Consider the following 288,358-nt stretch of genomic DNA (forward strand, 5'->3'; position numbering starts at 1 on the left):
TTGAGAGAGGGGCGTGTGTGTTTATGCGGGCCATTGCTAACCTTTTACCCTGCCATCTGGCCTGGTAATTGATATTGAGTTTGCGTAGAGACGGAGGTTGGTAGAAAAAACCCAAAGGGACCGGTCTTAGACGATCCCTACACGAAATTTTTGAGCCGTCCCAAAAGAGTCTGTCAGCCACGTCCGCCCTGCAGAAGTTAACGACCACACAGTCGCCATACGTTGATTTGGGTTGTTTCCCAATCCATCCCACCCTTCTTGCGTGGATGATCAACTCCGCTATGTTCTCACCACTGCATGTGTTACCACTCCAGTTCTTAACTTTGGTGATCAGATCCTCCGTAGATTCCCTATCTCCTTCTCCAAGTGGGTCTACTCCAATAAACACTGCAACCAAAGGTGATGCTTCTGGTGGGAGGTGGAGTTTATATGTACTTGGCACTGCCTTTTTTCTGCTTGGTTGGCTGTTATCTGATGGGGCTAGTGTGGCTGAGGCCCCGCTTGGGTTGCTCATCAGTGCTGACTGGGGGGGTATATTGTATTCACATGTCCTGTTGTCGTTGGTTAGATTACCGCCTGCATGGTCCGTCAGCGCTATTTGCCCCTCAGTGACCCTGATTGTGCTCGTCTGTTCAGGACTACCCCCATTCCTTGGAATGTGGTTAGTGGGAAGTGCTTGCATAATTCTGTCCAGAAGTGAACATTTCTTCAGGAGACCTTCCAGACAGGTATTGAGAGTTTCGACAATGTCCTTTGCGATCCCCACCAGCAAGGGTTCAATCCTCGCCACAAATAATTCTTCTAGTTTATCCTCCAGCATAGTTGATCTGTCTTCAGGGGGGGGCAGACTATTTACTTTTTTCCCTCTTTTGCGTGAGCTAGGTCTGGTGGCTAGCTGGTTTAAAGCACTGGGAGATGGGACAGATGGGTCCAGTTGAGAATCCAAGGATGGTTGTACACTGGGAGGGCAGTTAGCTATTACCACTTGCGGTTCTAGTGGAACGCTGGCAGGGGCGCCGGGAGAGTGGGCTGTTACAACCTCTGCCAGCGAGGTGGGTGAAGTGTTCGGAGCAATTAATGCGGTGGCCAGCTCTTGCTCCACATCCGCTATCTCCTTTGTTAGAGCCCCCACAGCTGAGGAGAGGTATGACATAATGGTGTTGGAGTGCTTAGGAATTTTGGCATTTTTACCCCCCTCCTCCGCATTCGTCTGTTTCTTTCTCTTACCCATCTTGGCTGGTGGATGTTAGCGACGTGGCCCTGCCCGGCCTCCTTCGGCCCCGGACGGCCACAGACGGCCCGCCCTCTGCCCGGCCTCCTTCGGCCCCGGACGGCCACAGACGGCCCGCCCTCTGCCCGGGCTCCGCCCGGCGTCGCCCGCGCGCGTCCCGTGACGCGGAGGGAGCGTCTGCTGTTTTGTAGCGCCACCAGGCGCGCTTGCTCCGTGTACCCAGAAGTTGGCGCTATGCTCGCTGGGAGCTGTAGTCTCCAGCCGCTTGATGGCGCTGAGGCGGCGAGAGTGCAGCGTTCCCAACCCAGGAGCTGGCGCGGTGACCGGTGTTGGTTCTGGCGGTGGTGAGGTAAGCTCCTCACTGTCCTTGGCCCCATGTCAGTCAGTCAGTCAAATTAACTTTATTCGATTTGATAAAATCATACAAAGTACATAAAAACAGTATTATTTACAGTTAAAAAAGAATTAAACAATTTCATTTATCAGCAAGTTAATTTGGTTGAATAAATGCGTTTGTGTCATTACAGGCGAGACATCTCGCAGTGCTGCAGAGGGGAGCAGAGCAAAGACAGCCAGGCCAGAGGGGAGGCAACATGAGGAAGAAAGCATGCCTTCAGGGACCACAAGCTCCACGCAACAACCACCACCATCACAGGCATCACCACAGCGCCAGGGAACACCGCCATCCCTTCATACCCAGTCCCCACTGCGACGATCACCAACACCACCACCACCACCACAGTCAGGCAGGAGGTATGCCGTGGCCACCCTTCAGCAGATGGAGGAGTCTGAGGAGGAGGGCACAGGGGGCAAACAGTCTCCAGTCCATGAGAGGGGCAACAGGGAGAGGGCTGGTACTCCATCTGAGGGCGCCCACAGTTCATCCAGACGCTGCAGGGCAAGGTCGGACAGTCCTGAAGCATCCGAACAGGGTGAAAGTGTGTTTGCTGGACTGGAAGGCAACATGCTGAAGGTCTAGCGCCTGCAATGGAGGGAGATGAGATCACTGCACAGGGAGGTGGCACACATCAACAAACACATGCACAGGATGGAAAAGGGCATCAGTGCAATGGGAGACAACATGTGTGAGGGAATGCAGATAGTTGCAACCTCTGTGGACAACCTCTGCAGCCAGTTGGAGCAGGACCGTCTAGGCAGGCGCAGGGAGAGGCAGAGGCTCCAGGCCTATACCAAGGCAGTGAACCGGCTGGCCACTGCAACCTCACTGATGTGTCGCAGGTCCATCGCCATGCAGGAGGAGATGGCGCATTGTAGCAGGGATGTGGCCAGAGGCATGGTTTCAATGACCTCGGCATTAGAGCTCCTGCAGAATGCGAAGGTGGCCACAATGGTAGGGGGGGACAGTGAGGAGGCTACCAGCCATGGTAGCATAACACCCTCTGCCACCGAGGGCAGGAGGCGCAGCGAACGCCACAGCGATGCGCAGGAACAGTCTGACACTATAGACAGTGTTGGCAGGGAACGTGCACATGCAGCGCGTGGACGCAGGAAGTAGGAACCACTGCCAATTGCCAAACATTAGATGGGTGATGTAACCCATGTCCAAATGGACACTGCTTACAATACTGGTGGTGTGCTTATTAAACACCATTACAAAAAACTGTTACTGGCTCTGTCTCGTTACTCATTCAGAAATAGTTTGACGTTATCTCTGCCCGTCTCCGTCTCCCATCATGTTCAACTGCAACCCCAGCTGCGCAGGGCTCTGGCTGAGGGTTGTCCTCGTCCTCATCCTCAGAGTCAGTTAGTTCCACTGCTGTTCCTTTTTTTGTGGCCAGATTGTGTAGCATTGCACATGTAGCAATAATTTAGCAACATTTGATGGGGCTGTACTGACGTGCACCTCCACTTTTGTGAAAGCAACGGAATCTGCTTTTAAACAGTCCAAAGGTGCGCTCCACCACGTTGCGTGTGCTCTTATGTGCCACATTGTATCTCCTCTCCTTTGGGGTGGTTGGGTTGAGATATGGTGTGAGTAGGTAAGGCTGGACGGCATATGCGCTGTCACCTAAATACAAAAGAAAGTGCCATTAATTTGTGTGACCAATAGCTTGAGCCAAGGTGTACATCAGGGTGTGTCACATTGATTTACCTAGTAGGTATCCTCCAGCAGCCAGACGTGTATGGATACCACTCTTCGGGAATATGTACGAGTCGTGGGTACTCCCTGGGAATATGGCCACAATGACAGTTATGATGAACTTGGCATCACACATCACCTGCAAATGGAGTGGTGGATTTGCGGTTGCGGTAAATGTATTCTGTTGCTGCAGGTGGGCAGATTGGTATATGGGTCCCATCGACGCAGCCAATGACGTGTGGGAACTGCGCCAGTTGGTAGAAATCCAGCTTGGTCCTCTGCAGCTCCGCCTGTGTACTGGGGAAGGTAATATAATGTCCTATTCTGTCCATCATGGCATCCAGGAAGGTGTTGAAAAAACGGGATAGACAGCTCTGTGACACCCCACTTACTGCGGCTATCACACCCTGGTAACTTCCTGATGCCAGGAGGTGCAGGCAACAGAGTACCTGGACATGGGTAGGTATTGCGTACGCCCTTGGTGTCTGATGCTCAAGATGGGGTTTGAGGTCCCGTATTAGGTCAAGGATGCTGTGTGGGTGCAGCCTGTACCTTTCATGGATTTCTGGTTCCGTCAGTTGAAACAATGTGATGCGCAGTCTGTACACCTACTCTTCCCGCCTCCAGATCCTCACTCCTGCTGCTCTCAAGCGTAGCCGCCTTGCTATGAGGTAGAGGCCCGCCATTGTGTTCACACTGTTGCATTTTGGGGCTGTTTTTATGCACTGCACCTGATTACCACCTGCTCAGGATCAGTGGTAAATACCAAATCGTTATTACCAATTTTGGTCAAATTCGGTAATACCGATTTTTGCTACATCTCATTTTGGGATTTTTACTGATTCGTTATTTACCGATTAGGTATTCATCGTTTCGGTGTTCTCCGATCGGTAAATCTGGAATCGGTAATTATTTACTGATTCGTTATTACCGATGGCATTCGGTAATACGTACATCTCACAGGGCTAGATACCGGTCGGTAAAGCTGAAATGTACTGATTTTCGGCTTTACCGACCGGTATTTGGCCACCTACATATGGCCCTATGTCATCTATATAAGTGGTCGGATAGGTGTAATGGGCTCTTAGGACTTCATTAATCACTCTTTGGAAAGTTGCTGGGGCACCAGGAAGCCCAAAGGGCAGCACAGTGCATTGGTATAATCCCCCTAGGGTGGAAAAGGTTGTCTCCGCTCCATCTTGAGGTCTAAAGGGTACCTGCGAATACCCCTTACAGAGATCTAAGATGGTATACAGCCTTTACAACGAAACTTTTACTACGCACTACCATTACGACGCAACCATTACAACGCAAACCATTACAACGCATTGCGCTGGGGCGCACTCTAGGATAGGGAATAGATTTAATTTACTATCCAACACCTTCCCTACTATCCACGGGGACTGGAGTTGGAATAGTAAATTAAACTATTCACTATCCAGCACCCCAAAGCGCTATGCATTGTAATGGTATGCGTTGTAAAAACCGCGTTGTAAAGGCATGTGTGGTAAAAGCATGCGTTGTAACGTCATACATCCATCTAAGATACTTATATATTTGGCTTCTCTCAATCTTTCTATCATGTCATCTATGCGTTGAAGGGGGTAGGCATCGAATTTTGAAATGTTGTTGACTTCACAGAAATAATTTTAAAAGCGTATGGATCCATCCAGTTTTGGTATAAAGACTATGGGCTCTTTCTCCCTGATCATAGTGTTTATAGTGTGCTGGATAATAGAGGGGTTTCCTAGGAACAGGAAAAAGACCTCTTGGAAGGGTCACAAATGTTTGGTCAGCACTTGTTTCAAGATTTGCATAAGTGCTGGGTCGATGTATTTAGGAAACAAAGCCTCTTTTTTGCCTGGGTCCCCAAACAGGACAGGTAGGGTGTAGTACATCAAGAGATATACCTCCGCCGCCTAATATGGCTGCCAAGCAGGTCCCAGGCACATCACAAAATCACGTGCTAGTTTAGTGTGTTCACAGTGTGGTAACAGGGAGTAGTATAAAAGATGGACAAAATACTTCGGGCAGTTCGAGGGGGAATAGTCAAGTGTGTTTCAGGGCAGGGAGTGATAAGTCAAGAGTGGAAATCCCGGAGGATGCGGACAGGGGAGAGGAGGCTTTTGTATCTGGAGACCGGGATCTGGCGACTGACGGAGAGAGAGAGGACTGCAGCAGAGCAAACAGCAAGGGAGGCAGCTCTGGGAGCGATGTTTGCAAGTCCAGCAAACCCTGTGCAGGAATGGACGCTGTGACCCAAGACACCACCGCCCAGGAGGGTCGTGGTCACAGACAAGTCCAGTCGCCACACGTGGGCTTCTTTAATAGGTGATGGGTTGGCTTACAAGGGCACAGAGAGGTAAGTGTGGTGAGTCCCATGCATAGTGAGAACACCAAACACTAAGCACTGTGGTGGAGGACACATTACATTAAGCACATAAGCGGCATTAACCTCAACCCATATTGATACCCTGTGGTACTCTTATATTTTCCCTGAGGGACAGCATGCCACATCCTGAGAGGTAACCAAGAGATCAAAAGCTCGAGCTCACAGCAAAGACACTTTTAAGATGTCCCCGAGGATCAGGGAAGAATACAATGGACAAACTCTAATTTGGACAAGTTAACCTACCCCTTAAGTGTTTTAAAGCAGAAATAAAGAACCAGTATTTTTTTTTAAATAAAACTTTGAGTATGTCCTTCTGTCCCGGGTAAACAACCGCAGAGGGGTCTGTCCCATTTTTTTAAGAAGGTTTATGTGATGAATTTCGGATTCTTTCTTTGCTGCATTGGTATCAATGCAGTATGTAACAGGTCTCACCTGTTCCAAAACATTGTATGAGCATTGCCAGTGACATAGCAATTTATGATTGGAGGATTGCAACATTAACAGAACTGGCTTGCCAACTGACAACACCCTCAACTTCGCTTCTTCTTATCATACTGGTTTTTCCGTACGGTTTGGTTGTGTTCTAGGTTGTTCCTCACAATTTCTCTTATCTGGCTAAGATGGGTTTTCAGATTTGCGACGTACTCCAAGAGAGGCTTGGTGTCATCTTTTTCTTGTTCCCACTCCTTGCGGGCCATGTGAAGAAGGGGATGCGGCTGCCTGACTAAGACCAACTCGACGGGAGGATACCCAGTACTTTTCTGAACTTTACATCTGATGCCAAAATGAGATCGGTATAACATCTCCTCCCACTTCTGGGCCTCGATATCCAATAATTTTTTAAGACTACTCTTTAAAGTAGCATTATACCTCTCTATGAGGCCATCAGTCTGGGGGTTGTAGGCTGCCGTACATATTTGCTTAATGCCTAATGGTTGGTACACCTGTTTCATCAGTATAGAAACAAAAGGTGTTCCTTCCTCAGTAAACACTTCTTTAGGGAACCCTACCCTGGTTCACAATCCTATCTTAGCTTTTGCTATTTGCATTATATTGGGTTGTCTAAGGGTCACTGCTTCGGGGTAATGGGTGGCATAGTCCACCATAACCATGGCAGAGCGACACCTGCTACAGGAGGGAAGTAAGGGGACAATGATGTCCATACCAATCCTGGAGAAAGGTTGCTCTATCACCGGAAGGGGAAGCAAAGGGGCCTTTAAGGGTCGATAGAGGCTGTGCTTTTTACACACCGGACACTCCCTGCAGTATTTTTTACTTGGCTGTAGATACCGGGCAGGAGAAATTATCTTATATTATGTTCTCTTTTTTTTCAGTACTGAAATGCCCTCCTAACAAATGACTGTGGGCTAGAAAAAACAAATTTTCTCTGAGGGGGGAGGGTGCGTGGCTGGGCTTCTCCCTCCCCCTTTCAATACAGTAACCCCCCTTTAACAAAGAATTGGGGACCTACTTTCCGAGGGCCTGCGTTTTCAGTAGCTCTAATCCATGCCTTCCAGAAACAGGGTTCCTCTCTTTGATCTGTTTGGCAACTACAATCGGAACCCCACACAAATTCTTCTAAATATGCCGGTAAGGCAACTTGCATAGCGTGTCATTCTCTACTTTTCTGATCTCGACACCATGAGTCCCCTTATTTCCTTAACCAATGCTTCATTGGGTAATTTTTTTTATCTCCATGGACGCACTGGGTCTGCACCATTCCCACAAGGTTGGCTGCGGAAGAATGACACATTGATGACATTAGTTATACAATAAAGAGGAGACTGGCTCTCCATTCACCTTCATCAGACAATGATAAGCAGGGCAATTTCCCGAAGAGGCACAGTGCAGGGATCTGGCCATGCTGATGACTTCTCTTTAAAGTAGCATTATACCTCTCTATGAGGCCATCAGTCTGGGGGTTGTAGGCTGCCGTACATATTTGCTTAATGCCTAATGGTTGGTACACCTGTTTCATCAGTATAGAAACAAAATGTGTCCCTTCCTCAGTTAACACTTCTTTAGGGAACCCTACCCTGGTTGACAATCCTATCTTAGCTTTTGCTATTTGCATTATGTTGAGTTGTCTAAGGGCCACTGCTTCGGGATAATGGGTGGCATAGTCCACCATAACTAGGGCAGAGTGACACCTGCTACAGGAGGGAAGTAAGGGGACAATGATGTCCATACCAATCCTGGAGAAAGGTTCCTCTATCACCGGAAGGGGAAGCAAAGGGGCCTTTAAGGGTCGATAGAGGCTGTGCTTTTTACACACCGGACACTCCCAGCAGTATTTTTTTACTTGGCTGTAGATACCTGGCAGTAAAAATTATCTAATATTATGTTCTCCTTTTTTTTCAGCACTGAAATGCTCTCCTAACAAATGACTGTGGGCTAGAAAAAACACCTTTTCTCTGAGCGGGGTGGGTACGTGGCTGGGCTTCTCCCCCCCCCTTTCAATACAGTAACCCCCCTTTAACAAAGAATTGGGGACCTACTTTCCGAGGGCCTGCGTTTTCAGTAGCTCTAATCCATGCCTCTCAGAAAAAGGATTCCTCTCTATTTGATCTGTTTGGAAACTACAATCGGAACCCCACACAAATTCTTCTAAATATGCCGATAAGGCAACTTGCATAGCCTGTCATTCTCTCCTATTCTGATCTCGACACCATGAGTCCCCTTATTTCCTTAACCAATGCTTCATTGGGTAATTTTTTTTATCTCCATGGTCTCACTGCGTCTGCACCATTCCCACAAGGTTGGCTGCGGAAGAATGACACATTGATGACATTAGGTATACAATAAAGAGGAGACTGGCTCTCCATTCACCTTCATCAGACAATGATAAGCAGGGCAATTTCCCAAAGAGGCACAGTGCAGGGATCTGGCCATGCTAATGTCTATGGTCCTATTGTCATGTAGTTCCTATAAAACCTATACAGGATCTGCGCGTTTAGACCACATACACTGTGGGATTGGTGTCCAGAATTATTCTAGGTACCCCACTGAGTATGTTGGCTTGCATTCCAGCTAGCTCACAGTGCTATTAGAAACTCCTCTAACCAAGGAGAGAATAGTTCTTGGCAACTATCGAACATGACAACCCTGATGATTCAGGACCGTGGAAAAAGTATACTACTTTTCACTCAGTCACTTGTGCTCACGTAGGCTTAGAGAAATACACAGAATAAACGGTATGGACATTTTTCAATAAGATTTATTGAACATTTGTCATTCTAGTGTAAATAGGTGTGCTGAAATAACCATTAGATAGTAACAGATATAAATGATTAGAAGCACTAGGAAAGTAAAGGGATGGTAGATTTCTACCATTTTGTTATAACCATGAATACAGGCAAGTATATAAAATACATGACAATAAAATGCGTACTCCTACAATGCTATCCTAACTAGATGTACCTAAGTGTACCTAGCATGTATGAAGGTGTTAAGCCAAGAATCCCTCTGAGATAAAGTTAACTCCATTACCTGAAGTGAGAGACTGTGGGACCCCGTCCTGGTCTCGAGTTGGACACCTCGCCAGGGATGTTCAGACTACTGTGAGCTGGAGTATCTGCATACAGGAACCTCAGCGTCTTGGATCAGTGTGTCAGATGGAAATTGTGATCGTCCCTCCCTATCTCAGCAAGATGTGATGTTTATATACCCAAAGGTATCCCTAGAGGTTCTACCTTGCTGTGCGGACTTAAGATGCCGCCGGGAATTAACCTTGTACATCGGTATTATGCAGGAGATGGTGGTCCTGCTGAGTTTCCAAGAATCCAAAGGAGGGTTGAGTCCTTAATTTCAGCAGATTTATGTGTAACCCATTGTTTAACATCTTTTCAATCAGAGATATTTTAGAAAAAAATATTAAACTATGGGGACCATTGTTACCAAATGTTATAAGAACCACAGTGAAAGGGCCCATACCTGACTCATAGAGGACACAATTATTGTGCCTCTTTTTAAGGAGGGTGATAGATCTTCACCGTCCTGATACAAACTAATTCCCTTGATCAATTCCAGTGCCAGGATCTTGGGTTGGGTATTTCTGTCCTGTCTGGAAGCCTCAGGAAAATAACATTGTAACAGAGGTACAACATGGTTTTAGACCAGGATTTGGCACTGTAGAACAGTGTCTCAATCTCTACCTCCTGGCAGGGAAATATGTCATGGCCAAGACAGGTGCCTTACCCCTAGCCTTTATGGACCTTTCTAGCGCTTTTAACCTAGTAAACCGTTCCAAACTCTAGGTCTTAATGGAACAGATGGGGTGGAAAAGGAATTGCTTACCTTCATTAGATGCTTGCGTTATGATGCATCGGTTAAGGTCCGTTATGGTTGGCTAGGTGAGTGTACCTCCCAAATTAGTACTCGTGGTGCGACACAGGAGTGCATTTATTTTAAACACATTTTATTGAGGTTTTATTGATGGTGCAGCCTGGCTGGGGAGGCCCATACGTCAACAACAAGATACAATACAGTTCTATGCACTACAAATATTTCAGAGTTATAACAAAAGAAGAACCAAAGAAAACCCAGGCACAAACCAACTAACCCCTCCCATGGTGAATGTCGAACTATAGCACTGGGATGGCTTGAATTACGAGTTACAGGTGTGACCATGACTATATGACTGTATTTCCTACTCAATGAGAAATTCCAGGGATTCTGCAAAGGTCAGGTCTATACTTCTGTATTCCGCCCACTGTTACCATATTTTATTATGTTTCTATGGGCAGCCCGTGCCTGAAATACTGCCAGTTCCATTCCCATACATCTGTCTATAGCGCATTTCCACCCGCCCTCCGATGGTAGAGAGCTCCCCTTCCAGTGTTGGGCTATCTCTCTCTTGACCAGCGTGGGCACGGAGAGAGGAGAGGGTTTATTGGGAGCCCAGACTAGCTACACCAACAGCCCTGAAGAGTGTTTTCACAGTGTTACTGCATGCATGCACAAATGCTTTACACACTGCCTCTGAGATAAGCCCGTCTGCTCATGCCAAGCTACCAAGGGGGTGAGCAGGGGTTATTTTAGAAGTGTATCCCCATTACCATGACTAGGAATAAGGGTCCATACTTGAACAAAGGTGGAAACCATTGCCAACTAGCGATCCCCATTTCTAACAAGCATGTTTTGCTGGTTGTATTTGACGCAAGGTAGTTATGGGTCTGAATGGAAACTGAAAGGCGAACTAGCGGGAAACGTCCCACTTGTGATAACTTTGGTATAGGTGGTGATAATTAAGGCTCTCGTGTTTCTAAAAAATGAGGGGCTCAAGGAAGAGCCTTATTTAGTCAGATCTTGGGTGATATCATATTTTATTTTAAGGTCACATGAATATAACTCACAGGAAACACTAGCTGGGGGGTGGACGGACCACCCCGCACCCACTATTTTTAAAAAGTGGGGGCTACGTTCCCATTAGACCGAGGCTAAGAGGGGTCACCTTGGCCCAATCACTGCGGCTATTTGTATTTCCAAAACGTGTTTGCGTATAACCTGACCTCGGAATGGTAATAAACCTCTGTCTCACCGGCAAGAATGGCCCAGGCCAGAAGTGAGTTCTATTTCAATCTCTTACCTGAGAACCCAACACATTCCCAATTCAATTACTTAACGAACTGCATATGTGCAGAAAATTACTTTCATATTGCACTATACTAATTCACCACTAATCCTTCATGGGTTCTGGAGTAGCGTGCCGAAAAAACACTTCAAAACCTCTTATGGGGTAGCAAGTGCTATATAAATGCAAACCTTTTTCCCTCTTCTATCCCTCCACTATCATTTTCAATCCAAATAACTGACTAACATATCCACCACTCAAATTGCTTTCATATTTCATTATACTAAATCACCACTAATCCTTTATGCCTTCTGGAGTAGCGTGTTACTCGCAGAAAAAGCGATTCAACGCCTTGTCAGGGGTAGTCAGCGCTTTATAAATGCAATTACAATACAATACAAAACAATACACTACAATATTAAGATATTTTCCTATCAACAAATGGGGGAACCGTGGAGGACTATGTTTAACGGGGTCCAGTGTACAAGTCCGAACAACTAGTGACACAAGGAGGGTACAAAGTTCCCCGATAGGAATGTGAAGAACAGTGTGTGTGTAGTGTAGAGGACAGAAAAGGGGGGGAAATTCCCTTTTTGTAACTAAAACCCTCACACATACAGCAAGCTAGGTGTCATGCTTCATCATATGGGTTTTGCTCCTCGTCAGTCTGGCGCTGCAATGTCTTACGGGCTCCCTTAAAGGGGCTCTTTATCGGAGATCTTTTGTTCCAGCCATATGGTGCATGCCTGTGAGAGTGCAGGAGGAAGTGTAGTCGTGAAGTGAAGGTGGGTTAAAAAAAGGTGAGTCAGTCCACAATGAACTTTATTGGCGTGGTTGACTCCCTTGGTTTAAAAGGGTGGGAGAGGAGATATATACCGGTGAAGATTCACAGCAAAATATCTACAACCCTCAGGTCAGGTCAACATGTTTCTTGCCGTCATGGCAATTATTCAGGACCTAAGTGCTCAGTACTACACAGTGAAAAAATATATACAAGTAGTATAAATTACAACCTCATTCTGTAGGTCAGTAAATGGGCAGGCCGAATGGTCCTACTCTAGTGATGCGACCCTGGGAGGTTCCCTAAGGTGCCCCGCAGACTGCTCCCGTGGGACCGGCACAATCGGGTATGGTACCTTAGCGGCGCGCGGTCCAGGCAGTCCAAACCTACCCACACGTACAGCGCCTGGTCAGGGCGCGGAGCAGCTGGTGACACCTAGCTTGCTGGGTGTGTGAGGGTTTTAGTTCCAAAAAGGGAATTTCCCCCCCTTTTCTGTCCTTTAAGATATTTTCCTGCCATTCCTGTGCTCAGTCCCCTGTAATGGTATCAACATCCACCCACTGCAATTGCAAGTCCCTTGTCCCTTCGTAGACCCTGACGTGCAAACCCCTTTAAAGCACCTTTGAACACATAGCCACAGGAAGAGGTTCAATAGGATTTTACTCCAGTTAACTGGAATCAGTGTAGGCTTGATGACAGCTATGTTCATTATGGTCCTGAAAAACACTTCTCACCCGGCTGTTGATTACAAGAAAAATCCAGAACTACCACAGAACATGCTTACACTATGAAAGAATCATGTCAGTCCACCTAAATCAAGCAAATAGGACAAGCACCAAATGCATGAAGAGGCCTGACATATATAGGATGTATGTGAGAACTTTAACATAGTTCATCTTTATAGCCGTCCACATTCCTCACCATATTAAAATTGAAAACAGTCTATAAGACCATCAAGGTAGATCTCTGTTCTCTCTATACTATCACACAAGTCTCCCAGACTGACAACATTTATAATGTAAACAAGAAGAATCCTACTCGTTGTGGACCAGGAGGGAATGTCAACCACAGATGCGGGGACATTCAATGTTTTGTAAAATACCCCTCACACACCAACAGGCCCCTTGGTGTCATGCTTCATCATTGGGGCCTTCGCACCCCTCTAACGGGATGCGGCGTGCTGCAACCTACGACTACGTGGGAGCACTTATAGTCTGGACTATGTGTGGTGCGTGCGGTGGATGTGGTAGGGTACTTTAAGAACAATGTGAGTGGTGGGATGTGGTGAAGGTTAAAAAGTACCTGGCTCGTAGGTATTGAGAAAAAAAGTTTATTCAACCTCGGGCTGGTTCGAATTTTCTTCCCAGAGTCTGTTACCAATTTAGTAACAGCATTACCCTCTACGTTCACTTGATGCTCATGAAGCAAGAAAACCTAACACATTAGGTCATGCAACTGCATGTTCCAAAACCGCTGTAGGCACACTGTAGCCTTAGTTAAACTTTAATAACACTGTAAATAGTCCTTCACTTTTTGGTTTATTTCACACCAAAATAGAAAAACGTGAGTAAGGTGGGGAAGTTGTGCCCCCGTCCTGAAGAAGGAGCACCAGCTCTGAAACATGTCGACGCACACCAGAGGTACTGTCCATAATCACGACAGCTGATTACCTCAAACTGCACTTCTTTTACTAGTACCAGCCCGAGGTTGAATAAACTTTTTTTCTCAATACCTACGAGCCAGGTACTTTTTAACCTTCACCACATCCCACCACTCACATTGTTCTTAAAGTACCCTACCACATCCACCACACGCACCACACATAGTCCAGACTATAAGTGCTCCCACGTAGTCGTAGGTCGCAGCACGCCGCATCCCGTTAGAGGGGTGCGAAGGCCCCAATGATGAAGCATGACACCAAGGGGCCTGTTGGTGTGTGAGGGGTATTTTACAAAACATTGAATGTCCCCGCATCTGTGGATGACATTCCCTCCTGGTCCACAACGAGTAGGATTCTTCTTGTTTATGTAAACAGTGCCCGTGGAGTAAGAATCCTGACTCTTCACTCTACCTCCCTTTTGTTGTTACCTTCAACATTTATAATGTAGACAGTCATGTTGCAGTTCACAGCACCAAAGGTGGATCATAAATCTTTAGTCACGTCTGCAAAATCAACATGGGCCTGCAGAGTAAATCATAACTAGTGTATATAACCTGTATGTACTCCATCAAATATCCTTCTTCCACCCCACCTTCAAGTGCTGTGACTCAAGACACAGAGCGCCTCTACGGCCACTTACTCATGAAACAAAAATGCTTCCCCCAAAAGGACTCATAACAACTGCAACACTCTTTCAACCAAGCACTTATCCTTGGTGTAATGTACTACCCATCTGATAATGGTCCGCAAACTCGAAAATGGTGAACAAAGTTCTATGTCAATTTATAGTCTTAATAAAATGTAAACAAAAACTTAAACATTCCATTTGTATCCAGGGTCCACTGTTAGTTGCTTGCTCAGAGCGGTTTAAAAATCTCACTTCTACAGACTAGGAGGCTGATTCACAAAAAGCATTTAGGAGTAATAGTAGTACTACAGAAGCACTTCTATACATAGTTTTAAGTGCCTTTGTGAATCAGACCTGAAACACCCAACTCTCTAACATCTATGTTCCAATTGCACTTACAATTATGTTTTTTTCGGTCTGCTCTTGTCAGACAATGAAAATAAGCCAGAGGTTAGGAACCAGATACAGCACCTTTACATGAGATTTTTGATAATGACAAAGGTCCTTAAATTCCTGCCTTAAGGAATAAAGAAATGAATAAATGGAAAATAAAAAGAGTAGTCACCAGTAGCATAGTGGCATTTACTAGAGATTTTCAGAAATGCTATTGTGAGAAACATGGATATGATCCTACTATGGGATACTAATAAAAGACAATTTGTTTAAGGATGAGGAGAATAGAAACTCCTATTACTTTTTAAGTTGGTAGGAATGGACCATTGACAGAATTAGAATTATAAATGTGGTTGAAGATTGCGGTATGTTAAGATACTAGGTCTCTAATATGTTCAGTGCTGCCAAGTGTAACAATATACATATGTTGTAAAGTGGGTTATAAGTAGTGGTAAGTATGCATCTACCACTGGCAATAAGGCCGCTAACACAGTTTAGGGCTCAAAATAGGTTTCAATTAATTATTCCCATGCTCAACCCTTGGTAGCTTGGCTGCAAGCAGGTAGGCTTAACTTAAGAGACAGGTATGTAAAGCATCTAAAACATCAATTCAGTACATAATTAAGACACAACACACAATAAAAATCCAACACCAACGTATATAAACAGGAAATATATTTATCTTTAAAATGATAGCAAAAAGACAAATATTCATGTAGGGTACCGGAGATATGAAACATATAGCACCACCCTAGGACATCTGGTCCCACTGGACCGAGACAGAGTCAAAGTGTCAGGCCGACCGCAATGGAGTCCTGCTCGGATACCCCTTGAGGCAGGCCTCGGTCGAGATTTTACCTTCTGACTTTGAAACTTTTCTGCAGCTTTTTCTGCTGGAGTCCCTTGATGTTCTTCGCCTGTCCGGGTTCAGTAAGGGTTAACCGACTTGCTTTCCAGGGAGCTCCCAGTCAAAGTTTGGAAGTCAGACCTCCAGAGCTTTTCAGCTGGATGAACCACCAGACCAGGCTTTCTTGCGGCTGAAGGCCAAAGGAAAATGAATAATTTATTTAATTTTCTGTCTGCATCGTCCCTCGGAATACCCCCTTACACCGTACCACCGCTGTTACCTGTACGGACCTCGGCTTCTGGTTGGTTCTCTTTACTTAAAATAGTTAATCACAGAGATAGGAAAAGTGAGAACTGATCTCAGGTACTCATAAGACAATTCATGTGAATTTTTACAGATAGTTTAATCACAAATGGAGAGGACATTTATGACCTTAAGTACACAGCGAAGAATTTAGATTACACAGAGTGATAACGAATGATATATTAATCAAGTAAGTACACAAATATTCAGCAAAATAATTAGTTACTGATTAAAATACATATAAGCATAAGATAGTTTTGCATAAATCTATTGATTACAGTGAATGAATAATGCAGTTTCAGAAGACTCAAAATTATACATAAGGGGAAGGTGCATGAGAAGATAAAGTGTTTGCATAATGTATTTGTTTACTAAGTAAAAAGAAGGACTTAGTTAGAGTACTTTAATAATTGGATGGGGCATACAAATATCACTGCTGCAGAAGAAGAGTTGAAATCCCAGGCATAGTAGAGAATTTGTCTTTTGATAACTAATCAACGGGGTACCGCCTTTTGTCAAACAAATGCTTAGAATAAACTATTTGTATTTGTAAAAACAACTGAATAGATTTTTTTCTTTTTTTCTCATAATCTTGTTACTTAGAATTTGTACCATAGGGTAAATGTACAATGAAAAGGTTGAAAAGCCCGATTTGTATTATATAATTAGGGTACTGCTTGTTTGGTGAGCCAGTAGTGGTGTGGGCGAATTAAACATGTGATTCACATTTAGCTTTTCTTTTGTGCTTTAAGTGTTTGCCATTTGTGTATTGTACAATTGAACAGTTGAAAATGTGTAAAGAAATGCTTAATTTGTAATGTGGAGAAGTGTGGCTCAATGATTAGAGTGGCAGACCCTGATGCAGAGGTCTAGCCCGGGACCAGGGTTCAATTCCCAGCCTCGGCGGGTCTTGGGCTCAAAATTCCACGGACCTGATAATTCTCGCCTCGGAGCCTATTCCAATCATGGAGTCCCACTCTGCAACTCTGGGCAATAGCTTGCCTAATCTCCACAACGGCCTCAACAATGCTAAGGATGCCTGGCCTCCACCTTGGGGGTGCCCAGGAGTGAACGCCTCACAGGGAAAGCCAGGATGGGTTCCACAGTGGTATTCGTACAAGCGCCTTGAGACCCTTGCGGGTGAGTAGTGCGCTATACAAGTATCAATTTACATTTACATGTTTTTTTGAGTAATTATATGTATATATTTTCTGTGTCTGTAACAGCCTGCAAGGGTATTGTTTTGACTTATACTGGGTGCTCCCTTGTGTCTGGACAAAGCTAAACCTCTCTGAAGATCTGTAATGACAGTGAAACACGTGTCAGGGGTTGCTTTTATTCATTTCAGGTTGGCTTGGATGGTATTTTACCAATCCAAAGCTGTAATATTGTGCCTGGATTGGTAAATGGCTTTTGTCATTTTACAGCTCGGCGTGGGTAGCACTGTGCTAATCCTATGTTTAAAGACTTTACTGTACAAATGGCAATAGACTTTGTCCATTTCTATCTCGGCGTGGATAGCACTGTGCTAATCCTATGCTTAAAAACTTTGATAGAAAAGCAGATATTTGAGGTGAGCATATTTAGAGTGTCGCTGGTGTTAAGTGCTCTATACAGGAGCTGCCTTCCTCCTAAACTTGGGAACTACCCTGAGTTCTCTCCTTCTTTTTTGCATAATTGATGCATCACTCTATGCCTGCAAGGGTATTGTTTTGATATATATATATATGTCAAAACATATAATATATATATATTACCTACTGGCGGTCACCAGTAGGTAAGTATAGTTAGGACCTAGTTACCATAGGAAAATTGCAACATTCTATTCCCTATAACATTGGCGCCGACTGACGAATCTTCACAAAATTTTCAAAACGTATGGCCCGCTCTGGTTCGCTACTATCTTGACAGTTTCGGGGTGATTCGGCAAGCAGGGGCTGAGAAAAAAGGGGGGTCCAAAAACATGTTTTCCGCATGCAATTTCCCATAGGAAACTTTCGCCGCGGCTACAGCCCGAACTGCTGAACGGAATAACACCAAATTTGGCAAAAAGGTAGCCCTTGGTTCAGAAAGAACTCTTTTTGTTAAATGGTGTAAATCCATTCAGTAGTTGCTGAAAAAATCCAAATTAAAAAAATATCAATATCTAGAGGCGCGCAGGATCTGCACACCCTCCCGATCACGAGCTTCATGCTAATTGGCTGTTAGCACTCCAAACCAGGAAGTGTTGGCAGCGATCTTGTGCCTCCGTAGAACCAAGGTACAAAAAAACAGGAAAACTAAGGCACAAAACAAGACAAGGGGGCAGGGTGGAAACACCCTGACCCCCTAGGCCTGCTTAGGGGGTCCCACAAGGACCCCCAGGGCTAAAAAAAATATATATATTTTTTTAAATCGCAGGATGCGCGAAGGATCTGTGGACCTGGCCACAAAAAAAACAAATTAAGCGCTGGCTCCCGCGCTGTGTCATTAATTAGCCCCCGGGTGAGCCTAGTCCGGGGGCAATGTTTAGAGTGTAATGGGGGCCCAAAGGGGCCCCCCAGTCCCGGGACTGCCACCCCCGGGGCTTTTCAAAAATATTTGCGGGGGCTCATGGCCCCCCACAGCCCCAGGACCTGCTAACCCCCCGGGGCTTTTACAGTAAATGGGTGGGGGGGCTCAAAGTCCCCCCCAAGCCCCAGGGACCTCCAGCCCAAGGGGCTTTTATAAAATATTGGCGTGGGCACATGGCCCCCCGCAGCCCCGGGGACCGCCACCCTCTGGGGCTTGTTTATTTAAAACATTAACTACCTGTGTAGGGGGGCTTGAACCCCCCACACACCCCAGGGACCACCACCTTCCCGGGGCTCTAATTATTGAAATTGGGGGTCCGTCACGGACCCCCATGCCCCAGGGACCACCATCCCCTGATGCTTTGTAAATGGTGGGAGGGGGCAGCGCGGCCCCCCTCCTGGAGCCTTTGATGGCCCTGCGGACCACTACCCCCCAGGGCCAGCTCCTGCAGTGTCCCGGAGTGCCCACCCCCGGGACACTGCAGTTTGCTATAGAAGGGCAGGAGCCTCACGGCTCCCAACCTGCCATAGCATACTCTGCTTTTGTTTTTGGAAGAGAGAGCAGGAAACCTGATCTCTCTTCCAAAAACCAAAGCCTATTGCTTAATGGAGGTAACTGGTGGGCTAGTTGCACCCCAGGGACCCTCTAGGATTCAGGGGTAGTTAATCCCCCAACTTAAAACGTGTCAAGGGGCGCATTTGCACAATGGTGAAGGGAGGGGTCGGGGCCTGAGGTGACGTGTGCAAACACGCCCTGTGGCGCGTTTTAAGTTGGAGAATGAATTCCTCTTCAATCCGGCGGTCCCCTGGGGGCCAACTAGCCCACCAGGTACCTCCAGTAAGCGCCACGGAGCTGCATTGCGGAGTGTTGTAAAATGGGGCATGGCCTCTGAACACTTCTCTGTTATATGCCCCAGGTACCTCCAGTATGCCTGGGGCATACTGGAGGTACCTGGTGGGCTAGTTGGCTCGCAGGGACCCTCAGGATTGAAGAGGAATTAATTCCCCAACTTAAAACATGCCACAGGGCGTGTTTGCAGACATGTCACCTCAGGCACCGCCCCTTCCTTCACCATGGTGCACAGCACTTACCTCCAGCAAGCGCCACTGCGCTGCGTTGCAGAGTGGTGGCCCAGGCCATGCCCCTTTTTACAACACTTTGTAACATAGCTCTGTGGCGCTTACTGGAAGTAAGTGGTGGGCTAGTTGGCCCCCAGGGACCCTAAGGACGGATGTACGGCTTTACGACGCATACTTTTACACCGCGTGCCATTACAACGCAGTTTTTTCAACGCAAGTCGTTACCACGACTTGCGTTGGAGGGGGTGCGGACTTAGGAATTTTTTAATTTACCATTCCAACACCAGTCTACGTACAGTAGGGAAGGTGTTGGATAGTAAATTAAAAAATTCCTTGCCCTGCAGCGCCCTCCAGCGCAAGTCGTGGTAACGACTTGCATTGAAAAGACAGCGATGTAACGGCACGGCGGTGTAACAGCTGCGTCGTAAAGGCTGTTACTCCATAAGGACTCAAGGGGACTTAATCCCCCAATTTACAATGCATCAGGGGGTGCGTTCACACAGTGGTGCAGGGAGGGGGCGTGGCCTGATGTCACAAGTGTGCAAACGCGCCCTGTGGCACGTTTTAAGTACGGGAATTAAGTCCCCTTGAATCCTGAGGGTCCCTGGGTGCTAACTAACCCACCAGGTTCGTTCAGTAAGTGCCACAGAGTTGCATTGCAGAGAGGTGTAAAATGGGGCATGGCCTTGGACCACCACTCTGCAAGGCAGCTCTGTGGTGCTTACTGGAGGTACGTGGTAGGCTAGCTGGAACCAGGGACTCTCAGGATTCAAGGGGACTTAATCCCCCAACTTAAAATGTGCCACAGGGCGCCTTTGCACAGTAGTAAAGGGACGGAGCGGGGCCAGAGGTGACATGTTTAAACACGCCCTGTGGAGCTTTTAAGTTTGGGAATTAAGTCCCCTTCAATCCTGAGGGCCCCTGGGGGCCAACTAGGCCAACAGGTACCTCCAGTCCACACACATCCGCTCATTCATCCATACAATCACTCATACGTGCAGTCACTCATCAATACAACACTATCATTTGCACTCATACACCTATACAGACACTCACACACCACCACTCATCCATGTAGTTTCTAACACACCTAGTCAGTCATGCTAAGAATCAATCACACTCCCATATACAATTATACACACAACACCTCACTTATTCATACAGATACTAATGCATACTTACTCTCTTATGTTATCAGTGATACAAGTACACACTCATCCATACAGCCAGTCTCACAATCGCTGACTATCATGTAGAGTCATTTATATACTTCAACGCTCACATACATTGCATTTTACATATGTAGTTACTTGGACATGTACCACTGAGACATCCATTCATTCAACAACACACCTATACACACACTCACACACCCATACAGCTGTTTCCACATACACTCTTGAACCCCTACACCCAGTGAATCAACCACTCACACATCTATTTAGTCACACACCACCCACCCACCCACATACATACTCAATCTCCCAAAACTATACTCAGACGACCAATCAATAACCTATATAGACACTCATGTAGCAACTGACCAACCCATGCAGCAGCTTGCACAAAAACAGACAGACTGATACAAACTTTCAGACAGTTTAGTCACTAACCCATGCATTCAGTAAGACACATTCAATCATGCACCTACTAAATCCTCCATCCAGACACTTATACACCCACTCATTCTTCAATACACCTTGGAATATATATATAAAACATATTTCAACTTTACAGAAACACACAGTCACTGGATGATGTCATCAGTGACGTCATTTGAGATGTCATCAGTAATGTAATTAGTGATGTCACTGACCATGTCATGAATGATGCAATATGTGACGTCATGAGCAGTGTATTGCGGGTGCGCAAGTTATAGTTTGCAGAACTAACTATAACAACCGAATTTCTATGGTTTTGTAAGAGTGAAATGTCCAGCTAACTATAACGTCCCTGAAACCTATGTTTTTTTCAGTGAATATATATAGGATTAAGATTTTTAAGACTGCAGTATGCTGCAGTCCTGCCTAAATTAAATAATATTTCTATTGAATCACGTCTGTTGGGCCTGCATACATGTCACTGAGTCAGTGCATGTTTTTGTTTTGGAATATTTAAGGTGAGTGGCGCACCAAGGCAGGCCCCAACCCGAGAGTCTGGGCGTTCCTTACGCTGCTTTTCTTCTGGATATATATGAATATATTTATATATATATTCACTGAAAAAACCATAGGTTATAGTTAGGAATTAGCATTTAAAAAACCTATTAAATTCACAGAAAAAACCATAGGTTTCACACCAGTTATAGTTACCTGGAAATTTTACTGACATAAAACCATTGAAATTCCCACGTTATAGTTAGTTGGACTCACTATAACTTGCGCGTGCAATGCACTGCTGATGACGTCACATATTACATCACTCATGACATGGTCAGTGACATTTTTTGTATATTTTTTATTTTTTAATTTTTTTTGCATCGGAGTGCTCCCGGTGCGCGCCCCGGGGAGCGCAACGGAAAGCGTACTATTATGAAGCACCCCGGAGCGCGCCCCGGGGAGCGTCCCGTAAGCGCCATTTTCGCGAACGAAAACATGATCGTGACGTATCGCGTAGCCGCGTCCGCGTGATACGCACGGCGTAAGCGCACCCGGAAGCACTCGAGCGAATACGATCGCACAACGTAATCTTCCGACGCGCTTACGTGACGCGACCCGGGGCGCGTAGCGTAAGCGCGTCAGGTCATTTGACCTGAAAATAACACTTTTATTTGGTTCATAACAGTTTTGGTTTCACAATGATGAAAGCCCTGGTCATGTGACCTAAAATTAACACTTTTCAAACCTAGGGGGTCAGGGAGGGTCTACTCTGCCCCCTTATGGTCATTTCCCCCTTTGTTTTGGCCACCTTCCATGTCTCGATCCTACCGAGACACAAGATGGCGGCCGCTCCGGACTGTTTAGAATGTTTACAGACACCCGTGACCCAATCAGCTTTCCGTGCGCAAGTCGCGTGACGCGCCCGGTGCGCTCCCCGGTGCGAGTACCGGGGCGCGCTTACAGATATATATTTTTTTTTAACCTATATTACTCAAAATCCACTGGAGCACATATCTTGAGACATAGCAAAGGCACATCGGGCAACCAGTCCCTACAATTTTGCCAAGTTTGGTGGAAATCCATTCAGCCATTCGGGCTAAAAGTAAGGTCGACCGCCCTATGGAAATTAACATGGGGAAAATGCGTTTTGGGACCCCCCTTTTATCTCGGCCCCCGCTTGACGAATCTCCCCCAAACTTTCAGGGAAGGGCCGGAGCTCGAAGAGGCCATTTTGAGGAAATTTTCAGGCAGATTCGTCAACCGGCGCCAAAGTTATTCCAAATAGAATTTTGAGATTTAACATTGAAAAAAATCCTAACTATAACTACCTACTGGCGACTGCCAGTAGGTAATATATATATATATATATATATATATATATATATATATTACCTACTGGCGTTCGCCAGTAGGTATATATAGTTAGAATTTTTTCCCTATGGGACTTTTGAAAATTCTATGTCTAATAACTTTGGCGTTTGTGGATGGAATCGGCTGAAATTTTCAGGAAAATGGCACATTTTGTTTCTGAGCAGCTCCTGAAAATTTGGTGGGGTTTCGTCAAGGGGGGGCTGAGAAAAAAGGGGGGTCCCAAAACGCGTTTTTTGCATTGAGTTTTCCATAGGGCGGTTGGACTCACTTTTAGCTCGAACGGCTGAATGGATTTGCACGAAACTTGGCAAAATTGTAGGGACTGTTAGCCCGATGTGCCTTTGCTAGGTCTCAATATATGTGCTCCAGTAGTTTTTGAGAAATTAACGTTCAAACCAAGATATATATCTGTAACAGCGCTCTGGGCAGCGATCCGGTCCGCTTACTTTTCGCTTATCGGAACTTTGCGCGCAGAAAGCTGATTGGCTCTCCGGTGTCTGTCAACATTCTAAACAGTCCGGAGCGGACGCCATCTTGTCTCTCGGTAGGATCGAGAGAGAAGAAGAGGTGGAAAACGAAGGGGGAATTTAATGAAAGGGGGCAAGGTATCCCCCTCTTGACCTCCTAGGAATGTTGTTGGGGTTATTAAAGGGTCCCGTGGGGAAAATAAAAAAAAAATGATTTTTCACGGTAGAAGCGCGGCCGCGAACTGGTAGCGAAACGGGAATTCGCCATTTTGTGCTTCGTAAATTAAATTACTAGTTATAAGTGGGTACGGGAGACGTATCCTAATCCCCTATGTTTCCTGAGGGTGGGTGAGGAGGCTGATATATGTTGATACATCTCTTCCAGCGGCTGTGCGTGAGCTTTTTTTTTTTTTTTGCTGCGTGACAGTCCGGAGCGGCCGCCATCTTGTCTCTCGGTAGGATCGAGAGAGAAGAAAAGGTGAAAAACTAAGGGGGAATTTAATGAAAGGGGGCAAGGTATCCCCCTCTTGACCCCCTAGGAATGTTGTTGGGGTTATTAAAGGGTCCCGTGGGGAAAATAAAAAAAAAATGATTTTTCACGGTAGAAGCGCTTCACGGGCCGCGAACTGGGCCGCAAACTGGTAGCGAAACGGGAATTCGCCATTTTGTGCTTCGTTAATTAAAGTACTAGGTATAAGGGGGTGCGGGAGACATATCCTAATCCCCTATGTTTCCTGAGGGTGGCTGAGGAGGCTGATATATGTTGATATATCTCTTCCAGCGGCTGCGCCATCTTGCCTTTTTTCGAATGCCACAATTTTGTTGTGCACGGCAGCCATTTTAGATGCCAGGCTGGTCCCAGGCTATCACCTACCCCTGCGGATGTAGTTTATGGCCCCAGCTGTAGAGAATTCAGACATGCCAATTCTCCTGATTCAGGCGTGTGAGTACTGATTTCAGTGCTAGTCTCCCGCCTCCCGATTTCTGCAAGCAAAAACCCGGGGGCATATTACTAACAACTAGCGATAATTTTTGTCTATAACTTGTTTAGAGATAAAAATTATCGCCGCACATCGGCGATTTTTATCGCAGATAAACCTTGCTATTATCGCAGAAAAGTCAGCGATATTCATGTATTATCGACCTAATGCTCTTAGCCATGTTATCCACCTCCCATTGGATAACATGGCTAAGAACTGCTCAGGGCAGGTGTTAGCTTTTGGAGATATTCGCGCTTAGTGCAAATATCTCCAAAAGTTGGTAATAGAAGGTAGCGATGTTAGGGACTGTTTCCAGTCGCTAACATCTTGGCACGCCACTTTGCATGTCATTAGTGATAAGTATCACTGACATGCAAAGCCGGGCCCAAGATGGTCGCTATCTCCTTTTAGGTGTCACTAACTGGTGTTAGCGACAGCTTGATAATAGGGAAATAATTTTATCTCCGCTTTCATGGTTTTTAAAGCCAAAAAAAGCGGAGATAAACCCCCTTGATAATATGCCCCACGATTCCTTGGGGGTTTCAGCTGATAGGGCTTGGTATTGTGTTACATGGTAATTTTTCCATGAAACGTCAGAGGGTCGATGTAGGGGTTCTAGAAGAGGTGATAAACCATTTAAGCCTCATGAACAAGCGCATGGTCTTTTAAAGATTTCTGAAGTACTCGGGGCGGCGGTGTGTGTGTGCCCTCTTTCAGGAGCGGGCGGGGGGGCACTGCCAGCAACTTGCCAGGTCAGGTAGTGTTCAACACGTGCATCACCCTTTCTCTGCCTGCTATTGCGCTCCATGCTTCGGAAAGGTAAGAAAAAGAACGTGCATTTGAGTTTGAAATGTCCGATCCTGCAGCAGCACACTTCCAAAGCCCACACATGACAATAACCCGATTCAAGGCCCCATTCACCCGTTTTTCAAAAAATAGATAACACTCCAACAAAGTAAGGTTATAAAACTTTATTAACTTTTAACGATAATGAACAGAACAAAAACTAAAAACATTTAAACATTTATTAACACAAAAAGCAACAATGGTTAGAAGCTGTCTTTTGTGCGAATAGTCCCAAGGCAGCACAACGTGCAGAGTTCTGGACGGCACCCAGGTGATGTCGCCTGGGTGCCGCACTGGTTTAGGGATCCTACAATGCTGCTCCGAAAATTGGCGTGGGGCGTCCCGGGTGGGGCGGGGGGAGGCCTCGTCAGTAGCGGTCTGTTGTGCGAATAGTCCCAAGGCAGCACAACGTGCAGAGTTCTGGACGGCACCCAGGTGATGTCGCCTGGGTGCCGCACTGGTTTAGGGATCCTACAATGCAGCACAGAAAAACAGCGTGGGGCGTCCGGGGTGGTGCGGGGGGAGGCCTCGTCAGTAGCGGTCTGTGTCCAGTGTCACATGGCTGACACAACATGTACGACAGGCACCCAGGTGATGTCCAGTAAACTGCCGCACTGGTTTTGGTATCCTACAATGCTGCTCCGAAAATTGGCGTGCGGCGGCCCGGGGGGGGGGGGGAGGCGGCGTGAACGGGCCTCCCCAGGTGGCGGCCATTCAGCTGTTTACCGCCCGCTCTTGCGACTACAGCGTCTCGCTCACCATGTAGTTGAGTTGTTCCCACTCTTGCGGTGCAGCGATAGGCGGCTGCCACATGACTCTTAAAATGGCGGACGGCTCTTCGGTTTTGGGCCTGGTCCACTGAAATGGCCCTGGGACACCTTGGAAGTCGGATGCTTGCCTGCTAGGGCTTGGGCTCCATTCTCGAAAAGCGTCCCCTCAGCCGTGAAGATTGTATAAAAGTCTTGGGGGCTCCCGACTCCCGCAGGCTTTCGGTGGGGAGCGGCTGCCATGATTGCTCGCGGAATGACCACGACGGAGCCACGAGATGGTGGTGCTCTCATGCTGACGCCAGCTTCAGTCTGAATGATCCAGAAACAAGGTGGGGCTTTCATCGTTTGGGAAAAAAAAATGTTCTAAACCAATGAAAAGTGTTATTTTTAGGTCATATGACCAAGCCTTCCATCTTTAGGAAACCAAAAGTAAAATGAACCAATGAAAAGTTTTATAAACAAGTCACATGACCTGTTATGCGACATAGGGCTACAAAAAGCGTAGAAAATCCGTTGGCACGTGAGGCGGCGTCAGTAGCGCACCGATGTGCGAATAGGCCGAAGGCAGCACAACGCGCCGAGATCCGGATGGCACCGAGGTGGTGTCCAGCAAATTGCCGCACTGGTGTGGCCATCCTACAATGCTGCGCCGAAAGACGGCGTGTCCAGCTGAATTGCGGTCACTGTTGCGGTACAGTGACTCGAACGCGCCGAGATCCGGATGGCGCCGAGGTGGTGTCCAGCAAATTGCCGTACTGGTGTGGCCATCCTACAATGCTGCGCCGAAAGACGGCGTGTTCAGCTGAGTTCCGGTCACTCTTCCGGCACAGTGACTCGAACGCGCTGAGATCCGGATGGCACCGAGGTGGTGTCCAGCAAGTGGCTGCACTGGTGTGGCCATCCTACAATGCTGCGCCGGAAGTCGGTGTGGGGTGCCCCGTTGGCTTATGAGGTGATGTCAGTAGTGGACTGATGTGTGAATAGGTCGGAACCAGCACAAGGCGCCAAGATCCGAATGGCAAGTCCTGGATGTTGAGTGCCTCAGTTGAGATTTCTGAGCAGTGCTTGTAGAACTGTCTGAAGCTTATTTGCACCTGCTGCAGCTTCACTAGGTCCGGCGGAACTTGTTGCCTTTTCCTTTCTGCTTCTTTTCCTACAATGCGTTTCTTCTGAAGACACGACCAGGTCCCTGAATGTGTGCAGGGGGACGCTATTGAATGAATGAACGCGCCGAGATCTGGATGGCACCGAGGTGGTGTCCATCAAATTGCCGCACTGGTGTGTCCATCCTACAATGCTGCGCCGAAAGTCGGCGTGGGGTGCCCCGTTGGTTTATGAGGTGATGTCAGTAGCGGACCGATGTGTGAATAGGTCGGAACCAGCACAAGGCGCCCTGCACTGTTGAGCCTTTTTCAATGTCTGTTTTTTGTTCTTTCCCTTCCATCAAAAACAAAACAAAAATACAAGGCGCCAAGATCCGAATGGCAAGTCCTGGATGTTGAGTGCCTCAGTTGAGAGTTCTGAGCAGTGCTTGTAAGACTGTCTGAAGCTTATTTGCACCTGCTGCAGCTTCACTAGGTCCGGCGGAACTTTTTTCCTTTTCCTTTCTGCTTCTTTTCCTACAATGCGTTTCATCTGAAGACACGACCAGGTCCCTGAAGGTGTGCAGGGGGACGCTATTGATTGAATGAAAATGGCGGCTTGACACAAAGCTGACTCAAGCGTTACTGTTGGTGCTATACAGACAAAAATTGGTTTTCAGTTTGTACATTCTTCAGGTTTTTTTTTCCATCCAAGTCTGATTGAGAGTTTGTAGAAAAATGGCTTCAGATTTTCCACATACTACTCTTCAACATTCTTCCTAAATGTAACAATGTGAAACTCACTAGGAGAACGGCTGTTTCTGTTTCCTTTCAAAATGCTGCCACCAATATTTTCTGAATGGAAGACATCATCTTGTAACATAAAGGGCCGAAAGGGGTTCTGGTCTGGCCGATGGTTGGTGGAGACATTTTGACTATATCTTGGACCTGCCCGGCCTCGCCCAAAATGGCGCCGGTATAAATGGGACTCGTAACTCTTTGCCCGCAAATGTATATCTAGAAAATGTTATTGTAAGTGGCCCTGTCGTATTTTAATTACAAAATGTACGTCCACCGATACCGCAACTGTTAGACACCTTTGTTCTTGTCACCTAATGGCCCGCTCGTTACGTTCTTCTACAGTGTAAATGTCTCCTCATCATATACGATTTGAGTTTGCTCCGTGGCCGGCCCACGTGGTTATAGGCCCGTATTTGTATACTGACATTTTCACAATAAAGGTTTTTAAAACAAAACACGGTAGTAGTATTTTCATTTGTAAAGTTTTTACTTTTAGTGACTGTTTTCGAATCAGTAAAAGGCAAGTGAAATAAAGCAGTCCAATTACATGACGGATAAAAGGTATAATATGTAGGAACGCAGTAAAGATAAATGGTCAAGGGCAGTTGTGTTTTTCATGTCTGCAACATAAAGTGATCGATAAGAATCTGATAATCAGGCGTATCGGCGACTAAGACAGCAGGCCGAATCTCTTTTACTCAACGGCTCCGTCATGGAAGGAAGAAACGCCCTTTTTCTCGAAAAAGGAATATATTTTACTTGCCAGACAGTTGTAAATTTTCCGGGAAAGTACATTAGCCTGGAATATTATAACATATGTTTGAAAAAAAAATATTGTTCGAAAATAATAAAAAGCGTAATTTTTAGGTCATATGACCAAGCTTTTCATCATTAAATTAACAAAAGTAAAATGAACCAATGAAAAGTTTTATTAACAAGTCACATGACCTGTTATGCTTACGTTACGCGCTGCGCGCCGCGCCTCGGATCACTTCCGGGTGCGCTAACGCGGCGTGTCATAAAACGCATTACGCGACAACGTAGGTCAAGAATATAGTCTAAATGTCTCCACCAACCAGCGTTCAGAACACAACCCCTTTCAGCAGTCCAAAAAGTTCTGTTAAATGACAACAGAGGGGACAGGCAACAAGAACCATCAGTCAAAGAGGGGAGGGCAAGTTCTTCTCTTCCGGGTCATGTTGGGGCGCTACCGGAACTGATCGAATTGGTAGTCTACAGTGTTTCTGGATGTTTCAGACTAAAGCTGGCGTCAGCATGAGACCACTACCATCTCGTAGCTCCGTCGTGGCCATTCCACGAGCAATCATGGCAGCCGCTCCCCACCAGAAGCCTGCGGGAGTCGGAGGCCCCCAAGACTTTTGTAGAATCTTCACGGCTGAGGGGACGCTTTTCGAGAATGGGATCCAAGCCCTAGCAGACAAGCGTCCGAGTTCCAAGGTGTCCCAGGGCCATTTTAGTGGACCAGGCCCAAAACCGAAGAGCCGGCCGCCATTTTGAGAGTCCTGTGGCAGCCGCCTATCGCTGCACCGCTAGAGCGGGCGCATCTCAACTACATGGTGAGCGAGACGCTGTAGTCGCAAGAGCGGGCGGAAAACAGCTGAATGGCGGAAGAGGCACAGTGTAGCAAAAGCGGGCGGAATGGCAACTAAAACGATAAAGGGGCGCCTCACTACAGCTTGTCTTCAGGTCAAACGGATTGTGGGACAAGGTCCAGAATTGAAGAGTCATCAAAAGGCAAAAAGTACCGCCGGACCCCGGGAGCCGGCCGCCTATGTCGGGGGCGATCTCAGGCTACACCAGTGCTATAAGACTTGGGGAGGGTGTCGGAGCCAAGCGTCTTCTCCGAGTCCATGGCCATCACAGCGCCCCTCAGGGGCCTCCGTCAAGCTGTTTAGGAAGGTAACATATCATATTGTTTTCTAATGCAGTCAGGTCCACAAACGACACTCACTTACTTTGAGAATAGTGAAGCTGCAGTAGGAGGAAATAAGCTTCAGACAGTGTTACAAGCGCTGCTCAGAACTCTTAACTATGGCACCCAACATCCAGAACTTATGCTATTTGAGAATGGTAGTGACATCGAAGCATCTCGGGGACCAAAACCATTAACGTACTTTCACGTATGAAAATCTTACTTGGGGAGGGGGCAGGAGCGAAGCGCCCCCTCCCAGTCAGCGCCACCACACCGTATGTTGAAAATCTGAAGCCATCGTTCTACAAAGTCAACCAAACTTGGATTGAAAAATCTAGAAAAATGTACAAACTGAAAACCAGTTTTGGTCTGCATAGCATCAGTAACAACGCTTGAGTCAGCTTTGTGTCAAGCCGCCATTTTGATTCAACAAAGCACAGGCATTGAAAAAGGCTGAAATTCAGAACTCTAAACTATGGCACCCAACATCCAGGAGCTTGCTATCCGGATCTTGGAGCCTTGTGCTGTTTTCGATCTATTCACACATCGGTCCACTACTGACATCATCTTATAAACCAACGTTATGTAAATAGTTTTTTAATAAAATGTTTTACCCTATTTCTTTGCTGGTGTGTTGTCTATATTTTTAATATTTGCATGGGGTTTGTCGTTATTTTGTGCGGGATGGGTGATGGAGCCGAGCTGTCTTGCAGCCCTCATGGTGTGGAGCTCAGTTCATCTCACTATTTTCGTATTTCTCAAGAAGGGTTGTTCCTAATATTTCTATTTTAGCGAGGTCAAAAAGAGATCCAATTAGTGGCCTACTGATTTTGCTCGATTACTTTTATTTTTTTACACGATTTTTCACTATCTGCAAAGACTAAACAGAGTATTGCGACTTTGTGCTTGTTTGTAAATAGAGAATGATCCAAAGAGAACCAATTCTAAAACAGTAAATGCTTGGACAACAATCAATCAAATGGAGAGACAAGGAGGTACGACGGATTACAACGGGGGTAAAGGCCTGCGTTAACTACCCTTCTGTATCTGCAAAGAGAGAGTACTAACAAAGGCAAAAGAGGGGAGGGGGGGGGGCAGCGTTCAAAGCACATCAGCGTGCATAAATACGAAAATGTTTTTATCTATCACGTACTTGACATTTTAAAGCTTTTCATATTTGCTATTAAAAAACCAATGAAATTCACAGAAAAAACCATAGGTTATAGTGGATATATAGTTAGGAATTTGCATTTACAAAACCTTGAAAATTCAATGAAAAAACCATAGGTTATAGGCCATATATAGTTAGGAATTAGCATTTACAAAACCTTATTTTACTCGCATAAAACCATTGAAATTCCATATATAGTTAGCTAACTATAAGCGCTAACTATATATCGCGCACCCGCAATCCACTGCTGATGATGTCACATATTACATCATTCATGACATGGTCAGTGACATCACTGATGACATCACTGATGACATCTCAAATGACATCACTGATGACAACTCAAATGATATCAATGATGACATTTCAAATGACATCACTGATGACAACTCAAATGACATCACTGATGACATCTCATTTGTCATCACTGATCACATCACTCATGTGATAATACAATGAACCTCTTCAGACTCTAATATAACCTTACATACACTCAGTATAAACAGACACTCACAGACTGTCACTCATCCATGGACTTACTCACACACCTAGTCAGTCATGCAAAGAATCAATCACACCTCCATTTCCTCAACTATACAGTTATACACATCTTACTTATTCAAACATATAATAACACATATTTACTCTCTTATATAATCCCTGATACAAGCTCACAGTGATCGATACAGCCACTCACACATTCACTGGCTCTTATGTTCAGTTATTTATATATCTCAACTCTCACATGTATTGTGTTTTACATACGTACTTACTTGCACATGTAGCAATGAGAAATCCATTCACTCACCAACACACCCATGCACAGTCAACCGCTCATATAGCTGTTTCCACATGCACTCTTGAACTCATACTCCTAGTGAATCAACTGCTTACACATCTATGCACAGAGTCACGCACCTCCCAGCCACCCACACACACACTCAGCCTCCCATTCAAATATTTGGGCAACCAATCAATAACCCATATGGCTACTCTTATAGCTACTGATCAACACATGCAGCAGCTTACACAACAACAAACATACTGATGCACGAATTAAGACAGTTTAGTCACTAACCCATGTACTCAGTGAGACACATTTAATCACTCACTCATACAGTCAGTCATGCACCTACTAAATTCTTCATCCAGACACTTATACATCCACTCATTCTTCAATATGTGAAACATATTTTAACTTTACAGAAACATACAGTCACTGGATGTTGTAATCAGTGATGTCATCAGTGATGTCACTGACCATGTCATGAATGATGTAATATGTGACATCATCAGCAGTGGATTGCGGGTGCGCGATATATAGTTAGCGCTTATAGTTAGCTAACTATATATGGAATTTCAATGGTTTTATGCGAGTAAAATAAGGTTTTGTAAATGCTAATTCCTAACTATATATGGCCTATAACCTATGGTTTTTTCATTGAATATATATATATATATATATATACATATTATATATACATATTGTATATACACTGAAAAAAACATAGGTTTCAGGCACGTCATAGTTGGGAATTAGTATTTAAAAAACCTTAGAAATTCACTGAAAACACCAAAGGTTTCAGGGACGTTATAGTTAGCTGGACATTTCACTCATACAAAACCATTGAAATTCCCCTGTTACAGTTAGTTCAGCTGACTATAACTTGCACGCCCGCAATGCACTGCTGATGACCTCACATATTACATCACTCATGACATGGTAAGTGACATCACTGACGACATCTCAAATGGCATCACTGATGACATCATCCAGTGAATGTGTGTTTTTCTGAAAATTAAATATGTTTTATATATGTTTATGTCAAGGTCGATGGAAGAATAAATGGGTATATAAGTGTCTAAGTGGATGATTTTCTTTATAAAAATTGATTGTATAACTAACTGATTAAGTGTATCTTAGTGAATACATGGGTTAGTGAGTAATGTTTAAGTATATAAATATCTGTATCAGTCTCTCACTTTGTGTATAAGTGGTTGCATGGGTTGGTGAATAGCTACAGGAGTGTATATGGGTTATTACTTTGTTTTTCAGTAGGAGTGTCTGTATGGTTCAGTGGGGAGTATTAATTAGTGCATACATGCATGAATGAGTGAGTCACTATTTGTATGTGTTGAATACAGTATGTGTGCAGGACTGTATGCGTGGATGAGTGTGTGTATGGGTGTGTTAGTGAGTGAATGTGTCTCAGTAGTGTCTTTATAAGTAACTACATAAATTGTAGACTAGTATATGTGAGTATTGGTGTATATAAGTGAGTATATGTGAGAGTGAGAGATTGGTAGAGTTCCTGTATAAATAAGTATGTGTTTCTATAAGTGATTGTGCAAAATAGTAAGTATGTATACGTTTTTGTAGAAATAGGTGTGGTGGTGTGTGTATAACTGTATATATAACTGTAAAGCGAACTTTAGAGTGCTCCTGAGGCGGAAGCCAGGAGTTAGGCAACCCCCTCCGCTTTTTACCATTTTAATTTCACTACTGCACCGGACATTTTAAAAAATTGTGTTGTGTAACTAAATTTTAGCTAAATTGTACTTTTGCACTGACGCTGTCTGGGACAGCCGGGGGCTCATTCTTACCTGCATTAGACACACCGGGGCCCGATTTTAGGGCCACATTCGGTGGAAGAAAGGCTTCCAGAGGGCGACGAGTTTGGCCGCCATTGCTGGGGAAAAAGCACGGTCAGCGCTCTAGCGGTCGGGCGAATCACTGCCCGGGCGTATAAGAGCAGCAGGCTGAAGCCAGGTATCTAGCTGATATTGTACCTAGCGAACTTTAGAGCGCTCCTGAGGCGGAAGCCGGGAGTTAGGCAACCCCCTCCGCTTTTTACCATTTTAATTTCACTACTGCACCGGACATTTTAAAATATTGTGTTGTGTAACTAAATTTTAGCTAAATTGTACTTTTGCACTGACGCTGTCTGGGACAGCCGGGGGCTCATTCTTACCCGCATTAGACACACCGGGGGCCGATTTTAGGGCCACATTCGGTGGAAGAAAGGCTTCCAGAGGGCGACGAGTTTGGCCGCCATTGCTGGGAAAAAAGCACGGTCAGCGCTCTAGCGGTCGGGCGAATCACTGCCCGGGCGTTACTTAATGAAGTCCGTTTTCCGTCCGCGCAGCGGGCGGGCGCAGCGGGCGCGCCGGAGGCAAGCCCGTCTGGGCCCGTCCGGGCCAGAACGGGCCTAGGGCCAGTCACTATGCCCATGGTCCCTCTTAGATCCACGAGGTTTTCAAGGGAGAAACTCTTGTCACTACGGCGTTCCGCCGACCCAGGATGTCATCAGCGGGATTGGTCCATTCCCCCATTTTGTCGCTGCCCAGCCTGCCCCGTCCCCATCCTTGGGGAGACAAATAGTAAGAAGGCTGGTTGAATACTACAGATGGCACTCCTTAACTGTAGATCTCTGCCTAAGCATGCGGTCGAGATCAACCTGCTGATAGAAGATGGCAATATCGACCTGCTCTTCCTTACGGAGACATGGCTATCCCCCCATACAGATTTCGATATCATCTCTGCGCTTCCCAGTGGCTTCAATATCCAGTGTCTAAATAGGGAGAAAGGCAAGGGTGGGGGGCTCGCTATAATCCATAGGGAGTCCCTGACCTGTAGATTGCAGGAGGGTGGAATCTCAGACGCTGAAAGCGCAAGCTTTAATATTCAGCTTTCACCCACTCACTCTCTGTCAGGTCTTCTTATCTATAGACCTCCGGGGAGCCTAAAACACTTCTCTGACTCCCTACTAGAAACTACCTTAGCAGCAGCTGCCCAGGCCCCTAATTTCCTGATCCTGGGAGACCTGAATCTACATTTCGACGACCCCAAGGACAACTTAGCTGTGGATTTGATCACTAACCTTAACTCCTTTGATCTTGAGCTGGCAAGCAAGGAAGCCACCCACAACAAAGGCCACCTGTTGGACCCGATCTTTTCAAACATCCCCCAGCTTGTAGCCAAACCCCCACTGCCCCTACTATGGTCAGACCATTTTGTAGTACCATTTTCGTGGGAATTCTATACTGAAAAAATCAAGGCATCCTGTCCCCGCATACTTCAAAGGCCGTGGCCGAGGCTATCAGTAGAGAACCTGACAATTGCTCTCGAACAATCGACACCCCTGCAGAATCCGATGTCCTACAAGCAGATATAAATTTTCACGACTTGCTCACTAAGTCCTTGGACTAGGTTCTGCCCCTTAAACCTAGCACTAAAAAGAGCAATACTTTTAAATCCCCTTGGTTCTCGCCCGAACTAAGAGAACTCAGAAAAGATTGTAAAAGAGCGGAGCGCATGTGGCGGAAAGACTGGGCACCTACTAACAAAACCGCATATAAAGCCGCCCTAAGACTCTACAAATCGGCACGGCAGAAATCTAAAGCAGCTTTTTTTTGAGGAAAAAATTAGACTTTCGGCCAACTCCGCCAGAGAAACATTTAAAATTGTCAACCAGCTCCTCAAAGTCCCGGCTCCAACTTTGGTTCATAACGACCCTGTACTAAAATGCAACCAGCTAGCAGAATTTTTGGATGCTAAAATACGGAAAATCCTTGATAGCCTCCCTCAATCCTCTGCTATAGTACCCATTGAGGCTCCTTCCTCTGGCCCTACCTGCCCTCAGTTTGAGGCATTCAGCTGTATTTCCAGGGAAGACTTCTGTAACATCCTATCTAACATAAAAAGTGGTTCTCCCTCTGACCCAATCCCGATGCACATTCTAAAACAAATCACGAATACTATTGCCCCAGTAGCCACCGAGCTACTTAATACGTCACTATCTACGGGCATAGTGCCCCCGAGTTGTAAGCAGGCCAGAGTCAAAACGCTTTTTAAAAAAACGGGATTAGACACATCCGATCTGGCCAACTTTCGCCCAATCTCCCTTCTACCTGGATTGAGCAAAGTAGCCGAAAAAGTTGTGAATAGGCAGATCTTCCTGGAGTCTAACCACCTCCTAAGCGACTCCCAAACGGGCTTTCGCCCTGGTCAGGGCACAGACACCGCCCTCTTAGCGGTGACTGAAGAGGTAAGATGCATCTTGGATTCAGGGGGATCGGTAGCCCTGATCCTCCTGGATCTAAGCGCTGCATTCGATACCGTAGACCATGTAGTTCTGGCTCAACGCCTTGCCATGCTGGGCATTACAGGGTCAGCCCTTAGATGGCTGCAGTCCTTCCTGGATAATCGATCCTTCAGGATTTGGGAAAATGGGTCTATGTCCAACTCCACCCCCCTCCAGTGTGGGGTGCCGCAGGGCTCCTCCCTCAGCCCCACACTGTTTAATGTCCACATGGCCCCGTTAGAGAAGGTAGTAGCCCCATTTGGGATTAAATCCATCAGCTACGCAGACGACACTCAGCTCGTCGTCTCGCTGTCACAACAAGGGGGCCGCCCGGATGACCTCCCAGATTGCCTTACGGCCATTTCTTCCTGGATGTCTAGCTCAAAACTTAAATTGAATGGAACTAAGACCGAGATCATGTTTTTAGGCAATCAAATCACCTCCCTGCCCCCTGAGTTGTGGCCCCCATGTATGGGGGACCTTCCTCCCCCCAAGGAGCAAATTAAAAGCCTGGGGATCTGGTTCGAACCCCAACTAACCTTCAAGACCCATGCGCAGAAGGTTGCAGGAGGTTGCTTCGGTCTGTTACGAGAAGCTCGGAAGGTTCTCCCCCCCTCCTTCCTTTTCAATCCAGAAAGCTGCTAATCCAGGGCCTGATTCTGTCCAAACTGGATTATGGCAATGCCCTCTTCCTGGCTGCTCCCCGTGCTACTATCAATACTCTCCAGCGAGCTCAGAACGCTGCAGCCAGGTTGCTTATGGGGGCGCCGAGACGGGCATCAGCCAAACCACTGTTAAAGGCCCTTCACTGGCTCCCTATCCAAGAGCGGATCACTTTTAAGTCACTCTGTATTGCTCATAAAACTCTGCAGGGCAAAGGCCCTCCGGCCTTGAGAGGACTGATTCGCCCCTACAAGTCGACCAGGGCCCTCCGCTCAGATAGGGAAAATTTGGCCATCATACCTAGAGTGAGGAAGGCACGTACTGGAGGCCGCCGGTTCTCGCTGAATGCATCAAACAAATGGAACGCCCTTCCTAGAGATCTCCGGATGGAACCCGTTCACCTTAAATTCAGAAAAGCTCTCAAAACCTTTCTCTTCCCTACCACTCCCTAAATCCGTCCCTTCTTGAGTTCACTATGTTCAGGTCATTTTCAGCGCTGGGACGCCTCAGGGCAGCCATGCGCTCTATAAATCTAAATCTAATCTAATCTATATGCAAGTAAATGGATGTTTGATTCTTTATTAGCATGAGTGACTATGTGAGTGAGTAACTATGGATGAGTGGCAGTGTGTAACAGGATGTATAGGTGTATGTGTACATATGATGAGTGAGTACATGTATGAGTGACTATATAGGACTGTTGGTGAATGAGTGGATGTGTAAGTAGATCTTAGAATTACTGAATAGTTTGTTGTAACTGGTATTGGTATGTCCATTGTTTTGAGAATTTTAGTTTCTATGTGTGTATCAAAGGTTATATTATGGTGAGAGGAGGTCTGCCACTATCACAAGGATGATATCATCAGTGATGTTATTTGAGATGTCATGAGTGATGTATTATGTGACGTCATCATAAGTGCATTGCGAGCGCGCAAGTTATAGTTAGCTCAACTAACTATAACTGGGGAATTTCAATGGTTTTGTACAAGTGAAATGTCGAGCTAAATATAACGCCCCTGAAACCTTTGGTTTTTTCAATGAATTTCTAAGGTTTTTTTAAATGCTAATTCCTTACTGTAACGTGCCTGAAACCTATGTTTTTTTTCTGTGAATTTCAATGGTTTTTTTAAATACTACTTTTTTAACTATGCCTAGAGAGTTAGGACATGTGAGGAAAGAAGAAAAACGCACAGAAAGAAAAAAAAGAAATGCAGAAAGAAGCAACAGAAATCTTCAAAGACGAAGAAAAGTGCAGAAAGAAGCAAAACGTGCAGAAAAGCAAACAGAGGAGCAGGGCTTAGATGGGGGAGGATAAAATAGCTATCGGCACTTGGAATATCTGTGGCCTCAATGATGCCAAAAAGCGGGCTCTTTTCGTAAAATTGTTGATTTCATGCATGTAGATATACTTTGTATACAGGAGACACATATTCCATGGGGGAAGCGGGAATGTTTGAAGTTTCCTGGTTTTGAGTTGGTAGTCAAGTCAAGTCAAAATTTGTATAGCGCACTACATACCCAGAGGGTCTCAAGGCGCTTGAGGAAGGGGGAGGTTTACTTATCGAATATCATGATCAGAGGGGTTGCTATATATGCAAGGGGCGGCTTGTGTAAATGTAAAAGGACACTGGCCGATAAAATGGGTAGGTGGGCTATAGTGGAATTGTGCATTGGTGGGAAATTGCTAACAATCTGTAATGTGTACGGATCGAATTTAGATGATCCTGAAGTGTTTGAATACTTAGATGTTGAGTTGGCAGCATGGCCTAATCCACTACTCATTTGTGGAGATATGAACATTAATATGCCAAGTGATATGGACTTTACGAATGTTAGTAATTATGTGGGGAGAAAACCAAAAGTTTTTAAAGCTCTTCAGGCTCTTCTTCAAGAGCATGGACTTACAGACTTATGGTATCTGCATAAGAGAACAGAAGATGGTTATACGTTTTACTCCATGCCTCATAAGAAAAACGTCAGGTTAGATTTTGTTTTTCTGTCTAAACAGCTAGCAGCTGTTAGCAATATTTTTTGTTTACCACGATTTCTCTCAGACCATAATCCACTGATTGCTCAATGTCCTTGGCCTCGTGCTAGAAAACCACCTAGAGATTGGACCTTCGATAAGAAACTCCTATTTGATGAGGGGTATCGCTCACATATTAAAAAATGGGTAGTCCAATTTTTGAATATTAACAGAGGATCTGCTACAGATCAAGTGGTCTGGGACACAATGAAAGCTGGGTTACGTGGTGAGACTAAAAGTTTCTCTTCTTACAGGTGGAAAGTAGAGCAAGAACGGATGCGTAATGGCGCTAGAGAGCTTCGGAATGCTGAAATAGCACTGACTTTAAATATCAAGAGCGGAAACGATACAGCTCCCTGTTTACAAAAGATAGCGATTCTTAGGGCTGCTCTGTTGGAGCCACTTGGGCAGGATCTCGCGCTAAAATTTTTACAATATCGCACAGAAATGTTTGAGTTCGGGGAGAATTCTGGTAGGGTCCTGGCTAAGAGACTACGCCAGCGGAGCATTCAGAGCCAGGTGGTGAAAATTCAAGATGAACATGGAGTGGTACATGAATTACAGGAAAAGGTTAACGATGTCTTCTTAAGATTTTATTCTTCCTTATATAGTGAAGATACCACTCGGCTTAACACTGAGAGAGCTGCCAAAGCTTACCTAGCAGATCTTGAGACTGTCATTATTTCACCTGAACAGGCTGAGCATTTGGCCTCCCCCATTCAATGGGCGGAGGTCGAGTCTGCAGTAAAATCGTTGGCTAACGGCAAGGCCTGTGGACCAGATGCAGTGCCACTGGAGTTCTATAAGGTGTTTCTACTTGAAATTGATCAGTTCTTCTTGGAGGTATTAAGAGCAGCCCAGAGGGGTACGGTACCAGAATCTTGGCAAAATACAACCATAGTTTTGTTTAAAAAAAAAAAGGCAAACCTGAGTTATTACCATCATCATTTCGGCCTATCTCTCTAATCAATAGTGATTCCAAAATATATTCAAAAATAATGGCCGGTCGACTTGTACAGGTGATTACCCCTCTGGTCTCAGTATTTCAGCATGGATTTATACCTGGCCGAGATACTGCCGATCATGTTAGACACTCCATAACATTACTAGATTGGGCTCAGGTCACTAATTCTCCTCTCGGGTTGATCCTGTTGGACGCCGAGAAGGCGTTCAACAGGGTCTCCTGGGGGTTTCATGTGGACTGTCCTGAAGTGGAAGATATTTCCAAAAGAATTTATACAGGCAATCTATGCAATGTATATTTCTCCCAGGGCGCAACTCCGTATTTCTGGCCAGCAGACTCGTTCTTTTCCTATTACTAGAGGCACGCGACAGGGGTGTCCTTGCTCTCCCCTGTTGTTTGCTCTTTATATAGACCCCTTCCTTTCTAAGATTATGGCTAATCTGCATATAAAACCTATAAGAGTTAGCAATATGTCTTACAGTTTATTAGCGTACGCAGGTGATATAGTGGTTATAACCTCTGAAGTTTCGTCTGCTTTTAGCGAACTTAAGCAATTGGCAGGACATTTTGGGGCAGTGTCGGGCTACAAGCTCAATGTCTCAAAGACGCAGGTGGTTCAGACACCTGGTATGGCCATCCCAGATGCCCCAGTGGTTCCTGATGCCATGTATTTAGGTGTGCGTATAACCTCTGCAGTGGATAGTATACCTGATTTAAACATCTTACCGGTTATAGATGAAGCCAATAAAAAACTGGAAAGACAAGATAGCCTACATCTTTCCTTGTATGGATGATGCAGTGTCATTAAAATGCTAATACTACCTAAGTTTTTATATCTGTTTAGGACCATTCCTCTTTTGTTTTCTCAAATAAGCTTGGCAAAGGCAGATAGAGTTTGTTATAGATTTTTGTGGGGGTATAGACGCTCACGTAGAGCAGCTAAATGGATGTGCCTTCCCAGAGATCGAGGGGGTTGGGCGGTTCCAAATCTTGTTATGTATTATTGGGCTGCAATGCTGCAGGGAATCGGTGTGCTGTTATGTGGGGATAAAGTGACTATACCAATATGTAACTTTCCCACTATTTATGAGATTGGGCTCGGTTCAGCTGCAAAAGGTATTCTACTTGAAGTCCTTGAACCTAGCTACTATAAGAGAACCCGTTTTAAGGTCTTGTTAGCAGCATATACCATCTGGCGAAAGATTAGGAGGAAATTAATTATCCCAAATATGAATTTATATACACCTTTTAGAGCTACCCGAATATTTCCCAGCATCTTTCAGGATTACGTTATGTACAGATGGCAAAATAAAGGTATCTCTGGGCTTGGTGATATTGCCGAGGTTGGTGTTCTATCACATAGGGAAATAAGGGATACATTTCAGTTATCTCCACGTGATTTCTTTAAGTATCTACAGATCCAAAGTTTTATTCAAAAATATTTGAAGATAAATTCTTGCATTTTGGAGAAAGTGCCTGTTATTGAGCTGATAAAAAAGAGAAGTAGAATAGGCATTCTATATCATTATGTCTTATCAACATTTCCGGATGACTTGGCTGTTCAAAATGCCAAGTGGGAAGCAAAATTGGGTATAGCAGGTATTGATTCGGTGATAGAACTTGCTAATCAGGTTATAGTATCTGGCTCTCTAAAAACTCAAAGCTATATGGCTATGCTGGACTTATATTATACGCCTGCTAAGATTGCAAAATGGGGGGCCACAAAAGGTAATACATGTCCACGATGCGGGCTGTTGGCAGCCGATGCAACACATATGTTCCATTCCTGCTTATCGCTCTGTGCCTTTCTAGATGACATCGAGCACTTTATTAATGTTACACTTAAGATCCGATGTACAATAACACCGGCACTGGTGATTTTTGGGGTCGATGTAGGTAATATATTAGTTGGTGGTAACACCTTTAACGAATCAGCTCTTATATTTATCGCTATGTCACAGGTTCGTCTATGCATTACTTCTCAGTGGCTCTCGCCGGAAGCACCCACATTTGTACAGTGGCGGGCAAGATTGTTAGCCATACACTGTTTAGAATTTTCTGCATTTTTTTGTAAAGGGGGGAGACGGCGGCAATTTGCGACCCGAGTCTGGGCGCCTGTGGCCGAATGGATTGGATAAGTAAATAGCGTTGCTTGGACTGTATTTTAGTACTAGTATCCTTTTCATATGTTTCCGATGTGTTTTTCTCAGCCTTAACTGACTGGAATGCTTTTGTGTTATTATCTGTCTAATTTGATGAATTAATGCTTGTTTCATTTTTTATGAATTTTGTATAACCAATTCTGTAGCTTAACTGTAAATTGGCACTGTCTAAATGTTTAGTCTCTATAAAAATAATAAAAAAATGTTTTTTTAAAAGGAGCAGAAAGAAGCCTTGTTGCAAAATCATCCTGTACCCTCAACTTTTTCAGACGGGTACTGGTGGTAACTGAGTCTGACTAACCAGTCCTAGAGCCAGTGCTATGTTAAAAGACACTTAGAATACAATTAAAACACCTACATGCACCAGGGAACACTATGAGTTGGAGTATCCTTGTGATTAGCATGACCTCCTCTGTAAGCCCCTAGTATAGAATAGGGCAGGGGGATTAAAACTACCTCTTAAAACACGCCACGGGGTGCGTTTGCACACTGATGAAGGGAGGGGGGGCTGAGGTGATATGATTGCAAACACGCCTTGCAGGCGTTTTAAGTTGGGGGATAAAGTCCCCTTGAATCCTGAGGGTCCCTGGGAGCCAACGAACCCACCAGGTATGTCCACTAAGTGCCACAGAGTTGCATTGCAGAGAGGTATAAAATGGGGCATGGCCTCTGACCACCTCTCTGCAATGCAGCTCTGTGGCCCTTACTGGAAGTACCCGGTGGGCTAGTTGGCTCCCAGTGGCCCTCAGGATTAAAAGGAAATTATTTCCCCAACGTAAAACGTGCCACAGGGCGTGTTTGCACACGTCACCTCAGGCCCCATTCCCTCCCTTCACCACTGTGTAAACGCGCCCTGTGGCCATTTTAAGTTGGGAGATTAAGTCCCCTTGGATCCTGAAGGTCCCTAGGGTCCAACTAGCCCACTAGGTACCTCCAGTAAGCGCCACAGAGCTGCGTTTCAGAGAGTTGTAAAAAGGGGCACGGCCTGGACCACCTCTCTGCAATGCTGCACAGTGGCACTTACTGGAGGCACCTGGTGGGCTAGTTAGCCCCCAGGGGCCCTCAGCATTGAAGGGGAAATATTTTCCCAACTTAAAACACGCCACAGGGCGTGTTTACACACATCACCACAGGCCCCGTCCCCTCCCGTCCCCACTGTGTAAACATGCCCTGTAGCCGTTTTAAGTTGGGAGATTAAGTCCCCTTGAATCCTGAGAGTCCCTAGGGTCAAACTAGCCCACTAGGTTACTCCAGTAAGCGCTGTTGCAGAGAGGTGTAAATAGGGGCACAGCCTGGACCACCTCTCTAAAACGCAACGCAGTGGCGCTTACTGGAAGCACCTGGTGGGCTAGTTGGCCCCCAGGGGCCCTCAGGATTCAAGGGGGACTTATTTCCTCAACTTAACACACACCAGAGAGCGTGTTTGCACACGTCACCTCAGGCCCCGTCCCCTCCCTTCACCACTGTGTAAACACGCCCTGTGGACGTTTTAATTTGGGAGATTAAGTCCCCTTGAATCATGAGGGTCCCTAGGGTCAAAGTAGTCTACTAGGTACCTGCAGTAAGTGCCACAGAGCTGCGTTGCAGAGAGGTGTAAAAAGGGGCATGGCCTCTGACCACCTCTCTGCAGCACAGCTCCCTGGCGCATGCTGGTGGGCTAGTTGGCCCTCAGGGACCCTCAGTATTGAAGGGGAAATAATTCCCCAACTTACAATTCACCAGGGGGTGCGTTTGCACAGTGGTGAAGGAAGGGGCAGGGCCTGAGATCACATGTCTGCAAACACGCCCTGTGGCTTGTTTTAAGTTGGGCAATTAATTCCTCTTCAATCCTGAGGGTCTCTAGGAGTCAACTAGCCCACCAGGTACCTTCAGCATGCACCAGAGCTGCGTTGCAGAGAGGTGTACAGAGGCCACGCCCCTTTTTACAACACTCTGCAACGCAGCTTTGAGGCGCTTACTGGAGGTAGTTGGTGGACCCTGGGGGGTGGCTGTCCCCAGGGCCATGACAGGGCTCCAGCAGGGGGGGCACGCAGCCCCCTCCCAACATTACAAAAGCCCCAGGGAGGTGGTGGTCCCCGAGGCTGGGGGTCCATCACGGACCCCCCAATTATAATATTTAGAGCCCTGGGGAGGTGGCGGTCCCAGGGGCATGTGGAGGGGCTTGAGCCCCCTACACAGGTTATTTATTTATTTTTTAAAACACAAGCCCCGGGGGTGGTGGTCCCCGGGGTTGCGGGGTGCTGTGAGCCCTCCACATATATGGTCTTAAAGCCCTGGGGTGGAGGTCCCTGGGTCTTGGGTTGGCCTTTGAGCCCCCCCCACCCATTTATTTACGAAGCCCCGGTGGCTGGTGGTCCCCGGGGCTGGTGGGGCTGTGAGCCCCCCCACATATTTTTATAAAGCACCCGGGGTGGCGGTCCCTGGGGCTGGGGGTCTACAATTAAAATATTGCCTCCGGGACTTGGCCCACTCGGGGGCAAAATAGTAATGAAGCGCGTCCTTGTGGGACCCCCTAAGCAGGCCTAGGGGATTACGGTGTTTCTACCCTGCCCTCTTTTTGCGTTTTGCGCACTTGTTTGACTGATTTCTTGGCTGCCAATACTTCCTGGTTTGGAGTGTTGACAGCCAAGTAGCATAAAGCCTGTCTAAAGTTTCCTATGGGAAATTACATGGGGGAAACATGTTTTGGAACCCCCCCTTTTTTCTCGGCCCCCGCTTGCCGAGACACCCAAAAACTTTCAGGATAGGAGCGGACCGGAGCACCCCACAAGCTTTGAAAATTTTGAGAAGATTCATCAACCGGCGCCAAAGTTATTGGAAATAGAATGTTGTGAATTTCCTATGGAAAATAGGTAGGTAATATATATATATATATTACCTACCTATTTTCCATAGGAAATTCACAACATTCTATTTCCAATAACTTTGGCGCCGGTTGATGAATCTTCTCAAAATTAATATATATATATATATATGTGTGTGTGTGTGTGTGTACAAATACACACAAAGTAGTCAAAACGTCAAAACACCAAGCAATAAGATCCGTAAACCAAATTTGAAAAAACAAGAGTAAAATGTAATTAACAAAATGACACCAAACTGACATAATTCCAATAAAGGGAACAATAGACATGAATTTTTAAATTTTTGGGAGAAATAGTGTCGAAAAGGACAATGTGTCAATGATAGTCTATGGAAGATGTAAACTAGAACCTAATCACGATTTCAGGCCGACCATCATGGAGCCCTGGTCAGATACAAGTGAAGTGGTCCAGTAAAAGTATGAGAGTCAAAAAGTTAGACAAAATTCCTAAGACCCATTTCAGCAAAGGATTTTGTCACTTTTTTAAAAGAAAAGCATTAAACGTTCTTCTCAAACAACCACCAAAGTAGACTTGGGAGGCCTTGAGGACCACAGGGGAAGGAACTTAAGAGACTCTCAAGGTGTCAGACAATGCCAACAGCAGGGTCCAGTCAGATTCATCCACTTGCTAGCTGGGCACTTCAGGGTAAAGGCATCTTGCAGCTTGTTGTATCCCTGCAGCCACAGAGGGAGTTCACTTCTTTGCCCTGAATCCAAGAAGAGCAAGTCCAATCCAAAAACATGTTCCTCTTGGGTCACAGACAACAGATCCAAAGTGTTGAGGATGGTTCCTTGATGTGCCACATTTATGCCTCGCACAGCTAATAGGTGGGGGAATTCCGGGCACTCTCAAACGAATGGGTTAAAGGTTGCCAGGTGGAAACCTACCCACTTTTCCAGTGGTTCCTCTATACCCTACTGCAAACAATCCCATAGTGCCCCTTACTCTCAAAATCCAATATAGGGAACCTCTGCTCTCTTTGTACACAGCCTGTGTATCCTCCCCGAGGTTTAGCCAGGTTAATGATCAGTCCCCCTTGGCATGGTCACTCAAAACCGGTTCTGGAGCAGCTTTCCTCCCACTGGATTTGAGGCTAGCTTACGGAGAAAAAAGCTGGGGCTCTAAAGGTCACCTAAAATGTACTTGTGACAAGGCAAGCCCCTTTAAAGTAACACTCTTGGGCCCACCCCAACTGATCTTCCTGCCAAGGGAAGAAAACATCTTTCCACTCACTAGTGTACAGAGCTTTATTTCGATATGAAATATCATAAAAGCGCATGACAGTTAAAATGCAATACATTAGTAAAAACATCTGAATAAATACATAAACCAGATTACAAGAATTAAAAAATCATGAAACCAATTGAAGCTTTGGACATAAAAATAGAAACTGTCGCCATATAAAGTTATCTAAGGTCTTTCATTCTGATCAGCCATGACCAACTGAGAAATTTAGCTGCTCCACAGGTTAAAGTGGTGTTAGGATCCGTCTGTAAAATTCTAAAAGCAGTGGCATGGTTGTTCGTCTTAAGCTGACGGCAAACAGGTTTTAGCCATTTTGACCTAGGATTCTTGTAGGCACTGCATATAAAAAAAATGTGGTATGGTTTCGGGTGTGGCGGTGCAAAACGGGCAATTGGCAGATGTTTGGTGGGGGGGTTTCCACTTGGAGGTACGTTCACGCACCGGAAGAGATCCCAGTCTAAACTGGATGTACAAAGCCCTATCTCTGGGTTTCCTAATGAAATTCAGATAGGGCTCAAGACGATGAACAGTCTTGTGTAAGCGGAACTCATCTGTCAACCTGCCCAAGTTAGAGTCTCTAGACCCTTGGGCATCAACCGATAGCCAATAAGCTCTCTTAGTCTCCAATTTAGACACCGACACACCCGTCTTCCATGCAGTGTTAAAACCAGTAGCAAGTAAACGTTTCCTAACCCTAGTAAGCCAGACAATTTTATGGGACCCCTGCATGTTCGTGACTTCTCTAAGGGCGTTTGCGTAGCTAGATAGCTCAGGTGTATGCCACAAACGAGCCCAGTAAAGAAGCGGGCGCAAGGTGATGAGGTCTTTGATCAAACGGCGTCCAAAGTCATAGTGGAGGGGTTTGGTGGGGGTGCCCCTAGGTAGTGAAGCGAGCTCCCTAAAAAACTTGTTTTCAGCCATAACAAGGGGATCAACATTATTGAAGCCCCAGAGCTCTGCTCCATACAAAGCACTACCTATAGCTTTCGCGGAATAGATCTCCAGTGCCGGTGATATGGGTCTGGAAGTTGAGGCTCTATGTTCCCTCCCAATGACTCCCAAGACTCGTTTGTGATTCAGGGCCATTTTCTCAATATGTGGCTGCCACTTCAGTTGGTCCGATATCTTTATCCCTAGGTAGTCAAATACTTTAACACGCTCTAGGGGCACATCATCAAGAGTAATCGAACAGTTGTCTTTCTTCCTAGGGTTAAAATAAAGGAGCTTGGTTTTGGTTGTATTGATGACCAAGCCCCTTAAATTACAAAATTCAGAGAACCAATCTAAAAGCTTCTGGAGCCCCATAGGTGTTTTAGACACCAATAGCGTATCATCCGCAAAGAGCATAGCGGGCACTTTAACATCAGCCAGAGTCGGGGCATCAGCATCAATATCAGATAAAAAGGGAACGACCCTGTTAACAAACAGTGAGAAGAGAGTGGGCGCCAGGACACATCCCTGACGAACACCTCTGTTTACCGGGATTTTGTCCGTTTTCTGATCCTGGGTGCCCCACCGTACACAAGCATAATTACCATCGTGCATGCGAGCCAACAGATTCAAAATGGGGGGGGGACCCCATCTCCCGCAAAACTGACCACAGGCGTTCTCGAGGGACCAGGTTGAACGCCATTTTTAGATCATTAAAGGCCAGGTAAAGGCCAACCTTGCCAATAGTTACTATCTTCCAATAAAGTAACACCAGCCTAAATGCCTGGTCAATAGTGCTTGTGCACGCCATAAAACCTGCCTGGAATTGGGAAATGATATTATTCTCCTCCGCCCATGAAAGGATCCTCTCCAGTAGAACCCTGCCAACCACCTTTTGACCAGCATCAATTAGGCTGATTGGACGATAGTTGGCAGGGTCTCTTCTAGGTCCCTTTTTGTAAATCGGGATCACCTCGGCCCCTTTCCAGGAAATCGGGACCGGAGCCCCCTGTAGGAGGGCATTAATCAAAATGGAAAAGAACTTGGCCCAGTGCTCAGTGTTTGCTCGGAAAAGCTCGTCGGGGATGCCATCCTGGCCCGGTGCCTTCCCTTGGACAATTTTATTAATAGCAATCTCAACCTCTTTTTGCCCTACAGGGTCAATGGTGGACACAGTGGGTATCATAGATACCACCTCCTGTCCGGGCAGATCACTGCTATCCGGAGCCCCTACTCCTTCATATAAACTCCTAAAATGGTTGAACCACTCCCCATCAGTAATATGGTTCGGTATAGAATCTGGGTCGCCACCTCCTGCCCTTCTGACCAGAGCCCAAAACCGCTCTCCATTCTTAGCCTGACTAGCCAGCTTCAGCTCCTCCCAGTGGGAATCATCCCAAACCCTCTTTGCCACCAATATTGCTCGTCTATATTGAGATCGGGCTAAGCGCACCTCAGCAGCATCTCGGGTTTTGATGGCAGATATCAAATTAGTTTTCGCCCTCCTACAATCGTAATTATACCACTTAGCTGCTGGTTTTCTGCTCTTATTTTGGGGGGACACCCGAGTATCTATAAAAAGGGCGGCCATCCTATCAATTGTTTCAGTATAAATCACGTCCACCTGGGGGAAGCATGGATCATTAGTACAACTTGCAGAGAGCTTCTCGGTCTGGTCTCTTACAATCGGCCGAGAGTGCTTATTTTGTGGTCGTCTAGGGCAAATTTTTGCCATTTGATAAATCTTTTACAATTAGAAGGGATGATTTCCCTTGTCGCCAACCTCAGTCTATTCCTAGACTGAGGCTTCCCCCTAAACAACTGGTTCTGCATACAAAGGGATAGTGGGTTATGGTCGCTATGGATAGATGGAGTGACAATCATGTCGCTCACATGTTTCCATAATCTTTTGTCAACCAGAATGTAATCTATTCTGCTAGGGCAGGTGACTCTATTATAGGTATAAGCTCCCGCAAAATCTGATGGTGTACGCCCATTCACAGCCACTAGAGCGTGTTCCATTAGCAAGGCATTCATTTGTATGACAATCGGTGTCCATTTTTTAATTGGCGCGATTGTCAGTTGCGGTATTCCCCATCTCGCATCCTCATCGTAAAGACCTCCCGCTCCGCCCACCGCCAGCGGTTCGAAAGTACAATTAAAATCGCCGGCGACTATGGGAAGTGAATCTGTTGGACAACATATGAGTGAGTCAGCTAGTGCAGAGATAGTCAGAGATTTTGCCCCCCCTTGCAGACCTCTGGCATAAACATTAAAAAGCTCCAGAGTCACTGTAGCCGGGGGGTGACTGATCGTTAGCCTCATCAAGTCCATTGATGAGCTGTTATGATGGATTATTCTACAGTTTAATGCTATCTTTACCCAGATTAGCAGGCCGCCCGAAGGGCTACCCCGACCTGAGGGGATAGCTGGGACATGGAAGGTGGAATAGCTCGACTTGTGCATTGGTTCAAGACACCAAGTTTCCTGGAATATACACAAGTCGTATTTATCTATGAGGTTATTCCAGTCAGGAAGTAATACTTTTTTAGACAGACCCGCAACGTTCCATGAAATAATGTTGAGGTTACCATTATTACCATTGTAACCACCATCATAAACCGAGACTAACCCTGGGTCAGAGCCTGTGCAACTAATCTCAGTTGGAACCCAATGGCAGTTCTTAGCAAACACTATAGGCTCAGTTTCCCCATGTGTGCCATATCCTTTCCGAATAGCATTATCCAAAGAAATCATCCGGTCCAGAGGTGAATGTGGGGAATGAACATTGACCCTAATGTGCCCTGGTGAGTTAGTAGCCGGGGATGAAAGTGGGCTATCTATAATCTCTGGTAACCCATGAGGGCTGTTATCAGTACTTCTAATGGGGGTAGATGAGTCAGGGGGAACCCAGGAAGCCACTGCCTGTACCGGAAGTCAGTCAACAGCTTCCAATCCACTGTACCGGTTTTGGCAAGGGATGGAAGCTGAAACAAGCTGAAAGTCTGACCAACCGCCGTGATTCCAGTTACTTCCAAGATTGGGTCTCCCTGCTCCCCATTGTATCACAGTCCAACCATCAACATTGGCCCCTCCCCGACTATTGGTATTCAGTGATCTGTGGTGCTCAAGACCCATCCATCCTCTAGCATGGTTAGTGGCCCTAGTCCAGCTCCACCCATCAGGTTGTACCTCAGGTGTATGAAGTAGGATAATGGTCTAGCCACGACCATGTTGCCATTAGTCTGAGGTACCCCAGAGCAAATGTGGGTCACTGATCGTGGATCCTTAAAATTTACAACCACACAATCTCCCACGGATCTTTTTCTGTTATATCCCACCCAGGGAACCCTCCGTACCGTTAAGATGTTACTCATTGTGTTTGGTGGTAAAGGGTGGTTGATATTTAGCCAATGGGATACCTTGTTTTTCAATGCCCATGATGGTTCTGTAATTGAGGGAGCCAATTCCGGAACCCCTGTCAGGATCACCACGCAGGGGCTGGCTTCTGGAGGTAAATTAATGCTTCTGCGTTTTTGGGCTCGCTCAATTGGGGTATTGTCAGAATTAAGAGTGGTAGTTTTGGGGCTGATTGGTTTTTGGAGATTGTGTTCATTAGTTACTGGGGGTATGGCATGTGCTTTGCTAACTATGGTATTGGGGGGATTAAGCTTTGGGGTCTTAAGGATAATTTTTTGGGGAAACTGCTGGAAGTATATTCGATACCTGAGAAATACTGGCCAGTGAAACCACTGGAACAGCCTTTTTCTGCTGGTTACTGCTCAGGGATCTTATATCCTTCGGCAGTTCACTAAGCTGATTTTCTATGCCAAGGAGCCTCTTCCTCAGGGTGTCTACAAGGGACCAGTACCCATGCTGTTGGCTACACTACTATCAACCATAATGTCAGCGATGGAATCATCTATGATGGTATCATCGAAAATTCTTAAGGCTAGAGTTTCGGGCAATAACTCCTCCTGCCTTGCTTCCTGGCCAATAGTCACACTCGTGATCTCTTTGCTACCCATATTGTTACTCTGCACTGTCTTTAATAATTAGGCTTTATTACAACCTGAAGCATTAGTATTGGGTCACTTACGCTTGGGGATTGCACCCTCCCGTCTCCCTTTCATTGACCTACTATTGTTCTCATTCTCGTTCTGCATATCTACTGGTATAGTTACCGGGATGGGCTCCGGAATAGATTCCGGGGTAGTCAAAGCCTGGGGGTCGGAGGGGTTCAAATCCTGAGAATCTATTTGGGCACTAAAAGTTTTGTGCACCTCAACTTGGGTCTGTAGGAGGTTAGATCTATTTTTAGTCTTATCGGGTGTACATACAGACGCAATATGTCCCGTTAACGATCTTTTGGCCAGTGCCAGCTCTTGGGACACCCTTCTTTCCATCAAAACAATTCCTTGTTCAATTAGTGAATTTGTGCGTATAATAAAATTGTCCAAAGTGCCTAACAGCTTCGGGCCACCTAATGCAGACTTACTTCTAGTTTTGCGGGTTGACATCTCCCTATAGTACTTATGCAGCAACCACAAAACAATAAGCAAACTTTACAATTTATACATACAGTAAATGTGAGGCAAAAGAGAGGGGGCCCGGACCGGTCTTGATCGAGCTTGAACGGGCTTAAACAGGCCCGCCCTTGGCCCGGGCTTAGCCCGGCGAACGCCCGCGCGCGTCCTGCGTGCGCGTGTATAGGCGGCACTAAATAGAAGGAGGAGGGGGCGGGAAGAGGCACCAGGTGCTCGTGATCACAAAGCGCTAGTACCTCTGATCCTCGCAGTCCCGCTCCCACTGGCAGCCGGTCCGGGGCAGAAACAAACACAGGGCACCAAAAGGCAACAGTTCCCAGCAATGCAAAGATGTGGGCTCTGAGGCTACTCCGACAGCAAAGCAATCCCTGGTCACGAACGGCTCCTACGGAGCGGGGGCTGAGAGTAGTGATTTAATAGTGAGCAGGGAGGAGGGGGCGGGAAGAGGCACCAGGTGCGCGTGATCACAAAGCGCTAGTACCTCTGGTCCTCGCAGTCCCGCTCCCCCAGGCAGCTGGTCCGGGGCAGAAACAAACACAGGGCACCAAAAGGCAACAGTTCCCAGCAATGCAAAGATGTGGGCTCCGAGGTTACTCCGACAGCAAAGCAATCCCTGGTCACGAACGGCACCCGCGGAGCGGGAGCCGAGAGTAGTGATTTAATAGTCAGCAGGGAGGAAGGGGCGGGAAGAGGCACCAGGTGCGCATGATCACAAAGTGCTAGTACCTCTGGTCCTCGCAGTCCCACTCCCCCAGGCAGCCGGTCCGGGGCAGAAGCAAACACAGGGCACCAAAAGGCAACAGTTCCCAGCAATGCAAAGATGTGGGCTCCGAGGCTACCAAAGCAATCCCTGGTCACGAACGGCACCCCAACTCACTAGATCATTGCCCTGCTCTGAGGGCAGCTTTCATACGTCACTCTGCTCAGTACATGCTAGGCAATGGCTAGGGAGCTAATGCAAATTAGCCTCCAGCAGCTTCAGACAGGACAAGAGTAGCTTTCTTAAAAGTTTCATTACATTTCCTCTATATTTATTAGGAATTTGACTTCAACATTAGTTTGGATGTTGATTAAATATAAAGTAAGCCACTGAGTAAATTCTATGGCTGGTACAGGTAAAATGTAGTAAAGTGTATAAACTACTGTAAACCTTTCCTAGTGCATTTACAGCCAGACCAGTTGCAGTGGCAATGTCATTTTGGGGCAACATGCATTAAATGGCATACTTGTTCTACTCTTAAATATTACACAGCATACCTTGTGGGCAGCATGTGCTTAGGGATGACTTATTTAATATTTAAAACCAGGTTTTTCTACTTGTCAAAAGGATGATATTGACAATTCTGGGACCCACCCAAACTGGTCAAACATGTGCTGCATGGTTCAGGCTGCTGTTGCAAAGCTTCCCAGATCGGTCTGAAGCAATGATTTCCAGACCCGCTCGGTGGATAGCACAATAGATGCTGGATTTCTGAATAAGACGGATATGCCCAGACATGGGTCCCGTGCTCTCCATGCCACTGGAGCCCTGGGTGAAACTGATGGAGCAAGGTTTTACACGTACAGAAACTTGCTCGGATTCAAACCTCTCAAAATAACATGTAACAAATTAACCTACATGTTTTCTAAGTTCTAATAATTGCACCACACAACATTTCTCTTATGTAGGGTAAGCTTACCTATGTGCTTTACTAACCAGTAACCCAAGTGTTTTAATATGGCTGCTGAAAACGCGGGAACCCTTCTGCGAATGCGTCTACTACATCTACGTAGTGTGACGTACTTTTGCTTTTGGTGGGAATTCTTTGAAGTTGCGCAGTAATGCCGAAGATGGCTGCTTCAAACTTCACATGTTGATGCATGTGCTTCTGCTTATACTAAAATTTGTGTGTTCTGCTTAACTACTAATGCTATAGTTAAAATAAAATAATGGGATTAGAGTAGGAATAAGTGGTATACAGTACATTAATTTATTTCTGTATTTTAATGTGTCATTCTTTGACTTTATTAATAACTCGTATTTGGGCCTGAAGGGTGCCGCAAACTCCATATTGAAACCAGAGGGAGTGCGCATTCAAAAGCTGAAAACCTTGAAGCTGTCATTGAACTCTCGCCAATTCCCGTATTACCAGAGATGCGCATGGAAATCTAACCCAATGACCTGGAGAAAGGAAGAATAAACTGAAATATTGTTAACATTGTATATTAAAGGAAAATAATGTTGCTTGGTGGAATAAAAAGACATGGGAAAATAAAGTTATGGGCGGGTATCTAACTTAATTAAAATAAGGGAAAATGACTTCATATTGGTATGGTGTGATGAGCTCTCCCCGTCTTTCTGACCCACAAAATAACAGGGAATGCACACATTTGCAAAATTGGGGGTGGTACATGCCCTGGAAATGGTATGACTAAGGTAGGCCTAGTCAGTTAGATTGTCCGACCTGTCACGGACCCAACTTATGCTGAAGGAGAATCGAGAGCAGAAGAAGAATCAGGGTTTTGCTGAAGGAGAAGAATCGATCTACCCAGTCGGGTTCCGAGAGTAGCTCCAGAGAGGAGTATAACACTGGCGTTGCACTTAGCAGAAGTTACCTGTCCTGTCGGCTCCTGATTAAACAGGACCCCTTTCTTTCCAGCCCTTGGCCAGGAGTTGTTCCTCGCACCATTCTAGATAAATATAATCTGTGTGGTATGTCCTTGTACAGTTTCCTTTTCTCACCCTTCCCAGGTACCAATGTCTAGAAATTTTGCTAAGTCTCTAAATATTTTTACTTTGATCGTCCTTTTTCTACTTGAAAAGTCTTTTGTTGCATTGTTCTGGTACCGGACTCACAAAATATTACATAGATAAAATGTTTAAAACTTCCCAGAGTCTGTGGTTATTGTATGATAAAGGTGAATGGTCATACTACCTATTATTCTAGCATCCTGATCCAAATTTCCTAAGTGATATAAGTAATTATAAGTGACAAGGGACTAGTAAGTTATGGTTTACAGGTATAAAATATAAATCGCTGATAGGCAGGAAGGAAATAGATTACCGGTTTAAGGTGTGTACGTTTATGGGACCAGGTGAGTATGGTAATAGAAAATATCCTAAACTGGTAATCTCGAGCCATCAGTATTTCTTTGGTAGCAGAGCTATGGTTAGGTTTTAGTTAAGATAGGTAGTAATTTGTATATATTATTGATTTATGTGATTGTCCAAACCTGTTTGTATTGTTATTCGTTGTCCAGAAATCCCCGGGGATATTGAATAGTGGGTGGTAATTGAAAGCTACACTGCAGTGAGGTTACTGTCCTTGATGAAGTAAGTGCGTAAAATTAGGTAAAGTTAGGTAAAACTTGAAGCACTAGTTAGGGATTATTTCTCGTATAAAAGTGAGAGTGATTGATAACAAAGGAGTTCGCTGGTGAAACTTTGTTTTTATATCACCTAGGAATGGTAAGTCTGAAGGAGTGGCAGGTTCTTTTGGCTTGCGTGAAGAGTAGTTTTACTCGTAGTGTGTGAAGGGTAAACGGAAAAGTTTTACTCGCCGTGAAAGAAATTGTCTTTTCTTTGAATTTAGTCAATCATGGTACAGTAGCGAATGTTTTCATGTTGTTGATTAATGAATTGTGTAATTAAAATTGTGTAATTAAAATTTCAAGAAATTAAGTTGTCGTATTACCTTGCAAAGGAGGGGTCAGTCGCGGGTGCTGCACTGACGTCACAAAGAGCTGGGATTAGTTGAGACAGCCGGTGTGTAGCTGAGGTCATTTTGTAAAGGAGGGGTGAGTGCAAAGAGCAAAAAAAAACTCACGTCACAGGTAAGTCGCGCACTAATTGGTTAATGCAGGTTTTTAATTGAATGTGGATTGGTCATTAAATTAATAGACGCGCTGTTATTGGAGAAACATTTCTGAGAAGTGAATAATTGATTAAATTGCAAAAATAGAAATGTCAGCGTTAATAGATGGTGATTATATGTGGAGCTTTGATCCAACAATTATAGGTACTCGCCCAGATAGAAGACACCTAGGTTTTGCCCACGAACAGTACATTAGAGGAAAACCAAACATCATGCTCGGAGAAAAGAGAAAAATTTTATTTTTGCAGAAAATTACAAATTATTGTAAAAATGATAATTCTGTTAAAACAAGAGAAGGTATTATTATTTCCCAAAAATAGCAGATAAAAGAATTATTGTCATTACTACAGAAATGGGGGGATTTAGTTAGATGGACAAAGAAAAAGGAAGAAGCTCAGGCAAATCAACTCCTGAATATGTAATGAAAGAAACAGAAAAGGTTGAAAGGTTGTGCCCAATGAGAGAAGTTCCAGGAGGAGGGTATGTACATGTCCCATGGACCCGTCAGGATATTTTATCATTCACAAATGATTTCCCAAAGCTAAGAGAAAAAACAGTAGAATGGTACAAGCGAGTCGAAAGGTTTGTGAATGTTTCAGAAGTGCTGTTAAAAGATTTAGATGGTTTATTTGACATATTTGTTCCTGCTGACTTATGGACAGAATGTAAAATTACAGAAGAATGGCCTAATGAGGAGTACCCCAGAGATGCAAAGACAGGAGCCCCATCAGATGATGTGATGAAAAAGTATAATCAGGTAATAACTTATTTGAAAGGAAAGGTTCCCCCAAAAGAAACAGATTGGACAAAAATAGACTACCCAAAATAAAGATGAATCTGTACATGCATATTATGAATGCTTTTGCAAGTATTTAAACAATACAGTGGATTAGAAATGATTGATAATAAGGACATTACACATTTTATGTATCATTTTGTGTCTGGACTAAAACCAGAAATATCCCAAATGATTAAAGAGCATAAGTTATGCTGGCAGGCAAAGCCTATAGATGAAATCCTCAAGTATGCAAAATACTGACGGGATGAAATTGACAACAGGGGAAAGAAATTAGAAGAAAAAGTAATGTGGGCTCAAGTTAAATTAGCACTTCAGTTAAATCAATTGGCAAATAATCAAGGAAGAGGGGAAGGCCAAAGTGAGAACAGTGGGGGCAAAACTAGAAGCAGAATGAGCAAAGAGGAGGCTAAGAAAAAGTTTCCTTATCACGGTGCGAATTGGGGCATTGGAATAACGAGTGTAAACTTATACAGAATAATAATGTCCAAACTCAAAATTGAAATCCACAGACGCAGAATGAGGTGTCAATGAGACAGCCACAACGGGTAATACAGAATCAATTACATCCTGCCCCTATGCCAGATTTTGTGAGTTAAGCCAAGTACAGTGAGGACACCGGATTCCCGAAGGGAAGTGGTAAGAAAAACACGACAAATCCACAGTTTTTTTACAGGACACATTTTTTGAGGAAGGTGATTATTGCGGGTGCCCGAGAGGGGGAGAAAAGGAATGCGTACTTGGCGCATCCTTACCGGTACATCAAACAGGGCCTTTCATTGAAGGTAAAGTTGAAGGAAATGACATTACCTTCTTGCTTGACACTAGCTCTACCCGTTCTACTGTGAGAACAGCAGAAGTCCCAAAACTACCCTTCTCGGGAGAAGCGATTCAACTAGTGGGCGTTTCTAATAAACAGATTAGGACCCCTATTACCGAACCAATGGAGGTACCTATTGGCAACTTTAAGGAGATGCATAAGTTCATAGTCTGTGACTCGAGTCCTGTAAACTTGCTAGTAGGAGATTTATTGTGCAAAATGAATTGCGCAATCTTTTGCACGCCGGATGGTGTTGCAAATCAGACTCCAGATAGAGTGTACAAAATCAGGTTAGCCAGACAGGGAACTGCAGTAAACGAGAACTAAAAGAATGACCATAAATGAGAACTCCACAATACTGTAAATCCTGAAGTATGGGATTTTACGGGAAAAGAGTAGGTTTAATGACAAATATAGACCCAGTAAAAGTAACTGTAAGGGAAGGTGCAGTTTACCTAAATACACAACAATACAAAATGAGCCCAGAAATAAAAGCAGGTGATGCAGCAGAAATTGAACGTTTGGTTGAACAAGACATATTAAAAGAAATAATGAGCAGTCCATGTAGTTCACCTATAGTTGGCATAAAGAAACCAAACGGCAAGTACAGAGTAATACAGGATCTGAGAAAAATAAATAAGATTGTTGTCCCATGTTGTCCAGTAGTACCGAATACAGCTGTGATCCTATATCAGATACCTGGGAGTGCAGGATGGTTCACTGTGATTGATTTGTGCCATGCTTTTTTCTCCATGCCATTGCATCAAGACAGTCAATTTTTATTTTAGTTTAAATTTGACGAGCATGTTTACGTGTGGAATCGTGTTCCTCAAGGGTACACAGAAAGTCCATCGATTTTTAATCCGATTTTGAAAAAAATTCTTGAATCTCTGGTGCTGCCCAAAACAGTCTGTCCTGGTGCAGTACATCGACGACTTATTAGTGGAGTCTAAAACTCGAAATGACTGCATTGTTGATTCCATTGCATTACTGAATCATTTGGTTGAAGGTGAACATAAAGTGTCACCTGAAAAATTGCACTTCTGCACCAATTTGGATAAATATTTGGGACACCAACTAGAAAGAGGGGTCAGGAGAGTGACTTCAGAAAGAATAAAAATAATCAGAAACATGAAACTACCCCAACCCCAGAAAGAAATCAGGATGTTCCTCAGAGTTGTAGGATATTGCAGGCAGTGGATTGTGGGATTTGCAGTACTAGCAAAACCATTCATTCAAATGACAAAGAAACAAGGAAAAGATCCAGTCGAATGGGATGATAAAAGCAAGACAGCTTTCCTGAAATTACACAACAATCTATGCGAAGCCCCTGCATTAGGTATGCAAGATTATTCCAAAGAATTTGCATTATTTTGTGATGCAAGAGACAATTGTGCTCTTTCAGTTCTAACACAGACACATGGCCTAATGCGACATCCTGTGCATATTTTCCTGCCACTTTGGACCCAGTGGCATCTACATTACCAGGGTGCCTAAAGTCTGTAGCTGCAACTTGCATGAGTCTGGAACAAAGTGAATCCATTGTAATGGGAAACCCTGTAACAGTGTTGGGATTTTGCTGACGCAAACTCGCACACAGTACCTTACTCCTAGTCGGGTGACTAAGTATGAGGGAGTTATTTAAGGTGCAAAAAATGTGACAATAGTCAGATGTACTGTTCTGGACCCTGTAACCTTGATACCTAATTCACACTTTGAAGAGGTGAAGGAGGAAGTCGAACATGATTGTATCGACCTAACTGAATACAGTACTAAACCACGCCCAGACATACAGGAAGAACCTTTAAAAGATCCAGAACATGAGTTGCTTGTAGATGGTTCATGTATGCGTCATGAGGAAGGAGGTTTGAGTGCTGCATATGCTGTGTGTACCTTGGCTGGAATAGTTGAAGCATCCTATTTGCCAGGAGTCAAGTCTGCACAAATAGCCGAATTGATAGCCTTAATCAAAGCTTGCAAAATTGGAAAAAATTGGAAAGTAACCATTTACACTGATAGTAAGTATGGTTACGGGGCTGTGCATGACTTTGACCAACTCTGGACGCAAAGGGATTTCATGAACCCCTATTAAAATTGGACATTTTGTAAAAGAATTAATTGAAGCAATTCAATTACCAAAAGAAGTGGCTGTGGTCAAGTGTGCTGCTCACCAATCAAACGACAAAGTGACAGCTGGTAATCGTTATGCTGACCAAGTTGCCCAACATTGTGCTAAATACAAAATAGCAGTAAACAAGAAAATTGATGGATGTGGAATCAGCTGCCAAGTTATGCTATTAGGGGGTGTGAGAACATGGGAGGAGGTGAGAGATTTACAAAATGAAGCAGAACCCAAAGAGAAGGAAGATTGGGAGAAAATAGGGTGTCAGAGAAGAACTGAAGATGGTGTATAGTTTATCTAGATGGAAGACCTGTTTTACCTGACTGTATGCTTGCACCTATGGCCAGAATGTACCCCGGGGACATGCACATAGGCAGAGATGCAATGATAAGATTGTTTAGACAGGATTGGTTTAACGCAAGGTTCAGGAATGTAGCAGAGAGTCTTTGCCAGAGATGCTTAATGTGTCAGCAAATTAATCCAGGAAGGAAAACAGTAGTTTGTCCTGGAAAGATTGGAAAGGCCGAAGGTCCATTCATAAGACTCCAAATTGATTTCATTCAGTTACCCGCTTGTTGAGGATTAAAATATGTCCTTGTTATTGTCCGTTTATTTTCCAAATGGGTAGAAGCGTACCCAACCAGGAGAAATTACAGGTTTAACAGTGGCCAAACTCTTTTTGAGGGAACTCATTCCCCGATTCGGATTTTCAGTAATGATTGAATCAGATCGAGGGTCTCATTTTAATAATGAAATAATTTGATTAATTTGTGAAGCATTCAAAATTGAGTAAAAGCTGCACTGTGCATACCACCCAGAGGCTTCTGGAGTGGTAGCACTAAATAGCACAATCAAATCAAGGCTAGGAAAAGTGTGTGAATCCACCCCATTGGAGTGGCCTGATGCTTTACCTCTTGTCCTGATGGGAATCAGAAGCATACCAGACTAAAATACAGGCTTGAGTCCCCATGAGATCCTCATGGGAAGGGCAATGAAGCAAGCATGTGTATCAGGACACAAGCTGTTAAATATATCTGATGATTTGGTATTGGAGTATTGCAAAGAGTTGGCTGACCAAGTGCGTTCTATCTCTCACCAGGTTGGGGAAGACGCTGTGGCCAGACAGTCGACTCAAGCACATGATTTGAATCCAGGTGATTGGGTAGTGATAAAAGATCACACCCAAGAATCGTGCCTAGCACCAAGGTGAGGAAAACCACATCAACTCATATTGGTTACCACCACAGCTGTAAAGTGTGAAGGTTTACCTAATTGAATTCATGCCAGCCATACCAAAAGAGTGACAGAACCTGACGAAGCAGAGGCTGAAGTTTGTACAGCTGAAGGATCTCAAGTGATTGATCCTGAAGTAGCTGATGAAGAACAACCAAGCACCAGTCAGGATGAATGGATTCCAATAATCAACATACCTGAAGTAACATAAGAACAAGAACGAAACGTATTTAGACAGAGTGATGGTGGGAATGAGACATGAATAGAAGAAAACAATCACAGATCAAAGAAACAAAAGCCAATATAAAATCTGAGGAGGAACAGATAAGGAAAGAGCAATGCACTCAGACAGAAGTAGAAACAGCACTCCCGAGTCTGAGGAGGGACAGATAGGTACTAGAGAAAATGCACAGGCAAAGGACAATCAAGAAAATATAAGACCTGAGCAGGACCAGATAGGTAAAAGAAAATGAGTTCAGGAAGAAGACAGAGAACAAAGTCAAAGTCTAAGAAAATAAACCCCTGAACAGGGCAAGACTAGTGTAGAAGAATCCATCCAGGCAGAAACGGCAGAGGTAATAAGCACTGGACAAGGTCAGATAGAGAGGAAAACTGAAGACGTAAATAAAACCAGTGTGCCACAACAGAACGAAAACAAAAAAGCATTTGGAGATGAGAAAAGCACAGTGCCAGCTAAAAGACTCCCAAAAGGTGATACTTGGCCTATTGTAATCAAGAGACTAAAATATCGCCTTAAGACAATAAATGAAGAGCCCGACCAAGTAGATAAAATAAGTCAGTCTGGACCATCCACAGAGAAACCAAAAAGGAGAAGTCCATGTTTGAAAAGACTGAATAATAAATTCAAAGGTCCCAAATGGACATATATAATTCTTAAAGATTTCAGGAACTTGGGAATAAGTGGAGACAGTGATGATGAATTGATTGCTGATCAAATTGATGAATAAGTGAGACCAACTTGAAAAATAATTCACAGTATACATAGTGTGAAACTTTCAAAGAGGGGATTGTTTCTCCTTAGTCAGAAATGGCTGATAATAGAGCTACTGGAAATTCGAAAAGATATTGGATAAAAACATGTTGTAGAATATGCAAATGTAGTATATTGATAGTACTCATAGCATGGCTAGGATTGACAATAGCAATACCTTATTTAATGATAGCAAGTAAACAGAATGACACTAGTACACATGGAAAGGTGAATAACCTTAAGCAAGGTAGAATAGAATTAGAAGCACCAGTTGAGACAGATTTACACCACAGTATAAATAGAAACAAAACAGATTTAAATGTTTTCGCTAACCTGTTAGTGCATTTTGGAGAAGCAATGGAAGTTAGTGATTGCTACGTCTTTATGAAATTACCAACATCAGTAGCCGAAGGAGTGAACTACCATCATTTACCACTGACATTTGGTATTTCATGTAGTATTTTAGCTAGTTTATTCTATAGAATTGGAAAATTACAATATTATTATTCTAACATAGATGTGATTTTCTCTGAAATTCCTTTAAGCAGAAACATGAACCCTGTCCTTAGCTGTAGAGATTCTCAGTTTATGGGTGAATATTTCTTAACAATGAAAACAATAGATGTAGCTGAAGCACATAAAGACAACTTAACATGTAGGTTACATGAAGAGGGAAAAACATTTTTGAATTTAGTAGAGAAAAGGAGCCAGGATTTCCATAGAAGGGCTACTGAACCGAAACCTCAGATACCTAAATGGGCTGAGAGGGAAGATTTATTTGCAACTGGCAAGACTCATGCTGCTATGTCCCTGGATCTTGAAAAGAAGGGGGAAATTTGTCTCCATAGGTTAAAATCAGAGTATAACAATTTATTCATTGGTTCCAGTGAATGTGAACACAATTTCTTAATAATTGGGGGTTATGGGATTTAAAGGAGGAACTGATCCAGTATTTCCCGGAGTCTATTATATTTGTAGGAACAAGGCTTATTTTAAGCTGCCTGATCATTGGTATGGGAGTTGCTATTTCGGAATGGTATTCCCAAAGGTGTACCATGGTAAAAGAATCACTGGAAGCAATGACGAAAATAATGGACGAACACAACAGAAAAGAGCTAGTTTTTTAGAAATGTAGGAGATATATTTAGTGCATGGATACTTTCAGTGGGAGTAATTCTGAATACGCAAAGAATCTGTAAATGGTTTACAGTGGTTGATCGCTTATCGACCGACAATGCTGGAGGATTTTTATTGCTCAATACTGAATTAGTTGCGGTAAGATCTATGGTTTTGCAAAATCGACTTGCTCTTGACATATTATTAGTAAAAGAAGGTGGAGTCTGTAAAATGTTGAAGGCGCAACATTGTTGCACATACATACCTGACAAAAGTATTGAAATTGGGAGAAATGTCAGAAATATCACACATTTGAAAGAATTTAAACCACTGGATGTTGAAAGTGCATGGAAGAGACTAACTGATGGTCCCTCTCTGTAGGTGGTTGGTTTTCTAATGTGGGAAGAAGTATTGTGGGTAGAATATGGATACAAATAATGGGAATAGCCCTATTAGCTTTGATGAAAATGATTTGGTGCAAATGCTGCTGAAACAAAAAGTGGCATGCAGTGAATGAAAAGGGAAAGAAAAGAAAATATGATGATATTCAACTAGAAAAATTAAAGGGGGATATTTACTAAAGAATGAAAGGTTTTCAAAAGAAAAGAGAAAGAGGAAACTCTAAATAGAGGAAATTGAATTGGGAAACTGCTAAAGATGGCATCTGGTTCTAGAAATTAGTGATGGTATAGAATACCATCAAAGAGGGGATTGATGGAACAAGGTTCATACGTACAGAAACTTGCTCGGATTCAATCCTCTCGAAACAACATGTTTTGTAAGTACTAATAATTGCACCACACAACATTGTAATATGGCTGCTGAAAACGCGGGAACCCTTCTGCGAAAGCATCTAATACATCTATGTAGTGTGGCGTGCTTTTGCTTTTGGTGGGAATTCTTTGCTGTTGCGCAGTAGTAGCTAAGATGGCCACTTCAAACTTCACATGCTAATGCATATGCTTCTGTTTATACTAAACTTTGTCTGTTCTTCTGAACTACTAATTGTATAGTTGAAATAATGGGATTAGAGTAGGAATAAGTGGTATACAGTGCATTCATTTAATTCTGTATTTTAACGTGTCATTCTTTGACTTTATTAATAGCTCGTATTTGGGCCTGAGGGGTGCCGCAAACTCCATAGAGCACGTGCGCTTTCAACCACTGAAAACCTTGAAGCTCTGTCATTAAACTCTTGCCAATTCCCGTCTTACCAGAGATGTGCATGGGAATCTAGCCCCATGACCTGGGGAAAGGAAGAAGAAACTGAAATATTGTTAACATTGTATATTAAATGAAAATAATGTTGCTGGGTAGAATAAAAAGACATGGGAAAATCAAATTATGGGCAGGTATCTAGCTTAATTAAAATAAAGGAAAATTACTTCATACTGGTATGGTGTGATGACCTCTCCCAATCTTTCTGGCCAATCAAATAACAGGGAATACGCGAATTTGCAACATTGGGGGGTGGTACATACCCTGGAAATGGTATAGCTAAGGTAGGCTTAGTCAGTTAGATTGTCTGACTTGTCAATGACCTGCCACTGACCCAACGTATGCAGAAGGAGAATCAAGAGCAGAGGGCTGGTCGAGCACTCTGACAGAAGAATCAGGGTTTTGCTGAAGGAGAAGAATTGATCTACACAGCCGAGAGTAGCTGCAGAGTGGGATGTAACGTGTCCTGTCCTGTTGGCTCCGGATTAGTCAGGGGCCCTTTCTTTCCATCCCTAGGCCAGGGGTTAGTCCTCGCACCATTCTAGGTAAATATAATCTGTGTGGTATGTCCTTGAACCGTTTCCTTTTCTCACCCTTCCCAGGTACCAATATCTAGAAATTTTGCTAAGTCTCTAAATATTTTTACGTTGATCGTCATTTTTTCTACTTGAAAAGTCTTTTGTTTCATTGTTCTGGCACCTGACTCACAAAATATTACATAGATAAGGTGTTTAAAACTTACCAGAGTCTGTGGTTATTTTATGATAAAGGTGAATGGTCATACCTATTATTCTAACATCCTGATCCAAATTTCCTAAGAGATATAAGTAAGTATAAGTGACAAGGGATTGGTAAGTTATAGTATACAGGTATAAAATGTAAATCACTGATAGGCAGGAAGGAAATAGATTACCAGTTTAAGGTGCGTACGTTTATGGGCCCAGGTGAGTTTGGTAATAGAAAATATCCTGAACTGGTAATCTCGTGCCATCAAAACCCCGAAACTGGTCCTGGGATGCTTGTTTCCAGTCCTGGGAGGACCTGGCCTGGCAGTTCGGGCTGGACTGTTCCCATTGAGGACAGGGTAAAGACTGATTTGCATATGGCTGAATCCAAACTGGAATGGCATGGTGAGCAAAAAAAAATATGGATTTAGGCCCAGATCTCTGTACTGCGACGAATGTATGACATTGTTCTGCATTCTGTCCATCAACTGTTGTTTTTGGACTTGAAAGAAGGCATTTAACTTCCAGACACCGGAAAATTCTCTATACCATATAATTAGGGCTCCCGGTTTTCCGTTTTAACGGATTTTTACATATACAGACGGAAAACAATTTTTCCTTTGTCTGTATTTATATGTAAAAACGGCAAAATACTAGTAAATTTTGCCTGGCGGCCGTGCTTCAGCCTAGAGTTGCCACGCACACGGTCCTTCTGTTGCTGTCCCAGCCCTTGTTTTGAATTCGGCATGTATCTGTGGCCTCAGGGGACAGATTTATGGGGCGCAACGCCCATGGGCTCAAAGAGATTCAGACAACCCCGCCCCGTCCCCCACCCCTCGTGTGTGTCAGCCCGGCACAGACAGCTTCACTGGCACACACACAGCGGCACCCGAGTACCTCACAGGTCTTTAAAAGACCATTTATATGCTAACGAGGCTTTCTTGCGTGTTCTCACCCCTTCTTAGCATCCCTGCAGCTCCGCTCTGCATACTGCTTGGAGAATCAGCCCCTCCGCCTTCCCCCGATATGTTTAGTTTCCCCCACCCGAAATTTGGCTCGAGTTGCGCCTTGTGGTTGTGGTGTCAGGTAGTATGTGTCCCGTGCTGCTTAGATTTGAAAGCTAGCACAGTGCTTCTCGGCAGGACGCAGCGCTGTACTATCATTCCTTCTCAGTAGCAGACGCCTTATTGTAGAAGAAAAGTACTCCGAGGATCAGATGCGTCGTCTTCAGAGAGCAAAACCGAGTCACTATCATAGCATGCTTGTGTTTTATGTTTACTTCAGTACTGGCTGAACTGACAACAGGAGAGGTGATGATCCTTGACTTCCCGGAAGTCCAAAAGCATAAATGAAAAAGATGAAGCTAAAGGAGCTTGAAAGCCGGCTGCAGCAAGTGGGTTTGAGCTGACAAATATTGACCTGGTTCAGTTGGATGTATGCTGTTTACAGACTGATAAAATGTTAAATGTGGTTGATACAGACTCAGAGTCACTATCACAGCTAAGCGAAACCGAAAAGGATTAAATAGACGAACTGCAGAACTGCTTGATACGAAACTAGTTAATGAGATTTAAAAAAAACATGTTCTCATACTGGAAAGCACAACGTTTTGAAGCAAGTGCATAGGCATAAGATTGCTCCCCAAAATAAATGACGTAAAACAAAAACGTAAAATTGAAAAAGTTGGAAAGAGAACAAAGTGGTTACATTGAGATAAATATCGATGGGCTAACTAAGGTGCTAAACATTGCATACATTTTTTATTTTAACTAGGAAGCCATCAAGCACACTAGTAATTGAGGCTTAATTTTATTGGAGTGATTTAACCAGGCAAAGTAATCATGACCCTAGTCATGTAAAGTTGTATTTATTTCACCCCTATGGGACGTGAGGGACAGAATCATAGTTTGAGTTTTGTAAAAAATTGATTACATCCTCAAAATATGTCTATCAATGGATTGTCCTTTCTGCAAACTAAATCTTTGTACATTGTCTGTGATTGGTATATTTCACCAGGTCACTACTCATGTATAACAATACTCTATTTGTAGATACATTTTTGCTGGCAATATCAATGTTCTGGGTCTGCAACAGCTAGTCCTAGATCCAACTCTTTGTAGCTGGACGCACACTTAACCCCATGTCTGCCTATGGCCTGGTGGTTTGTGGTGTCCATTTTGCATTGTGATTGGTGTGCGTTGAGTTCGTTGCCATTTAGTTTGTTGTCAACTCGTCTCTTGTGTCCGTGTACAAGCAGTTGTAAAATGTGTTTTTGGGGACTGAAATAAATGTGGAAAAATACTAGCTGTAGCGTCGTCTTTTGCTTGTCGCAAAAATAAATGCAGATAAATACAGAAAAAATGCCCCAAAAATAAATATGGATAAATACAGACGGAAATGGCAAAAAAATAAATACCATAAAACCGGGAGCCCTACATATAATTACCGGCAAGTTAAATAAGTCAATTGAGGATAAGCATATGTGACCATGTTTAAAAGCATGTCCGTTAAAGGTAGGTGGATTGCGAAAGGTTGTTGCTATAAACATTTGGTTGTGGTTTTAAAATGTTTGGGAAGCACTGGTTGTTAACTACACTGCACCGCATCCCTGGCGCTATTCATCATGACTACAGAAAAACAAAAACTTTTAGGGAGCTGCCTGCATTATTTTAGAGGAGTACGCACCACAGATGGCATGCAAGCGAAGAGACAAAGCAACGTTTTTTTTTGTTTATTTAGCCATCCGAGTTATATTGGTAAACAAAAACAAAACGGGCAAACGCATAATTATTTCTAAAGTTGGTGGGGGGAAGAAAGGAACAGACAATTAGAAGCAACACAAGGAAGAAAAGTGTCACAGAAGCAACACCTGGTTATTGAAGCAACATTAGGAAGGGTGGGGGACATGGAAGCAACAAGGGGATGGTAAGAGAAGAGGAAGCAACTGGACAGTCCTCGGATGGGTGCAATATGAGAAGCATCTAGGGGAGCATGACAGGGAAGCGGCCATGCAGAAGAACACAAGGACAGGCAGCAGTAAAAAGGGGAAAAGATGAACACAAGGAAGAAATCTTGCAAACACTTGTACTCTATATAAGTGTTTACACCAAAAGGAAAAAAAAGTAGGTCCCTGACATTAAGCACGGACACCAGGCAAACAAGCACATTAGGAGGAAATTCTTCAAGGAGGTACTCACACAAGACCAGTTGGAACACGAAAAAGAAAGAGAGGGTAAATGAGTGACAAGGAAGCCCAACCAATGGTAAGCAGTGGGTGAGCTTTTAAGCCTCTCAATGTCCATGGTACACAACAAACCTCACAACAAACAGCACATGCACCTTCTAGTAGGCTACACTCAAAAATATATTTTCATAAAATTGGAACTGTTGTGTGGAATTTATCAGAAAATTAAACATACCCAGTTGGGTCATATAGTAATTTGTAAACAGCATGCTTCTCTCTCCATGAAGTAGCCTACTACCATGTAACAGAACAGCAGAAGGACTACATTCACTGAATGGTGTGATCATATGGAAAATGTGGCCACCTTTTTTTTTACACTATAAGGTAAATGTAAAGGAATATTTTACAACACGATACCCAAACAAAATTGCATTGCTATTCTGTATTATAAATGTAAACTCATGTTAAATACCATGTTTTTGCTGCATACTTAGGAAAAAATCTGCAACATTTTCTTATATTGTATGCTCTAACTGGGTCCTCACAAAAAACAATGACATGGCAGAATTAAAAACCAATAAAAATAAGTGTTACGACTTGAAATACAGATTAAAAATCAGACAACTGGGAAGCTATCACTAGGAACGTGTTTAGCTCCCACGGTTTGTTAAGAAAGGAAAGCACTATTGCCAATTTCTTTCTACATAGAAGGCATGACATTGAAACACGTTTTTATTTTTTTTAAATATGTTTTTATTGCAGATAGTCATTCACAGTTATACATCAGTCAATAACAGTGCAATCAGCGTTGGTAGCTACGAGATTATGGTATCATGGTTACACAGCCATTCAGCCCACAACCAGGAGGTCGGGCGGCAAATATCAATCCAATGTTATACGTGGGTTCTGTGCATTGCTAGTCATGACCAGTTATGAAGAACGGTTTGTGTCTGCTTTTCTTAAAGAACTTGTACCCCAACCAACCCAGCAGAACTATCCCTGAGGTCTAGCAGCAGATCATCAATCTCGGATCCTAAAGACATTTTTTTGAAGCTTGAAAGTCCTCCCTCCCCCCCCCCCCATCGGTGCGTTATTGGTATGTCAGAAAACATGAGGCAGGAAGTCTCTCTCTCAGCAGTCGGGGCAGCATGCATTATACCTGTCGTGCTACGGGGTTGTAGGCAGCTCGTTGCCTTCATTGTCTGTGTCACTTTGCGTATCGTGGTCGCGTAAAGCCTGTACCAAAGCCTCCCATGCTTGCGCAGATTGAAACACGTTTTTAGTCAGCTGTTTTGTTCTACGCGTGCAGGGGACGCTTCTCTACAAAAATACGTTTGAACTGTCCCACAAGCTGTGGCAATATTTTCTGTATGAATGGCAACACTCTGCTGCCAAACAAAAGTTGCTGATGTCGGCTAAACCATTGCGCCACAATATGGTGGACGGGAGGAAACTGTGATTGACTTTTCAACTGACCAAGCAGTGAAAATTAATTACCATAAATCCGTATGTATATTGATATTAACACCTTGGCTGCTATGGGTTTTCCCCTCCTGTGCTTCTTTGTGAGCTTTCCCATTATACATGACGAGCTCAGCTCGTCATAAGCACAGCTCAACCGTGCCTCATGACGAGCTGAGCTCGTCATGAGCTTCGAAGGGGTTAAAAAATAAAATAGCAAATGCTTTCTAAAGTTTAGATCTCTTCCTACCACTTCCCAAATATATAACAAGAATTGGCAAAGCAGACAGGTCACGCCATTGAGACCTATTAGCAAGAAAGCAAGTCCAATACATCAGCTGCACAACATGGTGATGACGCAACCCTGACTTTTTGTATATGTGCACATACTTTATTTATTGGTCTGAGATGGATGGGTTAGAAAGTAAGAAGAAGAAAAAAAGAGCTCCGGGTGTGCCGTAACATGGGCTTGTGCACACAATTATGTTGTTGTGGCAGAAGCTTGTTATGGATGTTCATGTTACCTTAACTGTGATGCAGTCTTTTAGATCTTAGTACACATCACTTCGAATGCGATTGCTCCCAGGCAAAAAAATTGAAAACCTGGCTCTTCTGTTAGTTCCATCTTCTGGCTCATTCTCCCACCCCAGGATCATCCGCATGCGCCATGAGACTCCCTTGGGATGTGATATGTTGCGCAATACACGTATCCAGACTAGACTAGGCAAGGCATTCACAGCTGAGCTGGCCTGGTGGTGGATGTGCAGATTTATGGTGGATGTAATAAAGAGAACTAAACATGATTTACTGTTTGGAGGTGTTCTCCTAACAATGGCAACAGCTGAGGCGTCCACCATTGAACACAGCCTGCGAAGGTTAATGAACTTCAAGACGTTTCTTGTGGAAAGCTCTGTGATGATTGTTGCACTGCGGAGAGACTATTTTTGGTGTTTTGGAGGTTTCATCTTTCTTTAACGACTATCTACTGCCAGTGACTGCATGCCAAGATAATGTTCCTGCGTTTCCGTCTATTAATGTACTTAACGTTTTTATGTGCGAACATTTGTTTTTAAGAAGAGCACTGTGTTATAAGTAATTCCAAGGATGACAAGAGGTAGCCATGAAGTATTATCATCTTCAACTGTCATTCCTCACATACCAACAAGCACACTCACATTCTAACCACACTGTCATCAGGCATTCCAACATTCCACGCAGACATCACATTCATTCTGGCTGAGCAACTAAGAAGAGGATGCACTAGGGAGAATTAAGTCACTACACACTGTAGGTTCAAATAATGCCAGTGTGCGGGGCCCCAATATTACCTTCACGATGGAGGGAGCCATCATCTATACGAGCGTCTTCTCAGGCAGGGGCGGATTGGCAAGGCGGGCATTCGGGAATGGGCCGAAGGGCCGGTGCCTCAGTGCCCTCTGTGGGCCGTTTTTTTTCTCCCCTGTCCCAGTCCACAGAGAGTGGACTAGGAAAGGGGAGAAAAAAAACGGCCCACAGAGTGCACGGAGACAGAGACACAGAAAATGAAAGCAGCCTTGCTGTGCGGCCAGACAGCGATTGTCAGCTGTGGCCTCTCCTTCACCCCTGCCCTGACAAGCAATCAAGCTGAGGCTGGGCTGGGGAGGGGTGATTGTTTGCAATAATCGGCCACCCTGGGGGCCAGGTGTTTCTCAGGCCTTTAGGCCATTTGCACCTCGGCCCCCCCTGGGGCCCATGCAGCCCAGAAACGGTGTTAGTCTTAGCACCTCGCCCACAGCCCTTCACATTCAGGGCATAGTGGGCGAGGAAGAATGGGTCTTGCTGTGGGGGCCTGGTGATGTTTGGAATTTTTTTGTTTTATTTATTTATTTATGCGATTTTATATAGCGCGGACTTTACCCGAAGGTGTCAGAGTGCTTCACACTAGGAACAGCAGCGTTATATGAGGAGAGAAATTACAAGTGGACAAATTACAAAAGCAAACGTTAAGTTACATGAATCAAAAGTGACAATAGTGAGCAACCAAAATACAAGAGGAGCAAACGATATATTACCGGAAGAAAAAGTGATATGTGTGCAGGATACAAAAGCGTACAAAATACAAGTAGAGGTATAATACTGCAATTAATGGCAGACACTCCAGCACAAGAACAAACGTTACGTAGGCAATGGTGGCACTTGTGCAAGTATCTAAAGCAAACAAAAATGAGAGGTAGCAAACAGTGTGTTACAAGAGATAAGTGACGTGTGCAAGTTACAAAAGGGTACCATACACAGGTACAAGGGTAATACTACAGTAAATGGTAAATACTCAAACTACCAGAACACACTGGGAAGGCACTTCCCATGCACCAGCTTCACCTCAGCCTGCCCCCTGGCTACCTGGCTACCTTGGATGATCCAGAAAGCTGTGTTTTGTGCTCCCCTGCCAGGACTTTTTCCCAAGGCCTGGGGGGTTGATTAATTTACTAATTGCAGGGGCCTTACCTCTGTTCATGTGCTCCTGAGCTGAAGGTCTGGGGAGGTCTAAGTAGGTTAGTAATATATGGAGAAGTGTGGCTCACTGGTTAGAGCAGGCAGACCATGAAGCAGAGGTCAGACCCGGGACCAGGGTTCAATTCCCGGCGCGGCAGGGTCTTGAGCTCAAATGTCCACGGACTCGATAATTCTCGCTTCGGTGCCTGACCTAATCATGGGTTCACACTCTGCAACTCTGGGCATTAAGCTTGCTTAATCTCCACAATGGCCCCCCGTGGCGGGATGCCTGGCTTTCACCTTGGGGATGCCCTGTAAGGGCTATCTCACAGGGAAAAGCCAGGACGGGTTCCCAAGGCAAGCACCGAGATGCCCCCGGGTGATTTGAGCGCTATATAAGAACATACAAAAAAAAAAGTAATAGCAGGGGCTTTGCTGATTTTCAGGTGCTCCTGCGCTGGAGGGCTGGAATAATTTTGTGACAAAAAGGGGCCTTGCTATTTTTTTTAGTTGCTCAGCATGTAGGCCATTGTCACGTTGGCCCTGTGTCCTGTGCAAGAACAGTATCCTCCCACTTTCATTCCTTGTCTGTGCAAATGGTGTTTCATGAAAGGGCACGCCCCTTAAATATGGGCCACGCCCCTTGAATGTGGGCCACTTTTTTCGTCAGTGCCCGGGCCGAATTGTGATCCCAATCCGACCCTGTTCTCAGGCTGTAATTCTCATCGGAGCATTGTCTGGACCGGGCACACTCAACATGTATTCGCTGCCAGAGCGACCAGGAAGCAGTCTGCTGGCAAGGGGGAACAGTGGTTGTTAACTAAGGCAGATTAGATAACAATCATCCTACCTGCTGAGCGGAGCAACTGCCAGACTAATTCAACACTCCATAACAAAACTAAGGCAGCCCTAAACCGTGCTAAATAAAATTGTCAAGTTGTGCTTGTAATTACAATAGTGCCATCTATTGGCCAGTCATGAGGTTTTTTTTCTTCGTGGTTTAGGAAAGTCGGTGTTCGAATAATTTGTGGTTAAGGATGTCGTTGTTGTTTAGGATTCGTTGTTCAGGTCAGTCGTTTTTAAACTTTCGTAATTAAGGCTGTTTCCCGCAGGTTCCTTCTCTCTTCATTGTGTTCCTGTCAGCAAAGTTTTGTCAGCGCATGTACACCGACGTGTCTGCAATACGAGGGCATTCAGGCAGGTGCTCACCACAATATACTGTCATAGCATATTGAAATTTGGATGAGATGTATTTTCCAGCTTAACATTTCAGCTATTTCTTTTAGATTGTTATGTTAATTATTTTGGTGACCTGTATTGATTATTCTTAGATAACATAGCAGCAGGCAATAACTCTTTGACTCTTAATAGCGATTTGAGGGGGGAACATTTTCCTCAGCAAGGAAACAAGTTGTTTTACTACAATATTTATGAGAGTTTGGATGAAAGTGCTGTGGGAAATGCAGAGGGAGACCAGAGTAATATTTTTTAAATGTCAATGTTGGAAAAACATTTTGGTTCCAGAATCTATGTGGTTATGAAAAGTCATATTTTTCACAAGACAGAAGTAGGCATTAATATAGCTTTGCTAAAATTTAGCATGCACTTGCAATTTTTGGAGAACTTAGGAAGTCTTTACCCACATGGCTGCTGGGCGTTTTCCCCCCCCAGTGCTGGAAAATGCCATTTTAGTGGCACTATGACGAGCTCAGCTCGTCATCAGCACATGACACCCGTGGGTGATGACGAGCTGAGCTCGTCATCAGCATCGAAAGGGTTACTAAGCGGCAAACTGGTGCATGGCACTAACAATGCCAGAGTGCAAGTGAAGTTACTAATTAAAATTCCCACCCTCAAAGATGCTATGAACATAGTGGAGTGTATAGAATGTACGACAGGGAGGTGGGGGGGGGGGCAAGGAAATGCGGGATAACCCCACCAGCGAGTGTTAGAGAGTGGCACACCTTGAACATAGAGGACGAGGACTATTTAACGTAGGTGCACAAAGTTAGAGCTACAAATTCCAAGGGCAGTACCATACATGTCCAGAACAAAGGAAATGTGGTCAAGGATACAAAGGATGAAACTAAGCGGGTGAATTGAAAAAATGTTAGTGCTTTAGGTGTGGTAATCCCATTCACTTGTCATACTATAAATTTTGTAGGGAGTGTGGAAAAGGGGGCATCTTGCCAAGGTATGCAAGAACACAAAGGTGCAATATGTTGTTGAGCACCAACAGGCTATACTAGGAGTTTCACAGACCCAGGCCAGTGAAGTTCATCAAATGAACAAAAGTGATGTGGGGAGTTGTGGTTTATTTGCACTTTCCTATCCAAGTAAAGTTTTCTCATTAAATGCGTCTCTATGGTTTTCCATTGATGCTGTAGATAAGTTTTATGTCATTTGGAATGTACCTATGCCTTGGAACGTGAGTAAGAAGCGGTTGGAGTTGGTTGGAGCAGAGCGCGTTTTCCTGTGCACTAGGTCATTATAAGGCACTTTAAAATAAACCTTTTATTTCCAGTATTACCGACTCCTTCGCCTTCTTGAGTTGTATCACGCTACTCTAAGTTTGCGAATCTAATTTTTTTTGGAGGGCGGGGGGGGGGGGGGGGGGGGGTTATTTGCTTCAATGTTGATTTCACCCTGCTTTTATCGTTCGTTGCATCAGAGGACGACTTTGGCCGTTCTGTCTACAGTCGTTGAGGAAGACACCAGAGTGCCAGAATCTGTTTTGTGGGTTTCATGGTCTTCGATCCGTTTAAGGTACTGTATGTTCCTTATCTTACAGTTGTGACGGTTGAGCCTCTTCCTGCGTGCCTCTCATTCCAGCACAAGAGGTATTCCTCGAGTGATTCTCCAGCCGTGCGCTGCACTGGTGACGCTGTGTTGCCCGGAGACGTCTGGTGGGCCCATCCGGATTACAGCTGCGGTCCATCTCCAGTGACAGCAGCACGCAAGACACGTTATGTGCCAGCAATCTTGGGGAAAATCCAGGAATTTGTCGTTTGGAGCTGGTCTTGCTACAGCTCAGTTGTTTCTTTCTCCCCAGTCTCATGTGTGTATTTCAGTGATGAGCACACTTTTTACAGAGCATTTCCTGGTATTCATGTGTGTATTTCACCGGTTGGAGCAACTCTTTCCTGCTGTGTATCAGTGACACACACACTTCACCAGCTATTAATGTACTTAAAGTCGTTGTGTGCACTCTGAAGGTTATTACTCTCAATCAAGTTTTTCATTTGTTTTGTGCTAATTTGAGTATATTTCTTTGCGTTTTTTTCATACAAGTCTTCTACTTATACATAATTGCTTTCTAATTTTATTTCGTTTTTAGGTACAGCAGCCATCGAACTTTTTGAGAATTGAACTCCTGTAACTGCTCCAAAAGGTCAAGGTGACAGATGGAATGTTTTCAAGGAAGCAGTTGCTAGATTGGAGAAACAGTTTGTGGATGAGCCTAATGTAATGGTTGAACAACATAGCTTTCATATAAGAAAACCGTATGCTGGTGAATCTATTGAAGAGTATGGTGCCGTACTTTGAGTGTTGGCGGCCAATTGTGAGTTTGGGGCCAACGTTGACTACTGTATAAGAGACCAATTTGTCTTCAATTGTGAGTCTAAAAAAGTCCTAGAGAGATTATTAACTTGTTGTAATCTTTGGCGGAAGTTTTGGATCTTGCAAAAGGCATTGAGAGGTCTATTCAGTCTGACAAATCCATTACGGTTGATAATGCCAAGCCTTCTCCTGTATGTGCCATTCCGTCGGTTAAGAAACGGAGTATAATGGGAACTAGGAAGAGCAGTAAACCTAGTTGCTACAGCTGTGGCTCAAAGATGCATCTTGCTAATTGTGGGGATTGTCCTGCTTTAGGAAAGAAGTGTATAAAATGCAGTAAGTATGGCCATTTTCAAAGTGCGTGCAGGGTTTCAAAAGCATCTTCAAATACATATATGAATTCCATTCCCAGCGTTCAAGATGAATTAGAAAATGTACTTACAGTGTAATATCCTTTGTCAGAGTGCATGAACAATACGTGGAGGTACCATGCAAGGCACCGTTCGGTGTTCATATTGGAGAAGGGAGTCCGGAAGTCATGGCAGACTGCAGGTCACCCATAAGTATCTTGTCTGATATTTTGGAAAATTGGTCGGATATCAACTTAAAGTACACCGATATCAACACCACAGCCTTTGGCAATTTTGATATGGGCATGTTTGGGTATTTTGAGGACAATTTGTAATTTAACCCCTTGCCCACGGCCGGAATCCCGCTCCTATGCGGCACATTCCGATCACAGGCGTGGTCATAACGGCTGAGAGCCGTCATCAGCACACGAGCAGTGTGTGCCATGACGGCTCCCGGCCGTCATCAGCATGGAAGGGGTTAAAGGACGCAATATGTTTACAAAAATGTATGTGGCCACTGATGGAAAAATTGTGGAATGGTATGATCTGGGTAAGTTGGGTAACATCTTGTGTCCAGGTACAGATTGTCACATTTGGTTGCAGGACATTTCGGTGAAATTCTGTAAATATTAGGGACTCAAGAGTGGAGTGTATTCTTGCCAAACAGTTCTGTTTTTCAGAACAAAGTAGGTCAGATAAAAGGATTCGCTCACAGGATCAAACTCATAAAAGGAGCCATCTCCGTCCAGCACAAGTGCATATGGTTCAGTTTGTGTTGTGTAAAATTTGAAGGCCCATTTGGATGCCTTGTGTGCTGAAGGCATCATCGAACCTACAGATAGTTCAGAATGGGTTTCAGCAATCGTTATACTTAAAAAGAATAAAGAATTGAGATTGTGTATGGACCGGAGGTCATTGAACAAGAATAGTGTGGTCAATACTTATCCCTTTGCCCAGAATACAAGAATTATTAGCAGCTGTCGATGGGGCCAAATATTTTTTGTAATTGAACTTAAATCTGCCTATTACCAGGTTGTCCTTGATGATTTTTCTAAAGACCTCACAGCTTTTGTTACGCGTTTGGAGTTTATAGATTTTTGAGGATGCCTTTTGGACTGGCCTCAGTGCTTTCCAGAACAACATTTTGTTTTTGTGAGAACCTGCAAGGAGCATGACAACATTTTGGATGGTGTATTAAGTGTGTTGGAGACTAAAGGTAAGACGGTGAGCAAGGATAAATGTAATGTTTTAGTCAAAGAAATTGACTATTTGGGTATTAGAATTACGAGGAGTGGCATTTTCCCCAAAGTAGATTAGGTTATCGCTTTAGACACGGCTAGCCAACCATATGGTAAGGACTCCCTGCGCTCATTTTTAGGGTTAGGTGAGTACTATACAAGGATTGTGAGAGGCTATGCTTTGATTGTGAAAACGTTGAGGCAGCTTCTTAAAAAGGGGACAGTATTTGTGTGGAATCAAGAACACAATGAGGCTTTTGTCAGGTCAAGATATTATTACGCAGGCTCCTGGTCTCAATACTTTTGATCCTAATAGAAAGACATTTGTCACTGTGGATGCCAGTGCTTTTGGCTTCGGTGTGGTTTTTACCCAGCTGGTTGAGGGTGATGAAAGAGTTATTTTATTTCTAGAGACATCAGAGGAGCAGAGAAACACTACAGTACTATTGAAAGGGAGGCCCTGGCGGTGGAAAACTTTTAAATACTTTTATGGGGGGGACAAATTTTGTTCTGGTCATAGACACCTGACATGCCATTAAGGTCGCTTGACAAACATACTCTCCTACCCGCCACCATGTGTGGCATCAAAAAGCTCCTTGCACCCTCTTTGGTAATCCACCATTCTATCCCCAACAAGCCATAGTTTACCTTTCACACTTCAACAATTTAGGGTTGATTTTGGACCCAGCCAAAAGTCCTTTCAAACTATGGAACGAAGAAACTCCACTTAAAATGTTGGGAGTGGTATGGTGCACCCACAATTTATCTCTTAAAAGTCCTCTAAAGAAAGGAAGCCACTATATGGACACTTTCTTACTACGTAGATCGAATGGGTGCATACTCAAGCACATTTTTAGTCAGCTGTTTTTTACTACTCCATGAAGAGAGGACACTTTTACAAAAATACGTTTGAACTGTCCCACAGGCCATAGTACTATTTTCTGTATGAATGGAGACACTGTGCTGCCAAAAGTTGCTGATGTTGGCTAAACCACTGCGCAACAGTAACACTGTGGTGGATGAAGAAACTGGGATTGGCTATTCAACGGACCAAGCAGTGAAGATGAATTACCAATAACACATATGTATACTCTAAATATATTAAAAAATACAACAGCAAATGCTCTGTAAAGTTCAGATCCCTCGCGTCCACTTTCCAAATATAACAAGCATTGGCAAAGCAGACAGGACTCACCTTGGAGACCTATTGCCTAAAAGCAAAACCAAAACATCAGCTGCACAACATGATTAAGCAGCCCTGACTTTGTATAGGTCAGCATTTTTGTATTTACGGATCTAAAAGTGGATGGGTTAGGAGGAAGAGGAAGGAAAAAAATTAAAAAAGTCACCAGGTATGCAATAAGATGGGCTTGTGCCACAACGTGCATACAATCGCTTCCTATTTGTTTGCAAATTGTGCTATCACAGGCACGCCAAGAGCCATGAGCAAATCTTAGTCCATTTATTTTGATTCATATGGCAGCAGATGATGACTACTACAGGCAAATCAAAAGTACACAGAACAGCAGATACGATACCGGATATTTACCTATGCATGCCTACAGGGCTGTTCATGTAGGAAGTGATGCATTTTAATACAAATGCAGAAGCAGTACAATGTACATTATTATACACATAGAAATGTAGAGCGAAATGAATTCATACATTCAGAAAATAGACTATACCATAGATACGTACTACACAATTCAATGTTCATAAAATGTCTTGGCAGCATAATGTACACTTCTGTACCATAAAGAGACCAATACAAAATAGGCATTGTTTTAGAAAAATGGTGAACAAGTCGTACAGATTAAATGGGTCAAAATACGACGAGGAAAATGATTTTTTATTAGTCATGGCATTGTACAGACGATTAAAGTGAGCAAGACTGTCTCAGTCAAACAAGTCTTCTGCTGCCGCATGAAGGGAAAAAAAGTAACTAAGATTTGCACATAACTGAGTGCAGGTGTTCGAGTTTACAAGACCTGCGGGCAATTGAGAATTAAAATATGAAATAAAGTAGAGCAATAAAAGCTTTTTAAAGCAGAAGGGCAGACAGCAGAAAGACCGACCCTCCCGTCCAAAAAACAACTAACAAAAAAACACAGTATAGGGCAATGGAGGAACATGAAACAAGAGTGGAACACAGCACACAATGTAGAGCAACACAAAGGGCTTGGGAGAACCACGCAAAGGGGTAGAGAGCTATACTAAGCATGCAGTGGGAGAAAAGGGCGAGAAAGATGGGCAGAAAGAAGTATATCGATAAATAAAAATAGCACAGGAGAAAGGGAAGCACATGAGAAAACTGAACATATACCAATAGTAAGCAGGGGTTAGGCTATACACCCATTGTAAGACGACTATAGGTCCATTTTACCCCAACAGCTCGGATGTATGGGAGGCTCAACAAGAAAGTGATTTTGAATGGAAAAACAAGGATTCGCCAACTTGAAAACTCACATGTTTACACGTGTATCCAACTGCATAGGTCAATAAAGGTAATGACATGTACACAGAAAATCAACGTGGGCAAGGCAAGCAATAAATAAACTACAGGCAAAGAGGTGAAATAGGTTTCAGCAATATTTATTTCGCCCCTGTCAGATATTTAAACGAGATGCTTCGCAGCCCTGCGTACAAGAAATTACTGGTATTTGTACGCGCTATGGACCGAACATATTCATAGACGTAACCACAAACAAACCGTACACCTAATACAAAAGCAAATAAGCAGTCTGTCACTTTGAATGCAAAAATAATGTAGCCGCCCATCAGTTTAGAAGAGAGCAATATGCCCAAATCGGATGGGAACCTCGAGTGAAATGTGGATTAAGAAACGGAATGTAGTTGGTAACCCATAAAAAAAAACTATTAAACGAAGGACCGAACTCCTTTTATGCTAGCATCCCAGTGCGTTGTTTAGCCAGTGGTGGACGGCTTCAAGCTACCGCTCTCAGAGAGAATCTTTATCACGTTGGGGATGTCGATGCCCCTGAAGGCCGGGTTAGTGGCAGCGATCTTGCGAAGAGTTGCCGAAACCTCCGCGGCGTCCATGTTCTTAATGCTTGTGAAAAACTCGATTGTGGCTTTGTTGGTCTCCTGTAGAGGTCCAAGTGAGCCCCCGGGAAAGCCCTGCGGGGCCTGAGTATTTGTTGCTGCAGGACCTACGTTCTTGGGATTCTGAGATGTTGAGACAGGAGGCATTTTGTTCGAAACTGGGATGGTAGGGGTCGGGTTAGTGCCAGCAGCTGATCGACTTGCCTCGGCGTTGTAGGGAGACACCAACATCTTCTGGGTAGGAGGGTTTTTCGGTGGGTACTCTGTATATATATTATGACCAGTAACTGGAGGGGCTTCCGTTTGTGGCTGGGCTACATTTTCTGGGGGAGCTGCTGCCACCTCTGCTTTAGCTTTGGCCTTTTCCCGATACTTTACTAAAGACTGTGTGAAACTTTGAGTGACTTTCAGGACAAATGTAGCATCGTCCTCGCAGGTGATCTGGAACTGCCTCAGGTATTCAAGCAGTTCCTTCTTGGAAGCAAAGCCATCGTCGTTTTTCTCTGGTACCTGTTGTTGCTTTTTAGTAGCCTCGGCATGAACCCTTTTCAGCTCCTGAAAGGATGGGCTTGGGCCGGGGTTAGTAGCGGGTGCCGCAGGTGGGGCTGCCGGTTCGACGCAGAAGTCGTCACTGGTAAAGTCGATTCGCTTCGACTTATATGTCCCGAGGTCCTCGTCGTCTATTCCGTACTTTCTTTTAAGCAGTTGTGCGTCTGTCACCACAGTGATCTTTTTGCGGCCGTCTGTTTCCTCCACCTGCGCGGCAAGTAGCTTAAGCTTCTTGTGCAGCTCGGAGCCGCGGCCCGTTACTTCGGCGAGTTCGGGATGGTGCTTGGTGAGATAAGCCAGTCGGTGTTTCGCACCCACAACGTGCATGAACATGTTAGTGAGGCCAGCTTCGCAGCTGCACAGTACACACTCGTAGTACATATAACTACCCTGCGAACGATACTCAAACAGGTACTCAAGTCCCACAGCAGGTTCGGTGCTACGACACCCATCCAGTTGTTCCTCCAGGGTCCGCGCAGAGCTGGAGTCCATTTCAGTAATAGCGCAATCGGGTACCTTCCCGGGGCCAGCGGGTTCAGAAGTCATCGGTTTAACAATCCCATGTGCTTTCAATGCCTTCTCGAGCATCTTGTGCTTGGAGCCCAGAAAGTGCGTCTGCAGGTTCACGGCAGAGGCGCACGCCACCTTGCAGATATTGCACCAAAAAGCGTGAACGCTGCCCGCGCTACTTTGGGCGTTATCCATGACTAACCGGGCGGTGATGCGCTGTAACAGAAAGCCCTAGCTGGCGTCAGACTCTCAAGGCTCGCGGTTCTCGCACAGAGTTCAAAATGGAGACGCACCACGACTCTCTCGAAACTCGTCAGATGTTCTCGCGCATCTAAAGCGCGTAAATGGGCGTGGTTGCCGTTAAGGTTTCTCTTCCGGGGAACGAATGTTAGACTTCTTTAAGTATATCCGTCTCTGAAAGTCCAAGGCGTGCTTTCGAAACTCTTGAGTTTTTCTATATATTGCAGCAGTTGTGACGATTACACATAATATGGTAGTCGCCACTGTCAAGTAAACATATCGTGGCAAGAAGATATTTTGGGAAACAAGGATTTTTGTTCGCGCTCTAGTGTTTCTCGATACTGTGCACGCACAAGACGCATGCGCTGCGCAAGTCAAGTGACGCAAAGGATGGGAAATGCGTGTCATTGTGCACTCTCGACGCCCTGTTGGAGCAGGTTAGCTCGGCGGCCATCACACTACGGGCGGATGTGGACGGAGTCCGCCGTTTACCGAAAGGCAGCGCGAATACGATACGTCTCTTAGGTAATGGGAGGGGATCTCTCCGTGATAGCGTCACAAACCGAGGCTTGGGCCGACGGTTGGCAGCGGTTGTACTTACCGCACGATTGTCCTTAGTGATTGCTGTCCGTATCAGGCGCTAGCAACTTGAGGTTTTTTTTTTTTTGTGTTTTTGTTTTTTTGCTTCAGAGGGAGATGCCCACTTGGGTTTTTGTCGTGATGTAGCCTTACATGTTCTCCGAAGCGAACGAATATATAGAACGAGCGAAGCATCCTGGGATGAATAAATTATGCAAATTGGTTGTGGCCCTGTTGTTTTAATCGCACTGTACCTGAAATGTTGCTCCATGCCATTAGTTTCATTGTGAACTCTGGCTCAGTTGCACCTAACCCGCGAATGGAGGGTATGAGGAACGTATTTTGCTTAAGTAATCTGCTTAGCCATTGGGACTTTTTTGTTTTTAAATGTGTTGTAATCATGAAAGACACCAAGGCTGGTAACTGTAGAAGTGCACAGGCCCCCTCCCAAATGATCACTCCGAGGCAGGTGTAAGGGGAAATACTAATTTATTAATTTAGGTAATCTCGGGGGAAGAGCGCCGGGCGTCTTGTAGGGATCGCGCTCTGCCGGGCTCTGAGCGGCGCAAACAGCCGTTCGCGCATGCGCAGCACCGCGTTCTCTGCCGGCGCGTGTTACGTCACACGCAGGCCGGCTGCCACTAGAACGCTAACACCACATATCTCCTCCTTTTACACAACGGACATTTACAGTTCAATGTTCAATGTTTTCTCACTCAAAGTCTCTGAGGTGTGAAGGTCTGACTATCACTCTCTCAGCGCGCATGCGTCTTACCGGAGTGGAGGCTTCATGGACAACCTCGGGAGCGGGGCTCCTCACCTTTTCTCTTCCTTGACCATGTCCCATTCTCCTGGGTGTCGCCTCTTCTTTTGCTGGTGTTTCCTTCACACTCGTCTCAACCAGTTCTTCACTCTCTATGCACGCATCTCTGCCTCCCTGACTTTTGTCAACTGACTCTCTTTCTTCAGTTTCTCCTTCTTGTTTTTGAACGGAAGTGCAGTTTCCTTTCTCCTCCAGCCATTGCACAATTTTGTTTATCTTCGCCATGCGATCCTGAGACCACACCTTTCCATCGCTAAGGAGGGGCTGCTCTGCTGTACACTTCCTCCACTTGTAGGGGTGGGCTGTATTTGCTTTCTCCCTTCCTCAGTACTGCTTGTTTAACTCTCACCCATTCCCCTTTTTCCAAAGTCGAGTCCTTCACTCTCTTTCTCTGATTGTAGTGGTCTGTGTACACTCTTTGGGCCTTCTCCAAGTTGTGCTGGACTACGGCAGGCGACCAATTACTGGTGACCGTTTTTTCTCTCCATACTACATTGTCTTTCGTGAACGGATGCCTGCCTCTAAGGATATGGAAGGGACTGTACCCTGTTGCAGTGGGAGTGATTCTGTACGCCCACAGCATTCTCAGAATTTCTGCCTCCCAGTCTTTTCCTTGCATAATGGCAGCTTGAATTTACCCCATAAGAACTCGGTTAAACCTTTCCACCTTTCCATTGCTAGCCGGATGATACACTGAGGTGTGTTTGGACTTTATTCTGTTCCTCTCTGTGTATCGGTGCCACTTATCGGATGTGAATTGCGGGCCATTGTCTGTCAATATAGTCCTCAGGATGCCTTCCCTTAGGAATACCGACGTGAGGAATTTTATGACTACATCCGAGTCCATTTCTTTCTGCACATGCACTTCTGGCCATTTGGAATACTTGTCCACCAGTACACACAAGTACTTGGCCGTTCCTTGTCCATCCAGTATCGGCCCTAGGATGTCAACAGCAAGATCTTCCCATGGATCACGGGGTTGTTCAAAATTACCCAACGCCGGCCTCAAAGGTTTGAGCACCTTGTCTGACTCCTGGCATTGGTTGCAGTCCCTGACATGTCTCTCGATCTGGATGTCCAGTCCTGGCAACCAGTACATCTGCTTCATCCTCGACTTGGTCTTCACGATGCCGAGGTGACCGTCATGCAGTTGGTTCAGCAATGTAGAGATTAGCTTTTCTGGTGGCACCACCTTGTCCCCGCGATACAGAAATGTTCCTGAGTCACTCATGGATAACTCCTCTCTCACTTCATACAGTTTCCTAGGCACCTCCTTTAGCCTTTTCTTTTCTGGCCACCCATTGACAAGGTACCTCTTGATCTCTTCCAAAGTCTCATCTTCTCCATATGCGCATGCCCATTCTTGTATGCTGATCGCTCTCTCCATGTCTTCCATTACCGCTACCATTTCTTCATTCTCCTCTGCAGGCGTGGGCGCTTCCTCCATGGCTGAGGCCCTGCTGAGATAGTCCGCCACTTTGTTGCGTGTCCCCGGGATGTACTCTACATCGTACGTGTACTCTAGTAGTTTGAGGGTCATCTTCGCAATCCGCGGGATGGCCGTGGCATGCCCACTCGAGGTGAGCACCTTGACTAGTGGCTTGTGGTCAGTTTGTAGGCGAAACCTCGTGCCCCACAGGAACTGCCGGACCTTTCCCATGGCCCACACAACAGCCAGCATCTCTTTCTCTAATACGCTGAACTTCTGTTCAGTGTGCGACAGTGCTCTGGACGCGAAGCTGAGTGTTTCAACCGTATTGTCGTCTCTCTGTTGAGCGAGGACTGCACCCAGACCTTTTTCGCTGGCGTCAGTGGTAAGGATGGTGACTCCCACTGGGTCATGTCAATGCAATGGTACGGCCTGGCTGATGTTCTCTTTCAGCTCCTCGAACTCTCTCTGAGCCTCGTCATCCCACTGGAATGACGCCTTGTCTCTTATCAGTTGTCGTAATCTGTGCGTTTTCGTAGCAAAATGTTGGACGAATTTGCTGTAGTACTCGGCCATTCCCAGGAATGACCGTACTTCATCCTTGTTGGTCGGGGCTCTGGCCTCGCAGATTGCTTTCACATTGTCTTTCTTGGGAGTGATCCCTTGTCTGCTTATTTCGTGCCCCAGGTAGGTGACGGATGTCATTCCGAATCTGCACTTCTCCCATTCAGCCGTGAGCCCTTTCTCCTGTAGAACGCTCAGCACTTTGTCCAGCTTGGTGTCGTTGTCTTTACGATCCTTCCCCATTACCAGGATGTCGTCCTGGAAGTACTGGATTCCTTTGACGTCTTTGAACAGGCGGTGCATGAGCTTTTGGAATACCGCCGCGGCAGACGCCAGTCCGAAGGGCATCCTGCGGAACTGATAACAACCATAGGGGGTGAAGAAAGACGTCAGTTTCCTGCTGGACGGGTGTAGATCGATCTGGTGGTATGCTGACGTGAGATCAACTGTGGAGAACCATTTCACTCCCCTGGTTCCCGCCAACATTTTTTCTATCCTAGGAAGGGGAAACTTCTCCACCACCAAGCACTTATTCAGCTCGCAGGTCCACACATAGGCGCACCTTGCCGTTGGGTTTCCTGGCGACCAGCAAGGGAGCCAACCACTCTGAGCTATCGATCGGCTTGATGATCCCTTGCTCTTCCAGTCAAGACAGTTCTTGTTGGACTGCTTCCCTCACTGCAATGGGCACATTGCGGACCTTGTGGGATACTGGCCGGGAGTCTTCTCTGAGCACGATTTTATGCATGAACTTCTCCAGTTTCCCCACTTTGCCACCGAAGACGTTGGGAAATTCTCTTCTCACCCTTTCTAGGTCTGGCCATTGCTCACTATCTGTTAGCAGCACCTGTTCTTTGCCTCCTGGGTCCAGCTTAATCCCCAAGTCTCCCTGGTCTCTCCATCCCAGAACGGAGGGGCCCCTCTCAGCTACGTACAGCTTACATGTGGCTGTTCTCCCCCTGAATTCAAACTTCAGGCTCCGGTATCCCACTATGGGAATCGGGTTGCTTGTGTACGACACTGGTCTGATGTCCGGCGGGTTTAGCTGTGGGCCCAGGCTCAGTCTGAATTCCTCTTCCCACACCGATCTCTGCACAATGGTGTACGGGGATCCAGAGTCAATCGCGATTCTGATTTTGACTCCTATTAACATGTCCGCTCTCGGTTTGTCAGAACGCTGAGTGTCGATACCCAGTACTTGCTCCTCGATGCATAACACTCTGTCGTCTTCGTCTGACTCCTCCTCGACGCCTTCTTCCTGCTGTTGGTGCGCTATGTATTTCACCATTGGTTTCTTCTCTTTCCTCCGACACACTTTTTCATAGTGGCCTACCAGGCCGCAGAACATGCACTTCGCACGAAAAGCGGGGCAGCGTTTATCGTGGGCTGCGTGGTTCGCACTTCCACACCTATAGCACATGGATTTGGTGAATGAGGGCTGTTTCCCTGCTTGCCCAGGTCTTCCTGCCCATTTGCTGGTTCCGCAGTTGTCTCCCGGCGCCATCTTGTGTCTACTCGATGGTTCCGCGCAGTGGTCGAAGTGGGGGGAAAAAAGTAGGGGAACTGTGGGTGGAGCATCAGGAGGTGGGAATAACCAGAGGATTGGGTCAGTGGGCGGAGTCAGAGGTGAGGCTAAAAAGAGCAAAACATACCGATTTTTAGTATGTTTGGTACCCACAACCAATGGATACACATTTATTTGAGGTTTAATATATTATTTAATGACATTAAAATACATTTACAATGTGGGATACGTTTTCAATCACAGAATGTCCCAAATACACTTATTAGAGGAACCAGGTGCTGTTTGCCTCCGAGCCATGCGGGTTCATCCATCAGCTCTTCTCCCTTTTCCTAACCATTTCTGAACATAACATTTTGGTTTAAATTCTATGACAGGAGGCCCCTGTGTTGGGGAGCACTGTTTAGTACATCTTTCAGTGCCCCTCGGTCAATGCAAAATTGTAGTCCTATATTTTGTATGTGCTTCATGCAACATGTAATGACGCCAGCATTAGATGCCTTTTGGTTTCCTGTTATTGTATCTAGAAATAGCACTCAAAAATGAATATATACACCTAAAACAACCCAGACCTGTTGGTTTTGCAGATGCTCTTGCATTATCAGATGAATGAGGTACAATTATTATATTAATAGTTTGTGTAATTACTACTCAAGTTAGTTAGCAATGAGAATTGCAAATGCATCAATTCTGAAATTATGAGACTCAAACAGTGGTAGATGCAGAAATAGGTAGTGGTCCTCAAATGATCTCAATCAGTTATTTTCTCCCTTGAGACTACTATCCTCTGCAATCACTATTAGACATCTTCATCCTTTGTCTCTCAAAAAGCACTGTAGGTGATACCACCCAACAAAGACTGCATGAGGAAGGTCAAACATGAATGGCAAAATAACCTAATTTGGAAATGTTTTCCACATAATTATAGCGCTGCCATATTTTCCACATAATACATTCTCGGCCGCATAATCTGATGGTTTTAATTAAAAAATTGTATGTAGCTCAAATGGATCAAAACATGTGACTTGTGTTGCTGTGAAGTAGAAAGCCCTTTACAAAGGTTGATTGGTCACCGTTCTCACTGCTGCACTTGTATGTTAAACTGCTATTATTGTGGCAAAAGCTTCGCAGAGACTGTAGGATGTGTAAAAAAGTCAAAATAATAAAGTATCAGAAAATATACTTCACATTACGCTGCAGCCTTTCTTTGCTGCATAATTTAGCCAAAACTGCAACATAATTTTGTCTTCCATTGCTGCATAATTACAGTGGCCCCAAAGCAGGCAGCTCTTGTTAAAAGTGCTTGTGCTTGTACATGAAGCAGAGATTCCTGCATGTTCCAGAGACCCGCAATCCTAAAAAAATACATAACAATAAATTAGAAAAAAAACTGTAGCCCACTTTTAACAAAGTGCAAATTGCACAGACCTTTCGCAGGCAACTACCACAAAGTTAGGAACACCCCTCTTTTGTGTGCATCAAATATCTTCTAAAACACACTGGTTCATAAACCCCTTTCTGTAGCTGCATAACATCCTTTCAGTCTGACAGCATAGGAGCCTCTGATAATTAGATCCAAGAAGCTGGTTTTACAGGAGCTCATGATTTGCAGGTGATGCTCAGTTCGTGTTATAATAGTTTAATTCTGCTTTAGTCAGTTACACCTATAATCCGGGACCCATCTGGTTATACCACTTGTGCACTTGCTTTATGTCTCGCTGACATCTGCATGTACTGCAGTGTTCACTTAACTATTGTTGTATATGCTACTTTACAGCACTGACACTGTTCCACTCAGTGCATTGTGTACTTTTCTAGGCACACATTTTGTGCAGCGATTCAAGATTAATCTTAATGTTATATCCAATCATTTAAGCCCTGCACCCAGCAACAAGGCCTAAAAGGTACTAGGGCTGAGGTGACAACACCTGGCCTCTTGGGAGGCCGCTTCTCTTACCCCCCCTGCCAGCCCACCATAGACTGAAGTGAGAGTGCACAACGGCCATAACATCACCTCTTCTTTCAGCCTCCCCATGTAGGCCCATGCCTATTCACACCCTCCCCATTGCCCCCATAAACTGAAGGCGATGGCCCGGCAGCGAATGGCACTGCTTCTGGCCAGGCCGGCCCCACGAAGCAGGGGGCCCAGACCACAATGCCCAAAGGCCAGAGCAACACCGAGTTCCCAGCCTCAAATTACAGAGGGTCAGGAGAGAGCCCGGGATGCTGGCACCTCATTACAGTGGCCTGGCGAAGACAGTAGGAATATTGTACCCGTTTACAGAGGCTTAAAAAAAAACGGCTCATAGGTGCCTCTGAAGCACCGGCCCCATGCCAAATTGCCCGCCTTCCTAATCCGATGCTGTAGCTAAATGAAGTGTAAATCACACTCTAGCCGCAGGGCCACCAAATGTTGCCGTTTTCGCGTGATGATTGATTGTTCCCACAGTGATGCTTTGCAGGCCCATCCCCGTGACACAGAGGGGAAGGGGAAGAGGTTGTGGCAACTGCAGAGGCCTTCCTTAATGTGCAACACACAGGGCTGGACAATCACGCAATATTTTTTTTAAATTCATACCATTCCTGCCGTCCTGGGACGCATTTTAAAGTACAGAAGTGGGGGAACGGACTGTGTTAAATTTATCCCGCCCACTTCTACCACTGGTTCCGAGTCATCGATCTTGTTAACCATGACCCTTTGCACACTCTCTTTTTTCGCGGCTTCTGCGCATCGCTTGGAGAGTTCAGCTTTTTTCACCATTGCAATTACTTTTTTTAGTGTTGCCTCGCCGTGAGCCCATAGCTTGTCCTGCACATTCCTGTTGGTGGTGTGCATTACTATCTGGTCCTTGATGAAGTCTTCTTCCAGTGCCCCGTACTTGCACGTGACTGCTAGTCTCCTCAGGGCTGCCACGTAGTCGTCGACTGACTCTCCGTCGCCTTTTTTTCTTTGCTGAAAGTTGAACCTATCTATGGAGACACAAACAGCCGGACGGTAATGGGCGTCTAGATCATCTAGGGCCTGTTTGAAGACATCTGCGTCAACTGCTTGTGGCGTCGTCGTCGCTATGTTCGTGAACACCCTTATGCCCTCTGGGCCCAGGTTGTGCCGCAATATCCGTTTCCATCTTGTGGAGGAGAATTCGTCAGTGGATTCATCATCCAGGGCTTCTAAGTAGTTCTTGAAGTACTCCCTCCAGTCCTCCCACTTCATCTGTGGTTCTCCTGGCTTGGGTAGAAACGGGATCGGTGCTGTGAGTGATGACGCTTGGCTGCTCATCCTGACCTGTCTCTCTGGCCCTTCTTCCTGATTCCTGGGGCTGCCAGGCGTGCTAATGTTCCCTCCCTGATTTCTGGGGCTGCCAGGTGCGTTGGCGCCTTCTGCTTGCGACGTGGTGGAGCTGGGTACGCTTCTTCCCGCTCTCTCGTGGACACCCTTTTCAGCCAGGGCCTTGGTGGGGGGTGCTTGCGTGCTCCTACCGTGCTTCTGTGCAGGTTGCCTTGCTTCTTGGCTCCCCGGCTCTTAGTGTACCGGAGTGTATCTCTGCGCCTATGCCACGCTCTTCCCGTCGGTTTTGTAGTGACTTCACGCCTCCCACCATCTTCTGCAGGTTGGTGGCGTGGGTGATCTTGTCCTGGGTTTCCCTGTGCCTCCACTTTTCTTGATCCTGCCAGGCTGCAGTTTCTTTTTTTTTTCTGAGTGGACAGATCCCACTCCTCGTCGCCACTGTAGAAGTGCACAGACCCCCTCCCAAATGATCACTCCGAGGCAGGTGTAAGGGTAAATACTCATTTATTAATTTAGGTAATCTCGGGGGAAGAGCGCCGGGTGTCTTGTAGGGATCGCGCTCTGCCGAGCTCTGAGCGGCGCGAACAGCTGTTCGTGCATGCGCAGTTCCGCATTCTCTGCCGGCGCGTGTTACGTCACACGCAGGCTGGCTGCCACTAGAACGCTAACACCACAGTAACGATTCCAGTAGGTTTATGCTTCACAGCACATAGTCGCAGCGTCCCTCACGCCTCAGCCAGCTGCAACTTGTCAAACTGCAAAGGTCGCAAGGATCACCACGTATCCATAGGACATTAGGGCAGTAAGATTTTACAGAGGCACGCGGCCGCAACACAAGAGAAATCATAACATACCCCCCTTTCTTCTACACGCAGGTAGAATCAAACACTGAAGAAAAATAGGCAAGGATAGAGAGGAAAGTGACAGAGACGGTGAAAGCGGAAGAAAAGATAGAGGTGCAGGAGAGGATTAGAAAGAGCAAGGATGAGTGGAAGCCAATAGGTGTAGAACCAGGAGAAGCAGAGAGATGGAAAGGGAATTCTAGCACAGAAAAAGAGGGTCTATCCCACCAAAAAGTCCTGCAAGTGGTGAGGAGGCCCTTTGACCCGTAAGGGTCTTTGACAACGTTGAGTGGTTTAAGAAGGATGTAAATCTTCATTTTCATCACTGTGACTCTGGCGAACACCTAAGTTCTCACAACTGGGACTGGGTGCTCTCATCTCTGCACAAGAACGAGAACTGTTCAATAATTTGTGGTCATGCGTGTTAGAAACAGGACCCTGGCCGGCCAAGACTCGCGTCGAGGTCAGTCAGGGATCACCATTTCTAAGGTCAGGGCAAGGGAGTCACACACCAAGGTAACCCCCACTCGCCCTCTAGGTAACGTGGCGCGAGCAGTTTAGGCTAAACCTGGAGGCGGTATGAGTTAAGTATTTGCGCACGCACCCCAGCAACAACACCCAAGGCCCACCACAAAGAAAGACTCCACACAAGGATATATAAAAAATAGCCTTTGTATTATAATAAACAAAACACATTAGATAACACACAAACTTTACAATGTGCCAGGGGCACGGGCAGAATTTACAAGGGGAATTATGTACAGGACAGGGCCACATGGACCACTGTCAGGGGTAGGCACTTGTCAGAAAATAATACTGGTAGGTATACACTTAGGACATAAACATTAGAATGATTAGCACCAAAATTATAAATGCAACACACATCCAGCAATCACTGGAAAAGTAAAGACCTCCTACGCAACCCTAAAACACTGTAGGTAATCACGCAGGTAACTAGGACCTTATCAGCAGGACCTAAGGAAGGAATACCAACACCTAAGCAATTCACTTTTAGCAAAGGGAAGGAAACCTAAACATAAAATGAAACATCAACAATCCTCTATGCAGGTCACATTTAGCAGAGTGGATAAACCTAAACAATCCTCTATGCAGGTCACATTTAGCAGAGTGGATAAACCTAAACAATCCTCTATGCAGGTCACATTTAGCAGAGTGGATAAACCTAAACAATCCTCTATGCAGGTCCCATTTAGCAAAGTGGATAACATCAAATGGGACATCACCAATCCTCTATGCAGGTCACATTTAGCAAAGTGGATAAACCTAAAGTGGGATGTCAACAATTGCACATGAGGTGCAGGTTAGAACATTTTGCGCAAGAATCACATAGCAAGAAATTACAATGCGTGGGGTGCACAAAGCACAACACTCACAATGTCCCTCAGGCCAACTGGCCGCGAAAGGGGCGGAATGCCCTGAGTCTCAGTGTCAGGGAGGTCTGCGTAGGCAGCACAGGACACAAAGCCTAAACGTGGCAACTGTCCACTAAGTGCTGGACAGTTGTAAATACAGATGCACAACGTTGGAGCCAGGAGGGCTCAAGAACAAAGTGAGCAAGGAGCCTCTCAGGGGCTCACAAAGCAAATGCGCAATCTAGAGCTCCAGCGCTCTCAAGATAATCAAAAATGCCCCAGAGCCTCTCTCAGGGCTCTCAATCACGATGTGGGCGTTGAGCCTCGCTGGGCTCGTGGATTGACTGTGGGCAATGAGCCTCGCCGGGCTCTCAACGAACAAATGGCCCCCAGGAGACTCGGGGCTCCAATCTCAACGCTGTGGCCACGTTGGAGTCCCTCACGGGGGACTCGAAGATAGATAATGCCCCCAAGATCGTTGGAGTCCCTCACGGGGGACTCTGGAATCAATTACTGCCCCAAGAGCCTTTCAGGCTCACAACACGCAACTTGCCCCTAGAGCCTCGGGGCTCCCAATCTTTACGAGCGCGAGGTCGCGCTACGGGGGAGGGGCGGACACCGGCAATGTGTCCCGACGCCCCTCTCCCTTTCCAGGCACTCACCGGGTGTCTGCTGGCGGGGGCGGCTCCTCGGCGGCTCTGCTGGGGCCGCAGGCGGGCTCCTCTTCCTCGTCCCGGGGCTCCTCATCACTCGTGAGCCTCGGGCAGGACACGCCGGCTGCTTCTCTGCTGCGGGGGCGGGACTTCCGGGTTTCCCGTCTCGGGCCGCGCTGCGATTGGTCAGCCGGCCCAATGCTTCCGGGTCGTCGCGGGCAGTGCGGCGGCCCGTTCCAGACAGGCAGGCGGGCTCACAGTATCCGAGGAGTGGGCTCCCTCGCGATACTTACAATATCCAACAACGGGGCAATGCCGGGTGGCACCGGCCTTCAAATGAAAAGATAAAGCGAGGTGGCACACGCTACGCCGAAAAATCGGCGAAATCGGCTCCAAGGCCGGGTGGGCACCGGCAATGTCAATAAAGCGCTCCCAAGCGCTCTGGAGCACAGGAGAAGCGCGCTCAGCGCTTCAAGGAAATAAAAGCGCGCCTAGCGCTCTAAATCAAAATCAGGGTGCCTCCAGGCACAGCAAAGCTCCAGCAGGGTCTGGAGGCAGGCAGAGGGGCAAGGCAGGGCCAGAGCCAGCACACTGGGTCTCCAGGCAGGGAGACAGCCAAGTGGCGGTCCTCTTGGCCCCTGCAGCAGCAGCAGCCCCCTCTGGCAAGGTCCAAAGCAGAACAGAGAACCACTTGTATGGGGACACAGCCCCTTCTTATACAGCAAAATCCCTTTGTCTCAGGGTGCAGGGTGGGGGAAAACCAGTCGCAGCTGGTTCTGAAGTACTCTGTTTACCTCAACCACCCTCTCTATTCACTGGCAGGGCTAGGGCCATCAGTCGCACTACAGGGGGTGGAGCCAGCATTGTCTGGGGAAAGTCCAGGCCCATCAGGGACCAGGGGAACTCCTCCCAAGCCATCAAGCATGCTAATCTCGCACTCACCACCGGGCAGACCCATCCAGCCTTCCTGGAGCCAGGCTCACCAGCCAGCTCCAGCCAATCACACTGCAGGCATATTTTACAGTAATATGCCAAGTCCTAGAAATGGCATTTCTACTCATGACACACACATGCCACATACACCATGGCAAAGCATTCATTCCCACGAACACGCACATACCAAATTCGAGCATGCACTCCCCACACATCAGGAACTACTAGGGACACAGACATTCCCCATGCATCCCTATGGGAGAGCAGGCCAGCCTAACTACATGCACGCACTTTACTCTGGGACACAGAGAAAAAGTGCGCACAGACCAGAAAATCATCCACGCATATCACAGATTAAAAGCAAAAAGATTAGGGGTGAACCTGCCTTAAGGGCCAAGTCCAACAATGCGCCAAAATATAACCTGAACAAGAATCTCTACCTACACTAGTCCTGGATGGATTGTCTCATGAGCATTACTTGGCTACTCTGCATAGATTCCACCTCTCCCCATTGGTCAAAACAACATGCCACTGAAGAACTTTGTTAACGTGGAAAAGACCACAGAACTTACAGACACCCTTGACCCAACGACCAGATCTGACTTTAACCCAAACTACCGCTTGAAGACTGGTGTGGGACATTGAGAATGAACGAGAGTGGGTGCAGAAGTGGATTTAGATGCGTCACCAACACACACACACTTCCTTTCCAATAACTCTCTGACCCAAGAGCGTACTAGCTTGGTAGAGGGTTTCCTTCCACACATGGCGACAAAAGGAATAACACCAGTAGTAATGTTTTCAGTGGTACAGTAAGCCCACACTACTTCGTTCAAGGTTTCATCAACATCCAGGTTATTGGTAAGAGCAAGACCTTTGGCACCTTTAATCATACGGTTGGCTCTCTCTACAATACCATTGGATTGGGGATTATAAAGTGCAGTGAGAGAATGTTTAATCCCACAATGGCGCAAAAATTCACACATTTCACCAGAAGTCAACTGTGTGCCATTGTCTGTTATAAGAACATTGGGATAGCCTTCCTCTTTAAAGATACAGTGCAACACTTTTATGGTGACTCTAGTGGTACATTCTGGAAGAAGGTGCACAATCAACCATTTAGAGTGCACATTTGGGAAAGTTCAGCACAAAGAATTCTGTCAGGCCTAGACAAGCACTCACTATAGTGTGTCCCTTCAGTCAACATGGCCAGTTGATTCCTTATCATCTCCTCAGCTATGGGACCAAATCTACATTTGAGGGCGAGTTCATGCAGTCTTGTAACAATGTCATCGATTGATTCTCTAACTCTCTGTGGCTGAGTATAGAATTTGTACCTCTTCATGACAACATTTGTCTCTTGCGCATACCTTTTCTACAACCTTTTTCGTGCTTCTTGATAGACGTCTTCAATAGGTTGGCCACATTCGTTAGTGATGACTGGGAGGTACTTGAAAATGTGTTGTCCCTCTTTACCAGACTGGTAAGTAGGATCGATTTTTTTCTTACTTGAGCTAAAATCCTGAGCATCCAACGCTTCCAGGTAATTGTCGAAGATGTCGATCCATTACAAAAAACACAGTTGATGGACAGAATGCAGAACGATGTCTTACATTCACCCAGTACAAAGATCTGGGCCTAAATCCATCGTTTTTTTGCACTCCACACCACCGTAGGTCAGACAATGGCTATATGCAAATCAGCCATGACCCTGTGCCTCATGGGAACAGTCCAGTCCGAACTACCTAGACAGGAATCAAGCATCCAAGGACCGGTTTCTGGCTATCAGCCTTCTTCAGCCTGGATAGCTTGACTCCAGTGATGTGGAGAGCCTGGGACTCACGTCTGAGCATACCCAGCCCACTCGGGGTGAAAATTGCAAAAAACACAGTTGATGGACAGAAGGCAGAACAATGTCTTACATTCACCCCAGTACAAAGATCTGGACCTAAATCCATCATTTTTTTGCACTCCACACCACCTTAGGTCAGACAATGGCTATATGCAATTCAGCCTTGACCCTGTGCCTTATGGGAACAGTCTAGCCCGAACTACCAAGCCATGTCTTTCCTAGACCGGAATCAAGCATCCAAGGACCGGTTTCTGGCTATCAGTCTTCTTCAGCCTGGATAGCTTGACTCCAGTGGTGTGGAGAGCCGTCAGCCCACTCGATCCACTCATCCCACTCAATGCTAGGGCTACCAGGTTGAGTGAGAAAATGTGGGGGAGAAGAGACTGCAGTGACGTCCAAAGCTGTGACTTGCATGTTTCAATGTATGATGTGAAAAGGAAATACGGGATGTAAAATACTGAGTGCACACTCTGGCAGAAAAAGTTCTGGAGGGCTGTTTTTCCAGATTTATATAAAAATGACAGTTCTTAAACGCTTGTAGACTTGCAAAAGAGGTCTGCACTGAAAATCAGCATTCTCTTTACCCTCACAGGCTGCTATGTTTGCCAAAATACGCCAAGCAAGACTAAGGAAGATGAAAATGCCAGGGAACCGACAAGGAACGTTTATTGCTTTAAGAAATTAAGCTCCTCCCACTGAGGCGTATCTCAGACAGCTGCGCCGTGATCAATTTCACATGCGTTCTTCTCAGACTAACCGCTTCAGTTGACAAGCGGCAATACATTCATTCAGGACTGCAACTGAACAATCGTTGTTGGATCCAGATTCGCCAGGTCCAAATATAGGAACTGGAAAACTACCAGAATCTGTCAGCAATAGCACCAAACTGTGCCCTCTACATTTGAACACACATAGATGCGTCGCATTGGGGTCCATCAACAAATCTTCATACCCCTCAACCAAACAAGTTTTATAAAGGTGCTAAACACATCAGCTGCGTGGAACGGCGTTCTCTGCCATGAGGTAAGAGCAAATGCTGCTCGTTGGGGGTCAATTATCTCACACTCTTACCCCACAGTATGTTCGCCTCGTCCGCAGTTCCTCAGTGTTTGATCTACGGCACATGTTGATTCTTTGCTGGTAATGCAGCGCGTTGGGGGTCACTTAAACTCGCACTCTTACCCCACAGCATAGCTGCTTTGACTGCAGTTCCACAGTTATTGTGCCACAGCACACTTAGATTCTTTGCTGCTGACTACGTGCTTCGCTGACTGAGCTCGAAATAAAGACTGGAAGTCTGAGGTGATAGAGCGTGTAACCGTCTACTGTCTCACCCCTCATTCTACCATGAAGAAAGTTCCCTTTGAGCTCTTTCGTTGGCGGAAGCCCAATACCCTGATGTTCCAAGCATGGATGAGAGACAAAAGTGAGAGTGTTGATTTGGATGTGTGTCCTACTCCAGGTCGTGGCACAGTTCCCTCTGACGTGGGTCCTGATGTAGCGTCCTGGCGAGCAGGGCAAAATTTAAAAATTGCAAAAAGGAAAGAGTATTTTGACTCAAGACACGCCGTCACTCACACCTGTGTGAAAGTAGGAGACAGGGTCCGTGTACATCTTCCGCAGAGGTGTGCTGGAGTCTCTAAATGTTTGTACACGTGTGATTATATCCCATCCTCATTGCCAAAAATATGTTGCAATCATGAAAGACACGAAGGCTGGGAACAATTCCAATAGGTTTATTCTTCACAGCACATAGTCCCAGCGTCCCTCACGCCTCCGCCAGCAGCAACTGTCAAACTGCCATGGTTGCGAGGAACACCACGTAACCATAGAACGTTAGGGCAGTAAGATTCTACAGATGCGCGTGGTCTCAACACAAGAGAAATCATAACAAAATGCAATAAATCATTGCACTGTTGAAGTACATAAGATATGAAAAGTAAACTCCTTTATTACATTGGAACATTAGTATGCGGAGCGAACACCAGGCGCAGCCTTGTCTGCTCTTTCCTTGCATCTATCGGTCCTAACTTCTGTAGGCTCTAGAACACGGCAGAGGCAGGGCCATAACCGCTAAATACAAATAATAACAAGAACATGCACATGCAAAAGCTACAAAAGAAAATGCATGCACGTTAATACACATACCAATCATAACACATCTTCCCCCTTTTAATAAATGAAAGCAGATCTAAAATAATTACACTAAAAGTCCGTCTCTCACACAAAATCAGACATCCGCCTGGGTTTAACTCGAGCGCCTGTGTTACCACTGTGGTGTGAGTCTACGGTATCTCTGCCACCACTCTTCTCCTCAACATCCTCAGACTCCACAACCTCTACACTTCCCTGATCGGACCAAAAACGTCTTCACTTCTCTGTACTTTCTCCTCAGTAACTCCTTCTTCCTTCAACTGCACATCCTCCACTCTAATCATTCCTGTAACTTGACTCCAAATCACTATTGTTCTCCTGACCTAATTCCTCATCCACCTCAAATCTTGCCCTACCACAGCCACCAGCAGTATTCCATGACTTGCAATAACTCCTTTAAAAAGCAATCCTCCTAAGGTTCCATACTTTACCATCACTTAATAACACTGCATTTCACTAAACCTTGGTAACTTGCAAAGGATCAGAAAACGGACTTACCTTTCTTTACTTTCTATGGTTTCTGGACTTTGACCAACATACCCTCTGTAATCACAACTTTTTCAGATCCTCTCTTGAGATCAAACATATGTTTGTACTTTAGCTGTTTAGCCACAATATTTCCCTTTACCTTCTCCACCAGTATGATGGAATCATCAGCCTTTATCAACCATTCAGAATTACATTTAGTCCTGGCTCCTCTTCCCCTCATAACTTAAAAAGGGGAAGCTTCCAAAGCTTATGGAAAGTGGTCTTGTACATCTCAGGGTCTTAAAAATCTGCATCTCCCAATCATCTCCATTCTTGGTAGCAAGCTGAATGGCATTCTTAAGTACTCTGCTAAATCTCTCAATCGTGCCAATCCCACTACGATTGTGCAAAGATGTGGTCCTATACTTTTACACAAATTTTACAGAAATATTCTTTAACCAATTTAGCTACAAACTGTACCCCATTATCGCTAATTATCTACACAGGTAACCCCTCATCCACAAAGAATCCCATCATTGTCACCAAATTGTAATGATGAAATCCATGAAATATGAAAAGTAAACTCCTGTATTAAGTTGGAGCACCAGAAAGTGGCAGAGGCACAGGCATAGCAGCTAAATACAAATAATAACAAGAACATGCACATTACAATGTGCAAAAGAAAATGCACATGCAGGCACGCTCATTAATACACATATTAAACATAACAGTCATCCAATAATTATCACAGTGCCATGAAAAACACTTAAGTTAGTTGGCCCTCAATTCTAAGTGCATTGCAGGACGGATATCATTTTTGACAAGAAAAGATCAAAGATAGAATTGGTTACAACATAGCATACCATGACAGAACATATTGCCAGCAGAATAGTACCAGTGCACGGTTGTATTTTGCATCTCTGCATTTGCATATTAGTGGGCAAGAAACAAGGTATTTGTGCGGGTGGGTACAGGGCAGTGTGCAAGAGTGTGTCCTGCTGTTTGCGAGATGGGGCACATATCCGTTATAGCCAACTTTAAAACAATACAATTCCAATCTGTGTAGTTTATTCAGCCCTATCCATTTGCCACCTATCAGTTGCTAGTAGCAAAGAACCGAGAGTTAGCTTTTTGATGAGCAGCATATTCTGCAAAGAGAAATCTGCATATCCCATGATGTTCCTGTCTCATTATTTTGAATGCTGCATAGTGGTTACCAAGCTGATAAAAGGTTGTCTCATTGTGACGGTAAATATTAAATTGTTGAAGAAACTTTACTGACTGAAGTCTTTGATGAACCAAGAACCGGCCCCTTTCCCTCTCCTCCACCCTCCCCCCCCCCCCCCCCCCACCCCCCCCAACCACCAGATTCCCTTTACAGTCAGTGTCCAAAGTGAGTAGGCTAGGCTGGCCAAAACTGTTAATAGTGTCTCTGAAATCTTTTAAAGAGGGTGGCTTGTGGTGAAGTAAGTAAGAGAGAGGGTGGCCGGTAGGAAGAGTGGAGGGAGGAAGATAGTAATCTGCTGAGGAAAGAGTGATCTCTGGAGTGCGGAAGACTACCTGTGGTGGAAGATTGCGCAGAAGAAGGCGAATTGCAGGTAGAGATAGTTAAGATGCCATGCATCTTAACCAGGAGGGTTACCCAGGGTTACAGGGAATTCATCACCTGTGTGGTGAAGGAGAACGTAACCTGCAGAGGAAAAGGTTTGGATGATACGATGGCCTAAATTGTGAAGAGGACAACTGACCCATGGGGGGAGTGGAGGATCTACAGAGAGAGGAAGTGAGTGGAGTTCGAGGTGAAGAGAGTTGGATATGGTGATCTACGATGGGAAGAAAGAGGGATGAGGCAGAGAGTGGCGTACAGGGGTAAGATGTGAGGAAAACGCTGGCCTGCAGGACGATAAAGTGGCAGAGAGTTACTTGTGAGGTAAGGGGAGCAAGTAAGAGGGTGAACTGCTGTTGGGACAGATAATCACATAAATCATACCATCATCGCCTCTTTTACAGGGTGACCTATAAGATAAAGACGGAGAGATTGAGATATAGGCTAGTGAAGAGCAGCGTACAAGATGTTCTTAAGACTGCAAGGGAACATGGGTTGTCTCATATCAGAGCAGAGCTTTCAGAGACACTACAGTGCCACCCTACGCATGAAGAGCACCTCATTGCTCCTTGCAATGCTTCCTCTAATATATATATATGAAGTTCAGTCAATACGAATGACTTTTAGATTAGTTACTCCTTCCCCGAATTGTTGAGAGGCAGATATGCCATCCCTGCCTGGGATACACTGATGCGACACAGCTGTTATTAGCCTGTGGCTCTTCTTCCCAGTCTACACTGTGCACGCCAGTGTCCAGTGCAACCTGTCACTTATCCTTTCACTGACTAGACCAAGGAGTGCCAGGAGCCAGCATAGCACGGACTACCCAGGCTTCAGAAAGAGACTAGCACAGCAGGCAACATCCATGTCGGTGTCGTGCAGCTCCGTGCATCACTCCAGGAACTACATATAGTGAGCGGAACAGGAACTTTGGAGAGTATACATATTTGAAGCATTCTCTGACTCCCTGTCTCTGGCCCCTTTCGTTTGTTCATAGCAATCTAAACGCTTCCCTCATAGTGTCAAAACGTAATTTTTTAAGACCTTTTGAAGAAGCCCAACATTGCTTAGAAGCTGGAGAGTTATCTGTTCTATACATCAAGCTTAAAGTTTGAGTGTGTGCTTAGAGTTTGAGTGTGTGCTCAATTCCCACCTATAATGTTTTTTTTTATATGAAAAACATCTTCATACAAGCCTCATTCTTCCAATCATCAACCATGAGGTCTCTGCTTCGTAGGCAAACGTGTCCAGCCACTGTATCATTAACTCATTATATAGTGCTTAAACACAGAAGGGCATCTAAACGCAGAAGAGAAATGATTATGGGCTTATGCAGTGGAGAGGAGTGTGGTGAATACAATAGTGTGTGTTGCATAGTGTATTCAAATATATCTTAAGCGTAAAGAATAATGGAAAAGGAACAATTGAGCTCTCTTGAATGAGAATACGTTTTAAATAGAAAATTCCCGTAGTAGCATAATACACTATACGTTTTACATAATTTAGATATCATCCATCAATGGATAATTTTAAAGGCACCCTTTCTGGGGATAGTTTGGCCCTACTTGCAACTAACTTCAATAGTTGCGAGGCTGACAAAGTCACTCCTAGGTAAGTAAGCAACCGTTACCCTAACTCAATCCAAAATTCAGTCCTCTGGTGAATTATGAGATTCAGCTCACTAAGTGTTTACGTATACATTGTAGTAATTAGCAGATTCTTTGGTGAAACTTACACTCAAACTCTTTCAGACCAATTGCTTTTGTAAAATTTACTCATTTTTTTCACAACTGCATTAATTAAAATGCAAAGTATGATCCTCTATTCAGTGGCTCATAGAAGAATCACTGCATACAGGCCTCTGTTGAGCTAAACTAATGCACACTACGTTTCTGTATATGCTTGACACATTTAAAACCAGTAAAAATTATGGTTAGTGCCACTGGTATTATGAGTTTCTGCGACTATTGGTTGCTTTTTCCACACAATCGTGGACTTGCTGCATTTGCCACATAATCCAGCACCTGCTACATAATTTTTTTACTTTACCCCTTTACCCCCCTGTAGAAAGCTGGCTCAGTATATACTATACCAAAATGGGCTATAGTGTGCACAGAGTCCAGTGGAACCCCAAAGGTAGGCAGAGGTAAAAGTAGATAGCACCTTACTCTCTATTTGTGGTAGTGTGGGGGAGCAGTAAGGCTGTATCACAGGGTAGTGTTAAGCATTTGTTGTACACATTCAATTAGCAAATTATGTCACACACTCATAGACTGAACTCAGAACAATTTTGTGTGTATCAAAAATAGTATTAACTTATTTTATTTCTAGAACCAAGCCAAGCCTGGCACAGGTAAGTGAAATAAATGCTTTGAAAATATTATGCACTTTTTTTCAAGTGACTGCAAGTTGTTTGAAATACAGGTAAGTCAATGTATTTAAATTACTGTACAGATTACTTTTTAGTTACTTTTAGATTACTTTTTAGATTACTTTTTCTACTCCGTGTGATATGCCTAGATATCACACTGGGACATTTCCTAGAGAAAAGATAAGTAAAAACAGTTTTGCGCAGTTGTACTTTTTTAGGTTTCCATACAAATCAACTCCACACAACATTTTTGGTGTGGGGTTGACAGAGCTGAACACACCTCCTGGGCCGCAAATTTTTCCAACCTGTCTTCCTGCCGAAAAGGAGGAGAGACAGGAAGGGGGCCTGCTTCTGATAGCAGGAGAGGCTGGGGGGTCGCATAACAAAGGCTGCAAGGCTTTTGAAGCTCCTCTGCCACAGATGGCTCTTCCTGGCCTGGGGGCGGTGTGACCACTTCCTTCCAGGAATGGCTTTGTTTCTGGGCGCAAGAAGCGGAGGCTCCCACCCCAGGGGTCCAGAACCAGGTCTTGTGGTGGCAGTCTGGTGTGTACCAGTCAGGGAACCCACCAGAGGCCAGTGGTTTTTAGGGGGCATCTCTAAGATGCCCTCTGAGTGCATTTTTCATTAAATCCCTGTAATGGCTGGATTTTCTGTTTAGATGGGATCAGCCCCCAGGGGCCCCTGTGACCCAGCCAAAACGTACTCACCTTCCGTCCTCAGGACTCCTCTATATCCAGGCACCTGGTACCTACCTGAGGATAGGGAACTCGCAATATACAAGCTCATATTATTAAGAACACCACTAAATCTATAGGGATACTAAGAATACTCACTGATTACTAGGGATATCCATACCCTACACTACACTTATTCACATCAGTTGGTCTCGCGGCCACCCTGACCCAGACCGTTCTACCCTAGGGCAGATCTGACACACAATCCGGCGTGTCTACACACGTGGGTCTGCAGCCCCAGTGCTCTCCTTTTCCAAATCGTTCGCGATCCTGCGAAACATCCACGACAGTGTCCCCCCTGTCGCTCTCATTTAGTCTTATACCACAATCCGGTGGCTTTACACGGCAGTATCCCTCCCGCCGTTCTCATTAACGCCGCATATCAACGACGACCACATTCCTATGAACACCTATACATATATATTGGGATATTATCTCAGCTGTCTACTCGGGATGAAACTACAATGATGACTTTGGATGTGGTTCCGGATTATATAATGTACTCTCTGCTCTTGGCATCAAAGGTTCACTCACTCCCTATTTATGTGATCACCACTCACCTGATTGGGATTACTCATCCATTCATGCATCTAGCAAACACCTAGAAGTGCCATTTACCTTTAGTGAACAAGAATAGGGATTACACACCAGTTAGTTATAAACTGGGGGAGGTTATTTATTACAGTAATATAAACATTAATGCACATCTAACAAAGACTATAGGTAGAACACACCGCTTGAAAGAGAAAAGATTACAATGTAACAGGAACACTCCGCTGAAAGGGAAAAGATTAAGTGTAGCTAATGTGATGAAAACAATATCACCTGATTAGTGTGAAGTCTTGTTCTAGCTGTCATCTGGGTTCCTCTCTCGTCTGTGCCTTGGCTCATCTCATGCTCTCTCTCCTCTCCTGCACTCTTGGGTACACCTCTGCGCTGATCGCTCTGTCTCTGGACTCCTCTCCCCCACACGAACTGTCTCTCCACCTTGCGTCTTCACTCTTAATAGTTCCTGCCGCTCTGATCACCGTTCATTCTGTCTCTCTTATTCGCTCTATCTCTGCGCCAATGTCCAATTCCATCTGCTCCCATAGGTTAATCCACGAGCTCTCCTCTATCTCTTCTAAAAGGCATTGCTTCAGACTCCAGCTACTCACACTTCCTCCTGATAAACAACTGCTTCTGACTGCTTCTTTCAGTTCCAGCTCACTATTCAACTCAGCTCTTCTCCAGATTGAACCCTCTCTCTCTCTCTGCCAATTCCACTCCACTGCTCTCCTCTCTGCTGGACTCTCCTCCTCGACTCCTTCCTGCTTGACTCCCCTCTGCTTGACTGACTGACTCCGCCTCTGCACTTCACAAATATAGAATGCTGTTTCCTCATGGAAAGTTCCATCCATCAGCCCACCGCTTACCAGGTCTCTGCATCACCTCGCATCAAGGACACACACCAGCCGGCCGGCCTTTTGTTGTGTCTTCTACACAGAGAATAATACAGCCTACCGATAAGGGCTGGCCCAGACCGGTTCTCTCCAAGTGGAAAACAGCCTTAACTATAAACTTCGCCTTTGCCCTGAAAAGCCTCTCTGCTTCCATCAAGATGGAGTCTCTCTAGCTTTAGGCCTGAAAGGGGTGAAATGCTCCTTAGCTCTGTCAGAATACCTACATGATGTCTAATATGTCAAAGCCAATAGGCAATAGACAGGTTAAAGTCAAGAATAAAGGCATATTAAGCAGCTATCCTCTTCTAGGTCTGGAAAAAGGGCTTAAAAGGGCCAACACAGGCTAAGAAGGCCTATACTAGATGCGAGCAAGAATAATGATCTATTATCACTGCTAAATAAAGCCAAAAACCCTGCCATAACAATCCCACACTGGCATCAGTATGGTTTTAATGTGCTAAGAAGTTTGATACCAAGCTTCCCAGTTTTCAGTGAAGCCATTATGGTGCTGTGGAGTTCATAATGACAAACTCCCAGCACCATATACTCTTAATGGCATTACTGCACTTATAATGTCTAGGAATTGGTGTAGACACTGTAGGGGTACAGGGCTTATGTACCTGTACCCTCACCACTGGTATATTGCACCCAGGTAGAGGGGGGCTGACCTATTCCAGGGCAATGGGTTATTATTTATTTTATTTATTTTATCGATTTTTAGAGCGTGCAAATACCCGAGGGTGTCCCGGCGCTATCGTTGCAGAACTCTCTGGCGGATAGGGGGGAATTAGGCTGGGAACAACCAGGTTTTCAGTTTATTTCTGAAGTTGAGCAAAGTTGGCGCACATTTGATGTGGAGAGGGAGTGTGTTCCACAATTTGGCTGTAGCAACAGTGAAACGTTTGTCTCCCCAGTTAACCCTTCTTGTGCGGGGAACTCTTAGCAAGTGAGCCGAGGATGAACGTAATGTTCTTGGGTGTTCAAGCGGGCGGAATAGGGGGCCGTGGTTGTGGATAGCTTTGTAAGCTATGCATAAAGCTTTAAGTTTGATGCGGCTCCTCACCGGCAGCCAGTGTAGCTGTCGGATGTAGGGGGAGACAGATGCAAATTTGGGAATGGATAACAGGGTCCTGGCTGCTGCATTTTGTACTGTCTGTAATTTGTTAAGGACCTTTTGTTGTGCGTTTAGAAGCAAGGCATTACAATAGTCAGTTTTGGAAAAAACTAATGTGCTGACTAAGGTTTTGCCTGCAGAAGATGGTAGGTACGGGATTAGTTTTTTGATCCTTTTTAAAATGTGGAAGGAGGATGAAACCACCGAGTTGGCGTGCTGCTGGAAGGACATTTTGTTATCAAAGATAACCCCTAGGTTTCTTACCTTAGATACTGGTTCTGGAGGTTGTCCCATCTGATGGGGCCACCATTGTGGAGACCAGGTTGGTTGCAGTCTCCCGAATGTCATCACTTCTGTTTTATCAGAATTTAGTTTAAGACAATTTGATGACATCCAGGAGCTTATTGCCTTCATTCCAGTTTGGAAATTAGCAGCTACAGCTGTGCCATCGTCATATACGGACAACACCAGTTGTGTGTCGTCTGCATATGTAGTGAGGGAGATTCCGTGGGATTTGATGACCCTCGCTAAGTCGGACACGTATATATTGAACAGTGTCGGGCTTAGCGAGGATCCCTGTGGTACACCACAAGGCAGGGAGAAGGTCTGGGAAGTGTATTGGCCTAGCTTCACCGTTTGTGGGCGGTTGGACAGAAATGAGGCGAGAAGCTCCTTAGCTTTGTCTTTTATTCCTATGGCCGCGACACGGTCGATCAGGGTGGCATGATCGACCGCGTCGAAGACTGCGGACAGATCTAAAAGTATCAGGATTGCGGCTCCTCCATTGTCCATTGTGGACCGTATCTCGACCGCAGCGTTTAGGAGCGCAGTCTCCGTGCCGTGTCCCTGACGGAACCCGAACTGGGTGTCATCCAGTAAGTTGTTGTTGTGAATATAGGTTGCCAACTGATGGTTCATGATTTTTTCAAAAATCTTGGCAGGGAATGGGAGGCATGCAATGGGCCTGTAGCTGGCCGGAAGGGAAGGGAAGGGTCTAGACTGGGCTTTTTGAGTAAAGGTTTGATAATAGCTTCCTTCCATACCGAGGGGTAGGTGCCGGATGTGAAAATTGCGTTGCAAATGGTAGTTAGTGACGGGGCAATAGCTTCTGAGATGAGATTGAGAACGCCTGGAGGGCACGGATCAAAAGGTGAACCAGATCTGGTTCGGACGATCAAGGGTTGGATGATTTCTTCCATGGTGTTTTCAAAGGCTGCAAATTTTGGGGCATTATCAGCGGTAGATTGCCCGATGGAGGTTAAAGAAGGGTTAGGCGAGAAAGTAGTAAAAATGGCCCTGACCTTATCTTCAAAGAATTTGGCCAGTGCGTCTGAGAGGGCCTGAGATCCTTCTGAATGGGGTGCCAGAGGATTGGACAGATATGTTACCACCTGGAATAGTTTCCCTGATGAGTTTTTGGCCTGATTGATTTGGTTGGTGTAATAGGTCGTTTTTTCAGCTGTTATGAGTTTTTTGTAGTTAGATAGGGCGTTTTTGTAGGTGATCTTGTCAGAGTTATTGAAGTGGCGACGCCACTGCCTTTCTAAGTTTCTGCAGTATTGACGCTGTATTCTGAGCGACTCAGAGAGCCAAGGGGCTGATGGGAGTTTTCTGTTCCGGTGCGAGGTTTTTGTAGGTGCTAGCTTGTTACATGCTTCATTCAGATTCTCCAGGTAAGTAGCCGAAGCTGCTGTGGGATCCTGTTCGTTTGGCAAAGGGCTGTCCTGTATAATCTGAGTGAGCTGGTCGAGATTAATGTTCTTCCAGTCTCTGAAATTAGTAGACCGAGAATTTGTCTGGGAGGGGGGGGGACAGGAATTAATGGGAACGGAGAAGCATATTGCAGAGTGATCTGTCCAAATTAGAGGGATAACCTTAGTGATAGAGATCTCAAGGTTGTTGGTGAAGAGACGGTCCAGAGTATGTCCTGCTATATGGGTGGGTAGTTTAACAATTTGTAGAAGGCCAGCTGCCTCTAGGTCACCGAGTATTGTTGCAGTATCGGGGTCTTCAAGAGATTCTAGATGAAAATTGAAATCACCCAAGATGGTGTGGGGATCCAATTGACGTCTCAATGATTTTATCTAAGAGTGAGAGAAATTTAGATCTGGATCCTGGGGGGCGGTAGATTAACATGCCTTTAAAAGTTGTTTTACTGGAGAGGCATATGGTAAAAAGGAGAGCCTCGCACTGAGAGAAGGTTGTCTCTGTTGTAGTTAGTTTAAGATGGTCTTTATGGATAATCGCTATTCCTCCGCCTTTTCTTATTGGTCTGTCTAACTTGCTTACACAGTAGTTATTAGGCGTAGCGTCTCTGAAGTCAGGGCCAGAGGATTCGTCTCCCCATGTCTCGGTGATAAATAGTATGTCTAGTTTATGTGAATCTATGAAATCAGCGATTTCGAATTTGTGTTTTGGTAGGGAACGTACATTTATGAGTGCTGCTGACACTGAAAGGGGGGGGATTGTGGGATGTGCAGGCAGAGTCTCAGTGCAAGTGGGACATTTGAGCGGTCCTATACAAGGGTTGTTATAGTTGAGGAGGGGTAAGGAGTGGGCTATCTCAGCTTTAGGTTTGATACTAAGGAGTTCAGCGAAGGAGTAGGATAGTGGCGATGAGTTGGTGATGGGCCGGGAGCATGGTGGTACAGGGGGGTGGCCCTAGGCCCGGCCGCGGCGCGGACAAGCGCAGACGAGCTTGCCTTATGCGTGCCTTCGGCGCGCAATCGTCGCGCCCGCTGCGCTCATCCGCTGCGCTTCCGGTTCCTGTACATGTAAATAGTGGTGGGATGGGGTAGCTGTGGGCGTGATCAGCTCAGATGGGCGTGGCCTGTGGCCGAAGGGCGGCGTTGCTATGGCAACCCTGTCCGCATCAGCAATCAATCTGCTGGGCGGTAGGGTGCGAGTAGCGGAGCGAGTGCCTCTGGAACAGGTAACACAGTGAATACAATTTAAAAATAGAGTGCAGGTGAGCATAAAATCTCCCGGCTTCCGCCTCAGGAGAGAGTCTGAAACAACAGCCCTAGTAAGCAGCGCGATCCTTTTTAAAGGCTGGCTGTGGGCGTGATCAGCTCAGATGGGCGTGGCCTGTGGCCGAAGGGCGGCATTGCTATGGCAACCCTGTCCGCATCAGCAATCAATCTGCTGGGCGGTAGGGTGCGAGTAGCGAAGCGAGTGCCTCTGGATCAGGTAACACAGTGAATACAATTTAAAAATAGAGTGCAAGTGAGCATAAAATCTCCCGGCTTCCGCCTCAGGAGAGAGTCTGAAACAAAGGTTGTAGGCATAGCACACAGGGATGTGTGCCATGTCGACTCTTCACTTTGTTCTGCACCAAAACACGCAGCCTGCAATGGCAGTGTGTGGGTGTAATGGTACAGGGCCTCTAAGGGTGGCACAATAAGTGCTGCAGCCCTTAGAGGGCTTCCCTGGCCACAGTGCCGTTGGTGCCTGTGGTTCCTTTTACAAGGGACTGACATGTGGCTAAGAGGTGCCAATTGGGGGTATAAGGTACAGTTTTTGGGAGAGAACCCAGGTTCTGGGAACATGATTGGCAGGGACCCAGGGCACATCATGTCAAAGTGCATCAGTAGTCTGGCAAAAAGTGTGTGTGTGTTGGCGTTACTGCAACAGAAACCCAGCTTCCTACACCCCCGAATAAAAATATTTGTTTCTTTACTAAACAAAAAGTGGTAAACGTTCTTCCATACAACGGTAGATTCTTTGGAAAGGTTAATGGATGACCATTAACCATGGCTCACCATTCAGTTGCTGCACTCAGGTGGTAAACTGGTTCTAAGGAGGCGGAGCTTTAGTATTAAAAGTTCTGCTGACTGCAGTGTAAGTCAGACGATGGCCTTGCAGTTCCAGGGCCTCTTGTAACTTCACCTCTAGGACACCCCCTACGGACATGGAGTGGTAGCCCCTGTTACCAAGTTTGAAGGACTCAACTTAGTCTGAGCATAAGGTTCGATCTCTGGAGAAGTTTCTGTTGGCTGCCGCCTCATTAAAGGCATCTGTACCAATCCAACATCTGAGCATGTGGAATTCTCAGTGTGGTAATCCTGAAAAAGCTCACGTTGCATCTTGCCCTTTTCTTTTGTGACATTTTCTTCCTCGTGGTCCAGATCACTATATGGGACACAGCATGGCTGCTGCAAGCAAATGGGATTCCGCAGTGTTACACCACCTGGATGCTTACCCGTTCCTTCCTGATGGTGCCTAGGGACCACGTTGGAAACCCAGAAGTGTGGACAAGCCAGAGAGGAAGCTGTACCAGAGGCATTCGTATGTGACATCTTTAAGAATTAATGTGTGATTTAGCTGCCTGCAAGGCACCCACATGGTGTTCTGCTAGTTAGCAGTGGGGCAGCCTTTGTCCCAGTGTCATCTCACATTTCCACAATGGTCAAATGCAAGACTGCTGGCGTTCTTGTAGTGGTTGTTGCACCATCACCTGCCAAAAGTTCCTCAGCTGACCATATGCTAGAAAGGTGCAGTGGGGGTCATCCGCAATGATATAGTCCTTACCGAAAGAAGGCTATCTATGGGCCTTTGCTTCACACCCTCTAATGAGTTGGCTAGTAGTAGCTCCTCTGCTCCGGCACCCCTTCCTGCCACTTCTATAGCTTTATCAGACTCAAGCCCGTCCTTGACAGTAGTAAATACCACTAGCTCTTGATCCCCGGTTGCTAAGCAAACTAAAGGGGAGGGGGCAATGTCTTTTGTGTAGAGGAGTCTAGCCAAAGGAGGCTCGACTTGGATATCAACTCTCACAATCTATTCCAAAGTCTCTTATGGACGATTGTTGTATAAGATTTTCAACGATTCTCCAAGCGGAACTATCTCCAATTCTGGACAGATTGAAAAGGTATTGAAATCCAGATCCAGGTCCTCCCTCCACATAATAACGCTGTTATCTCCAGGAATGTTTTATCAAGTTCGGAACCAGTCTAGTTTCTGAGGTGGGACAACATTCTGAGTCAGATGCACTTTCATCTGATGCAGGATGGTTGGAAAAAGGACTCCCCATACAAGCCATTCCCCCGCAGCCTCAGACCTTGGGGGTTGAAAGGGTCAGCCAGGGGTGACTTTTAGCACTGGCATCACTTGTTCTATGGCACCTTCATGTATAACTTGCAATGGTCAGGTTGATAGATACCAGGCAGGAGGGCCTAAATGTACATCGTCTCTTGGCAGGGGTTCTGGATCTTTCCCTAAGTTTGGTACTATAAACCTCCTGGCAGCATATCCTTATCTAATAACAGGTCTAGGTGTCCCACAAATCCTACATGGTCAATCTGAGACCGGTAAACAACTTACCAATAAGGTTCTGAACTGGTTGGTTAAACTCAAATGTTTCTCTTTGCGTGAAGCACCAGGGATTATTATGACATGCAGGGTGGATTGGATCAACGAGCCCCCAAAGAACAATGAGGGAGAATGGGCCACAGATTACTGGCTTATGATCCTGGCTGGGATCACATAGAGAGGAAGAGTGTAATGGTTATTTTTATAAACCTTAATTTGTTCTTGGCTATTTTAGTCCTTTCTTTTCCCCAGTATCAAGGAGACCTTTAGTCTCTCAGAGATGTGGTCCCTATTCCAACCAGAAGCCTGTTTCTTCAATGGGTACTTACAACAGTGCCTATTCATGGAAGTCCCTGTAGCCAATCGCAACAAGGTTTTATCCAGTTGTAACCAAATTGACTGACTACATCTTCCTTCTTCAGGGGTTGTTCTTCAGGTGAGTCTGTTACTCTCACTCCTTCTGTGTAGAGTTAAATCATTCTGGTACTGAAAGACACTTTAATGAGTCTGTGATCTCTTTTTCATTGACTAGTTGGACTATTGCCATTATCAGCCCCAAGAATGGCAACCCAGACAGGATGGCGATTATTTGCTGATTTGACATTAACCTGTTTCAAGAGACCTGGGCTATAAATCCAATATTGTGTGAGGGCTTTGCTTGCTTTTACATTGCTGCTGCTCCTTCCCATCCCGGGCAAGCTAAAGGAGGCCTCTCAATCTGTGTTAGTCTATTGCTTCAAATTTCGGTTGAATAGAATACCGATTGCTCCACCTTTCAAGCAGTGTTAGTTAAGGATTCTAACAGTTCATTTTATTTGATACATTTTTACAACAATGATTGTTCAAATGCACCTTGTGGTAATTTTGCCAAATTATTCTCCTTCTTAGAGGAGCTTAAGGATCCTTGATAAGGATCCAGCAGAATTGTATCATTTGTGGTGACTTTAGCACTAAATTAACAACAAAGACTGAAAATTTGGGGGAACTGACCACAATTGATCATGTGGAGGATTTGGATCGTAGAGGTTCCGAGCTGGGATTATATGTAGCAGCAGGCAATTTTGTCAATGTTATTCAACTCTTTGACAAGAGTGGACACCATGTGCCATTGTAGGGGCTGCTCCTCTATTATTGAATATATTTTTCCCCACATAACTTGTCCTATATTTTTTCTACGGGTTGAATGCTAGAAACAAATTCGGACGATCACAATGGATTGCTGTCAGTGGGCATCTTCTAATTCAAAAAGATGCTCACCCTAATAGGCAACTACCCCCTCCGTCTTCGTCTAATGATGGTCATAGGCTATACTGGCTTTTACCGTCTCCAGGGTCTTTTTTTGCCTCTCTCATTGTTAAACATCTTGCCATCTTTCAGGTCTGTCTGTCAAAGGATTTTGGGGGTGGGGTATTCAAATAGCCCTATTTTGAGAAGCTTAGCTATTGTATTGAAGAAAGTTTAATAAAACCCGTGAAGTTTGTCCCAGAGCAGGCCAGTTGGTGTAACACCTAGTGTTCCATAGCTAAGCGTAACCTCAGGAAGGCTCTTGCGGCAAAGCCTAGGATTCAGGACTTCGTTATAATTGCACATAAATGTTATAAGAATGTGCAATAAAAAAAAAAGAAAATAACTTCTGAGGAGGACTGAGTTTAGTTGGAGGTTGCAGATTCTCACAGGGATAGTAAAAGGTTCTGGAAGATAGTCGAGGGATTCCATCAGAAGACAGTTGCGTCAAATACTCTGCATTGCAGCATCTCTAGTAGGGAGTAGGTTTCCGATTTCCGGTCCATTTATCAATCATTGGAGGGCAGCGACTTAACATGGCTACTAGCAAGTAGGCTGGAGGGAGCCGCTTGTTTGTTGTTATCAATCCCTGCAGTTACCCTGGCTATTAAGCAAAACACGGGGGTAAGGCACCAGGGCCCACAGTATGCCTATTGATTTGATTAAGTGTAAACCTAAGATCTGGAGCCCATGGCTTACAAACGTGTTTAATATTTTCTTGAGCAATAGCCTACCTATGTCTTGGGCACTGTCAGTGATTGTACAGATTTTCATGAAAGGGGATCCAAATGCCCCTAGATTCTACAGGCCCATTAATTTACTCGATAGTACGGTAAAGATCATAGGAAGGGGTTGTGATTTTGTGATTTAGATTATGGGGTTAAGAAAATAATATAATTATCCCTGTCAGTTATGGTTTTAAGTCGGGGCTGGGTACAGTGGAGCAAAGCTTGAATTTACATCTCATTTTGGTTAAATACAATCTTGCCAAGCACTGCCCCTGCACCTTTGATTGTGGCAATCGAACAAAGTTGTGGCTGCTTTTGCTGGATTTGGGGGCTGATATTTCATTGGTCTGCTTTTCTTCACATCCTTCATGCTAATTTGGCTGCCAAAGTACTTTGGGGTGAATTGTCAGACCTTTTTGACCTTTCTCGGTGAGTACTCTCTGGCTGTATCTTGGCTGCGATATGGTTTACTCTGTACACCAATGAGCTCATTCCCAAAAATTAATGGCCTCTGATGATATCCCTATGGTGTGGGCTTCACGTGTCCTGCCTTGCTATACGTGGATGACACACTATTAATTGCCTTTATACCGAATGCCCTCCCAAAGTTTGTGGGTTCTTTCGTATTGTTTTTATGTGCATTAGACCTACACACAAACTTCAGTAAATCACACATGATGCCTGAGAAAAACTGACTTTAAAATTTTTCAAATTGGCCATGGTCAAGTTTCCCATATTTAGAAAATCGTTTTGACTCTTTGGGTACCTGGCACACCCAGGTTAGAAATGTTCGCTTGAAAATGTCTAGGTCAACAGGTGCAATATTTAACCTGCTGTATCCTCAAATGGACATGAAAATGTTGTACTGTTAATCGACAATGCCCGGTGCGTCCCTGCTGCTTTATATGGGGCAAATATGTGGTTACTCCAATCCTGCCCAACCCCAAATTGAGGGATATCGGATGTGCAGATGCCTCCTTCCTGTTCCACCTGCCAGCTCAGACTATATTTTGCATTCGGAGCTGTCATTGCAGTCTATCTCTGACTGTGCGTCTTGCTCCACTGATGCTTTGGGTATCTGTTTGAACCTATTAGGAAACAGGAATGAACAGAGAAATCAATAAAGGCTGCTTATCCTGCGAGTATGGGCGGAGATTAGCCTATGTGAAGGGCTCACTAATTAAGATAGGTCTTCCCTGAGTTCTTTGACACACCGAGTCTCTTTTTAAGAAACATAAGCAGCTGATAAGGCTCAAATTCCTAAAGTATTGTCAATCTGTGAAGCTAAGGGACAAAGTAGGGAAAAGTTCTGCCTCTGTCGCTGATTCACCTCAGGGGAACCAGCGACAGTTCTGTTGTAAGATTTCCCTTTAACTCTGTGGGAAAGGTCTCTGCTTTTCTGGTTTAGGGCGGGGCTAGTTTGGCCTTTAGTTTCGTTTTCCTCTTGGGTACGGGTTGTCCAATTTGTCCATGTGATGACGTGTCTTCTCAGTCATTATTAGATTTTATGTTTTTTGTAAATGTTTTAAACTGTATTTTACCTTACATTTAAAGCCCTTTATTTTTGGGGGATTCAGAAAGAGCCTAATATCCTTGCTTTATCTGCAACGTTTCGATAATGTTGAAGTATGTTGAAGTAGCAGCGTTTTAAAAGCAGCAGTAAGAACATAAATGGAAAGTTAATTGATTTTAATTTTCTTATGTGTTATAAATTGTCATTATTTATATTTTGCACTCTGCATTTTTGTAACTGATTTGCAGGCTGTTTCTCTTTGCACAATAGACATGCACTTTGCTATGACTTGCGGAACTCTATTTTATAATATTAATTATGATGTGCTTGTGATTGTACTTTTATGGTTTTTTCTAAAATCGAATAAAGTATTGTTTTCATTGATAGTATTAACCATTGATAAAATAACAAAATACTGTTACTACAGATTTTACTGTATTATGCCACATAGTTTGACTTTCTTGCTGCATAATTTTCACAGCCCTTCTTTATAAATCAGTCTCAGCTCCTACATAAACCCAGTGGCCCTGATTATGATGTCTGCAAGAAACCTAAACGGTGCTTTTAATTTAGTTGTGCAGCTTTCAATCCGGGGCATAAAATGTCCCCCAAAATAATACACTTTGTTTCATTGTAGTTCTCTGCAATGTGTGAATATGAAATACTTTGCATGAGACCTGAAAAATATCAACAGAGCTTTCTCCCTTCTTACTAACGTTGATGCTGCTGGAATGTCTCCCAGTGGCATGTTTAACTGGTGCACAAAATCCTTTTATATTGACATTTTGAATAGCCGACTGGTTGCCCTGTCTCTCAGAGATTTATGGTCTCATAATTACAACCACTTGTTTTCATTGAAGCACTCTCTTATACATTGGTTGGACATGTAAAATTACAAACATCTCGTTTTCTTCTAACTTGTTCTAATGAATGACTCTGTGGGATTATTTGCGTCTGAATTGATTATAAAAATATAGAATGGCAATCCAGAAAGTCAAGAACTAATTAGACTTCCCAGAGTAGTCCATCTCAACAATGAGATTTATGATGCACCTGGTCTGTACTCTTGCAACGTTTTATATATTTCTGTGCACAAAATTTACAGCGTGTATTTTGGGATGGATACGTGCGGGACCATTAAGTTTCCTTGTAGATCTTGCTAGATCTTTTTAAATGCAGCACCCAATAACCCCCAAGGAACCATGCACAACCTAAAAGAAAAGCAAAAGGACAATAACATTGTATTTTCTTGTTTCCTCTTCTTTTGCTCTCTGTTCACCAACCCACACTCTCAAACTGTCTTTCGTAATTGTCTTCAGAACTTGACTTCTTAAAACTCTCCCCAGGAGCTGCCTTCCCGAACGGGCCCCGCATCCTGTTTGGGGACCACCTGTGTTCCCTCTTTGATGGGTTAAACTAGGTATTTTCTCTAGCAGAGGCTGCAGTGTTGGTTTAAAATAAAAATAGCTAGCCAATAGACCTGTATTCATTAAAGAAGTTCCCTTGCAACATTACCAAGCATTGGTAGAGCCAGTAAGCCTCGCCTATGGGAGAGCTATTGGTTTTGCCAATGTTTTTTAACCAAGTTGTGCTGCAGCGTGTGCAATATGGCTAAAAGTAAAGTTAGAAAAAAATTACTGGCACTGCGTCATAGCTTTTTTTTCTGGGGGGGACAGGCAAGCAAGGATGGGGAAAGGGTGTGGGGTCACAGATGAGCAACTACAACTGTGGTCGGATGGGAGACAGCAGCATGGAGAAGTGGTAGATGGGAGGGAAAAGAAGCAATGCACAGAAGGGGGAGTAGGAGGGCAAGAAGAAATAGTACCTCAATCCCAGCGCAACTAGGAAATGGATGTTTTACTTAGCTTTCCTTCAGATACAATATTATTGTGTGAGCAAGACCTCTTGGAATACAACAACAGTATCTGCCTGTGTAATTTTTATCCACTTTGTACAGTATAAAAGGAGGGCTTTAACCACTACAACCTTTGGGTTCACCTTAATTTGTCAAAATGTCCTACTGTACGCACATTCAAATGGTGAATCGCTTATTCTAGGTGTCATTCTCAGCAGCAGCTCCTCCTCTATGGTGGAGGAGCATCCCCCACCCCCTAAATGACAGGAAAGGAAAAATAAAACACTTGTTTTTTCCCCTTTCCTCCCTAGTCTTGGGGCCAGGGTCTGGTAGTGACAGGCAGTGAGGGGAGTGGTAGTGCTCTCCCATCACTGCGCATGATGGTTTAGCCGGCTGTCTCAGGCCGACCAAATCACAAGGCCCATTGTAAGCTCTCTTCAACACAGCTGGGTTGGGCAGAGCAGACACATACTTACAGTTTGTCCTGGAGGGCAAATCAAGGGCGCTCAGGCCAATCCTGAAGCTGCTCTCAGGTGCGAGAGCAGCTTTAGGATTTGCCGCAGGTCATTCTGGGAGCCTGTGCCTTCCTGAAGAGGTGAAGAGGAGCCAAAAACTTAGCTGGTTGAAGGTACATTGTTTTTATCTCCCCTGACCCCTAGTGCCCCTGCCCCACCCGCCTCCCGCTCCTCCAGCATACCGGCTGCTCCTGGTAATTTTAAGTGTTATTCTAGGTGTCACTGCTATAATGCACATATACATATTTTCTTTGCGTTTAGTAAGCCACATAAATTTGCTATAATGCACGTTTGTTAAATAGGCACACACCTCTGGATAAATGTGTGACTGAAAGCACTGGTTATTGCATTTATAAAAACAAAGATGTCAACCATACTTCTCGTGGGATACCCTCTAAATTACTTAAGGTTAAACTGTTGCTAATTTCTATTTAACATAAGTCAAAAGTTTTCACATATGTGATCTGTAAAATAGAAAAATTGGTGTTTTCCTTATTCTTAATCCTATTATCCCTTCCAAGGGTGCAGATACTTAACACCACCGAAATTGTCTGTAATATATTAGGAGGAAATATATGCAGTAACCTGGTAATTTTCTATTTTTTCTATTCTGCTGCATTATGTAAAGGATTTATATCGCCCAAATATTCTCACATTTCCAAGCTCTGGGGCTCTGTTTTTATTGTGGTATTCAGTCGCATAATGCCCAAAGCACCTCGGCACGAAGGTTCATCCGAAACGTCTGATGACCACAATGGGAGTATCGAGCATATTTTGGACTTGTTAGTCAGTAAATATAGCACACACTTTCTATTATACCTTAAAAGTCGTGAATTAAATTAATTTCTTCTTAGCCTTTTTCCAATGACATTATTATCCTATATACACCACATCAGGCCTCATATAGAAGCTTGTCCCATACACTTCACAATTATAAGAATACCATCTCCTGCAACCTTTGTATTGACCTACCTAGGTAAACATTTGCTCAGCTTCTTCATTTTATCCCACAACACGAATTCCTTTCAATATCCAGCATGTGTACCACAAAAAGATTGCGATGTTTCGCTACACTCCCTAGTGCTAGGTCTATCAAAGGCAACACAGTAAAGCAATTAAGACCATTTTTCCTAATGTATGCTCCATTTTAAATCACAGGACTTGGAACAAAAAACCTCAGTTACTTATTATCAGTGTTTGGTGGAGAGATGCCTAACTAAAAGTACAACTCATGAGAAGTAATTTACCTTCACATAGATGATCCTGAGTTGGTATTTAACAAACAAAGGAGGCTTAGAATTTAGCCAGTACCGCAGTGAACTCTGTTGAGAGCTAGGGGTGACCATTACGAGAATGGGGTGGCCCTTAATGTATGGACCTGGGTAAATAGAATTATAAACAAACAATGGTCCTAGACCATTAGCGCCATTTTTAGGATGCAAGGGTGCATTTTGCACCAAGAAAATAGAGCTAAATACAGGGTTAAGCTCCTCGTGTAATTCTGCATAATCTCACTGTCATTTCACACAATAACGCTACATACAGTAAATTACGTGTGTTGTGCCCACCCCTAGCTCTCTAAATTGTAATACTTTGATCAAATCAGAAAATGAATAAATGTTCAAAACAAAAGCAACTATGATCAGTCTGCTATCTGTAACTCAAAGACTATATCTTTGAAAAGAACCTTACACCACGGTTTTAGAAAAATATATTCTTGTTTAATTTTTCTGTATTCATTTTTTCATTATTTTTGTCGATAAAAACATAGGTTGCCCCAAGACGGGAACGTGCAAAAGAAAGGATGTGATTCAGAGGGGTGAAAACAAGTGAGGTGGAGAAAAGGAATTACACAGTAGTGAATAAGAGATAATTTTATAATTTTAACAATCAATACTGGACACAAAAATTCAAAATTCACCGTATTGAGCACCTGACCAACAAAACCAATTCATTTAAATTGCGATCAACAACATTGTAGTATACACGTATAAATGTCCTCAATCTGGCACTGTCTACAATGCTGGAGAAACACTGGTCCTAGATGTATCTATTGAAAATGTCGACGTTTCGACTCGACTTATTCCCAACCGGTGATTTGGACCTGGGGATTGCGAGTCTTCATCAGGACAAAGAGCAAAAACGAGGCAACCAGGGAATATTGAGTAACCCTAAAACGAAAGGAATTTGGAATTACTATCCGTGGTGTAAAAGTGAAGCCTATCCCCCACATGGGGTGTGGCAGTTTCTCTTACCCTTTGTAGTAGAGAAAACGCTGTTGGGTGATCCGAATTCACCACATCTCAACAGGAATCCTGCAGAGACAAAATGGAATGGGATCCAGAGTGTATCTAAATAACGTGGTATGTAAATCCACCAATGGAAACTATTATTGCAAAGGTATCTTTTTACCTTGAAATCATATCTTGGTCCATGTCAGGGAGACGCTATTTCTTATGTTGACATGGCCGGTAGTACCTAAAATTAATTAAGGCAACATCAGTATATCCGGCGTGGACTGTCTAATAGTTACTAATGTATTCCCCAGCTAGAATGATGTCAATTACCTTGTTATTTGAACAATCAATGCCTCCATGTCGGTAAACTACGAGCTTCCACTCCGGAATTTAACGGACACTACAAAAATGACAATAAGTCATCGTTCATTATATGCCATTGGTACCACTTTATAGGGTTTTTACAAGATTCATTCAAGTGAACTATATAGACTTATTGAGGCTTACCTGATTTTAAAATATACTGTTTTAGGTAAGCAATAGCAACGGTACTCCAATTCACTTTCGGAGGAGCTGTATTAAGGGAGACACAAAATCAAAGATTCGGATCTCACTAGGGGTATAGGCGTGGTAGTGTCTGGATTAACAATTTTTCTGAAATATTCAACCCGGGAGGGAATCCACACCTACCCGCTGTATTCACGATCTCAGCGTATGCATCCAAGCCTCACGGTGCTTCCGGATGTCCAATCATATTAATGTAGAGAATGCTCCCACTCGATTTGGAACGCTGTATAAAGACACATATAAAGGGCTTGTTTTAATGGTCACTCGAGATAGGAAGCGTGGTGGTAGGGTAGTCAGGCGATAATTTCTAAATGCTCTCCACCTACCCGTACTTCCGTATGAAAAATCGTCTACATCCGAGCCTCACGGTGCTACAGGATGCCGTCGGTAACTGCAACTGTCCTTCCGCGTTAGTAAATACCCAGACTGCATCACGCAGTCTGCATAGAAAGAGGACTGATTTGATTTGTGTTTCGAATCTGTGGTAGCGTATTTAGAAGATTATGATTATTAGATGGAAAAACATTGAATTTAACTGAGCCAATTGCCTGATGTTTTTCGGGCAATGTGTGTGGTTCAAAAAGAATCTTATTTGGAAGAAAATGTTCGAGCAACCTCGGGGCGATATTAGGTAGAGGTAAACAAGGGACTAAACATAGTGCGTTGGACCCATGGGGAATGACACCTGGAATAAACACAGTAAACCGATATAACATCAGATAGGGTAATATACTGGTTACATTAGCGACATAGGAATAGATTCATACAGCTAATTATTACCCATAAAACAGTGACAAGTATCTTCTCATAGTTACATCATGTTAAGATATTATGCGAACATGTAATACACTTATTGAGATAGATAACATAGTACAATCATGAATTCATATTCCCAACAGTGACACTTGTCTATTCATCTCCTCTAATTCATTCAACCCCTTATTGACAGTATTGAGAGTGTGTATCCATTTACACTCTCTTCTATTTAAGGTGTTGTGCAGGTCACCTCCTCTGGGGTTAGCTGTTATCTTTTCTATAACCCACCACCGTAGGCTATTTTCATGGTGTTCAAATCTATTAAAATGGTCCACCAGAGGTGCATCCTGAACTTTACACCTTATGCGGCTCATATGTTGTAGGATCCGACATTTGATTTTTTGTGTGGTTTGACCCACATACAAAAAACCGCACGGGCATGCAACCGCATAGACCACCCATGATGTGTTGCAGTTGGTATGTTGGGTGAGTTTGTATGTTCGCTCATTGTGATCAAACTTGTTACACTCTAGAGTGAGAGGACAGGCTTTACAACTCCCACACTTTCTGTGGCTGTCTACCGGTGAAGCCCCCCAGATGGTCGGTTGGCTTGAAGATAGTTTGTGTGGTAAGAGTGCTTTCACCAGGTGGTCCCGGATATTTTTACCTTTACGAAATGCATGTAAAGGTGGCGGCATACCACCCAGTTCACTGCTGATCAAATGCCAGTGGCGATTTATACATTTTTTAATGTTGTTACTTTTCGTGTTGAACGTTGTAACACACACTAGCCTGTCTTCTTTGGGTTTCGGAGTGGTATTGAGTAGATGCTCTCGGTGGTTATGCCAGACCCTTTTTCTGGCTTTTTTAAGGAGCCTGATGGGATAACCCCGCTCACTCAGTCCTGACATCAGGGCGGCGGACTCCTCTAGGTAATCGTCCTTCCTAAAGCAATTTCGGCGCAACCTCAGGAATTGCCCGAAAGGCAAATTGTCCCTGAGGTTGCGTGGGTGGTGACTCGTATACCTGAGGAGGGTGTTTCGCTCACTGCTTTTTCTATGCAGAGTGGTGTATAATTTTCCATCCGCAGTTTTTATTTTTAAATCTAGAAAATTGATGGACATTGGATCACATTCCAAAGTGAATTGGATATTGTTGGAGAATGTGTTAATCCAATTGTGGAAATCCCTAAGATTAGAGTCACCACCGTGCCAGATCAACAGAACGTCATCAATATACCTTACCCACAATAAAATATTATTGAGGTAAGGATTATATTGATTTTGGACGAATCTGCTTTCATATTCGCTCATATAAATGATGGCAAGATTCGGAGCAAAACTTGCCCCCATCGCCACTCCAATACAATACTATACTACATCCAAACAAGTGGAGTGGCGATGGGGGCAAGTTTTGCTCCGAATCTTGCCATCATTTATATGAGCGAATATGAAAGCAGATTCGTCCAAAATCAATATAATCCTTACCTCAATATTATTTTATTGTGGGTAAGGTATATTGATGACGTTCTGTTGATCTGGCACGGTGGTGACTCTAATCTTAGGGATTTCCACAATTGGATTAACACATGCTCCAACAATATCCAATTCACTTTGGAATGTGATCCAATGTCCATCAATTTTCTAGATTTAAAAATAAAAACTGCGGATGGAAAATTATACACCACTCTGCATAGAAAAAGCAGTGAGCGAAACACCCTCCTCAGGTATACGAGTCACCACCCACGCAACCTCAGGGACAATTTGCCTTTCGGGCAATTCCTGAGGTTACGTCGAAATTGCTTTAGGAAGGACGATTACCTAGAGGAGTCCGCCGCCCTGATGTCAAGACTGAGTGAGCGGGGTTATCCCATCAGGCTCCTTAAAAAAGCCAGAAAAAAGGCCTGGCATAACCACCGAGAGCATCTACTCAATACCACTCCGAAACCCAAAGAAGACAGGCTAGTGTGTGTTACAACGTTGAACACGAAAAGTAACAACATTAAAAAATGTATAAATCGCCACTGGCATTTGATCAGCAGTGAACTGGGTGGTATGCCGCCACCTTTACATGCATTTCGTAAAGGTAAAAATATCCGGGACCACCTGGTGAAAGCACTCTTACCACACAAACTATCTTCAAGCCAACCGACCATCTGGGGGGCTTCACCGGTAGAAGGCCACAGAAAGTGTGGGAGTTGTAAAGCCTGTCCTCTCACTCTAGAGTGTAACAAGTTTGATCACAATGAGCGAACATACAAACTCACCCAACATACCAACTGCAACACATCATGGGTGGTCTATGCGGTTGCATGCCCGTGCGGTTTTTTGTATGTGGGTCAAACCACACAAAAAATCAAATGTCGGATCCTACAACATATGAGCCGCATAAGGTGTAAAGTTCAGGGTGCACCTCTGGTGGACCATTTTAATAGATTTGAACACCATGAAAATAGCCTACGGTGGTGGGTTATAGAAAAGATAACAGCTAACCCCAGAGGAGGTGACCTGCACAACACCTTAATTAGAAGAGAGTGTAAATGGATACACACTCTCAATACTGTCAATAAGGGGTTGAATGAATTAGAGAAGATGAATAGACAAGTGTCACTGTTGGGAATATGAATTCATGATTGTACTATGTTATCTATCTCAATAAGTGTATTACATGTTTGCATAATATCTTAACATGATGTAACTATGAGAAGATACTTGTCACTGTTTTATGGGTAATAATTAGCTGTATGAATCTATTCCTATGTCGCTAATGTAACCAGTATATTACCCTATCTGATGTTATATCTGTTTACTGTGTTTATTCCAGGTGTCATTCCCCATGGGTCCAACGCACTATGTTTAGTCCCTTGTTTACCTCTACCTAATATCGCCCCGAAGTTGCTCGAAAATTTTCTTCCAAATAAGATTCTTTTTGAACCACACACATTGCCCGAAAAACATCAGGCAATTGGCTCAGTTAAATTCAATGTTTTTCCATCTAATAATCATAATCTTCTAAATACGCTACCGCAGATTCGAAACACAAATCAAATCAGTCCTCTTTCTATGCAGACTGCGTGATGCAGTCTGGGTATTTACTAACGCGGAAGGACAGTTGCGGTTACCGACGGCATCCTGTAGCACCGTGAGGCTCGGATGTAGACGATTTTTCATACGGAAGTACGGGTAGGTGGAGAGCATTTAGAAATTATCGCCTGACTACCCTACCACCACGCTTCCTATCTCGAGTGACCATTAAAACAAGCCCTTTATATGTGTCTTTATACAGCGTTCCAAATCGAGTGGGAGCATTCTCTACATTAATATGATTGGACATCCGGAAGCACCGTGAGGCTCGGATGCATACGCTGAGATCGTGAATACAGCGGGTAGGTGTGGATTCCCTCCCGGGTTGAATATTTCAGATAAATTGTTAATCCAGACACTACCACGCCTATACCCCTAGTGAGATCCGAATCTTTGATTTTGTGTCTCCCTTAATACAGCTCCTCCGAAAGTGAATTGGAGTACCGTTGCTATTGCTTACCTAAAACAGTATATTTTAAAATCAGGTAAGCCTCAATAAGTCTATATAGTTCACTTGAATGAATCTTGTAAAAACCCTATAAAGTGGTACCAATGGCATCTAATGAACGATGACTTATTGTCATTTTTGTAGTGTCCGTTAAATTCCGGAGTGGAAGCTCGTATTTTACCGACGTGGAGGCATTGATTGTTCAAATAACAAGGTAATTGACATCATTCTAGCTGGGGAATACATTAGTAACTATTAGACAGTCCACGCCGGGTATACTGATGTTGCCTTAATTAATTTTAGGTACTACCGGCCATGTCAACATAAGAAATAGCGTCTCCCTGACATGGACCAAGATATGATTTCAAGGTAAAAAGATACCTTTGCAATAATAGTTTCCATTGGTGGATTTACATACCACGTTATTTAGATACACTCTGGATCCCATTCCATTTTGTCTCTGCAGGATTCCTGTTGAGATGTGGTGAATTCGGATCACCCAACAGCGTTTTCTCTACTACAAAGGGTAAGAGAAACTGCCACACCCCATGTGGGGGATAGGCTTCACTTTTACACCACGGATAGTAATTCCAAATTCCTTTCGTTTTGGGGTTACTCGATATTCCCTGGTTGCCTCGTTTTTGCTCTTTGTCCTGATGAAGACTCGCAATCCCCAGGTCCAAATCACCGGTTGGGAATAAGTCGAGTCGAAACGTCGACATTTTCAATAGATACACCTAGGACCAGTGTTTCTCCAGCATTGTAGACAGTGCCAGATTGAGGACATTTATACGTGTATACTACAATGTTGTTGATCGCAATTTAAATGAATTGGTTTTGTTGGTCAGGTGCTCAATACGGTGAATTTTGAATTTTTGTGTCCAGTATTGATTGTTAAAATTATAAAATTATCTCTTATTCACTACTGTGTAATTCCTTTTCTCCACCTCACTTGTTTTCACCCCTCTGAATCACATCCTTTCTTTTGCACGTTCCCGTCTTGGGGCAACCTATGTTTTTATCGACAAAAATAATGAAAAAATGAATACAGAAAAATTAAACAAGAATATATTTTTCTAAAACTGTGGTGTAAGGTTCTTTTCAAAGATATAGTCTTTGAGTTACAGATAGCAGACTGATCATAGTTGCTTTTGTTTTGAACATTTATTCATTTTCTGATTTGATCAAAGTATTACAATTTAGAGAGCTAGGGATGGGCACAACACACGTAATTTACTGTATGTAGCGTTATTGCGTGAAATGACAGTGAGATTATGCAGAATTACACGAGGAGCTTAACCCTGTATTTAGCTCTATTTTCTTGGTGCAAAATGCACCCTTGCATCCTAAAAATGGCGCTAAATGCAAAAGAACCGGAACAGCAGCAGATAGCAGCTGCTCATGCTCTGGGCCTGTGCTCTTGGGTAGGTATTTTTTCCCCAAAATTACGTGAACGTAATCCCATAATTTTCGTTCATTTCTCGTCACAAGAGTAACGCAAAATTACTCAAAATAATTCAGCATAATAAACATTTTGCCCTGGCCAACTGAGAACATTCTGAACCTGCAGGTCATGTGTGTGAATAACCCTTGGGTTGGGCAATAGAATTTCTTATATACAGCACTATGAAATTGCTTACATGTTTTGCGTAGCATAATTAAAATTTAAAAAAAACAGAAAGCATTATTATATGTCATTTCAAGTCCCTTGGGGCAATTTGGATTTGGTACCCTAATGAAATTCGCAATGGGAATTTCTTCTATATACTCTGACTTCTCAATTTTTCTTCTTTTCCGGACAAGACATCAGCTACCCTGCTAAGACAGTTTTTTCAGTATTTACTTGCAGATCCATTATCCATACCTGTTTGTTTATTTATATATTTGTTATGGATTTCGGTTGAGGGCTTAGTGTTGCCTTTCAGTAAATTTAGAATGCTTGAAGGTACTCCCTAATTGTTGGAAACGAATGGCAGCATCTTACCCTGGAAGCTGGAGGAAGTAACCATGTGTATCCATTGTCCCCACGATATGCTCACAACACTTTATGTATATATTTTATTTGTGTTTGTTTTTTTACATATCACAAATGCCAGCTCATGGGGGTACTACTTTAGACAGCATGGAAAACTTACCAACACAAAAAGTGGCATTATAATTTCTAGTAGTTAGGATGACAACAGCACTAAGATCAGCACACTCTTTTTTAGCAAATGTATATTTCCTTTGCTTGTGATATTTCAAAATAAAATGAGGGACGACCAGCAGGGGTTGACTGCTAGCAAAAGTGTCCCTAAGGGCTTGGCCTGCATGTAAGCACATATGTGGCTGGTCGAGCAGATGCCAACATTGCCACTTCTTTCTTCAAATCTACAAGCATCCATGCATTTAGAAAATTAGATTTTGTAGGGCTTATTAACAACCCCCTTGCGCCACTTTTGCGTCACTTTTAACACGGGAAAAGTGACGCAAAAGTGTCGCAAGGGGCTTGTAAATCTGCCCCTTAATGTCCACTGTCTCAAAGAGCTATGCTATTCCATTTACATGGCAATGCACGTTGCCAAGGAGTGCGCGTTCACCTTAACGTTTACTATCAAGTAACATTTTGAATGTTGTAAACATATTATAATGAACAATGTTTGAAATTTTCACAAAAATATTTGTTTGTGAACTGTGTACATTGTACAGTTGTGCAGCCCTGTCTGTGAGGTGTTGGAACTAGAGCTAGAAAGGTTTGAGAGTCCAAGTGCAGCTGAGGTGAGTTGTCACTTTTTTCAGCTCTGCTTCAGTGTTGCTTACTTTTTTTTAATCAAAAGATCTTTTTCTTACAAGTAAAGCAAGCACAATAACAGTGACTAAGCATTACACAATGCAGCATCAGGACATAGTCTGGTGAATTCGAGCCCCCATCAGCCTCTAAAGCTCTCCGGTTCCCCTACCCACCCTCCATCAATTCACAGGGCAGAATTATGGTCTGGGTGCTCCAGACCTACAGGATCAAAAGCAGTACTTTTAATAGCGGCACATAGCCCGCCTCAATAATCATTCAATTTCCCCATATCTTGGCCCATTTTTTGGGAGAGCTCTTGCTTCCATAAATCACTCTGTCTGCCAGCATGCACCAATCCATGTCCCTCTTCCTCTCACTCAGTTGTGGTGCTAGTTCTGCCATTCCACATCCTCGCTACTTTGCTCATGGCCACCATCATCCGCACTCTCATCCAGATCTGGCCCATACGAGTAAGATCAGTCTTCTCCCAGATACCACTTCACAGAGCCCCCATGTTGCCCACACACACATTGTTTAGTCAAGCAATGACTGACTCAATAGTGGTGGATTACAGGGCAGCTCTAAAGCATGTGGAAAAACATGTCCTCTTGGCTGCATTGCTTGAGGCACAATTCAGTTGTTACCCTGCTCATCTTCACCCTCGTAGTGCATGCATAATAGCATCTGTGTAGGATTTTTAACTGGACAAGGAGGAACCTAGATCTTATTGCAACTTCTCGTGGGGATAGGGGGCGCTAGAGGGCGCACTGCGGAATGGCCGCACTGTCGTGAGGCTCCCGCTGCCCGGAGCTATTATCCGTCTAGGTATCCTGATTACCATCTCTGCGCCCTGAACTGACCCCACGGATCGGTTGGGATATCGACTGTCCACCCGCGGTCCAACTCCTGATTCATTCGAAGGTTGCTGGCCGAAGTTACGAGGATCCCAAGTTTCTCCGACTCGCGCTCTGGAAGTCTGATGTCCTCTTGCCCGGCATCACTGCTCATGCCAGTCCGGGGCTCTGCACGTGGGGTGTAGGCCTAGCTCCGCCCTTCTCCGCCAGGCCCGTTCGCTGGTCGGGCAAGACGCTTGGCTCTTCCTTGTTGTCGGACCTATCTCTCGGCTATTCCATCTGCCTGCCCAGGTACCATTGCTTACGGAGGCGCAACGGATCTTCTCCTTGGATTCTGAGGGTTTTGCCCCTTTGGGCTGGAAGCGAAGACGGCCATTTCTCGTCGTTGGGAGTGGCGGGGCGTGCTGGCCTGCTCGTGCCCCCACGATTCGAGCTGCTTTCTACTTGGCCGGGTCCCTTGTCCGACCTCTATCCTGACTCCTATTTGCATCGGTCCCCCACTGCACCACCGCTATGGGGAAGCCGGACACTAAACAGTCCAAATTGTCCTTTGACTCTGGAGGGGCTAGGCGTGGGACGCGTTTGCTCCAGGAAGCTGGGACTTCGCGGTCCCCCCCCCCGAATGTCGCTGAGAGTGTCCCGCACCCACCACCACCGGACTTTGCCCAAATGATGCAGGAGATGAGGCAGGGGTTCGCCACTATAGTGGACAAAGTGGACAAGATATCGTCGCGCATGGATGCGGTCGTCCAGAAATTGAACGTGCATGAGGAGCGCTTGACGGCGGCGGAACAGCGCATTTCGGACCATGATGACACGGCGGCCACCCATACCACCCAACTGGCGAGAATGGACAACATCTTGCGTGTCATTGCTGCTAAGAACGAAGAGTTGGAAGCGAGGAGTAGGCGCAACAACGTGCGCATTGTAGGTGTCCCGGAGTCCACGAATGTGGGCAAAATGGAGACCTATGTGGAGAGGCTACTGGTGGGCGCCATTGGGACGGAAGTTTTCTCGTCCCAGTTCATCGTTGAGAGAGCGCATCGGACGTTGGGACCTCGCCCGGCCTCTGGGGCTGCACCGCGTCCCATCATTGCGCGCCTTTTGAATTATCGTGATCGAGACGCTGCTCTTCAGGCTGCCCGCACTAACAGGGCTCTCTCCTTCGAAGGGGTGTCTTTTACCATGTACCCCGACTTCACGCCGATGGTGCAGGACCAGCGTCGGAAGTTCTTGGGGGTGAAAAGGAAGCTTCGGGACCTCCAGGTGGACTACGCCTTGCTCTATCCTGCTAAACTTAGAGTGACGCATCAGGCTAAACAACATTTCTTCACCAACCCACAGCATGCTGAGGACTTTGCGAAGCGCCTCCAGCGCGAGCGAGCTGCTGCGGATCGGGGTGACGATCGAGATCCGGAGGGTGAACATTCGGCGGCTGAGGAGGAGGTCGCCAGATTCTGGTGACTTTGGACTTTGTCTATCTTCTTCCTGTTTTCTGGAGTACTGTGGACATGTATCTTTTGTATTGAGTCCTGCTGTCTTCCTTCTCCGTATTTGCGGCCTAGCTATCGTCCGTTGTTGTTTTTTTTGCTGATGCGTGGGTCATTTCTGTATTGTGATGAATGAGTGCGGTTTGCTATTTATTTTTGTGGGGTCGGTATGGCACCGCAGGATGGTGATATTTGGTGTTGCGCTCTGGGCACCCACCCCCCCGCGCTGTGCCTGGGGCCGCCTGATACTTGTTGGCGCGGACACTGGCGTGGCGTGAGGGAGTGGCGTCGTGCACCTCTGGAAGGTTCCCCGGAGGGTGTGCCCCATGTTTACCTTTGTTTTGGATTCTAGTCCTCTGTTGGTTGACTGGTTGTGTGTTGGGGGACGGGGGGGGGGGTATGCGTGGCCTGATGGTTGGGGTGGTGTCAAGTGGGTGGATGGGGTGGGAATGAAGCTGTCCATGTCTGTTTGCCCTGGACTTCTGGTTCGCTATGGGAGCTGCTGCTGTTGTTTGAGTGCACGGAAATGTTGTGGCGCCCGCTATCCAGGCTGTTCCACTTTTCTATCTGGCGGGATTGGCCCTGGGGTCCGTGCTCCCGTCCATTTTGGGCCCGAGTGCGGCGGCCGCCATTTTGGGCTGCCACGTGACGGGGCGCACTCTGCTAGCGTAGCATGTGTGCGAGTTGTGGGCCGCGTGGGATGGCTTGGCGGCGCGCGGCGCGCAGTATGTCCTGAGTGCTTGCTGCATGGATGGATTGGTTGGGGGGGAGTTGTTGTGTTTTTGTTTGGTTGGTTTGGAGATGACTGGGAAATGTGTGGAGTGTATGTGGGGATCGGTCCGTGCCCTGAGGCGTGGACCTATCGCTGGCTGTTACTGGTAGTTGGATGCCCTGTATTTGTCTGTCGGGTTCCATGGGGCCCTGAATCTGTGTGATGTCGACTGCTGTTGTAGACCAAATCTCGATTTTGTCCTGGAATGTACGGGGCCTTAATGATGCCAGGAAGTGTCGTAGTGTGATCCAGTATCTGGACAGGCATGCTATTCATGTTGCTTTTCTCCAGGAGACGCATCTGCGCCCCGCTCCCTCCCCCACTTTTGGCGGGAGGTGGGCTGCGGCCAGGGGGTTTGCTTCCTATTCTTCTTATGCTCGCGGGGTTGTCATCCTTGTAAAAAGATCGCTTGCATTTCAGGAACTTGGATCTGTGGGGGACCCTGAGGGGCGCTATGTGCTGCTGTGGGGACGACTTGGGCAGAACACTGTACTGTTTGTTAATTGCTATGCTCCTAATGTTGATACGCCAATCTTCTTTGTCACTCTGTGGGGTCATGTCCTTGCTGTGGATGCTACTCACCTTGTGTGGGGGGGGTGACTTTAATTTTGCATTTCAGGCCCAGTTGGACAGATCGGAGGGTAGTCCTCAGTACAATGTACAAGCTAGAGAAGTGTTGCGGGGGATAGTGGAGGAGGCTGGGATGGTTGATAGTTGGAGGTACACCCACCCTGCCACCAAGGAGGGCACTCATTACACCACGCATGCTCGCTCATGGGCGAGACTGGACTATGTGTTCCTCTCTAGAGGGTTGATGGCTGGCCTACGGGAGGCTACACATCTGGCTCGGACGTATTCTGATCACTGTCCGGTGAAGGTTGTTTTATCCGTCCCCGGGCTGCACAGGCCGCGCCCACCTTGGCGTTTGTTTCCGACTGCTTTGCTTGACCCGGTGTTCAAGGAGGAACTCGGTGTGGAGGTGGAGGCGTTCTTCCCTAGAAACAAGGGCTCTGTGGACAGCATTGAGGTCATTTGGGAGGCATTCAAGGTTACGATCCGGGGTGTCACTATTTCTAAAAGTTGTGGAGTACTCCGTCTGATTGTTCGGACCCTCGAGAGCTTGGAGGCTGATTTGCGAGACTTGGAGCGCAGGATGCAGGTTGACTCGGACCCCGCGCTTCTGGCACAGTTCCGCACTAAGCTTTCCGAGTATGAGGAGGAGGCTGCTCGAGAGGCTAAGCATAGGGGGAAATACTGGACGTTGAGGCGATACTGCGAGGGGGAGCGACCCGGTAAGGTCCTCGCTGCCCTTACTAGGCATCCTAGGCATGGGTCGGACGTGTTGGAATTGGTGTCTCCGGATGGCACTCGCTGTCAAGACACTTCGGAGATTCAGCGCACTTTTATTGATCACTATGCACACCTTTACACGACACAGCAGACGGGAGAGACTCGCTACGGCGGCTTCCTCGATGAGTTGGCGCTTTGTTGGTTATCGGATGGTCATCGTGAGTTCTTAGGCAGGCCCCTAGAGGTGGAGGAGGTCAGGAATGCCATCATGTCTCTTTCTAATGGGAAGGCCGCCGGGCTGGATGGCCTTCCTGCTGAATTTTATAAGTGTTATGTGGACACCATGGCCCCTGTGCTCCGTGAGGTGTTTGAGGAGTCTCTGGAGGAGGGACGTCTACCGGGCTCCATGCGGGAGGTCGCCATCACGTCGCTGCTCAAGCCGGGTAAGGATCCGCTGGATGTGGGCTCCTACAGGCCCCTCTCATTGCTCAACTGCGATGTTAAAATTCTTGCGAAGGTCCTGGCGGTGAGACTAGCCGAACTCATGCCCGTTATCGTGTTGCCTGATCAGTCAGGTTTTGTGCCCGGCCGTGCTACCTCTCACAATCTTCGCACTTTGTTTTCGCTTGTGTCGACCATTGATCCCACTGTCCCGGTTGCCGCTATCTTTCTTGATGCCACCAAGGCGTTTGACTCTGTTGAGTGGGGCTACCTTATTGATGTCCTTTGTCGGATGGGTTTCCCCAGGATTTTCATCTCTTGGGTTAAGCTTTTATATACTGATCCGATGGCGAGGGTAGTAGTGAATGGGGTGCTATCCCCCTCGTTCCCTCTCACGAGAGGGACCCGACAGGGTTGCCCCCTCTCACCCCTCTTGTTTGCTATCGCCATTGAGCCGCTGGCCTGTAGGATTCGTCAGTTTCATCAGCAGAGCGCCTTTAATTGTCTTCAGCGACAGGTCGGCATTTCTTTATACGCCGATGATGTCACACTCTATGTCAAGGACCCTGAGAACAACCTTAATTCGCTCCTGCGGGAGCTGGTCGCTTTTGGAGGTGTCTCCGGGGTTCACATCAACTGGCGGAAATCTCAATTTTTCCCCCTCACTGCTGCGGTGGCCAGGTTTCCCCTTGACTACCCTCTGGAGTGGTGTGACTCGGAGTTGCGATACCTCGGTATTGTCATATCCTTGGACAGGGAAGACGCGGTTCGGCTTAACTATGGTGTGGCCATTACTAAACTGGCGGATGATGTCACCAGGTGGATGTCTTTGCCTCTCTCCATGGCTGGTAGGGCGTCTCTTATCAAGATGGTAGTTCTGCCCCGCTTTCTTTATCTCTTTCAAAACCTCCCATATCATCCTGGTGCTTATTTCTTTCGTAGACTTCGCTCCGAGCTCTTGCGGTTGTTCTGGGGGGGCAAGCAGCCACGGGTGGCCTGGGCCACCCTTACGTTGCCTTATGCTGATGGCGGATTCGACGTCCCTGACTTTGAACTTTATTATCTCAGCGCTCAGGCGCATTATGCTTATCACTGGATGCGCCCCACGCCGTTCATGCCCCAGATCGCTGCTGAGCATTGGGTCGCCCACCCGCTCCCACTTGAAGGGATGGTTTTGGGCAAGGTGTCAGATGTGGAAACTTCTCGCACGACGGTAACGTGCACGGTGGATGCTTGGAAGCGAGTGGCTCATTTGCTGGGCGTTTCCTTTCTCTACTCGCCAGCCTTGCCTCTGTCGTATCATCCGGATTTGTCGCTGTTGTTGGAAACGGGGTTTCAGCGAATGTGCAAGCGGCTGGGTGTCCTCACGTGGGGCGACTTGTTCCATGACGGTGCCTTCCGTACGCAGGCTCATTTCTTCGGTGCGGCTGCTTGCTCCCCTCTAGACCTGTTCTACTTTGTCCGCCTGCGGCAGGGCATGCGTGCTCTGCTACCAGACTACCCTTCGGAGCCTGGGGTTACCCTCCCCCTCCACGTGCTGTTGGTTTCAGATGGGCGACACCTGGTGTCGAAATTATACGGGGCTATTCGCCGACAGCGATCGGTCCCGGCCAATCGGGTGCGCGAGCAGTGGGTTGCTGAATTGGGTGCTCCTATTACAGACGAGCAGTGGAAATATTGCTGCGGGCTCACGGCCAATGTTTCTTCTAGTTGTCGCCTTAAAATCATCCATTACAAGTTTGTTCAGAGGTACTACTATACTCCGGCGAGGAAACTACGGTTCCATTTAGCGGAGGATGACAGGTGTGCTAGGTGTCGGGCGGAAGGCGCTGACTTTTTGCATTTGGCTTGGAGCTGTGCGGGGGTATTGGAATATTGGACTCAGGTGCATGAAGCCCTGCAGGTTATGGCGGAGGATGGGGTGGCGTTAGACCCCTTAGTGATGTTACTTGGCTTCTCTAAGGACGTACCTGCCTCTCACCGTAGATTTGTTGACGTGGCCCTGCTGCTGGCTAGGCGTAGGGTTGCTTGCTGCTGGGGTCGTGGTAGGGTGCCGCGCTTTCAGGACTGGGTGACTGACCTCATATACTGTCAGGATCAATATAATATCTATTCTGACTTGATGCCTGTTCGATGCAGACCAAAGGACTTTTGGAGTCCACTCCAGGTGTACCTCCTGACCAGGGCTGTGCGGGACTCTGATTCTGAACCTGGGGACCGCGAGGGGATAGGTTGATGACAACATGATAGGCTGGGATTTTACACAACGCCTGCTTTTCTTCCGGTATCGGGAGAGGGGCTGACTGTCTCCTTTTCCTGTGCGCTATTGGGGGGTTGTAGTCTCCCTTACGACTGGTGTATTGCTGGTAATTCAGAGTGTATCCCGGTGCAGCACCTTTATTTCCTGTGTTCCTCCTATTTGAGTCCCCTCTGTCTCATGTGCTCTCCGCTAAGGTACTGTATTCACACTGTATTGTCTTATTGGCTCGCCTGCCCATGCTGGATCATTGTATTCTAACCTCTACTGTACATTTCGCTATTGCTCCTTGTATTGACTTGTGCCCTGCCCTGTACTTCCTTGTATCTCCTTGATTTTGTTTTTTTTCATTATTCTTGGCTCTGACGTACCACTGTAATGGCCATATGTGACTGTCTGTTTTGTATGTACAATTCCCTTGGACCTGTTTGTCTCCAAATAAAGGTTTAAAAAAAAAAAAACTTCTCGTGGGGATGCCAAGGCACCTGGCCACTCGTCATCCTCCAGGCCCTTAAATCTTACTCCCAGTGCTCCCGTGAGAGACAATCTCCCCCATAGATGGCCCTGAATGACCTCCTGGCTGCATGACCCTCCTATCCATCCTATAAGCAGGCTCCTACCGGGAGAGATTAACCCACTGGTAAATCGTGACGAGATGTGCTGCCAATTAATAATTCTGTATGTCGGGCAAGGGAATCCCGCCATCATACCATCTGCTCGTTTATGCGTACTTGTCAGACCTATGCACATGGACCCCACCTCAGTGGTGCTGTCAGCGTGGAAACATGATTTCATTTTGTATTGCTCTGAGATGTTTGTTTGTTAGAGAGGCGAAAATGAAATGTCAAGAAAAATCGATCATCCTCAGCAATGTATGTTGAAAATCACAAAATGCTAATAAACAGATTTGACAAAAAAATCATACCAGCTGCTCGTCAGCTTTTTAATAGCTATACGCTTGGGGTCCCGCCCCAGAGTAGTGTACGAGTTTCACTCTAGATCGTCTGAAAATAGGATGTTGGGATTGGGTAGGGCGTATTCTAAAGAACATACAGGAAACAAAGGAAGGCCATCATTTTAAATAGGGCAGCTTTCACAAAAAGTGAGAGAGGAAGGGCTTTCCAGTGTTGGACAACCCTCTGCAGATGCACCAGTGGCAGCTCTAGGTTTCGAACGTAGAAAACACCTGGATCTCTGGTGATGTAGATCGCCAAGTATCAACTGACGCTTCCTTTTTAATGTTTAATGTAATTGTCTAAAGTTTTTTTTTTTAGTCCATTGTATCTTTAATATTAAATGCTACCAATTCTTTTCCCAATATATTCTTCAACTTTCCATAGTAATTAAGCTTGTGTTTAATGTACTTGGGTTATTAGGTTTAAGTATTGAAAAATATATTTTTATGTTAGACTAGCCAATCGATTAAAACATATTTCCTCAGTTTCACCTTCTCTACTGTCATTTATTAGTGCTTTTCTAAACTGTGTTAATTGCCCCATGAAGTATTTTAAAGAGAATATGCTTTTTAATGTAAGTACAACAACAAAAGATTACAATGTTGTTTTTACTAATTACATTGATGTAATTGAAAGGAAACCTATTGAGCTACAATGTCATTTTCCAGGCAGTTGTTTACACACTATCTATTGTCAAATTGATTTCTCACTTGGTGTAGTTGAAATCCATTTCTACTTCTGTTACTCCTCAGATCTCCTTCATTGGATAAGGGATAAAGTAGAAAGGGTTTGGATGGCAGCTTATGTTTCATTGAGGAAAGAGAAAGCATACCACAGCCTCTTGGTTGCTAACATTTATTCATACTGTACCAGAATGTTTGGCCTTTCTAAAGTACATATGCAGAATAGAGTTCTTTGACCTGCCCACAATAGAATGCAATAGGCACAATAGACATGTGCTATAGTGCCTATTGAGAGTTACTCTGAGAACGTGAAGATAAACTCCATCTTGTAGATTTTAAAGTGTAGGAAATCTGCCTATTCTACATGTTAACCCTAGATTTTTCACCTTATTCTGGAACCTATTTTTGTTGGACTTAGAATTCTGTGCACTGTTACCCCTGCTAAAGAGGAGTAAATTGCCTGTGCTTCCCCTTTAAAAATGTCAACATAAGCTTATTCTTAATTAGCACAATTGTCTTACCTATAAGTTTATAGTAAATGGAGTAGAAATAGACCCCTGGCATGAAAAGCTAGTTGGCACCTGTGGACTGCAGCACCTATTGTGTCATCCACTATTGTGGCAGTGAAAACATGGCTTCAGGCCTACCCTGTCTTGACAGCAGTAGATGGAACCCTACTGCGCAGATTTGTCAAAATTACCCATTTGACAGGTAGGGAAACTGGATTTTGATTATTAAATAAGTCACCCCTAAGCACACCTTGTAGCTCACAGGGTAGGGTGCTTAATGTTTAAGAGTAGAATATGTGGGTCATTAGAAATGGCATGTTCCTCCAATGACTAGGCCCAAAATTACATTTCTACTGGCCAAGCTGAAGCTAACACAAAGGAAAACTTTCAAATGTGTTTCAGCTTCACATGATTTCAAAGAACTATTTTTTCACTTAATAAATATCCATTCTAAGCCGAAGTCAAATTTTTAAAATGTACCTTTAAAAAAATAAAGTTACCTTTACCCTGCCTGAAGTTGCTAGAGGCTATTCTGCAGTGACTCTTCAGCAAGTGGCCAGCTGCACTTAGTCTGAATGAAGTGTGAAAGAGGTGTCAACATTGCTCCCAAGACGGAGACAATGGCCTGGGTGTGGGTGTTTATGTCTCCTAGCAGGTAGACCAGTTAGGGTGGAGCCAGGAACTTCATTAACTTTAATGGGGCCGGCCCTGTTACAAGCAAATGTTAAGTGACACTTGGGAAGGCCCAGCCTTTGTCCCTATCGTCAGGGTGGCACCATGGCCAGTAGGAGGAAAGCTACCTCCAGAGCTGGTATTGAGTGACCACAGAGGAGGGCACTACACATTACCTAGGCCGCACCTCTGGATGGGCACACAGGCTTGTACAAGGGGAGAAGATTTTCCTCTTCTTGAACTTTGAGAGTCAGGGTTACTGTGGGATTGTTTCCTGTAAGGCAAACTGGAACAGATTGATTAGTGAGTGCCCAGGTGTCACCACCTTTCACTAGCTGATGCCATCCCTGGAACCATCCAACAATCACTTTCTGGGCCTTTGCAAGATCATAAGAGGAGTGGACCCTCTGTGATTTGATAGAAGCCCTGAAGGACTGGTCTTGCTTCCTCTCGTACCCAGGACAATGAAGTGGACTCCAAGGGTCAGTTGGCTGACCTCCTATGTGGCTACATGGCCACAACAAGCTAAAAGAGTCTTTTTTCCTGAAGTGCCCAGCTGACCATTGGCAACTGGACTGGACTTTGCTGTTGGCTTTTGCCCATCAGCCTGAGAGTCTCTTAAGTGCCTTCCCTTGATGTCCTGGTACATTTGAAGTGTACTTTGGTTGTGTGGGCCACAAATAAAAGTCTGGTACCTTTTTAAAAACCTTTCCTCCAGAGGACCAGTGGGACCTACGGGTAAAAGTATCTGACTGGCAGATAAACAGTGTTGAATTGAATTTTCACCATCACCCTGCTCAAAGCTCCCTGCACCTCTGAGAAAATGACTAATTTTCATTCTGCGTTCAGTGAGAAATCTCCAAACCTTCAGAGCTCCAGGGGGACCAACCTGCCTCAAATATCGTCCTTCGGTAAAATGGGTGCAGGTACAGCTCTTTCTCATAAAAAGGCAAAGTCCAGTTCTGCTGTGGTACTTTAAACAAATTTCAATGCTTTTCTTTAAAAAAAAAATGAATATGCCCCTTTCTGAAGTCTGACGTAGAAACCTTTTTGACTTCCAGACTTTTCACCATGGCTAATCCACTTGGTGTATCTGACCAGGGCTCCATCACAGTCGGCCTCAAATCGTGCCTAGGTTCAGTACAACATCCTACTTTGTGGAGCTATTTTTCTAATTTAAAGTTTCAAAATTCATATATCCACTTTCCCTTAATAGGTTTTTGCTGTTTTTGTGTTATTTTGTTTATCAAATTATACTCTATATTTCTCATGCTTTTTAGGATTTTTATTGCTTGACGTTTTGACTTTGTTACTGTTTTGTTACTGCATAACTATTTTATACATTGCCATAAGTCAAACTTGCCAGCTATGGGCTGTAGGTACCAAGGGGGTGAGCTTAGTTTAATTTAGTGACTTTGAGGATCCACCCTTACAAGAAGTATTATTATACCTTGAGGCGGGCAATCGCCCACCCCAAATAATAATCCAACTTCTTACACAAGGTGTTTACTGAAAATTAAATGCTGAGACTTTGAATTGAAGATACCCATGTGTTGTAATACGTCATACGTTTAGTTGTATTACATTTCTAATTTGACTCTCTGTTTTACATGCAGCAAACGGATGCCAGCGCTTCTGTCTCAGAAAATGTAACTTCCTATTGTGTTATATTCCCAAAGTCAGAGGGACCACCTTAAAAATGCTGGGCTGACATGAACACATCCCCACTAAAGGGTCAGTTAATTTTTAACACTGTGCTAACTTCTTATTTTTTCCCTTATTAGAAGCAGGTATCCATAGGAGTGGGAAGATTTTGAAGAAAATTACTCGCAGCCTCGGGAATCAAGCTGTGGAACCTGTGGAACATTGTTTTTAAAACGGATGCCTTTAATCTGCTGCCCTGCACCCTGCTCCTGATCAGCTAGGACCCAGGACTCTAGCGGACGCTGCCGGGGCCGGGACTGCGAGACCCAGGTTGCTCAGCGCTTCTACAACCCAGCGCACCTGGTGTCTCTTCCCGCCCCCAGCCCTCCGCCCCTCTGTGCTTACTCTCTCTCATAAGGCTCGCGGCCCCCGCTCTGCGGGTGCCGCTCGCAGCCTCGGGAATCAAGCTGTGGAACCTGTGGAACATTGTTTTTAAAACGGATGCCTTTAATCTGCTGCCCTGCACCCTGCTCCTGATCAGCTAGGACCCAGGACTCTAGCGGACGCTGCCGGGGCCGGGACTGCGAGACCCAGGTTGCTCAGCGCTTCTACAACCCAGCGCACCTGGTGTCTCTTCCCGCCCCCAGCCCTCCGCCCCTCTGTGCTTACTCTCTCTCATAAGGCTCGCGGCCCCCGCTCTGCGGGTGCCGCTCGCAGCCTCGGGAATCAAGCTGTGGAACCTGTGGAACATTGTTTTTAAAACGGATGCCTTTAATCTGCTGCCCTGCACCCTGCTCCTGATCAGCTAGGACCCAGGACTCTAGCGGACGCTGCCGGGGCCGGGACTGCGAGACCCAGGTTGCTCAGCGCTTCTACAACCCAGCGCACCTGGTGTCTCTTCCCGCCCCCAGCCCTCCGCCCCTCTGTGCTTACTCTCTCTCATAAGGCTCGCGGCCCCCGCTCTGCGGGTGCCGCTCGCAGCCTCGGGAATCAAGCTGTGGAACCTGTGGAACATTGTTTTTAAAACGGATGCCTTTAATCTGCTGCCCTGCACCCTGCTCCTGATCAGCTAGGACCCAGGACTCTAGCGGACGCTGCCGGGGCCGGGACTGCGAGACCCAGGTTGCTCAGCGCTTCTACAACCCAGCGCACCTGGTGTCTCTTCCCGCCCCCAACCCTCCTATATTAGCATAGAGGTGAGCGCGCACGCGGGACGCGCGCGGGACATAGCCCGGGGCTAAGCCCGGGCAAAGGGTGGGCCCTCTGAGGCCCTCCGAGGACCAAGAGGACTGGACTGGCCATACCCCCTCGCAAGCCTTTAAAATTGTAGATGATATTATTGTGATTTTTTGGCATAGGATCATATTGTTTGGCAATTGGTACTATTGGCACTATTGAGTTGATTAGTTTTATCATTGTAATATATTACTAACAGGGTTTGCCAACTTAGTTACGCCATCTTACCGTCAACTATAGTACCCCGTGTTGGTTATTTGCTGGTGTCATATAATGTCAGCACGGAAAACGAGAAGCCAGGCGGTGGCGGGGATAAAAAACACCAAAACTAAAAAACTTACTAGTACTCTGGATAGTTTTATTACTCGTACACACACCCTAATTGATGAGGGTATTATATTGATGGAACGGAGGGTTTCTCAAGATTTGCTCCAGGCCAAAAGGTCATCATTGGGTAATGTAGCCCTAGCCTGCACTCCGAATAAACAATCGCGTTTATCGGATACGTCCCATTTACCTACTACTCTTGTGACCCCTGTATTGTCAACGGTATCTTCATTACCAGTAGCACCACTTGAGTCTGCAACCCTTACAACACCTATGGCTACCCCAGCTATTATACATACAGTCCCCCTGGAGTTAGAGGGGCCCACTATTGTGGGGAAAACACCCTCTCCAATACCATCTGCCACAGAAGGCCTTGGTGATGTTATAGCTAGTCAAAATATTTTATCTAGTATGGGGAACGCGGTTGGTGGGGGAAATGGTTCACAGGAGGGAGAATCAAGTGTGGATGCCCCAGTAATCTCTACTAGGCAACCTCGAGCATCACACCCCCTGCCCTTAGAGTTACCAGATGTATCAGTATCCGACACAAGTCTGGCTAACATTCTTGATAATGGTAGTCCTGATGTGTCTGTAGTGAGTGAAGAAGATGTGGATGCGCCCTTCTTTGACACCCTAGCAACTCTTATTAGGTCTTTGCTTTTGCCCCTGGAAGTTAGACTCCAGGGCATAGAAAACCAATTGGGAATTATATCAAATGACCTAAATCGCAAGGGGGTTAAAGTAAATCAAGAAATTGAGAAGAATACCCCTAGTACTATGGGAAGCCCACACCCATCAGTTAAGATCCCGACAACAGCACCCACCCAGCAAACTAAGCCTTGCCCAACCGTTACTACGGTGCAGAAGGTTGGTAAACTGACCACCGATCAAGCCATTATAGATGTTAAGAAACACACAGCAACAGCCAGTGCAACTGTGCCTAGTACTATCCAGAGCCAACCCGCTGTGAAGACACCACGGGTACGGCGGAATATTAATTTACCATCTGACGCCTGCCCATTTGTGGTAGTATTAACAGGGGTCCCTGAGCTCACTACAGATATCCCCGAATCATTCTGGGGTCTTAAAAATAAAGTTTGTCATTGGTTGGACACAAACCTTCCATCCCCACCCAATATGAACAAGAATATTCTTATGGTAGAGAGAACACCTTGGGTGGGAAAGAAAAAGAAACATCTTAAAGGAGACTGTGTGGTGATTACATTTGAAGACCCTTGTATTGTAGAGTTTATTTGCTCTGGGCCTAGCCGCATTAATGACTCCGAGATTCTAGTTAAACCTTTGTCTTACTTTTATATGCCCGCGGGGAATCATGATAATAGATGGAGCTGGTTAAGGATCCCCTCGCATGAACCAGGTTGGAGGAGATTTGAAACCCCGGGAAATCATCGCTCCTACAACTGGGGAGACGCTGGAAAAGGAGATTGGCAAGAAGTGCGTAGAGGTAGAGGTAGAACCTACCATGGTGGTAACAGGCTCAAGGAGGGATGGCTGGGCCCACAGTTGGACCATCCTATCCAATGTTATAATCGCTTCAATGGTCTGGAGGAAGTCGATTGACTTACCAAGCAGCCCATTGACCAATTTTGTAGTAGGGTGGAGCAGGCTTTACCTGGAGATGAATCTAATATACCTGTAGACAGAGTGGTTATTGTAGGCCCCACCTGTGCTGATACATATACTGTATCTCCAGCTGCAGTTGGTAGCTGTTTGCAGGATATAGTACCCACAGGTCAATTGGAACCCAAGTCCCTGTGTCCCCTTATCAATATTTTATCATGGAACATTGCAGGTCTAAAGAAAAATTTAGTAAATCCCGATTGGAACAATTTTATTAACACCTTTGATATCTGTATGTTTCAAGAAACATGGTGCCTATCCCCTGAATATATGAATGGTTACTCTACATTCTATGTTCCTGCTGTCTTACCGGGAAGAGGCCGACCCTCTGGTGGGTTACAGATTTGGGTGAAAACATCTTTGAACTGCCGTGTTATTTCTAACAAACACATTTCTAACGACATCTTGCACATCACTTTAAAGAATAGTATAGGGGGCTATACATACGAAATTTTTTGTATTTATGCTAGAGGTCTCCAGGGAGGGCTTCTTTCTCCAATACTGGAATTATTGGATGTGGAGTTGTCAAAACTCCCGACCAGTTCTAAAATACTGGTCGGGGGGGATTTCAACTGTACATTCGAACCCCTAGATGTGGAAGAGGTACTGGGTCCGAACATTGTGGAAAGTAGACAGGGCATACCCCTGCTAAATCTTAACCCAATTAAGAAATGGTCATCAAGAGTTATTCAGCTGAATGCCCTGGTGCTAGATCATAACCTTTGGGCCCTAAACGGCCGTACAAAATCAGATAGCTCAGGTGCTATGACCTTTAATAGGGTGGGGTGCCCCTCTCGCATCGACTACATCCTTTTGGATGCACACTCATGGCCCGACGTAATAGACATGGTGGTTAGGGAGTCCTCCTATAGTGACCACAACCCCTTATGTATGCAGCTTAGGTGGGTACGCGGCCGTGAACCTAGTCGGGTAACTGAGATGCTAACTAAAGAAATCTTCCCTGTAAACAATAATAGGAAGCTGAAATGGAATGTAGTCAAATGTGATGAGGGGAAGCTCCAAAACATTACGGATTTAGTATCCAAAGAAATTAGTAGTCTGACAGCTCTGCCCCACTCTGAAGTTAAGGTAGCCGGTCCCAGTTTGTTGGTATCCTATAGTAACTTAATAAGTAAAATAGGAGCCCATTTTTGTAAGAAGCAACCGGCAAAATCAGGCCTTAATGGTTTTAAAACCACAAGTAACCCATGGTACACGAGTAATTGTAGAATCAAGAGGAAAGCAATCACCAAAGCAATACAAAGTAAGGACTCTGTGGCCGTACGGGCCGCCAGGAAAGATTATACAAGAAGTATAAAATCCGCAAAACGAGCCTGGGAGGAAGAGCACTGGCAACAGCTTAAGGAAGCAGCACGTGGGAAAAATGTTGTTACTTTTTGGAAATTAATTAACACTCTAGATAGCAAGGGAGCAGGAATGATTTTAAATCACATTACGGAGCAGGAATGGTATTCCCATTTTTTAAAGTTGTACTGCGAGGATAATTTGGACAGCTCGCTACCACAATTAGCTAATACCCCTGGAAACATGCTCTGTGAAACTTTGATCCATAATAGGGATCCATTTTCGCAGAGAGAGGTAGTAGATGCTATCTCTAAACTACTGCCTGGGAAGGCCCCAGGCCAAGATGGCCTCCCAGGGGATATGTTAAAATATGACCCAAATGTATGGGCTAAGTATATTTCATGTCTGATGAACTTGATCCAGGCTGGTCACCCTGTTCCAGACTCCTGGAAAGGCGCTGAGGTGATAACTATTTTTAAAAAGGGCGAAAGGGATGACCCCTCTAATTATAGACCAATAAGTCTGATAGACACCATTCAGAAGGTGGTAGGAAGGGTGATCATAAATCGCACAGAATCTTGGCTTATGGATAATAACATCTTGTCCCACTTTCAGGCCGGGTTTAGAAGTAATATAGGTGCAATAGATCAGGTCTTCAGATTTTGTGCAGTCTGTTGGAAGTCAGTGCTAATTATGAAGGGTAGTCTATACTTGGCTTTTATAGACTTGAAGACAGCATTTGACGTTATCCCACGGACTAAGCTTTGGTCGGTCTTATCTGATATGGGTTTTCCTAGTTACCTTCTACAATTTATTGTTAAACTTCATGATGGAAATTATGCCAGAATCCGCTGGGGATCTCAGGGTCAACTGACTGAGAGGATTCCGGTAAACAGGGGAGTGAGACAGGGGTGTGTGATGGCTCCAACCTTGTTCTCCCTCTTTATTAATGGGGTGGTAGACCATTTGAGGGAGGACCAGGCTGATGCCCCCACCCTTGCCGGTGAGAAAACACCTACTCTCCTGTTTGCCGATGACACCCTCCTCATGTCTAAATCCCCTATGGGTCTGCAGAAACTGCTTGATCGGTTTTGCAGTTTTTGTAAAGATAGAGGGTTGACAATAAATACTTCTAAAACAAAGTTGATGGTGTTAACTTCGAAAAAGCAACATAGGAAGGTTAACCTCTTGTTGAATGGCTCCGCGCTGGAGGTGGTTCAAGAATTTGATTACCTAGGAGTAAGACTCTGTAATAATTTGAGTTGGTCTGCCCATATTACTAAAATGGTTTTAAACCTTAAAAGGGTGGCAGGAGTGATTCTCAAAAATCAGCGACGTTCTATTAGCAGACCCATAGCCCCTACCCTGGCAGTATACGAAGGGAAAGCACTGGCGGCGGCAGTTTATGGTTCAGAACTTTGGGGTGCGGAAAATACAAAAGCTTTAAAAGTGGCGGAAAATAAGTTTATTAGAAATATGGTTTCGCTACCTTTATCGTCCCCCTTGAAACCCTTATTTTTAGACCTGGGCAAAAAATCAATAGTAGATCTGGTGCAAATTCGCCCTTTGTTATTTTGGGTTCGTCTTAGAAGGACCCCAGAACTCTCTAACTATGCCATGGTTTTGGATGAGTTGATTGGTTTGAATATAGCCAACAAAATCAAATGGTTGAACAATCTAAAGTGGCTCGTGAAAGCCATAGGTTTGGAGGAGAGTTGGATCTCACAAATGCCGCCCCCAAAAACAATTGTAAAGAAACTATATTGGGACTGGGTTGTTGCAAAAGATCTTAGGCACCAAAATTGGGGCCACTTAACCAACTCCTTTCTTGAACATAAGCCCCTTGGAAAATTGGAGCCCTTTTTGGATTTTATCCAGGTCCCTCGAGATAGAACTTTGTTTCTGGAATTCAGATACGGCATTTTACCTCTTAACACATTCAAAGAAGGTTGGAAGGGATATAGCGGTACAGGGGTTAAATGTCCAGGTTGTCCCTGCCCGAAAGAATCATTAGGACACTTCCTATTTGCTTGTGTAGCCTACAAAAAACCTAGAGATAGGTGGTTGAAACCTGTTTGTAGGAATTTAGGGGTGAGGGAACATAGAATAGCCATGCGTATTTTACAAACAAATGTCATTTCTATGCATATGATTTGTGGGGTGGCTAAATATGTGGCGAATGCTTGGTTCATTAGGTCAAAATTTTTGCCCACTGTCTGAAATTACTTTTATGTTAATAATTTGTTTACTGAGGAAATTTTAATTTTTGTGTATAGCTATTTTGGATCTTGTGTGTTGTACTTTTATGAAACTTGTTTCGAATAAAGTAAAGTATGGGAAAATTACACAAGTCTGTTAATGCATTTGCTGGGTCCTAATTTCTCACTGCAACTCTCTCATTGCATTGGCTTGAGCTACTCGTAGTAATAATGTATCTTATAACATATAGAAGGCTTCGCATATTCCTTCAAGTAATCAATGTATCCTTTTTGTCTATTTTCTTGACTGTTATGTGAAGAGGACTGACGGATATCAGGTGATTACATTTGGTACAACTTGGGTTTATGAAGATTGAGTAACTATAGTCTGAAAGGGATGTGATCATTTTTAGCACGGCCTTCATACTTGTTTACTTTAAGTGATATAGCCTTATGCTGTCACAAAAGCATCAGATAAATATAAATATAAAGTATCTCGCAATCCCGATTGCACACTAAATACACTGAAAAAACGCATAGAAACGGAGAATTATTGTGGACCCTACAGTACCTTTGCCAACACTGACAAGTTAAAGAACATGCCCTGAAGAGGCATAGAGAAAATGTGAGGATATTTTAAAACTAAAGACAATAAAGAAATGCATTTTAGTTTCTGCTGTGGCCTTATTTCTCTACATTTAATGGTCTTCCTCTTGTCTCTAAATCTCGTTTGCCAAGTTTAATTATTCTCTCCTCTCTATTAAGTGATTCTTCAGAAACACAATAAGTATGTGTCCTTAGTTTATTTTAGCCATTTCACTTATCTAGGGTAATCTTCTGCTCCATGGCTTGCTTGCCTTTCACCTTTTATGTTCTCTTCATTACTGTTGGCCATTCATTAACCAAATAGCCATTATACCCAAAATAGAAACCTAGACTTCTCTGGCATATGTTCTCAGCATACATTAGCCAGTGCTCCAAAAGAGAATCCCTCATCCATGTAGTCTCTGTGGGAGGAACATGTGATTCACTACAAGGACAATACAGATGATTGACTCACAGTTTGTCTGCTCAAATCTTTTCAGAATTTGTGTAAAACATACACTGGGATGGAACGTGTGATAAGAGAAGGCTGTTCTGCAGATCCTTACACTTCTTTTCCATCAGTTCTCAGTCAGTGGTTCAATATAATGCACCGAGGTTGGGTGAAATAATCTTACACTTAAACGGCTAGCATTGTCTTGTAGGGCAACAATCACAAACATAGTTCCTAATCACTTTTGTAACCATACAACTAGACCTACATTTCTATCATGCTTGCTGCTTGCTTTGGTACAAACTGCGAAGTGGTGTATGAATAAAACTATTGCAGTTTTCTTCAGCTAATTTGTCTATAATATTTACTGCAATCTGGCTTTGGTACAAACTGCGAAATGGTGTATGAATAAAACTATTGCAGCTTTCTTCAGCTAATTTCTCTATAATATTTTCTGCAATCTGCTCTGTTGAGTCTATCTGTATACAAATGTGAGTCTTGTAATTTTCCTCTGGACTAGTCTTAGCTGACCTGTTGCTTTCCGAAATATTGACTCCTTACTGTAAAATGCTTTTTTGTTCCATGTCTTGGAACTGCTGAACATTTTATGGCATTGGCTATGTTTTTCTGTCTTGTTTGAGCTCAGTTGTCTGTAAGGCTGGACGTAGTCCAGGTCTCGTTACATTTTCTTATCCCTATATCTTATCAAGATGCCTTTCTTTCCCAGCTCAGTGGATATGAACTAGTATGCTTGTCATGAACAAGTGATATCGTTATTTTTATGCCTATGTTGTTTGAAGAACACAGAACCTTAACTTTCTTGTTTTTCTTTCAGGTATGAACCACAAAAGCTTGCCAGGTCTGAGATGCTCTAAATAGTTCTCATTTGGTTGCAGAAGGAAACAACACTCTCAGGTATGAGCCTTCTTTTTGGTCTCTGGACTCCCACAAAGTAAGGGATCTCCCTGTCATCTTCTCCTGTCTGTCTTCATACAGGTTGGGAGACGACTGACATTGTTTCAGAATCAACGGTTGAGGACGTTTGACTCCTTCTGGATGGGTTAAGTTGCCTGTCTCTCCATGTGCTCCTCAATAATCATTTGAACACAGGACCTACCCAGATATTTTAGTTTTTGTTTTTATAGTGTTGAATTGGTCTATGTTTCACTTCAGTGTTATCGCAGTTAGAGTTGTGTCCACTCATTGTCAAAATTCAAAAAATGAGGCAAGTCCATTGTGTACTTGTTCTGACTGCCCATACTGTTGTGCTCCTTGGGTTTGTGTTCGATATCCAGAAGGGACATGGCCACATGGGACCGACCATATTTGGCGTCTCCGTGTTCGTCACACATCGTCCCACTCTCCTTGCCCGCCCTACTGGACGAAATCTCGACCACCTTCGATCCTCGGGGCCTAGCACGGCAGGACTTGGGCTTGTCGGCACTGTGGGACCGGTGAGTCTTCGGAGGGAGAGAGCGAGTGTACAGGGGCACTGGCGGCTCGCACTCAGTACTGTAATGTAATGTAATTTTATTTTTGTAAAGCGCGACTTACACTCCACGGAGCATCTTGGCGCTAACCACCCGTGCCTAGAAGGTGTTTGGCCGGGGAGCTAGTGAGGCACCGGTGAGACAGTATCTGGTATCTCTAGGAATTGGGGTTAGACTAGGGCGAAACAGGCTGTGTCTGTGAGTGTAAAAATCCATGTCTTTAGAGCCTTTCGGAAAAGGTTCTCTGACGGGATCTGGCGCAATTGGAGTGGTAGTTTATTCCAGGCCCTGGCACCCAGCAGTCCAAGGGACTTTCCTCCTTTCGTGGCTTATCTGAATTTGGGAGTCACCAGCAGGTTCAGGTTGGAAGATCTGAGTGAGCGGGAGGGCACATATCTTCTGAACCTTTTTGACAGGTAGGTAGGACCCAGCTGGTGGTAGGACCTAAAGGTGATTACTAGGATTTTGAATAGCACCCTTTTATGGATGGGCAGCCAGTGCAAGATCTTAAGTGCTGCTGATGCAGACGACTTCCTGGGACATCTCAGTACGAGGCGGGCGGTGGCATTCTGGACCATCTGCAGTCGATGCAGTACTGCTTTACTAGAGCCTGCATATAGACTGTTGCAGTAGTCCAGACGAGATGTAATAAGAGCCACTGCCACCGTCTTTCTGGCTGTCAACGGGAGAAGGTCGAAGAATCTTCTGAGGCCTTTGATTATGCTAAAGCAGGACCCTGCCACAGCACCTGCTTGTTGCCTAAATGACAAGGCCTCATCAAACCTAATCCCAAGGTTGCGGGCCGTAGTAATGGTGTTTGGGGGGACTTCTGCATCCTGTGGCCACCATGATTTGGGGGAAAGGTAAAATTTCGGTCTTGCCCGAATTACATTTGAGATGGTGTTTTCTCATCCAGTCGAATGTGGCGGTAAGACAATCTCTTAGATTTTCCTCTGCCTTTGTTGTATTGCTGTCTGGTACGAGGATAAGCTGAGTATCATCAGCATAAGATATAGTGCTGATGTGAAAATGTGTGATAAGCTCTATCAGGGGGGTCATGTACAGGTTGAATAGTACTGGGCTCAGGCTTGAGCCCTGTGGTACCCCTGTTTTTAATGCTTTCTCCTCTGAGTGGTATTTCCCTAGTACCGTGACTTGCTTCCTGTGGCTGAGAAAGTTATTTAGCTATTCAAGAGCAACTCCTGCTAATCCTGAATCTGCTAGGCGGCCAATCAATACGGAGTGTGAGACTTGCATCCTGCACCGGCCCAAGGGCCCCCAGTGACTTATGTTGATCTGGGCAGCCCTTATTGCCCTTTACTGACTGCTGATTATTGACCTTGCGATACTGTGTTTCACCTGGTACAGCTGCCACAGGCAGGGGGCCGTCGGGGGAGGGAGCTGAGGCGAGCGTGATAAGGAGAGTAATGGAATCAATCATGCTCATGACTGACCCCCCCCCTCCCACCTTCTACCGGACCACCAGTGACCTCACCTCTCTGTCAGATCGGGGGGATTGAGGTGTACACTAAAAAGAGAAATTTAAAGAACCCTGCAAGAAGTGCTCAGCAAATGCGTGCTTGTGCCCCCCCCCCCCTTAATTCAGGAGGGATTAGGTGGCATACAACTAAGCAAAGACTGAAGTGTCAAAGCTCCCTCTAGAAAGCCACAGGAGGGACACCACACGGGACCTACTGATCCATAGACACTGTTAACTACAGGAACCCACAATTCGCTCTCCACCATTTTTGCACCAGCAATCGCATCAAAGTACAGAAGACCTTGTCGCAAGTGCGTGCTCATGCCCCCTCCTCATGCGATTTAGCTTAATCTAGAGGCTAAGTCCCTAAACATTTATAAAAGTCTAAAAAAATAAAAGTGGCTGTACAAAACACACAGGAGCACAGGCGGGGTGAGGTGGCATACCACCAACAAAGTGATCAACTTTTCTTGACCAAAAAGGAAGTATAAAAGATCCTGTCAGAAGACCAGAAGCTACAGGACGAGCCCATCAATCCATTACTAATAACCTGTGCAGACACAACTGAGGGCCTTGCTACAATCTTTATAAAATCTACTCTAAACTTAAAACTACAAGTAATTGGCAATCTGCAACAGTACTAGTATGTGGTTTGCAATCAAGAAGTGAGTAGCATAGCTACGTGTGCTGAGTCCATTCTCGCGGTAACAGCTCCAATAGATTGGGGCATGGTTTGCGAGTTCAACGCAGTGCTCCTTCTTACTGAAGTCTGGTAAACCGAACTGCTCAAGGTGACAGATAACATAACATCTGGCAAGGTCAGTCAATAAGTTTCTCAAAAGATCTGCACCAAAATAAGTCCTTAAGGAAGTTCATGACTGACAGTGTGTCAGCAACTTGACAAAAGAAAGCGCAGGTCAGATCAGCCCACTGATTTCACCTATTCAAACACTCTTTGGGAAGACAAACTGAGCCAGTAAGTTCACGTTTCTAAAGGGCCGAACTGCAGTTATCTGCTCAAAATAAAAAAATATTGAGGGCCTGCCAAACTCTCTTACAGCTCAAAAGACAGTCCTAATAACTTGTTCTGATCGACGGCCCAACCTGAACTCAAACGAGGTTGTAAAAACAACAGCCACAGTAACAAGCAAAATGCCAGGTGACCACATCGCTACGACACAGGCTCAGGTCCATGGTCCAAAGCTACAACATTCAACTTCAAGGCCTGATCAACGACCGGACTCAATTTGGTCTTCTATGCAGGAGAACAACACCTGCAACAGCACCAGTAACCCAATTGAAGAGCCTGATGATTCCTGGCTACACTCAGTCTCAATAACGAACAACGCAGATCTTATACAAGCAATGGGGGTCAAGACAAGACCATCAGCCTGACTGGCAACCATGAAGAAAGCATGCACTCAATAATAGAACTCTTGAGTCACCTAGATGCAACAGCTCAAGCATACCCAAGCACCGATGCCAAGTCATCAAGACAAGGTTTACTAACTTCAACACAGTTCCAGACAGGCAATACAGACCAAATCATCCTCTATGCTTCAGAACCAAAGGCAAGCAGTGAGAAGAAAGAAGCATTTGTGGGAACCCAAAGTAATGAGAATCACGACTTCCTAAAGGTGGGGAGCATTTCAAACTTACACTCCTCATTACTAAACATTCTACAAACCTCAATCTCGACACTCAACATGCAATCAGACAAACTAGGTCTTCAGATCGACCTCATGAATATCAGTCACTCACATTTCTGGCTTCAACACCAAACTTGAAAAACTGACAGCTCAGATAACCAGTGTACAAGAAAAGATCCCCCTCAATTCACCAAGAAGTCTGTGGATGTGGCCCAACTATCGATAAGCTAAGTTCTATCCCAGCCATCCTAACCAACATTTTAAATGAGAAGAAAAATCGCAAGGCTGACACCTAATAGGCCCACCCTAGAGCAGAATGACTGCCTTCCAGCTCAATCATTAGAAATACAACAGATTCTAGAGCAAAGTAACTCAGGCAGCTCTCCACGAAAAAAATCTTGTGCATCTGATGCCTATTGAACAGGCACCTCAACTCCCTGATTCATCTATGTTAAAGGCTTCTGATCAGAGGACACCTAAGACTCTAGTGCAAACCAAAAGACTGAAGAAGTGTGCTAGCAAAGCACGAAGAAGCCCTCGCTGGACAGCGAAGGATGATGTATGTAATAACAAATTATATCCCATCTTTGAAGACAAGCCGAGACATCAAGGTTTAGTAACAGCAAACACCTCAACGATTTTGCCCAGAGATAATTATCTTGAGAAACTCGAAGAGCCAGAGGTAAACCATATATTCTTGGATTCTTTAGACTCATCGCAAGCAACAGCCAGAAAAGACCCGTACCATGTAGAAGACATGGGCAATATCATGAGGCTGTTAGCTGTAATACCCACATTAAAACATATAAAATAATAAGTCTTGTTATCAGTCAAATGCCTTGCAAACGAGGACCATAGACAACTGGAGCAAACCCTCACTACATGGAGAATGGAAGAAGAGATAGCACTCCTAATGAATAGTGCTAGTGAACAGTTTGAAGCATGGGGTATAGCACTCTCACTGCGCTACCCTTCACCTTTACTAAATCTGGTCAGAACAACAAGCACCGAACAGGGTCCCACTTGTTGGACTCAGTTCTTCAAAGCGCTCATGGTACAACTTGAACAAGTACTCAATCAAAAACCAGCCACTGGACGGGAACCAAGACCAATGGCACTCTCTTGCGTCAGCCTTAAACGCTACTTTGAAATGAGTGACTTCCAACATATGTGACAATTAAACCCCAGGAAAGTTCCCTATGTATTCTCTCCTGGAACATAGCAGGCGCAAAACACAAACCACAGGATTTGGAACCACTACAAATATCCTAGCAGAAACAGCAATGGTAGACAAATGCAAGGACTTAAAGAAAAAGTTCCATCTATGCTTTATAGATTTTAAAGCAGCGTTTCATTGTGTTGACCGAGGTCTTCTGTGGGAAAAACTCAGCCTGTGGGGGCTCCATGATAGTAGACTGTGCACAATCAAGCAGTTATACACACACACATGGATTCAAGTTAAACTGGTGGATGGTTCAAGACTATCGAGGAGAATCCCAACAGAAATAGGCCTTAAGCATGGGTGCATTTTAGCCCCACACTTGTTCATCTTGTTTATGGCTGACCTGTCCCCATGACTGGATCAGATAAACTCTCTCCCACCACACCTTTTATACGGAGATGATATTGTTTTACTTAGCCACACAAAAGTGGATCAGCAGCGATCACTCACAGAATTAGCAGAACACACAACGACCAACATATTAGAATTAAACACGACTAAAACAAAAATAATGTCCTTCTGGAATCAACCTGATTCTCCACTCAAGATTAAGCTGGCAGTGTCAAAACCAAGACGAAACCACAGGAGCCGAAGATGAACCCAGTGCCCGCCTACCAGTTCACCACCTGAAAACTAGAAATCTTATGGGTAGCGCACTAGCAAGGGGGAAAGGGGAAGTGGATAGACAAAGAGAGACAGCCTGGCGTGGACAGTTGATGAGCACACGGATGGATCAGCTGAGCTGGTACAATTGGATATGCAGTGCCTGCAGTGGATGATAAGAACTCATAAAAAATGCATACAACACTTTCATATAGTTTTCTACTATTTTTCTTTGTATAACATTGATTACCTAATTCCACCTGGCTATTGCTTCTCTCTATTTAAGTTGTGGTATGGAGAATGTTGCTTCCTGTATCACTAGGGAAAAATTAATACATCACTATAGACTTAATCTCAAACTCTATATATTCGTCTCAGTATTTATCATATGGTCTCTATTTACCTATTATACAGAAAACAACTCATTTATGTCAAACTGAGGAAATTCTTTGTTGAATAATTAACCTGCGAATTTAATTAATAGTCTATATAAGGAAATCAATTTGGTTTACATTAGTCGTGGTATGAAACCATCATGAACATAGTGTGGCTCAAAACTGATGTCGTAGACACCTCTCACCACTGCTGCCACCGGAAACTATTTACAACTGGAGAATTGCCACAAAGAACATCTTCTGAATTACTTGACTCTTCAAGGTAATTTGTTTGGGTCCCTCGTTGCACATGCGAGTTGGTTTTCTCCAAAAGATAAACGAAGAAAAAATAGCTAGATAAGCTATTTTAAGACGCGAACCGCGTCTAATACCGAATTCACTATGACAAGAACAAGCAAATACAAAATACGGGGAACAACTGAAAGACGAGACTATTCGGGTCACGCAGACAGTTGAAGTGCGCAGTTTGTTTTCAAACCAGGCGCATTAATCACCTGGTCTGGTGCGGCTTTGAAGTCTAGATCGCTGACTCCGCTCGTTGTCAGTGTCAGCATCGACCATGTTGGATTTCTGAATAACTAGAATACACCTTTTTAGAAAAAGTTTAGCAATCCTTAATTTTTTCTTGGTGTGAACACATCTAAAACAAGTGTTCCCCTTGTTTTTTTAGCCGCTGCAATTCTTGTGTTGTCAGACAGATCTTGACAGGCAGACTAGATCCTAGAGGAGGTTAGGAGTTATCAATATCTGGGCCTGTACATAGACAAGAAATTAAACTTCGAAGCGCATAAGCAGTACCTTGTGAAGAAAATAAACACACTTATTTATGCTTTTTGTGCTCTCAGTAAGAATCTGGACGGTTCCTCGTTCAAGCCTCTACAAGCAGTTATTGTGGCTAAACTACTACCAATGGTGGCATACGCAAGTGTCGTTTTGCATGATAAAGATGCCTTGACTCTGAATAAATTGTAAACAAACACTTGTAAGCGAGTTTTTGTTCTGCCACAGAATGCCTCTCCAGCAAAAGTCAGCTTGGAATTTGGACTCATGCAACCAACAATTGGGAGATCTTACTCCACCATCAAAACATGGCACAAAATGCTGTCAAACCAAAGAAGTCCACAAATTATTACCCTATAGCCGTCATTGGAAAAGGACCCTGGTGCAGTTTATATTAAATACCTGTGGTCTTTACTTAAAGAAACAAACACAATGGACCTTTGGAACTTGAGCTTACCTCACCCTGCCTTGTGCCGTGCAATAAACAAAGACGCTGTCACTCACAAATGACAAACACACATTGACCAGTCGTTCACATGCCAGGATGGTATTAAAGTCTTACAGCAGCCCGAAGCTGGCAGCATATCAAAACATGACATACTTGTCTCCGATTTGCTTCTCTCCCATCCTTTACCGATCAACCGTCATGGAAACATAATGGTCCAAAGACATACAGGTTATGCTGTGCTGTCCATTTTTAAAGAACACTCATATTTTGCTATTGAAAAACATTTTTCACGACCGGGGCATCAGAACTTGTACTTCGGCCATAATAAAAGGCCTTAATCCATTTGACCCTCAGATTAACTGTAAACTGGTAAAATTCTTGGTTTTATAGGGAAAACTACTTAAATTAAATATTTTATTACTGGTAATAATTTATATGGGATACTTGAATTAACCCCACTTTCAAGCTTAGATGTTTTGTTGGTTCATTACCACAGCATTACTTTATAGCCGATTACACTTTATAGTGGTCTAGATGTTAATTTTAAGGCACTTAAGCCACCTGACCCTGGATTAACAGGAAATTGATTACATTGACCTCAATTTTACTGAGTAATCTTACAATTTGAGATGACTGTTGCTGATCTTACGGTAGTAACCGTAGGCATAACATGACCATTTGATGATCTATGTATTCGCCATTAGCTTTGTTACCATACAATACTTAAAATGAAGCCAGATGGTTCAAGTTCTAGCAAACAATTAGGATGTTCCAGATCACGCTGTGATAAAAATTTTATGAAACCATTGGTAATCATGTATTACATCACACCCAAGATTTTATGTGCTTTCATGTTTAGTATATATCGCAATATTGTGATGGATTTTATCAACGTAAAACAATAAAGTTTGATACCAGGGGTGTCAGAACCCCTTTTAGAGGGCCATGTGGATAGCAGGAGCAACGGGCACAACTGTGGTTGTTGGTGCATTTTCACTCCTGATGTCCCAGGGCCGAATCTACAGTGGGCGCTGAGTAGCTGGGCCAATTACCCCTTCAGCACCTGACTGTCAATGGTGGCGGGGGTCAGTCAGTCCCAGGCTTCTCTGGGAGGAGGTAGATGTAAGGCTCACAACTGAAAATGCATCCAGCAAACCCAATAGATGATTGTCCAATTAAAGGGTGCCCTTCTGATCCAGTGGTAATTCTTCTTTGTCAGGGGCTGGTCTTGGGTGCTCCCAGACTCAGGCAGGTACAACTTGGTTCCAACTCTGCAGGCCACAACCTGCTAGTCCATTAAGTCCTGGTGCTACTGCCCTCCTCCTGGACTGCGGACCACCTCCTGATGTGCAGGAGGTCTTGACATCACACACAGGGAGAAGGTCCTCAGTGTTCTGTACAATCCCCCCGGCATACACGGTTCACTTAATGGCACTTAATGGCATCAATAATGTGATCACCCTCTTCGGGTCCCATCACTACCAAGGGCAACAACCCTCCCTTCATGACCGCACAGCACCAGAGTGACAACCCTTTCTCTCAGCAGTGGTCTAGTCCTCACTGCATCCTCACCTGGCATACAGGGGCCACAAAGCACACACAGACAGACGGTCTGATTGGCTCGCTGTTCTCCATGGACCAGAATCTCACACTCCACTTCTGGGATTCACTTGGTAGGACTCCCTCTGGACCTCACTCCCTCCAAGCAATCAACTTCTCCTCTAAGGGCCCACTGGCCTTGGGTAAGGCAGAATCTGTTACTCCAGGCAAGTGTTCTTGATTCTCCTGGGTGTTATCCTCTCATTCAGCTTAGGAGACTGGCAGATCTGTGGCTTCGGTGGAGAGCCACACAAAAAAATCTAGAAGCAGATGTCATTAAACTTCAAAGTAGAGAAAAGTCTCAAACTGGTATTTCAATTTGTGGAACTGCAGGATAAGTTTAATATAAGAAGGAACAGTTTTTTTAAATACCTGCAGGTACGCAGTTATTTGTGCAATAAACGAGGGGGAGTGGCAGGATTTAACAACAATTGTACATTGGACCTGGTAGGAACGGGAGGGGGGGCTACGATCCGTAGTATATACGCAAATCTAGTTCTCACTAAGCCAGATGACCTGGAGAAGCAGGCTGGGAAATGGACGAATAAGTTGGGGATCGAGATGGCTAGATTTCAAGATTCCCTGGAGCTATGTTGTACAGTGTTGTGTTCAGCCCCACTGCAATCTCAGCATTACAAAACGCTCTTTTCGCTCTATCATACCCCGGCTAGAATAGCCCAATGGGGCGGCACTTCAGGGACGACGTGCTTCCGATGTGCTGTACCAGAAGCTGATATTATACATATCTTCTCTACATGTCCGCAACTGAATACATTGGTTAAAGGTATTGAGCGATTCTTATCACAGGTTACAGGGGCCAACATTGTCCTTACTCCAGAATTAATGTTGTTAGGTGTGGCATCAGAACATAATAGTATATACACGAAGAATTTCTATTCTTAGGTATGGCTGTTTTAAGATTGTTGCTTGCTAGGGCATGGCTGGGAAAGACTTCCCCAGCTGTGCAACACTGGCTTGCCAGTTTAATGGCGGTTTACAATCTCGAAAAAGGGATATATGAAAGGAAAGGTAAAAAGGGTAGGGCATTAGGTTAGAAGATTTGGAAACCATTGATTCTGTGGAAAGGGGATTGGGTAGAGGAATAGTGGAGGGGTGCTAGTAACGATGTACGGGTGGATCCCGCTCTGTGCTAATGGAATAGGCAAGCAAGAGTCTTCCTTTATGGTATCTACGACTGATTATGCTAAATCATATACACTTTTCTATAAATTTGGGAACATTTTATTTGGTATGGATAAATAACTAATGTGTGTACCTTTTTTATTTATGCTTTTTATTATTTTATTTTTTTTCCTTTTTAAATTCATTCATTTCTCTGACATTAAATTCTGTGCTGTGCTATATGTGAAAAAATCTTCAATAAAAAATATTATTAAAAAAAAGGAGACTGGCAGGTCTGAAGTCCCTAGTCCAGGTTAAAATAGACATGACTTGTGTTGAGCTTCTCCTCGCTGATGTACAGATTCAGTTTGACAATTTGGGGGTCTCATGCTCCCCTTTTCATAATCCATTTCCAGACACACTTGTGATTTAGTGTGTCTTTCTTTGGAGTTTGTGTTTTGGGGGATGTCCACTTTAAAGTGGCCACTAATTTGTTGTGCTCTTACTCCAGAGAGACGTCTATCACCGCAGGACAGTCTCCAATCTTGATAACACCAAACATACACCATGGGAGTGACTACAGGTTCACACTTGAATGTCAGCTTCACTGATGTGCATCAAAAGGTTACTGAAGGGCCCCAGCCCTGCTCTTTATGATTCTCTTATCAGCACCATCTCATTCTTCAGATGTGCCTAGTCTCCTTTGACCAGTGACCTCTGCCAGAATCAAAAGAGTCCCTTTTGAAATACTGAAGAGCCAGCGCTCATGAATGTAGCAATCCACAAATCTGTCAGGGAGGATCCTCTACCTCACCATACTCCTGCAGACTGCCCTGGGGTTCCCATTATGGGACCAACAGGTTTTGATGCACTGTACCCTCCCAAGCACTCCTGCATCTTTGGCGCTGCATGCAAACATAAATGTAGTTTATCATGTGCTGCACCTGTGACCACTTAGAAATACCAGTGTGCCGTTTGAAGACATGCGCACAGAATTCCATGTATTGCTACCATAGGCACACACACATAACGGGCTGTGTAGAAACATTCACACCTCTCAGAACTCTCCCCATACAGATGGATGCTGAGTGTGAGATAAGCACACAGCAACAGAACTTTAATTGGGGGAGCCAGTGGATCCCACTCCCATGAAAACTGCGCTGGTCATTCTACTGATTACGTTTTACTAAATATTATGCTTCAACTGCTGTGCTTGTGCTACTCAACTCTTGGGAAGGGCAGTAGCTCTTTACCACATTTAGGGTTGTCTAACCAGACCACAGTTGAGACAGGACTAGGTCATAGCGCGCACACATGGCTCGTGCTCCCTCATGACCAGGGCACTCAGGGTAGGACTACACAACTATCACCATGAAAGGGTCTTTTCCAACCCAACATGGGTTGTGCATTCTCTCTGAATGGTCAACAGCTGTACAGCTTGGCTTCTTTTTTACACATGCAACAATAGATTGCGCTGTTCCACATGATTCTACCATATCCATCTGTCTATTTAATATTATCAACCTCTGTTTTTTAACCAGTCAGGCAAAGCAACAATGAATGGTCAGGCCCGAGACATGCAGTTGATATACAGATGATCATACCAGCAGTCCTGGACATTATCTCCGTCACTGTGCATATATTAATGACTTGAGACATCATGAAATTGTCAAAGGCATATAAATGGGAGCTAGTAAGAAACAAATATTTATTAAGTAAAAACTTGCTCAAATGGAGCCAGAGGTAAAGAGGGACCTTACAATGAACCATTTAAAAGGCAACAGAGGGTGTTAATGCTCATCAGAAGTAGGCTTGGCTCTCTGGAGACAATTGAACATTTCAAACTATTGAAATCCAGAGGTATGAAAGTTAAGGGGATTAGAACATTCATAATAAAAGCGCTGTGAGGATAAGCATGTGACAGCACCAAACACTCATTACTGAAGAAACATGAATTTCTTGGTAATAATTGACATTACAAATGTTGATTGAAAACAGGACGCACATGCAAGGGCAGGCTCTATGGAGTTAATAGTTTCAATGATGTTACAATAGGTAAAATAAATGGATTCTTCAAGTAGAGTGACACATTCAACCTAGGTTAGCAGTTGTGCCCAAGAACAGTGGCCATCTCAAAGGACCTCTGATGACTGTAAGAGCATGGTGCAGAGAACATAATACATAGGCATGAAGGAAATAGTGCTTAGCTGGAAAGAAGAGACAACTTAGGGATTTTGCATCTTCAGTTCAGCTGCACACAAGAAAACAATGCAGGTGGAACCTAAGGTAACTGTAAAAGGATAGTAAGTGCTGTAGATAAGGGGTCCACTGCATGAAATGGAAACTCTAGAAATGGGTGCAGTGCTTAACTGTGCTGACTCTGGATAATAGAATGCCCATCTAAAACACCACTGGTTCTGGAAACAATGAATTGCTGCAGAGAAACGCCAAGTTAGGAAGCACGTTTACTGCATTATATACAGGGCCCCTGAAATTACACAATTGTCGAGCTCCATCGTTTTCTGCATAATTATTTATTTAGCACATTGGCACCACATCCTACCATCGGATCCATAATTTGCAGATTTCAGCCCAAAATGTGTTTCTAGCTAACAGCTCAAAAGTTACTAAAAAAGAAGTTCTGCACTTGGTTCTACGTTGTGGCAGAATAGTGTCAGTGTTAACTGGTCACCTTTTTAAAAATGATGACTGCTGTATTCCGGTGTTAAACTGGCACTAATGAGGTGAAACATTGGCCACATTATAAATAGTGGTAAAAACGCTAAAATAACAATATAATATTGCCAACGATTGTGCTGCATGAGGAGCATAATTCGGTCAACCCTGCTGCAAAATTTCAGTGGCCCTGAGTATATAGCAAGACAGCAATTGGGGAATCTCTGTAAATAAAGGGGTAGTCTAACAGGAGTGCTATAATAATGAAAAATACAGGACTGAAGAACTGTTGATTTTTCATTTCTATTGTTGGCCAGCAAGGGTGTGGATGAGTCAGTGAGAAAGAGCTTCTAGGAAATGTAGTCTTTTAGAGGAAAATCTTCGAAACTTCTGTAAAATTCATCATGGATGGGGAATGGAAGATACGATCAGGGAGCTAGTCTATCTTTGAAAGGTCTTCAGTCTTCCTATCTAGTAGCATGCACAAGGGTGGAGGTAACTGTCAGTCCTTGTTCTTGAGGCCCACAGGGCAGGCATGGGATAAGCTGTAGTGGTTGAGGTGGTTTGCCACTGGTGTCTGGGGTCTTTTCTACTTTGACTCTGAAAACTGGGCCAAGCAAAACCTTTTCTACTCTTGACTCTCAGGATAGCAAGGGTGAGCAGTCACAGGCTTCTCAGGGAGGTCGTGTAGAGGGCTAGAGCTCGGAACTCAACAGACACAATAATGTAATGTTCACCCGATGCTCATCTTTCATGTAACTAGAAAGTACTTTAATCACACAGCAGAATTAATTCTATACTAGGTTGCAAACAAGGCCCTTTTAAATAGCGAGGCACTACACCCCCTTCTTTCCTGTATTCATTCAGTTTCCCCCTTCCTCCTGCTAGGGTCATGCCCACAGTCCCCAACACAACATAGTTTAGGTAGGATTAGGCGGAGTTGCAAGGGGTTTAGATCGTCTGACAGGTCAAGTGTGCAACTCAGTTGTGTGGCTCTTTACCCCTTCAACAAAAACTCTGGGTATGTGCGGCAGACATGTCTCTACACGTTTATTTTCTTGTTCTGGATACACGATTTACCTGCTAGTCATTGTAGTAGTTCAGGCTGTGCCTCAGATGAGGTCCGATTCCCCACCCGCCTGAAGTGGCTCTCCCTCTGCAGGAGCTGCTCCGGAAATTTAAAGAGTTAATTGATGAGGCAGATATGCATGCCTGTACTTGTCTAGGCCGGCTGCAGACTGGTGTTCTGGTGTTGCAGTTAGGGGCTCCAGTCTGAATCCCTCGAGGTGGTGCTTTTCTAGCAGCTGTGGTCTCCAGGTCAATCAAGGCTTCCCACTTTGGTGGCGATGCTGCTTTCACTGACAGCGTCAGCTGTAGCAGCACTAGACTCTTACACCATGTGAAAATCGATGGGTGACACTGGATACTTGTTATAGTTCAGTCTTATCCAGGTTGCTCAAAAACTATGCAGAGTGACTGGTGACGGTTCTCTCCATGACGTAAGTCACTCCTGGATTAGCCTATTCAGCCAGTGTGTTTTCTCTGGGTACTCACGACCCTGTTAACATGTTGGGCTTCTCTTCCTGGACAGCCTTTCCTCCTGAAGGACTGGCACACCTTTCCCCCTCATTCAGCAGGTACTTCAAGCAGACCCTCAGCCTCTCCATCCGAAAGTGCAGACTGCAGGTGGTATTCCCTAACTGCTGAGAGACTGGCTGTCAGGCAGACACCAGCCCTGTTTGCATATCAGCGCTCTAAGTTCCCTGCAGATCACTCACTTCCTTGACCAAGAAGAAATTGACTGTGTGGTGGTTTGGGTCCCACTTGCATGCATATTTTTCATGATCCACTGCCCATGGTTTCTCAAATGGTTTTGGTTTGTTCTCTTTCAAAGGTTGTTCTCAATCTCTTCTCCAGACATAGCGTTTGTGCAAAGTGATAGTTGGATGCCTCCAAGCAGGATTATCCAAAACATGGGCACATTAAAACTGAGATCTCTTCATTAGGCTGTCCGCAGCCTACCTGAGAAGTATTTAGAGAAAGACAAAAGTGTAGCCCCTACCTAAAACATTTTTACTGTGAATAACAGAAACTGCAGTTCACCTCTCATACCTACTGCCCACAAACTGCCAATGCGCAAGACAAATGAGCATCTCTTTGCTAACCAGTCCCTCATTGACTTTCTAAAGGTAGCCCTTTCTCCATCCTCCCTCACTTATTGTCTAGGTCTTCATCCTCCATTTACAGGAATACAGGCAATATGATTACACTGTCTGTTGGAAGCTGTCCATATCCTCCATTGTGTGCCAAGCTAAAATCAGGAGCATCTAAAATGGATTCAGCCGGGTCCAGTACTCAAACAGCACACAGTCCTACTACCACACGTGATACGCAGTCTGTACATACATGCGCTTGATGTGCAAATGAAACGCCAGCACAAAGTTCTGGTTTTCAGGTAACAGTGGACCGCTAGATTTATTTATTTTGGAGTTTTATAAAGTGCTGGCAAGACCCAAGGGTATCAGAGCGCTTTACAACCTGTAACAGAGAAGCAATCATACATAAGAAGTGACCATAGTAGAGCATAGTGATTTGTGATGAGTAAAGTTCACACACATAGAGTGGTAAATCAGATGTAATGATCCGTGACGTCCACAGTTCAAACATAAAGAGTACCCAATAGACTCTATGATTCGCAACAACTCCAGATCGGTGAGGTGTAGCACCAGAGCGAAACGAAAGGTGAGCGAGGTATCGGACCTCTAAACAGAGTGAATGTATACTGCAGTGCACAGGATTCAAACTGGAGCGTCAGCTATCCATTCAGAAGAGATCGGATGAGGAAAAGGTCTTTGAGCTGGCTTTTGAATTCTGGAAAGAAGAGATTAGTCCTGATATAAACTGGGATGGTGTTTCAAATTTTGGGTGCATTTCCAGAGAAGGAGCGTGAAGAGGCGTTATCTTTGTGAGTTTTTGGCGGGATGAGAACTAGAGTGTTGGTACTCCTTAGGTTCCTTGACTGACCAGCTTTGTTTAGTTTGGCGGCCAGGTATGCGGGTGAGCCGGTATGCAGGGCTTTTTTGGAGTGAGACAGGGTGTTCTGAAGCTGGCGCGCATTTGGTTGGTATCCATCTTAGCTCTCTGAGAGCAGGAGTGATGTGTTCATATTTGTTTACTCCAGTGACCATCCTGGATGCTGCATCAAAGTTGTTCTGAGAGGGGCAAGGTGGGATTTTGCTGTGCCTGTGAGGGTTGTGTTTCGGTAGTCAAATCTGGACAGAATCCAAGGATTGGATGGCTTGTTTGAGGTAATTGGGGGAGGATGAATGGCTTTATTTTGTTGATCAGTTTTAGGTTGAAGAACGCACTCTTGGCGGTTTTTTTAATGTGTTTTACCATGTCTAAATTAGGGTCCAGAGTGATTCCCAGTGATTTTACAGAGTCTGCTGGGATGAGGCTGCATTTCAGAGTACCAATGGTTTTTAGCCATTCTGTAACTTGGGGGGTCAGTGCTTTGTTGGATATGATGAGTATTTCCGTTTTGTCCTGGTTTAGTTTCAGGTAGTTGAGGGATAACCAGTGTGAGGTTTAGTCTTTGTATGTCTTCAATAGAGGAAGTTTCAAGGTAGATCTGGGTATCGTCTGCATATAGGTGGAAGGGGATTGTGGCGTTGTTGAGTATCTTGGTGAGTGGCTCCATGTAGATATTGAATAGTGCCGGGGAAAGAACTGATCCTTGTGGAACCCACTGTTTACGGGGAGTTAGTCTGATGTGTTGTTTTTAATCTTTATTCTTTGGGTACGGTTCTGCAGGAAGGAGTAGAACCACTGTATTACCACCTCATCTGCTCTGACACTTTCCCGTAGTACATTAAGGAGCAGTTTGTGATCAACCATGTCAAAGGCTGCCGATAGGTCCAGGAGGATGAGTAGGCAGCATCGATCATTGACCATCAGCGTTGACCATCTAGATGAGAGGAGCCGCCCGGTAGAGAAAAAAGTATAGTCACACAATAGATTCAAGTACACGGTTGCTGCCATCACCACTTCATGATGATGCACATAGGGCATGGATAGTAGTTTCAATGCCTACTATAAAGACACACTTGGTGCACCCCTCCAAGTCACACAAACAGTTTCAGGACTTTGCATTGCGAGTGACAGGCCTAGGCCTATGTGGACACTCTTTTAGCGTGACAACAGAGCAAAAAATTTGACAGGATTCCAGTTTAAAATGTGGTTGGATGGCAGGCCTGTCAGCATTGCTCACCATACAGGGGATATTCTCATCTTAACAGTAAAAAATCATGACAAATGGTAGAAGAACTCGAATGGGAATCTGGACCTGAGTCTCGTTATGAGATGTCCTTGAAAAAGAGTTTGGAAAATAAAGAATTTAGGTGTTCTAATCGATGAACACAATTCCATGAGTACCCATTTGGGCAATATAATAAAAAGTAGACTTAATGCACCATCTCACTTAGGGAATGTTTCTGATCCATTGAAAGGCCTCTAAGTTTGCTTGCTAGTGAATTTCAGTCTGGATTATTCCAATTCGTACCCTGGCCATGATGCCGTGTGACATACTGAGATGGTGGAACCACATTTCAGAATCTGGAAAACATTTCCTCTAGTTGAAGGCTGATGGTCAAATGAAATTAATGTATTTCAGTTTATTACATCTTTAACTCCGCTGGCAACCATATGCCAAGACCCTTTTCCCACAAGGTACTAAGGATGATATTTTACTCCCTCTTTCTTATCATATGTCTTGTAAAGGCAGTCAGAGTGTTTTATAATCTAAGAAGTTTGTGATAGATTTCATAAAGATTACCTATTGCTCGGGCTCTCTGATTCAAAATTCAGGTTTGTGCTGCAAATTCTTCTGTTTAAGTAATAGTTTGCATAGTGGCCTTTTCACTTGATGTAGCTTACGAGCCATAAGCATCTTTTCAACTAGAGTTGTTTGTCATTTTCGTCACTGTTTTTCTCATTTTGTTTTCCTGTTCTTTGAACTTCCTTGCTTTTCCGGATTGGGGATGATGTTGCTATTCCATTGAGTGCTTTGAAATACCAATGAAGATGGGAAGGATCAGTTACTTATAATCCTTTTTCTGTGTCTCTGGTATCCTCATTATATTAAAAAAAGACCAAAGCACCTTTACAGAGAAGCCAGGAAAATGGCTAAGGAAATAGTGACCAAAATTCTTAATATATCTCCCTCTGCAATCCACCGTTTTCTATTCGCCCGTTCCCCTCTGAGACATCGAGATTGCCCGGGGAAGCGATCATGATCGACACCGATCGAAGAGTGGTTGAACGGTATGAGGGCGAACCGTCACTACGAACTGTGTTGGCAGCCATTAAGTCAATTCATGTGTTCGTTGAAAACCGCATTCAGACGATGATGGTGCGCTTGGCCAAGATGGAACGAATTGGACCGAACCCTACTCCACTACAAGAAACAGCGACAACCGAGACACCCACTATGGCCACTCTGATGGAGGAAATAGACCCCCTATCTTGTGCGCCTTTGACCAGTGTTTTAGACGATGTACACAAGCTTGATGCCACCAAGGGATTGTTTAACTTACGATTGTTGCTGACTATGGAAGGACTAATTGACGTTCCCACTCCAGAAACTTTTGACGAGAATTGCTATCGGAATAAAACTGCGCCACTTCCGTATGCATTTGAGCCGCCAAGATGGCGGACGACTCAACGCTGGGAGTTCATAACAGGGAAGGGAGTCTCTGGACCTGACGATGTTCATGGCACTATCGTTTTACTACTTTGTCTTGCTTTGAGTTCTATTACAGTCTTATCATACTCTGACTGTCCTGTGGAAGAGGTGGCTCATTCGGAGGGGACCCATGTGTCTGATCGGGAGGGGCAAGGATGAGATCGAAGGACCGGGTTTGACTCCAGTATCGATGGGCACGGGATCTGATAAACTTATGCTATAGTAAGGCTGGGCGGAGTTTGATGATCCCCTTGTTGAGATACATATTCACTATCTTATAGATTTCTTGACTTCGCTTTGGGGATCCTTGGGTCTGGCGGGGGGGAGGGGCGACCGGGAGCCGGTACGAACATGCCCTCCTCCTCCACTTCTCTTCTCTACTTCGGTAGATTCTTCTTTTAGAACCTTATTAGTTGGGGCGACAGGCACGCTGCTACTGGGGGTTAGGCGATAGCAGTTTGGAGGGGTGCAGGGTGGGGGGTTGGGTTTATTGTTTTCTTTTTGTTATCGCCCATATGGTTTTTTCTCTTTTTATTTTTTCAGTCTTTCCTTTATTCGTAATATTGGCGAAATATCCTGACTTTGATCCTTAACTTCTAGTATCTGGTTGCCATGATTCTCCTGCAGTTTTGATTTTATGGTTGGGAAGGTATTGAGGACCCGCAACTAAATTGTTAACCGATTATACTGATGCATATTTTGTTTTGTGCTTAATTGTGCGTGCCTCTCGAGTATATTTGCCGCTTTACGTCTGTCTCCTGTTTTTCTTGTACCAATTCACCCTGTCATTATTGGATGTATGTATGGCACCGGATATGTCTGTTTATTTTTTGCTTTAAAATAATAAAAAGATTTTAAAAAAAAATCTTACTATACAACAGCAGTCAAATTGAATTGAAAGCTATCGGACACAGTTGTCCATTAATGGTGCTTGAGCTGTTTGCCGTCTTACGGTGTCATAATTGCTCTTCAGTGAAGCTTTTGTGCATCTACATCATTCCCTACCTTTTTTCTTCTAAAAAAGAATAAAAAGGTTTTGTTTCCTTACACCAGATTTTTAAAATATTTTTTAAATCCAGACTACACATTTTGTCAGACTACACTGACTTTAAATAGTCATTTGTTTAAAATATTTATTTAGAAGTTATTTTTCACTTTGGGAAAAAGAGTGCCCTCAGCACCACACATAGAGCTATTCCATGTATGACGCTTCCCGTGATTAACAACTAGAATTACAAGTAAGTCGCTTCCATATCAGAGTTGAGTTATAGCATTCTCTTGAGTTCATTTTTGCTAACGCTGTGGCAAATGTTTTTTTGTAACGTCCTGCAAACATCATTAACTCCTCTTTTCTCTTTTACTTTAGGGTAGACGTAAAATGCCAATGACCTGTGCTGCTTATGGATGTAATACAAAATTCTCTGCGGAGTCCAAACGGAAAGGAATAAGCTTTCACAAGTAATGTTATTTATATTTTTACTTTTCAACCACCTCTTACATATTCAAATGATATTTATTATTGCCCTGTATTATCATCCATATGGCAGTCTCATTCCTGCATCTCTGATTGCTTAAATGTCATTGCACAATATGTACTGTCATTAGATAATCATGTGTGCTCTAAATACCAGGAATTGTGACTAGACAGAGCTGCTTTGGTTTTCTAAAGGTTGGCTATTGCACCAGAGCTTTAACACCTTGGCTGCTAGGTGTTTTCCCCTCCCGTGCTGACTTTTTTAGATGATCATTTTGCATGACGAGCTCAGCTCGTCATCAGCACAGCTCAACCGTGCCTCATGACGAGCTGAGCTCGTCATCAGCATCGAAAGGGTTAATAGATAAACACGTTAATTAACACGTCTTTGTGAATGTAAACTAATATTAGATAATATTGTGTTAAAGATGGGAGAAAGTTTACCTTTTCTGGCTAAGAATTATGCTTGGTGGCTGCCATGAAGGTACATCCTTGCATGTAAAAGAGCGCCAAATAATGTTAATGACAGACCTAAATAAGAAGAAAGGGTTTGCTAGTGATGAGTGGCACTAAGCGAAGGCCCTTGGCTGAAAGCATATGACTGCTCATAATGTATTACAATTTATCGTGTATTTGTTGCCTGCTTGAGCCGAGAATGGAATTTAATGCTTTAAACTTGATTGTCTTTCTAATTTGCAGATTTCCCCTATCCAATCCCATTTTGCTAAAAAAGTGGCAACTTGCTGTGAGGCGGGCTTCTGTCACTGGAGCATTGTGGACACCAACACGTCACCACTGCCTGTGCAGCCTGCACTTTCAGGAACACTGTTTTGAAATTGCAGGTTTGATCAGAAGACTGAGAGAGGGAGCTGTACCGAGTGTTTTTCATTTCCCAAGAAGTGCAAAGGTTGGTTTTTATATTAAATTTGAAAACCGAAATATAGACAACCGTATTTTGATATGTGGTTTGGTTTTATGGGACATGTTGGATTACATAGCACAGCAGTGCAGTGTGTTGCACTAGCTAGGATGGCAAAGACACAGTTCTACTGTTTTTTTTTTTTTAAAGGACTGTCCGGATTAGATAAAACCATCTGCAATTCATCTCAGATGGATAGACAGTGTTTATAGAGCCTCCTAAGCTACTTGGGACTAGTCCACTCTGAGTTGGGTATTGCATAAAACGTACTGGAGCAGCTAGTGCAACACACAGATGTGAAAGAACCAGTTTGCTGCCTCCAGGGATAATAAAGGCACACTTTTGAATAAAGTCCTGCACCTTCATGCCTTCTCAGCAGTTTCTCTCACTTCAGCATTCTGATAAACAAAATCAGAGACAAGATGGACACAGTGATATCTCTAGCTAGAGCAGAATTACTTTGAGGATCTGTACCCCAAATGCTTTCTTTAGTCCTTCAGTGAAAACTCCAGATTTATAGTATCTTTTGTCACAATGTAAGACCAAGACTCTCAATCCTCTGCCAATATCTAGGACTGGCTCCTCAGAGCGGACCAGTTCATTGAGTCATTACTATAGCCTTAGAGCTCACCGTATTAAGCTCTACTAGCCATTAAAGGCCCGCTCATTGTTAAAGGCCTGAGCCAAAGTCGAGGGCCTTTAACAAGGGAGCTGGCCCTTAATGGCAGTTTGAGCCTATTACGGAGGGCTCTAAGGCTATTGGAAAATTCCGACTCTAAGGAGCAGAATGTTCTAATTTGTAAAACAAAAGCCTCACTGAACCTGAGACGCTTAAATTCCCCTTGAGCTCCAGGAGTCCTTTCTTCACAGCTGTTGATGTGCAAAAATACTGAAATGTTTACGCTTCAGCCTTCTACCAGCCATTAGAAGCCCGGAGCACTCCATTGTATTTAATTGAGCGCTCAACATTCCAATTTTCGAATTAACAAAATAGCCTTCCAGGAGGCTACCTTACAATATGCTATGAATTCTGCTTTGTATAGCACACAATATGCCATTAAAATGGTCCTGTAGTTGTATTGGAGGTCCTATTTACCTTTGCACATGACTGCGAGGTTGTCACCACTGACTAGAGTGTGATTTGTCCTTTGCTTATGTTTCAGGAATTGTGCTCCGGTCTGCCTCCAACATTGTGCAGTTTAACTTGTGTTCTATGAGGTTAGGCATTGGTTTCCCATGAAAAATGACAATCTGTGGTCATACTAATTGGTTGGGTATCATAATGTCTCCAGAAAATAGTGATGTGTTAGACTGCAGTGTGGCATACCTATGCTGTTTAAAATGTGTGTGAAATTCCTTTTGTAATATGTTATCCAGAGTTAGGTTAGGTCGAACTATTATGTTCTGTCGTGTTTTCTATGTGTTATCTTTCGATACCTAGTGTTAATGGAAAGTCAGTAGTATAGCACATCTATGCTTTGTTGGAAGTTGTAGCAATGCTCTTTCCAATTTGTTCTGTTTTTTTGTAGCTGAGAGCTGTATCTTGGTGACTGGTGCTGTTAGGACTACCGTAATGTATGCAGAGAATAGATTATGGTAGTACCTTGCATCTTTCATTTCCTTTTTCCGATTTTTTTATCATTATAAAATCCATCAATTAATTTTATGTATATGGAGCTGAATAAAATCTAAGCTTCACCGATTTTGTGGTCCGTACTCCATATTTGTGCAGCAGGAAAAGAGGCTGCGAGAGGAGAAATGCTGCATACAAGTAACCGGTTCGGAATCCTCCGGTTAATTACGGACCCCCTCCGACATTGGGCAGTGGCCGCCATCAAAGGTTCCAGACTTGGGCTCCAGTCACACGTTCTTAATCCGTGGGGGATTTTTGACGGCAGGCCCCCCAGCAAGGAAGAAGTGAACATTCTACAGCCACAGTAAAGGTAGGCGAACGCAAGTCGAAGGGCCGTAGGGCGCAATTACCTGTGGAAGTGTATGGGTTAATCACCAAACAGCTGGGTACGGAGGTGTGTGGAAGTACGAAGGTAGCGGGAAACTGTTCAAACTGTCCATTGTTTCCAAACCAGCATTATTCACAACAAAGTTCACTAGCAACACAATGTCAGCCGACACGCAAAGAGAGAGAGAGGAAGCGGCAGCCGATATGTTTAATGACAGTAGAACGCCGACACTGGACTTCAACACCCACAATGCACCATCAAATTCACGGAATACTAGCCTCCGGGACAAAGTAAAGCAATTAGAGATGCTGATGAGAAGTGAACAGAGCAAATGGTGGGAGGGGGGGGGGGGAAGTCCCTCCAGCGGTATCTTGACGTGGGGAGAGTCCCACGAGGACTACGAATCCTACTAGCCCCCAGCTATGAAAAACTGGATAAATTAATGATGAAAGAACAGGCAGAAACAAATTTAGAATCTTCCAGGAAACGTATGATTATCCTAGTCAAATATACAGAAACAGACCGTGCCGAAATCCAAACTGAAATCTACGACCTTAATGCTGAATTAAATACTATGGGGCAGTACGATGATCGAAAAAAATTAAAAGAAGTAATGATGAAACGTTTAAAAAACGACAAAAAAAATAAGGAAAAGAAAGGCATATAAATTCCACCATGACCGCATGAACTACGAATGCGGCCACATATTCACATTTGCCAAGAAGTATGACAAACTAAAAATATCCAAGTATGGCGGTACATCTCAGGGGCCCTCAACTGATCAAGTAGAACCTGAAAGATTACCAGAGGCAGTATCCAATTCAGACCTAAGCTCGAGTCGGGAAAGTGAAAATTAGTCTGAGGCCCGATCCCAGGCAATGAAGCAAGTACCAGCGAATATCTCTTTGGCTGATAAGGTAGATTGTTTATGCCTTGAGTGCAGCGACACCCTGCGCCCAAGAAACAGAAACAGACAAGTAGGAACCCAACCATCAAAGGAAGGGAGAGAAGGCAAGCCAAGCAGTGACGTACAGCAGCAAAAACCGCAACAGAAGAGACAACCAAGGCGCAACTGGAGACGATGAATAAAACGCAAATAACCAGCAGCCAAACCATCATTAATCTAACTGATGTCATTCTTAAAGAGGCAGAGAAACAGCTTTTAGCTTTTGGTTTATCATACTGCCCCGAGAGTTCCTTTAATTATGCGGTTACAAGGATGGATTTATTTAAAAGCATCCGAAAGCTAAAACTTAAAAAATACTTTCTTCTAATGGAGCAGAACCACAGCAAAAAAACAAGCCTTGGACTGTCATCCAACCTGTTCCCCAGCGTTAAATCTAACATCAACTGACCTGACAACCCTGCAAATATTGCGTGACCTAGCCAATGAAAGTGACACCCTGTCACAAAATAGAGGACAGGAGAACAGTGAATCTGTACATCAGAAGAGTAAAACTCCCTTTATACCTCACTCAACATTCAATCCAATTACCCTCAGGGACTCGATTGACATATTTAACAAGCAGGTTACTAAAAGCATTAAAAAATTGAACTACGCTGTAAATAACAAAACGAAAGCCAAGATTGACAAAAGCACACTATAATATCACCAATTAATGAGTAAACTAAACAAAAATAATGACATCATCATTCGGAACTCTGATAAATGGGGTAATATTGTACTATGGAGTAAAAAAGATTATATTGATGAGACAATGACACAACTAAGGGACAGAGAGTGTTATCTGCATTGTGACCACCAAACCTTCAAAAATATGTACAACAATTAGGAAAAGAAGAAAATAGCTTGGAATAACGCGAGACTCTTGACACAGGATGAATACAAATACATGAGAAATGATAATCCTGTGACTCCAGTAATGTATTTTATACCCAAGGTGCATAAAAAAACCCTGACCCCCCAGGCCGGCCAATCATATCAGTATAAAAAATAGAGAGCAACCCTTAGACCACAAGGGAACAGGGTAAGTTACAGTACTAAAACAAGAAAGTTCCCTTAGTTAAATTCAGACTACTTCAATCCACTATTTACTCAACTATAATACCTCTTTCCCTCTAGTCACTCATGATCCAAACTCCCATCAATCATACTGCATTTTACTCAGAGCCCCTTAATATAAGTAGAACCACAAAGGCACTTAACAATCTAACAATAATTCAACATTACGGTGCCAAGGTATACATTACACTCAGTTTTATTTAAAAAAAATAGTTTGAAACAATTAAAAAACACCTATGTGTACCGATCAAATGAACATGTACTATTTATAATGGTGTAAACTCCTATCAAGTTTATACTGTTCAGAATCAAAAAACATAAAAATGTCATAAAAAACATATACATGAATGATTTTATTAAAACCACAGGGGTTTGTTTTGTCGACGTGTTTCGGTGGATCCTGCTTTCGCACCACCTACCTCAGGACAATTAAAAACACAATAACCTGTGAAGAGAGAATCCGTCCAATATCAGTGAACTTTTTGGATGTACAGGTTTACATTAAGGAAGGGCAGTTACACACCACACTACATAGGAAACCTACTGCAGGTAACTCGGTACTGCCAGCAGCGCGCATCCCAACCACCTTATTCAAATATACCTTTTGGGAAGACGCTGCGGCTGAGGCGCATATGCAGTAACAAAGAAGATTTGAGACGGGCACAAACAGCCAGCAGGAATAGATTCTTGGCACGGGGATATTCACCAAGGTACATTGACACTGCCATCCGAAAAGGCAATGAACTATGCAGGGGAAACCCTCCTTAGCAATAAAGTTAGACCCAATCGATCTGATACAGGAGAAAATGATGCATTCAGGTTCATTTTTGGGTTCAGCACACAGGGTAGAACCATCAAAACCTGATCAATAAAAATTGGCCCATTGTCTTGGGAGATCCAGTCATTGGTCATCTCCTCCCCAAAAAAGCTGCCATAACATTTCCCAGTTGCCCGACACGTATTCCCTCAACTGATCTGAACACGAAGCGTGTCCCGGCCCCGGACTCTGACGGTGGACCTTTCCGAAACACGAGGTATCGACAATTGACCTCTGACAGGGCTACCAACTTTGCAAGACCCTGTCGCCTGATCTCGACCACAGTGAAGTCGTCCTTCCCCCCGCTTCACTTTCACTTAAACCCCCACTCCGGACTCCCCCGAGCCGTTGCGATCAATCCTTGGACCCATGAGGCCACCATACAGGATCCAACCGTATCCACCTCTTTGGATCACCACAAACACCGTCCCGCCCGCCTATAGCAGCTTCTCACTCTCCTAAACTGGCATCCTGGTCCTGATGAAGATCCTGAATAGATGGGATCGAAACGCTGTTGACCCTTTTTACAGCGCGACTTATGGCGCACCATCAACCTTGGTTCTCCAAACAAATAATCATCCCTCATTGAATGGGTACGTACCATTGTCTCTGTAAATATTGTGTTTTTGTCACCTTGCGTCCTTCGCTGTATTCACCCACCTGTCACTTGCGCCGTCACTCTTTGCTCTCTTGGGGTCCCTTGGGTTGCCACCGCATTTTATGCCTACAGTGCTGCTTTACCTGTCCTGTATGAAATGTGTTCTTAAAATATATGATGCTACGTGCACTTTCTAAAAACTGAAATCCCAAGAGTCTCTCTTTCCCTTTTTTCCACGTACTCATAATGTCTTGTACATATGTTGTTTCTTGCCCCTAGTACTAAATCCGATTGAGATATTGTTGTTGAAAACACATAAAATTTAGCAGGGCACACTCCAGGAGGGACACTTTGGTGAGAAATGATTTAAAGGGTCCAATCAAAGGCACTTGGCTTAGTCAATATACGGGTTTCTATAAATGTAAACCTTTTAAGGCATGCCAAATCCAATAGAAATCCATATCACCAAGGCTTTGCCATGTAAAACGGATCATGCTATCTATGTGCTGGAGTGCCCCTCTTGGCTCAGATATGTAGGTAGTACCATACTACAGGGGCCCAAGAGGGTACTCCAGCACACAAGGGCAATCAAGAACCGTGATCAGGCATATCCGGTAGCCCCTCATTACGAAGATAGCCATGTGCAGACCCTACCTTGCTGAAGTATTTCATAATTGACAGCGTCCCTATTAGAAAGAGTAGAGGTAACCGAGTCAAAGCCCTTAGGCAATTGGAAACGAAATACATCCTTAATCTTGACACAAAGCATCAGGGGGGCCTTAATCAAACAGAAGATTTATATACCTGTCTTTAGAATAAAACTAGACAGTCCATCAGTAGTAGGAAGCTAATAGAAACTAGAACCAATATTACACTGAACCATTAGTCAACATAGAAAAAACACTACAGAACATTAGGGGGCTGATTACGTCCGCCCACCACTGTGGTGCAAAAGGGACCCGCAAAACAAATTAGGATGCGCCCGACGCACTGGCGGGTGCATCCTGTATGTTTACATTGTGGCGGGTGGCAGCACCCGCCACAATGTAAAATACATGTTTTACATTTGAATGTACAACATGGCAGGCACCGTGCGGTGCCTGCCACCTTGTACATGCAAATGTAGGGGGTACCATAGGTACCCCCCACGTGCAGCACCCCACCCCCCAACCCCCTGGGGGCCCACAATGGGCCCCCAAAGGCATTTTCTGCCTGTCTTTTTGCGGCCGAAACTCCACTGCAAAAGACAGGCATCCAAATACCCACGGTGGTGCCTGCACGGTACCGCCTCCATTAACCCCCTGTACCTGGTCCCGCAAGGCGGGCGGAACAGGCCCACCTTGCGGGACCATGCCAGACGCTCTTTCCGTCCACCACAGTACGTTTTCCCTTCCCACCTCCATCCTAATATGGCGGTGGGAATCTTAAGGGTGATGCCTGTGAATCCTCGACCGCCGGGGCGGCGGGCCTCACTGTCGGCCCGGCGGTCGCGGATTTACCGCCAACGTAATCAGCCCCTATGTGTCTAAAGTTTTTCATCGCCGCTTCCAGTCCTTTTTTAAATGCACACATAGTTTTAGGTACTTGTTTTAGGGTTACACATTAGATTTGTTTGTTTTATTGCACTTAGCACTTCATTTATCTTGTATTTTGCACCAACATTATACTCCCAGTTGACCTGTTTACAAATCAGTCTAGTATATTCTTTAGTACTTTGTTTCTCATTGGAATCCAGTAGACTAAAGGTATTTAAACCTGGATGCTGTCCAACCCTATAAAAAGCAATGTTTTAATCTTATTTATCATTATGAGATTTTACAACTGCTTTTACAAATCTAGTTTTTACAGTACTAGATTTATGTTTGATTTTAAAACGCTTGATGTTAACAATTTATAGTTTTACGATATTTATTTTGATATTCATCTGACCAAATGATGTATGTAACCATGAATTATAAATCCATATACTCCTAAGCATTTTTTCTATGTCTGTGTAAACGAAACTGGGTACATGTAACTTTAAGAAAATTCCCCAAAATTGTATCTAGTGGTACCTTCTTCTGTGTTAGCGCGTCATGTTATGTTATGTTATGTTAAATGACTCTTGTAACGCGCACTGTCACCAAAGGTTTCCTGGCGCTCTTTATAACAGGATGGAAAATGAAGAGTTGACACTGACCAGGTTAGCCTAGGGAGGGGAAGAGAAATGTCTTAAGCAGTTTTCTGAAGATAGAAAGGGAAGTGCTTGACTTGATGAAAAGAGGGAGGGAATTCCAAAGGCTAGGGGCCAGATGAGAGAAGCGGCGGCCGCCGTACTTCTTGGTTTTGAATTTGGGAGCAACAAGCATGTGAAGGTGAGCAGAACGGAGGTTGCGTGATGGGCGATGTGAAGTAATTAAAGATTGCAAGAATGCAGGACTGGTGCAGTACTGGGCTTTGTAAGTGAGGCAGGCTACCTTAAAGGCTGACCTTAGTCTCATCGGCAACCAATGAAGTCGATGCAGCAGGGGTTTTGCCGATTGCCATTTAGGGATTTTATAGATGAGACGGGCCGCCTGGTTCTGAACTACCTGGAGACGATACAGCAGAGACTGAGGGAGGCCATGGCAGATGGAATTGGAAAAGATCAAGATCCTTAGGGATTGAAATGCGTCATGCTGTTGGAGTTGTGTGTGGAGGTGAATAAAATCTAAGCTACATCGATTTTGTGGTCCATACTCCATATTTGCGCAGTAGGAAAAGAGGCTGCGAGAGGAAAATTGCTGTGTGTATATATATATATATATATATGTATAGATATATATAATTATTTATATATATCTATAATATATATGTTCGAGGCATGTGTGCTGTAGATACACGTGCCTTGCATACTCCTGCCGTCTTGTGTTGGGTCTGAATGTTTGCAAGTTGGTTTTCTTCGAAGAAGTCTTTCCCAGTCATGTGGTAAGGTGACTTCTTATTTCAGTGATAGCGTGCATGGGCATCGACTCCATTGTTAGATTGTTTTCTTTCCACCATCAGGTTCGGACGTGTATTGCTGTGCTACTCCAAGTACCCTCACACCGATCTACACCAAGTCTGCAACTTGTGTCTCTCACCAGAGCACAAGGAAGAAGATTGCGAGGCCTGTTGGTCATTCCAATCGAAACAGACTCTTCGAGATCATCGGGCTCAATGACGAGAAATGCAGAGCCAAAGCACTCAGCATACTCCGGATATCTTCGGAAAAGAATCCGAACACAAAGCGACAGCTGTGGAAGAAAAAGAGGCCTTCTCAGTCGCAGAATCTGATTCCGACCTAGAGGTCAAATTGCAGTCCAAAGACATTCCAGCAGGGCAGGGTGTCGTGAGTACTAAAACTCCCATACCCCATAAACTATCTTCCACTAAACATAAGGCTTTGGCACCCCCTCTGCCTTCAGGCCTTGGTCGGCACAGAGACGATGTTTTTGACGCCCCGCCCTCAGGTTCGGAACCGAAACAAACAGTCAAGCCTTCCGGCTCTGGATCCAGTCGAGACAGATCGTGTTCAGATCCGAAACATTACGCTCCGAAAGACAAGTCTGGTTCGGAGCCGAAATCTTCCCCTTCGAAACAAAAGTCTGGCTTGGAGCCGAAACATTCTGCTTCGTAGGACAAAAAGGACAAGTCCGGTTCGGCACCGAGAACTTTGGCACCGAAATCAAAAGAAGATCTTTCAAATCCCCTGGAACCGATGTTAGATGTTATGAAGGACAGATTAGATCCGAAGCAGAAAAAGCTATACTTTAATCCAGATAATAAACACATTTTAGCTAAAACTTCTTCCAAAACGAAAGTCAGATCAGAGGACACTGGATATAAGATTCCTCTTTAAAAAAAAAATAAAGAACATTGATACAAGTCCTATCCATCCTCCTTTGCCATCCCCTCCACCCCCACCATCTTCACTTTTACCACAACTGTCCGGCTCAGATCCACTACACATAACACCACAGTTCAAGTTCAAGTTCAAGTTCAGGTATTTATAAAGCGCACTACTCACCCAGAGGGTCTCAAGGCGCTTGGGGGAGGGGGGTTCATTTTATGTCGAATAGCCAGGTCTTAAGTTCTTTTCTGAAGGAGATGTGGTTTTGAGTAAGGCGGAGGTGAGTGGGGAGTGAGTTCCAGGTCTTGGCCGCCAGGAAGGAGAAGGATCTGCCACCCATGGTGGATTTTCGGATGCGCGGGACAGCAGCGAGGGCTTGATTGGACGATCTTAGTTGGCGGGTGGGTGTGTAGAAGGACAGTCGAGTGTTGAGGCATTCGGGTCCTAGTTTGTAGAGGGCCTTGTGTGCATGGGTGAGAAGACGGAATGCAATTCTCTTGTTGACGGGAAGCCAGTGGAGGTCTTTTAGGTGTCCGGTGATGTGATCTTGACGAGGGACGTCCAATATGAGTCTCGCTGATGCGTTTTGGATGCGTTGGAGTTTTTTCTGTAATTTTGCTGTGATTCCGGCGTATAGTGTGTTACCGTAGTCCAGTCGACTTGTGACCAGTGCGTGGGTGACAGTCTTTCTTGTCTCGAGGGGGATCCAGCGGAAGATCTTTTTGAGAATACGAAGTACGTTGAAGCAGGAGGATGAGACTGCGTTGACTTGTCTGGACATCGAGAGAGAGGAGTCAAAGATGAAGCCAAGGTTACGTGCGTGGTCCGTGGGTATGGGTGCTGTGCCCAGAGCGGAAGGCCACCAAGAGTCGTCCCAGGCAGAGGGGGAAGATCCTAGGATGAGCACCTCCGTTTTGTCTGAGTTGAGTTTTAGGCGGCTATGTTTCATCCATTCGGCTACTTCTTTCATGCCTTCGTGAAGATTGGTTTTGGCGGTGTTAGGGTCTTTGGTGAGGGAAAGGATTAACTGGGTGTCGTCGGCGTAGGAGATGATGTTAAGGTTGTGTTGCCGTGCGATGGATGCGAGGGGACTCATGTAAACGTTGAAGGGGGTGGGACTGAGTGATGATCCTTGTGGTACGCCACAGATGACTTCAGTGGCCTCTGAGATGAATGGGGGAAGTCGGACTCTTTGGATTCTCCCGGCGAGGAATGAGATGATCCAGCACAAGGCTTTTCCTTGTATGCCGATGTTGCTGAGGCGTTGTATAAGGGTTCTGTGGCAGACTGTATCGAAAGCGGCGGAGAGGTCGAGTAGAATCCAGTAGTGATCGGATGTCGTCTGTTGCTGCGATGAGGGCGGTTTCGGTGCTGTGTTTGGCTCTAAATCCGGACTGAGAGGGATCGAGGGAGTTGTTGGCTTCAAGGAAGGCGGCGAGCTGGCTGTTGATGGCTTTCTCAATGACTTTGGCGGGGAAAGGGAGGAGGGATATGGGTCGGTAGTTTTTTAGTTCAGAGGGGTCTGCTGTGGGTTTCTTCAAGAGGGCGCTGAGTTCGGCGTGTTTCCAGCTTTCTGGGAAGGTGGCAGAGTTGAACGAGCAGTTGATGACATCGCGGAGGTGGGGTGCGATGATGGAGTTAGCTTTGTTGAAGATGTGGTGGGGGCAGGGGTCAGTTGGCGAGCCAGAGTGGATTGAGTTCATTAGGCGGATAGTGTCTTCAGTGGTGATTGGGTTCCAGGCGCTGAGGTTGTTAGTTGGCGGTGTAGGATCTGTGGGGGGTAGGGGGTGTTGTTCGCAGGAGGTGTTCTCGAAGCTGTTGTGAATGTCGGCAATTTTGTTGTAGAAGAAGGAGGATAACGCATCGCAGAGGTCTTGGGAGGGAGTGATGTCGTTAGATGCTGCGGTGGGGTTGGTGAATTCTTTGACGATGTTGAAGAGTTCCTTGCTGTTGTGGGCGTTGTTGTCGAGACGATCCTTGAATGCTGATTTCTAGGTGGAACGAATCAATTGGTGGTGTTTGCGGGTGGCTGCCTTGAGGGTGGCCATGTTGTCGGTGGTTGGGTTTTTTCTCCATGTTTTCTCTAGAGTGCGGCATAGCTTCTTTGATTTTTTAAGGTCATCATTGAACCAGGGAGCCTTTTTGCTGCTTGATTTGATCTGGTGCTTTTTCAGGGGTGCTAATTCGTCAGCGCTGTGGGTGATCCATTGCTTGAGTTTGGTTGCCGCTTGGTTTGGGTCCAATGAGAGGGTGGGAGGGTTTTGGTTGAGTGATGTGAGAAGTTGGTCGGAGGTGATTTTGTTCCAGTTTCTCCGAGGAATAGGTTGTGGCCGTACAAAACCTGATTTAGGAAATGATGATGATGATGATGACAATGTCCATTTGCCAACAGATCCATTGGATGATTATAATATTGTTCCACCCATAGATAAGATCTAGATCTACACCCTGCAAAACCGTCACTTCCAGATGATAATGTCTCTTATCTAGAGCTGATTTCCAGGGCAGCAGCATATCGTGGAGTTACACTGCACAAAAAGGCTTTGGATGACGATTCTTTATTTGAGACACTAGGGTCTCCACATAGAACTGGTCAGAGTCTCCCTATGTTAAAAAGCATGATGAGACATGCAGATGAGATTTTTTACGACTCTGTTTGTGCCCAAATACAAACCATCACCCTCTGATTTTATTAAATTACAGCTCCCTTTAGACTCACTGGTAGTTTCCAATGCTTGTAAAAGAGAAAATACACAGACATCTGGGGATGCACCTCACCAAAATAAAGAGCCTAAATTAATTGATGCATCTGGTAAAGGAGTGGCTGCTCAAGCCGCTAACCACTGGTGCATTGCCAACACACAAGGCCTTCTAGCTAGTTATGACAGGGCACACTAGGATGAGATGGAAGACATACTTCAATACCTCCCAGAAAAGGACCAGAAAAAGGAGCAATAGCTAGTCCAAAATGGAAAACCTATATCTAATTCTTCTATTTGATGTGTTCTTGTTCCTGTTGACACTGTAGCGACAGAAGTTAACACCAGCATTCTCTTACGTCGACATGCCTGGCTTAGGATTTCAGGTTTTAAACCAGAAGTCCAGCAGTCTATTTTAAATACCCTCTTTGACAAGCAACATCTTTTCGAACTTCAAGTGGATGAGGCTTTACAAAAGATGAAAAAAGGCACAAAATGTGCAACATCCATGGGAGCGCTTCAGTCTCCATCAAGCAGAGGCTCCTTTCACGCCTCATTTTATAGGACTGGGTCCAAAAATACATCCTTAGACCCTAACACTTCCTCATATAAGTCCAACACGCAACCCTCTTCCTCTAGAGGCTTCTATAGAGGAGGGTACAGAGGAACCAATTTTAAAGGTAGGGGTAGGAGCACACCGACACATAACTGTCCTTCCCCTGATAAACAGTGAGTTTCTCCCCATTTGGTAATCCATACCATCACACAGATGGGTGTTTGACATAATCCGACATTGTTATTGCCTGGAGCTCACCAGCAATCCTCCCAATATTCCACCTCAACAGAGCGCCTACAGCTCCTCGAACAAAAAGTACAAGCTCTAAGGCATTAGAAGAGACGCTAGCACTGGGACCGGATAAGTTTATGCAACATAAGTTTAGAGCCACGCTTACAGAATACATGGACATGGCACAGAGGAAAAAACGGTTTAGGGGCAAGCACTGGGTGGCTCGCAGGTAGGGAGAGGGAGAGAGGCCTGGCAAAGCATTGGCAGATACAATTAGGAAACCGCTCTACTTCAATTATGTTGTGGAGCTGGAAGGCCCAGACGGGACAATGTGTCGAGACACTGCAAACATCCTTAATGCTTTCACATGCAACTACACTTACCTATATCCCATGACCAGAGGGGATGACTTGGACCTTGAGGCATACTTGGGGGATGTGTCCCTGGGTTGGTTGAGCGACGTGCACCGCAAATTTCTGTGTGCTCCGTTTGAATTAGACAAGTTAAGGGAAGCCATCATGCAAATGCAATCCGGAAAGGCTACTGGCACGGATGGCATTCTTATAGAATTTTACAAAACTTATATAAATTTGATGGCCCCTATTCTGCGCGAGGGCAATGAGGAGTCACTGGAAGTGGGCTGCCTCCCACCGTCCATGAGAGAAGCTCTCATTATCTTCCTTTTGAAACCAGAGAAGCCGCCCCAGCAATGTGGATCCTACAGGCCGCTATCCCTTAGCGATGGAGCCATTGGCGGCAAAGCTGAGACAACACCACAATGATAAGGCCCTGAGGTGTAACATGAGGCAGATACTTATTTCGTTATATGCCAGTGATATCACTTGATATGTTAGGGACCGCCAACAAAATTTAAACCCACTCCTCCGGGAATTCATTGTATTGGGGAAACTCTCTGGATTCAAATAAACTGGGGGAAGTCCTGTCTTTTCCCACTGACAGCGTCAGTAACGCGCTTTCCGCTGGACTACCCATTGGAGTGGTGCGATGACGATTTGCGTTACCTAGGTATCCGAGTTACCAGAGATAGAAAAGAGCTGATGCATCTTAACTATGGCACTATCTGGAATGTGTTGCCCGCTGGATTACGCTACCACTCTCTGTGGCAGGTCGGGCGTCCCTAATTAAGATGGTGGTACTTCCCCAATTACTTTACTTTTTTTTAAACATTCCATATTATCCGGGGAGACATATTTTTAAATTGGAGCTGATACGACTGGTATGGAGAGGTAAGCAACCGAGGTTGCAATGGAATGTACTAATAGGGCTGTATTCGAAAGGGGGGTTTGGAATACCAGACTTTGAACTTTACTATATTAGTGCGCAAGCCCACTATGCGTATTTCTGGGTGAATTAGCCGAGATATATGCCATAGGTGGCGGCGGAACATTGGCTTGCACACCCGATACCGATCCAGGGGGCCCTGTACGCTGTTCCAAGTGCCCAGGAGAGGACGCAGAACACTGTTAATGTCACGATCACAGCTGAACGCCCCCATGATTTATTCCCCGCTCCTGCCACTTCCATTTCATCCAGACATGCCCCTTCTCCAGGAAACATTATTTTATAGCTTTAGGGACCGAGTGGCAATTAGCACCTGGGGAGACCTGTACCATGATGGACAGTTTCAAAACTCGGAGAGTGTCTTTCAGGACATAGAACACACTCTGCTTGATGTCTTTCTGTATATAAGGCTTAGACAGGGGGTCCGATTTTCTAACTCCGGAATTCCCGACTGAACCCCCAGCACTTGCACCACTGCAACTAATCCTCCAAAATGCGAAGGCCAAACGCCTTGTCTCACTGATATATTGCACGGCACAAACACAACGAGAAGTATTGGCCACACCGTCCCGCACACACTGTGGTGAGGAACTGGGCTTTATCCTAATGGATCATCAATGGGAATATTGCTGCTCACAGACTGAGCGGGTCTCGGCCAGCAGTAGGTTGCGAATAATACATTATAAATACCTGCATAGATTGTATTACACGCCAGTCACAGTGCACAAATACCAGTTATGGATTACAGACAGATGTGACAGGTGTCCAGCTCCTAAAGCTGATTTTCTGCATCTGGCCTGGGAATGCCCAGAAGTGAGTTAATTTTGGGGGCATGTTTTTGAGGCCTTAGCTTTGATGACAAACACACACATTGAGTCTACTCTGCTGATGGCCTTGCTAAGTTATGTTAAACACGTACAGGTGATGCATCGCAAATACGTAGCCCTTGCACTACTCATGGCCAAGAGATTGGTGGCCTGTAAATGGGGCAGGGGTAGGGCGCCTAAATTTAAGACCTTGCTCGACGACATGATTTATTGTCAGGAACAACTCATTAATTATGCTGAACTGTTACCTAGCACTTCCAAGCCCAGGGATATCTGGTCATCACTAACATGTTATTTATTGGCACACCCACGGGAGCCTCCAACAGCTGAACCACAGGGACTGGTCCCATAGAGTGCCCAGGAATAGCTTGTAGATGTCATGGGGACTTACTCTGCGGAGTTGGGACTCCCTATCGTGAATTACATTCAATGATTTTTGGAATAGATGAACTAGCTGTGGCGCATATGGACACATGTCAATGATAGGCCTTTGTAACCAACATTCCTTACTGTATGATAGAGTATGAGGTGCCCCCATGGAGGAGTGCCTGCCCTCTGACGGCTATGCAGAAAAATGTGTTAAAGCCTTGTTGTGCAATATGATGTGATCTGCTCTATGTATATGCATGTCTTATAACTAAAGACACTGTGTTGAGTGTTGTCAGTATTGTAACCTAACTATCTTGTTTGCATGGAACAATAAAGAAAAGTTAAAAATAAAAAAAGTACAAGCTCTTTTAACAAAAAGGGCAATAGGACCAGTTCCGTTACAGTGCCAAGGTTCAGGGGTGTACTCTCTGTACTTTGTAATTCTCAAAAAGGCTGGCTCCTTAAGACCAATTTTGGATCTAAGGACGTTAAATCTGTACACACTGTCGGACCATTTCCATTTGGTCACGCTTAAACAGGTGCTTCCGCTGCTAAAACAAAGCGATTTTATGTCCACACTCGACTTAAAAGATGCATACTTTCACATTCTGGTTCACCCAGCACATCGCAAATATGTCTAGCAGAAGTGGCAGCACATCTAAGCAAACAACAGATTCATGTCTTCCCATGCCTAGACAACTAGCTCATCAAAGCCAGCATACACCAAAAAGTGTTTACAGCACACCCAGACTATATTAGACCTACTCCACCAATTGGGTTCCATGGCTAATGCACAGAAGTTTCCTCTTCAGCCTTCACAAATGCAGTCGTAAGTGGGAGCGACTCTCAACCCCTGCACAGCTCTAGCCTCTCCCCAGGCAGCCAGAATTCGAAATATTCAAACTCTGCTACTACAGTTTCAGACCAGACCAATCAATACTTAGCAGTCAGGACTTTCATGCAACTGTTAGGAATAATGGCATCATGCATTGCAATAGTGCCTCATGCAAGGTTACACATGCGTCCTCTACAAGAGTGTTTAGCACGTCACTAGAATCAGTCTCAATTAACAAATATAGTGTTGGTAGACAGCCACACCCATTGCTCTCTGTAGAGGGGTAACACACAAAACTAATCAAACGGGCGTCCCTTCATCGACCCTATTCCACAGATCGTGCTAACAGCAGACTCATCTCTCACAGGTTGGGGTGCCCATCTTCACAATTTGAAAATTCAAGGTTTATGAGACAACAAGTACAAACTCTTCACATCAACTATCTACAGCTTCTAGCTGAGTATCTAGCACTGAAACCTTTTCAGTCTCACTTCATAAAGAAATGTGTCCTAGTCCACACGAACAATATGACAGCTGTGTACTATGTACATAAACAGGGTGGGGGGCACATTCTCTGCAACTGTCACACCTCTCATAGACCATTTGGCTTTGGGAAATTCATTACAGAGCTCATCTTCTGGCAGAGCACCTCCCAGAAGTGAACAATCAGATTGCTGACCTCCTCAGCAGAAGGCAGCAACAAATACACAAGTGGGAACTTCATCCCCAAGTTCTCCTTCTATACTCACAAGAATGTTAATTCCCACAAATAGATCTATTCGCCACACTGGACAACTCAAAATGCACAAAATATGCCTCTAGGTGCCCTATAGATTAATTGGTCAGGGATATTTGCCTACGCTTTTCCGCTTCTCCCTCTTCTTCCATTTCTGGTTCGGAAGCTCAGGCAAACATCCTTCACATTGATTCTAGTGGCTCCCCCTTTGGCCCGTCAGCCGTGGTTCACAACAGTCTTGGAACTATCATTAGTTCCACATCAAAAGCAGCATCTCAGTTCCAGAATTCTCACTCAGATCCATGGAGAAGTTAGACACCCAAACCCCAAGGAGTTCAATCAAGCGATTTATCTTCTGAAGTCATAGTGTTTGGCTATCTCAACTTGCCACCAGCGTGTATGACTATTCCTAAGGAAGCAAGAAAGCCTACTACCAGAGCATGCTATGCAGCAAAAAAGGAAAAGATTTGTTATATATTGTACCAACAACAATATTGATCCACTAAATGCCTCTATTCAAAATATCATTTGTTACCTTCTGCATTTACAGCGTGCTGGTCTAGCCTACACTTCCATTCGATTGTATTTTGCAGCAGTAGCCGCATAATTGCAAAACAGGCAACATCTATCTTTGTTCAAATTTCCAGTAGTTAAAGCCTTTATAGAGGGACTTAAAAGAGTAATACCACCCAGGGTACCTTCCTCACCAGTTTGGAATCTGAACATTGTGCTTACACGACTCATGGATCCACCATTTGAGCTATTACACAACTCTCCGCTACAGTTTCTTTTAATGGAAAGTTGCCTTCCTCATTGCGATCATTTTATTGAGGAGAGTTGGTGAGTTACAAGCATTAACCTTATGAGAACCCTTCTTTCAGCTTCATAAAGACAGAGTAGTTCTTCGCACCAACCCAAAATTCCTTCAGAAGTGGTTTCTGCTTTTCATATCAACCAATCAGTTGAGTTACCTGTGTTCTTTTTTCAACCTGATTCCATAGCAGAAAGGGTTCTTCACACTCATGATGTCAGAAGTGTTATTGTATTATATTGAAAGAACAAAGGATTTTCGTAAAACAATACAACTGTTTATTGCATTTGCTACACCTCAGAAAGGCAATCCAATCTATAAATATGGTATTGCAAGATGGATTGTTAAATGCATTCAAACCTGCTATGCTAAAGCTAAAATAACTTTATCTATACCTCCTAAAGCACATTCCACTCATAAAAAGGAGCTTCTATGGCCTTTTTAGGTAAAACCCCTATAGCTGACATGTGTAAGGCAGCAACATGGTCCACAACACACACATTTACCAAACACTACTGTGTGGATGTGTTAGCACATCAACAAGCCAATGTAGGGCAAGCAGTGCTAAAGACACTTTTTCAAACAGCTGCAACATCTACTAGTTAGCCAACGCTTTGAGAGAATACTCAATGCTATTCTATGCAAAGCATGTGTATCTACAGCACACGTGCCTCAAACCGATAATGCTACTTACCCAGTAAGCATCTGTTCTTGGCATGTAGAGCTGTAGATTCACATGCACCCTCCCCCGAGACCTGTACTTTTTGTAGTTTTCATTATTTACATTACATATGCATGGAAATCTCTGTACTATACTCACTTTCTCCATTCTCACCCTCTTGCGGGAAAACAAGCTAACAATGGAGTTGATGCCTATGCGTACTATCACCGCAAGGAGGAGTCACCTTGCAAACATCCGGACCCAACACTAGATGGCAGGAGTAGGCAAAGCATGTGAATATGTGAATCTACAGCTCTACATGCCACAAACAGATGCTTACTGGGTAAGTAGCATAATATATATATATATATATATATATATATATATATATATATATATATATATATATATATATATATATATATATTCAGGGCTCGAGTGGTGGTACCACGTGGGTGGACGGCGTCCCCCCACTTATGTTACCGACAGCTCGATAACTATAAACTGCAATTGAGTGCAAGCCACCTTTTCCTGTCGTGACGTCAGCGTACCCCCCACTTTTTTATTTAGGACTTGTGCCCTGAATATATATAGATAGATAGATATCTTTCATTAAACATTTATTAAAGTTCAAATTTCAAAGGGGTAAATTCCTGCTATCATGACATTTCGAGAAAACAAGCAAATTGCTTTTGCAGACTTACTAGTGGGTAGAGTAAGTGAAATATCCCTCATAGTTTTTTGCTTATTTTGTAGAAAATGTAGCTTGCAATAAACTTTTTCGAATTTTTTATCCAAACTTTTTTTACACACACACACACCTTGCCAGAGGTGTAGTCAGATAAAATGTTTCTAACTTCACAACCTGATGTAGTTAAAAAACGGCCCCCATCATGGCTCATTACAGCGAACGATTTGGAATAACGATTTACTGCAGTTGGAACACTGTGATATCTTTAGCTCCGCATTCAGATCAACCCCTATTTCACTACCGTACACCATGGCTAAAGATAAGCCGTCTGGTGCATCAAACAAGCAAAGCACGCTGGACAAGTATGTTGGAGCGGCAGCCCCAACGCAGAGCGACCAGAGGACACCCATGCCGGACAATGTGGCACTGCTGGCGGCGATTACGCAGTCCAGGGAAATGCTAGAAACCAGGATTGGTGCTCTGGGTTCCGACGGTATGCTGCTCAGACAAGATCTCAGAAACACGGTGCAGCACATCACGGAATCAGAATCCCGGCTTTCAATGGTGGAAGACACAGTGAATACACTACACAAAAAAGTAACTACCCTGGAGACACTTATGAGGGGCCTGACGGCACGGGTAGAAGATGCAGAAGGGCACGCCTGCAGAAACAATCTCGACTTCGTTGGCTTCACTGAAGGCTGCGAAGGAAGCAGCGTGGAAGGTTTCCTCATTAAGTTGCTCACGGAGTGGCTCCCACCTAGTGTGGTTTGTCTGTGCTTCATAATCGAGCGCTCACACCGGACGCTACAACAGAGGCCACCACCGGGATTTCGCCCTCGGCCAATAATAGCGAGCTTCTTAATTACAAAGACAGGGACGTTGTATTGCAGCAAGCCAGAGTGAGTGTAACCCTTACATTCGCTTCTCAGCGTATCAAGATTTTTCCGGACTATACCACCGTGGTACAACAGCGCCGACAATCATTTGTGGAGGCTAAGGCTCCTCTCCGTGGTCTTAAAATACAATCCTCCCTACTGTTCAGTCAGTCAAATACACTTTATTCGATTTGTTAAAATCATAAAACGCACAAAAATGTACATATATACATAAAATCGGGTAATTCATGTATTTACAAACTCAGTGCAAGACCCTTTTAAACAAATACACTGCAGTTAAACAAGTTAAAATCGACATGAATAAAACAATCAATCAGGATAATACATTAGGTGGCACGTTATTTGTTTTAGTTCTGATTGCCGCCACTAAAAAACTGGCCACACAAAAAATGATGCGGTTACTACTCAACAACTGGAGATGGGTGAGAGCGGGCCTGACTTGAATAAAGCCGGCCTCTCTCAGGATTGGTAACAGATATTTTTTTCTTATGTCCGAATAGAACCCGCAAAACATAATAAAATGCATGGTATCTTGTTGCGAGAAATTATCACAGTTACAAGGTGGACCACCTTCTGGTTTCGCCCATGATTGGTAGCTACCTAGGGAGTGATGTATCAGATTGAATCTAAATTTGGTTAATAAAAATCTGTGAAATAGTTTAGTACGATTTTAAGATATGGCTCAAGTGAGGGGGAAATTGATAGCATATAATGCGATCTAACTGTAGGTTTCAATAATCCTGCTCCTCACGAGCCAATCTAGCCCTATCTATAAAGTGCTTCTTGATCCAGTTAACATCCTCCCTCCTAATGTAAGATGGTGTTAAAAAGAGTTCCGGGCGTCCTAACTGTGTGAAAGCATTTCTCACATATACCAGCCAGGGTACTTTTTTAGCATAATCCAGCGCCATAACATCAATCAAGATAGAGTGATTCAAAGTTAATTCTTGATTGAGCCAGGTTTTTGCCCAGAATGTTAATGGGGCCAATTTCAGCTAGTCTGTGACGTAGTCCAGACCCACCTCAGAGTGGATCGAGAAGGTGGAGGTGGACTGGGGAACAGACAAAAGGTATCTCAAAAACCTATTTTCCACTCATTGGATCTTTTCATGAGATACATAGCCCCATAAAGATGAACCGTATGTGGCGATTGGCATACATTTGGTGTTGTAAACTTTTTAAAAAAGGGCCTCCATGGGCATAGCCCCTAGCCGTTTTGAAAAGCCCATAAGGGCTGACGTGGATCTAGCCACAGATATGCTCTTGGCCTTGATTTGAGGGGCCCACGTCCCCTTCTCATCGAAGAGAACCCCTAAATAGGGAAGAACGGCAACCCTGGAGACCACCTCACCCTTGCACACAAAGGTTTTGGATTTACACTTATTTCTATGGTGGACAACCAACATCGAATGGGATTTTTTCGCATTAATCTTTAGATCCAGCCGATCCATGAAGACCCCGAATAGGTCCAACAGTCTCTGAAGTCCCACTCCAGTGCGAGCTAATAAGACTGCGTCGTCCGCGTATAGGAGAGCCGGTATTGTAGCATCTCCTACACGCGGCATGTCCACCCCCGGTACATCTAAATAATTTCCCAAACCATTAATATAAATGGTAAAAAGGAGGGGGGCCAATATACAGCCCTGACGCACTCCTCGCTCCGATTTAAAACGACTCGTGCACCTGCCCTCCCTGGTGACCCTAACCGTAGCAAACAACTCCTGGTGAAGGGACGCCATGAAGTTTACAAGTGAGGGGTCAATCCCGATCTCCAATAGGATTGTCCACAACTTAGCCCTGTTCACTAAATCGAAAGCCGAGGAGAGGTCCATAAAGGCCAAAAATAACGACCCCTCCTTTGCTAGCGTATATTTCGAAATTAAAATATGCAAGTTTGAACATTGATCCAGGGTGCCTCTCTTTTCTCTAAACCCATATTGTATGTTTGATAGAACCCCAATTCTCTCTATGTTATCCCTTAGCTTGAACAGTAAGACTCTGCCTAGTATCTTAATCGCAGAGTCTAGGAGAATGATGGGTCTGTAGCCCGCCGGATCATCTCGCTGCCCCTTTTTAAAGATCGGCACGATTATTGAGGTGACCCAGGTGGTAGGGAAAGTGTTACCATTAGCAGCGCAAAAGACGTTTGTTAACACCTTGGCCTAAAGTTTTGGTGAATGACTATAAAGGTCTGCCGGTACGCCATCCGGCCCTGGAGCCTTGTTTTTCGAGGTCTCTAAGATTGCTCTCTCCACTTCATCATAATTGAAAAGTAGGGGGGCAGGCTCGGGTACCACCAATGGACAACATTGGGCGCCAGAATCTGAGTCATCATAAACTTCTCTAAAATGACGAAGCCATTTGTCATCAGAAATAACACAGTCCATGACTGTGTTTTCTGAGTCTGAGAAAAAGGGCTGGTTAATTGTAGCCCAGAACTGGCTGCTGTCACGCAGTACGTCAATTGAAAGTAATTTTTCCCATGCTGCCTTTTTTATGTCCTTTTTCCTTCCACTAATTGTTAGCTTATACACCTTCCTCAAATTGACAATAACTGCCTTATCTCTCGGGGTCGATTCAGAAAAGGGGGTGGTGATGAACAGAGTGTCTGAATTGAGCAGACCACTCTTACCCAGTCCAAAGATCAGGGCTTGATCCATCACCGTTATTTATCTCACTGCCCATCCCAGCTCAGAACCTGGCTATATGCAAATCAGTCTGTCCCTGGCCCAGTGCATCATGGGAACAGGGCAGACTAAACTACCAAGCCAATTCTTCACCAGAAAGGAGACAAGCTACCGGGGACCGGTTTCTGGCATTTCAGCCGTCTTCGGCCCTTGCTTGCTTGAATCCTGATGGAGCAGTGAGAAAGGGACTCATGTCTGAGTATACCCTGCCACACCTATAGTGGCCAAAATCGATTCAGAAAAGGGGGTGGTGATGAACAGAGTGTCTGAATTGAGCAGACCACTCTTACCCAGTCCAAAGATCAGGGCTTGATCCATCACCGTTATTTATCTCACTGCCCCATCCCAGCTCAGAACCTGGCTATATGCAAATCAGTCTGTCCCTGGCCCAGTGCATCATGGGAACAGGGCAGACTAAACTACCAAGCCAATTCTTCACCAGAAAGGAGACAAGCTACCGGGGACCGGTTTCTGGCATTTCAGCCGTCTTCGGCCCGGCTTGCTTGAATCCTGATGGAGCAGTGAGAAAGGGACTCATGTCTGAGTATACCCTGCCACACCTATAGTGGCCAAAATCGATTCAGAAAAGGGGGTGGTGATGAACAGAGTGTCTGAATTGAGCAGACCACTCTTACCCAGTCCAAAGATCAGGGCTTGATCCATCACCGTTATTTATCTCACTGCCCCATCCCAGCTCAGAACCTGGCTATATGCAAATCAGTCTGTCCCTGGCCCAGTGCATCATGGGAACAGGGCCGACTAAACTACAAAGCCAATTCTTCACCAGAAAGGAGACAAGCTACCGGGGACCGGTTTCTGGCATTTCAGCCGTCTTCGGCCCGGCTTGCTTGAATCCCGATGGAGAAGTGAGAAAGGGACTCATGTCTGAGTATACCCTGCCACACCTATAGTGGCCAAAATCGATTCAGAAAAGGGGGTGGTGATGAACAGAGTGTCTGAATTGAGCAGACCACTCTTACCCAGTCCAAAGATCAGGGCTTGATCCATCACCGTTATTTATCTCACTGCCCAAGTCCCAGCTCAAAACCTGGCTATGCAAATCAGTCTGTCCCTGGCCCAGTGCATCATGGTAACAGGGCAGACTAAACTACCAAGCCAATTCTTCACCAGAAAGGAGACAAGCTACCGGGGACCGGTTTCTGGCATTTCAGCCGTCTTCGGCCCGGCTTGCTTGAATCCCGATGGAGAAGTGAGAAAGGGACTCATGTCTGAGTATACCCTGCCACACCTATAGTGGCCAAAATCGATTCAGAAAAGGGGGTGGTGATGAACAGAGTGTCTGAATTGAGCAGACCACTCTTACCCAGTCCAAAGATCAGGGCTTGATCCATCACCGTTATTTATCTCACTGCCCCATCCCAGCTCAGAACCTGGCTATGCAAATCAGTCTGTCCCTGGCCCAGTGCATCATGGGAACAGGGCAGACTAAACTACCAAGCCAATTCTTCACCAGAAAGGAGACAAGCTACCCGGCTTGCTTGAATCCTGATGGAGCAGTGAGAAAGGGACCGGCTTGCTTGAATCCTGATGGAGCAGTGAGAAGCTCATTGCACCATCAGGATTCAAGCAAACCGGGCCGAAGACGGCTGTAATGCCAGAAACCGGTCCCCGGGAGCTTGTTTTCTTCCCAGTGTAAGAATTGGCTTTTGTAGTTTGGTTTGCCCTGTTCCCATCATGCACTGGGACAGGAACAGACTAATTTGCATACAGCCAGGTTCTGGAAGTGGGATGGTGCAGTGAGCTAAAAAACGGTGTTGGATCTAGCCCTGATCTCTTGACTGGGTGAGAGCTTTCTGCTTAATTCAGAGACTCTGTCCCTCACCACCCCTTGTTGTAAATATTTTTGTCCACCCTAAGCGTGGAAGGGTATTCTCAGATGTGAGACCCTTGCTCATTGCACCATCAGGATTCAAGCAAACCGGGCCGAAGACGGCTGTAATGCCAGAAACCGGTCCCCGGGAGCTTGTTTCCTTCCCAGTGTAAGAATTGGCTTTTGTAGTTTGGTTTGCCCTGTTCCCATCATGCACTGGGACAGGAACAGACTAATTTGCATACAGCCAGGTTCTGAAACTGGGATGGTGCAGTGAGCTAAAAAACGGTGTTGGATCTAGCCCTGATCTCTTGACTGGGTGAGAGCTTTCTGCTTAATTCAGAGACTCTGTCCCTCACCACCCCTTGTTGTAAATATTATCTCTCGGGGTGGTTTTCAGTGCTTGTATTAATGCCCTATGAGCACTTGAACAGTTCGTGTCAAACCATCTATGGAGGTTGTTACCTCCCTGACCTGATTTAGTCATCAAATCATTCGAGATTTGTACACATATTGACTCAAAGGCCCCCATGATTTCTAGGTTGGTAGCATTAAGATCCTGGCAAATCACCATTTTGCCCTCGATTTTAGGGAGCAGTTCTTCGATGAAGTTTTCGGGGACTATCTTTGCCCACTTAAGCCTTCTCCCTTGGTCCATGGGAAGTAGGGCAGGCCCCAATTGGGAGGAGCAGGACTTAATGTCCATGGGGTCGCCCCAGTCCAACTCAAGCAACACCGGGTTGTGATCGCTATATATCAAAACAATTACTTTGTAGATCACAACCCTATGTAGGATACCAGGGGTCAAAAAATATATAGTCTATCACTGAGCCGGGGTCAGTACCCTTATAGGTAATTGCTCTTGCCCCACCTCGGTATTACTCGGTTCAAATATATTAAAATTGGCCAGCAGCTCTTCGAGGGCCTCTCCTGGCTTTGTGTGCTCGAAGTGAGGAGCCACCGAGCCTGCTGAGCCCTCGTGCTCTCCTGCGTAACATAGATCACTACAGGGATGGATATTAAAATAGCCCATTAAGATGAGCTCGAAATTAGTGTAATTATTTTTACTGAGGTTGGATAAAATGTTTTCCAAAGAGACAATGTGTTCATTGCCATCATCCCTTTCCCAGGAATTATAAAAGTTAATTAAGATAATTTTACGGGTAGAAGAAACTACCCATTCAACAATTAAAAGGTTTGGTGAACCGGCCTTCACCAGGTTTAGTGTCCCCATGAGTTTTAACGAAAAGAGGGAGATGAGGCCACCCTTTGCTCTGCCCGCAGTGCTTGGGATGGCCGGGACGGCAAAGCTGTTAAAGCCATCCAGCCAGAAGCTAGAGAAAGGGTCCCAGGATTCCTGAATAGCTATAATGTCGTGGCTAGCGACAAAATCGACCCAAGCTGTGTCTGCCCTTTTTGCTCTAATACCAGCTACATTCCAACTGATGATTTTACAACCCTCTGTCACATCAGGGTTAAAAACCCTGTGCGTGACAGGCATCGCCGAGACTAGCTGTCAATCATTTTCCTCGATATCTGAAAGAAGGGCAAATCGGTTGCTCAGGACCGGCCCACACCCCTCAATAGATGTATACGTTGTCTGGGGGTGGAGGGCCACCGGGACGCCTTGGCCCCCCTTTGGGGGATGCAGGCGTGATTTCCCCGCTGGTCCTGCGCCTCCCAGTCCTGAGCTCCATCCTCTCCTTGCCATGGCTGGGCCACGTGCCCCATAATGTGTGTCTGGGCGCGGGTAGAAAAATCCCAAGGGAACCGGTCTCATTTGCCCTGTTTCTGAGATCTCCGAGCCATCCCAGAACAGCCTGTCAGCCAAATCAGAGCTGTCGAAGTTTACTATGACACAGTCCCCCTCTATGTTCTTTGGGCATTTCCCAATCCAACCACACCTTCTCGCCATGATGATCCTGTTTGAAATGTTCATCTCACCGCTACAAGAGTCAGCACACCAAAGTCTAGCCTTATTTATTAGGTCAAAAACTGGTTCAGACTCTCCCTCATTAAGTGGAGCAACTCCAATGAATGTGGCAACTAGGGGGGCGGCCTCCGGGGGCAGGTCTAATTTTACTTGGCAGCCCCTTGCCAGCGTACTAATAACTGGACTTGGTGGCTGTGCAAGACTACCTAGGGGACCTAGGTTTGGGCAAATAATGTCTGTACTAGTGGGAGCTATATGGAAATCCCGGATCTTGGCGTTATCTAGGGCCACCCCATAACTGGTCAACGTGGGTCCAGAGGGTCTAACTGCCTCCTTGATTCTTTTACCTAGAGGATTAGCACCTGCCATAGGGGGTTCCTGAGCTAGGGTATGTTTATTAACATATGTATCTATTAGGGCACATTTCTTTAATAGACCGGCAAGGCAAGTGTTCAAAGTTTCCACGATATCTTTCGCTATACCCAGTGACAGAGGCTCAATACGGGCAATGAACAAGGCCTCTAACTGATGGCCAAGATTGTCATTAGTCACGGTGGCTATATTTGGGAAAACCTCAGCTTTTTTTCTCCTTTTTGTATTCTTCTTCGTTTCGTGGCCAGTCACCTGGGTACACTGTAACGAAGGCGGAGATGTGGAATTGCCAGGGGATGGACAAACAGTGGGTACAATAGTGTTATTAGAATTTATCACAACCACCTCAGGCTCTAATGGAATGTGAGGCGCTTGGACAGTCTCAGTGGCATGTGATCGGTTTGTAAGGGGCGAGGGGGCCTAGCCCAGCTCCTGTTCTGCATTTGCAATTTCCTTTGTGAGGGCCCCTACAGCTGATGAAAGATAGGAAATGATTGTCTCCGAATGTCTAGGCACCTTGGCCTTCTTCCCCCCTCCTCTGCATTAGTTGCTTTCTTGCGCTTACCCATAGTTAGTTGTCAGAGGGCTGGCCCAGCCCTGCCTCCTCCTGCCCCGAACGGCCACAGACGGCTCGCCCTTTGCCCGGGCTTAGCCCGGTGTCGCCCGCGCGCGTCCCGCAACCTGGGAGAAATCCCTCGGCTAAGAGTGCCTCCGGGCGCAGAAGTGGGCGGGAGTGGGCGTGGTCAAATGCGCAGGGAGACCTGGGGGCTGTAGAGCCTTCCCCTTCGGCGGCCGCGTGATGGATCTAGCGGCGGCGGGGGAGACTTACAGCTGGTTTTCCCAGCCCCCCGGGTCAAGCGGCAAGGTGAAGAAATGCCCCTCTGCCTCCAGCAACAGGTCCGGTAATGCCCGCAAAAGCCCCCGCTCCACCGGAGAAATCCCTCGGCTATGAGCGCCTCCGGGCACGGAAGTGGGCGGGGTCAAATGCGCAGGGAGACCTGGGGGCTGTAGTCCCCCTCTCGGCGGCCGCATGATGGATCTAGCGGCGGTGGGGGAGACTTACAGCTGGTTTTCCGAGCCCCCCGGGTCAAGCGGCAAGGTGAAGAAATGCCCCTCTGCCTCCAGCAACAGGTCCGGTAATGCCCGCAAAAGCCTCCCTACTGTTCCCGGCTGCCTGAAGGTGGGCTACCAGTCACGTACACACTTCTTCGAGACACAGGAAGAGGTCTCTTGCTGGATGGATGAAACCATGAAAATCAAACTCCACTCAACCCCGACTTGACTCACACTCCTCATCCGGGGAACTTGGACGTGGATCGCCCGGAACGGTTGGCAAGCAGCGCCGCCGATCGCGCTCCAAAAACTATCTGAAACTTGCAGCAAGTCCCGTAGGCAAATGTTGGAGGATCAACCAGAACCTGCGGCCTCCTAATGGATATCCCGCCGAGATCTGCAATTATGACCCGAACAAGTGGGGTGATATGAACAACGGGTTACAACTGTACATAGGATCCCCGTCATTAGACTCTAATATGTACAGGGACTCTTATTAGGGATCCATTGGCTGTATGCTGCATATACCACCCGTTGAGGGTCGGGGACACATCTTGCCGCAATAGATACTTCAGTGATCATGAGGTATTGGGGTGGAGGGGTTAGTTGGGGAGTTTTTGGGAAGTTCTTACGTTTTATTAGTGCCATTACCAGATACTGCACACATAGTCTCCGGGGTGCTCTAGCCATGCAGGTATATACATTTGTCCCTATGCCCCGATACCAGACATGACGTCTGGCTCAAAAAGATCTGGAAGTCGACAACTTCGGATTCTTAGTTGGAACGTCATGGGCCTCCTAGACAACACCAAGTGGGGGCCATGCTTTAACAGGCCAAACGTCCTATTTTTCCAGGAGACCCACCTGCTGGGCACTAGGACACCATGCCTGGCAAGATTCGGATTTGCTCAAACTTTTCATTCTAGGTTTACTAGAGGTTCCCGTGATGTAGCAATCCTTCTACATCCCAACGTCCCATTTACCCACAGTAAGACGTGGTCAGACCCACAGGGCAGATTCCTAGTGATTTATGGAACATTATATGGGGAATCCCTCGTTCTAGGAAGTATTTACACCCCCACTCCTCCCCCTGAGTGGAACCTTGTAGAGCTCTTGACATTGCTCTGTACTGAGATCCCATCCAGCCTGACGATAGTGGGAGAAGACTGGAATGATGTACTCTGCCCAGTGAGAGACAGATGGCGCAGCACAGAGGGGGCGACAGCGGCCCGAGAATCTAGACTGCTGCCCTTGATCCAAGGGATGGGGTTTGTGGACTCCGGGGGGTGTTACACCCTGCAGGACACGAATACACATATTTCTCTGGGGTACATAAGTCCTTATCCCGCAACAACTAGGTATTTGTATCCAAAACTCACGCCCACCGTTAAGTATCCACCGAGATTCTACCCCGGGATTTGTCGGACCACTCACCAATATCCTTGCGATTGTCCTTAGACCCTAGGCGCTCCCAGTTCCGACGACGGCTGTTGCCATGGCTGCTGCAGGACGAGCAGTACTGGTCGCAAATGTATGCATCCGTCACTGACTTTTTTCCGCACAATATGGCACTGTAGACTCCCCTATAACTGTGTGGGAAGCAATGAACCCCACACTTAGGGGGACAGATATTGCTTTTTGTGCCAAGAGGCGTCGACAGCGGTGCGAGAAACTGTTGTAGACCGAAGCCCAACTGATTGCCTTAGAGCGCAAAAGTAGGGGAGAGAATGGGGTTGCTGCGCGCAGACAGCTGCTGAGCACACAGCAAACATATGCCAGTGAGCTGCTGGATGAAGCTAAGACTCTATTGGCTTACCACCTGTAGTCGGAAATACCAGTAGGGGCTTAAATCCAGTGCTACACCGCTTATGTCAACAGATGCTACACCCACAGACCCTCCCATGCACGCGTGGCCCTGACGGGACGATACCCACAGACCCTTCACAAATTGCAGATTGCTTTGCCCAGTTCTTCACAGAATTATATGCCGCCCGAGAGACCCTACCTGCAGAAACTAGTCACAAGTTTATTGATGATCTCCCCCTGCGGGCTCTCTCGGACACTGTGCGAGGGGCATTGGACGTTCCACTGTCGGTTGAGGAACTGCAAACTGCATTGGAAACAGCATTGTTGGATTTGTGCTCGTGGAGGGCACCTGGCTCAAATGGCTTCCTTTGAAAAACATCAATCTCAGTTGATGAAACCATACCTTGCGGCCCTCTATGCTGCTGTGAAAGATGGCTGCCTTCCACCGGACTGGAGACATACAGAGATAGTGTTTTCTTAAAGCCGGTCCACCTGCCGGAACACCACTCGTCATATCACTCGATATCTCTTCTCAGCGTGGAAGCTAAGCCATTAGCCAAAGCAATCGCTTGGTTCCCCATATAACAGACTTAGTCCACCCTGATCAGGCTGGCTTCATGCCTAGCTGCGCCACACTGTATAATATTAGGCGTGCAAAGAGTGCCATAGCTGGTGTTGACCGACTTGAGGGACCAGCTGCACTCCTCCTTGCGGATATCAATAAGGCTTTTGATTCCCTCAGTTGGACCTACCTCTTCGCTTTGCTTAGCCGCCTAAATATTGGCCCCCGCCTACTAAATTTAATACGTCTTTTATATACCGACATCATGGCATCATTCCGGGTGGCGGACTCCACATCAAGAAGCTTCTCTATTGGATGGGGAACAATCCAGAGATGTCCCCCTCTCCCTATATCTCTTTGCGTTGGCCATGGAACTGCTAGTGGCCTGGGTGAGAATGGATGCACAGGTCCAGGGCTTTGAATCTTCGTCGGAGGTCTCAGACCACATAGCGCTCTATGCGGACGATGTACTGTTTTTCCTCACACGGCCCGCTAGGACTGGTCCGCGTCTACTCAGAATCCTGCAGATTTTCAGTGAGACCTCGAGCCTTTACATGATTTGGGGCAAATCCTGTCTGTGGCCCCAACGTGGGGGAGATCAGTTGGGTGGATGGTCGCGGAAGGTGTCTGTGGTCACAGATGGCTTCAAGTATTTGGGGGTGTTTCTCTCAGCGTCGCAGTCTAACGCATGGGACAGAAATCTGGCCCAGCTGTGGGCACAGATAGGAGACCAGGTTTGTCTGTTGTCGCATTTGCCGTTGTCCCTATTTGGCAGATATGCCATATTTAAAATGGTCTCCTTGCCCCGCCTCCTATATCAGCTCCAGAACCACCTATACCTAATACGGCTGTCATGGTTTTGCCAACTGGATGCAATTCTGGCCCTAATCCTCTAGGGGGGCGGTACGGCGGGATTAGCTTTGAGGACATGCTTCCAGTCCACGTACTGCAGTGGCATTGCCACCCCGGATGTCCAGGCATACCATGCTGCGACACATCTTCTCGTTCTTAACAATTGGTGGTAAGCCGATAGAGGGGACCCAGCATACGCGGTTGAAAGTTTTTTTGCTGGGCACCAAGTAATTACATATGGTCCTGTATTTTGCTCCGAAACTTAGGGAACTGCCACCTTCAACCAGAACAGTATTCATGATCTGGAAACGCGCACTTCATACAGTGGGGTGGTGGGGGAAACTCAGGAGGGAAAGCTCTGTAAGGCAAAACGGTCAGTTGCCGCAGCTGACACAGATGTCTGGATTTCGTGGTTGGGAGGCCATCGGGATAGACAAGGTGGGAGCAGTTATACATGGTCCGAACCTAAAGTCCCTTTAGGAACTCCAAGACATAATATGCCATGCCCCGTTCACAATTATATAGCGATCTTCAATTTCGACATGCCTTCACACCGTACCTAGCACAACCAACCGATATACCTGACTTTAATCCTGTAGAAGCTAAGGTTTTCATGGGCGAGCTGGGAAACCATAAAATAACCAAAATATATCGCACAGTCCTGGAAAAAAAGCCCTACAACATTACATAAAAATCAGAGACGCGTGGCAACTGGATCTACACCCCCTAGAAGAGGACGATTGGGTGGAGGCATTGAAGTTCCTGCGCAGTGCGGTGATCGCGGCCTGCCTGCGAATTATCCAATTCAAATATTTACACCGGGTCTACTATACCAGACACAGGCTGTGGCGCGATGGCATGGTCGCCTCGCCACACTGCTTGCACTGTGGAACATTTGAGGGTACCTTTATACACACGATATGGCAGTGTACGACCCTGTCGAGGTTTTGGAGAGCGGTGACCATATGTTTATCGGAGGTCCTAGGCTGGGATATTCTGCTATCTCCACGATTGGTCATGCTGCAAATTACTGAGGGCTTGGGCAGTAATAGATAGAAACGTCAATTGCTATTCCTCGGCCTCACTTTGGCTAAACAAGATATTGCCAGGGCGTGGAAGGATGAATCCCCGCCATCAGTGGCAATATGGAAAAAAGGCCTAGATTTTACCATGGGCCTTGAAATACTAGTTTTGAAGGCGAGGGGATACCCGCAGAAATATTTTAAAATATGGGAAAGATGGGGGGAATACAGAGGGTTATATTTAGAACCAGTTCCCCCTGCTTCTGCTGTCGGGGAGGTGTTGTAATGGTTGTATTGTGCTGGGACTCGAATGATGATTATATTTGTCTTCATACTGGATGGCTTAATCCATGTATTTAAAATCTACCTGTTTCTCCAGCAAGTTTGATATGGCACTATTGTTTGTTTTAAAAAAGTTATTATGTTAAACGATTATTTCACAAACAATGTTACAGTACTACTGGAAATGTTGATATCATTACCTCTGTCAATACTTGGGGATTACTGGTGTCCCTAGTGGCACCAGTCTTGTACCGGCTGTCAACAATAAAATTACGTTATGAAAAAAAAAGTGCTCAAAAGTCTTCTGGTGGAAAAAAAAATGACCTCTCCCTAGAACTGAAAGTCATAGGAAATTGTTTTATTCTTGATGAAACTGCAGTTGTTAAAGGTTACAGTAAAGAATCCATCTTCTGGTAGATTATACACATCATACACTGTGAAAGTCTTTCAAAAAGGATCAGGATGTGTTCTCTAAATATGTTTCTCGATGGAAGGCTAAGCTGGCTTGCCAGCGTTTATGGTTTAATTTGCACGGTACCACATTATGGCTGTCAATCCTAGGGTTAATGCTAGAATTAGCAGAGTGGTTGTGATAGGGATTGACTGTCTGCCTCTCAGAGCTTCCTACACCTCAGGCTGACGTACTATGGGTATAAACTCTAGTGGGAACCCGCATGGTTACCCGCATGGTTACTCTGTGAGGGTGATAAACATGCTTATGGGCTACAAGGATCACTTAGTATATAACCCTTTGACATCCCAATATCCCCGACATCCATTGTCTGACATCTAGTAACTGCTCTTCCATACAGTAGCCTGCTAGAGCTATTATTTTGATAATTCAGAAGTGAGAAAATGCCATCTGGACAGCTTGAAAGACCCAACGTGGGCTCAGCCTAGAGAGAGTGAAATGTTGTTATGGGAGTTCTACTCATTCCACTGTGGTTCTGTGAGCTTTTAGTGAAGGACGTATTGACTTACAGTAAAACATCACTATTGCCTTTTACTGCTGTGTGCCGCCTTCCTGGGTGGAAGATGTAAAGAACAGGCACCTGCACACTCCAAAGCTTTGGTGTCATTGTTCAAGTTTTGTAACCACTGCAAAATTTGCTATGTTTCCGAACTTCAGTACTGCAGCTATTAGAACATATTTACTTCAAATGTTTTTTTTATTGTTTTTGGATATTGAAAGTGTCATCCCAGGGTTTAGCAACCAACTGCAAATAACCACTACGTTTGGTACTCTATTGACATTTGTGTTTATTTTGTTTAGCCAAAAGACAGACTGGGAAGAAGGAAAAGGAAGGCCACTATTGGAGTAATTTTGGCTTCACGTGATGCTATCAGACAGGTTGGTAAATATGGATCAAAAAAATGGGGCAAGCACCATTCAATTGAAGCATTTTATCAATAGTTTTAAGTCACAGGCTAAACACATCTGGAAGACTGAGGGGCATGTCTGAATGAATGACGTATATAGAGCCATTGTGGCGGCACAAAGGAATATGGACACATTCATTGCACTGCAGGGTATTTGATTTCCTTCATTTTCCACTGCATTCCACTTAAAGAATCATAAACTTATTCTGACAATTTACGGCTTCTAGCCTAAAATAATTTAAAGCTTCACAACATATTGCTTTGTAAATGTAAACATTAGCAACACTGTCCTATAGTATTTGAATTATTACATTTGCAGTTAACTTTGGTTTCATCTCTTAACCTCTGGTTCTTTTCTTGCCTTCCTACTCATTACAACATTTCTCTTGGCTAGTACAAACACCTGGTCCACAAGTTTTCCCCTCTGATTAGTTGCATTGATTCTCACCATCTGTTCCCAACAAGCGCACACATGTTTTCCATGTGTCCTGTCACTATCTGCAATCTCTTTAACCAGCTTCTGTTCCCATTTTACTTCAAATAATAACATGACAGTGAAGAATGTAGGGGCAGTAGTGAAGACTAGAATGGTTACCGCATGCATGCTGTCCCTGAGCTAATAAGCTGATGACTAACTCTGACTTTGTGGGTTCATTTTTGTCTGCAGCCAAAGCCTCTCTACTTGCTCTTGCCACTGCTTTATATGCCATAAACTCCCAGTAACCACTCCGTACTCCTCTCTCGGTGTCGCAAATGAGTAAAGTCTGCCATACGACTACAGGTCCCCATAACTCGGATCGCAGCCTCAAGCCAAAGGTATCTTATATCTTCACTAGTGCCCCACATTTTGGCAAACACCATATTGGTAGCTCCGGTGCCTACTCCATTGTCATCCTAGCCATCATCATCATATGTCTTTGCCAGCAATACCTCACCTATGAAGAGCCATGAGATGTGAACCCAGGAGCGAGACACAACACAACAAGACATTACCTTAATAATAGAATTTCTCTCTGGTGTGACTGTTATCTCTGAGCCTTCCATGTCCCTTTCACAACCCATTGAACACGTTGGCCAAATTTACTACTCCACCATGTGCAAGACTTCCATATTTAGAGTACCCATTCCATTCTCATTCAATGGCTTCATAGTTTTTCCTGTTTCTCTTGTTGGCACATATTAAATCCAACAAGAGACCATTCAGTTCTGTGAAAAATGCACTGATTAAAATTATAGGAAGTGCTATGAAATGGTATTACATCCTTGACAGAATTAAGATTTGTGCAATCATCTCTCTCTGCAGCGACGAAAGAGGAAGCCCATCTGAGCATAGTCCTGTATCACCACCTCATTTGGCTCAGTTAGCTGGTGTATCAGAAACAGGCAGGATTTATCCCAATTAACTTTCAGTACAGAAATCTCAACAAAGCCCCACAGCATATACATCAGTTGCAGTCATCTATACGTGGGGTCTCTTAGAAATTGGAGTGTGTCACATGCATACAGTGATATTTTATGTGCATCCCATGCAAGACATATTCCCAATTCTTGTGCTATCCCATGCAAGATGCAGGCCTAGGGTTCTATAACCAGAGCAAACAACAGAAATGAAAGGGGACACCACCCATTCCTTAGTGTCATTATAAATGTCCTATTGCTTTGACAATGTCTTACCCATTTAAGCCATTGCCATCAGTTCTGTGTATAATATTTGAACCGATCTCAACATTGTCTCTCTCACCCCTACCCTGTGCAGTACCGCCAACAAGGGCCATAGAAGTTTGTCAAAAGCTTTTTTGATATCTGTTGAGGCAAGTGCTGCAATCTGCTCTGTACAAAGTGTTCCTTCCATCACATGAAATATGTGCCTAAAGTTAATATGTTTATTGCGGCATTAGGTAAGACCCTTCCCGTCCGACTGTACCAATTCTTTTACAGCTGGAGTCAACCTCTTATTTATTAATTCCCCCCTTACCTTATATTACATTTTTAACAAAGGTAATGGTCTGTATGATTTAACATCCAGTGATTCACATTCCGCTTTCGGCAGGACCACTATTGTGGCCTCTCTGATAGACTCTGGTGGCACACCTCCATGAAATGTACCATTATACACATGCAACAATTGTGAAGCTAACGGTCCCCTATATGCTACATAAAACTCTGGCAGAAGCAACTCCTACCCCAAGCCAACTCTTCCATCACAGAAACCCATTGGTCAGAGGCATCTCCAAAGCTTCTTTTGAGCCCACATCTAGTCGGAGCATAGGTATGTACCCTAAGTATTGATCAGTTTGCTCCATCTCCACACACTAAGGAACCGAGTACGCTCCATCTGCACACACCATGGAACTGAGTACAGCTTTCCATGGTATGCCATAAAGAGCTCATTAATTGCCTTTTGTGTGTGCAATATATAATCTGTCTCTCCCCTGAAAGCACAGATAGGTGTTTGGTTTGTGTCTGCTTGAAGCAACCTAGCCAGGAAGCATCCCACTCTTTCTCCCTAAGTGTATTGCTTGCTGATGTAGTTTCTATACCTTGTCCTCTGCAATCTGCCAGCTATTGATATTACTTCCTTATATCTATACTTGACTCATGAGGCTGCACTGGTGCCCTCTTGTCAAAGTCTCAAAGTTTCTCCTTCAGTATATTAAATTGTTTATTAATGGCCAATGTAGGACCATAAGTAGTCTTGTCACATATTCTCCTTATTTCAACGTTGAGGCGTCCCATTACATTATTGTATCTCTCGCCTTACAATTGTTCCCATTATAGTAGTTGCCAATGTGTTCCCCCACTGCAGCCCAAAGGGGGCATTTGCCAGGGCCTCCACATGTAATTGTCATGTAGTGATCTCAAGGTGTGGCCTGCACAATATGACTTATACCTCCTATGAGGGTATGGTCAGACTTGGACCGACAAAGATAATCACAGGAACTCCATCTCCTTTTCTCTTCCAAACTTCAGTATGAACATGTCTGATCTTGTGTGTATCCCATGAACAGGAGAGTTAAAACAATACTCCCTCATGTTCCGATTTTTTTCCCTCCAGGCATCAGCAAATTGCCACTGCTTCACCCAAGTACTAACATTTTGTGATAGATCTGCAGGGAGCTCCTTGCTGTGGGAGAATCAATCTGTCCTTCTCAATTTCTAGAGCTTTTTTGTAATCTCTACTCCATACCAATATCCACCTCATGCATCTCAGCCAGACGGCCACTGAATAGGTTTAAGAACAGACGGCCTGATTTAGAGCTTGGTAGATGGGTACTCCATCACAACGGTGACAGATATCCCGTCCGCTGAAATATAAATCCCATAGGATAAATTGGAATTTATATTTCTGCGAACGGGATATCCGTCACAATTGTGACGGAGTAACCTGTCTGCCAAGATCTAAATCCGGCTCAGAGTCTGATTGGCATTCGGGGTACAAATACGTGCCATGTTCACCAGCTCCCCCTCTATTAATCCTACCTTCTTCATCTATGCATGTTTTTTTGTGCGTTATAAGCTAGTCCTGGAGCAGTCCACACCAATATCCTGCAAGAATACGCTGAGTAAGTAGTGCCCATTAACTGCCCCGAACAATTCTAATGCCGGCCCTTTATCGCTCCCATCGTAAGGTTGGTTACTTGAAGGCAAGCAATATGAACTTTCCTATATTTCATATAACACTTCATGATGCTTAAATGGGACTCCAAGCCCTCTCACATTCCACGTAGTAAAATTATATCTGCTGTGCCTTGATAGTTCTCTGAGCCACGGTTCCCACCTCCTCCCATTAGGCAGTAGAGGGTTATACTCACTCTGCGGTGTAAACCTTATTATTAGGAAGAACCTTTTGTTGTAGTGCCTGATGTTTGTGCCATTGATCCAGTTCGACATATTCCTTAGCTTATGCACTCCAGCTATTGCTATCCCTTCCCCCAGGCTCAGAGACAACGAACTTCCTTGCCAATGTTTCCCAAAACCGAATACAAATAGCTCTCATTTCCAGCTGGAAAGATTGTAGTGCATGTAATTCAAGAGGTTAACACTCTAAGTGCTTTCACACCCACAAGCACATCCATTGTACCTTTGGTACATCACATTGATGATCTCAACATTCTCTTTCTACCTTAAACATCCTCTACTCCTGATCCTCAGCATCAAAAGAAGTGACAAAATCTCTCCATTCGCTGGTTAGCATATTACCCCCTCCCTCCACCCCCACCATGTTATGCAATATGGTCTGCAGTATGATCATGGGACACTCCCGAATCCTTGTCGCTTATATTTTTGTGTTTTGTGTCTGTCAATCCCTGTTAATCTGTATAGGCTGCGACCACCTTTACTAGGTTTGCCCTCCCTTCCAGTGCCCGTCATATTTGTGGTTCTTCCCTCTTCTTTCTGTCACTGCATCGGAGTTTTTGCCAATGGCATGACCCACCCTGGCTCTCAGATCTCGACATGCCCAATAGATTTCAGCCACGTTCTCTTTTCATCCTGAGAGGTGCAGAAGTGCAAATCATCATACAAGATGACCTTTAGCTTCGCTGGGTACAACAAGGCATATTTAATTCCTTATTTTGCGTAAAATGTGTTTAACGTCCCTAAAAACATGTCTCTGACCTTGCCCATGGGCTGTTATTTATGATCCACAGGCCATGTTCCCAAAATGACTGTAGGATGTGAACTCAGACTTGAAATAATTCAGTATTCAGGCTACCAGTGGTCTGGAAGGCACACTGGGTGCCCCGGCACTCAGTGCACCCTTTCCACCATCAAGAGTTGCTCAGTTGTCCCTCCATAGATCTCAAAAATAAGAGAGGGGTCCAACAACCCAAAGGGACAGGACACCAAAAAGACGCTTAAGCCTGAGAAAAATTCCCTTTGGGATCCAAAAAGACGCTTAACTCTGAGAAAAATTCCAAAGGGAATTTTTCTCAGACTTAAGCGTCCCTCCATAAATATCATCTGTCAACCTTTTCTCCAGAAAAAAACTCTAAGCACCACCCCTTTGCATCTTCAGGTACACTCACCATATTATTGTGCCTTGCGCACCCTTCAACATCCTCTGCCTTATGATGGAGAAGTTCAACCTCCCGCTTCAGTTCTTTCACTTACTCCTGCAAGTATTGTACAGTGGGGCATAGTAACACCAAAGTTGATTTGTTCTCAGTCACTCTGTCTACTAACTTCGTGTGACCTGTTTTTAACAGAATTACCTCTATAGAGTCAATCTTACTTTCCAATGTGGTCTTTGTATCAATTATGGCTTGCAAGATGATGTCAAAAGTCTTATTGAGTCCCTCTAGCGTTGTTTCCACTGTCTTCAGCATATCTTCAGTATCTATACTGGCACTATTGGAGTCCCCACACTTGCTAATCAGCGGCCTCCCAACTGACTTGGGTTTCAACATCATGTAATCGTTCAACCTTGCAGTGCATGTGTTATTCCACTATTGTAATGACCACAAGAGGCCATGCACCCGGAAGGCAGTGACCCCATCAGTTTTCTCACACTTTTTTCACACCTGGGGTACTGATCTGCCCCTCAAATTCCAACCTCATATATATCCTTCCTCAGCAATTCAAAATCCATAATTGGGGTCCGGCCTTGCTAAACTACCATGAGGATTATTTTTTTTCATACAGCACAGGCCTCCACAAGCCACATTTTCTCTCGTTGTAGGGTCACCTGTTGGGGGTGAGGGACACCTCATTTCACTTAGGGCCATCCACCATGATCCCATACTTCATGAGTCTTCCCTCCACCTCTTTTAGCCTGGCTGTTCCAATGTCCCTATGCCACTGCCTCAACAAAAGCAGGCACGCTTGCCTCTGTGGCCCCTCCGTTCGTCCACTCCGGTCCTGACATTTCAGCGCCACCCATCCTGGAGTCCGAGCACTGCCCAAAAGCACCCAACTTCCATTAAACATCAACTTCAGGGTGGGGGAGTGGACTTCTCGCATGTGGGGCAATGTCTCCTATGCACGGGACCTCCAGTGCACCTCTTCAGAGCTGTCTCCCCCATCCGCGTGCCACTGTTCATTTACTCGCAATCAACACACAGTGCCCACACCACAATTACTCAATACCTCTTTTAGAAGGGTAAGAAACCAATTTATTGTCACTTCCCTAGACAACGTTACTTTGTGTCCATTATTTTATGTCTTTTTCGTATTTGCAAAAACTCATAACAGAAAGAAGGACAATAGGTTCAAATATTTACAAGGCTAAATAGACTTTGTACATACATTGAAGACAAACATTATTTACACATTAGAAAACATTTCTACATCAAGCATTACAAAAAAATAATAACAATTACATCACAAACAACAGTTATTACACTGGCAGTGTTGCTTGGGAGGAATAAATTGCCATTTTTAAGATACTAGGACCGGCTGGTCCAGTATTCAAGTGTTTATAAGTCATTGAGTTACTTATATTTCCCCCCCAAACTTAGTTTTTCTCATGTTTTGATTGTAATAACTGTTGTTTGTGATGTAATTGTTATTATTTTTTTGTAATGCTTGATGTAGAAATGTTTTCTAATGTGTAAATAATGTTTGTCTTCAATGTATGTACAAAGTCTATTTAGCCTTGTAAATATTTGAACCTATTGTCCTTCTTTCTGTTATGAGTTTTTGCAAATACGAAAAAGACATAAAATAATGGACACAAAGTAACGTTGTCTAGGGAAGTGACAATAAATTGGGTTCTTACCCTTCTAAAAGAGGTATTGAGTAATTGTGGTGTGGGCACTGTGTGTTGATTGCGATTTAATATAGGGTCTAGCCCCCACTACGTGTTTATGGACCTAACCCCTGTTGTTCACTGTTCATTTCCTCAGCATCATCCTGGCATCATATTGTTCTGCCCAACAGCGACCATCGGGCTGAATGCCGCATTCAAAAGGCCCACTCACTGTTTGTACCTGCTGCAATGCCTTGAGCGGGGAAGCCTCCTAAAGTTTAGCAACATTTTCAGTAGCTGGCATGTAGGATTACTTTTGTACTGAGGTGGGTCAGTAAGAGTAGCCCCGCAGCACGTCTTACCCCCTTGCTCTCTAGGCCATGCCCCCTTTATTTCAGCACTGTTAAATGTGACAGGAATAAATAACTGGAACCTTTAGGGGTCAACTTGAGATTTTGTGCATGAAGCATTAATTGTAAAGATATTTTTGTCAGGTCCATGTGTATTACATAGGATCCTGCATTAGGAATGCTTATTTAAATGGATAATTCCACTTTGTTCTGCAGGAATGCCATGGGAACTTTCGACACTTTGGATTTGCCAGTGCTGGGGCATTACAGTAAATGAGGGCTCATGATGAAATATAGAAATTGACAGGGCAATTTCTGAAAAGCAAAGTAAACTAGCTGCATCACAAATGATCCATGTTGCCAGCAATCCGCTCCTTGCCTGTTTGGGGCTACCATGTTCACAAAGAAGTCTAGATCTCATTCCAGTACCCAAATTCATGGGGACTTTGGTTAATTCACATGTGAATGTCCAATTCTATGCCTTCTGAGACCTACAGCAAGCATGTGTGGCTGTTCCACAAAGTGAAAAGCAATACACTCTTACTCCCAGGCAAGGCAGGGGTGGTAGTGCTCACCAGAACGTGGTGGACTACAAAGAGGGCTTAGACACAATAGAGGGGGTAATATGTAGGAGGGGAAGGGCAGACAGTATAAAGATCTTTTTGAACCAGAAGATTCAAAGTAACTTTGAAGAAGAGTGCTTTCAGTTTTTTTCTAAATCTGAAGGCATTACTGTTTCTAATTTCTTCTAGTGAGGGATGCTACTCTTATTTAGCTTTCTCGGCTCCAGTTCTAATAGTTCTTACCCCCTTATACTTTTGCTGTCCTATTAGCTTTTTCTGAAGTTAGTGTAAGTATCATAATTGGGCAATGTGGATGTTTTTGGAAAATTTGAGTGTCAAATTAAATTTGATTCTGGCTTCTAGGGGAAGCTAATGGGGCACACATTCTGGTTCCTCGCACTTATCTTGTCAATTAATGCTGGAGTGCATTGAGAGGGGGCAAGATGTATTTTAGAATTTCCACTAGAATGGTGGTTAGTTGCCATCCTCATTACTGGAGATTCCAAGAGCTTGGATTGCCAAGCAAAGGTCAGAAAGTGTCAAGAATGTTATCAGAATTTTCTTAAAGTCAAGTGATTCTTTCAGCTCTTACTATAATGTCAATTTGTGATGACATCCCTAGTAATGGATCAAGTCTGAAAACAAGCACTTTGTTGAAAGGAAAGAGAGGGATAGTAACTATTTGTAATTAGTTTAACTACTCGTAAATTTCGATTTGTGATGCCTTCAAAGAAATATAAATTCATTTTTGTATACGGGTTAGGCTAAGAAAATTAGGTAACATGCAGCTTTAAAGGACACTTTTTCATAATGTGAATATTTGGGGTAGGTGATGTGGCCTAATGTCCAGAACTACCGACTTTGGAACTGGGGAACCAGGTTCGAATCCAGTGCCTCCTAAAGCAGTCCCACCCCTGTAAATGAGATTGGATTATATTTGGGGAAAATATGACATTCAGGAGACCCATGCTATTGGCCTGTTCCTTTAAGATTGAAGCACAGGTCTCACCTTTTTTTTAAAGTAGAGTTCCTGCCTCTGGTGAGAACTTTCTTCTGCTTTCGCTAATAGTTGAACTTCTAGCTACTGAGGGATATCCCTGCATCCAGGTAAAGTAATGGGTTATTTGACTGTAAGTGTCAAGGAAAGGCTGGATGTCCACCCGAGCAATACATGCTGCCATCGTGCCTCTGAGAGTCTACCTCAACAGAAGCATTCCCGATAGTCGCGCAAAATGGCAAGTGATGCAGTGCTGCGGCAGCAGCATGTTTATATTGTTTGAGGATCTCCGCCAGGACTGCAGCCATCAAGCGACTGCTTGGGTTGCAGAGAGACATCTAATACAGTAGCAGAAGGCACCGTGATGTCCTTGGACTGTCGTTCTGAGGCAGTTGGCTTTACAGTTTTGATTTTGTTAAGATTTTCTTCTGAACTGATATCCAATTCAAGGCAGTCAGTCATGGCAACTAGAGGCAGATTGTTTTGCACATTAGGTTTCGTTGTTACTCAGAAAGTTGATTTTGTTGATTTAAAAATCTCAGGATTCTGTACTTTTGAAAATCAATTGGATAGTATCTGGAGTGAGGTTTCAATTAGATTTTTACTATTTGAAGCATTTTTTGTTTATACAGGGAACTTGAAATGAAAATACACAGCTTTGAAACTTATGGCGATAATTCTTTTTTTTTCTCGTGACCTTAAGGAATGAGAGAGATGTTGATGTTTTCTCCAAATGAAAGCCTTAAGAAACGTGGGAGAGATTGAGCATGGACCAAGAGTTAAGAAGAAAACGTAAATATGTTCACAAATCCTGTTACTCAGTTGAATGCCCTATCCCAAAATTCAAGTAACCAGCAACTGAGTGCTTGCATGGTATGCGAAGCTCTAAAAACATCACAATCTACAATTGGGCCTCACTTTCTTTATAATGTACTTCATGGAGCAAACGGCTTCTAGGAAATGTTTCCAGGATCCCTCATTATCTTTGCACACCATTCCTAATATTGCAACAAAACCATGAAGCCCTCTATTTTGTACATCTGGCCTTAGGTCACATTCTGCTGGTCCAGTTTTTCCCAGTGCTCATCTGCCATCTCTGTGTTAGGTGTGATTTGCCTGAAATGTCTATAACCTGTTTAGGAGACTCTTCCCAATAGGCATTCTCTTTGTTTTTACGAACTGCATTTCAATCTGAGTATGCCCATATGAAAGTAGACCTTTCCTTCGGTTTCCTGCTTGGAAATGGTTGTCATGATATCGTAAAAGGGCCTGTGGTGGCTCCCGAGACATGAGAAGTCATTCTTCACAATCAACTCCATACCACCTCATCAGGGAAACTTATTGTAGCACTGCCATTAAGAGACATGATACCTCTGCATCTGACTTTTACAACAGTCTCCACTCTTTTGGTCTTTTACTATCTTCATAGCTTTATCTCCTCCCAGTCTTCATACAGCAAGGTATGTAAGCCTCTGACTTCACAATTGGACTCCCAACATGCAGCAGAACTCCAAGCTGTGTCTTTTTTGGCTGCATTTGTTGCTAGACAGGTGCATCCAACACTTGTGAACCAGAGTTTATTGGCTATCTTCAGGTTGGTTGGTTTCCAACTCAACTACTCCTATAAATTCCACTGAGTAGCAGGCTCACCAGCTTCCAGAAAGAACCAGACTGCAGTTATGATGCACACTCCTTGATCTGTCATCTTTACATATTACTCTGGCTGGGGGGGGGGGGTTGCATTGCTCTCAGATCTCTAACAAGGCTATGTGAGCTTACTATGGCAAGTGCTGATTATGCCTGGATTCTCTATTATTTCTTATGTCCACTTCCTAACAGCGGCTTCTCTTGCAAATACTGGTGCAGTGACAACACCAGTGGGACCATGAGTTGGTGATGCAGCAGAACTCCCAGCTAGGTTTGCCCAACACTAGAAATTTAAGGGATCAAATTTAGGGGACTTTCTTTAGAGAATTGAGTCCTAGGCTGAATAAAAAATAGACTAAGATATGTGCTATTTAAAAAGGAAGTGAGTCCTTGTGTGGATACACTTTTGTGGATCAATACATATTACACATTTAATTACCGAAAGTGAAAGAATTCCAGAACATGGATGAAACGTAAACTATGGCGGTTACTTTTAGCATTTCTGTGAGCAGACCATATTACATGGAACATGTTCAGAAGGTTTTTGAATAATGCCCTAAGCATAATGTCGCAATAATCAGGTTTTTCCCACACAAACAATTCTGAACATTGTAATGTTATTTTATTCAAAAAAGGTTTCATCTATTAGAAGCAATCTAGCCTAATGGTGATACTCTGGTGGTGCTATTTGTCTTAGACTCAAAGGAAAGTGTGGATTCTAGTAAAATGTCCAGGGTTTGTTAATAGTAGGGAGAACGGAGGCTTTGAAGACACATTTTGGGGCATTTGCTCTGGACTTTCTTTATCCTTTAATGTTACACTATTACTTCTCTTTAGGCCTGGCCTGACTGCACAGTTGTCTGTAAGTCTGGTTGTTTACCAATTCTTTAAAATATACATAAAGTGTGCTTTGGCTACACCCTGATGAGTATTTCCTCTCACCTTGTGCAATTGACTGTTTTTTGTATCATCACTTCATATGGAGTGCTTACAATGAGGTGCGCGAGGGACTACTTTACCCCTCTTTACACCTATTTATGTCACATGTGCATTGCATACAGAAAACATTTTTTAAAAAACATTTCAGTCAGGAATCACATTTTATCTACTGAAGTGCTCATTATACCATTAACAAACATTTGCAAAGACAATGCGTCTGAATTCAATGTGCTAACTTAAGCATGCACAAATGCTTGTTGCATACTTTCGTACATTAAAACGAGATTTATTGCCTTTGCCGATGCTTATTGTAATGTTTGATTAATCACATTTTGTCTTACCCTGTTCTAAACCTGTTATAAGTAAACGGTACACTTACATAATCTTAGTCTGCCACAAATAATTGGTGCTCTGGCATTCGTCTATTCTGTTAAAAAAAACAACAAGAGGGTGTCTTGTGAAGGGTGTACATTTCATAGAAGTGATAGGAATTTTAGTTTCCTCAGGCGATGGGGTCTTGTACATAACGGTGTATTTAGATAACCAAGCTCTGTAAAACCCGGGGGTGTTGTGCATGTGAAAACCATGTGAATACAGTTTCTGTCACAAGCGTTTACATCTTTGCGATGAGTAAATTGTATTTGGCAAGTGTACTTTTGACATATTTGAAGTTGATCTGGAGCCTAGAAAATGCTCAAAATATTTTTTTTAACTGTCTAATTAAAATGTATGCATCATTTTAGTTGAAATAATAGATTGTTTATTCAGACAAAAAAATAATCTGAGGATGTAGAGTGAAGTTTTACTTTCCTGGGTTTGTGACAACCTTTCTACATATCAAGGAGAGGAGGGAAGCATTGCCTAATAGCTTCTCTTAGGTTTGTTTTAATACATTGGCTAACCCATTGATGATCTTAAATAAATTAAGCATATTCTGTCTCATTGAAATTATGATGCACAATATTGCCACTGTGAGCTACCACAGACCTCTCCACCCTTCTATGTATGCCACTTTTAAAACATCTCAGTAATGCTAAAAAAAATATCTAAATTACCCGAAAAGGTCAAAAGTACCTAATTCACCTATTGACTAAAGTAAGTTTGTTAGCCAATTCATACTTTACTGCTTTTGGAAAAAATATACAAACACATGAATTGGACATCAAAGGGGTAAATCTGAGTCATGTGCTGCTGAATTTCAAATTTGGTGCAAACTCATAATAGGGGCAGGAGCATAGCACCAGAGACATAACAGCAAACCATGCATTAACCCCTTCTGTGCTGCGCGAATTTTGTCCCGGTGCTGAACGTTCCATTGGGCCTATGGAACCATGACGGAACGGTTCCGTCATAAGTACAGGCCACCTTATGCTCATGACGGAACCGTTCCGTCATGAGCATGGAAGGGGTTAACATCTTTTCCCCATCTCACAGGTGGATCTTGCACCCACAAAACACTTGTGATGCATGGTGTGGCCTCAAATGAATTTACCAGTGGAACCAACTAAATATTGGACATTGATTCATACAAATAGCTGAATCTTTTAAGAATAAGAATATCTACATTCTGTTTTTGTTTCTTGTTTTCCTGCAGGAACACAATTACTCTGTCCCAGATATTGAAACATTGAAAAGAAGACTTCAGTTTTCAGAGGAAGATAGAGCTCAGAAGGAAAGGCAACTTCGGAATGCAAGAGAAAGGGAAAGCCGGCTTAGACATATGTGCCTCACCATCAAAAAAGAGCTTCGTGAGAAAAACTCATTGACAAAACAACTTCAAAAGAAACTCGAGCTATATGAAGGTAAATAGGTGTTCAAGCAAAACTTTTTAAAATATTTATCATAATTTGGCAAATTTAATAGCTGTCAGTGCTTCTACTGTGAATGAAACCTGGACGATCTACCTAGACGACACTTAAAAAAATCATATTGACCCTCCCTGCAGTGTTTTACCTACTCTTTTACTTGCCTGTTTCACTTGGTTCTAGAGCATGGTTGCATTTACACCTGATGGGCTGCAGAGCGATACCCTAAGTAGCTGTACCTTTATGGAGAGCTAAAAAAAACCTGGCTCAGACGGTATCTAATTTCTATCCAATGTACCAAACCTAAAGTACAGAATTTTGTGATGTGAAAATGTTAAGTAAATAAGGTAAAGACTACCATTATGAGTGATACTTGATCCTACCTCCTGCTTGGTCAGTGTCCTTTGGAGGCAGGGTGACAAATTATATTGAACACTGTAAAGTTTGAAATCTGATTGGCTTGTATGAAGATGATCAAGATCGCCACATTTGGTTCAGTTTGGTGGTTGGTTCACTTTCACTTCCTAATCTCTATCTCATTATTTATCTCTTCCTCATTGTCCTTATGTTAAATAATTTTATTAAGTAACAGGAATGACTTTTGGTGACTGTACAGAGAAGCAGTACGGTGTTACACGATTGGTGAGCAATCTGGAGAAGGTTTATGTATGCACGGACTATTAGAATTGACTGTATAAAGGAGAACAGGATGCACTGAGGGCAGCTATAGCCATATAGTGTAGTGCTCTTTGGTAGAACAGCAGATGGCTGATACCATAAATGACCTTATACCAGGAAATTTGTAACAATGAAGGAAAAAATATTATTAAAATTGGAATCAAGAAAACATGAGATATAGACACATTTTATATACAGTTATAAAAAAGACTACTAAGGCCAACATTTTAATATTTTCTAATTGAGACAGCAACAAAATAACAAAGAAAAAGCAGGTTAAATAGAGATAACTGGCTATGGACATTTAAGTTTTTCATATAAAAACAAATTAAAACAAAATCGGAGTGTCAATACTTTTCTCTCTCAGTGCCTTGGCTAAATCTTACCATTCTCTCAGTGGAAGTTCATGAAATCTCTGCACTGTTTTCTAGAGATGCACTTTCTGCCTATTTAATTTTGGGAGAAGCTTGTAAGTTGTCCTAAAAATTATATCAATTTCTACAGCTCACTTAATGTGTAGTCTAGTGGATGTTGCTTTCTATAAGTATTATTAAGTTTCTGCCAAGTTAGCGATCAAATTAGGGAGGGAATGTGATCTAAGAAGTGCCCGGCTTTGTGCCGGTGACTTGTACTATTTTACAAAGCAAGTTGTCCTTCCCATCAACGTAGGTGTTGGGAAGGTAATTTTTCATTGTCTGCTTAATGAGACCAAGAACTAGGGTATGAAAGTCTTACAAGGAGCCAGTGCTGCAGTGTTTCACATATAACAAAAAACCTGGTTTATGGAATATTGCATACATAATTTTCAGCTTTAAGTCACCTTCCAACCTCAGCCTTTTTACAAGCTCATGAAAAGTTAGTATACCATTCAATGATGATATTGTAGAAGGAGAGCTTGCAGTTGAGTATGACCTCCCTCACTACTCAGACATACAGTCCCTTCTCAAAGACGGTGGTCTTCTTGGACTGGTAACCACATCCAAAGAGCAGTTGTGAATAGTTGGTGTAGCCTTTTTGGAGTTTCGTTTCTAAAGGAATCTGGATCATAGAAGAGAGCTTAAAAGTGGAGCTACTAGGGCAGAGAAAGTATGCTACTCTTGTGTATGACCTGCTTGGAGCAGGATTGGAGTGTCCTTAAAGGTTACGGTTCTTAAAAATATTTATGATGAACGTGAGTCCAAAGTGTTTTAGTGTTCTTAGACTTGAACTTACTTATCTCTACCACAGGCAACAAGTATAAAGTGCAAAGTATAGGTGACAAGATCTTATGTTTTTTATTGTTGTCTCTCCAGTAGGCTGAGAAGGAATCATGCGTAGGAACAGTTGGCAAAATCACTCCAACAGAAGACAAATTCCATTGTCCCTGTACTTTAGAACCAGACTTAGTTAAAGATCAGTTTTATGTTGCAAAGGAGTTGGAAACCTGTTTGTTTGATCTTTGACATGTGAAGTGCCATTGTCATTTGAACTTCCATAATGGGATGTACGACACAACCACGAATGCAATTATCACACAGTCACTACTTTGCAATGCCTTTACCGTACATTGCTTCTACCACGCAAGTCTTTACCACGCATGCCTTTACAGCGAAAATGTAAGTATATATCGGGTAAGTGAAAACCCCTTTTTAGGTCACAGCCTACCAGACAGTCTGGTTTGCTAAAGACATCTTAGACCCATTCAGAAAGTTGACCCAGGAATGCATTCCGTCCATTGCTTACCATTCCATTGACTTTGTGGTTTGTAACTCACATTTTGTGGCTTTCTATTTGCTGGCTTTATTTGCTTTAGGCTGTCCAGCTCAAGTTTGTCCCTCTCGTTGCCCAACCCTTGTTTACTTCCACAAACTTGCTTTCTGTAAACAGGCCTTTAAATTTTGTTCTTATCTTTTCACATTTGCTGTGCATTCAAAGACAGAGGTCAAATATCAGGCTGTCTTCCAGGGAGGCTGGTGCTTATTTTTCTTTCTCTGACTTCAAAGTGAGAGGATTTATGTGACAATCATTCTGGCGACTTGCAGTCTGCTTTGAGGAAGGCTGTATGATGTAACCGAGTCACAAGAAAAAGGGTGAAACAAAGATAAAAATCATGAAAAGGGGACAAGGTACAAACACCCTGTCCCCCTATGTCTACTCAGGGGGTCCCACTAGGACACCCGGATGGGGCGTGAATCCGGCGGAAAAAAAACAAAGCGCGGGGTCCAGCGCTGCGTTGTATTTAAGCCCCCAGGTGGGCTAGGTCCCAGGGGCATGCCTAAATATGTGGCGAGGGCCCGTGGGGGCCCCCGCAGCCCCCAGGACCGCCACTTCCCTGTGGCTTTATTAATGATATGCGGGGCACCCTATCTCCCTGGTGCAGTGCGCAAAGTGTGTGGGGACCTCGCGGGCCCTTCCAAGCCCTGGGTACCGCCACCTCCCTGGGGCTTTGAAAATGAAGGGAGATGGGCCGCCCAGTCTCCTGGAGCCCTCGATGGCACTGGGGACCGCCACACCTCCAGGACCGGCTCCTGCAATGTCCCGGGGTGCCCACCCCTGGGACATTGCTGTTTGCTATGGCACCAGGTACCTCCAATATGGGCCACAGAGCTGCGTTGCAGAGAGGTGGTCCGAGGACACGCCCCTTTTTACACCACTCTGCAAACGCGCTTCTTGGCGCACTGTTGGTGGGTTGCTGAGGTCTTCTTGTGTCCTGAGGACCTCAGCAACCCACCAACATCTACCGAGCAGCAGTGTGCCAAGACGCGTGTTTGCAGAGTGGTGTAAAAAGGTGCCATGGCCTCGGACCACCTCTCTGCAATCCAGCTATGGGGCGAATATTTGAGGTACCTGGTGGGCTAGTTGGCCCCCAGGGACCCTCAGTATTAAAGGGGAATTAATTCCTCATCTGACAACGTGCCAGTAGATGCGTTTGCAGAAAGGTGGAGAAAGGGTGCGTGGCCTTTATCTACCTCTCAGCAATCCCACTGCGTGGGGCTTACTGGAGGTAAGAGGTAGGCTAGTTGGCCCCTAAAGGACCCCAAGTAGCCAAGGGGACTTCAATCCCCATCCAAGAGCTTGCCAGGGAGCGCGTTTGTAGAGTGGTGGGCAAAGTGGGCATGGCCTGGTATGAGTACTTACCAATGCGGCTGTGTGGGACTTACTGGAGGTAATAGGTGGTGAAATTGGCCCCAAAGGATGTCCTTGGGGGCCAACTGCCCCTCCTGTTACCTCCAGTAAGTCCCACACAGTGGGATTGCTAAGAAGTCTTTATAGGCCATGCCCCCCTTTCTACACCACTCTGCAAACGCGCCTCCTGGCAGACTACGGGATGGGGGATGAAGTCCAATTTAGTCCTGAGGGAGTTTGGAGGCCAAGAAGCCCTCCTGGTACCTTCTGTAAGTCCTACGCAGCGGAATTCCTGGTAGCTGGTCGGAAGCCCAGCACCCTTTCTCCACCACTCTGCAAACGTGACTACTACTTAAAGAAGCATCTTTCTGCACCTCTGACTTAGAGGTAGTTTTAATCTCCCTGCCCTAATATGTACAGAGGAGGTCATGCTAATTACAGGGGTACCCCATTGCATAGTGTTCCCTAGTGTATTTAGGTGTTTTCACTGTATTCTAAGTGTCTTTTAGCATAGTACTGGCTCTAGGCCTGGTTAGTCAGTTACCTCCAGTACCCATCAGCAAAAAGTTGGGGGCACTGGATGACTTTCTGCTTCTTTGTTGGTTCTTTCTGCACATCTCTTGCTTCTTCCTGTACTTTTCTTTGTCTTTCTGAACTTCTGTTGCCTTTTTCTGCATTTGTCTTGCTTCTTTCTGTGCCTTTGTTCCTCTTTTTTCAAATGTACTACCTCCGTAGGCATAGTTAGAATTTAGCATTTAAAAAACCTTTGAAATTCACTGAAAAAACATAGGTTTTAGGGACGTTATAGTTAGAAATTAGCATTTAAAAAATCTTAATAATTCACTGAAAAAACCAAAGGTTTCAGGGACATTATAGTTAGTTGGACATTTCACTCATACAAAACTAGTGAAATTCGGCTGTTATAGTTAGTTCTGCTAACTATAACTCACGCCCCCGCAATGCACTGCTGATGACGTCACATATTACATCATTCAGGACATGATCAGTGACATCACTGATGACATCTCAAATTACATCACTGATGACATCATCCAGTGACTGTGTGTTTCTATAAAGTTTGAATATTTTTTATATATATGCCAAGGTGTATTGAAAAATGAGTGGGTGTATAAGTGTCTGGATGGAGGATTTAGTAGGTGCGTGACTGTATAGGTGAGTGATTAAACGTGTCTTACTGAATGCCTGGGTTAGTGACTAAACTGTGTGAATGTCTGTATCAGTGTGTCTGTTGTTGTGTAAGCTGTTGCATGGGTTGGTGAGTAGCTACATTGATTGGTTACAGTATACCTCTAATTACTAAAAACCTATACTTCCTTCAAATTTTCAACTCAGCAGTTTCATTCCTGCATTCAAATCTGAATGTTCATTTACTTATTCTGCTCCTAAGAAAAGGCTTTAAACTAAGCATCTCCTATTCCAACAAAATGGTATTCAGGTGTGCCACACTTTTATCTCAAATATAAAATGTAGTTGTTCATTAAAACTCCATTTGGTGTGGTGATACTACATTTGCTTACTAGGGAGTTAACTGATAGACTGCCGCTGGTGTTGGAAGTTCAAGTTGGAAGTCACTCAGCATGGCAGAATGTTTTACTAAAATGGAGGAGGAAGGTATTTGAGAACTCATAGAAAATGTGTCCTCATTTTAGATTTCTAGAGCACTAACCATAATTTATATGACAAACATAAACCCCTCATAATGTTTATTTACTGCAGTATCCTCTATGGGAAGTTACTTTCAGTTTTACACCTTTGATCAATTCAAAATGGCATTTATGTTTACAACAGCATTGTCATAAATTCAGAATGTTAGCGCTCTAGTTTGTGTGAGCTTTCTGGTGAAGCTACAGTTGATCACTAGGGAGTTTACTGACAGACTGCTGCTGGTGTTGGAGGTACACATTTCTCTCTGCAGTTCAAACAATTTTCCTGACATGGATGAGCAAGATGACAAGTAAAACATTTTTTTTGATGCTGCGGAATAAATGAAAGAAAATAATTTTAAACAAAGAAGGAAACCTTATTTAATCCCTCTCAGGAGACAAATTATCCAAGAAAAACATATGTATTATTGATATATACGAATACACGCCAGTCAATACTCTAGATCATGTTCATATCATGTATTTAAAGCACCAATCATTTAAGTATACAGACAATAACATACCACACAGTGTTTTTAGTTATACATATATAGATGTGGCATACATAAAACGCATATAAACAAATGGAAAGATTCCATGATGCTCTAATGTCTTCAACGGATTGCAAAGAAACACTTTCTTTTCATCAATTATGGTTTGCAACCCATAGTGAAGAGATAGCCCTAAATCCAGCACCAAAAAGCGCTAAGTTAATCTGACGCCCTATACATTCTTATAAGGTGCTGAGTTTTTTCTTTACTGCAATGTCTTATTTTATAAGAGCTTCTTGTTTGTGTCAGGTCGACGCGTTTCAGCCCTTTTCATCCGGGCCTCATCAGAGCTCAGGGCACAAGGGACCTACAGCATAAGACAGTGCAAGTCATTTACATATATACACACATATGAATCAGTCTATATGCAGTGGATCTCACAGTATATAGATCTCTTCAAAAATATCAAAAGGCATACCCGTAGGAATTGTATGTTACTCAGAATTTCCTACAACATAGAGCAGGAAAAGGTGCAAAGCATGTCCTAGACCAGTCCAATTAAGTGAACACTCCAGCAACCTCCATGCCAAATTTCCTAACGTGAAACATCTAACCCATCAGAAGTAGTGAAGGTGAAAATATAGGCCCAACAACCAAAAGGTAGAAATAATAAGTAATGCCAAATCGAGTCTACCACAATATGACACCACCTAGTGATTCTAAAATAAATCGCCTTAAGCCTGAATGAGAATAATTAAAAGTGGTGTAAATGCCAGACTATTGAAAAAATGCTGATAAACACTGTCTGCAATTACCTCGCAGGTCACCAGAGATGTAATACAAAGGGAAGTATAACAGTTCCCATGGCACGCCGCTGTTTGTGGGGTACTGTTCTAAAATATATGGTCTTTTTCAATCAGTCTTGCTTCGAGTCTGTTACGTCTTGTTGGTACATTTTCTTGGGTGATATTTTGCAATGAGATCAGCGCGGTACAGTTAATGTCATTTTCAGTGTGCCCTCGACTGGTATAATGTTCAACTGATGGGCTTACTGTGTCCTACAATTGATCCGTGATTTGTGTTGAAGAATCCGATTTTTTAATTGGTTTAATTGTTTGTCCAATATGGTGCCTGTCGCACGGGCATTTTATACAATAAATCACGTTTTTCGTGTTGCAATTATAAAACGTTTTCTGAGTATGTTGTTGTCCATTGATCATAACTTCTTTAGAATCAACTGTGAGTGTACATGCAGCACAATTCTGGCACCTATAGTGTCCTCTCACTGGGGGTAGGCTAAGCATTCCTCTCAGATCCTGTCTCTTATTTGTCAGTTGTGCAGCTTTCACTAGCTGTTGCCGAAGGTTCTTGCCTTTGCAAAAGGCAGAGTGGGTTGGGTAATCCTAAGTGGTTTATCATCTTACAGTTGTTCACAATGATCTTTTTAACTTTATTGGCTTTTAGGCTATATGTGAGGACAAAAGTCTATTTAGCTGTTTCAGGTTTCTCTTTGGGAGTGAGTACATCTTGTCTTGGTGTGTACCAATCTCTTTTAACAACGGTCTTCACTAACTTGCAAGGGTATCCTCTACTCAGCAATTTATTTTTGAGAATCTCTGCATTTGTGAAGTGATCGCTTTTAATTGTAAAATTTCTCAGAATACGCAGAAATTGCCCATATGTTAAATTTTCTTTTAAACTTCTTGGGTGTCCACTAGAGAAAATTAACAGAGTGTTGCGGTCAGTATGTTTGGTATGTAAGCTAACGTATAGGGAATTCCCATTGCTTAGTACCCAAACATCGAGAAAATTGATCTTCTCTTTGTTACTCGACAAAGTGAATCTGAGGTCTGCTGATCTCACAATCAGCCAATTGTGAAGCTCCACCAGGGTTTCTTGTGTGCCCTCCCATATCATTAAAATGTCATCAATATAGACACAGCAGTAGATTAAGCAGGTCTTGTAAGGATTTGGTGTCGCTATAGATCCAGCACTTTTCAAATTCGTGCATCACAAGGTTCGCTATCTCAGGGGCAAAGCTACATCCCATAGCGACTCCATTGACTTGGAGATACAGGGAATCTTTATCAAAATCAGTGGGCACTGGGTGTGGTTGTACTCTTTGGTCAAGAATGTTCTTTAAAACGATCAGCGCCTCATCCGGCGGTATATTAGTATTCAATGACTCTATGTCAAAGCATACTAAAAGTTGTTTGTTACTATCAAAAGGGAGATTTCGATCTTATTGATAAAATCCAGGGTATCACGGATATATGAGTCTGTTTTCTTAACGAACGGAATCAGGAAAGTGTCATATATATGGATGAGCAAGATAGCTGAGAAATCTTGGAAAATATGTCCATCATTTTTGCTTTCTAGAACACTAACCATAATTTCTATAACAGAAGGAACTGTTAATTTTGAATAAGTTTTATACCTTTGATTCCATCAAGATGATGCTAAGTTGTGCCATGCTTTTATCATAAATATAGAACGTTCGCACTCTAGTTGTGCATTGGAATACTGTGTGAAAACTGTAGTAGAACTATGGGGCATCAACTACCAGGCTGCTGTTTTCTGTTGAAAGTATATGTTCCACTCAGAACGTCAGACTTTATTCTCTCAAAGCGGAGGAAGATATTGTGAACTTATAGAAGATGTGATCAGACATATTAGCTTCTGGAGTGCTTTCCATAACCTCTATGAGAAATTCATGAGGGGAAACAGATTTCCCTTCAGCATGGTTCCTTAAATCCTAACAGAGGATCAGCATTTGTCACTGGGCATAGTCATCTGGGAAATCACCAGACTGATTCAAATGAGCATTACACCACCAACACACATGTGGCTAAAATCTTTTATCACCCTTCATATGTGTTCCTTTTTATTACCTTCAAAAACAGGCTTTCATACAATACATTTCAATGGGAACATGTCCAAAGTCCTGTAACAGCTTTCACAACATGTTGTTTATATTGTGGCCAGCCAATCAAGAGCAATGGAGGGAATCCCTTACCCGTGACCTAACATGCCCCTGGGACTCAGGGTGTGCTTATCCTGCCCCTTTAATTCATTTTCTGGACATAGGGACAATGACCCTGAAGTAAATGCGAATTTGTCAAACGGCTGAACAGATTTACACCAAATCACAAAAAGCACAATTTTAGTTTCCTATGGGAAAAAACATGACACATCACACAATATATATACTATAGCAGTGGGCTTGCAGAAAACTTTCAAAACTGAAAGAGCTTTGCAAGCTCAACTCTCTGACACATGCAAGCAAAAAGGTCTGCTTTGCCACTATAAACTTTATATGTGCCACCACAGTCAGTTGTATACAACCTGGGGCAGACAAAGGTCAAGCTTGGTAAAGAAGGCACACATGGTGTCCCCCGCTAGAAGACAGAGCCCCATTCTGGATCTCTGTTTGGGTCACAAAAAGTACCTCCAAGTGTGTGCTGAGATGGGGGCAAAAAGCTACAGGTTGCTGTGGCGAATTTGAGGCAGGGGTGCAGGTTCTTTAGAACCATGCATGATACCTTTCTCCGTTCCAAAATTGTGTAGACCAGTAGATAAAGTAATACGCTTTTTACAAAAACTTCAATTCAGATATATTGTGCGTATCCTGTTTTCATTTAACCATCTTAAATGATTTGCCTAATTTGGATTTTACCTGGTACACCAAGGTTATAACTAGGTCCAGGCTCAATCTGTATTAAGTCAACATATTTAGCGTAATTTCATATTACTCTTGTTAAGCGATATTCCCAAAATTATGCTATTAAACCAAATCGCGTTTCATGGTAAAAAGTTACCACAAATACAAAATTTGCAGTAACGATTTACTGCAAACACACAGGAACCACGCGAACAACAAGAGCATGGGCAACTGTTGTTCATGGTGGTTTTAGGTTTTGCACTATTTTTTAGTTAACACTGCATCTTTGTGTCCAAATTAGATGGGAGGATGTATTTCATGCTAAAATACGGCACCAAACACCAGTTTTGCATTTGGCGTAATTACACATAAAAGCTCATTACTCACATTTCCTGTACCCCTAGCTATAGCTAAATAATGCAATGACCTGACGTGTTGGAGAATACAGGTTAATTATGGAGTAAGGCAAATAAATAATGTCTGTTCATACCCTTTTGTTAAAACAAATGTTTTATCAAATGTAGACATTTTTTGCTGTTCTCCACGTTTGAATTGTGAAAACATACATATTTATTTTTAATAATGTATTTCATAAGTACAATATTATTTTTCTGTTTAGCTTGTCATATATCCAGCAGTGATCTCTTCCTAAATCTACTATTGTGCAAAAAGACTTTAAGTCCTAGGCCAAATATCATTCACAGCTCAAATTCTCTGGTTTGCGTTTGATCTGGCAGCCCTATATTGAAAGGTGAGTGTCTTTCTTTGTTGTGCTCATGAATGATTTACCTGATGTGCAGCAGCTGAGGTACGTGTATTTTCTTGAAATATGCTGTACAATTGAGACCCGTTATCTGAGACTAAAACATTTTACTTTTCTTTTTCATTACAGGTAGCAAATTAAAGTCCTGATAATGAACATGTGGAAATAGTCTGAGTAGTTAAATCTCATTACGACTCTAGATTATGTGCTAGCACCAGACAACACATGAAATATTCCACCATCATGAACTAGACTGGCCGAACAGACTATCATTGGCTGCTCAGATGCCAAGTAACGACTGAATCAACATGGAGGATGCAACTTTTGTTGTGAACTGAAAGGTTTTCAGAATAGATGGAAACTAGTCTTCTCAGATGAAAATAAATGGCATCCATTAAATATATGAAAGAAACTGAACCTTCCCTTTATAGCAATACACATAATGCTTGGCATTTTGCTTGGATTTCTCTGGTTATGAGAAATGTGATGTGCAGTTTCGGGATAATTCTTTTCAAATCGGGCAAGGCCTACTACCTTTGATTCATTAATAGGGTGACAGTCTTGGAGCAATCATTTTGCTTGTTAAAGTTCCATAGTGAATACAATTAGCCATGCACTCTCCTGAGTAAAGATCTGTGGACTTCAAGATTTTGAAGAACTGAAGTACAAACCATTGCCCATCTCCACACAAGAAAAATGGGACTCCGAACAAGACAGCTGTTTTCTTCCATTTCAGCTTCCTCTCTGGCACCTATACAAATGACTCTGATTCACCGCTCGATTTTAGTTTCAGTTCGAATCTGGGTGGATTGTCTAATGTGGGCAGTTTAACAATATGTAATATCCAAGACGTCTGTAAAGCTTTTGTACAATGCTGTTAATGGAGTTATAAAATAAGTTAAATTCTTCATTTTTGTTTGTCTGTTAAGTGATCATTTTTTAAAATAAAATATTTAAGCTTTCTCCATTTGTTTGTGTCTTATTAATATTTCCTGCAACATGTTTAACTAAATTGAAACTTTATGGAGAAGTAGTTGAAACCTATTTGATCACTGGCCAAATCCTCAAAAAATGCTATGTAATAACAATCAATTTTAGTTCTCCCAGATCTTTAATATATACTTACAGTGTATTTTCAGTTAAAAAAAGAAATATGTATACTTTATGGTGTTCCATATTTTATTTAATCGATCAGTACAGTACAGCGCTCCGTTGTGTTTTCACTAGGTTTGCACTACAGAAATACCATATACATACATACATACATCACAACACGTCGAATAGCAGGATTGCTTTCTACAACAACCAGGTCCCTTTGTCAGATGCAAAACCCGGGAACTGTGAAACCTCACGTAGCAATCCATCTTATTTTGTTTGTAATATACAACTCTACCTACACCATAAAGGTTATATGAGGTCTGACTAATATTTCCTGACACACTGATTTATTAAGGAAAATGAAGAAAAAGAAAACCTGAAGATTTTGCTTCCAGTTTACAAGGCAGAGTTGTCACATTCATATTATTTATTTACGTTTTCAGAAAATTGTGGCAAGTTACTCTCCTTATAATAAAAAAGGCTTGCAAGTCGCTAAAAGAGACCCACACAGACCATTGTTTTTTAGTTACTTAATCTAATAATTGTTGATAGTAAAGATGGTAGCAAGAATTAACTGCCCTTTTCCTACCACACTTTCCTCAGGATATTCTTACCGTTTCACTTTCACGTAAATGTTTTAAGGAACCATAAAGTTATAGTTTGACTTTAGTGTGGTGGTTGGTGCAACTAATTTATTTTCATACTCAGCTGGGCTTATTTTCACGCTGCACTGTGTATTATATTTGTAGTACAACAACAGAACTACTTATGCTGCAAAATTCTATTCACTAACCTAGGTGCAGGGGCCTCCTCCCACTCCTCTTCTACTTTTTTCTATGCAGAGATCTCCACCTGAATGGAGAAGTCACCTATACACGTAGATGTATGTTATGGTAGTAAACATTGGAGGGATGGGTGAGTGGCTGCAGAAACATGGGAATACTTGCTACAAGAAGGGAGGGGCCTAAAGAGGGGTATGAGGGTTAAGGAGGGGTTTAGGAAGCTGCAAACACCCACCCACAAAACAGTAAAGCCTTTGCTATTCACACAATGGAATTGTAAAGTTAGTATAGCCAAAAAGTACCCAAAACAGTAATAAATTAACTCGACCCAGGCCTTGGAGTAAGTTCAGCACCATACCTGGCCACTCTCATGTCAGTCAGTCGAACCACTTTATTCGATTAATTAAAATCATAAAAGTACAATACACAAAACAATATACAAAACTTGTTATTGATAAATACATATGAGCGATGTTAAAAAAGAAGTAGAATAAAAACATCTGCCGCAGTTTTATAATTCATTAAGGCTAAAAAATGTCTGATAAAAAACAATTTCATTATGATATAAATAGAAAAATTCATATATCATTAAGCATAGGATATGTTTTTTCCTGAGGCGAACAGCAGCGACAAGGAAACTAGCAATGTTAAAAATATTCTGAATGTCATCTAGCATTTGGAGATCAATTAATGCTGGTCTAACCTGAAAGAAACCCTTCCCCTTCAATAGAGGGACTAAAAAACCTCCTCCTCCGGATGTCTTTATAAAAATCACAGAACATCATAAAAATTGAGATTTAACCCATTTCACATCTTCTTTTTTTATCCCTTCCGGAGCGTTAAAAAGTTCGGGTCGCCCCAGTTTAGGAAACATAAGCTTAACATAGGACAGCCATGGAATACTGCTGGCTTTATCCAGGGAAGCACAATCCCGCAAAATCTGGTGATTCAAAGTTATATCTGAGTTGAGCCAGGTTTAAAGCCAGCAGACCAATGGGGCCACTCTCAGCGAGTCGGTCACTTAACCCAACCCCAATTCCTGATGGATAGCAAAAGTTGGGGTTGATTGGGGTACACACAAAAGGGTACGTAAAAATGTATTTTCAGCCAACTGCACCCCTAGTAATTGTTTATAGCCCCAAATGGCTGAGCCATACTTAGCAATGGCCAGGCATTTAAATCTATAGATAGAAAGTATAGCTTCAAAAGGCCTGGCTCCTAAACTCTGTGAAACCCCCAGTAGAGCTGTTGTTGATCTAACTACTGCATTTTTTTAGCTTTAGATTGGGGAACTCAAGAGCATCTGTCATCAAATAGGACCCCCAAATATGTAAAAGAGGTCACTCAGGACACCTCTGTTCCATTACAGAAGAAAGATTTAACTTTTCTATTTCTTTGGCCCTTAGTCATGACATGTGATTTCGTAATATTCATTATAAGATCCAGGGATTTCATATAGGCCCTGAAGGCATCCAGAAGCCTCTGGAGGCCTATGGCGGTTCAGGATAATAACACAGTTTCATCCGCGTATAGGAGAACCGGGATAGTCCATTCCCCTACACGCGGAAGTCCAAACTTGCCTGGTCCAAGGTTTTGTCCAATGCATTAATATAAAGAGTAAAAAGTAGTGGCACCAGTATGCATCACTGGCGGACGCCGCTACCTGATTTAAAGTGCCTGGTGCATTTACCTTCCTGAGTAATCCTGACAGTTGCAGAAAGATCTCGGTGTAAATCTGCTAAAAAATAGACCAAGGATGAGTCAATACCCATATCAAGCAAAATAGACCACAGCTTCGACCTGTTAACCAGATCGAAGGCCGAGGTGAGGTCCATAAAGGCCATCTGCAAAGAACCTCCTTTAGCTACGGTTTATTTGCCTATTAATAAATATAAATTAAGGCACTGATCAATGGTGCTTCTGCCTTTCTGCCTTGCCTAAAACCATACTGAAGATTGGATAAAACCCATTATCATTTACCCAATCCATAACTTTAGCCAGAATCACTTTACCTAAAACTTTAACTGCAGAATCAATTAGTGATATTGGTCTGTAACACCGTGGGTCCAGTCTCTGACCCTTTTTAAAAACTGGAATAGTTGTAGAAAGGAACTATGATGCAGGTAACCCCTGTGCACCTGAGGTATTAAACACATGTGACAAAATCTTGGCCCAGAATTTAGGTTCACATTTATACAGATCTGCAGGGACGCAGTCGGGCCAGGTGCTTTGTTGCTAGATGTCTCTATTATCGCCCTTTCAATATCCACCTCTTTAAAAACCAACAAAGGTAAATCACAATAAGTATCTAAACATGGAAAGGAGTCCGGAACCTCACTAGATCCATAGATTGCCTCAAAGTGAGCTAGCCACTGCCCTTCTGTGATATTAGTTTCCAGGGCATCATTATCCATACCTGAGAAAAACGGTGTATTAACAATAGCCCAGAATCTCGAACTGTCCTGTAAAACTTCAACAGACATGAGTGCGTTCCAGGCCTCTTTATTAATCTCATTTTTTCGTGTATGTATCGCTGGCTTATAGTGCTTCCTTAAGCTATCTATCTGTTCCCTGTATCGTGGTGTATTTTTCAAGGCTTGAGCTAGGTTTCTGTGGGCCCTAGAGCAGTTGGTAATAAACCACCTTTCACCTGTGTTGTATCTAGGTTTAGATATAACAGTCAGATCAGATGCTACCTGGCCACAAATACCCTCAAAAGCTCTGATGAGCTTTACTCTTGAGGTGTTGTAATCTACGCATTTTGCGATATTTCCTTTGGCCTTCTCACACAGGTTAACAAATAAAGATTCTGGAATTACCTTGAATCATTTAAGCCTCCTCCCCTGATCACTTGTTACCACACAATTACCACCCGGGATCCTACCCGGTACACCCAAAAGACCCAAGTCTTTATTTAGCTCCAAAATTACTAGTTTGTGGTCAATAAAAGGAGACAACCGGGCATTATAATGCACTACCATAGCTAACATTGTGAGGGACAGAAATATATAATCAATAACGGTGTCCCTTTCCTTGGCCTTAAATGTCGGAAGCCGATCAGCTAGGTCAGCTTCAACCAAAAGGTCCTCCAGCGCCTCCTCCTGTTGGGTGTGCTCAAAATGGGGTGTCATCGAATAGGCAGGCCCCAAGTGATCATCAACATGACAATTCAGTTCGCACAAATGAATGTTAAAATCGCCCATAAGTATAATATGATAAAAAAGTAGATTGCTTCAACCTATAGTCTTCTAAAAAACATTTCAGATAACATAAATGTTCATTCATAAAATCGCACTCCCCAGAATTATAAAAAAATAATTAATAGTATTTTGGGGTGATTGGGAGAACTTAGTTCTACAATCAGACAGTCATGAGAGCTCACCTCCATCCTCTTTGTAGACCCTTTTAACTTTAACGAAAAAAGAAGCACTAGGCTCCCCGTTGCTCCACCTGCCGGAGTAGGACGTGCGAGTGAGCAGTAAGTTTTGAACCCGTCCAGCCAAAAATTGTTTGCCCTATACCCCGTTTCCTGAAGGCCTATAATATCATATTGTTTTATAAAACTCAGCCAACTTGGGAACATCTCTTTTAGATCTGAGGCCTGCAATGTTCCAACTAACGATCTCACAATTAGGGGCAACTTCTGTGTCCATAGGGTGATCATTATGGCTGGGTTCAGGTAAACAATCATTAGATATCTCTAGTCAATCATTCTCATCTAGCTGAGACAATGAGGAAAATCTATTTGATAGGGCTACATCCGCTCCTTCAGGCCCTGTTTGCATGGATAGTGTTTGCGGGGCTGCTGCATCCCTCCAGCTGAAACTTTCTGGGCGAGTCTCTGGGTTTTTAAGTTCTGCAGGGCAGTTAGAAGACTGATGAGGCCTCAGACTGAGATCTAACAAATGTATTTAAACATCTTACTGGGGGATAAATAAAGCCCAATGGTAGGGCCCTGATACCCGGTTCCCCTTCTCAGAAGCATCCCAAAACAGCCTATCCACTACATTCCGTTTGTTAAAGTTAACAACAATACAATCACCATCGACTTGTTTGGCGCAATTACTAACCCACCCCACCCGTCTAGCCATTATAATATTAGAGGAGATATCAGCATTGCCAATACAGTATTGATCACATCATTTTTTGGCTTTTAGTAGCAGGGCTTGGGTGGATTCATTATCTTCAACACCAAGTGGAGGTACCCCTACGAGGACCGCTACCAGAGGGGTAGCTTCTGGAGGGAGATTGAGTCTGCAACAATTGGGTTTTAAATTCCTCCCTTGTGGGGGTAGACACACACTAGTAACCAGAGTCAGGACATTAACTGGCAGGTCCAGAGGGTTCCGGTCGTCATGGGTGGGATTCCCCCCCTTACATGGTGGCCCTGGACTGCCTCAGATCTCTCCATAGGACCAGATTTAGTCCTTGCCCATAAATGAGGCTGGAGTTGACTACCCAAAGGGTCCTTACCAATATGTGGTCTAGGCTCTAGTTGAACCTTAGGAAGAATAGTTAAGCTAGGGGTATCAAGCGGAAATTTTGGAGCCGTTAAAAAGAAGTCAATACGCTCACATTTTTTCAGGATCCCCTCAACAAAAGTATTCAAGGTGTCAATAATGTCTTTAGCTATACTAGTAGGAATAGATTACAATCTTGAGGAAAAGATGTCCTCCACCAAGTTCCGCAATATTAAATGAGTGTTCTCACCCACAACATTCCCTTGGATAGAGTTACTCTTTTTCGAGCCTTTGTCCCATATAAGAGTTTTTCTAGTGGACCTCCTTTTCCCAGAAGGCCCCAAGCACCATCCATGCCCCCAAGTTGTACAGCGTCATGATTTGGTGCGTCTTTCGCAGCTAACTGTGTCATTATCAATACCGTAGGTTCCAAAGGAACAGGAATTTTCGGCACAGAGTCCGTTGTAACAATCCCTTCGCCTGACTCATTACTCGTACCCAGGCCCAGTTCTTTTTCTGAGTTAGCAATCTCCTTGTTTAAAGCTCCCACAGCTGAGGTTAAATATGAGATAATGGATGCAGATTTTCTTGGGATTTTTGCTTTTAGCCCCCCCTGATCTTGACTGCATAATTGTTTCCGCTTACCCATAGTTAACGTTAGAGGGGTGGCCCAGAATGCCTGGGGGTGTGCCACCGGTGAGTGTCTGGGACCTGTGGTCTTGTACCTCTCCTCCTCTCCCCAGCGCTGATGGCAGTCACCAGAGTTGCAGGGCTTCCCGCGCTGCGGGAGCCCTGTTGTGCTTTTAAAGCGCCACAGGCGTGTGGAAAGTTCGTCGGCAGCTGTTACGGCTGCAGTGGAGTCTGAGATCTGTGGTCCTGTCCCGCTCCTCCTCTCCCCAACGATGATGGCAGTCACCAGAGTTGCAGGGCTTTCCGCGCTGCGGGAGCCCTGTTGGGCATTTAAAGCGTCTCAGGGCGCGTGGAAAGTTAGTCAGTGGCTGTTACGGCAACAAAGAAGTCTGGGACCTGTGGTCCTGTCCCGCTCCTCCTCTCCTCAGCGATGATGGCCGTCACCAAAGTTGCAGGGCTTTCCCTATTCTTTCTTATCTCTTTGTATATAGACTTTTATCCGACAATAGGGGAATAAGCCTCCAATTGATGCTGGTTAGAATCTCTAAACGTTGTACCACAGGTTCTGCCCGACAGATAGCGTGATTTTATGCATCAAAATCTAAATTTTGAGAAGAGCAGCGCCCAATGCATTTCGGAACGAGCTGTCCCTTAGTCAGGGGCAAAACCTCTTCTAGTTCGTACTCATGTTTCCATCTAAATTCAAAGTAGATCTACCATGACAACAGTTTACCAAGCTCTTCCATGTCCTTCAACACACTTCCACAGGAAATAATGGATTCAGAGACTTAAAATAAAACTACTTATAAAATAATGTTAATATGAATTAACTTATTTTGCTTTCTAAACATTTTTGATATTTTATTTAATGTTAAACAAAATTATATGTAATAAAAATATATAGTATTATATACATATATATTTGATAACACTTAAGAGGTAAATTAAACTTCTACTTTTTAAAAAACAAATGTAAGTTCATTAAAATTAATTCTGTACATAATGTTTAGTACTTTAATACACATGAAATAAAAATAAACATTTCTGTATGTGGGAGTTAAAAAATATATACCCAAATAACTATACATGTATTCAATGTATTTAAATTCATTTATTTTAGGTTTTTAAGTTAATAGTGCTGTAACATTTTTTTATTTGTTGCAGGTTTAAAAAATATATAATATTATTTTACATTAATGTTTCACAGAAAGATATTACAGATATTTTAAAATGTTTAAGAAACTATTTTTACTTTTCCCTATACTTTGTTATAAGGATATGTGCGCCCCATTGGCGGAAACCTCGGCCTCTGTGTGAAAAGTTACTACTCAAATTTGGGGCCAACTCCTGGCCTCGGGGTGGGGACAAGAAAGTCCACTTTGCAGAAATGTTACACTTGGAAATGGTGAATAGCCAAAAAGTAGTAAAGTTACTATAAAGTGTAGGAATACATTTACACATGATTACAATTTACACATGTGAACTAGATGGCTTTAAGTTTCTAAGCACTCGTGGAATACAGAGAGAAGAAATTGTTTATGTCGGGAAAAAACCATAAAATCATACAATTGAAAAAGTATAGCACATGCTAAACATAAGCATAAGCAGGTGTTAAAACGTCAAAGTAATTAGCCCAAAAAGTTTGGGAATATTCAAAGATTTACATTCAAAAGTCAAAATATCATCTTTAAAAACGTCTAAAAACACGAGCACTCGTAATCTCAAATCACTGCCTTCAAAGACAAAATGTTCCTAAGCATCATGCAAAAATCCAGTTATTGTGGGCTCTAAGTTATCACATTTTAGTAATGTTAAAGCTGATTTCACTGCCTGCACACTTGTGATGTTCAATAAGGGTTGAAGCCATTTTAACCTCATGCTAGCATAAAATACATTTTATCCACAGCAAATGTAGTACAAACTGGAAACTGTTGAGTAGTGGCCAAACCCTATTGACCGCTCAAATAATTCAAAGGGAAAATACCATATCTTCATTTAAGATAGAGAGATCTATATAATAATAATACAGCTGACTTTAAATATTGTTTGTTGATCGGGACTTCTCTCATTCATGTGAATTTTCTGTTTAGAGGAACATTTGTAGGTTTTACAATCCAGAGATTCCTAAAAATTACTCTTAGTACTGTTTTAATTGTATTAAATGGCTCCAGCGGTGACGGAGCTGGGAGACTTCCAAAGTTTTGACAGGTCCAGCACATAATACTTCCTTCCGATGTGTGTGAACCAACCCAGATATCAGCAGCTGGCAAAGGACAGTACATCGTGCAAAGCCTCCATAAATATCTTCAGCACTAGAACATGCCACAGTATATAGTATTAGTCTCGCTTTGCTATTGATCCAATATCCATTACACAAACAGCAAGAAACAGTCGTGTTGTTAATGGCAGTTTTAATAATTGAAGAATTGCAACTTGCAACACAAAATATCAGAAAATTGTCACACGCTCGGCGACATATAAGACAGCTCTTTGGCCATGCACTCTGTACACCTCCATGGCCATATGGATCATATGCCCCCCTTTATTATGAGCAAAATGCAGTGTACACCCAGATCGCTGTACCATGAAATGTCTTGATTAGTTCAGATGCTGCCTCCACCTCATTATACAAGATGTTTATGCCCAGGTAAGGACAGTGAAACAGCTGTTGAAGAAGAGAAGAATTTAAAGTAAAATTGTTCTTAATTCCCTTGTGAGGATGAAATATCATTAACTTGGTTTTTGCCGTGTTAGGTCAGAAATCTGCAAAAGGAAGTGTTGTCACCTTCGTCTGACCAAGAACTGGGACATCACTTGTACACGGTTTAACAACCTCTACGATTCTATAGGGATTATTATAAGTGCTAACTTTCAACCCTGTCTAACCCCCTCATGACACCAGAAATGGTCTGATGGGCTCCTCTGCAGGGCCTTAGCGGATCTTTGCGAAGTTTCCATTGTGTCGTGTGATCGATAAGGATAGGTGGAATTTCAAAGTCGGTTAAACTAGACCACAACACAATAGATAGCAAGAACGTTGTTGAAAGCCCAATATAAACTTGGTTAGTAGGAGATGGAGCCTGAAGGCTTAGTTTATTAATGTTATTTTCTTCCTAGAGCCAACCTGACAATTCGAAACAATCTTGTTTTCCTCAGACCAGCTTTCAATCAATGAAAGCTATACACTTGAAAGCATGTTTTGAATGATGTTAAACAGGTTGATAGGTCGATAGTTCGAGTGTTTATGCCTGTTTTCTTAAAAATGGGGAGAATCTTAGCTCCCTCCCAAGAATTGGGGGTTGGGGCTTCTGATAGAATTGCATTGCTGATGAAGGTGAGGAAACAGCCCCACAAGATGGGATCTGATTTATAAAAGCCAACCGTGATCACATCAAGTCCTGAGGCCTTCTCACCTTTTTGCTTGTTGCAAAAAATTGGGTGACTGGTTGCGATGGGTGAAACCCCACTAAAGCAAAAACTACAATCCTTAGCAGGGTGAAGTCCAAAGCATAACATTAAATTTACCTGTGCCAACCCTCTGATAACTTGGCACAGAGCAGCCAGGTTTAACATAGAGACAATGTGTAAATAATTTATGCAGCACTTCAAACAGTAATAAAGTGAAACCAATTACAAGAACAATGTCACACCAATTTAGAAACATAGAGTAAATTTGAATAAATAAAAAAGACCAAAATGACGGAAATCCATTCAGTAGAACCAGAGATATGCACTTTTAAAGATTTCAGTGAAAATATAACCAGAAAGCACAAATCAACAACTAGATATATGGTCAAGCTCTACTGGGGCAGAGTCACAAGTCCAGGCCGACCGCTTGGTATGCCTGCTGAATAGAGTACCGTAAATCCTGGTAGCGAAGAGTTGCGATGCCCCACATTTAAGCTCTGTGCGCAGCTGAGGTGATACATTGTCTCCGAGGATCTGCAAGGCTGCAGTGCACGTTTCTGCGGCATCGTCAACGATCCCGTTGACAAGGGCTGCGCTGCTAGGTCCTGCGCCATCAGATCCCATCGACCAGAGGTTTGCGATCCGATGGCCTGCGTGGAAGGTGCATTGCGCACTGGTGGTTCTGATGGGGCTTCGGACAGCGATGCGAAGTTCTTGCGCCGGGAAAGTCCATGCAGCGTAGCCGGTGTGTCGGTTATACTCGGGATTGTGCCGTGCAGCAGAGGAGATGCGTCGGTTCTGCTAGATCAACAGATGGGTTGGACGAGCACCTTCAGGCCCACTTCCAAGGGTCCAGGACTGGGTGGCACCACTTGGCTGGAAAGGACTCACGGATGGCAGAGACCAGGTGCTTTGTTTAAGGTTGTTGAAGCCTTCTGTCCCACAGGCTCTAGACAGGAGGCCAGCCAACTATCCTTGGAGTCACTCTGGGGTCCGGGGTTCAACAGATGCAGGTCCACTCCATCTCACCCAGGCAAGAGGGCCACAGGCAGCTAGTCATTAGTCCAGCAAAGTGGCAATCCTATTGTGTTTTTATCTAGGAACCTAAATCGATATTTCTATTTTATGCCCTTGTACGGTTATATTCAATAATATCCCTATAATGGCATAGGAATCATATCCATATCTAGTTGTAGCCCATGCAGTCACATTAAGCAAGGCTACTTCCCCGGACTCCTAGAAAGCACAACGAGTTCTCTAAACAAACCAAACCTCCAGCAAGCTGGGAAATCCCCATTTGCTTTTGTTTTGATTTCGTCCTGTGAGGCACTGTAAGAACGGCCAGTTCTTAGTGACATCTTTATTGACGTCTTATGTCCAAACCTTACGTCAAACCCGGCACCTTTCAGGTATAAATATACCAACGTTGCCTTAAGCAAACACACAGTGGTGGTTTTGGAGCCGAGCAGCTATCTACTTGCCCGAGAGCCCAGCTGCCCCTCCCTTTTGGCGCACTGAGAGAGACGCTGTCTTTTCTCCTGCCGAGAAGCTCCGGAGTTCTCAGCCGCCTTCGCGGGCTGCTGGGATATCGAGTCCTGAAAGAGAGATACCAGACCTCCTGCATTCTATTACCCAGGTACGGAGCTGACTAAACCCTTAAAGAGAATTCTTGAGTCAGATTCTAGGCAAAACCAACTTAACTTAAACTGCTACTTACTTACTCCTTCCCGCGTATTAGGCTTAGTTCAGGTACACCGGGGTAGGCGTATTTAGAAGCACTATTTGAGTACGTTAGTCAATGTATATATGTATGTATATATTTTATCCATTTTAAAGTATCTTATGGCTAAGAAACCATATCAATGCTTTTACAGTATTATTTCATGATACTCCTTTTACTGTACGCACGTTACTTTACATTAAGTATTGCAATTATGGCAATTCATTTCTCTTGCATGAGAAAGAAGACTGCTCAATAAATTACACCTTTTTATTGAAAACGCCCGTCTCTCTTTTCTCTGCACTCTGGTGAAAATAAGTACGCACAATTGACTGAGTGAAATAGCTGTCTATTGTTTTCACACAACTCTAGAGATACACTCTTATTCTGAGGGAGCAAAGTTGTCATGTTATATGGTTGTCAGAAGCTAATCCCTTCTTGTCTATCCAGGGAGGTTGAACTCCTCCTCGTTCATTCGAGAAAGTTTCTAGTGACCTCTGAGTTATCTGGCAAACCTTAAGTCTAATATAGTCAGTAGAGACCTAGTCGACCTCAGTCCTACGTCTACACTGCTGAATATATTATTCCAATGCGCAGAGCCTATTGGGAATATAGGAACTACACTACAGTCCTTTCAAAATCACAGCTTTCTTCACAGGTCCAGAAGTGTACAGAAGAGTTGGTGTCTAAGGTCCAATATTTATATCGGGGGCCACCTTTGAAGTTGGAGAAGCTTATAGAGGCTTCTCTTTGAAGTGCATAGGTTTCCTGCCTCCACTGCTCTGGCTCCTAAATACCACAGAGGGTATGCAGCCCTTTGCGTGGAGGCAGTGTAAGTAGGGCTGTGCCCAGCTCCAACCTCCCATCCTGTCAGTGATGGCCCATCAAGGCACGTGTGTGTGGCTAGCTAGGAGGAATACACAAAGGCCAACTGTCCGCTATACTCATTCATGTGACCCAGAGACAGGCTGCAAGCACTAAATGGCTAAAAATGGAAAATGCTAACTTTCTAAAAGTATATCTTCTAACAAGGACAACCCCTTCTATGCCCACGGGGACGAGGATCAATATAACCTCTATATACAAAACAGTGTCCACCATGGGACTCTTTTCAGAAAAAAACGGCCACCCTCTTACATAAATTTGGTGAAGCCCGCCATCCAATGTATTATTTCAAAAACCAGGTGGTGCCTACACACTCTTTTGATCTATTATACAGACATAAGTACAAACAACAATTCACAAAATATATATAAAGAGACCGACAAAAGGTTTCTGTTAAAATTATTTCAAAAACACCCTATTTGCAGATAATGTACTAATGAATAAGGCAAGTGCAGGCGTTGTGGTGCTCAAGTGTGACAAACATATATCGAAATAAACACATAAGAAACAGGATATAAAAGTTCACTGGTTATGTATTTACAAGGAGACTACGTGTATATCCCATTACAACATGTGAGGCAATCATTGCTCTAGGCAACCAAGTGAAAACATTTGTCGACCCTGTGATTTTATAGAATAACAGGGTGTCCTCAGGACAATAGGTTGTCTGACTTATTACCAGGAGATATCCATCCTCTGGTAAGGATGTTGTCCAGATTTGTGATGCGTCTGGAACTCTAGCTCGATTTTTCCAGAAATTGTTATTTCCGGGTGGTAGATCCAGTATCACAACCAATCTGCCAGGGCATGCCTCATGCAATCTGTACTTAGTTCTGCTCAATATACACCAACCTTCCCTCAATTTCCAAGTTCTTTGTAAGCGGAACTCTGATGGCTTCAGTTAAATAATTTGCAACAATCTGATGTGATGTGTAAAAACTCTATCTGCGCCCTCTGCTGGTTTGGAGCCAGATCGCCGGATGTAGATGTACCTCTACATTATGAAATATTTCAAAGGATGGTGGGCTTTCCGGAATTCATGTGAGTGTAGCCGATTTTTCCAGAAAAGACTCCCACGGTATATTAACTTTCTAAAAGTGACATTTTCAAAAATGGAAATTAAAATCCGACTTTACCCTAAGAGAGGATTTTCATTTATTTATGTATGTATTTTAAAACTTTTATATAGCGCTAGCTTGACCCGTGGATATCACAGCGCTTAACATACACACTGTAAAAAACAGAAGGAAATTGCATTACATAGTAGGTAGGCAGTAAGGAAGCAAACCAGATATAAAAAAAATACAGCATGTAAAATAAGTAAACTGTGCATCAGAGACTGGGAGAGAACAATAAAAAAAGGTGGTTAACACAGACCGGTCACCAACTATACTTGAATGTCAAGAGAGAGAGGAGTCAACTCAGATACTAACGTCTAGGTTAGTGGAGGTTGGTCAGGAACGTTTTTGTTTAGGAGATGGAGTTTCAGGTCCCTTTTGAAACAGGAGAAGGAGGGGTTATACCTATTCCAAAGACACCCAACATAAAGTGGTTTCCTGTAATAAGGTAACTCCAATGTTATCCTACGGGAGAGGTAGGCCCTGCAGTAATGAAAAACAATGTTAAGACTTTTTCACTACCAGGACATGTAAAACTTAAAAGTACATGCACCTTGCCCTCTGGGCTGTCCAGGACTTCCACTAGGGGTGACATATAAATATTAAAAAGGAAGGTTTATTTTGCTAGGTCGAAGATGGTAGCTTGAAACCGCACACATAGGCCGCAATGTCAGACCTGAGACATGTTTAAAGGGCTACTTAAGTGGGTGGAACAACTGGTGCTGCAGGCCTACGAGTAGCATTTAATATACAGGCCCTAGATACACAAGTGTGCCAATTTATTAGACACTTACAGGTAAATTAAATATACCAATTGGATATAAGTCAATTCTACCATATTTAAGGAAGAGAGCACAAGCACTTTAGCAGTGGTAAAGTGTCAAGAATCAGAAAAAATAGGAGTGATGAAGGCAAAAGGTTTGGGGGAAGATCACCCTAAGGCAGACAGGTCTAACACATGTTTGCATCTGGGGTAAGTGATCCGATTAACAGAGCATCTAGAGAATATAGCTCAGAAAAAAGAGAGTCAGATTACTCCTCTGCTATTAAAAGAAAATCTAGGGAAATAATTTTGTCATCATGGCCAGAAGAATGTTTTCCAAAACGTTTGTTGGTCCTTGTTCCTTGCGTCAGTGAGCAGGTTATTTCAACTGACTCTCCTAATCTGATTTTTTATCCTGGACAATTTATTTGTAGTGATATTCTGGGGCTAACGTCTTGGCACTGTTCACCTTCTCAACAGATTCCAATAGAGAGGTCCTTGCCAGTTTACAGTATTTATCAAGCCAATGTAATGCCGTATGGTTCCCACTTTCTCTTAGCTAAGCTAAGGGTCAAGACTGATTTGCTTATAGTTATGTCTGAACTGGGGTGGCAAAGTGAGCTAAGGAATGATGATGGATTCAACCCAGATCTGTGACTGGGGGTGAGTGTTTGAAAAGTTTCAGTGCTCCGTCCATGATCTCCTTGTGTTCGCTTTGTATAGTTCAGTTCACCCTGCAATAGTTTTTGTTTTGCAGTTCGTTGCAATAGCATATAAAACATTCCAAACATGAACGTTCCAAATAGTATCACTAATTTCTCTTCTTTTCTTTAGTAATACACTTCTACTTCTGTTTTAAGTCTTGGCAATCACTATCTATTCATAATTCCAGTTATTGATGCACTTAGCCTCTTAAATATACATAAATGACCGTATGTGGATCAATAGCGCCCTCATTTGTCCTTTTCAGTAATTACACACACATTTATTATTTTCTCCGTCTTTTTTTATGTCCGCTCTAAACTCGTAACAGTTAACGAATGCTGTTCAACACGAAACATGAGATGGCATTTACAACATCCAAAATTGAAGTAAAGACGACCCATACCTGACACTCTGAGTCCCGGATCTCTAAGAAGAACTCTGAGAGTAGGAATCCGGAGTCAACACCAAAACACCGTTCCACAACAAGGAAATGCAGGAGGAAAAAAAAATTGCTAGCATTCGTGCCAAGAATTTTAATTTCTATTGAGGACATGAAGGCGAGGATTATTGCTTCTCTTCCTTTACTGTTTTACTCACAGACGCCAGTTTTACACATAAAATAACCTACATTTCCCATGATGCTCTCACATCCCGTCATATCCTGTCCGGCCCTATAAGACTCTTATATACTTGCAACAATCAATGACAAGCAAAAGAGTATGAAAGGGAAAGAGCACACGGAAAGTTGATTTTATATTCAAAAAGTATTGTATTGAATAAATCAACAAGTTAAAAAGCGGGGATATGGTGAACAAATCAGTTTCATCAAAAAATGTTAAGGACAGAAGTATGCACAAATCAAAACATCAGTTCATAACAGCTCATCAGCTCCTTTGATTAGCGAAAGATAACCAAGTCCAATAATGTGCGATGGTTGACTCTTGGTGCAAAGGAATTGCTTTGGAGTTGATGATAGGGTCGACGTTTCGGTCTTGGTTGCTGGAGTCTATAAGACCATCATCAGGACTGTAACGTTTTTGCAAAAGGTGTCCCCTTTATTAATCGACAGTTAACACGGATCTATAGTGTCAGAGTTCAATCCAAAGAAAGCTCCAAAAGGGAGGATGCATATAATTCTTAGTTAGTCGGTGTTAGAGAAAAGGCGTGTTCCGTGTCAAAATCGGTAACCGCAATCCAAGTAGGGATACACTAGGGTTAGATGCTTGATAATAACTCATACGTTTTACAAAAATAACAGACAAACAAAATCCCTTGTAGCCACTCCTTACCTTAATTATTCACTGCCTAAGCCTACAAGGGTTTATTGAGTTTCCCATTTTTCTTTTACGGCCCTATAAGAGTCACCATTTCCTTCCCCATAGCCTCTTTCTTTGTTTGAGTCTTTAGTCCAATATAACATTAAACACAAATCCAAATTATCATCCTCCAACATGGAAGAACCATAACCGAAACTGGAACTCTACATTTTCCTTCAACCAGAAAAACATATATTCCATCTTCTTTTCTGAACCTGAAATAAATTAAACATAGGAAAACCTGTTACTTCTGTTAGACAGAGTATAACATACAATCCGGGGAGCATATATTACACGCATTGCAATATAACAGGGTGGGATAATCCTCGCCTCCGTGTCCTTAAAGAATTGAAAATTCTTGGTGCGAATGCTAGCTATTCTACTACAGGACTGGAGTCTTCGGATTATTGCTCGTTTTACGCTTATCAAAAACTACTGTATATCACCCACAGGTTTATGATAAAATTGCTTAAATGTAGACTCTGATGACCAATCAGCAGATCTCATAATATTTTGAACAGTTGAACCCAACATAAAGGTGTTGGGTGCCATGGCACCACAACAGAATGTGCCCCAAAAAGTTGAGAGGTATGAGAAGCATGCATTAAGAGACTTGTTTGGGGGAGAGTGTCTGAATCGCAAACAATCCTGCTAATAACTCCAGGCAATTGATGTGGAGACCTAATTCCTAAAGGGACCACCTTCCTCCTGTGGAGATATCTCTGCAACGTGCTCTCCAGCCCCAACGTCTGGCACCTGCCTCTATAATATCCTCTGGTTGGAAACCGAAGATGGCTCTGCCATTCCACTCTTCTACGTGGCCCAACCACCACTGTATCTCTTCTCGTACTTCCTGTGACAGAGGAAACACATCTGTGTGAGACAGACCTTTCTGAATATGCTGGATTTTGAGCCTCTGAAAGGCACGGTAATGAAGAGGGCCTTTGAAGAGCACCTGTTTGGAGGACGCTAATAGCCCCACTATTCTGGCAATTGTCCTTAGAGAGACTGTCTGCTTGGATAATACCGTTGTGAGCTCCTTCTTGAGAACCCCCAACTTTGAGCACGGAAGGCTTAATTGAGCTGTCTGAGAATTTATCACAAACCAAAGAAAGTCCACTGTCTGAGAGAGACAAAGGGATGACTTTGGTTTGTTGATCACAAATCCCAAATAATTTAAAAGGGACATGGTCATCTGTAAGTGTTGAAGGGCTAAGGACTGAATCTGTGCCATGATGAGTATATCGTCAAAGTGCCTCAACTGCAGATATTAACGCAAAACATTGCCAGAGAATTTAGAGGACCAGACCAAGAACGGGGGACACATCTTGTCATACATAGTCATGCAACAGAAATTAGATTTGAGGGATCTCACCATGGAGGAAAAAACCCTTCGGTTGTGCTGGCACAAAAGTCTGAGGAGAGCGAAGACAGCCCGACCGTATGCGCCGGAGATCCCACTGGGGATGCTGACGGCGCTGCCGCATGGGGGCGATTGGTCCCCGCTGTCGGAATGGGAAGAATTGGGCCTACAGATGGTGGGGGACTTATATATAGATGGGATGTTGGTCCCCTTTCGGACATTGCAGGATCAGTCTGGTCTCCCAGATGGGAACTACCTCTTGCATGCAGCAGTGGTCGCGGCGATGCAGAAGCACTGGAAGGAAGGGCTCGTGGAACCGGACACGACCATGGCCTGCCAATATGTGGTGATGGCTGCGGGCACTTTTAAGGCGGTGACCTGCCTCCACTCTAGAATGTTACACGAGGGACTGGAGCTGCTACTTGCGCTGAAGACGAAATGGGAAGACAGCATCGGTAGACCCATACCAGACACAGTCTGGGGTCATATTATGAAACGGACGTGGAAGGGTAGCAGAAATGCCCGCTTCCAGCAGGTGCACTTCTTCATATTACATAGGGCCTACCTGACCCCGGGGAGGATCAAGCGATACTTTCGGGTGCAGGATGCAGTGTGCCCACGGTGCTTAGCGCCAGAAGTTGAGCTGGACCACATATTGTGGGGATGCCCACAATTAGGGACATACTGGCCTGAAGTGGGAGAACTTCTGAACGCGGTTACTGACAGGGAGGTGGAGTTTGACATGGCGGTGTGTCTGCTGCTTTGGATCCCTCACACGACAAAGACGAAAATCACGAGCAAATTTATCGACCTAGGGCTCATATTAGCTCAGAGAGAGATTACCTGGCACTGGAAATCCAAGGAGGGCCCATCGGTGAGGAGATGGATGAATGAGTTGTTGAAATGGTCCAGGTGCGAAAGTGTGATTAGAATGCGACAGGCTACCAGAACTGACAATGATAAGTGTTTGGAGATGGCGAGGGCTTGGGAACTGATAATGCAAGCGTTGCGAGACTACATGGTAGAGGAGGAAGAGTAGGTACACTCGGAGGCAGGGGTTCCATGAGGCTTGAAGAAACTAATGCAACTCCGACAAGTGGCGTGCTATTCCATCAGACCACACGATTATGCCCACATCAGCAGCTGTTGGGGGGGGAGGGAAGGTTGGAGGGGTGTTCTTAGATACCATTGCACTGTCAAGCAGTATGCCTGCAGTTAGGATATATAGTTGGTCCCTAAAGAAGTGGGATCTCCGGGCGGTATACTGTGGGCTCCCGTGGTGCAGTTATTGTTAGACCCTGGGGACAGCCACCACGGAAGGGTACTAGCACAGACATGTTGAAGCGGACAATGGGGACGCTGGCATCGCCCACACAGGGAGACTAGCTATATTTGATGGTGACTATGGGGGAGGGAGTTTGATGGGTAAAAAAAAAATCAGATACTAAATTGTGTTGTTAACCAGACACCTCTGTGAGGTGACAACTGTGACATTCTTTTGCAGGAAGGAACTGGTGCGCCGCCCGGCCTCCGGGATGTGGGCTGAATGGCTGTGTACGACTTTATTGCCATTCCTATGCTTTGAGGTGTCATGAGTGTAATGGTTGACCTACTTCGAGGTCTGGTTTATAATTCTGCAATAAAAACAAATAAAAAAAAATTACAAAAAATGAGTATATCGTCAAAATATACAATCATGCGGATGCCCTGTTCTCGTAGATGAGTAATCACCGGTTTCATTACCTTGGTGTAGCACCAGCTGAAGAAAGCCCGAAAGGAAGGGCCAAACACTCCAACCATCTGTTCCACCATCGGAATTGCAGGAAACGACAATGGGGTGGGAAAATAGGTATCGTCAAAATCCTTCAAGTCTAACCTGACCATCCAATCTCCTTCCTTTAGTAAATCTGCTAAGAGATGGATGCCCTCCATCTTGTAATGTTTGTAGGCCATAAATTGGTAGAACTCTCTCAGGTTTAATACTAACCTGTAACCACCACCCTTCTTCTGTACCAAGAAGACATTGCTGCAGAAGCCACGAGGTTCATTGTCACAGTAGGCAATCGCACGCTTCTGCAGCAATTCTTCTATTTCTGCGTCTATAAAGACACGCTCTTGTTGGGTAAAACTGAGTTGTCTCAATTCAGTGTCTTGGAATGGTGTTTAATAAAATTCTAGTTGAAACCCCTGAATAGTCTGCAAAATCCATGCATCGTGTGACAACATTCTCCAATTAAGACAGGAAAACTGGATACAACCCCCCAAAGGTAAATGAGACGTTGGAATAACTCTTACCTGCAGAATTTTGGGTTTGGAACCAGGCTTGGTGTCCACCCCTGTTGAAGCATCGCCTGTTGTATCTTTGTCTTGTGGGGTAGAAAGTTCCCCCTCTGGGGGAATCCCAGTCACCTCGACCACGTCTGTAGTCTCCTGTGGGAGGACCTTGGTAGTACTGTCAGCCTGGCGAGCGTCCCCTGCCTCGCCCGGCCCCGTTAAAAAGGCCCGCCTGGAAGACCCTTTTTATTCCAGTTTGGGCTTTGACCAAAGATGTAAATGTGCCCACATACTTACAAACGTCTTTGACAAATCTATCTCCAAAGTGATTACCCTCTGCAAGTGGGCCAGTTTCGACTGATGCTTGTTCAGTCAAATTTGAGTCCATCCGCATCAACAGAGATTTGCGTCTCTCAGTAGAGATGGCGCAATTGGTGATTCCTAAGAGGCATATCGCTCTCTGCGTCCAGCCCGCTAATACGTCTGGATCCACAGGCATGGCTGATTCCTTTGCTACTAGGGCCATCTCTAGAATTTTGGCCGGAGGCCCCGCTTCATCTAAGAGTTTGTCCTGGCATCCCTGCCAGGCGCAGTCAAACCCTTTTTTGGGATCCTTAGCAAACTTTTTAAGGAGAGTATGGAGACTGGCATCGAAATCAGGTGTTTCCCCCACCTCATCCTGGATGTCAGGTCGAGGACATTCAGAGCGCAGTCTGTTGGGCACTTCCTTGTCGAATACCTTTCTAAGATTATCATGCAGACAGTCTGACACCTACAGGGCTGGAGCCCAGTCAGATGAAAAAGAGTGTACGATATCTGCCAATGGGGTGTTTTGGGATTAAGCGGGGTCATGTTTGGTGTCCTATCTACTGCCTTTGTTGACCGTTTCTTTGGAGGAGCCTCCTCATTGGTCATGTCTGTACCAGTGGTATCAGTGTCTGTATGCACTTTCTCTTTGCGTTTCGCTTTTCTACCTCCGGTGTTAGAGGGAGTGGAGTAACCATGATCAGGAGAATTCACCTTGGGCAGATTTGCTAGCGCGTCTGCGTGGGACCATGGCCCTGACTTTGATTTGTCTGAGATGCCATCAGTTTGAGGATCAGTTGGGGTTTGAAAAAAAAAGTTGCTTGGCAAAACTTTCTAGTTGCTTGGTAATAGGCTTTAAAACGGCTGCCAAGGCTTTCTGCACAGTACTAGGTACAGCCTTCTCTATGGCCCTGTTGGCTGACTGTTGGACGGAGGCGTCCGGAGTGTCAACAATATTATCTTCCAGGAGAGATTCCTATTGCTCCTCAGGATGGGCCTCATTCACACACTGGCTCACTACCCCACACAGCTTATGAGGGTGGCCTTAGGCGGTTAAGCACGATGAGAACGCGATCCCCAAATTAACATAAATGCTGCCGAAGACAGTGCGGCACACATGCTTCTAGCGGGAGTCTCCTGATTACGTGCCCGATCGAGCGGAACACTCCGGAAAGCACTGCTAAGGGGCACACACAGTGGCAACAAAATAACCAGTAATCGGTTGTGAACGCAACACAACAATCAATCTATAAACTCTCAAGCGCGTGCTAGCGGAACAACATCATGCAATATCCTGCATATATATATATATAAAATAACTAGCAGCCCGTCCCGGCCTTGTCCGGGAGCATTCAGGCTTCCCCTACCCCCGCCTGCCCCGACATTGCCCAGCAGCCCATGCCCCCGCCCGCCCCGACCCCCGGCTGCCCCAGTGTAAGGTGCGTTCACCTGTCTTCGTGGTGGGGTCTACTACCAAGTAGATTCTGACAGTGAATGGGCAGACAGATGAGGTGGTGATTGGTATGCCCCCGAGACTCTGACTTTCGCCTCTGTGCTCCAAAAAGACACACATGCATCTATTCATTATTAAAGCGTGTTGCAGTAACCCCAAATTGTAGCGGGAGTATCTGTGCATCCCAACATCTCGTCCCCTGCCTGGCCCGACATACTACAGCGTGTTGCAGTGACCCCAAATGGTAGCAGGAGTATCTGTGCATCTTGTGAACTTTCCTCAGCCGATCCCCGTCCCCCGCCTGGCCCGACACCCGCCTGCCCCGACATTGTCCCCGGAGGCTTACCTGATCCGCCGCTCCTCAGTTTACCGCTCCTCGCCTCTCTGCTCCTCACTGCCTGTCCACCGCCACTCCTCCCCCGCACCATGTCCGCCTCTTCGCTGCTCGCACCGCCGCTGGCCTGTCCACTGCTCCTCAGGTCACCGCTCCTCCCCCGCGCCATGTCCGTCGCTCCTCGGACGCCGCTCCTCCTAGTGCTCCTGACGTGAGCACGCACGTCGCGGCCGGCACTACTTGACGTTTTCAAACATGTATTGGGTGTTTGGATTGGTGGTGTACTTTTCGAGTTTACCTGGCTCAAAGGACACAGTTCTCTCTTTATAATAGTAGTACAGATATGTTGTATACTTATCTCTGCATAAGCAGCAAAGAAAGCGGCTCAGGGTAAGGAAATGGTGACTCTTATACGGTCAAAAAGTGTGAGAAGTTAGCCTGGCATATGATATCCACTAATTCTAGTGGGCACCTTGCACCTGTCTAATCAACCCTTATTGATGGTAGTTGTAAAGTAAACCTTGTAGAAAGCTATCCTAGTGGTAGCATGAACCAGCAGTCATCAGGCTAAGACTTCAGTAAGCGAGTTGTTTTACCAATTCTAATGCCTTGAATACCAAATCAAAGGACATCACACAAGGTATATATCAAATATATATGTATTTAATCTAAACACAACCCCTCTGCACTCTTTATGAGGTCAGAGGTAAAAATACAATGCAAGTCACACAATTAATATACGATAAGTTGCACAGTATACGTTATGACCTAGGGGCCTCACAAACCATATACTAAAATAGTGGTATAAGAACCACAAGAGAATTAGAAAACAGGCCTGGGGCCTGTGGAATCGCTAGGGCTACTCTCATCAACCAAAGGTTAGAAAGTAGGAGGCCCACGGGAGACGTGTGCAGTGTCTAAACACAGGCGTGGGTTACCATTGACTTTCTATGGAGTTCGTAAAAGTTACAAATATACAATTTAAGGACACTTCCGAATGGACTAGGATGGAACCTTTTTAAACTAGGACACTACGAGAGTCAAGACCCACGGGAGCACTGGAGTACTCGTGTTACCTCACCCAGGGAAGCCGGGTGCATAGGTGTCTTTTCGTGTAGGGTTTCATCGTCATTTTCAATGGAGAGCTGCAAATAAGTGCTGCAGGCAACCAGAGGAAAAGTGTCCGGGTGGATCCAAGGATGGATCGAAGATCTGAATAACCTGAAAGCAGACGGGACTGAGTCTGGGTCACTAGCCAGTGACCATGAAAGAACCAGTCAATGTCTGGTGATTTCAGGTGAAGGAGTCGAGTTTGTCTCTTCAGCCACGAGGTCCAGGAGGCATTGACGATGACCAGGAGCTGGAGTCGAGCTGTCCCACGACAGATCTAGTTGACTGTGGTGTTGGTATCCAGATTGGACCCAACAAGCCTTGGCAACCGCAACCCACGCAGGATGTCAAGATTGGCTCTGTTGCATACCAGCAAGGTGTGTGGCGCTTCTCCTTTGCAGGGAAGCTGGAACAAGCCTGGAGCAACCAGGAAAGCAAGTTAAGTTCAAAGAAAAGTTTTCAGGGGCTCAGTAGCCAACGGGCAAGGAACCGGGAAGACGGGTCGAGCTCAAATGCAAAAGCGGGGCCCGCGGAACACTCGCGGAGTGTGGGGTCTGGGCTTAGGTGCAAATGGTGCTCGGGCTGGGGCTTCAAGCACCCCAAAGCACAATTTCGAGATACCTGTCTGCCACGTGTCTCAGCTTTGCTGTGGGTGTGGGTTGGAGTCAGAGATGTCTGGAAGTCCATGTCCTGTGTCGCAGATTCTTCGGGGATCTGGCGGGTGCCTCGAAAATGCAGACCGGCAAAGTTGCTGTTGGTGTTTGTTTGAACAGGGTGGTCACTCCTTGACCACAAGGGAGATGTCTTTCATCTTCCAGTCAAATTGGAATGTCGAAGGTCCAGGATTCTGTATCAAAGTTTCGTCCAGGGTAATCTAAAGTCCTAGGGACACAGTTCCTATACTTACACTAAGGTTGTGGCCTGGACAGGACCCTCCTATGGGTGGACCTGGGAAGGGGGTGGTTACACCCCTTTCCCTTTGTCCAGTTTCGTGCCAGAGCTGGGGCTGAGTGCCCCAGCAACTGGTTTGAACCGGGCTATGCATGGAGCACCTTGTGTGCCCCGGGCAGTGTCTGGAAAGCATTCACTGAATGCAGCCCTCCCTGCCCCAATACACAAAAGCCTGTCTGGGGAGGTGCTGGCACCTCCCTGGACAGGAAACCTATCATCCTAGCCTCCCCTGCCGGAGTTTCGTCCAGCAACAGGAGGTCAGACTCGTGTCTGTGGCAGCAGCATTCATTTTGTGATGCTGAGGCTCTGTTTAACTTTAAGCAGGTAAACCAGTAACTACTACTCTAGAAGGGTGGAATGCCACCCCTGCCGCCAGGACTGGCGGGGGGTAGTATTCCAAAGTGTTTGACACCTTACACGACATGTTTTGATAAATCCAAACCAAAGTTAGCATTAACCGCGAGGATTATAATGCACTTAAGAGTATATGGTATGGCTATATCATAAAATAACTATAAGGAGATAGTTCAGAAAGCTGCAGAGGGCCTCAGCTCATGATAGGGCACCCTCTCACATAAAACCAAGCACTCTGCCTCCAGGATTGTTAAGGCCTGCCCTAGGAGTGGCTCATAGGTGTATATGTATATATATATATATATATATATATATATATATATATATATATATATATATATATATATATATATATATATATATATATATATGAACAAGGGCTTTCCTAGCCCGAAACGCGTAGTGCCCTCTTGCCTACCAGCTTCTCTGCAAATAAAGATCCTGTGAAGCGCATTTGGTGGTCCGTCTCCTATGTTTCCTCGCCGGTCTGACTCTCGTTTGACCTGGAAGTGGTGTTTGGAGTTTTTGCGCATATATATATATATATATATATATATATATATATATATATATATGTGTGTGTGTGTATACTATATCTAAGTAAGGGTTGATTACACCACCTTACCCAGGCTGTGTGAACAGACCTGTGGTGTCAGTTTGGGAGGCAAACCGGGGGTGGCACAATACATGCTGCAGCCCCTGGTAGGCCTAGGGTGCACCTATTCCCTGGGTACCTAGGGTACACTATACAGGGGCGCACAAGGGTGAGTCAGTAACCAATCTGGTATGTACCCAAAGTACATGATATCAATTTAGAGAGAGAACAGCTGGGCTGTGGGTCCGATTGGAAGGCCCACAGCCACACTAAAGTCGAAAAACCAGAGAATCACAGCAAAAAATGGGGGTGACCATAAGAAGCAGACCCTACTCTCCTACACAAAGGATATAATGGGATGTGAGAGCATCATGGGAAAAGATGTTCATTTTGTGTGCAAAACGTTTTCATTGGCTGCGGTGAGTAAAACAGTAAAGGAAGAGAAGCAATAATCTGAAGCCTCCATTCCTGTAATAGAATTGGAACTGCACCCTCACCAAATGAACATCTCCAATAATGGGCACCTGCTCGGAGACGGGATGGCCTTTTATAGCATCAGCCACACCCAAGATGGCTGCCATGATTCCATCGTGCTCTTTGACATTCCATGCAACGTCTTGCTTGCCTGATTATTCATAATAGACCTAGCTAACTCCTTATAATAAAAGAAAGCAAAGCAAATATAACAAAGAAACGAAAAGAAAACACATAATAACATTACAATGTTAAAGCAAGATGGACTTTAAACTTCTTGCGGATACTCCAAATTTCTGGATGATTTACAGGATGTAAGATATACATAAACACACATAAAGTACATGACAGCGACTATGACAGTACATCCCCTCAAAAGCCATCTTGCAGTGTCTTTAAAGAGGTATAGGATGTGTAGTATGAAACCGCCGAAGAAGGCATGGGGCTCGAATGGCATGAAGAGGCTCCCAAGAGTCTTCTTCTGTAGTGACTGAGCTATTTTTATGGATAAGTGGCTCGATTATGACCATTGCCCACTACCATCTCAGTATATTTTAGCCTAATATAGTGATATGTAGGCCTGTTTCTGATTTTACCTTGTCCTATGGCAGTGCTGACTATTGCCTTTGACATGCTCTCATGTCATTTTGCTTTGCAATTTATATTATCAAATAACATAGTGATGTATAGGCCTGCATAGTATTAATACGCTACAAAGTAGGGTTTGATTATGTACCTTTCTGTTTCTGACTTTATCTTGCTTAATGGCAGGGCTTGCCTATTGGCTTTGGCATAATCTTATGCCTTCTTGCATACTAATTTTGCTCTTTTGCAGGAATAGAGGCCTATGCTTGAACAACTCCATCTTCTGAGCCTCTCTAGGTGAGAGGCTATGCTTTACTTTCTACTTGTTGTTAACCCTTCTTAAACCAGAGAGGACCGGTTCTTGTTGGAGGAATGTGCTCACTTTATGCCGAAGTCATAACAGACGCTTGGCTAGCCGATGGTGTGTCCTTGGCACGGAGTGGTAATGGAATCTGATGGTAAAGGAGGCGAGGCTTGCTAGAAGCTTCGACTAATGCTTCCATTTTCTACTAAAGGGAGTGTCCGAGCTCTGATCCCTGGTAGTTCATCACAGTACAGACGTGTAGCTGTGATGGTGGAGCAGAGAATCCTGTTTTGGCTGGAGAAACGGAATCCCCTCTAGCGAAGTGGAAATAGGATGTGCAGATACTTGGTGAGGTATTCCACTAATCTCTAATTTTCCTACTGTTCTTGCTTACTATCTCTTTCTGTTTTCAGGTTCCATACATTTATATACATATAAGCTCTGTATATGTTATACTGATTGCATTTTAGCAATTGCTTAGGGATTGATGTGAAGAAGGCCTATCGTGACATAGTAGTAGTTTCTTTCCTTTATCCTTCTATCATTGTGTAATAAAGAAACCCCAAAGTATATCATTATTTGTCTGTGTTCTTTGGGATGGGAGGTCAGGGCCCTTCTGGCCCAACTGCTGTAGCATCGGAAGGATGGTAAGTTTCCCTTCCTGCAGGTAGTTGTTGAGAGAGGGATGTCCCCGCTCTCATTGAGGGGAAGCCAAATTAACAAGTAATCCACCCCGAGGCATTTTGGGAGGGGCATACGTTGTTTAGTCCGACCTTGGTGGGCTTTATTGCATTGTTTACCGAGTGGCCCTTGTTCTTGCGTTGTTTTCCCGGGTTGTTTGTGTTGTTGCCACCGGTATTGTTCTTGCGTTGTTGTTGCTGTTTGCGAGCTCCTCGGCAATAGCCATATATTCTAAGTAATCATTAGTATTATTCGTTTCTTGGGTAAGTATTGTGAAGTGTTGTATCCTTTTGGGTCCCAAGAGGAGATAGGGTCAGTATGCCCTGGTGATTGGCAGGATTATCAGGTCATTACATCTTCAGGTCAATAATCTTTCCAGGAGACCAAATACCACAGCATTCATTTATATCTCTTCACACCTGAAAACGAATGTGTGCACCAGCAGGTTTTAACAAGGAGGTGTGAAAGACAGGGTTCACTTTCATTGTAGAAGGTAACTCTAATTTAAATGCCACAGGGTTATTCATTTTAAGCACTGAGAAGGGTCCTATGTATCTTGGTTGGAATCTCTGATCATGTTTAAACTGAATGTTTTTTGTTGACAACCAGACACAATCTCCTGGTTTATACAAGGGCCCAGCTTGTCGTTTACGGTCAGCAAAGAGTTAATATAAAGCTTTGGCTTTAAGAACCTTGCGACGAAGACGCAAGGCCATGGTGGATAATTTTGTCAATTTATGTGCCACGCTAGGTACTTGAGTACTGAAGTAGTGGTAAAAAGTGCAGATGTTGCCCATAGTTAGAATAAAATGGGGATAAATGTGTTGCAGAGTGTTGTAAGTTGTTTTAAGCGAATTCTGCTTCCAAGAGCAAATCCACCCATGAACCATATGTAGCTGCCAAATAACTCTGGAGATATTGCTTCAGTACCTTGATTCACCTGTTTAGTTTGCTCATGAGTTTCTGGGTGATAACTTGTTAGTGTATGACTTTTAATATTAAGAGCAGCACACCAAGCTTTCCAAAATGGAGGTGTGAATTGCATAGCTCGATCTGAGATAATAGTCTTTGGTAAACCATGTAACCTTACTACTTGAGTCAACAAAAGGTTACCAACCTCTGCAGCGGTTGGAAGGCCTACACAAGCAATGAAATGAGCCATCTTAGAGGGACGATCAACTACCACCATAATTGTGTCTTTTGCTTAATCTTTAGGTAAAGCTGTTATAAAATCCATAGAGATATCTTCCCATACTCTCTCTGGAGTGGGAAGTGGATGTAACAATCCCTTTTTCTGGATCTATCAGACTTGGTCCTTCTACAGACTTCACATTGTTGTACATATGATTTAACATCTCGTTTCCACATGGACCGTCAGAAGTTATGTCTGACTAATTCTTCAGTCTTGGTAAGTCCAATATGACCAGCCAGTGGATAATCATAACACCATTGTAATACTTGTTTCTGCAATTATTTTGTAGGAATATATAGACATTTTCCATGGAATGGTAACATATCTATCATTTGTTGGTTTTGATCCAGTTTACACCATTGTAATATTTGAGATATAGACATGACCTTTTGGATTTGATGGAAACAATCTGTGGTTAATACTGTAATGGTTCCTATAATTTGTTCTTGGACACTGTTAGATGTGGCATCTTTTGGCGTGTTTCCCCTGAGTTTTTGCTTTCTTACCTCCCGGTTTTGTACTCTGTTTTTGCTGGCGTACCGTTTCTGCACACTTTTCGCACTGCAGATCAGTGGTAAAGTGCAGGAGCTCCTGTAGTAAATTGTGTTATAGAATGGTGTTTCCATGATTGGATATTTGATTTATGTGTCAGTCTCTAGTAAAGTGCACTGCGTGTGCCAGGGCCTGTAGATCAAATGCTGTTGGTGGGCTGCAGCGCTGGATTGTGCCACCCACCCAAACAACCCGTAAATGTGACTCTGGCCTGCCTTTGCAGAGCCTGTGCGCAGTCTGGTACTGCCATGTCGACTTGGCAAGCGCACCCACTTGCCAGGCCCTAACCTTCCCTTTTCTTACATGCCAGCCACCCCTAAGGTAGGCCCAAGGTGCCCCTGTGGGCAGGGTGCAGTGTATGTGAAAGGTAGGACATCCCCGGTGTGTGGCATGTCCTGATACTGAATGACTTCCAATTTCATTTTTCACTATTGCAAGGCTGCATGTTCCCCATGGGACAGAATGGGAAGTTTGTTTATAACGTCTTATAAACATGACTGGCCCTGGGAACTAGGTAGGAAAATAAAGTGTAGTATGCTTGAACTCAGAATCAAAGGATGCAACTTTTAGTGAAGGTGATTTTTACATTCTGTGTTTAAAAATACCACTTTTAGGAAGTAGGTCTTTTCTTGCTCATTCATCCTGAGTGCCTCTGATGGAATGTGGATTGTCTGTCTGGGTTTTGGATGACAGAAGGCTGGGGAGCAGGAGTGGCTCCAGATCGTCTAGGTGGGTCAGGGAAGGGCTGAATGGATCTTGGCTGCAATTGGTGAAGGGGGAGTAGATTTCCTTGCACCTCAAAGGGCCTGGTCTGCCTCTAACAATGCCCCCTCTACACCTCCTGCCAGGAAGTCACACCAGAGAAGGCAGAACTGGTTCTGGCTCGGCACAGACACTCTCTGCCTAAGAGATCAATGGATTTTGGGCTATAAATATTGGGGCCAAGACCCCTGAATTTTAGAACTCTTTTGACCAAGAAGACTACCAAGAAGAGCCGGAGAAGCTGTGAGAAAAACCTACCACTTTGCTGCGTGCTTTGCTGTGTTGCCCTACAGTGGCTGCTTCTTTCTTGGGCAGTGATAGGACTGGACTTTCTGCAATCTACTTTGTGAGTTTCTCCAAGGGCTTGAGGTAGAGCTTGTCCCCTGTTCACGCAGTCTCAGGAACAGCAAAGACTTAAAGCTCTTCTGCCCTCAGAACTGGGGACTGTGTGTTCTGTGCTGCAACAGAAGAAAAACAACTCGACATCTACGATGCCAATGCCGACTCCGTGTCCTGAAGGCACCGCAGAGGGTACTGCCACAAAGCCGCACCGCGACCCTGGTCTCACGGATGACGCCTGCTGATGCCGCCACCAAGGCGCTGCTCACACCACGATCTATGGGCACCACACTCCGCAACACCCTTCTTCACGACAAAGCCTTGGTATCCCTGACAACAACACTCCACGCCGAAGTCTACGCCCCTGCTTGCACCGTGGTTCGAAGGCACCGCTCGTCAAGTTACATGACGCACCGCCCTCATCCCACACCACAGCCTTGCCCTACTGATGCCGGCGCCATCGACTCCAGTTTGTCAGCTGAAGACAGCGCTTCAGCAATGACGACGCTGCTTGCACCGCGATCTGCCAGCAACGCGACGAGTACCGCATTCACTTCGCACTGCGACCCTGGTCTCACCAACGACGTCATCGGACACCGCCACTGAGCCGTTGCTCGCACTGCGACCTGAGGGCACCACAAGCCGCACCGCTACACTTCACCCTGCAGCACTCAACGCCTGCCGATGCCAGCGCTCCTGATTCAACAGGTAGGAGTTTGATTTGCAAAGCGTGTGACCTAGACGACTCCTGCACTGACCTCCGAAACCGACGCCAGCGGACGCTGTGCTTTCGAAAGCTCAACGAGAGGTCACCGACGCCCTCCATTTCTAAAAGGTACTGTTTGCGGGTCTTCCCAACACTGCAGATGGCCTGAAACGCTGTGGTCAGGCGGAGCTGTTTGGATTTGTTTGTTCACAACGCCACAATAGCCCCAGATGGATCTATAGAAATCAAGGAACTGTTTTTGAAGCATATTTTGATAACTAATGATTTTTAAGTACTATATTGTGGCATTTTATAGTTTTTGGTCTTGTCTTAAGTATATAAAAGTATTAGATACTTTTCTAAACTGGTGTGGTGTCCTTTTGTAGTGCTTACACTGTATTACTGTTGGTTATGTGCAAATGCTTTACACACTGCCTCTAAGATAAGCCTAACTGCTCGTGCCAAGCTACCAAGGGGGTGAGTAGGGTTTACTTTAGGAGTGTAACTCCCTTATTCTGACTAGAATGGTTGTTTTTGCCTAACTTTGGTACATGCCATAGCGGACCAAAAATCTAATTTCTAACATACACCCATAGGCGGAGGTTTGATAGACTCTGCTGTGGTGTTATTCTTACGGGAGAGTGTATCTGTTTTGATATTATTGTTAACTGGACAGAATGTTATGTGAAAATCAAATTCTGCAAAAAACAATGTCCAGCGTAACTGTCTGGGTGTTAAAGCCTTAGTACAACGTAAGAACTGTAAATGTTTGTGATTTATTTATTATTTATTATTTATTTTAGAAGCTTGTAAAGCGCGCAGCTACCCCCAACGGGGGTCTCCCGGCGCTGCAGACGACCGGCAGCCAGAGGGATTCGATGAGAGCTAGATCATGGAGAAGAACCAGGTCTTGAGTTTCCTCCGAAACAGAGGCTCGGATGTAATACATCTAAGATCCATCGGTAGTTGATTACAAAGTTTGGATGTGACCACAGCAAAGGCCCGGCCCCCAGTGCGTGCAAGACGAAAACGTGGGACATGCATCAGGCGAAGATGATTAGATCTTAGGTCACGTGCCGATTGTGTAAATTTAAGTCTATGCCTCAAGTATGCAGGGCTTCGTCCGTTGAGAGCCCTAAAGGCAAGGACCAGGGTCTTGAACTGTATGCGGTAACTCAATGGAAGGCAGTGCAGTTTAGCCAAATAAGGTGTAATGGAGTGGCGATAAGGAATATTACAAATCAGCCTGGCCGCGGAATTCTGCACTGTCTTAAGACGGTTAATGAGATACGCCAGGGCTCCCACATACAGACTATTTGCGTAGTCCAAGTGGGACGTAATTAGGGCATGAACCACCGTCCTCCGTGAATCGAGAGGGAGGAAGGGAACAATTTTTTTAATCATTCGGAGCTTTCCAAAACAAGATGCCGAAACTTTATTGGTTTGGGTTTTACAGGATAAAGATGTATCAAATTGGAAACCCAAATTGCGTTCAGCTTGTACAGGCTCCGGGGAAAACACAAGCTGAGTATCAATGGCATTTAAGACCACTCTGACTCCCCAGGATTCCACCACTTTTGCTAGCGGAGTCAGATATACATTAAATAAAAGAGGGCTGAGTGCAGAGCCCTGCGGGACCTCCCATGTCAATGGTTTCTCCGTGGAGACATACGGCCTGAGGAAGACCTGTTGCGTTCTGTCCATCAAGAAGGATTTCACCCAAGCAAGCGGGGTCCCTCCAATGCCCACCTCACGGAGACGATCCAACAGGGTATCGTGCGAGATTGTATTGAATGCTGCGGAGAGGTCGAGTAGGACCAGCATGGCCTCCTCTCCCCTATCCACACACTCGCGAATTGACTCTGACACTTCCAGTAGAGCTGACTCTGTACTGAAGCCTGGCCTAAAGCCCGACTGGGAGTCATGTAGCAACTGGTTAGATTCTAGGTATTCGGACAGTTGCTCCTGTACCACCTTCTCCAAAAGTTTTGCTGGCTTAGGGACGAGTGAGATAGGTCGGTAGTTACTGAAACATAATGGATCAGCATCTGCTTTTTTTAAGATCGGTAACAACATAGCATGTTTCCACAAAGAGGGAAAAAGGCCAGATCGCAGGGAGATATTCCATATTTCCAACAAAGGGTTAATCAGTAACGTGGCCATATCACTCAGAATCTGTGCCGGGGCCGGGTCAAGCGGGGAGCCCGATTTATATTTTAGGAGTAGAGACAGAGCATATTCTTTAGTCAAGGGTTTAAATGAGGTAAACACTTCTGCATAGGTCATACCCTTATCTACAGTTACCACTGTCCGGTTCTGATTGATTGTTGCCGTGATGTTAGCGATCTTCTTGTGGAAAAAATCTGACAAACCATCACAAAGCAATTGACTCGGGCAGTGGAGCAAGCCAAGGCAGGGGGGTTAGCAAATTCTTTAATAATATTGAAAAGGGTCTTAGTTGAATTTTCCGCCATTTTAATTTTTTCTGCAAAGTACTCCACTTCTGGCACGGGTAGTCGCTCCTAGGCTCTTACACCAGCATCCTCTCTGCCTGGGGCCACGACGTCGTCCTTACAGGTTGCTCCTGCTCCACGCTCTGGGTGCTCTGCCTCTCCCACATCGCAGACATTGTGAAATCCTCCTCCAGAGCTGACCCTCCCCGACGTCTACCCCATAGTCGAGACTTTCACTTGCCATAAGTCAATTTCCCTCCAGGACACCTCCATTATGGGGAAACCTGATGGTGTCAAACTAGGCTCCCTTATGACACGAAGAAAACTATTACCTGCTCCAATGATGACGAAAGGGAGGTGCCGGCAGATGTACCGTCTTCTAATCCCCCACTGAATCTAGTTGATGAAGTCAAGTCTCTTCTCTTGGCAATGCAACATAGTTTGACGGATCTCTCCAACAAAATGTACTCCATGAACACCCGCCTGGACTTTATTGTCCTAAAAGCGGAGAAACATGGCGAACAATTGAAGGAGGCAGAGTGATGCTTTTCTGATACGGAGAACGGTACTTCTCAGGTGACGCAACGAGTGGTGCAGATGGATAAACTCCTCAAGATCATAGCAACCAAAAATTAAGATTTGGAAGCTCGAAGTCGGCGCAATAATATCAGCGTTACTGGCATACCTGAAAGTACAAACACAGACCGAATGGAGGATTTCAACGAGCGCCTTCTGCGCACCACCCTTGGAGCGAACGTTTTCTCCTCCCAGTTTATTGTGGAACGAGCTCACCGCTCCCTTGGGCCTCGCCTGTCCCCTGGGGCACCTCCACGGATGATAGTCACTCTCCTCCTAAACTACAGGGGTCGAGACGCCGCATTGAAATTAGCCAGAGATCACCAAAACTTACAATTCGAGGGCGCACACTTTTCGATTTACCCCAATTTTATGTTGGCTGTGCAAGAGGCCGGGTGTAAATTTTTACTAGACAAGAAGAAACTACGCAAACTACAGATTGACTAAACCCTATTGTACCCTGCCTGACTGCGAGTCACGTACTGAGACAAACAGCATTTCTTCATGAGCAGTCAGCAAGTAGAAGACTTTCTCCGCACTGTGAAGAACACTCCGGCGAGGGATTCTCCAGACCATCTTTCACAATCTCCATCCTTGTCTGCTGATTGACTACACCCATCTTAGTCTGCAGGCACTCATCTCTTCATGTGATGACTGTCCACTTTGGTGGTTCTTCCTGTCACTTTGAGACTACCTAGTCTTGATGCATCTCTGGTACCCTTGGAAGATAGGCGGCGCGAAAAGTCACCTCTTCCGTTCCTGCTCCGGACGTGCTTGAACTCTATTCTGCTTGTTCGATTACAGATAAGTGCTGAAGTTGCATGCTTCCTTATGTATCACTTCATTGGTTATTGTCATAACGTCGTTTCTTAATGTTGCTGGCATGCTATGTCTCTCAGAATATCCACAAAAGTGGGCTGCTCCTAGGGTATGTTACTAAAGGTATCTACAGAGTTAGGGGAGAAGCGCTACCATTTGGGGCATCTCATAAAAAGTTACGGACTGGCCTCACACACCGCCCGGTGTCATGCTTCATCATCGGCTGTCCTCGCCTTCTAAAAACTTGGTTTGATAGAGGCGGGCATACACCTGGAGACAGGGATGCACTTCTAAATCTAAGTGATGGCTCTGAGGGAGTGAAAAGTGTATTAAAAACAATTACCCTTGTCCAAATCTTAAATTTATTCAGGGATTAAAGGTATGGTAGTTAAAAAAAGTGATCGATGGTATGGGACGTTATTCTCCCTTCACCGTACAATATAGGGTCGACATGTTTCTGCTTCTATGTCCCCGAAGGGTACATAGCATTCTTCAGGACCAAACGGGGAAGTAACTACCTAAAAAGTCCACCTTCTGACACCTAGTGTCAGAGTGTATGGACCTGCCTCTATTGTGCGAAGGGGATGAGATTAGAATTAACCTTCCTGGTGTAGTACCCTAGTAAGTGACTCCTAAAGCCTAAGCTACTTGCTCCATGGGAGGGCAGAGGTGGAAGGACCTACTTAGACTTTTGTCTTGCTTCAGTGCTTCCAGCCGCTTTCCCTGAGGCCTCCTCTCGGTCTCCCCGCTGATGCTTTGTCTCTCATCTGTTGCTCGACCTATATGCCCCAAAATAATCCTTTGTTGTAGGCGTTACTTTAACCTACTATCCATGTTAGCCAAGTAACCCTCCCCCCCACCCGAATACTATTGACAGGGGAGGCCTTGTTGCCCACTGGCATACCCTCCCACAGGTATTCCCTTCAAGAAGAACTTATTGAACAATGGCTTTTTTCCTATTGCACTGTTGCAATGTATTAGTAGTTCTGGGTTATGGTGGTACTACCGGCGCATTTGGGGTGCCGTTGTGGGTGGTGGAAGGGGTAGAGATAATTGTTTGTATTGCTCTTTTTGTTCACTGGCAGAAACAGGCACATCTCACGCTGAGCCTCTACACCTTAATTTAATTACTTGGAACGTTAGGGGCCTTCGCGTTCCCCAGAAACGCAGGCAAATACTCACATATCTAGACAGACATCATGTACATATAATGGTTCTCCAAGAAACCCACTTGGATCCGGCCCGCTCCCCTACATTCGCTAACAAATGGGCCACGACACAGGTTTTTTCCTCCTACTCCACTTACTCCAGAGGCATAGTGATTTTAGTTACCCGGAACGTGCCCTTTGATCTGGGGGGTATACAGCAGGATCACGTGGGGCGCAGCTGTGTACTTTGGAGCATGTTGGGAACACAGTCGGTCACTATCGTCTGTAGTTACGGACCAAATATTGATGACCCTGATTTCTATACTACATTGTGGGGTCGCATATTACAGGTAGGATCTACTCGTATCATCTGGGGGGGGGGGGTGATTTCAATTCCGCCTTCAACCCAGTAGTGGATGTATCTAACCCATCCCCCGCTCATTATACCAAAACACAAGCAGTCATACAGGATATACTAGCGGCTCACAGATGCTTGGCGCCATGTCCACCCTGATCAAAGAGAAGGTACCCACTATACTGCCCTACACGCTTCTTGGGCTCACCTGGATTACCGGGTGGTCTCCCGGGGGGCTGCATCCTGGCCCAGGCCAGCCTCACACTTAGCCAGGTCCTACTCCGATCATTCATCGGTCCTTATATTGATCGCCCTGCCTTATTCCCAGTCCGCTCCTTGACTCTGGAGACTCGTGCCTGAGGCATTGCTAGACACAGTTTTTAGGGCGGAGATCGGGGAGGAAATCACAGATTTCTTTAAGGTCAACATTGATTCGTTCTCTCGTTGGGTGTGGCCTGGGAGGATTTTAAGGTCACAATTCGTGGGGTCTGCATGGCTAAAAGGTTTGGGGGTTTGCGAGATCTGCGCCATACTCTTCACCGGCTGGAGGGAGACTCAAGCTCCTAGAGGCTGACCTTTGGGGGGTAAACTCGGGCCAACTCTTGCGACCTTTCAGGGAAAACTCACGGAATATAAAGAGACAGCTGACTCGGAGGCACGCTTTCGGGGTAAATACTACAATGCGCGTAGGTATGGCGAGGGAGAACGCCTTGGAAGGCAGCTAGCACAAACTATTTGCCACCTTAGATTTGCTAATTGAGCCCTATATGACACCTGCTGAGAAGAACCCTCTGATTTTACCCCGTTCCTGCAGGATATCACCCTTGGCTGGCTTGGTGATGCACAGAGGGAGTTCCTTGCTGCACCCTTTGAGAATGATGAACTACACGAGGCGATAATGCAGATGAAATCTGGCAAGGCTCCAGGATCGGATGGCCTCCCTACCCCCTTGATTCCTACAAGGGGTTATACTGTCCAACTACTCCCATTCCTGAAACTCATTTTCAAGCAGGCGCAAGAGCTCGGCTGTCTCCTCCCTTTCATGAGGTTGGCATTGATCTCATCCCTCCCGAAGCCCGGTAAAGCAGCAGATTGCTGTTACTCTTACAGGCCCCTGTCCTTACCTAACACAGATACAAAACTTCTCACAAAAGTCCTAGCTAACCGCCTCAGCTTGTTAATGGACAAGTTAGTTCTCCCTAACCAGGCTGGCTTCATCCCAGGCCGGGCGACTTTGCATAATCTTTGCACGCTCTTCTCCACCCTCCGTACGGTAGAAGCACAGATAACTTTGGCTGCTGTATTTCTTGATGCCAAAAAGGCGTTCGATTCTAAATAATGGGACTACCTTTTTGCAATCCTGCAAAACATGGGCATGCCGTGGGATTTATATGTTGGGTGCGCCTGCTCTACACTAAACCCCAAGCTCAGGTCCCTGTCTATGGCCATGCCTCCCCATCCTTTCTCATCTCCCGCGGAACCTGGCAGGGTTGCCCGCTCTCCCCTCTACTCTTCGCCATTGCGGTCGAGCCACTTGTTGTCAAGATTAGGCAATGCCACTAGGACAAAGCTCTCTGATGTCCCCTACGCCATATTCTGATCTCTCTCTATGCAGACGTTATTATTCTATTTGTCGGGAGTCCCAGTTGAACCTCAACCCACTGTTCCATGAGTTTGTAAGATTTGGGATCCATATAAACCGGTCTAAGTCTCAAATCTTTCCCCTTACAACATCAATCCCGGAACTTGCTCCGGACTTTCCCATTGTATGGTGTGCTGAGGAGGTTAAGTACCTTGGCGTATACATCTCCATGAACCGCGACAAATTGATGCGGCTCAACTAAGGTCATGCTCTAGATGAATAAGGGACAGTGTCACACGCTGGATTGCCCTTCCGCTGTCTCATGCAGGACGCATATCCCTGATCAAAATGGTTATCCTTCCTAAACTCCTTTATTTATTCCTGAACATACCTTATAATCCATGCTTCGGACGGAGCTGATTTGCCTTACTTGGGGTGGTAGACAGCCCAGAATACGATGGGACGTTCTCACTCGGCCATACTCGCAAGGGGGGTTCGACATACCCAATTTTGAACTCTATTACACATGAACACAGGCACATATGCACACTTCTGGTTCCAATCCCCAGATACATGCCTAAGGTGGCCGCCGAACACTGGTTAGCTGATCCCATCCCCTTAGAGGGGACCATATTCACTGATACTGCACCGTGCGCAACCGACCCACCCCAATCATCAGTACTGTGAAGGCATGGCAACTAATTGTTGCCAGCACACAGGCCCCCATGCTATATTCACCCTGACTGCCCCAGGTGTATCAACCAAAAATGCCGTCCTACAGGAAGGCATGTTTAGGAAAACTCAAGTCAAATATGGCATTAAAACCTGGGGGGACCTCTATCTACATGGTACATTCCGCACCACGCAACAACTTTTCTCCACACAACCACCTTCCCCCATGGATATTTTTTTATATATCCGATTGTGCCAGGGACTTAAGGAACATACCCCCACTTTCCCTCGGGAACCCTCGGAAGTTACTCCTTTATGCCTTATATTAGATAATGATGTGGAGCCCCATCTGGTTTCTTCCCTATACCACACTCTGTACACCATTTAGAGTATCACCCAGACTACTGCTAGGGACAAATGGTCAGTGGAATTGGGTCTGGACATTACTGAGGGGCAGTGGACCTATTGCTGTTAGCAGACGGAACACAGCACGTCCAGTTGCCGCTTCCGTATCTTTCATTACAAATTTCTACACCGCACATATTATACACCTGCTAGACTCCACCGCTTCAAACTGTGTGACAATGACAGATGCGACCGGTGTGGGATAACTGGGGCGGACTTACTTCACCTAGCCTGGGATGGCCCTGCTGTGCAGGAGTATTGGTCCCAGGTGCTCGCAGCTTTGGAACAAATTACCTCGCTACATCTTCCGCACACCCCCCTTTTCGCTCTCCTTGGATACAATGAGGCCCTGGCAGTAAAACACCGGAAATTTGTCTCATTTAGCCTCCTCCTTGCCAAACTGCGCATAGCATGTCGGTGGGATCGGGGCAGAGCACCTAAATTCAAGGATTGGATCTAGGACATGGTATTCTGGCAAGGCCAAATGTACGCCTTTTCGGAACTGCTACCTCTTACTTCCCACCCTCTAGATAATTGGGGACCCCTCACGGCATACCTACTGGCACACCCTATTAAGGGATCCGAAAATACACACACTGATGATGTGACATCTCCCTGAGCTCTCCATGTGAGTTACTTGCTTTTGCCAACACACGACTGTTCGCTACCACTGTATGTACCAATAGACGCCCTCATTATGCCACCTCTGATATTTCTTTTGTTCACGAATATATTGCTCAATGTGTTCTTTTTAGCCTTTAATGTGAGATCCACCATTTCGTTGTTTCGCTTTTAACCTGTACACATGTCATGATACATTGCCTGTAATTTATGTCTGCCTTTTTGTTTTGCTCTTGAAAATGCATAAATAAATGTATAAAAAATTAAAATAAAAAAAATACCGATCTGTGAATCATCAATAATGTCAAATTTAGATTATTTCCTGATGTGTTTCTGATTTTTGGAGTAATGTTAACCCAACTGGCAAGGTGTTATGGGTAATAGTTCCTGAAGTCAACCGTGTCCCATCTACTGCTCGTACAGCCTCTGGTAGATGTTTCTTTATGGTGGGAATTGTTAAACTAGAACAATATTTAGCACCAATAAAATTGCCAGTTGCCCCAGAATCTATCATGACTACTACATCATGCGTATTATCATCCACAATAATGGTAGCATGAATAGTAGTTAAATGTGGCAATGTACTCTGTAGCGTGTTAGCAATCACTTGATCCTAAGCACGCACTGTTTGCTCAAAAAGGTTCTCCTGCTTACCTCTTGAGCTCTTTAGTTTCCTTGTGAAGGAGAACTTGGTGGTATTTTTGAGGGAATGGTCTTAGGTCAGATTTGACATTCTTGCCCAAAATGTTCCTTTTTGCCACAATACAAGCAGTGGCCACTTTTTCTCCGTTGTTCATTTTTTTCTAGTGTAAATGTTCTACGAATAGCACCAATTTCCATGGGCTCACTAGTGTCTACTTGGACTGGTGAGATTTCTCTTTTGGACGGGTAAAGGGGTGGATTTCATATCTCTAACAGTCACTTTTACAATCTGTAAGTCTATGATCCAATTGTAAGGTAAGAGCAATGAGTCTTCACATGTCTCTGGATGAGGTTTAATTTGCGCTAAAAGATCTTTGAGCTCATCTTTCAATCCTTGATAATACAGTGTGGCCCGCTTTTCCTTAGGCCAATGTGTTTCAGATACTAACCTATTAAAGTGTGTGAGATAATTACCCAAGTCTTTGTTACCTTGTTTGAGTTCTAACAACTCATGATCTGCAGTACCCGTGATGGTGCGCCTATCAAAAATCCTTTCAAATTCATCTTTAAATCATCGCCAATTACATAACAGTCTACTGTCTGAATTTACCAAAGGAACTGCCCACATTGCCGCATCTCCACAAAGGTATGAAATAAAAAAAGCAATTCAAAATTATGGGTCAGGAAACACAGTGGGGTGTACCATAAAATGTAATTGTATCTGTGTAAGAAATGTCTGAACCTTGGACGGCTCTCCTGGAAAAATGCTCTGGTGCAGCTAGAGGGACAGGGGTTGGCATAGAAGCCACTACTGCTGGGGTGGGAGAACAACTTGTAGGTGGAGAAACTAATAGTGGTGTAGTTTGTTGTGGACCTTCGGTCATTTGCATTTACAGATGAGCCACCTGATTAGCCAATGCTGCTGTTTCCTGCAATGCCTCTAAAATATCTTTTTGCATGGCTGATAACATTTTGCACAAATCATCTAATGATGATATATTGTAAGTACTGACGAGGAGGAATTTGTAAAGGCTTGTTATTATGTACCGGGCTGATTCCTTGGGAGCAGTACCCTCAATATGCCCACCTTCCGGTAGCATTGATTCTGAACTTTCAAACAGAAGGTGAGGGAAGAGTTTTAGGGAGGGTCCTGCGGGGAGGGAGACCTGAAACAAGACAGCATGCAATTAAATACTAAATGCTAAAGGTATTGCTACTCAAGGTAAGTATCCATTAATAAGAACCTGTTTTTACCGGTCAAAAAAACATTAAACTTCAATAGTTAGTAACATTGGGGAATCTCCTCTTATGTGAAAACAATGATGAAATTACTCTTCTTTCATTTAGTGATACACTTATGTTTTGATTTTTAAGTCTTGGCAATCACAGGTTATAGTTCAGTTCACCCTTCAATGGTTTTTGTTTTGCAGTTAGTTGCAATAGCATCATCCCAAACATAAAAGTTCTAAAAAGTATCACTAAATTCTATTCTTTTCTTTAGTGGTACACTAATACTTCGGTTTTAAGTCTTGGCAATCACTATCTATTCATAATTCCAGTTATCGATGCACTTAGCCTCTTAAATATACATAAATGACCTTATGTGGTTCAATAGCACTCTTGTGTCATTTCTGTAATTACACACATATATTCTTTGCTCCGTGTTTAATTACGTCCGCTCTAAACTCCAGACTATAAGTAACAGTTAAGGAATGCAGCTCAACACTCGAAACGTCGAGACTGCATTTGCAACATCCAAAATTGAAGTGACATCCCCTACCTGACACTCTGAGTCCCGGATCTCTAAGAAGAACTCGGAGAGGAGGAATCCCTAGTTGCCGCCAAAACACAGTTCCACAACAATTAAATGCAGGCGGAATTAGAGCTGCACCGTCACCAAACGTACATCTCCAATAACGAGCACCTGCTCGGATGCGTGGTGACCTGTTATAGAGTCAGCCACACCCACGATGGCTGTCATGATTCCGTTGTGTTCTTTGACATTCCATGGAGGGTCTTCCTTTGCCATATTATGCATAATAAACCTAGCTAGCACCTTACATAAAACAAAGCAAAGCAAATCTAACAAGGAAAAGAAAAGAAAACACATAATAACATAACAATGTTAAAGCAAGATGGACTTTAAACTTCTTGGGGATACTCCAAATGTCTGGATGATTTACAGGATGTAAGAAATACATAAACACACATTAAGTGCATGGCAGTGACTATGACAACTATGTGGTACTGAGTCCACTCAAAGCATCAGAATATGTTAAATTAATTCCTGGCTAGTTCCCAGTGTGCCATCTGGGCCCCTAAACTAACAGGGCATCGGATGGATCCTGCAATCTCAGAACATTGCACCTTAATTACCCCAATGAAATTGTGGGAACATATTTTACTGCAATAGTGAAAGCTTAGGCTTTCACTATTGCAGCTAGGCTCGCTAGGCTCGCTTCAGGACGCTTTTAGGGTTTTTTAAATATCCTGTTTTGTCTTATATTTTTGCTTTGATTTAAACACAGTTTCCCCTGATTTTATTCCCTGTCCGCATTGCTGCACATTAATAGTATCCTCACCGCTACTCGGGCGGGCCGGTCCCTCGCGCTTCTGATTTGGCTGAGCACCATGTTGGGTGGGTGTTGGGGAAGCGCTGTGTTCTCCCGCGCTCTAGCAGTCAGGTGGACTGGCTAGAGCATGGGTACTCACAAACTTTCTCTCGGGGGCCAAATTTACAGTTTGGTTTGTGTCCGAGGGCCGCACCGGTGGGGGCGGGGTCAGTGGGGGAGAGGGCGGGGCTAGAGCAATAAAAAAACTGACCATGAGGTTGATCACAGGTCCCTGCAGCGGATGCCTTTGTCCACTGAGCTACCAGACCCGGCATACACACATCTCTCTCTTAGTCTCCCTCTCTCGCTCTAGCTCTCTCTCTCTCCCTCCCTCTCTCCCTGTCTCACTTCATCTCACTATCTTTCTCTCACTCCCTCTCACTCTCTCTCTCTCTCTCTCTCTCTCTCTCTCTCTCTCTCACTCTCACTCTCACTCCCACTCCCTCTCTCCCTCTGTCTCACTCACTCTGTCTCACTCCCTCTCTCTCTCTCTCTCTCTCCCTCTTTCTCTCACTCCCTCTCCGTCTCCCTCCCTTTCCATCCCTCTCCGTCTCCCTCCCTCTCCCTCCCTCTCACTCCCTCTCCGTCTCACTGCCTTTCTCTCCCTCTCACTTTCCCTCCCTTTCTCTCCATCCGTCTCCCTCCCTTTCCCTCCCTCTCACTCCCTCTCCGTCTCCCTCCCTTTCCCTCCCTCTCTCTCTGTCTCTCTCCCTCTCACTCCCTCTCCCTCCCTTTTTCTCCCTCTCACTCTCATCTCACCCTGCCTGTGTGTCAGCCGGGGCACACACACACTCACAGCCGCAAACAGAGCAAACAGGGTTGTGATTAGATAACACCCACAAAAACATAATATTTTTTAAAACAAATGTAGCGCATAATTTCCGGAAGCCATAGGGTCAAATATAGAATTAATAGTTGGCGCTGAATCAATAGTACACACACTACTTTAACCAAATAAACGCTGTGCAATCCCTCTTACTAAAACCTGACCTGTTCTATAAATGCGTTGCTGACTATGAAAGAGTATTCGAATTCTTACAGTCATCCAGGATAGGGAAAGTGCTAAATTAGCTTGTTTGGGTTTAAAACCGATTACAGGTAAGAAGGTTACTCAAAGCTGCAGTAGCATTTGTTAGCGCTGATTATTTTTGAACAAAAATGTAAATCGTAATTTTCTCTCGGGTGGTCTTGCATTCCGTGGTAGACCCTGAATGTGGGGCAATAGACTGAGCGAGCGAGAAGTGCCGATTAAGTAGGTGATTTTCCAGCTAAAGAATGCGCTTTTCTTTTGAGGTGTGCATGTGTTTATAAGTCCCCCTCCCTCTCATCTCACCCTGCCTGTGTCTCTGCTGGGGCGCACACACATTCACGGCCGCACCCGAGCACTTAACATGTCTTTAAAAGACCATTTTCATGTTAATGAGGCCTTGATGTATTTCACCTCTTAGGCCCCTGCAGCTTTACTCTCGCTATCGCTAGAATCGCCCGGCCCCCACAGAGCAGCAGAGTCTCTCGCGCTGCTGCAGACACTCTTAAAAAAAAAAAATTAAAACACGGGCATGATGACTCAAGGTCCGCGGGCCGCCAGGGAAGGCTTGCCGGGCCGCCACTGGCCCGCGGGCCGTACTTTGAGTACCCGTGGCCTAGAGGCTGCTGCCGAGATCAGTACTTAAGCAAGACAGGAGGTAGGCTCTCCTTGCTTAGGCTTTCACTATTGCAGCTAGGCTCGCTAGGCTCGCTTCAGGACGCTTTTAGGGTTTTTTAAATATCCCGTTTTGTCTTATATTTTTGCTTTGATTTAAACACAGTTTCCCCTGATTTTATTCCCTGTCCGCATTGCTGCACATTAATAGTATCCTCACCGCTACTCGGGCGGGCCGGTCCCTCGCGCTTCTGATTTGGCTGAGCGCCATCTTGGGTGGGTGTTGGGGAAGCGCTGTGTTCTCCCGCGCTCTAGCAGTCAGGTGGACTGGCTAGAGGCTGCTGCCGAGATCAGTACTTAAGCAAGACAGGAGGTAGGCTCTCCTTGCTTAGGCTTTCACTATTGCAGCTAGGCTCGCTAGGCTCGCTTCAGGACGCTTTTAGCGTTTTTTAAATATCCCGTTTTGTCTTATATTTTTGCTTTGATTTAAACACAGTTTCCCCTGATTTTATTCCCTGTCCGCATTGCTGCACATTAATAGTATCATCACCGCTACTCGGGCGGGCAGGTCCCTCGCGCTTCTGATTTGGCTGAGCGCCATCTTGGGTGGGTGTTGGGGAAGCGCTGTGTTCTCCCGCGCTCTAGCAGTCAGGTGGACTGGCTAGAGCCCTACTTAAACCAGCTATTATGGCGTGCAGCGTGTGCGCGCTGCGAGTGCGCCGCAGTGACGCCGGAGTCACGCCAGAGTCCAGCCCGTCTGCGCCCGTCCGCGCTAAGGACGGGCTGGACGGCTGGACGTATGGTTTAGATACCCCCGACCCCCCGCTCTTTAGATACCCTACTCAGACTCTGCTTGCACTTAAACCACCCAGGCTCTCATGCTCTTACTCTCTTTCGCCTGACGCTATTCTTGGCAAGCTACCGTGTGGATGTCAGATTCCTGGTACGGTTAACCCCACCCCCCTTCCACCTGGTCATATGTCCAACCTACCCACTTCCCCTAGCCGTGGGATTCCGAAGGAAGAGTGTCTTCTCCTAAACGCCCGTTCGCTTATTAAAAATAATATCATGTTTAGGGATCTTGTTCTAGATAGAAAGCCTTCCTTGGTTTTTATTACGGAAACGTGGGCAAACGATTCGTCTGGCCCGGATCTAATTGAAGCTGTTCCAGAGGGATACTGCCTAGCTCGTCAAGATAGACTGAGCCGGGTGGGAGGAGGGTTAGCTATTCTTTACAAGGATCATTTTCATTGCCACACTGTTTCCATCTCCGACCCTACAGACAGCTTCCAAGCTCTATTCTTCTCCATAAAAAGTGGCCGTAGTGTCCTCTTTAATGGAATCCTGGCCTACCGCCCTCCTGGTTCTCGTACCGACTTTGGACAACGGCTTCTCCATGTTTTAGAACCCTACTTTGGTCGGAAAGATTTCACGATCCTGGGTGATTTTAACTTTCATTTGGAGAAGTTTGATACTAAGGAGACCATTTCTCTGCTTGAGGCCATGTCAGCATGTGGATTTGCCCAGCTGGTTAGAGGGGCTACTCACAGAGCAGGCCACACACTCAATGGAATTTTTTCCAATGATGAGAGGTTGATAATTAAGGACTCCATCCCTCTATCATGGTCAGACCATCTGGCAGTTCCATTTGAGCTATCCTGTCCTTCCTTCAACACGTTTAAAAATACCTTAAGTAATAAGGAACTGTGCAGGAATTTCAAGAATATTACAAGCAGCTCTCTTGCCCCGTGGGTACCCAATTTGTTCTCATCCCAAGGGGAAAGTGTCTCTATGGCAGTCACACAGTTTGAAAGGACCGTGACTAAGACACTGGACGAACTTGCCCCTATCCAACTACGCCATCGAACCAGGAAAAGGCCTTCAGCCCCTTAGTTTTCCGAACATCTCAGACTTCTTAGACAAGAAGTAAGGAGGCGGGGGCGACTATGGCATTCTGGTTGGGATCCAAAGGATAGGGAAGCCCATAAGACTATGCTGAGGAACTATAAAGGAGAAATTATAAAGGCCAAACAAGAACATTTTACGGCCCTGACAACCTCAATGGCCTCTCCTAAAGAGCTCTTCAGGGTAGTGGACTCCCTTATAACCCTTCAAAAACCAGATCCTGTAGTGGCATCCCAAGAGCTCTGCAATAACATTGCCTCTTTTTTTCAGGCAAAAATTTTAGACATTTACACTGCCTTGGAGCTGCAGAGATCTCGTATCACTGGGCCCCCTGCCCTGGGAGCTATGGACCATGCTCCTGCAGAAACACCTCCTGTAGGAACCCTAGACTCTTTTCCCCCTCTCTCTCTGGAGGATCTGGACAACCTCCTTAATAAAACGAAATCTGGTTCTCCCTTGGATGTATGTCCTCTTAGGATTCTTGAACAGTGCAGAGATATCTTCTTGCCCCCCCTGGTTGATATTATGAATAAAGCCATGAGAGACGGCCTTTTTCCCACCCAATGGAAAAACACGGTTGTAAAACCCTTACTTAAAAAGGCCTCTTTGGACCCTGCGGTTCTAAAAAATTTCCGGCCCATCTCACTCCTCCCGGCCCCTGCAAAGATGCTTGAAACACATCTTAATAAGCATCTTGCTGCATATATAGAGAACTCGGGTTGTCTTGACTCCTCCCAACATGGATTCAGGAGGGAACACAGTACTGAGTCTGCCCTCACCATCGTGCTGGATAACATCCGCACGCGTGTTGATGGAGGCCAGACCACCCTCCTGATCCTCCTAGATCTGACGGCGGCCTTCGATACCCTTTCCCCCTCAGTATTAACAGCTCGGCTGAGGGAGGTTGGGGTCCAAGGGGCAGCCTTAGATCTACTCCCTTCTTTCCTCAACCACCGAGTGCAAAGAGTGAAGTTGGGGGAATACCTATCTCCATCCCTGCCTATGCAATGTAGGGTCCCTCAGGGGTCGGCTCTGATTCCGACACTATTCAACATCTATGTGACCCCACTTGCCAGGCTAATTAGATCATATGGGATGGAGATAGTATCATACGCGGACGACACCCAGATCCTCGTCTCTCTCTCCCAATCATGTGCCCCGACTGCCTCCAATTTTAGATCCTGTATGGAGGCAGTCGGGCAATGGATGATTTACAACTCATTAAAACTGAATGGAGAGAAGACGGAGGTGATGGTGTTTGGAGGGAAAGAGGATGTTTGGTCATCTAGCTGGTGGCAGACCCATTAGGAGCCTGCCCCACCCCTACCTCCTCTGCTAAAAATCTAGGGGTCATGATTGATCCCACCCTCAATCTGGATAAACAGGTCAACAGAGCTATCTCTACCTGTTGGGGCATCATCCACATCCTCAGAAGGATCAGACACTACCTATCTTTGCAGGCAAGGAAACAGATTACTGTTGCCCTGATTGGCTCCCGGCTGGACTACTGCAATGCGCTGTATGTGGGACTGAATAAAAGTCTACTGCAGCGCTTGCAGGTAGTCCAAAATGCTGCCGCCAGGTTTGTCCTTGATCTCCCCAAACGGGCCTCAGCCTTAGCGGCTAGAAAGCTGTTACACTGGCTTCCTGTGGAGGACCGTATCCGCTTTAAGACCCTGTGCATGACCTATAGGGCACTAGCAAAAAATAGTCCCACTGGTGTAGGATCCATCTTGTCCCGCTACACTCCTGCTAGGAACCTACGCTCCTCGAGTAGACTTCTTCTGTCAGCCCCTCGATTCAGGAGAACTAAATGGGGGGGTAGGGCCTTTTCTACCTTGGCGCCCAAATGGTGGAACTCCCTCCCACTGAAATTAAGATCTCTACCCACTCTCCATGCCTTTAGAAGGGCCTTGAAGACTCATCTCTTCGTGCAGGCCTATTTGTAATGGTGACATGCCCTTGTTTACGATATACGTTGTTAGGCGCCTTGATGCCTTCGGGTTATTGTTTGCACATTATAAATTTTATTCAAATCAAATCAAATCATTTTAACCTTTCATTAGTAATTCAGACATGCCCAAAGGGAGACACAAGAGTAGGCAAATTGGCATTTCAAACATTTATTGAAGCAATTGTACTCTTGTGTAAAATATGTGTGCTGCAATGATTAATAGAATAGAGTAAAACAATGTTACCATCTTTACAAAACCGGTGAACAGAAGGAATAATTCAACCATTGTGCCTTTTCATTAGATTGTATGCATACATGTAATTGCACTCCTATGTAGCGCTAACCCTAGACCCTCATGTGCAGCTAGTATTAATCACAATCTGTGATTAGTGTTTTGTATTGCTCAATCTCCCACTCCTGAAATCTGAGCCTACAGAATATTTTGTGCATCTAACTTGTAGGAGAACTTGAGTGGAAAGCCTTTCAGCAGGTGTGTGTCATTGCGAGCAGCATTGACAGACACCATGATGCCTCTGTCTAATCTCGTGCTAGAACAAATTATTGCAGCAACAGCAGCAGTGCGAACTGTTTCATTAGCCATGGGATACCCTGCAACATGTATGCCAACACGTTGATGACGCAACGGGTGGATAACATGAGATCGTGTCAAGCATTCTTTCAGCTTTGCCACATGTTCCCAAAGCAGCTTGTGCTTGATTGTGCAACCAGTCGAATCTCGAAATCCATTCTGGCCCTAATAGTGAAGGTTATTCATTATGGGACTGGATACAATAATATGAAACACACACTATAAGTGTGGGGAATCCTTATTATGTAATGCCAGTATTAGGACCTTGGGTTCTGTCGGCTGCGCTGTGCAGTCCCCTAGGGACTGTGTGTGTTTTTTTTCAGGATGGAACTTTCCGTCATGTATGCACCCCCTTTATGATTGCGTGTGCCGTAGAATATTGATGTTTTGTCCCTACGGCAGACTGAGCAGATCCATCAGTGTACACATATTTAGTGGCCATTGCAGGTTTCAATTTAGAAAATATGAGCAAATTGAAACCCGCAATGGCCACTAACTGAGGCTTAGCATTTGAGAATGCTGAAGTTCAAAACATCTTAGATGAGAACCCGAGGCTGTTAGATAGCATCCCTGTGGCAGTAACAAATAATGATGAGGGTTGGGCTAAGGTTCTAGTTCTTAAAAAATCACACTCCAGGACAATAGTCCATGGGATAGCCATGGCGGAATATCTCCGTGGCAACTGTGCACCCTCAGGCCTCATTGTAAATAATGCACCCAGACTTTTCCTTGATGACAAGGAATTTGTAAAAGACTGGTCGATGATCGCCTGGAGATGTACAAGGGACTGGTTAGTTCTGATTATTAAGACTGCGAAAAAAGTGGCAGATAAAATACTCATCGAAATTCAAATACTCGAAGGCCAGATTAGGACCACACTTAAGAGTACCCTGTTTAAAAAAGGACAGGATGATAGCGATAAAAATAACAACGATTTTAAGGAATCGATTCTTTTCACCAAGTTAGAAAAATTCAAAAAAGACTTGGCTAGGTTTTCCACAGAAAGGGTTTACCCATACACGAGTGATTCCTACACAGCACCCACATTCAACCGCGGTGGGAGAAGAGGCGGTTCATCATACGCTACATCAAGCTCAGAAGGAGCGTCTAGTGACTCGGATACATCACAGAATGGATCCGTCAATAATACTCAAAGAGGTCGCAGTACCCGAAGGAATTGGAGGGGTGGACATCATCCACAGAATCACAATCAATATCAACCGTGGTGGCCGGCCAACCCATGGATGTATGGACCATCGTACCCCCCACAAATGGGTCCTTTTGGTCCTCCCCAAATGCAACAAGGCCCTGGAGCGTTTCCTTTTTTAGGGTTTGGCCCGAGACGAGGCAAGGACAGGAGGAGACAAGGAGCAACACAACAAGTCCACTGGAACACCACACCACAGTCCACGATGGATCTTCGCAGCGGGAAGAAAGTTCCACAAGAAGCTGCAGGGACGAGCAATTCGACAACCTTGTGATGAATTTAAGTTCACACGTCTTATCATCAAACGAAGAGTGCCTACTAAACAAAGGCCTAGGATTCGTAGCTACTCAGAAAGGGGATCCTTTTGTAGCACAGGTGGAATTAGCCAAACTTTTTAGAAAAGTAAGGTTACACTATTTCTTTTCCAAACCAACAAATATTGGAACACAGATCGAAGATAAAAACACCGGTCTAAAAAAACCATCGACATTCAATCCACCAAGTATCGGACTGCCTCCAAAGGTATTGACATTCGAAGCGGCTGTAGAAAATGATATAAAACACCTTTATCAAACTGAGAACAAGCCCTTTGTCAACCTTTCCAGAAAAGAACAGTCGGCTTTACGCTCATTAACATCTAATGAGAAAATAATAATAAAGCCAGCCGACAAAAGTGGGGCAACTGTCATCCTCGATACCGATGCATACAGAAATGAATGCTTGAGACAATTGAGTGATCAGAGATCCTATCTTCCACTCAACGAAGACCCTACAGAAAAAGTAAAGATCAAAATAGGAAACCTGGTAGAAGAAGCGACTACTGAGGGGTGGATCACACCACAAGAGGGGCAGTATTTCCTTACAAACCACCCAACAATTCCATATTTTTATTGCCTTCCAAAAGTCCACAAACCTCAGAGACCACCACCTGGACGGCCGATCATCTCGGGCATTGGCTCTGTCTTGGAACCACTCTCGACCTTCGTGGATTACTTCTTAAACCTGATGGTAAAGGCCATGCCAACGTTCCTTCAAGACACCAAGGACGTTTTGAGACTCCTACCAGGTATACAATTTAACACCAACACTGACATCCTTTTTTTTTTTGTAAATTTCTTTTTATTGTTGCATCATACGGATCAGCAAGAAAAGCAGTGTGGCATTCCGGGGGGGGCGTCAACATTCCGCAACCCCCGGTTATACGCAACTTTTGAACACAGTAGCATACGGCATTTATCATGACAAGATCATTTCGTGTTCCATCTTTACATCCCAGACCCCCCCTCCCAACTTCCACAAAGAACATCCCCGGGCAACTGAGAGACCTCTATCCGAGGTCCCCCTTCCCGCCCTCCACCTCCCCCCCCCCCCCCCAAGCAGCTCGTCCCCCATACCTCACCCCACTCCCGGATCTCAGTGTCTGCCACACCCCACATGGCAGAAGCAGCAAAACATTAGTTCGACTCATCCTCCAGGTCCCCCAGGTTCAACAGGTGCAAACATTCGTACATGAGACCATCTCCGTGGGCCATATCGTACCCCTCACTCCCTCACCTCCACAGTTCACCCTCCTACTCGAGTCCGTGATAGTGCCGCCACTTGGCCCATATTTTTCGAAATTTCCTCGGGCACCCCCTCGCTTTATACGTAACCCTCTCAGCTGCCATGTACATGTCTAGGCCTCGCCTCCAGTCATCCAGATTTGGCCGTCCTGGCGCCCCCCACATTCTAGCTATATCTCTCTTGGCGACTACCAGCGCCAACAACAGAAAGATAAGTGAGTGCCGTGTAACATCCACCTCAGTTGACATGCCCAGGAGTGCCAGCCTAGGGTCCCTGGGAACGTCAACCTCCAGAACTGCTGATAATTCTGTGAAGACCTCGTTCCAGTATCCCTGAATCACGGAACAACCCCAAACAATGTGGTAAAAATCACCCTGAGGATGTTGGCACCGCAGGCAGGAGGCGTTAGCGGCCCTCCCCATCCGGAAGAGTCGGGTCCTATCAAAGTAGGCCCTGTGGAGAACCTTGAACTGGATGAGGCGAAGCCGTGATTTGATGGCCACTTCCCGAGGGTGCATGAGGATGAGTTCCCAATCCAGGTTTTCAAACGTGCCCACATCACCCTCCCATTTCACTCTCAAAGCCTGTAGGTCTCCTAGCATATTGTTTGTCAGTGTTTTGTAGATTATGGATACCGCCCCTCTGTGTATCCGCTCCTGGAGCAGGCGTCCCTCAAGTGGTGCATACTGGGGAATGTCAGTAAGGGAGATGTTCTGTGCCCCCCACGCATGTCGTAATTGCAGGTATCGGAAGTATTGTGTGTTATGAAGACCAAAGTCCTGTTGCAGCGCCTGGAAGGTTTTCAGCTCCCCTCTCGCCACGACATCCCCGATCGTAGAAATGCCAATGTCATCCCACTGTTTGAATCCCCTCAGTTTGTGAAGTTCGGTCAGCCAGCTGCAGGACCACAGGGGGGTTTGCCGGGTGGGTCTATTTTGCCATCCCATTTTCACCGTAGCTCTACGCCACGCCGTTAGGGTGATTCTAGTCGCCGGGAGAAGCCTACGTCCCCCCTTACCCCCGTAGAGGAAGTGTAGCACCGTCTTTGTGCCCCATTTGGATTTTTCCAGCGCATAGGTCGGGTGATCTGCGGGGGCATGTATCCATTCGTTGACTGGGGCCAGGTGTTCGGCCCAGTAGTATGCCTCTAAGTTGGGCAGCGAGATGCCCCCGCTGTATTGGTGCCGCTGCAAAGTCGTTAGTGCCACTCGCGGTTGTTTCCCCAGCCACAGGAAGGAGCGGAGGTCAGCGTGTATTTTCGGTATAGTTGCAGCTGGCAGTGGGTAATATTCGTTCTGGAGGGCGTATAAGAATTTCGGTAAAAGGATCATTTTATACAGGGCGGCCCTGCCCAGGATGGTGAGTGGGAGTTGTCGCCATCGATCCATTTCCGCCTTCGCGGCCACCAGGATCCTGTCAATGTTAGCGGTATAGGAACGACGGGTGTCTCGGGTGATGAAGACCCCCAGATATCGAAAGCCCTCCGTGGTGTGCAGGAGCTGTTCGGGCAGGCACTCCCCCCTAGGGGCCCCCTGCGGGTCGTATATGACCGATTTGTGCCAGTTAATGGTATGGCCAGCCACTGCCCCGAAGTCTCCCAACTCCTTAAATAGGGCAGGGATAGTCCTAGTCGGATCCGTGATGTACAATAAAACGTCGTCAGCGTAGAGGGAGATTTTCTCCTGGTCCGCGTCCGACTCCCCCCAGTGAAACCCCCTCACGTCCCGGTTAAGCCGAATGCGAATCGCCAGGATTTCAATCGTGAGGGTGAAAAGCAGTGGGGATAGCGGGCACCCCTGTCGTGTCCCCCTCTCTATCGCAAACTCCCTGGATAGCCTTCCATTGACCCTCACCTTCGCTCTGGGGTTCGAATATAGCAGCTTCACCCAGCATAAAAACTTGGGCCCTAACCCAAAGCGTTCGAGCGTGCCCATCAAGAAGGGCCAATGTACCGCGTCGAACGCTTTCTCCGCATCCAGGGAGAGGAACCAGTGGGGTTCATCCCTGTCACAGACCTCCTGGAGCCAATTGTGGGTGCGCCGTAGGTTGAGTTTGGTGGCCCTATCCGGGAGAAACCCAGATTGGTCCGGGTGCACTAGATCTGGGATGACCTGTCGTAGGCGCTGCGCCAAAATAGTGGCCAACAGTTTGGTCTCGATATTAAGGAGAGAGATTGGGCGATAGGAGGAGCACTCCTCCCTGGGTTTATCCTCCTTATAGATTGGGACTATGGTGGCTAGGGTCAAATCTGGCGGGAGCCGCCCTGCATCTAACGCCTCGACGAACAACCCCTGCAGGTGGCGCGAGAGGAGGTCTCCCGTCCGTTTGAAAAACTCCGCCGGAAAACCGTTGGGGCCCGGCACCTTCCCGGGCTTCAAAAGCGCCAGCGCCTCCGTAATTTCGTCAAGTGATAAGTCTGCCTCCAGGGTCTCACAATCCTCGGGGGTCAACTGTGGGACTTCCATATCTCCCAGAAAGGCCCGCACTTCCTCCGCTCCCCCTAGGTCTCTAGCCCGATAAAAATTTTCGAAGTAGGCCGCGAAGGCCTCTGCCACGGAGTCATCTGTGGACGCCCGCGCGCCCCCTTGGAGCCTGATCTCGTCCACCCACCTAGCAGCTCTCTCCCGCCTACTCAGCCAGGCCATAAGTTTCCCCGATTTGTCACCCACATCATAAAGACGGTGTAGGGTGGCCAATGCCTGCGTGCGTGCCTCGTTCGTTGCCAATTCCCTGTGAAGCTTTTGGGCGTCAAGCAGTTTCCTAAGGTCTATCTCACTCCCCGATCTATGGTATTCGGTCTCTAGAGACAGTATGTTCGCCTCCCCAGTTGCAAGTGCCTCATCACGCTTCCTCCGAGCCTCACCCACCCTAGATTGGAAGCGATCCCTCAGGACCGTTTTCATGGCCTCCCACAATGTAACCCTGGACTGAACTGAGCCCTCATTCTCCGCCACATACACTCGGATGTCCGCCCTAATACCCCCCAGAATTTCAGGTGTCTGTATGTCCCATGCCGACATGTGCCAGTGGGCCCGCCTGCCACCCCCAACACGCCCTATGTGTGCAAGCAGAGGGGAGTGATCTGAAATGCCCCTTGCCCTATACTCGGCCTGGTCCCCCAACGATAGCTCCTGCCTCGAGGTGAAGATGTAATCTAATCTCGAAAAGACTTTGTGTGCCCCGGAGAAGAAAGAGTATTCGGTCTGTGTGGGGTGGAGCCATCTCCAGACATCAGTGAGGCCAAGCGTGGTCATCTGACGTGCAAGTGCCGTGTCTGTTGTTACTGCATGGGTGTTGCCGGACCTATCTCGTGTCGTGCACATCACATCGTTGAAATCCCCACCTATAATTTGCACCGTGTCAGCCGTGTGCAGTAGTATGTTAGTGATCTCCTGCATTGTGCGCGCCTGAAGTTTGGGTGGGGCGTAGACCGACAGTAGCGTGTACCTGCGCCGCCTCCAGGTCCCCTGTACCCCCGCAAACGTCCCCTGGGGATCTAACCATGTGCGCGTGGAGGTGAAAGGGGTCGTTTTCCTAATGAGTATGGCCGTGCCCCGTGAGTCCGTGGTGTACCCCGCATGTGCTAGTACTACGTATTGGCCCCGAGCCAGAAAAGCGCACCTGTTCCCTCTCAAATGCGTTTCCTGTAGGAAGATAATGTCTGGCGCTGCTCGTTTAATGTAGGCCGTGACCAGGCCTCTCTTGATTTTGGAGCCCAGGCCGTTCACGTTCCACGTGAGCACCTTCACCCCGGGCCCGTCTCGGGACGATTCAGTTAGTGTACCTGCCATTGTGTTGCTCGATGTGAGAAGTGTGGCCCTCCCAGACTCCGCTGCTTGGTGTAGAGCTGTCCCCCCCCCCCTTCAACAAACCAACACCCCAACATGAGGCAATAACAAACCCAACGTATCCCCCCCACCCCCACCCCACCTCCCTCCCCTTCCAGCTGCGCCCCAACATGAGGCCATACTATCAATGGGAGCAGGTCAGTCGCCCTCCCGCACATCCCTCCCAAAACTCAAACAACAACCAGAGCGAACTCTGGGGAAAGAAGAGTAAAGTACTTGAGGGGTTTCGTGCCAACTTGCGTGCTCCTAGTGCGCCGAGTTGCCGTCTCCATCGAGTCTCAAGGGTAACAATGTTCACGAGTGGGAGTCCTGCGTGTCCGTTGACGGGCCGTGGCCCGACAGTTCCAATTCCATGTGTCGGATCTCCTTGACCAGCGGATGTAAGGATTCCTGCAAAAGTTCCATGTCCTCAGCTCCGGATGAGAGGTCCTCTGACTCCTCCATGTCGTCCCCTTCCGATCTAGCGCCCCTCCGAGGTGCGCTGGTTCTCGCACCCCAACACTGACATCCTTGTATCATTTGACGTGGAGTCATTGTATACCTCGATTCCACAAACTGAAACCTTGGAAGTCGTGGGGAGCCTCTTAGAACAAAGTAACCATCAGTCCATCACACCCATTCGGTTTATTATGAATCTGGCAGAAATAGCGATGAAGGAAAACTACTTTCGCTTCGAAGACACTACCTACCTACAAACATCTGGGACTAGTATGGGTAGTGTCTTCGCTCCAAGTCTGGCGAACTTATACGTTCATAATTTTGAACAGCAGGAGGTACTCACACCTGCCAATCCATATCTATTGTCGCTTCATACTTGGAAGCGATACATAGATGACATTCTGGTGATTTGGCGCGGCACAGAAGAAGATCTTGTGTTGTTCCACCAATGGCTGAACACCAGAAATGTATACCTAAAATTTACCATCGAATACAGTAGAACGTCACTGGCATTTCTCGATCTAAAGATTCATGCAACTCCCAATGGCCTAGAATCTGAGCTTTATCGTAAGCCTATGGCCAGAAATGCTCTACTTAGATATGACAGCTGCCATCCTCAGGCCCTGAGAGATAACTTACCTTTTGGTCAGTTTCTCAGGGTCCAGAGGAACTGTTCCAACAAAGAAGCATTTAATGCCCATTCAAGAAATCTGGAACAACAACTCCGTATGAAGAACTACCCTAAGAAGATCATTCGCCAATCCAAAAAGAGGGCATCAAATAACAACAGGGAGTCCCTCCTTGAAATACATCCTCCCAAAGAGAAAACCAATCGCATCACCTTTGTCAATATGTTCAACAGCAGATCCAACAAAGATCAGATCATTAAAAAACATTGGTCTATTTTAAATACAGGGGGTGATGACATCCCTCTACCTCTTTTTGCGTTCAAAAGAGGACAAAATCTAAAAGATCAGTTGGTTCACACACGCCCAAAAAACAAGGAACCAAGACAGGTGGGCACACTGTGGGATCTGCCGCCTGTACTAGGCCATCATCCATGTGGGGCATGTTCAGTTTGCCCCCAAACTTGCAAGTCCACAAGTATAGACATTGGGACAAATAGACCGTGGATACAAACTAAGTTCACAAACTGCAACAGCAGCAACCTCATTTACTTGATCACATGCCCCTGTCAGCTACAATATGTAGGTATGACGACGAGGAAAGTAAGGACGAGGATACAAGAACACAAGAGCACAGTGCGGTGCCGCAAACAAGCCACCCGCCTTACAGCACACTTTCTGGAGGTTGGACACGGTCCTAATGATTTTCATTGGACTGTTTTGAAACAGCCACGCATACCTGAATTCTGTCCTGACACTGCCCGTTTTCTGTTTAAAATTGAACAGAAATGGGTTTACAAACTGAACAGTGATAAGGCTGGGCTTAATGAGCCAATACCGTGGATGTCCCTCTAAAATGAGGTTAGATCACTGAGCAAATTATAGCCCGATTACCTAACAAGCCAACTGTTTGAACATGGTAATAACATTCTACCCTATCTGAACCCTCAATTTACATATCATTTTACCCCAATTTGGAACCACTAACACCACCATAAAAACATCTAAACCATATAGAGCGTATAGGTATTTGGCATTCTGCAGAATAGAGTATACAGACAGAGCACATTTTCGGCGACCGCTGACAAGGACAAATAAGATCAGAGTTACTCTAGCGATGAAAGCACTTGACGTTATCCTAACAGTTAGTTGTGCTTCCCAATGATAATATTTAAAAACACTACAGACTTGGACATCATGATTAATACCACAGTAAATCTGATACCCAATACATGCTCTATATATATCCATATTTTGAGAATTGGTCGTGTCTGCACTTATATGTAGACAGATATGGGGCCAATAAACCTGATGTACAGAATCAACTTAAGTAGTATAATAGAAATCATACACTGCGATAAATGGATATAAACATGGAGATAAGAATTCCCGCTATATATAATTTAAAACACAACATAAGTAGTATAACAGGGATTACACATGGTGGTAAATGGATTTATATGTATATAAACATGGGGACAATAGACCCTTCATACATAATCAACATGAAACTAAAAAACGGAAAACATATTGCGGTAAACCTTCGCAATTGATGCATTGGGCTTGTCGATATCAATATCTTAAGCATTGAGCCCTGGCGTTTTTATATTTTGCAGAACTACAAAAAACGGGATAAGAACTACAAATCCCGATATGCACATTGATCACGTGACCGACGTCGTGACGGTCACGCTAATCACGTGACTGAATTAATTCGTAACTGCATAAACATGGCGTGATCTCTGTAGTCGGTGCCCCCCCAGACAGTTCGGACAACTGCCGGGAGACACCGATGGAGAGGTGAGTGAACCCATAAGGAGAATACTCGATAATATTTTTGTGCCCATCTAGACTTGTTAACACGCTGAGATGCGGCTATCCCCAACGAAACACTAGCAGATTTCACCTATTGCGGGGAGGTCAGTGTTTAGATTGCTGTATACGGGCGATCGTGCGCACGACAGATCGCGTGCTTTGCTCGTTTGGGATTCATCACTGGCTGAGACTCTCACATTTTACTAAACGCGTCATAACGCTGGTATATCCCTGAATAGTCATGGACTTGATAAGCTTTGCATAGCGGGGATGGACAATTGAGTACAATTCTGCTCTCCGAGTTGGGTGCATGTCTGTTGCGCTTTGAAATACGAAGGTGAGCACTGTAAATACCATATGTTGTGATGTGGTTAAGACTCTTTTGGCACAGTACTTTTGATTATATAGGTCAATCCAGTCATTTCCACTAGTGAAAGCATGGAACATTGCAAATAAGATTTGGGATATAATCTAATCAGCACCAACATTAAGTTGGATATACAGTTTCTTTTTGCTTCATGGTGACTAACAACGAAGCCATGATTGCCCTCCTCATATTTTTAACTTTTCTGATTTAGAGCGGTGCTCCTTATACCTGAGCCGCAGCCAGGTGGGGTGAAGAGCCTCAACCACCACAAATGGGTGAGTGGTTTGGATTCAATTTAATCCTTAGACTGTGCGACTGGGACGCTAAGATTGAAAGGTTATATGTAAAACAAAATGATTAAACCTTAGGAATATGACATACTTGTGTTTTTCTGTTGTTTGTTTATGTTGTTCCTGTGGACATCGTCTCCTTGGTACGGTGCGGTAATAGTACGTGGTTGAGCACACGACCTGGACATCTCAGGTGATATCTTTTATTAACTCTTTCACAAAAAAGCAGTAGTTTATGAACAACAGGTCCTGAAGAATGCATGAAACTCTTTTCATATATATGAAGAAACATGTTGACCACTACTGACCGCGGATATTTTTTCAAATCCGTGTTTGCACCTGTCTTTTAGCTTTGGGGGACTGGGAGATACTAATAAATTACTTGCTTCTACCCAGTTCATCTAATTTTAATACCTCTCACTATTCACTTTCCTCACCTTACACTGATTTTTTCAGTTGCCATATAAACACTGGTAATTCCATATAATACTTCCCTCCAACAACACTTCTTTCTTTCATTTACAAACGGTCACGGTAACAACTGACCGGCCGCTTTGTTTTGTCTCCTGGGCAATGAGAACCCAAATGATGCGAAAGAGGGCAGTACAGTATGGCTTCTGATGGGAATCTTTCCCTATGCCCTTGACTCTTAACTCGGCTACTATCACGCTAAGGTCTGCATGGTGTGTTCCCACTTGTGTTATTTGTATGGTATCAAGTTTGTTGTCCATGGTGAATGACCCATCTGTTGTTTGACTCCTAGGTACTATTTACTGTATTGGGTTATATGGTTCGGGGCATGTACCTAGTTAGTCGTTAGACTTGCCCTTGGACCCTCCTTTCAAATTGTTTGATCTATGTTGTGTTTATTTGGACCATTGCTGCCCCCTGTCATCTGACGGGGTTAACAAGTATCTTTTAGTGGCAGTGGATTCCTCCTCTTGATTCCTGTGGTCACAGCGATCAGCTGATGCCCAAACTGTTATAAAAGATCTGCAAGTCTTTTTTGGGACATTTCTCGTCTCCATACCAGCTCGAGGAAAATGTAGTTGTCTAGAGGAAAAACCATGACTTAAAGCAGTCTTTTACAGAGGATACAAAGGGGAGGTTGCTGTACTGTTCCTATGTAGAAAGGAGGGAAGGTTTAACTGGCATGACCAAAGGTGTTTGACTAACACCCTGGGGCATCCATTATGTTGGATGTATTTGCCTCACACACCCCGAAGGATGTCATGCTTCATCATCGGCGTTTGCTCCTCGTCGGGGAGGCGGTGCAATCCCCGACGGGCTCACCTCAAGAGGGGCTCTTTGGCGGAGATCTTTTCCAACAGCCTTATGGTGAAGGGGGGGTGTGTGGGCAGGAGGGTATGAAATGATTGGATGATTGCTAAAATGTAGCTAGGGGTACCGGAAATAACTTTATTCTGGGGGTCCCCTGGCTGCAATTAAAACGTGGGACTAGCTTACTAGATGTCAACAAATTAGGTTGAGTGATACTAGAAAAGACTAGGAGTCAAAGTGGTCAACATGTTTCTCGCTAGGGGTCGAGTCACCCGCGATTCATCAGGACCTTTACAAACAGTGAGAAAAAGGGAGGGGAACATGCTCGTGTCATGTATGCGGTACGTGTTACCTCTATGGGGTCTCCTATGCCCAGGGGTCAAGGATTAGACACCACATGAGGGTCGGCGGGAATGGATATCAGGGGCGAGCCCATTGGTTGAGGCTCTGCAAGCCCGTATCCTGGCCGTGAGACCTACCCGTCGCCGCCGAGCTCGAGTATCCTCTGTACCGGACACAAGCTGTGACTGGACCTTCCACCATCCTTGGTGGTAATCTGTGTCCACTGATCAGAAGATCAACCTTCCTCCCTCTTTTTGATAAATATATTAAAGCAGTCTTTAACATCAAGGGTATTATGCTGAGCTCACTGTTGGGTCCATCACCCATATGGTACAGAGAGCTTTGAACAATATGGCAAGAAAGTCCCTGGGTGGTCAGACTACTAACATGTTTAGGTTTAAGATGTGTGTCCCAGATCTCGACAATGCCAGCACAGTGGCTGCATAAACACCGTTTGACATAAATAAATGTTTGTCTGTTTTACAGGAACTTAACAATTTCCAGGATGAACAAAGCAATGTCCAAGTAAAACGCACTGCCATTGAAGACGTGAAGGTTTTTCCGGCAAGGACTGACTGGATCCCGAAGGTTGGGGATCTGGTCAGAGAAAGGATTCTGGAGAAGAAACAATTTGGGTCATCTTGCCTGTGCCTTTCCTGGCTGTTGAAGATACACAAGCGGTTCTTCTCCCGCCCCTTGGCGGATGCCGAGACATACAGTTTGTCTCTATTGATCTGATCAAACCACACTATGTGGCCAATCCTCAACAGTCAGCTGCTTGGACTCCTGGGTAGCTACCAATCTCCTCTCGCTGCCATACAGGAGGTTCAGATGGAAGCTTTAATTAGAAATGAAGCCTGCTCTCTTCAACAAGAGACAACGATAAACAACAATGAAGTATGTCTTCTACCTTCTTCAAAAACAACACCAACTCTGCAGTGAACAAATACAGAAACACAGATTTCAATTTGGAATCCTGAAAAGAACAAGGTCTACCTCAGTGTACAACAGATTGAATCTTCATCTAATTTGAACTAACTTGCTGAGCTGCCAAGGATAGACCAGACAGCTTCTGGATACTATATCAACTTTGGTGACTTCTCTGACGATGCATCAGAAACATCACCTTCCCCAACGCCCCTGCCTTTTAAATGGAAGGTGCTTGTCTTCTATCTTTGGCTGAAAAGAACATACTTTGTTTCTCCTTGGTTACGTCTTTTGATCACAATTGCATTACTTTTCCTGGTTCTCTGGATTGGTTTTGTGACAGTGTTCTTTTTGCTTCTTTTTGCTTCTGAACGTACGCTTTATCCCAGAACGCTCTTCAGTACACATGGTAAATTTGATTTTGAAACCACTTGCATCAGCTGTTCCAGTTCCGGATGGGATTATATGGAACAAGGTATCGTTTGATGTGCATGAGTCCACTGAACTCTTGCAAATTCCGCATTTGTTTAATATTTCCTTAAATTACATTATCATCCCTAGTACTATTTCTGATGTTCGGGACATTGGTGCGGTATATGAAATGTTAGAAGATTATTATCGTTATTATTTAGATTTGTAATGAGCACAGCTACCCTGAGGGGTTTCCCGGTGCAAGGCATGTATGTGTAAGGTTCCTGAGTTAGAAGAGCCAGGTTTTCAAGCCTTTGCAGAAAGCCAAGAGAGATGTAGATTTTCTCAGTAAGTCTGCAAGAACATTCCAGAGTTTCGGACCCGAATATGAGAAGGAACGTCCTTTCATGCAAGACAAGGAGAACCTAGGCACACTAAACAGAAAATGATTCATAGATTGCAAAGAGCGAGAAGGATGATATAGTGAGACCAAGTCCCAAATATATTGAGGACCAGTTCCTGCTTTACCCTTAAACATAAAGTATAAAGTTTTGAACTTGATCGGTTTGGAATTGTGAAAAGATCTAGAACATTTTCATGTGTTTACTTCCGATGAGTTATATGATAGTACAGCTAATTTTGATGAGATGTTCTGTTTTCAACATTACGGTAATCATTTTCAACATGATGCTTGTACATCTCATGGAGTGTTTAATTTTACACTTTGGGAACATTGCCATAAACCACCAAGGTTTAATAAAGCCCTGACGGCCCTGGTGGGCTGCCAGGGTGGGGGCTGCTTTTGGGCCCCTGGCTGGCCATTTTTGTTACAGGGCCGTTTTTGCAGCATAGCTGCAATATCGGTCCCTGTAACAAAATCGGCCGAAACAGGCCCTGGCAAACAGCTCCAACGTACCCCCCAATCCCCAGTGGGGCCCGCCAAGCACTTTACCAGGGCCGGTTTTGGTCCCCAGTTCGGCCTTGAATGTCGGAAGAAACTGGTGTGCATTTCATCACTCTTGGTTTAATTCTAAGTGCTAAGGGAACCCCTAGCAGCATCCAAATTAGTACCTCACAAGAAAAACTGGAATAATTTGCACTGTATGACTCGCCCCTCCACTTCTTCCCTATATTGGCCACCTCACCACTGGAGAGATGACCCTCTGGCAAGCATGCTGTCATGTTCTTTAGGCTAGTCCTGTCATGTATACCCCCATTACATGCATTTGTCCCATCCACACAGCAGGTACATTTAGGCAAATTACTTAGGGCGCATTTCTTAGGACTATGCAAGTGCTACTTTCTTTATCTGAACTGCTTATGTTAATCTTATTAGCACTATGATAGAAATGTATCTACTATTTACTATATTGGTACTAGCAATCACTTTTGTATGCTTCTGTCTCCTGATTGTCGTAGCAAATATGTTTTACACAAGACTGACTCTGGACCAATAAATACTTATTGAAATGTCCTAATCGCCCTCCTGTGTATTTTCTGGGAATACGTGAGCATGAGTGACTGAGCGAAAAGTACTGTACTGTTTTCCACCATCCTTGTGGAATCACAGTTTTCATGTTCATAGGTTGCCAGAAACAATCTACACCACTGTAAGATACAGGCGGTGGTAATGGCACTGTAGCGGTAGCTAGTCTAACAGCTGACCTATACTGTGGGGGTGTCCGGAAGCAGTTGGGACACCAAGCCCTCTGTAATAAATTGATGTCCATAAATCCAGTATATGTAACAATTTAGGTTTATTGTAGAATAAAATCAGGTCGGGTAGATAAATAGAATAAGATTGTATTATGATAGGAAAAGACCCCACCAGGAGCAGATGGACTTCAGCTCAGCCTCCAGATGTAACTGTTCCAGCTTTCAAGCAAATACAATTGGAACACAGATGACATCATAGAGACATGCAGAGATAGAAATGAGAAACACAAAGGAAGGACAAAGAAGAAATGAAAGCAGGATGTAACACATCTCCCCCCTTGACAAAATAAAATAAGATAAGAAAACAAAAGAGAATAAACATTGATAATAGAACATATAGCATATACACAGGAAGAATTATGGTAAAGTAAAAGAAAAAGATAGAACAACAAAAAGCGAAAATACAATAGAAAATACTGTAACCCTCATGGTACAGAATCCATATCACAGAGCAAAAACACAGCTCTTAAAACACACAACAATATGAACACCTCTAAACTTAGAGCACTTAAAAGTGGTTCAATAACTAGATAAAAGATAGCGAACACAAGAAATTCTACAA

At 44.7% G+C, this 288,358-nt stretch overlaps 2 protein-coding genes across 2 annotated transcripts; one reads left to right on the top strand and one right to left on the bottom strand.

Annotated features, from left to right (window-relative positions):
- Positions 1 to 79,262: 79,262 nt before the first annotated feature.
- On the bottom strand, positions 79,263 to 81,136 carry LOC147722285 (uncharacterized). Its single transcript, XM_086964794.1, has one exon. The coding sequence runs from the start codon at positions 81,001 to 81,003 to the stop codon at positions 79,612 to 79,614; it is 1,392 nt and encodes a 463-aa protein (XP_086820920.1). The 5' UTR covers positions 81,004 to 81,136; the 3' UTR covers positions 79,263 to 79,611.
- Positions 81,137 to 81,428: 292 nt separating this feature from the next.
- On the top strand, positions 81,429 to 224,733 carry LOC147722286 (THAP domain-containing protein 1 B-like). Its single transcript, XM_086964796.1, has 8 exons — positions 81,429 to 81,573; positions 137,403 to 137,520; positions 146,009 to 146,088; positions 165,747 to 165,838; positions 166,554 to 166,761; positions 200,313 to 200,390; positions 213,198 to 213,405; positions 223,900 to 224,733. The coding sequence occupies exons 4-8, from the start codon at positions 165,759 to 165,761 to the stop codon at positions 223,917 to 223,919; spliced, it is 594 nt and encodes a 197-aa protein (XP_086820922.1). The 5' UTR covers positions 81,429 to 81,573; positions 137,403 to 137,520; positions 146,009 to 146,088; positions 165,747 to 165,758; the 3' UTR covers positions 223,920 to 224,733.
- The last annotated feature ends 63,625 nt before the right edge of the window (positions 224,734 to 288,358 follow it).

The sequence above is a fragment of the Lissotriton vulgaris genome, chromosome 4_1, assembly GCF_964263255.1.
Source record: "Lissotriton vulgaris chromosome 4_1, aLisVul1.2, whole genome shotgun sequence".
Lineage (NCBI taxonomy): Eukaryota > Metazoa > Chordata > Amphibia > Caudata > Salamandridae > Lissotriton > Lissotriton vulgaris.

Excerpts from the sequence above, each read along its gene's own strand:
- LOC147722285 (XM_086964794.1), bottom strand. The coding sequence starts at position 81,003 with ATGGATAACGCCCAAAGTAGCGCGGGCAGCGTTCACGCTTTTTGGTGC.
- LOC147722286 (XM_086964796.1), top strand. The coding sequence starts at position 165,759 with ATGCCAATGACCTGTGCTGCTTATGGATGTAATACAAAATTCTCTGCG. Across the intron at positions 165,839-166,553 it reads AAAGGAATAAGCTTTCACAA|ATTTCCCCTATCCAATCCCA; the intron begins GTAATGTTATTT and ends TCTAATTTGCAG. Across the intron at positions 213,406-223,899 it reads GAAACTCGAGCTATATGAAG|GTAGCAAATTAAAGTCCTGA; the intron begins GTAAATAGGTGT and ends TTTTCATTACAG.